Source organism: Paroedura picta, chromosome 4 (assembly GCF_049243985.1).
Source record: "Paroedura picta isolate Pp20150507F chromosome 4, Ppicta_v3.0, whole genome shotgun sequence".
Lineage (NCBI taxonomy): Eukaryota > Metazoa > Chordata > Lepidosauria > Squamata > Gekkonidae > Paroedura > Paroedura picta.
Window position 1 is genome coordinate 138,638,007 of NC_135372.1, and position 285,960 is coordinate 138,923,966.

The following is a 285,960-nucleotide window of genomic DNA, read 5'->3' on the forward strand; positions in this document are numbered from 1 at the left end:
CTCGTGTCTCGTGTGAGCTGAAAAGTTATCGAAATAGCTGCTGTTCCACCTCATCTGCTCTGCTTCAACGGGTAGCACAACAAGCAAGCAGTGTAGCGGTACTCAATTCTCATTTTCCAGAGCAGTCAGGGCCGTCTTGATCCCTGAAGGAACTCAATAAGTGCTTGCGGGGGAAACGAGAGAGACCTAATAATTGGGGTTCTCCTGAGCAATTCCAGCCGTTCCGCCGAAGTGCATTTAACAAGATCTCTTAATTCAGTTTGGGTCACCTTGTCCCTTAGTGAAGAAACTCTGCTGCGGATCAGGAAGTTCCCCCCCCCCCAGATCTCTGCTGTACAATTGGAAGTTGAAACCAGGTTTCCCCATTAATACTCTTTATTCAAACTTACTTTAATGTTTTATGACAGTGGTTCTCAACCTTCCTAATGCCACGACCCTTTAATCCAGTTCCTCATGTTGTGGTGACCCCCAACCCTAAAACTATGCAAGGGTTCTTTCACAGAAATTAAACCTAAACTGACCCATGTCGTTAAGATCCGTTGTTCAGGATAGTATATAAATTTGTGGGTTTTTTTCTGGGGTTTCTCAGTTCAGTTCTGTCTCTTGTCCCACCATGCCGATCTCGCTCTTTTCTGCTGGTACAGACAGACAAACGCTCTATCTTGATCTGCCTCACAAGGCTGTTGTGTAGATGGTGCCCCCCCCAGCCAAGCTGCTTGCCCTGCCGCGACCCCTGTAATAGGGTCATTTGACCTCCAAAGCAGTCCCGACCCCCAGGTTGAGAACCACTGTTGAAAGAGTACATTTCTTATAATATGAATATTTAGAAGGTAGGTGGGCCCTGGTGACGCTTTTACCAGGCAGAGCTTTTGGCTGGCCTTTGAAGATACAGTTGGCTATGCAGACCTTTATAAAAATCTGCACTAAAACACAAGGATCTTCACTGTGTGACCAAAGATAAGAGCCAGGGCAGCCATTTTGTGTCTGGCTCCGCCTCCTGCATCATCCATTTTGTGGCTGTTCCAACCAGTGTATCAGAGTCCCAAAGGTTCCTTACAGGCTTAAAGGCTGCAGACCCCTGATGTGACACAGAAAATGTTTTTGGGATACATTAATAACATTTTAAGAGTACAAATACCCTAGACATGTCCAAAGAATTTTTTTTTAAATCAACCATTGAGACATGGAGCAATAGCTTGCATGCCACATGTCATTTGTATCTTTTTTTTCCTTTTTTTTTGGGGGGGGGGTGTTGTGTTTTGTTGATTCTGTGGGTTCTGGGAGAGGTAGCATAAACATTTTCTGAATAAATAGGTAATTTAACAGGTAGGAGAACGGGTGTAAAAGTAAAAGCATTATAGCGATGTGGAGATCACGATACTAAAAATGGAAGTTTTTGTCACCTGAATTTGGAAGCAGCCTTCTCTAGAGAAAGTCAGCTTTTTTCCTGGAAACATAAAGCCCTTCTTGATGAAAGAGCGCTGTGGTTAAACACCCTGCAACTAAACCAAGAGTCAGACAGGTGTTTTCTTACGATGAGCAAATATTCTTTTCTCACACAGGTAGCTTGTAATGTGAAAGATCGGCTGGAAGGATACCCATTGATCCGCAGGCAAATCCTAAGAGCGGCAGAGGCAGCCTACCTTTTATTACAATATGGCAAAGAGCTTTTGAGTTCTTTAGAATGTCGTCTGACTGGCTTTTCGGTACCAAAAAAAATGTGTCTGTAGGGGAAACTGCTGGGCGACTTCGTGCTAGTCACTCTTGCTTTGAACCTTAAGCCCCTTCTGCAAGGTTGTTGTAAAATGGAAACAGAAAACCATGACCACTGCTTTTAACCCCCCCCCCCCTTCACCCCTTTGATTGAAGGGCAGGATAAAAATAGAAATAATTGTAGCCCTCCTTCAAGTAATTTGGGGTTGGAGCCAACTACCTGTTCCGGAGTGCCAGTTTGGTGTGGCGATGCAGTGTAATCTGGAGAACTGGGCCTGATTCCCCACTCTATTGTACAGCCCTCTGGGTGATCTTGGGCTGTCACAGTTCTCTCAGAGCTCTCTCAGCCCCACCTACCTCACAGGGTGTCTGTTGTGGGGTGTTTGTAAGTTGCCTTGGGACTTCTTCACAGGGAAAAGCGGTGTATAAAAACAGCTCTCTCTCAGGTTGTACCCAATGACTCCTTTCTGACAGTCTTACTTCAGTAATACAAGTAAATGAAATAGTTTTCAAGCTGGCGATGGCAAATGAAGAGTTTATTCCACTATAAACAATTCCTCAAACTTCCAAAACATCAAAACGAACTCCTAGGTATTTTTTCGTTTTCAGTATCTTTATCAGTGATGCAAGATACTCTTTAACCTTTAATAACAGGTCCTCTTTAAATGCATTCCTATCAGTGCATTCCTACAGTGGATACCATAGAAACATTTGAAGATTGAATCGCATGTATATTACCATAGGATTAAGAATTCATCTTGCTGATATATGATAGGAATGCATTTAAAGAGGACAGGTTAAAGAGTATCTTACATCACTGATGAAGATAGCAACATGAAAATATACCTAGGAGTTCATTTTGATGTTTTGGAAGTTTGAGGAGTTGTTTATAGTTGAATAAACATTTGCCATCACCAGCTTGAAAACTATTTCATTTACTAGTCTCACTTCAGTAGCAGGCCCCCTTCTAGGTTGGAGGAAGACCTAATGCAGGGGCCCCTGAACTTCTTGAGCCTATAAGAGACTTTCGAATCCTGAGACAGGGTGGTAGTCATAACTGCAAGATGGCTGTTGCAGGATGCAGAGCCAGTGACAACATGGCTGTCAAGAGAGGCAGAGCCAGCTGCAGATTTCCCAGGCTGAAATTCATGACATGCTTTTTGCAGTGAGTTTGACGGGGACAGCCTCCCATCATGCTTTGCTCCCTTCCCCTTTTCAAAACGTGTTTTTGGGGAAATGGTGCCTGCTTGCACCTTTGTTATTGTTGTGCCCTTTAATCCTACCATTCCGCACCCTTGACCACCTTCTCCCCCCCCCAAAAAAATGTCTAGAATGTATTTTTTTTAAAACCTGGTATATGACATCGTAATGTTATAACATTATAATGTTATACCACTACTGTGTAAGACTAGAAACAGCATTGTAATGCAATCCCCCCCTTTAAAAAAAACCCTGGATTTTTCAGAACAGGGGAGGAAGGATGACGATGAGGAATGGGTCGTTCCTAAACAACTCAAAATGGCAGGCACAGGGGAAAACCCAATTGCACGCATTGCCACATTGCACAGTCCTGAATTACACCTGACTCTAAAAAATGAAAAACTGTTTTCTGAGGATTCCTATGCTGCAGGGCAAGTCTGGGGCAATTCAGGCCTGTGCTTGAAGAGGTGAATTTCAGTGCAGAAACAGACAAAAGCCCCTTTAAAACAGTGGTCCCCAAACCCCGGTCTGGGGACCGGTACCGGGCCGTGACTCCTCCTCGTCCTCTCCCCGGCTGCTGCCTCGGGGGCTGCCCTGCCACTCTGCCGCTGGCTCACCTTTGGTGCTCTCCAGCAGCCACCATGGCTGGGGCTCCCCCTCAGTGTGGCACTGCACAGCTGCTGCTGGCTGCACCCCCCAGCGGGTGGTGGGAAAGCAAGTGGATCAGGGGTTCAGGCGGCAGCGACGTCCCTCGGCAAAAGATTACCCTCCACCGGGCCTCAGTAAAATTGTCAAGCGTTGACCGGTCCCCGGTGATAAAAAGGTTGGAGACCGCCGCTTTAAAAAACGCAGATCTGAATGACGTCCCTAGTGTGAAAGCAGTGTCTCTCTCTTGACTTTTAATTCCCTCTTTCTCCTCAGAGCCCAAGCAGGCGCAACTGGATGGCTGCTAAGGATATGCAGAGGTACAGACATCACTACCCGGTAAGGACCCGCACTTGTCAGTCATACATCCTCTTTAATGAAGTTAGATTCAGGCAGGAAGCTGCAGGAACAGGAAAAAAGTTGGGAGTCCAGTGGCCCATTTAAGACCAGCAAAGCGTGCGCACGAAACCTATTCCCAGAATTGAATTGTGTTGGTGTCAAAGGTGCCTGGGGCTCCCAGCTTCATTCCTTTTGCTCAGCTTCTGAGACTGGTGGCAGAGAATGAGGTTGGTATAATTTGTAGCCACGTAGACTAGTAGTGTGTTGCCTCAGCAAAATCAGACAGATTTCTCGCTTAAAAGCACGTGGCCCGCAAAGGCACACCTTAGGGTTTTGTGATTTGTTGCCCCTGATTTAAAGTACCAGTCTTCACGTATTTTGGAATACGTCAAAATAAAAGTAAGATCTTGGGCAATAAAAATTGTCCTGTGGTAGCTGGTTCTGCCTAGCCACAAAAGATTATATAATAAAGGATAATAATTCAAACTCAGGTTGCAGTTTAACATGGCTTTCCTCTGGCATTTTCACAATGTTTTGGAGTTCTAAAGATTTGATACATACTGCTTTATATTCAGTAGGTTATATGTCAGACAGTGAGGCCGCACCAGCAGGGCTCTTCTGATGTTCTTAGGAAGGCCTCGGCCTCTCTGCCCTGTTGTTGACCATCCAGAGAAACTGGTTGGCCACTGTATGATACAGGAGGCTGGACTAGATGGACCCCTGGTCTGATCCAGCAGGGCTCTTCCGATGTCCTTAGGAAGGCCTCAGCCTCTCTGCCCTATTGCTGCCCCTCCAGAGGAACTGGCTGGCCACTGTAAGAGAGGATGCTGGACTAGATGGACCACCGGTCTGATCCAGCAGGGCTCTTCTGATGTTCTTAGATGACTTATCCACAACTTCAACCAAGTTTTTCATGGAAGGGACATTGCTCAATGCCGCTTCTCTCTGTCTCCCTCAGGATTTGGAGGAAACAGACACCGAAACCAAAGAGGACGAAATGTGGAACCTGAGCTTTTACAGAAACGAGATCTCGTTTGTGCCTCGTGGTACGTGACTTGGTTTGTTTTATGTTCCTGGCAAAATGGCTGCCTCCTGGAGTGGTTTTTTTTCTCTCAAAATGGCAGCTAGGGAGAGCCCTCCTGCCCTGCACCTGCCATTTCTAGGTTTGTCTGTTTGACAATAAATTGTTCTGACAGTTGCCTGTCACTTCTGATAACTTTTTCTCCCCCGACAGTGCTTAATAGAATGTTAAGTGCCTAAATAATAATATTAAGGAATCCGTCTGACACCTACACCTGTTTCTGCCCAGATGCCGAGATGGTGGGGGTGCTGTTCGTGGGCGATAGAATGTGACATTTATTTTACGAAAGCCAACGGGTTTTGGAGAGCGGGGAAAATGACCCATCTCCCCACCTTCTGTGGTCTTGATCCATGGCTCTTACGTGCCTGAGTAATCCCACAGCCGAGGGTGGCCTATCTGGAGTTAGCAGTTTTATTTGAGGTCTTAACTGAAAATCTGGTAAGCCACCTTGAAACCTGAGGAAAGGCAGGGTGTAAATTTTTTTCACAGTCAGAGTAGTTCAGCAGTGGAATAGGCTGCCTAGGGAGGTGGGGAGCTCCCCCTCACTGGCAGTCTTCAGGCAAAGGTTGGATACACACTTTTCTTGGATGCTTTAGGATGCTTAGGGCTGATCCTGCGTTGAGCAGGGGGTAGGACTAGATGGCCTGTATGGCCCCTTCCAATTCTATGATTCTATGATAAATGCTTCGATTCATAAACTCCGAGCTCAGGTGTGAATCGGAATCATACCACAAAGGGGACTGAAAAAACGCACAGTCCTAATAGGTACCTATGTAGTCTCCTAAAAATTCCGATATGGATAAGTGTTTTCAACCCTGTAGTTGAAAGCATTCAGTCCTGCTTTTTGCAGAGGATTCTGGGCATCCCTGGTTGCGTACCATCATTGAGCAAGTTGGGAATTTCAAATATCTGGGTGTACACTTTCATTATTATGCAAGTTGGAATGTACACCGGAAGTATATAATAAACACTGCAAGGAACAGCACTCAGTCTGTCGCCCACGTCTTCTACACCTAGGGCAATCAGTTTGTACCAGCACCACACTACACCAACCTGGCGCTCTGATGCCTGCTGTGGGGAAAGGCCATTGTAAGCCGCTTTGAGACTCCTTAAGGTAGAGAGAAGCAGGGCATAAAAACCAATTCTTCATCGAAAAGAGCCAGCATGGTGTAATGGTTAAGAGCAGTAGTTTCTAATTGGGTGAGCCAGGTTGGATTCCCCGCTCCCCCACATGCAGCCAGCTGGGTGACCTTGGGCTCGCCAAGGCACTGATAATACTGTTCTGACCTAGCAGGGATATCAGGGCTCTCTCAGCCTCACCCACCTCACAGGGTGTCTGTTGTGGGGAGAGGAAGGGAAGGCGAATGGAAGCCACTTTAAGACTCCTTCGAGTAGAGAAAACTGGCATATAAGCACCAATTCTTCTTCAGTAATATCAGGGCACCCTCAGCCTCATCTAGTTCACAGGGTGTCTGTTGTGGGGAAAGGGAAGGGAAGGCGATTGTAAGCCGCTTTGAGATTCCTTTGGGTAGAGAAAAGCGGCATATAAGAACCAACTCTTCTTCTTCTCCAGTAATATCAGGGCTCTCTCAGCCTCACCTCCCTCACAGGGTGTCTGTTGTGGGGAGAGGAAAGGGAAGGCGATTGTAAGCCCCTTTGAGACTCCTTTGGGCAGTGAAAAACAGGATATAAAATCAGCTCTTCTTCTTTGCTGTCCCAGGCCAGCTGTTTTCCCCCAAAATCCTCTGATGCAACTTCCCAGTCACCCATGTTTTCCTTTTCTTCTAGGCCTCTATATAGAAGACCTCCTTGAGAAGTGGCAGCACGATTATGCCGTCATGGAAGAAAATCATTCGTACATCCAGTGGTGAGTGATTCTGCATTGTGCTGGACTAGATGACCCTGAAGGTCCCTTCCAACGCTATGATTCTATCCCATTTTAACATCATGTGAAAAGACAGGTGTAACTTTAGTCAGCCAGTTTTGAACGCCTACCCAAGATCTTCCCCAAAGGAGAAAGTCAAGGTGCTGCTTCAAGACGAAGACAGGCAGATAACTCTCTGCACAGCTAAAATTTGCACTGCCGCCATGAAATTGCGTATTATGTATGTGGACCAGAAACTCTGTCTCTGATCCAACTTCAGAAGTACAAAGAGCCAATTGTCACTGGCAACTTAAACTGCCTTAAATATTCAATCTAATATCTTAAAGTTTTTATGTCACCAGATCTTTAAAAAAAAATTTATAATACCATTATTGTTTTTTCTCTTTTTAAATTGTCTTAGTTTTTTAATGGCATGTATTTGAATTTTGGTCTGAATGACTAAATAAATATTGATTGAGCATGTGAAAAGAGGTTACTGTTCACTCCAAATATTAGTGCAATTGCCCCCCCCCCTTTCCCTTCCAGAGGTTTGCATAAGTCTGAGCCAGAGCATCCTTCAGCAGGGTTGCAGGAGCATAAGATGAGTCCTGCTGGGTCAGACTAGTGGTCTTTCTAATGGAGCATCCCATTTGAAGGTTAACAGGTGGGGTGTAGAGCTCAAGGCTTGGCTCGGCCAGGATGTCCCTGGCTGCTACCAGAAATCCCGCCATCCCCCATGAAGAGCAGAACATTAAAAGGAAAGGTCTCAGTGGTCGTTTTCTGACTTCCAGTCCGTGCTGCCGCTGCAGGGGCCTTGCCCTGTCCAAACTGGTTTTCAGTTCTTGAACTCCAAACCAGGTTTTCTCAATACGTTTACCATTGAGAACCCCCTGGAATAATTTTCAGGCTTTGAGAAACCCCTGAAGTGGTGGGAACCTGCAGAATATGGTTGGGAAGCAGAGCTGTGGACACGCCCATCTGGGGCCCCTCCCCTTCAGAAGAAGAAGAAGAGTTGGTTCTTATATGCCGCTTTTCCCTACCCGAAGGAGGCTCAAAGCGGCTTACAGTCGCCTTCCCATTCCTCTCCCCACAACAGACACCCTGTGGGGTGGGTGAGGCTGAGAGAGCACTGATATCACTGCCCAGTCAGAACAGTTTTATCAGTGCCGTGGCGAGCCCAAGGTCACCCAGCTGGCAGCATGTGGGGGAGCGCAGAATCGAACCTGGCATGCGAGATTACAAGTCCGCACTCCTAACCACTACACCAAACTGGCTCTCTGGCCCATCATTGGCCATTTTGGGAGGGGCGGCAGGGCAGCATGACCATATATGGTCATATCATCCAATAAATGTTAAGCAAATTTAAAAAATATATAAAATTAATTAACTCCCACCCGTTTTAGGAAACCCTTCCAGGGCTGTCAAGAAACCCCCGGGCTTCACAAAACCCTGGCTGAGAAAGGGTGCTACAAACTGTTCAATTTGGCTTACTTGGTTTCTCCCCCCCACCCCCAATTATCTGATGGTCTTCGTGCCCTGAATTATGACCAAGAGGGATAGCCATGTTTGTCTGTCTGTAGCAGTAGCAGTAGCAAAGAGTGAAAATCCTGCTGCCCCAGTGTCTCTTCACCCCAACCCTTTGAGCCAAGGAGAAAATGACAGAATCCTAGAGTTGGAAGGGACCTCCTGGGTCATCTAGTCCAACCCCTACACCATGCATGCCACTCTCAACCCTCTCGCTCTTCCACTGTCACCTGCCACCTCCTTGAACCGTCACATAATCAGCCTCTCTGTCAGATGGAGGTTCATAGTCACTCAGTCTCATGAATGAGCCAAATTTGAACTTGGGCCTCCCTGTGTTGGCTTCCTCTTTTTCCCATGTTTGATAGCCATCTAATGTTCTCTCGTCCTGTCCTGAGCCCTGGGAATGTGATGGGGCATAAAGGTAAATAGATGCAGGACATCTTGGGTATGTCAGACCACAAGTAAGGTTTCTGTGTAAGCTTAACAATCCCAGTTGGCCAGGTAATCTGTACAGGGTTTTTTTTCCCCAATTGTACAATTGTTTCTTATAAATAGCCTTTTTACATCCTGATCCAAGCAAGAGTGGGAGGTGGTGGGTTCTCCGTGTTTAAACAGAGGCGGGAGAGCCATCTGACAGAGAGGCTGATTCTGTGAAGGCTCAAGGGGGTGGCAGGTGACAGTGGAGGAGCGAGAGGGATGCATGCTGTAGGGGGGTTGGACTAGATGACCCAGGAGGTCCCAACTCTGTGATTCTATGAGTCACGGGCTTAGCTGAACCATCAGGATGTTCTCTGTGTCCGGATGCTCGGCTGTTGTTCAAACTTAGATTTTTATTCTGTGTTTGATCTCGCTTTCTGCCTGCCCTGCTTTATGCATCCCATTAAGACACTTACCTTTTTTCCCAGGCTTTTTCCTTTACGTGAACAAGGGATGAACTGGCGCGCAAAGATGCTGACGTGTCAAGAGATCCAGGTAGGATTTGGGGCTATCTCCTTCGAATGCACAAGGTCCCAGGTTCAATTCCCGGCATTCCAGTTACGTTTTAATGGGTGATTTTACGGGATTGTATTGCATTCATGGGCTTTGTAAACTGCAGTGAGACATTTGAAAGTGGCGGTATCTAAATATAAATAAAAATAAACAGATCTTCAGTTAAAAGGTTCAGTTAGCTGCTGATGTGAAGGGCCTTCACCTCAGAGTCTATTATTTATTTCAGTGGTCCCCAACTTTTTTATCACCGGGGACCACTCAACGCCTTTTGCTGAGGCCCAGTAGGGGGGGGGTAGTTTACTCCTCTACTCTCAACCACTGCCCTGACGCTCTCTGATCACTATGGTAATGTTTAGACATCCCTTCAAAATAAGATACAGGCACGCCACAACAATGAACATAAGGAACATTTTATTTTCATGGAAATTTTAACTCATGACAATGACAAATCAATGGGAACCCTGAGCTTGGTTCTCTGCAACGAGATAGTCCCATCTGGGAGTGATGGGAGACAAGGACACCCAAAGTGTGTTGTAAAGGGCCGGGGGGGGGAGAAGGCGTCCTTCGCGGCCCACCTCCAATTAGTCGACGGGCCACATGTGGTCCGCGGCTCACAGGTTGGGGATCGCTAATTTATTTTATTGATTGGACTTGTATATCGCTGCTCCCTACAAGCTGGCTTGCGGCAGTTCACAAAAAAGAGACAATGTACAGCGAGTCACATCTAAAACATAAACCATCCCCAGTAATCTTAAAAACAATCCTAAACATCATAAAAGGCGAAGTACTCTGTACTAACAAAACTTCTGCTCATATATTGGACCACTGGGCCGGTGCTAATGGTAATATTGACAGGCAATACACATAGATGATGCAGGATCCCCAATGCTGCCTAATACTGAGTACAGGGATCGAAAGGGAGAGCTGCTGCCAGTCAGAGTTGGTAATACCATCCTCGATAGATGAAGGATCTGACTCAGCAGGCAGCTTTATTATTTATTATTATTATTATTTAATTTTTAGACCGCCCTTCTCCAAATAGGTCTCAGGGTGGTTTACAGCATAAATTAGAGAAGGGGGCTTTCTGTGACAGGGGTTCTCTTACGGGATCAGTTTCTGCAGGTGATGTAACCTGCTGCACTGTTTTTAACTTTATTACTTGTATCCTGCCTTTCTTCCCAGTGGGGACCCAAGGGGGCCTATATAACTCTCTTTTCCATTTCTCCGCACAGCAACCCTTTGTGGTAGGTTAGGCTGAGGGGCGAGTGACAGGCCAAAGGTCACTAAGTGGGCTTCCATGACAGACAAGGAATTTGAACCCGGGATTCCAAGATCCCAGTTCGACGCTTTAGCCACTGCACTATGTTGGCTTTCACAGTGCTGGTCCCATTTCATTGGCCCCTAGAGGTTTTTAAGCAGAGGCTAAATAGCCATTGGGTAGGTGGTGGGTGGGTGGGCAGAAGGGATTGAGTTGGTGCTTGGCTCTTGTGGCCCTTTCTTGGATGCCCAGGGAAATGCCGACTGCCACTTTAGGATCAGAAGGTGAATTTCTTCCAGGCCAGACTGGACCAGGATTCTGTTGAGGGGGGCATCATCTGGGTATGGAATTGGGGTCATCTTGGGTGGGCAGATAGTGGTGAATTTCCTGCATTCTGCAGGGGGTTGGACCAGATGACCGTGGAGGTCCCCTCCAACTCTTATGCTTCTATGATCCTGTAGATGTTCTACAGGGCTCTTGTTCCTTGTCCTCCTCTGTGCCAGACTCCAGATATTATAATATCGCCTCCCCTGGTCCTCCTTGAATTTCTCCATTCACTCAGTAATTGACTAAAACACATAGGCTTCTTTTCCGTTAATTCCAAAGCACTGTACATTATGAACAACAAAAAAGCAGTAAAAAGAGCAATGCCATAAGAAGACAAAAGCCAGTAAAACATCATGCACTCATTCCTGCAGCCATTGTGTAGGGGCAATCAAGATCTAAAACGTATCCTTTAAAATACTTTTTTGTTGTTAGGTGCGAAGTCGTTTCCGACCCATCGCGACCCCATGGACAATGATCCTCCAGGCCTTCCTGTCCTCCACCATTCCCCGGAGTCCATTTAAGTTTGCACCGACTGCTTCAGTGACTCCATCCAGCCACCTCATTCTCTGTCGTCCCCTTCTTCTTTTGCCCTCAATCGCTCCCAGCATTAGGCTCTTCTCCAGGGAGTCCTTCCTTCTCCTGAGGTGGCCAAAGGATTTGAGTTTCATCTTCAGGATCCGGCCTTCTAAAGAGCAGTCAGGGTTGATCTCCTCTAGGACTGACCGGTTTGTTTGCCTTGCAGTCCAAGGGACTCGCAAGAGTCTTCTCCAGCACCAGAGTTCAAAAGCCTCAATTCTTTGACGCTCGGCCTTCCTTATGGTCCAACTTTCACAGCCATACATTGCAACTGGGAATACCATAGCCTTGACAAGACGCACTTTTGTTGGCAGGGTGATGTCTCTGCTTTTTAGGATGCTGTCTAGATTTGCCATAGCTTTCCTCCCAAGGAGCAAGCGTCTTTTAATTTCTTTGCTGCAGTCCCCATCTGCAGTGATCTTGGAGCCCAGGAAAATAAAATCTGTCACTACCTCCATTTCTTCCCCATTAAAACGCTACTGTAAGTAAGAAATGTTCACGGCTTTTCTCCACCAAAAAGGCTGAAAAATAAGGGAATGGCAGGCCTTGCAGGGAAGGTTGTCCTGTGGCATGGGGGCCACTGTTGAGAAGTCATTGCAGTGCATAGTTAACAGTCTGCCCTGTCTAAGAAATTAAATTTGAGAGAGGATCCTGGTGGCGAGAGGTGAGGGCATACAAGACTGGATTCTCTCAAGAGTTCACCTGGACATGATGTGTTTCCATGCAACTTTTCTTTCTATTTATAGCATTGGTTCTCCACCTCCCTAATGCCGCGACCCTTTAATGCAGTTCCTCATGTGGTGGGGACCCCCAACCATAAAATTATGCAAGTGTTCTTTTGCAGAAATTAAACCAAAACTGACCAATGGCGTGAAGATCCAGTGTTCATGATTGGATATAAATTGGTTTTTTTCTGGGGTTTCTCAGTTCAGTTCTGCCTCTTGTCCCACCATGCCGATCTCGCTCTTTTCCGCTGCTTGCAGATGAACGCTGTATCTCAATCTACCCCACAAGGCTGTAGATGGCGCCCCCCCCCCCCGCCGGCCAAGCTGCTTGCCCTGTCGCGACCCCTGTGAAAGGGTCATTCGACCCCCAAAGGGGTCCTGACCCCCAGGTTGAGAAATACTGATCTAGAGTGTCTTTTCTATCCCTAGAGTCTTTTGAGGGTCAGCATGATATAGTGGGAAAGAGCAGCAGTCAGTAATCTGTAGAACTGGGCTTCATTCCCCAATCTTCCATATGAAGTCTGCTGGGTGACCTTGGGCTAGTCACAGTTCTCTCAGAGCTCTCTCAGCCCCACCTACCTCCCAGGGTGTGTTTGTTGTTGGGAGAGGAGGGGAAGGCAAATGTAAGCCACTTTTGAGACTCATTCAGGCAGCAAAAACGCAGGATACAAAAGAAAACCCTAGCTCTTCTTCCTCTGCTCCCTAGATCCATCTGTCCCAGGGATGGGTTATTTGACATGGATGCTTTAGGATGCTTTGGGCTGATCCTGCGTTGAGCAGGGGGTTGGACTGGATGGCCTGTATGGCCCCTTCCAACTCTATGATTCTATGGCCTGTATGGCCCCTTCCAACTCTATGATTCTGTGATTCTATGGCCTGTATGGCCCCTTCCAACTCTATGATTCTATGACACTCCCTTGGTTGTGTTTCAGGCCTTCAGGAAGTCGAAGGACATCATGGACAGGTTCGTCCGAGCGTACAAGCTCATGCTGGGCTTTTATGGCGTCGAGCTGATTGACGAGGAAACGGGCGAGCTGCGAAGAGCCAGCAACTATCGGGAGCGGTTCTGGAACCTCAACCAGTGAGTTTTGGCTGGTCGCCATTGTGCCAAGTCACACCTGTGTGTGCATTCCTCGATAACTTGGGGCTTTAATGGTTTGGTTGCAAAAACACACAACGCAAAGCAGGGCATGGGAAATGTGGCATCCAAGGTACTCCTTATTGCTCAACCTAACCTATGTAAGACATGTGAGACTCAAGCAATGTGATTCATGAGAATCTCTTAATTATCAGAGCCACCTTGGTGTAGCCATTCAATGTGGCAGTATCGAATCTGGAGAGCCAGGTTTGATTCCCCACTTCTCCACCTGCGGCCAGCTGGGTGACCTTGGGCTAGTCACAGTCTTCTTTTGGGAGCTTGCAAACACTGGATCCTGATACTCAAGGTTAGTCCCAGATATTTCCAGGATTATTCAAAGCCCAATTTTTGCCATCCCCAAAGATCCAGTATATATTTGGAGGTGCCAAATGTTATCTCGGATATATTTTCACCCCGTTTTACCTGAACAGCCATCCCTGCCTAGGACTTTTGGCTTAAGTTTATTTATTAACAAGCTCTTTGCCCTGCCTTTCGGCCCTCATCCAGCCCCCAAGACTGCTGACCAATTAAAGCATATGCATTAAAATCTCCCCTTAAAAGCCAACACACAAAGCTTTAAAAAAAGCCAGCTTGGGGGAGTGGTTGAGAGCATCAGCTTCTAATCTGGCGAGCCGAGTTTGATTCCCTGCTCCCCCACATGCAGCCATCTGGTTGCCCTTGGGTTCGTCACAGCCCTGAGAGAAGTGTCCTGACCAAGCAGTAATAGCAAGGCTCTCTGAGCCTCGCCTACCTCACAGGGTGGCTGTCGAGGGAGAGGAAAGGGAAGGCGACTGAGGCTCCCGGCACAGAAAAGCGGCGTATAAAAACCAACTCTTAAAATAAGTAAAAAAGATAAAAACAAGAATTTATACACTGGGGAGGAAGGCGGGTTCACTGAGGGAATGCCAAGTGAAACGAAAAAGTCTTCACCCACTTGGTATATGAGGGCAGCAGAGGGGTGCAAGAGAGGATCACAGAATCATGTGATCACAGAATCATAGAGTTGGAAGGGGCCATACAGGCCATAGAATCATAGAATCATAGAATCATAGAGTTGGAAGGGGCTATACAGGCCATCTAGTCCAACCTCCTGCTCAATACAGGATCAGCCCTAAGCATCCTAAAGCATCCAAGATGCCAGTCCTAAGAAGGCCCTCTCCTGCTTGGCTGCCCCCCTATTCTCAGAAGGGGAGGGTGCCCAAAGGAAGACTTCCAAAGATGACCACAGTGGTCAGTCAGGTTCATGAGGGAGTCGGTGGCTCTTCAGCTCCCTTTCCAGCTCCCCTTAGCGCTGGTCTTGAAATCTACCCATCGTTTTCTTTTCTTTGCAGATACACCCATAACAACCTGCGCATCACTCGGATCTTGAAGTGCTTGGGCGAGATGGGGAAGGAGCATTATCAGGTGCACCTCGTGAAGTTCTTCCTGACGGAGACGCTGGTTCATCAGACCCTCCCACGCGTCAGGCAGAGCGCTCTGGACTACTTCATGTTCACGGTCCGAAATAAGCGGAAGCGGCGGGAGCTGGTGCATTTTGCCTGGCAGCACTTTGAGCCGAAGCAGGACTTTGTCTGGGGGCCTCGTAAGAAACTTCTGCAGTTCAGGCCTCTGTCCTCGGGGCTTCTGAATAACGCGGCCCGGACGGAAGAGTCGGCGACAGCCGCAGAGGGTGCGGAACAGAATAAATCCCAGTCGGCAAAAGAGACGTGCGTGGATGGGGATTTGGCAGACGGATCAAATGATATGGCGAAGGGGAAGTCCGGTTCTGGTGGGGATGCTGCAGGAACACAGCCAACGAACAAGCATAAGACTTCCGAAAAGGCAGAGGATGCTGATCCCGGGTCGACATCAGAGGTCAAGGCTGAAGGAGAAGATGTGGAAGCAAGAGCTCCAGGGGGGGACCTGAAACCAGATGGGAGAGGCTCCCCCAGCGATCCCATCAGTTGCAGGACAGATAGGGAAAGCCTCAAGGAGTCCAAGAAGAGGAAGTTTGAGGTGAACAAGCAGAGCGGAGAAAGCGTCGGGTTATCGAGATCTCCCACCGACATCGAGAAGATCTCTTCCAACCTCGAAGGGGTGGTGATCGGTCAAGAAGGCCCCGAGAGCTTTCCCCTCCCAGAGAACTCCGAATCTTCACCGCAAGAAGGAAACGGCAGCGGGGGTCTAGATTTGAGAGAAATCGACTTGGTCAGCGCTGTAGTGAAGAGGCGGAAAGTCGACGAGATAGTGCCCGATGAGCAAATTGTAGGAGCCGCCAGAAAACTAGACGCAGAAACGACTTCCTTTAAGAGCCAAATGCGACATTTTGGATTCCCCGGCGCTGAGAAGACGGCAGAGGTTTGCCCTGCTGGAGTGCAAATAAGCAACTGTGTGCCCTCAGAAGCTGAAAGTAATTGCAGGACTGCAGGCGGTGTGGATGTTTCGGTGAACTCTGAAGCTAGCGCTGCCCATTTCAGCCTCCCCTCTGGTGATTCCGAGCCAGATTCAGGTCACGAGTGCCTAGCTATCTCCACGGCAGAGGGTGAAAGGTCACAGTCTTGTTCTGCTTTGATAACAAGACAGGAAGTAGGCAATTCTGGACAGGAAGAGGCGGGGATGAAAGGAAGTCGGGAAGAAGGTGGTGCAGGACAGGAAGGGGCGGGGATGAAAGAACATCAGGAAGAAGCTGGTCCAAGACGGGAAGAGGCGGGGATAAAAGGAAGTCAGGAGGAAGATGGTTCAGGACAGGAAGGGGCAGGGATAAAAGGAAGGCAGGAAGAAGGTGGTCCAGGACAGGAAGGGGCGGGGATGAAAGGAAGTCAGGAGGATGGTGGTTCAGGACAGGAAGAGGCGGGGATGAAAGGAAGTCAGGAGGATGGTGGTTCAGGACAGGAAGAGGCGGGACTGAAAGGAAGTCAGGAAGAAGGTGGTCCAAGACAGGAAGGGGCGGGGATGAAAGGAAGACAGGAGGAAAGAGGTTCAGGGCAGGAAGAGGCGGGAATGAAAGGAAGTCAGGAAGAAGGTGGTCCAAGACCGGAAGAAGTGGAGAAGAAAGGAAGAGGGGAAGGAGATGGCCCGGTACAGGAAGGGTCAGAGAAAGAAAAGCCTCAGGAGGCAGCTGATCTCAATGGAACAGTAAAATCCACAGAGAGCAATGCTTTCCCAGCAGAGACAGAGGGGAATCCCAGATGAAAAAAGACTCACTCTGAAGGCAGGTGGCCGGTTGTGAAATTCACACAAGCACAGAACAACTCCAGTCCACACTGCCTGTGATGTGTGTGTGTGTGTGTGTGTACATGTGTGTGTTTCCTGGTTGAGTTGTGAGTTTTATTTGTATGCCTGTTTTATAAAGTACCAAAGTGGGTTATCCTGACCAGGGTGGAGGCTGGGGGAGACACACAGCCACTTGTGGACGGTTATTTTCTGATCTAAGCTGGACACAGTGTTTACTAGAGAAGCTGAAGGAATATTTTTCCATCCTGCTTTCGTTACAAATGATTTCAAGCATCTCGGGTTAAATAGTTTGAGTTGGAGGGGGGGGGAGAATGAACTAAATAACAGTTTGATGATTTAAGCCTCTTTCTGGGCTGACTTTTTCAATGTTGATAGCTTATCCCAAACGATTCATTGTTAAATTAAAGTTGTCTTAATAAATAACTTTTCGATGCAAAACTGCTTCTGGCTTCCTTTCTTTAGCTTTAAGCTTTAAAATACAGGACAGGAAAGCAGCGTAAAACTATCCAGAAAAAGGATTGGCGGAGTATTTAAGTAGCTGTAATGGACAAGCCTCCCAATTAACAGCCTGGGTAAAATAAAAGTTTTGGCCTGGCTCCTATAAGACAGTAAAATCAACTCTCCAGTGGCCAATCAGAAGCCCAGCTGGTCAAATGCCCAGGGACGTCCCTGTTCTCCCCATGGCCCTTTCTTAGGCACACCCAAGGTAATGCTGATTGTCACTTTGGGGTCAGGAAGGAATCTTGTTCCAGACCCTACTGGCCCAGGGACCGTGTAGTTTTTTTCCACCTTCCTCTAGGCAGAATGGGCGTCATTGGGGGAGCAGGGGGAGGGGGTGGCTATGAATTTCCTGCATTGTGCTGGGATCTGACTAGATGACCTTCGGGAGATCCCTTCCAGCTCTGTTTTCCATGTGAGTGGGTTCCCTGATGGAAGTGGGTGCAACTTGTTTTGCACAGCGGCAGCCCAAGGTCCTCCACTGATAGGGTCTGTCCATTTAAATCTGCAAATTACACTCATCAGTGCAAGAAGAACTTTTCAAGAAAAACGCGTGTTTCTGAATGCCAATTCGGTAAGAGAAAATGTTCCATTTCAAGCTCCATTAGGAAGACAGACTAAAGTGCTGTTCTCATTAAGTGGAAGGCCAACGTAATAAGTAACCGGGAGGCATAAGCTTAGTTGTTTGGGCTCACGTAACTTTTCTGTATACAGCCTCTTAACAGTGATGGCGGCAGCTCAAGCCCGGAGAAATTCCGCAGGCCCGAACAACGCTTAAGAGTCTTCATTTAAGTTATGTAGTTTGATGACTTTGTGCCCCAAATGGCACTTCAGCACTTAACACCAGCTTGGTGTAGAACCAGGTTTGTACAACCAGCTAGGTGACCTTGGGTCTGCCGTAGTTCTCTCAGGGCTCCCTGCACCTCACCTACCTCGCTGGGTGTCTGCGGTCGGAAGAGGAAGGGAAAGTGTTTGTCAGCTGCTTTGAGACTCCTTCAGTTAGTAAAAAGCAGGGTACAAAAAAAGCCAACTCTTATGGTTATATTTGAGGACTTCTGCAGATGGGTCTCTGCACAATCCTATGTGGAGTTACTCTGATCCAGAGGTCACCTTTTAAGTTACTTTCCCCAACAATCCATATTAGGTTAACTTTGAGGTGGAGCCTAGAAATCTCCCAGATTTCTCCAGATAAGAACATAAGAGAAGCCATGTTGGGTTAGGCCAGTAGCTCATCCAGCCCAATGCTTTGTGTTCAACGGTGATCAAAGCCCAGGTGCCATCAGGAGGTCCACCAGCAGGGTCAGGACTCCAGAAGCCCTCCCACTTTGCCCCCCAAAGCACCAAGAACACAGAGTGCCCCAGAGAGAGTTCCATATAGACCTAGTGGATGACAGACACTGATGGGCCTCTGCTCCAGATGTTTATTCAGCTTCCTCTTGAAGTGGTCTATGCTTGTAGTCCTGACTCTTTCTGTGTCAGTGAATTCCATGTGTTAATTACTTTTGGGGTGAAGAAGGACTTCTGGTTGTCTTTTCTAAGCCTATTGCTCATTAATTTCCTTGAGTGCCCACAAGTTCCTGTATTGTGAGATGAGTTCTTGACCCGGAGATGAAAGACGCCAGTTCCCCTGGAGAAAAGGGCTGCTTCAGCTGTTGGGCTTGATGGCCCTATACCTCGCTGAAGTCCCTCCTCTCCCCAAATCCCACCCTTCCCAGCCTCGACCCCCCCTAATGCCCAGGACTGTCCCAACCCAGAGCGGACCTTCTGACATATTAGTCTTTTGTAGACGCTGGTGTGCTTTAGTGCAAGGGTAGTCAACCTGTGGTCCTCCAGATGTTCATGGACTACAATTCTCAGGAGCCCCTGCCAGCGTTGCTGGCAGGGGCTCATGGAAATTGTAGTCCATGAACATCTGGAGGACCACAGGTTGACAACCCCTGCTTTAGTGTTTGGTGTGTGGCCCTCGGATTGGCAAGATCCTTCTAAGTGGAGATGTTAAGGGACGGGAACAGGAATGCTTTGGAAGTGTACAATGCACTCCGACCCAGAAATGTCTATCAGAGATGGAACTGTCCTAGATGTCAACAATTCATGCAGTTTTTTAGTTGCCTGTCTTTCTCCTTGTGATAGGAGACACTATTGGCAGAGTTTAAATGTGCAAAAGTTTATTGAGATGAGAAACTAACTTTGTAAGAAGAGGGAGTCCTAACAGTCTAAACTGACTAATTGTTCTGGTGGCAGTCGGGGAGGGTGTCTCCGACTGAGCCAATCAGGGCACCGAAGATTATTTGAAAAGATGAAATTCCTAGTCTAATTATGCTCAACACATGTCTTTTCTGATGCCCCCTGCAGGACACTCTCCATATTCTGTTCAGCCATGCGAATTACAGATCTTGCATATTCCAATTCCAATATAAAGAAGGTAATTGACTTTGTCAGGCATACTTGTTTCATGGACATAACGCGCTGAAAAACCCAACTTGGCACCAGAGTCTGATCCATTTGAACAAAGCACGTGATAAGTTTGGCAAATGGAGATCAGTATTGCTGCTCAGCAACCTCCAGTTCTCCTAGAATCCTGCAGGGACTGCTGAATAGGATATTAAGGAACTAGTCACTGGCAGTCTTCAAGCAAAGGTTGGATACACACTTTTCTTGGATGCTTTAGGATGCTTAAGGCTGATCCTGTGTTGAGCAGGGGGTTGGACTGGATGGCCTGTATGGCCCCTTCCAACTATATGATTCTATGATAGTCAACTTCTCAACTCTTTTTCTCACAGGTATCCAATGAATTTCGTAGGGCAGTCTATTCAAGATGGACAAAAGGAAATACTTCTTTACTCAGCAAGTGACTAAAATGTGGGATTTGCTGCCCAAGGATGTAGTGATCGCCACAGGCATAGACAGCTTTAAAAGGGGATTAGGCTGATTCATGGAGGACAGACCCATTTGTGGTGGTCAAAGGGAACCTGCAAACCATGGTTGAGAAAGCCTGGTCTACAAGGGTTGTTCCCCCAGAGAAATTCAAAACAAAACCATCCGGGTGTTAAACTGCGATGCTTTTTAGTATTAAGGGGAATAAAAGGGGTACAGCAAACACACAAAAGCACTGAAGGATGCACACACAGGGGTATGGTCATGTTGGCTGCCCTCCCCAACAAAATGGCCAATGATGGGCCTGGAGGGGGTGGGAAGGGGAGGGGCCTGGGTGGGCGTGTCCACAGCTCTGCTTCCCAACCATCTTCTGCACGATTGAACCACTTCTAGGGTTTCTTGAAGCCTGAAGAATGTTTCAGGGGTTTCTCAATGCTGAAAAGATCGAGAAAGGTTGCTCAAAAGCTACACTATATGTTCAGGTTTGGCCCCCACGTTGGTGTTCTCCTTGGAACAGACAGTGCATTTTACACTTACGAACCAGCTGACATCCATTTTAGTGTCGTTTTGGCCAGACAGTGAATAGCAAATAATATTGTTCATGATATTAAAGGAATGGCTGTTTTTCTATAAACTACCCCTCAGTGAGAGGATGGGGTTTACCTGCTAACATCACTGGCCTCAAATTTGGTTCTGTCTCTTCAGGCCCACTTAAACTGAGGCCTGTATGGCCCCTTCCAACTCTATGATTCTATGATTCTATCGTATTAGGGTCACGTGATCACAGAGTTGGAAGGGGCCATACAGGCCATCTAGTCCAACCCCCTGCTCAATGCAGGATCAGCCCTAAGCATCCTAAAGCATCCAAGAAAAGTGTGTATCCAACCTTTGCTTGAAGACTGCCAGTGGGGGGGGAGCTCACCACCTCCTTAGGCAGCCTATTCCACTGCTGAACTACTCTGACTGTGAAAAAGTTTTCCTGATATCTAGCCTATATCGTTGTACTTGAAGTTTAAACCCATTACTGCGTGTCCTCTCCTCTGCAGCCAACCGAAACAGCATCCTGCCCTCCTCCAAGTGAGAACCTTTCAAATACTTAAAGAGGGCTATCATGTCCCCTCTCAACCTCCTTTTCTCCAGGCTGAACATTCCCAAGTCCCTCAATGTATCTTCATAGGGTGATGAGAAGACAAGAGTGACTGGAAAAGACAATAATGCCAGGAAAAGTTGAAGGTAGCAGGAACAGAGAAAGACCAAACAGGAGATGATGAGGGTGAAGAATAAGAGCTTTTTAAAACACATCCCACTTTTCACTACTCTGTCTCCAAGTGGCTTACAACTGCCGCCCCTTCCTCTCCCCACAACGAACACCCTGTGAGGTAGATGAGGCTCTGAGAGAACTGAGACTGACCCAAGATCCCCCAGCTGGCTTCATGTGGCGGAGGGGTGGGAGATCAATATCTGGACTGACTCCCTCAAGAAACCTACGGCCCTCCGTCTGCAAGATCCGAGCAAGGCTGTTAACAACTGAGACTTGGTGGGACTTAAAACAGAGCCACAAACATGGTGAGTGAGGACCATTAACATTTTTTACATGGAGAATTCCCCTAATCCCCATAATTCAACACCCCCCTTCCTTTCTACACGGGCCCCTTCCTTCCTTGACTCTGACCGGACCGCAGCAGGATCTGGATGGGAACTGTTAACCGTACCAAGGCTAGAACTGGTCCAGCCCTCTTCCCCTCCCCTCCCCTGCTGGTAACCTGGGCTGTCTCTCAACCCCCCTCGTTCAGCCCCCTGGTGCCTGCTCGCCAGCGTGCCTCTCCCCTCCTAACCAGGAGATGCAGGCTTCCCTGGAGGTGGAGGGGACTCCTTTCAGAGAGAAGGCTTAAAAAGTAGAAAGCAGCTTGTTGGGCCCAGGAGGAGTGGAAAGGAAAGAGAGGGGGACCTTTTTGGCTTTCCTGCGAAGCGGAGGAGAATTTGATGCGGGAGACGATGGCCGGAGTCTCAAGTTTTGGGTTACTTTTTCTCTTTCAAATGTTAGCCTTTTCCTCTGCCCAGGTAAGGCCATATATATATATATATATATTTATTTTACCTTTTGCTTTTCCAAGAGAAAAGATGTACGTCTAGCGGTTTACACTAGCTCCATCTTCTGGAATTCTTTTAAAAGTTTCACTCCTTTGTGTATCAGTGTCCAAGAACTGGGGCTTCTAAATTATGGGCAAAAATCAGGGGATTCTCCATGTCGATTAAGTAGAGAGTGATCTATATTAATCGCTTTCCTGTTGTCTGCTCAGCTAAGTCGGTTAAAGAATCAGAACGGAGAGTCTTTCTTTCATTGCATCCTGATAAATGGGACGGCAATTCTTTTTATTGATTCTGGCTCTAGATCAACAGGACGGTAGGAATGGGAAACAAACGGCACTCTTCCTCCTGCTTTTTAATTGGCAATCAGCATCCCAGCGTTGGGCTTAATTCATTTTTAGACGCTTTTTATTTGCTTGCGAATTTGGCTTACTGTAAAATAGGAAGGAACACGGGGGGGGGGGAGGAGAAGAGAGTTGAGGTGAAAGACAGAAGAAAAATGCTCGACATGAAAGCATTAAATTTCTCTGTGAACAAAACCTCCAGTGTCCTCAATTCCCAGTCTCTCCAGAGGTGTGTTAGATTCCCCCCACCGCTTCTTTTCCTCCTGCCACCGTTGGTCTATTTTGAAGTCATATTCAAGAGGAAAGCCCTTTATGCCTTTATGTTAAGCCCTTCTTTACGATCCTCTCCAAAAGGGTATTAATGACTAGATAATGCAGGGATTTTGTAGCAATGATCGCCCTTGGGGGGGGGGGAATTAAAACACTTTCTTCAGGCGGGGCGTAGGAATCCAGAGTCGCCTCTCATCTGTCTTGAGCAAACCTGGCTGTACAAAGGAACGTTTGTTCCTTAAGTCTGGTTGCGAGTTATTCTCGAGGGCTTTTTTCCCCCGCGCGCATATAGAGAAACATTTAGCGCTGGGTTTTTTTTCTTCGAGAAAGCCCAGACACTGGACACATTCAGAGAGCGGCTCCATTGGGGTAGAATTCCGTATGAACGCTGCCCACAGGAGAGACGGCTTTCTGCAACCGCCAGGCCTCATAAAGAAAAGCATTGCTATGTTGTTATATTTTCTAGTAGTCTCTCTCAACAACCACGCCATTCAAAGGGGGATTGTGAGGGGTCAGAGGCATGAAAACCAAGCATAGTCCTGGGACAGAATAAAGTTTGTTGCTAAAATGATTTGGTTTGGGGACCGCTGAACCGTTGGAGGGCTTAGATGGTATAACATTTTGTCCTACGTAAGCGTGAGGGAGCCGGAGCAGTCTGGCCCTCCAAAAGTAGACATTTTCCAGACATTTTCATAATGATGATAAACTAAAGATGGAATCATAGAGTTGGAAGGGACCTCATGGGTCATCTAGTCCAACCCCCTGAACTATGCACCACGCAGGACATCACAACTCTGTGATGGGTACAAAGAAAACCCTTGACCGCCCTAACAGAAGAGGGGTTAGTGTGGCAGACTTAAGCCAGAGAGTCTAACAGTGCAATCCTCAACAGAGTTATGCCTGAAGATCCCCTGGAATTCCAGCTCCTCTCCAGGCTACAGAGAGCAGTTCTCCTGGAGAAAATGGGTGTTTTGGAGGGGGGAACTCTATGACATTGGGTCCCACTAAGATCCCTATCCTCCCTGGACTCTGTCCCCAAATCTCCAGGAGTTCCCTAAACCTGACGCTGGCCACCCTGTCCCATTCCCCGCTGATGGCCAGGAAGGACTTTGCTACCCTAAGTGAAGGAGTCTAATTCTGTTTAGAATTGCTCAGATCAGTACTCGGTCGTCAAGCTTTCTTGGCAGACCTGGGGCAGTAGCTTAAGATAACTCTAATGAATGGGAGGCATCATCTGGACACAGTATTGGGGGTCCTTCCTGCTGGAAATTTCCTGCTTTCTGAAGCAGGGGTGGGGGATTAGATGACCCTGGAGGACCCGTCCAACTCGATGATTCTATGAATAATAAAAAAATATGACGGAGCAGTTTGGAAGAAAGATAACAGTGTAAACATGACTAATTTTTGTTGCTTCGGCGGTTACAAAGGCATGGGTTTTTCACATGTCTGAGGGGAAAAGAAGAGAGGGAATGACTAAAATCTCCGGATTAGAGAAAGCATCTTGGAGGGCAAAAATGTCCTGAGGCATGGAATCTGTTTCCAAAACGAGTTCCTTTGAAGGGGTAGCTTGAAGACAAACTTGAAGACAATCTGGGTGCCATAAGGGCTTTGGTGAAGATTAACCACCGTTCTCCTATTTGGTACGTTGAGTGCTACTCTATAGATCTGCAGTTATGTTGGTGTCTGCAGCAGGGATTAGGAAGTCCACTCTTGTATCTGAAATTTTGGATGTGTATCTGTGATCTAAAGCCTCATTGTCCTTCTCCCTCCCTTCCCAGACGCCAGGACTACGAGGCCCTGTTGGACCGCAAGGCCCCCCCGGACCATCTGGGAAGGATGGCATCGATGTAAGTCTGGGACAGCCTACAGTTGGCTTGAGGTAGAGGACAAAAGGGGTGGAGCTCTAGGTGGACAGATTTAATAGGAGGGCTGGAATGACTGACAGTTGTCCAAGGAAGGGCCAACCTGCTACTCTGTGGAAGGACTCCAAAATTAATGCTGGTTCATTTTCCCAGAGAAAATCTTCAACAATCTTTCCCCACGTCCCGATTATCTTGTCCATTTCAGGCATAAATTCTGACAGAGACACGTGATCCGATTCCGTTTTGGCGGTCTCTGTAACGATCACCTTTCACGGGACAAAATCCAGAAAAACAATATCTGATGAACCAGATCTGGAATATTTGGCTTTTCTATTATTATTATTATTATTATTATTATTATTATTATTATTATTATTATTATTATTATTATTATTGACATTGACATTGACATTGACATTGACATTGACATTGACATTATTAATATTATTTATATTTATATTTATATTTATATTTATATTTATATTTATATTTATATTTATATTTATATTTATATTTATATTTATATTTATATTTATATTTATATTTATTCCCCGCCACTCCCGGAGCCGGCTCGTGGCGGCTTACAAATGCCTGATAAAAACCCATTAAAAACCCCATTAAAAGGACACAAAACCCAAGACACAAAATCACAATAAAAGAGAACATGGCATAATATTAACCCACCCAAACCTACCTCTAGAGGGGGGAGGAAGGAGGGTTCAGGTGACTCAGGATGTTTCTTGGCACCAGAGGGTGTCCATTTTGAAAGCTCTTGAACCCCATGAATTTTAGTAATTTACCTTCAATCGATGAACCTTTGAGTTAGGTCAGAGTTAGTCATCCCTGGTAACGTGGCAGAGGTCTTTCGTTTCCGTGTTGCTTCTCATCGTCACAGATCTTCTAACCCGCTGCAGAATGAGGTTCAAAATCTGGGAGAAAAGAAGAAATGCCTAGTGCTGTTTAGACAAAACAAATTGTTCCACTAATTTCCCAGAGTGAGGCAAATTGGGCTACAAATTGCTGTCGGAAACTGTTCAAACTTGATTATCGACCCCCCCTGCCCCCCCTCCCATTTATATTACAAGGAACTGCTTGTAGCACATGCCTCGGTAGGAGAGCTGTGTTGTGTCAATGAACTTCATAGAAGAACTGTGCGTATTTTTCTTGTGAAATGAGCAGGTTGGAAGCTGCTCAGTTAAAGGGAGGAACTTGACACGGCGGAGAAGAGGGCTTACTATCAAAACAGTCTGCTAGGCTCTCCTTTTGTTCTCTCACCCTGTAATATAGTTATGCAAAATGTCAGACGTTACATAGTATCCGACTCGGGGTTTCTTATTTTTAATTGCATTGGCTGCCGTTTGCAGGGTCGGGGAAATTCCGAACCCATTTCTAGCCCTGGACCCAAATGGGTACGTCTGGCTGGCAGGGCTCTTCGCTCTGTGGGTAGGAATTTGCTGCTTGTCCCTGGCCACCGGGAGATGCACCTGGCCTTGACCCGGGTCAGGGCCTTTTCAGACCTGGCCCCAACCTGGTGGAATGAGCTCCCGGAAGAGCTGAGGGTCCTGATGGAGCTTTCAATATTCCACAGGGCCTGTAAGATGGATCTCTTCTACCAGGCTTTTGGTTGAGGCTGAGCTAGGAAGAACTTCTCCCTCCCTTTGTGGTCCCGTAATACTCGTTGGGACATATCTGTAGCTGCACCCTGGTGATTTCGGACTGCAGATGTGGGGGCCGGGGGTGGGAACGGTCTAGAGCAGGGGTAGTCAAACTGCGGCCCTCCAGATGTCCATGGACTACAATTCCCACGAGCCTCTGCCAGTGTTAAGTATGGAGATGAGCTATAATTTCAGGGGAACCCTATTCTCCCTCCCTCCCTTCCTCCCTCCCTCCCTTACTTCTTTCCATGGGTTGCCAGCTCTTGGTTAGAAAACACCCGGAGAATGAAGCCAAGAGTGGGCGGGGATGAAGCAAAGAGTGGGGATGAAGCCAAGAGTGGGCGGGATTCTGGAAGGGGAGGGGCCTCAGTGGAGTAGAATGCTATAGAGTCCACCCTCCAAAGCAGCCATTTTCTCCAAGGGAACTGACCTCTTTAGACTGGAGATGAACGGTAAAACTGGGGGATCCCTACTCCCAAAGTCTCCAGGTATTTTCCAACCTGAGTTGGTAACCCTAAGGAGATCCCCAGGTGACATCTCCAAAGGAGAACTAAAGGAGATTTCCCCATCCAGGTGGCAATCTGAAAGGAGATCCAAAGTGGCTTCCAAGAGGCAGATTAGGGCCATGGAGATCCACTTGTAATTTGCACTGAGTTGAAAGGTCTTTACTTAGGCCAGAGACTCCACCATGTGAAGTGATCCCAGGCTGATTCTGCACTTACCTTGTTTTTTTCTGTTGTGGATCCTGTTGAATTCAGATCGATTTGAACTCAGGTCTTCCTCTATCCCCCCCAATGAAACAGAAAGTATTCTGCACTTGATTGGGGAAGTTCAGAGTGGGGAGAGGAGCCAAACACAGCAGGAGTCTCTTTCTTTCTTTTCTTGAAAGGGGGGGGGGGGGTTGGAGAAAGTAGAGGAGGGGAAAATAAATCCAAGAGGCAAATCTCTGCTGAGAGAAGTTAGAGCTTCTGGAGCGCAGTCACTTTAAGACAAGCCTTGCAACCGGGAACCAGGAAGTCTTTGAACTGACACCCTGGCCAATCAGGAAAGACTGCTTTGCTACAAGGCATGGAGAAGGAAGTTAATTCACCAAAAGGAGAAATCTTCACACTTACTGATGGCAGTTTTTCAAATATCAAGGGTTATATCCACTTCTGGATATCATGGGGGAAAGGTAGGGTCACTGCAGGTCAATCCTGCATGTTGCAGAGGGAAAATTCAAAGCGCCCAAAATCAAAATGGAAATTGAATTAAGTGGAGACCGGAGTGATTTATTTGAGCTGGCAGTAGGGAGAAAGCCCCATGCAGACTATGCCCCATAATACCTTTTCACGGATCACATAGTATTGGACTCTGGCAACAATGCAACTGCAGGGGTCAATTAATTGTTTTAGAAAACAAAACTTTCAGGTCAGTGGTGAGATTTAACCAACCGTCTGGAATGAAAGCAAAATTCCACAGTCGGTGCCGTGATTAAAAACTAGGGAACATTTCTTTCGAAAGAGCATATGGCTCCTTCTTTTCCTTTGATACCTGATTTGCTTTATGAATTTCAACCCCCTAATTTAAAAAAAAAAACAAGTCATCCCTCTTTTTTAAAAAAGACAACGAATGAACTTGACATGACATAAAGGTAACGAGGTAATTGCTTCGCTCCCAAGAATAGAAAAGTCTTGTAATTCTGTCAATCAAAATGATTGACTTTGAAGATAATAGTGCGTTTGTCTGTGCCGAAAATATCAGGCTTTAAACAGTATCTCCCCCATCCCCTTTTATTGGGGCGGGATGTAGACTTTGGGGGGGATAAACGAACTCCTGAAAATGGGGGCTTGTGCTGGGGTCGTTAATTGTAACTAATTAGTGGTTGCTGGTAATGACCTGGCCTCTTTCATAAGGTGGTTCTTTGGAGGAGTGGTTTGGATTCAGATGACCAAGGCCAAAAGCCTCAGAGCACCTGGCACCTGATTGTACAATGCTAGACTAAACTCTGTGGGTGAAGGTTGTAGGAAGCAGGGGTGCCAACCTCCAGGTGGGGTCTGGAGACCTGAAATCTCATCTCCAGATGACCACTCATTACCACCCTTCCCAGTCTTTGCTCCCCAAATCCTCAGGAATTTCCCAGTGTGGAGTTGGTAAACTTAGACCACCTCTGGTTCTACCTGTTGAAGATGCTACTGGATTATTACAACAATCTGAATGCACCCAGAGAGATTGGCAACATCTGTGAGGAGACCAACTCCAGATGTTCATGGACTACAATTTCCAGGAGCCCCTGCCAGCAAATGCTGGCAGGGGCTCCTGGGAATTGTAGTCCATGAACATCTGGAGGACCACAGGTTGACTACCCCTGCTCTAGAGGTATAAATAGTCAAGGTAGCTTTAACTACGGTTGGATGGACATCTCCTAGAATTATAGCTGTTGTCTAGATGACAGAGTTCAGTTCTCCAGACATATGGGAACTGTAGCCCATGGACATCTGGAGAGCCACAATTTGGGCACCCCTGCTTTGGAGGCTGGGCTCTTCCCCTTGGAAATCCCCCCTCCGCAGACTCCATCCTGATATCTCCAGGGATTTCCCAACCCTGACCTGGCAGCCTCAGTATCCATGCTAGATGTTGGCACCCAGAGAGATTGGCAACATCTGTGAGGAGACCAACTCCAGATGTTCATGGACTACAATTTCCAGGAGCCCCTGCCAGCAAATGCTGGCAGGGGCTCCTGGGAATTGTAGTCCATGAACATCTGGAGGACCACAGGTTGACTACCCCTGCTCTAGAGGTATAAATAGTCAAGGTAGCTTTAACTACGGTTGGATGGACATCTCCTAGAATTATAGCTGTTGTCCAGATGACAGAGTTCAGTTCTCCAGACATATGGGAACTGTAGCCCATGGACATCTGGAGAGCCACAATTTGGGCACCCCTGCTTTGGAGGCTGGGCTCTTCCCCTTGGAAATCCCCCCTCCGCAGACTCCACCCTGATATCTCCAGGGATTTCCCAACCCTGACCTGGCAGCCTCAGTATCCATGCTAGATGTTGGCACAGGATTCCTCTCTAGGCATAGCCCAGGTAGGCCCAATCCCTGGAAGTTATCTAGTATTTGGATGGGAGTCCTCCAAGGATTTGAATGGCATTCCTCCAAGGAACAATGGGGGTCAGAGGTGGGCAAACCACCTCTGAACATCCCGGACTAGTATTTGGATGGGGAGTGTTTGGGGAGGGTAGAGTTTGGAGACGGGATGGCTTGGCCTGCCATTTCCAAGCTGGGAAAGTTATGGAGATTTGGGGGCAGAATGTGGGCGGAGCTTGTGGATGGGAGGGAATTTAACTGGGATGTGAGTCCATCAAGTCCCCCCTCCGAATTCGCCATTTTCTCCAAAGTAACTGATCTGTGTAGTCTGTAATTCTGGGAGGACTCCAAGTGCCCCCTGGAGTTTGGCAACCTTTATCATTGGGGTAACTCTTCTGTTTCTGAAAAGGAGGAAGAGACTGGACTTCCCGGCTTTTCGCTAGGAAGCTGCTGCTCACTTCTGTCTTCACTTGACCTACTTTCTCCAGGCAATCGAAGCATCTGTCTTGTTTTTGTTATTTTAGGATATCTTTAACCTTTTTTGCCCTGTGGGGAAATTTCAGCACAGGGGGAAGAGAACAGTTGGCATGCTTCCATTGGCTGGCTTGGATCCTATAAACAACTTCTCTGCTGTCGATTGCAAACATTGATCTTGTACTAATGGAGCAAGGGAACGCACACTCAGCAACAGAGGCATTCTAGTGCATGATGTGGGGTTTCCAGGTCACCCTTGATCAGTGGTGAGGGACAGAGGGTGGGGTTTCCAGTTCCAAATGGAGAAATCCCTGGTTTTATTGAAAATGAATCAAACTGGGCTGCCAGTCCTAAAAAAAATGAGAACACAAAACCACGGGACTCTGAAAACACCTTGCAATGGTTCATCAGATAAGACTGGCAAGTCCTTGACTAATGGACTTTCTAATGAACTCCACCCAGATGTAGGATAAACATTTCCTAATGGAATTGCTAATGAACTCCACCCAGATGCAGGAAAAGCATGTCCTAGTTCCAGTCCATCCCCTAGGAGTCTTCCCAGATGAGACCGAAATGTGAAATGTCACACGCAAAATACACACACCATGAAGAGATAAAATGCCCAGTAACTGTTCGTACACTCCACACTCTGGCACACTTTGCCATGTCCTACCTCTGAAGATGTCACCACAGTTAATGGTGAAACATCAGGGAGTAAAACTAACAGACCATGGTCACAAACCCAGGGAAACCCATTCTTGAGATTTGGGGATGGATCCTGGAGAGGATCTTTTCTTCTGAGGTGTCTTTTCTTCTCTGTCTTAAGTCTGGTGTCTTTTCTTCTCTGTTTAGGGAGAGCCTGGCCCACCTGGCCTGCCTGGACCACCAGTAAGTATTTCCCTAATTCTTTTCTCAAAGGGTTGGAGCACACCCACTAGGAAAAATGGGGTTAGACCAGGCTTTCTCAACCAGGGTTTCATAAAACCCTAGGGGTTCTTGACACCCCTGGAATGGTTTGCTGAATGAGTAGGAGTTAATTGTTTTTTTAATATATTTGTTTAAATTTATTAAACAATTATTGGGTGATATGACCATATATGGTCAAGTCGACCAGCCCCTCACCAAAATGACCAATGAAGGGGCTGGAGGGGGTGGGAAGGGGAGGGGCCTTAGGTGGGCGTGTCCACAGCTCTGCTTCCCAACCATGTTCTGCACGATCGTGTCACTTCTGTGGTTCCCTGAAGCCTGACAGATGTTTCAGGGGTTTCTCAATGGTAAAGAAATGGAGCACGGCCAGGTTAGGCACTAGAAATTGTGGTCAGGAAGAAAAGGAAAGGGGCGTATTTGCCCCCCGGGGAAGAAAACCAATCAGAGCGGCTTCTGGTTCCCTTGGAAGGAATTTTACAAGGCAGGATGTGGGCACAGAGTCTCAGACGCGTGAGCTGTAATGCAGGACCATAGAGATGCCCCAGAAAGGCAAAAGGGAAGACATCATGAATGGGGAAATCTCATTGTGTAAAATGTTTAGGGCGGAATGCATTGACTCTAAGAACATCTGTGCTGACCTTCTATCGCCTGTCTTCACATTATATTGCTGTGATTGTTATATTAACAGTGCCTGCCTCTTACTCTGGTTTAGGGGCCCAAAGGGGCAGCGGGGAAACCAGGAAAAGCAGGAGACGCAGGTTTACCTGGCCTTCCAGGGGTGGATGTAAGTAACATTCCTTTTGTTGGTTTGCTTGCGAGAGCTTTCCCAGAGTGCATTGCAGCCTTCCGAAAGTTGCATCTCCAAGAGATGCTCAACTCATTTCCTGCCGTTTCTGGGCACTGAGACATAAGACATTGTGTTGTCTAAGAGGATAATTTGGCTTTTAAAACAGCTTGCTGTCCCTCTCCCGCATTTCTTCTTTGAGTTTCAAAGGCAACCATTCCATGAATATTTTTCATCGGTGGTAAAGTGTCTTAATTATGCTCTGAAACACCCAAGTGGGGATTTTATTCTTTGAATTATGGAGGGTGTAAGCCAGGGGTTCACAAGCTTTTTGAGCCTTTGGGTACCTTTGGAATTAGCAGGCACAACCACAAAATGGCTTCCATAGAAGGTGGAGCCGGACACAAAATGTCTGCTGCTAGAGGCAGAGCCAACCACAAAATATCAGGGGTCGAGGTTATATATAATTCTAATAGTAATTCTTCTGGTTAACAGCCAATCAGAAGCTCCATTGGGCAAAAGACCCATCTAGATCAACCTACTTTCTAAAAGTACTTGGTGGGCTCCAAGAAAGGTATTGGGGTATGCCCTGGCACCCATGGGCACCACGTTGGGGAAACATGAATCTTATTGAGGCTGGGCTGGGAGATGTGTAAAAAGAAATGAAGAAATCTTTCAGTCCAGAAATCTTTCAGTCCAAGTGGCTTGAAGTGGCTTGAAACACTGGTACACTGTAGACCTGAAGTTGACTGCAAAATTCAACAAAAAAGGTTAGCAATCCTATAACAGTCTACCCTACCAACAGGGGCAGAGTGGATGGGAGTGGTATGGGGAAAATATCTACTAAAGACCTGCTTTAGGGTTACCACTGATGGAAGTTCTAGGCATGGCTTGGCTGGAGCTTGAACTCAGAGCGGGGGACATGGGGGTATCTTTGGCAGACACCATGACATGATAGATTCAAATGAGTAGCCGTGTTGGTCTGAAGTACCACAACAAAATCAGAGTCCAGTAGCACCTTGAAGACCAACAAATATTTATTCAAGGCGTGAGCTTTCGAATGCAAGCACTCTTCCTCAGACTATGGACTCAGACCATGACATGATGTCATGCCTGTCTAGGAATTGCAGGAAACTCTATGGGATAACCATAGTATTTTCATTTCCTCAGAAGTGATGCCATGCTGTCATTGATACCCTGCCCTCTTTTCTGCTACCTTTGGTCTCCTGTTGGTTGACTTGATTTGGCCTGGTAACGCTACTTCAATGTAATAGTAGCAAGATAGGTTTCGCCTATTCTTTAAAATAATGTGCTTACTTTGGATTCCACTCCGGCACCTTAGTCCTTTGACTACCTCTTTAAAAGTTCCCCTTTTTGTGGGGAGAAATATGAGGGGGGTTATAAACAAATAGCAAGAGCCTCTTGTGGCGCAGAGTGGTAATGCAGCAGACATGCAGTCTGAAAGCTCTGCCCACGAGGCTGGGAGTTCGATCCCAGCAGCCGGCTCAAGGTTGACTCAGCCTTCCGTCCTTCCGAGGTCGGTAAAATGAGGACCCAGCTTGCTGGGGGGTAAACGGTAATGACTGGGGAAGGCACTGGCAAACCACCCTGTATTGAGTCTGCCATGAAAACGCTAGAGGGCATCACCCCAAGGGTCAGACATGACCTGGCGCTTGCACAGGGGATACCTTTACCGTTACCTATAAACAAATGGAAATTCTTAGAACTGTAATTTCCTAATCCTGTTTTCTTGGCTGTTCTGCCTTCTTGTTCCTTTTTCTCAGGGTTTGACAGGAGTGGATGGCCCACCTGGACCACTTGGACTACCTGGAGAAAGAGTAAGTGTCAAAACCTTGTTGGGGAGAGGAGCACATCACAGAACCATCCATAGCAAAATGTTATTCATCCCCCCCCAGGAAAATCAGAATAGTATTTTGTTTATCTTCAGTCTTCTGTATAGTCCCACAATGGGACTGTGCTTGCACATGCCAGCCATTGGAGGCTCTCTTCCAGCTACTCTGGTAATTTTTTTTACCATTCCAAGCTGAAGCCCCCCCCCCCCCCGGCAGAGTTCATTAAAGGCCCTTATCCTTTCCCCTTTTTTCACCACCACGTTGTACAGTCATGTTTTCTTATGCACTGATTGTCATGAATTTCTTCCTGGGAACTCTCCCCTCATTGGGAAATGTTGCAGAAGGCTTTGTTTAAAAAATGTACCAAGGAAAGTACAAAAATGACTCATTTGGATGAACATCTACTCTGCCTTTTCTGCTTGGGTGAGACTCATAATACAGCCATGTGCAAGATTTGCCTCCAGTTTGCTACAAAAGTCCACTCTGACCAAGCATCATGGTGTTACGCTTGCTTTTCATTGAGGTGTTTTCTATGCAGGCACACATTCCCTCCCTCCTATCTGATGTGTTCACAGGATACAGTTACATTCAAGATACCTGGGGCAGCTCAGGAGGACTGAGGGAAAGGGGGAGCTCCTCCCTGCAGACCACGTGACCATTAAACAGGAAGACAGCCTCTAATGAGCTCTGCAGAGGAGGGGCTCCCCCTTGGAGTAGCAAAAATACTACAGGAAAAGCCACTGATTCAAGCTAGTATTTGGCCACAGCCTTCTGCAGATATTCACTCAATGAAACCAATCAAGTCGGAACTCCAAATGGCTGCCAAAGCTCTTAACTGTCTCCAAAGGTTAATAAGCAACCAAATTCAGCTTCTAATGCACTTTGCTGCTTCTCCGCATGTCCTCTGACTTGCTTGGTTTTATTGAGAGAATTTCTGTGGAAGACTGGCCGAAAACTAGTTTGAACTGGTGGCTTTTAAAAAATGAATTATTTACCCTTTGATTTTGATCATTTAAAGAGCCTCTTGTGGCGCAGAGTGGTAAGGCAGCCGTCTGAAAGCTTTGCCCATGAGGCTGGGAGTTCGAACTCAGCAGCCGGCTCAAGGTTGACTCAGCCTTCCATCCTACCAAGATCGGTAAAATGAGTACCCAGCTTGCTGGGGGGTAAACGGTAATGACTGGGGAAGGCACTGGCAAACCACCCCGTATTGAGTCTGCCATGAAAACGCTAGAGGGCGTCACCCCAAGGGTCAGACATGACTCGGTGCTTGCACAGGGGATACCTTTACCTTTACCTTTTACCTTTGATCATTTACCCTTTGGTTGGACTAGATGGCCCATGAGGTCCCTTCCAACTCTATTATTCTATGATTGTTGGTTACTGGTCTGAAAAATGTGTATGTTATACTATTTGAGACCATGTTGTTTTTAAAAAGACTCTCAATTCTTGTCATGCTTTATTTTGACTAGTTTATGGTTACAAAGTAGCGCTGAACTGTTTGTATCTTTACTGGCTTGGTACGTGGCTGCAATGTCTGTATTGATGGAGCATTTTGTCTGATATGTGGACCTTTTGGCTTACCTGCCAGAAGAGTGGCTACCAGCACTCTGTTATGAATTTAGTAAAAAAAAAAAATTACAAGTTGATTTTTATAGGATTACAGCCTGTTCTTTCAGGGGGGGATTCATTATGTTTTCTGAATCTCTGAACCTGTCCATCTGATTAAGGTTTCTCTTTAAATTTAATGGGGAAATAAAAGCATTGCTAATCTGGTTTGGTATGCAAGATACAGGGGGGGCTCCTTTTGATCTCCAGATAAACCAACAGTTACTTGGATGCTTTCCCAAAGCTGCTTGTGTGTCCTTTGACATTTTTGATACAGTTTTCTTGCTCCCACCCCCTCTAAATAACCAAGTCCCTCCATAGAATTCTTTCAAAGACAATCATTAAAATCTTTTCTGCCAGTAACCTTGAGAGGTCGGTGTTTATGTTGTTTTGAAGAGCTTCTGTTGTCAGCTTTATGAGAAAAATCCCCTAAGAAGGGTGGGGATTTGTTTGTTGTGGCTTGGGGACAAATCACCGTTTGACAGCAGAAGTGACTTTTATTCCTGCTGCGTCGTGGGATCTTTGGCGAATATAGTGGAGTTTTGCCCAGTCGTAGAAGCGAGACACAAAGTGCAGCAAATAAATCTCCCAAGAAGTATATTGTCCCAAAAGGTAGACACATTTATTCAAGTGAATCCAGTTCACATCCAGGTTGCGGTCAAAAGAAGAGAAAGAAATCTAATCGCAAAAGTGCTTTCTGTATCGCAAATGGCCAGCTTGTCTGGAATCATGAGTGTGGGAGTATGAGGATGTTGCATCTACAGGACCGTTTATGCACTGGAGGTTTCATGCCAGGCTGCAGGCTGGAGTTTTAGTCATGGCAGGTTGCCCCACCTCTTCCTGCACCCACATAGGGGAGCATTTGGCCTGGTGCACCTCATCCGGCCTGCATTTGTGCTCCTGCATGAGAGCTGGGGCAGTGAAGTTCCCAGTGCATAAACGGTCCAGGAGAGTCCTGCAGAGACATGAGTCTCTATGGAAGGCCATGAGAACAGAAGGAGAGGACAAAGGAAGAGAGAGGAGGAGGTCAGAAGGCAGCTCCCAGGTTAAGACAAAGGGAAGCATCTCATTCAAGGAGGAGGAAGAGGATGCAGAGTTGGTTTTTATACCCTGCTTTTCACAGCCCGAAGGAGTCTCAATGTGGCTTACCATCACCCACCCTTCCTCTCTGTACAATAGATTCTGAGAGAGCTCTGAGAACTGTGACTAACCCAACGTGACCCAGCTGGCTGCAGGTGGAAGAGTGGGAAATCAAACCCAGTTCTCCAGATTATAACCCGCTGTTCTTAACCACTATACCATGCTGGAGAGAACACTTGTATACACTTAGGCGGATTCTGCAGTTACTTTGTTTTTTCCGTTGTGGATCCTGCTGAATTCAGATTAATTTGAACTCGGATCTTTCTCTATCCCCCCCCCACCCCCAATTAAACAGAAAGTGTTCTGCACTTGATTGGGGAAGCTCAGAGCAGGGAGGGGAGCCAAGCACAGCAGGAGTCTCTTTTTTTTCTTGAATGAGGGGGGGAGAGAGGACTGGAGACAGCAGAGAAGGGGGAAATGAATCCAAGAGGCAAATCTGTGCTGAGAGAAGTTAGGGTTTCTGGAGTGCAGTCACTTTAAAACAGGGAGGGAAGCCTTGAAACCAGGAATGAGGAAGTCTTTGAACTGATGCCCTGGCCAATCAGGGAGGACTGCTTTGTTACGAGGCACAGAGAAGGAAGTTAATTTGCAAAAAAGAGAAATCTGCACACCTACTGATGGCGATTTTTCAAATATCTAAGCTGATACCGACTTCTGGATATCATGGGGGAACGGTAGGGTTATTGCACAGTTGGGACAGCTTATGGATAGATGGTTGGACTTTGTGGGAACAGAAAGCTATGGTTCTAAGAGAGAAAAATGGAGGCTCTAGGACTGTGAACTTGAATCCACTGTCAGGTTTTCGATTGCAAACGTGATCTCCAAAGCAGAACTTAGTTCTGAGAAGCTGATGGAGCGAAAGGAAGAAAGCAATCAACCTCACTTTATGACTAGCTGGTAAAAACTGAACAGCTTGTGAATCTTTATGCAGCGTTGAGCTCAGGAAACGATGGTTGTGAATGGGGAAAGCACAAGGGGTTGGCAGGCCTTCGGTTAGTTTGATATCCAGCCGTTTACCCGTTGTCAGGTCTGGAATTTAAGAGATCTCAATTGTCCAATGTTCTTGGCTCAGGTACATGCTGCAAAAGATCTGGAGTGCCAGGCCCTGCATGAAGGATGAAATAGCAGCAATTGTAAGGAAATAACAAGGGCATTACAGGTGTATTAAGGTACGCACCAAGGGAGAAAGAAATGTGGGGGTTACAACTTTGCTTTAACAAGCAGTTGTAAAATTGCTACTGCCGCATTTATTATTCTTATGATAGTTTATGAAATTATGCATGGGGTGGAGAGAGTTGGCAGAGGGAACTTTTTCTCCCTCGCCCAAAATGCTAGAATCTGAGGACATCCAATGAAGCCGATGGGCAGTAGGTTCAGGATACAGAAATTTGCAGAGTATGAATCAAAGGTGGAATTAACCAGAGGTCCAGCTTTGAACTGTTTTTGAATTTTGCAGTCTATCTTGAGTCTCAAAAAGGGGAAGAAATGGTTTTTATACCCTGCTCTTCACTGCCTGAAGGAGTCCCAAAGTGGTTTACAACCACCTTCTGCAAATACCACATCAGACACCTTGTGAGGAAGTTGGGACTGAGAGAGCTCTGAGAGAGCTACTTTGTGAGAATAGCCCTAAGAGAACTGTGACTAACTCAAGGCCACACAGCTAGTTGTACATGGAGGAAGAGTGGGGAATCAAACCTGGGTGTAGTCTGCATGGGGCTTTTTACCCACTCCCAGATCGACTAAATCCCAGATCGACTAAGTCTACACTGAGTTCAATTTCCATTTTGATTTTGAGTGCTTTAAATTTTCCCTCTGCAACATGCATGATTGATTCGTGGTGACCGTACCTTTCCCCCACGATATCCTGGAGTGGATATAACCCTTGATATTTCAAAAACTGCCATGAGTAAATCTACATGTGTAGATGTCTTCTTTTTGCAAATTAACTCACTTCTCCATGCCTTGGAGCAAAGCAGTCTTTCCTGATTGGCCAGGGTGTCAGTTCAAAGACTTCCTGGTTCCCGGTTGCAAGGCTTGTCTTAAAGTGACTGCGCTCCAGAAGCCCTAACTTCTCTCAGCGGAGATTTGCCTCTTGGATTCATTTCCCCCTCCTCTGCTGTCTCCGATCCTCTCCCCCACCGCCCAGCCCAATTCAAGAAAAGAAAGAGACTCCTATTGCACTCGGCTCCCCACCGTGCTCTGAGCTTCCCCAGTCAAGTGCAGAACTCTTTTCGTTTCAATTGGGGAGGAGGGGATAGAAGAAGAACCGAGGTCAAATCAACCTGAATTCAGTAGGATCCACAACGGAAAAAACCAAGTATGTGCAGAATCAGCCCTGGTTCTCCAGAGTAGAGGCTTACACTCTTAACCACTGCACCAAACTCTCTAACCCAGGCTTTCTCAACCAGAGCTTCATGAAACCCCGGGGTTTCTTGATGGCCCTGAAAGGGTTTCTCAAACGGGTGGGAGTTAATTAATTTTTTAATATTTTCTTAAATTTGTTAAATATTTATTGGGTGATATATTTACCCCACCTCCCCAAATGACCAAGGATGGGTCTAGCTGCGGTGAAAAGGGGCAGAGCCCCATAGTGGGCATGTCCACAGCTATTCTTCCCAACCATATTCTGCATGATCGCCCCACTTCTGGGGTTTCTCGAAGCCTGAAGAAGGGTTCCAGGGTTTCTCAATGGTAAAAAAAGTTGAGCAAAGCTGCTCTAACCTGTTAGCAACAAGTGGCATGAGTCAGTTGCAAGGACAGACAGTGTGAGTTTAATCAGCTGCCTGTTCGGAAGAGCTTTTATGAGAAAAGAACTACTATGGAAGGTGGACTCAATAGCAATATACTCCACAGAGATATCTCCCCTCCTCAAAGCCCAGTCTTTGCAGGCTCCACCCCAAAACGTCCAGGAATTTCTCCACCTGAAGTTAGCAACCTTATCAGAGGATGACAAAGAGACAGAAGCCAGTGTCATGATCCCCTAGTTCCTGACCCGCGGTTTTCGTCTTTTTTGAGGTTGTTTTATTTCTTTATGTTCCAGGGTCTCCCACTGAGTTGTGGCATCTCTCTGGGTCCTCCCAGCAACACCCCTCCCATCTCCCCCTTACATTTCAAAGGCCCATTCCGCACTGTTCTCTTATCTCCTCACCCCAAGGCTGGCCTCCCCGGCAAGGCAGTCTAAACACCAGATGGCCGGCTGAGCTACTTTGGCACCTTCAAGATCAGGGGACACTATTGCCCTTTTCCTGTGTGAATCCAGGTTCCCGCCAAAAGCCAATTCTGTGCCCCCCTTCCCAAAGCCCAGGTATATATTCTATGCAGTCCCCCTTCTCGGCGTCTCTGTCAAGATTAAAGCTAAATCTGCTAGGTCTCAACCGCTTGGTTCCTGCCAGCCAAAAGCTGATCTTTATACTTAAAATAATGTTAGAGGCACAAAGATGACATTAAGAATAGCAGTATTTGGAAACCAGGTGGCTCTTGGATGGTAGTGTTCCACCCCCCCCTCGCAATTTCTTCTACTACCCCCCCCCCGCCCCGAAAAGGCAACGTCGTGAAACTCAAACCTCACCAAAAATGCAACATCTCAAAAACTCAGTGCAATTTGTTCTGTTTCAATTCTTCAGGGAGCCATCGGGCCTCCGGGACCGGCTGGAGCAGCTGTAAGTGAATATCCGACTTGATCTATTTTTCGTAACGCGATGGAACATTAACTGTGCAAATGTTTGCATGTCACCGGTGAACAAGAGGGAGCAGACACCGCGAATGTGCGCTCCATCCGTTAGAAGGCTGGGGAGATGATGGAGGAGGAGAGGAAGAGGTTCTCTGAGCTGTCGGCCTGAGATTTCCACCGTTACTTTTGCAAGAGGAAGTCCCAGGCTCGGGAACAAGGGGAGTGGAATTGCACCTAGCCCACGCAGGCACATTTAGGTTCTAAAGCTTATGACAAACCTCTGTCTTCTCCCAAGCCCTGGGGGTTGGATTGCATGGACCGGTGCTAGTAGCAGTGAAGTATTCCTTTGGTGGAAGAGGCTTCGCTTCGACACATGAGCCTCTTCCATTGGGGGAAGACTGTCTGATCCAGAGGGCAGGGAACTGCTCAGCAAATAGACCCTGTCGGTTCCAACCCCTTTTATCAAAACAGGAACAAAAATTGTGTTGATTAAAAGTGGAATAGACATGACTGGGAGTCCTTGTATAACATCTGAACAGATTATGGCAGAAATTCTCAGCGGGGGCTATACGGCTGGCAGATTTGAAGGAGTCCACAGGCTGGAAAACGTGAGAAGGGGAGCCCAAAGTGTTTATGGGGGACCCTGGTAACCGATCCGATGCAATGCCCTTTTTGTCACGTATGAAATCATTAATTGCTAGAAACTCCGACCTTCGTCGAGGGAAAGAAAGGAAATCATGCAATCCGTTCCTTTGGGTGTGCTTGAATTAACGCATTCAAGGGAGGGAAAAAAGGACATATAATTTTCTTGGTCGAATGTTACAGAAATCAGTCTCGTGTGTATATATAAGGCAAGGTTCATTGAGTATAGTTTAGGCGTTTCTGAGCCTAGCTCATTTCACGAGCGGTCCCCACTGCCGCAAAGGGCCCTGGAAGCGGATCTCTTAAAAGGGAGCAAAAAGAAAAAGGCTGAGAGCAGCTGGATTATAGAATCATACCCCCCCCCCCACACACACACATTACTATAACTGAGGGATAGCCATGAACTATGCAGGCAATCACTATGCAGTGACAAATTCCTAGAGTAACCCATAGGCCTGAAGCCTATCTTGCTTAAACAAGAAGACCCACTGGAAATAATTCACTCTTTAGCATTAAGATCACAGAAAAGTACTAAAGGCTTCCTCGAGAGCCATTTCTGTAAAAGGAAGGGGAAGGTCATGGCTCTGCAAATGGTGGCCTGTTTTCCAAAGGGTGCTTCTTAACATATTATTTCCCCCCCTGTTTTGCAGGGCAGAGGACTTTCAGGACCTCCGGTAAGTAAGGCCAGCCCTCTTTAGAAAGGAGATTTCAATCATTTGTCTTTTTCTTAGGCAGCATAACCTTTTTACATCTCCTGACAGTATTTCTACTCAGTGCCTCTATCCAGGCAGTCATAGCTGTTGTGTTCAGTCCTTGTTCTCACTGAGTTAAATGTTTTTTAAAAAGGTATCATTTGCCTTGGAAGCACAGAAGCCTTACGCACTATCCCCAATCCTCCATGTTGCCCAGTAAAGGCGGGAAATGTTGTTCAAACAAATCCCAAAGATGATCTAACTGCAATGGTAATAAGGGTAAGAAATTTTACTTACAAAAATGGAAGCAGATTACGCAACACATCCATGTAGGTACATTTAACTTATTGTGAACAGCTAACGCCAAAAAGGTTAAATTGCTACAGCTCCAAACCACTGGATTCTTGCTTTTTTCTCTTGCTACAGACAAGCAAACATGGATCTATCTCTGTATCAATCTCCTAAAGTGAGCAGTGACTCATGAAAGATCCTCCCTTGCCAAAGAGGCTAGATACGCCACTGGCTTGTATGCAGATCTGAAACAGAGTCGATGTCAGCTTGCACCCTTGGCCTTCTGGGTGGAAGAGGCAAAGATGTGGAAGCATGCCTCTAAAAAGACGTAGAATGTAAACCTTCTTGCTTCCCACCTAGTTACAGCCATCAGTTTTGAGGGCTAGCAGGAGAAACCAGCCCAATTTGAAACCTAAAATCTTACTTGGCAGGGACTGGCTGTTCCATATATGTAGGCTGGAGATTCCTTGTGGCTATTTTATGGTGGGCGCTTTGTTGTCTCTCTTTCGCAGGGACCTCCAGGACCCAGTGGTCTCCCAGGCGCAAACGGGTTTCAAGGACCACCGGTGAGTGCCTCTTTCACCTGGAGTTTCCTGTCTGCACTGATCTCCCTGCTGCCAGCATTTGCTGTGTCGTCTGCCATCTTCATGTATCTCCACAGCCCATCGCCCCCTGACCATACTTCCTCATATTCTAACTCTGATCCAGCCAGCAGAGAAAGAGGTGGGGGTTCATAGCAGGGGCAGCTGCGTCCTTTGTGTGCTGTTTGCTCATTTCTCAAAAGCATCTGGTTGGCTGCTGTAGGAAACAACGTACTGGAATTGGATTACTGCCCTGCATTGGAATGAGTGAGTCAGCGCACATGGGGGCGCTATATCACTCTACGTGTGTATAGGTTGGATGGGATGCCTCTCTTTGTCGTCACCTGGGAGCTGCCCTATATTAAAGAGCTGGTTGGCTCTTGGTGAAGCTGAAACTAGCAGACTGCCTTCTTCACCCTGTCTTAAGAAGAAGCAACTAGAAATAATTAACAATTAACAACTAAACATCCCGGGACTTCTGTCGTATATATTTTGAGGTATTCCACAGACAGTACCCTGAGGTTACATTTCTTGCACTTGACCTTAAGTCCAATGGACTGGAAAGGCCACAAAACCTCTTGTTGGCATGCTGCAAGTTCAGTGTCACATGCTGCAAGATACCAGAATGTCATCAATATACAGGTGATGCCTGGCTTGTGCAGAAGCAACCTTAAAGAAATAAAACTCACCTCAACCAGGGACAGGGTCTTCTTGCCTCTGACCCCGGCCTGATGAAACACTCTACTAAATGAGATCAGAGCCCTGAGGGACTGTAAGTTGTTCTGCAGGGCTTGCAAGACAGAGCTGTTCCACCAGGCCTGTGGTTGAGGCTCTATCAAATTGCCAGCCTCCCTAACCAAGAACCCGCCCAATTAGAAAATCAAGATAACATTAAGATACATATTCTCCCTCTTCCATCCCTGGAACAGGCATTACGTATGTAGCAAATGGTTATGTTTAGGTATTTTAATGTTTTTAACAATTTGATTAATGATGACGTATTATTGTGGCTTTACCCTTGTAAGTCACCCTGGGCCTATTACTATTACTATTACTATTACTATTACTATTACTATTACTATTACTATTATGCAAAACACCAGGCATTTATCTGAGGCCAGGTGGTGGCCCGGGGGCTAAGATCGGGCCCCTCTCCCCGGAGGGGACTGGTCTGGTTCCCCAGATTGTTCCACCCTATGCTCAATTATCCATCCGCTCCCTTCTGCTCATTCAGTAGGCCTGTATGGGAATAATTGTTTCTTAATCGCCATCATTGTGACTGAGTCATTGTTTTAATGGGGAATTTTAATGGTTTTTAATGTACTGTATTTGTATTGAAATATTGCTGCGAGCCGGTTTCCAAGAGTGGCAGTCATACAAATCAAATAATAATTATTAATAATAATAATAATAATAATAATTATTATTATTAAATGGTTATATTGGAATTTGTGTCCTTTCTCATTCTCTTTAGGGGCCATCTGGGCTTCCAGGGTTTGCTGGACCACCTGGGCCTCCCGGACCACCAGTAAGTCTAGATTCTTCGATCTTAATGTTCTCAGAACAGAAGGGACCTATTCAGCACCTAACAGCCATGCAATACTAGAGCTGTAAACTCCTTTTGTTCAACATACGAGTATTATTTTCAGTACAGCAGCAGCTGATGCACTTCAGCGCACCTCCGTGCTGTTCATTTAATTCTATCGCACTGTAAACAAAGACTGACTGACTAGTTTCATTAGAAATATAAGGACTACAACTTCTTGATAGAGTGGGAATTGGCTTACTTCTCTGTGCCACCTGCATGTATTTCCTTTCCTTCTAGCACACTGTGGCCTGGACTGCTGAGCTGGCCTACAGAGAAAGTTGGCTGGTGGAAGATCCTGCCTCATAGCAGAGGGCTAAATGAGATGATCTGGGCTCCTTTAGAATTCCTGAGTTCTTGAAACAAAGGGGGGGGGTCTATGGCTCAGGAGAAGTCATGGAGAAAGTCTCAGTCATTTGCTCCTGACTATCTACAATTAAAAAGAGCAGGTGACAGGTTATGGGAAATATCTGAGGCACAGGAGCGCTGCTTCCTGTCTGAGTAGACAATGTTGACCTTGATGGACAGATTCAGTATAAGGCAGCTTTGAAGCTTCCTGTGGGTGTTCAGACTTGACACAAGGATGCTCTTTTCTTTGAGTGCAATAAAAAGGACGTCACAAACAAGGCTGTGTACAGATTACTGCTATAGTAGCCTTTGCCTGTGACATTTTTTTTCCATTTTGTTGTTTGTTTGTCTAGTTATAGTTGGATATTTGTTTAAGTTGCTTGAGATCTTAAGCAGGGGGGAAACTGTGTGTGTGTATAAAATTTATGCATGTTCAAATTTGTATGCCATACTTTACCAAATAAAACTTCTAATTCTTCTGGTTGCAGGGTGTCCCTGGAGTTCTTCCTAATGGGAACGGAGACCTCCAGGTAACATTTCTTCTCATGCTTTCTCAAAATGGTTTTGAGCTATTGCACATTGACCTATTGCGCAAAAGGTTTTGAGCCATTATACATTGACATATTGCACCCAAAACATTGAGCTATTATACAGTGATATATTGCACCAGAGTTTTGGAAGTATTGCACATCGACCTATTGCGCTAAAGGGTTTGAGCCATTATACATTGACATATTGCACCCAAAACGTCGAGCTATTATACATTGACATATTGCACCAAAGCTTTTGAACTATTTTTCATCCATGTCCTGCACAGACCATTGCACAGTCTGGGGTCCATAGTTGAAAGGGCTCTGCCCCGCACACCCATCAAGCTAATCTCTGCCTAAGTGGGTATGCAAAATAAGGTTATGCCAGCTGTTCCTGCATCACAGAAAGGCTTGGGTGGAGATGGGTTGGGATGTCAGACAGTTTGCAGACTGCCAGAAGGCATGTGGTTTGGTGGGGGAGGGGAGAGAATATTTTTGAATGCATCTTCCTTCCATCTAAATGAACTTCTGCACATGCAAAGTCTGGTCTCCATTTTGCAAATATCAGTTCTCCTGGAGAAAACGGTTTCTATGGCAGATGGAATCTATGGGGTTGTACCCCACTGAGGTCCCTTACCTTCCACAAACTTCACCCCCCCCCCCCCAGGCTCCATCCCCAAAATTTCACAACTTGGAATTGGCAACCTAGAGAGAGAGACAGAGAGAAACAGAGACAGAAACAGAGAGAGAAAAACAGAGAGAGAAACACACACAGAGAGGTATGCTTTGCATATGCTCAGAGATTTGTTATAAAGTTGCTTTCCAAAGAGGTTTTTGTTTTGTTTTGTTTTGTTGGAAATCCTCCCCACCCCCCACAAACAAGGATCTCATCCAGGGTTCTGCTGAATTTCTGGCTCCTTTCCAAAACACAGGTATTAGCTTTAAAACCAGAAAAACATTAAATATTCTTCATGAAGGCAAGCATTGGTCTTGCTTATCTTGTGTTGACATCTTTTTTATAAAGCATATCGCTTGATAGTATCTTTTTTTTTTTTAAGTCCTCCTTTTCAAGCTCGCCTTTGAAATCAGGGAAAGGTCAGATTTATTTACTGGTTTGCTTCCAGGGGGGGACAGCACCTTGTTCCCATGAGCAAAAGCCAGGGGAGGGAGGAGGGAGGAGAGGAGAGAACTGTTGTTTGTTCTTTTCCCTCCTGAGCAAAAATGTCTCCATCGCTGGCATTGAAATAAACATGACATTAATGAGCCAGCAAGCAACTTTTCAAGACTGTCCCATCTGCTGTTATGACAGCTTCCTTAGATCCCTAATTGGAGCACTCAAGGAGAAGCCAATAATTTCCTTGTACCGCCTTACTGAAGAAATCTTTGCGAGGCTGGTTGGGAAATTAAAGCAGTTTCTTCCTTGCTTAAAAATAAAAGAACATCCTGTAGAAGTTAGTAGAAAATTATACCCCTGGCATGAAATTACATGCTTTGGAGAGGAAAGATATCAAGGAAATGTCTCGTTTTACTCCGGCAGATTTGTTCAGCAAATACTGCACAACTGCACCCCAAAATATATCTAACTAGGGGCAAAGCCCGTTGTATCCACAGGCAGCTAACTCACTGGATGATAGATTCCAACGAAGTGAAATAACTGCGAGGTGAAAGAACTATGAGGAAATGGTCAGGGGTGGGACACGCATGCTGGTTGGGTGGCCACTGGGTGGCCAGCCAATCAGGCTGGAGAAGGACACAACCAGGAGCCGTACATATGATCTGATTGGCCAGTAAACGGTGCGGCCCAACTCCTCCCACCACCCCCTTACTGTTTTATTTATATGGTACAGATACAGATATCACATCTAGGTTCACACAGATATAGGCAAAGATTCAAACTAAGTCTCTGCTTAACAAGAGACTCTATGTTTCATTCCTAATATGAAATTTATAATCTAAGATAGGGTTGCCAATTCCTGCTTGGGTGAAGCCTGGGGAGGGGAGGGTTTGGGGAGTGTTGTTCATGCAGTGAAACAGACCATTGGAACAGGAACCATGATTCAAACAGCGGGGACATTTAATGCCATTGGTTAACCTGCAGGATCCGTCCTGCAACTGGATTGTTGGAATGGTCCAATTAGTTCAAACCTGGGGACTCGCAAGGAGCCAATCACAGGCTTTGGCAGGAACTGGGGACTGTCTATAAATTCGGGTGGTGGGCTGCGTTTTGCGGTTCTTGGTGTGATCCAGATAAAGACATGATGTTTCACTCCACAGACAACTCCGCACCTTATTGAACCTGATATTTAATAGGGAGGTTTCACAGTGGAAAGGGTGTCACTCCGAATGCCCTTAAAGAGGGGAAAGCGGGGAGGAGAGAGGTTATGGTCCTGATCCGGGGGGGGGGGGAGGCACCATGTGGGGTCCCTGGAAATGGGGCGTCTATAGCACACACAACACGTGCCACATGGATGAACTATCCCTGTTTCAAATACAATGATGAAAATAAAGAGGCTCTTCATAATAGCAGATGGTTAAGTCTGACTCTTCTCTTTTTGCTTCAGTGTCCAGCCCTCTGTCCGCCGGGCCCTTCGGGGCCACCAGGGGTACCAGGATTCAAGGTAAAGAGAAGTTTTGGTCATTTATTTCCATGATTCATGATCTGCATTTCTACCTCAGATTCACTCAAGGTGGATTGCACAGCGTGAGTTGATGTCATCAACAAGAGGAGACATTCAATAAACAGTGAAATGGAACCAACCAGAAGTCTGAAAGCAGAAGCAGAGTATAAGTCTTAATGTAAAGCATGAAAGCTCAGTGCCCTGGGAGAAAATGGCTGCTTTGAATGGTGGACTCTGTGGCATTGGAGTCCACAAAGGTCCCTGTCCTATCCAGACTCCCCTTCCGAAATCTCTAAGAGTTTCCCAACCTGGATCTGAGAACTCTGTCCCCCCCCATCTCTTGCCAGTGGCCAGGGGGAACCTGAGGCAAACACCTAAGGAGGCCTGTTACCTCTAGGCCTTGCTTGACAGCTTCCCAGAAGCCTCTCCAGCAAACAGGGACTGGAAGGGAAGGGAAGGGCCTGGAAGAGTTACTACCCTTCAGCCTGTCCCAGCCTACCCCCCAGAGAAATGGCCTCCTTGCCTGCCCAGCCAGGCCCAATCAACTACAGCTTGTCTTGGCTGAAGATCATCACCCTGTGCGTTGGGACTTTCGGATTTGGTCCAGAAAAATAGAACTGCTGAGTAACAGAGAATTTGCAGTTATAGCTTACCTTTTGTGGATTGGGCACAGATCCAGATTCACAGCACAGAGATTTAGAGGGAATCATCTATAATAGAAAAATTACATGTGAATATATATCATACTCATCTGCTTCAGTCTCGTTACTGAAGCAGTGCACAGAAGCTTAAAAGTAGTTACAAAGAAAATATATTGCAAACCTTTATGGCTGGGTTGCAAGCAGACTACATTCCTACACATCAGTAGATGGAGAGAGCTGAGAGCTTAATGGATTCCCTCCAGCTAGCAAAGAGCCTTCTCTTCCAGAAGAAGGAGGAAGTGGGTGGTGACCCACCTTAAACAAAGGGATCTACCAGCCACATGCTTGGAAAATTCCACTCCTCATGGCTGCAATCCCAGCAGACATCATTTGGTGTCATGAGTGAGGACATAGGTGCAGTTTAGCAGTTTAACAGCTTAACCCTTCAGGGTTGACTTCACAAAATTACTTCCTGATTGCAATTCCAACAATGTGCCTGAGCGTAGCACCACCCTGGCGAGAGCCTGCATGGTATAGTGGTTAAAGACTAGTGGACTCTAATCTGGAGAACCAGGTTTGATTCCCCTCTCCTTTACATGTAGCCATCTGGGTGACCATGGGCCAGTCGCAGATTTCTTAGAGCTGTTCTCACAGAGCAGTTCTCTTAGAGCTCTCTTAGCCCCACCTATCCCACAGGATGTCTGTTGTGGGTAAAGAAAGGGAAAGTTGTTTGTAAGCTGTTTTGAGACTCCTTTGGGTAGTGAAATGCAGGGTATTAAAAAAAAACAGCTCTTTTTCTTTCCACGTTTCCTCAGTTTATGTGCTGAACTGACAGTCTTTTGTTTCAGTCTTGGTAAAAAATGTTCTAAAACCCGTACTTTTTGTCAAAATGATCTGCAAGGTCACCCGAGTGAGATCCTAATGATCAAGGTTTTATTTTTAGGGCCATACTGGCTACAAAGGCGAGCCTGGAGAAATGGGCAAAGATGGAGAGAAGGTAAGGCTTTAAACCATCGTTTTTGTTTCTGATGAAACATTTGAAAGAATTGTGTTTAGAAAAGAACAGACGCTAGAACACATTCGGCATTTCCGCACCCGTTAAATATAGTTAAATGCTTATCTTACGTAGTCATTATATTCCGGCCCCTCTATACGACATCGCCAACATGCAGCGTCTGGGCAGTAACCAGCCGGCTACATCCTCCATTTTAAAGCGCTAGTTGGGGAATTGCACTACTACTATGGCAGCTCTGCCTCACGTAGGCCGGAAATAGGAGGTGAGAGGGCAGCCCGGAACACCCCCCCCCATACCATGTCACTTCAGAACTCCCATGGAGCCACTTCAGAACTTCTGCAGACTCCCAGAGGTCCACGGATCTCTGGTTGGGAACCCCTAACCTAAATTCTTGCCTTTTGCCTTGGTTGGGATGATGAAATTAGAGGAAAACTGGGAAGCATTTTGAAAATATGGGACTTGTCCTTGCATCCCGTCTCATGTTTTGCATTATTCTTTTCTCCTAGGGATCACCAGGGCCTCCAGGCCCTGCAGGGCCTCCGGGAAGCGTTGGATTGCAGGTAAAACTGATGTCCTACCTGTTAGGATTTCCCCAGGTCTTTTTCAGAATTCACCCAACTGGAAGTGTGTGCATTCTAGCCTTCCACTGGCGCCTTCGTTAGCAGAGTATAAATATGCAAAGAGAAATAGAGCACCAAGCTGCTTCAAAGAAGTAGGACACTGGAGATTGGCCACCCTTTCAAGATGTCTACCTTTTATGTACTTCAGCTATCCTAGGGCCCCTTGTGCTCCTATTCTTCAAGCTACATATCCCCAATTCTCTCAACCTCTCCTCGTTAAGCATGGATTCGAGCCACTCAACTGCCCTAGTTGCCCTTCTCTGAACTGGTCAACATTCTCCAACTGGTCAACATCCTTCTTGAGTTCAAGCCTTTCAGATTGTTAACTGTCTATACTTCTCCCCTCCCCCAGATTTGTTCTTAATTGTCTTTCTTTCCTAGGGGCCACGAGGTTTAAGAGGGCTTATTGGGCCCGTTGGTCCGGTTGGTGACAGAGTAAGTCTGGCTCTCTCTTTTGTCTCCAGCTCATGTACTTATTGTCTCCAAAGCCGTGGTTTTCTGTTCAAGAATTCTGATGAATCTCTAGCAAGTTGGTTAAGAAAGGGAGGTGGGAACAGGTAAGGCCCGATCTCTTGTTGGGCCACCGATTCACAAGCCACCATCTTGGACCTGTCAGTCTTTAGCAAGCCAAAACAGAAGCCTAGTTTGGCACCTTAGACGGACTCCATGTAATACAACAAAATTAGAGTCCAATAGCACCTTTAAGATCAATTATTGGACTCTAATTTTGTTGTGTTACTTCAGACCAACACAACTACCCACTTTAATCTATCCATCTAATTCAGCATGAGATCTTGTGAGAGAGCTCACTTCCTCAGACACAATAGAAAGATAAAATCACTTCATTTTTACAGAAGATTGCAGAATGGAAGGGGGTCAGAGAGAGGAGTTGAACAGAGAGACTCTCTTGGCGGGAGGGTCTTGAACTGCCTGGTTAACTTGATGGATGATGGGCAAGATCAGCAGTTCTGGCCTCTCAAATGCAGCAAAGATCAATACAAATGTAACAAAGTTGGGTAAATAAACTGAGGAGGAGGAAAAACTGAAACATGAGAAAACTGACCAACATCAGTAAAGGATTACGATATAAAATTAGTTTTAATAAAACACTCACAGATTACATCTGTCTTTAGCATTTTCAGTCAATAAAGGACCAATTAGCGGGTAACTGATCTAGATAGACCAGTCTTTTTCAACTGTTTTACCATTGAGAAACCCCGAAAACATTTTTCAGGCTTTGAGAACCGCCAGAAGTGGGGAAATTGTGCAAAATAGCTGTGGACACGCCCACCTGTGACCCCTCCCCACCCCCTCCAGCCCTATCATTAGCCCTTTTGGGAGTGGTGAGTGGGTCAACATGACCATATATGGTCATTGTTGTTGTTAGGTGCGAAGTCGTGTCCGACCCATCGCGACCCCATGGACAATGATCCTCCAGGCCTTCCTGTCCTCTACCAATCCCCGGAGTCCTATCACCCTATAAATTTTAAAATATATATAAAAAAGGAATTAACTCCCACCCATTCTGGACACCCAGGTTGAGAAAGCCAGAGATAGACCGTAAGGCTGACTTAGGGTCAGGTGGCTTCATGTTCTAGCATTTTACAGGACAAAAGATATGTGTTTAAAATGCAAATTACAAAACAGGGATTCAGAGAGGGAAAACAAGGAGAGGTTAAAGGGTTAAATGCTGCTTCCTTTCCCTGCATGGGACTGAGGCAAACTGAGGCAGCACAAGCCCTGTCATTTGCATCTGGTTGGCCGAAGGAGATGAGAGATGTAAAGCCAGCCAACGTTATAAATTACTAGGGCAAGGGCTCATGGGAATTGTAGTCAATGGACATTGGGAGAGCCACAGTTTGGCCACCCCTGTTATAGGATATGTCAAGTGCTTAAGTTTGCATGTTTTCTTGCCTTCTTACAGTAGATCCCTTAAAGACTATTTCACCTGGCTAGCCAGGTGTTTATAATGCCGTCTCTTTATTTACAGGGAACTCTGGGTTTCCGAGGGCCGCCAGGACTTCCAGGGCCTCCAGGGAAAGCGGTAAGATGCTCTTTTCATGGCTACATTTTCTCGTGGGGCATCCCAGGTGACCCAAGGTTATCTCAGGCAGCACCAGAAAGGACATCTGCCTGTCGGCCTTTGATAGTCGGCAGGATGCAAAGTAGACCCTTCTGGGCAAGATGGATCCGTGTCTGACAATCCCTGGAAGGCAGCGATGTAAACAGGATTCATTCGTTTCAGGGAATTCAGATCTTTCGCTCTGCTCCTTATTTCTCTTTCCCAATCCTAACAGTACACGTTTTTTTGTATATACTAGCAAAATGACTATGAGTAAGAGTACAATGCCATCCACGTACATCCAGGCTTTCTCCCTAGGCGGCCAGCGCGCTAAAGATTGCCGCTTAATTAAGTACGGATTTTTGTCCAATTTTCATTTATCAAGGCAGCCACAAAAACGGGAAGAGAGCAGCTATCCCTTCCCTGGCGCTTGAGTCCAGCTCCACGAAGAGCCCCCCTGCCCAGCTTTCATTGCTTTCATTTGTATTACAGTTTGGCTCCCATGAGCTGCTTCAGAAACTAGGTTTTGGCTGGAAAGAAAGAGCCATGGAATAAATAGCAAGATAAGCTGGTTAACTGAAGTAGGATAACACTTTATGATTTCCCTCTCTCCGACCACCCTGAGAGGGCACAGGGACAAGGTTCCCTGTACACTCCCAGGTTGGCAGGGGGTGGGGGGAGCCAGCAAGTAGTTCTCCCATTGACCGTTTATGCACTGGGAACTTCACTGCCCCAGCTCCCGTGCAGGAGCACAAATCAGGGGTGGATGAGGTGCACTGGGCCAAATGCTCCCCCATGTGGATGCAGGAAGAAGTGAGGCAACCCGCCACAACTAAAACTCCAGCCTGCAGCCCCACATGAAACCTCCAGTGCGCAAACGGTCATTGAGAGAGACTCTTGCTGGCTCCTTAAACCTCCCCCCCCACCGAAAAGACTCTATGCAGCTTGGCAGGTCGGGAGGTGTGGGGGGGGAGGGAGAGGCAAGCAGCTTTCTCAGTGGGAGAGATACCTGCCTGTTCCTTAAACCTCCTGTCCTCACCTTTCAGGTTGCATTCCAGCATGCAGCAGGCTTCACTGCTTAGCTTTAAATAAATATTGATGCATGAACTGGCCTTTGTTTTTGCCGTTTCAGGGTCCCCGTGGAGACAGAGGGCCCCAGGGTTTCAGAGGACCCAAAGGTGACACTGTAAGTATGGCGAAAGCCTCCGTTACCAAAATGCCCAAGGCGGAGTTTGCAGGCAATTGCATCTTCTGAAGGTTCCCTGCCACCACCAAGAGGAAGGAATGGCAAGGAACCACCCTTCCATATCCAAGATGAGCCTGTCTCCTTTTGAGCCAGTTTGGTGTAGTGGTTAGGAGTGCGGACTTCTAATCTGGCATGCTGGGTTCGATTCTGCACTCCCCCACATGCAGCCAGCTGGGTGACCTTGGGCTCGCCACGGCTCTGATAAAACTGTTCTGATCGAGCAGTGATATCAGGGCTCTCTCAGCCTCACCCACCCCACAGGGTGTCTGTTGTGGGGAGAGGAATGGGAAGGCGACTGTAAGCCGCTTTGAGCCTCCTTCGGGTAGGGAAAAGCGGCATATAAGAACCAACTCTTCTTCTTCTTCTTCTTCTTTTGGCTTATCTGAGAATCTTTTGTTGGCCATTAATGATTTCTTCTCTGTCCTTCTAGGGTGGCTCTGGACCAAGAGGGACACCAGGGACCGCTGGGCCCTTAGGGGAACCGGTAAGACTCTTCTTCTTCTCCAAAAATGACAGCTTAGCTGGTATCCTGGATAAGGCTACTATATTTAGATCTTGCTCTTCTACTGCGGGCCAATGCAGCTACCCTCTGAAACCGGAATTATACAACACTCCTATAACTATGTAGGCCTGCCCAGAAGCTGGGGCTATCATTTGAAGCCCCTCTTTTTGTCATCCCCTCCTGCCCCAGACATAATGGAGACAGAGAGGCAGAGAGCCAGAGAGAGACAGAGACAGAGAGAGAACAAACGATCGAACCAGGGCCTAGTCTGCATACAATATATAATGCACTTTCAGTTGTGCTTTCGCGGCTGGATTTTCCTGTGCAGAACAGGAAAATCTACTTCTAAAGTGCATTGAAAGTGCATTATCTGTTATGTGCAGACTAGGCCGGCTTTAGGATGCCTTCCCAGGGGAGATCTATCTAACAAGCATCTTCTTTATCAGTGTTCCACCGACAGATTAAAACTAGTTCTTATTCTTATGAAAACCAGTTCTGCTTCTTAGAGCCAGCTTGTTGATGTGATGTAAAAAATAGTTTCTATAGTTACTTTCCTTTTGACTTTCTATTATGCAAACAGATAATGACTTCTGTCCACTTTTTGACTGATTTACCTTCCTCCTCTTTAATGGACCGCCTTGCATTGTTTCAGGGCGTGCCCCCAAAGCAAACGAAACCAATAGGCAAAAGGTTGTGTCTTCTTGAGATTTATTAAATCCTAAATAATTTTGCAACCGTGTTTCAGGGCATGCCTGGGAAAGACGGAAGAGACGGAACGCCCGGACTCGATGGTGAGAAGGTTTGTAGTCCTATTTAAAAACCCGGTTTAAAAAAGAGGCATTTAGGGCCTTAAGAACTGGACTGCTGGTTCAAACCAAAAGTCTGCCTGCTTTAGCACGCTGCCTCCAAAAGAGGCTGGTCAGATCCTTCTCAGCCTCAAGCATCCAGGAGAAGGATCTGTCCAGCGGCTGCTTGAAGACGACCAGTGAGGGGGAGCTCCCCACCTCCTTAGGCAGCCCCTTCCACTGCTGAACTAGACTCCTAGAATCCTAGAGTGGGAAGGGGCCATGCAGGCCATCTAGTCCCACCCCCTGCTCAGTGCAGGATCAGCCTGAAGCATCCAGGAGAAGGATCTGTTCAGCCGCTGCTTGAAGACGGCCAGTGAGGGGGAGCACCCCACCTCCTTAGGCAGTCCTGATATCTATCCAATATTGTTCTACCCATAGTTTAAGCCCATTACTGCAGGTCCTCTCCTCTGCTGCCAACAGGAACCTGTCCCTGCCCTCCTCCAAGTGACAACCTTTCATATCCTTCAAGAGAGCCATCCTGTTCCCTCCCAACCTCCTCTTCTCCAGGTTGAATATTCCCATATCCCTCAGCCCTTCCTCACAGGGCTTGGTCCCCAGGCCCCAGATCTGAGATTGGTTCCCCTGGAGAAAATGGCCGCTTCGGAAGGATGGGCCCTATGCCTGTTTACCCTGCTGAGCAACCTCCCCTCCCCAAGCCCCGCCTTCCTCAGTCTCCACCTCCCAAATCTCCAGGTATTTCCCAACCCGGAGTTGGCAGCCCTATTTTGCCGACAGGATGGTGATTCGACCGCGTGGATAAACATTTGCTGACCTTCAATGTACTTATTAGTATTATCCTTCTCACAGCGGGCCCCAACGTGTCATTTTATTGATGTAACACATTTATAATCCCGCCGTTCTCCCAAGCAGCTAAACCCCAAGGGCAGGCAACAGATTAAAAACCATTAAAATCACACATACGCTTCCAACCTCAAACTGTGAAAGCAAAAATATAATTATTGTAGGAATTAATAAGAGCAGTAGCAGTTGATGGTGCTTATGATCCCTACTAGAAAAGGTTCTTAAGTGTTATTGTGGGCCGCTGGAGACCAAGAGCAAGAGAATTCATGCCCCATTACTATGGGTGGGTGTGAAAGACCATACATGGCCAGGGTCCTAAGTACCTCAAGGGCCGTCTGTCTGCATATATTCCTGGAAGAGCGACCCGCTTTATCCATTCCAGCAACCTGGTGATCCCTGGTCCCAAAGAAGCCATCTTGGCCTTGACCAGAACCAGAGCCTTCTCAGATGTGGCCCCAAATTGGTGGAACGAGTCTGCAACAAAGGCAAGGCCCTAGTGGGACTCAAACGTTTCCACAGGGCCTGCAAGACGGGGCTCTTCTGCCAAGCTTTCAGATGAGGCCAGTGACGGGGACCGCCCCACAACTTGTCCCCTTACCAGGCAACCTTGGCATCTAATTTGTCCCTGACAGTTCCTGTTATCCCCTTCAACTGGTCACGATTACCCATACGTGATGCTGTTAACCGTTTATATCCTTTCTTGCTCATATAGTTCTACCCTAGCTGAGCATCCCTTGTAATACAATAACAGCTAGTACTGAATCGTTTGGCTGGACTCTGTAGATTGAGTTGGGATAGCTACTTCCGCCATCTTGTGGGTTGTTATATGTATTATGATTGTTTTAATGGGTTTTTTAATGGGGTAAATGTTTATGATTTTAATTGTTAGCCTCCTTGAGTCGATAAAAGTCATGAGAGGTGGGATATAAATCTAAGAATGAATGAATGAATGAATGAATGAATGAATGAATGAATGAATGAAATGTTCTATGTTGCTTTCCCATTCCCCACTGGTTTTGTGTACACCACCCCGAGATGTCACAGTGAGGGGTGGTATATAAATTACATGAATGAATGAATGAATGAATGAATGAATGAATGAATGAATGAAATGTTCTATGTAGCTTTCCCGTTCCCTTTTGTGTACACCACCCCAAGATGTCACAGTGAGGGGTGGTATATAAATTACATGAATGAATGAATGAATGAATGGATGGATGGATGGATGGATGGATGGATGGATGGATGTTCTATGTTGCTTTCCCGTTCCCCACTGGTTTTGTGTACACCACCCCGAGAGTGGTGGTATATAAATTAAACGAATGAATGAATTAATTAATGAATGAATTAATGAAATGTTCTATGTAGCTTTCCCATTCCCTACTGGTTTTGTGTACACCACCCCAAGATGTCACAGTGAGTGGTGGTATATAAATTAAATGAATGAATGAATGAATGAATGAATGAATGAATGAATGAATGAATGAATGAAAACTGGCGAATGAAGGAAGCTAATAGGAAGAATGTTGATTTCCTTTAAAATGTGGTGGTCGGAGGAGAGTTCCCCAGATATTTTGGACTGCCAAAAAGAGGGTTCTTCTTCAAATCAAGCCTGACCTCTCACCAGAAGCTCAAATGGCTAAGCTGAGGCTATTGTACTTTAGTCAAATTCTGGAAAGACCTTGCTGAAAAAGACAATCATAATGGGAAAAGTGGAGGGCAGCAGGAGATGAGGAAGCCCCAACCGGAGATGTATTGACTTCTTCAAGGAAGCCATGGCCCTCAGTTCGTTAGTACATTTTGAAGGACATTAATTCATAAGGTCACTGAAAGTCAGAAGTGTCTTGAAGGCATGTAGCATAGACGCACATGTTATTCCGGCAATAATTTCCACCGGTAATTTGGAAACAATTACAACCTTATTCTTACCTGTCAGATGAAGTGGGCTCTAGTCTAGGGGTAGGTGGACTACCCCTGCTCTAGTCCATAAAGACTTATTCCAAAATAAATGTCTTTTTTAAGTTGCCGCCAAACGTTTCTTAGTTTATGCTTAACTAGTTCAACAGGCATCCTTTTAGGGAAGACGATCTCAAGGGGCCTACAAGGAATTGCCGGAGAAACTGGGAGAGCACCGATTCGTATTTGTGCTTAGCAAGAAAAAGTTGTCGTTTGGGATCAGTCTGTGAACGGAAGGAGCCATCCAAACAAAAACAATCCACCTAACGCGATTTTATCAAATCTCAGACACTAAGTAGATTTGGCCCAGGAGAGCACTGGAATCCGAGTCCGGAGTGAGATGAGCAATGGCAAACCAGCTCTGCTTGTCTCCCGCTTGGGAATTCTCCATAGTCCGGGAGCAGTTTGATGGCCCTTTCCACGGTCCCGTCAAACTGAATGTTTAGTACCAATAAATTGCCACTGATCGTGTTCATGATGTTCTGTTTCCCATCCTGGCAACTCCCCCATCTTACAAGTTCTTGCCGTCCACAGGGCGATGCAGCTCGCTTTGGCGCTCCCGGAGAAAAGGGGCCGAATGGACTGCCCGTGAGTATTCCCCCCTGGAAAATCTGGACCAAGATGCAAAACAATACGTGAGGTGGGAGGCACCATAGTAGTAGGAAAAATTGGGGGGAGGGAACAAAAGGGAAGCAAAGGGTGCAGGTGGTGATGTCACTTCCTGTGACATGTCACTTCCGGGGGGCATTGCAGGGAGGTATGTCCAGCTGACATCACTTCCTGGGGGAGGGGAGGTTTCTTGAAGTCTGAAGATTTATTTCAGGGGCTCCTCCATGGTCAAAGAGTTGACAATGGCCGCCCAATGGTGTCCCCGTAAGTCAGCTGTGACCTGGCCACCACCCTCAAAACTTTGCTTGCTACCGAATGGCAAAGTTTAACAGGGCTGGATGTTCACTGCAACCCCTGATTAGGGGAAGAAACACACCTAAGGGTTCATTTACTACCATTCCTGTGAAGGATTTCTCCTGAAAACATTGCAGGTCTCTCTGGAACAATTTCTTGCTTTCTAGAACACTCAACCATAAACGTCATTTTCTACTGACTCTGTATTTTCTCGTACTAACAGCAGTTTTTCACCCCTCAGGGACTACCTGGGAGAGGAGGACTGAAAGGTGAAAAGGGTCAACTAGTAAGTAATCCTCTTATTTAATGGAATTTAGACAACTGTAGAGAGACGCTTGGACAAAAGTGTTTGCTATAAAGCCCGGTCTTCTGTGGCCACCTGCGGTTGCCTAGTGGCAATAGAGAATCATAGAGTTGGGAGGGGCCATAGAGACCATCTAGACCAACCCATGGCTCAATGCAGGATCAGCCTAAAGCATCCAGGGTAATTATCTGTTCAGTTGTTGCTTGAAGACTGCCAGTACAGGGAGCTCAATAGTTCCCCAGGCAGCCTATTCCACTGCTGAACAACTCTGACTATAAAAAAAAAACTTTTCCTAATATCCAGCCAGCATCTTTCCACCTGTAATTTAAGCCCATTATGATGAGTACTGTCTAGGCATGGGCATTTTGGTTCAGATAAGCCAAAACGTACCCAAATCAATGCTGATTTAGCTGTTTTTTAGACCTGAGTATCCATGCATTTAGATGGGCCAAATCAGCAGTGGCCAAATCATGTTTTGGCGATTCAGTGACGATTCGGGCCATTTAAATGCCTCCTCCCCAGCTTTCTTAGGTAGTGCTTGAGAAGGTGTGGGTGTGGGGGGGGGGGAGACCACCCATCAAACAGCTGATAATGACTGGCACTGTGCTCTGATCGGAACAGAGTGGCACGGCTTGCCTGACATTATAAGCTGTTTGGTCGGCTGTTCCCTTTAAAAGCTTGGGGAAGCATTTAAAGGGATCAGAATAGAGGTATTTAAAGGGCTCAATGCACCTGTTGTTATCAGCTATTTGGCAGGCACTTCCCCCCCCCCTTCTCAAGGAAAGGAGACACTCTCTGCTGCCTGGGAAGAGGGAGAATCATCATGTGCATCATGTGCATACCCCCCCTCCCCAAATGCACCCATTCTGTCCACATAGTTGTGGCCTGACAAATGCAGTGTACACCAGGACTGTAGTGATTCTAGGGACAATGGCTTCTGTCTTCTTCACACCATTATCTGCATTTCTCCATTTGACTGAAAAAATAGCTTTGGAATATATCCTCCCATTCTGTTTAAGAAATAGTAAGGCTTCCCTCTGGTGCAAGGAGATCAGGGAGAAGCTCCATGATCCAGAGGAAAGATCTACTCTCAGTGGAATACATCTCTGAGGTCCAACCCATTCCTTCCTCTCTGGGTGAGAGGGTAATTGTTGCTTTTAAATATCATCTTATAAAAATGCCTGGCTCATATTTTCGTTCTTTTTCCTGCAGGGCAGTTCAGGGGAGATGGGAGAGTCTGGTCCTTCAGGAGAGCCAGGTATACCTGTACGTATCTCCGTGTATGCCTTTTGATGTATTTATTGTCCTACCTGACTTTCCTCTGCGATGGGAAACCAAAGCAATATGCAGCATTTTCCTCTTCTCTGTTTTATCTTCACAACAGTCCTGTCAGGCTGAGAGTGTAGAACTGGTCCCAACTCACCCAAGGAAACTTCCCCAGCAAAATGGGGATTTGAACTGGGGTCTACCAGCCCCTGCTGTGTAAGCCCTTCACCTTGCTGGTTTCTGTATGCCTATATACCAGAGTTTGTTTGTTGGTTTGTTTTGTGATTTCTAGCCCACCCCTCTCCAAACATGGTCTCAGGACAGGGATACATCGGTAAAAATACAACTTGCAATACATTTGCATAGAAATCCTGATAAACTAGTTTTTTTTATAACCCAAACTGTTTTCACTCACTCTTGCTAACCTGCTTTGTTTTAAACAATGCATAGCATGCTTAGTAGACTAGACCCTTTATTTTGTTATGTTGAGCCATGTCTGTTGATTGAACAAAGCATATCAGTGGGTCAGGTACTGGATAGAAATAAATGTCCAAGCTATCTGGCCCGATGAGGGGGTAACCAACCAACTGTACCCCCAAAATGGGGGTAGGCTGGGGACCAGATGGCTAGTTGAGGTGCAGCCTGACCTCAACCAAATGCCTGGAGGAAGACTACCATTTTGCAGGCTCCCTGGAACTTCAAGGCTTTCTCACACAGGGTTTTGTGAAACCCTGGGGTTTCTTGATGGCCCTGGAAAGGTTTCCCGAATGGGTGGGAGTTAATTGATTTTTATACATTCTTTCAATTTGTTGAGCATTTATTGGGGATATGACCATAGATGGTCATGTCAATCCCCTTAAATGACCAATGATGGGCCTGGAGGGGGTGGGAAGGGGAGGGGCCCTGGGTGGGCGTGTCCACAGCTCTGTTTCCCAACCATATTCTACACAATCATGCCACTTCTAGGGTTTTGCAAAGCCTGAAGAATGTTTCAGGGGTTTCTCAAAGGTAAAAAAAAAATCAATCAAGAAAGCTGCCCTGTTTTCATCTCCGGCACAATGACTTTGTATGATTCTTCCTAGGGAGATCGTGGTATTGCTGGGGAGAGAGGCGATCCTGGTCCAAGGGGATCTTCAGTAAGTATCCACTGAAACGTCCCAGCCCACCTGCCAGGCAAACAATCTTCCTGAATCATGGGGACCTGGAATGGAGAACTTCAGGCTTTGACCTGAGCAAGGACCTGGTTCCAGAATGAATGTGGAAGACCTCAGACTCGTTTATTTCTTTGCTTTATTTCTATCCCGTGTTTCTCCTCGATGGAGACCCAAAACGGCTTACGTCATTAATATCTCCATTCAGTCCTCACAACGACCCTGTGAGGTAGCTTAGGCTGAAAGGGCGTGACAGGCCCCCAGTTCATGTAGGGAGCCTATATGGTCTGAGTGGGGATTAAAACGGGTTCTCCCAGATACTCGTTTGACCCTCTTAAACACTAAACCACATTGGCTCTTCGTGAAGGAACCTGATTTAATCCTTAACCAAGCCTGTAGATTGGGACATTATTATAGTTTACTTGTTGTTTGCAATTGGCTGAGCTTCAAACCTTCGTTTGCGTGTTGTCCAATTTCACAGAATGTCCACATACATAACATATAGATTGTAGTTCCAGGATTCTTCACCCAGTCCCCCTTTTAAGGAAAAGCAGGGATGGGGGCACAGAAGATGGAAAGTGGGGGTTACGGGTAGGCATGTGCAACCCCTCCCCAAACTATTCGGGAAAGACTAATTTTTCAGCCCCAAGACATTTAAAGTGCAGGAACACACTCTAGTGTCCACCCTAAATTGTGTGTCTAACCACAAACCGGTCAGTCCTAGAGGAGATCAGCCCTGACTGCTCCTTAGAAGGACAGATCCTGAAGATGAAAGTCAAATACTTTGGCCACCCCATGAGAAGGAAGGAAGGACTCCCTGGAGAAGAGCCTAATGCTGGGAGCGATCGAGGGCAAAAGAAGAAGGGGACGACAGAGAATGAGGTGGCTGGATGGAGTCCCTGAAGCAGTCAGTGTGAACTTAAATGGACTCTGGGGAATGGTAGAGGACAGGAAGGCCTGGAGGATCATTGTCCAGGGGGTCACGATGGGTTGGACATGACTTCGCACGTAACAACAACAACAAACCACAGAGCTTGAGGCAAATATCACCTGTCATGATATCACTTCTGGGTCATGCTGGATGTGACATCATGGTGTTGGCACAATCGCCCACCCATTTTCCCACTACACGGGAAGTTCCCTTTATACAGGGGTCCCCAACGTGATGCCAGTGGGCACCGCTGCACCCAGCAACACCTGTTTTGATACCTGCCAAGTATTTTTAGGAGATGGGGAGAGCCAGGTGGGGCTTTTAGAGATTTGATTTGCTGTGCAGATTGTTTTAGATGTTGCTTTGGCAGCAGCTGCCGTTACAACGCAAGGATGTATGCTGTGTTACTGTCATTAAGCCGTGGCAATCATTTTGTGGCTGGCTCCGCCCCATATGGCAGCCATTTTGCAGCCGCCATTATGCTGCTGTGCCCACCACGCCATGTCAGAATTCCAAATGAGCCCACAGGCTCAGAAAGTTTGGCAACCCCTGCCCAAGTATCTGGAGAGGAAGGGGTTTAGAGAGCTCCTTTCCCCGTTCCCTGTTGGTCCGTTGCTCAGTTTAAAGCCACACAACAAGGCTGCCTGGTCAAAGGAAGGAAAGCCCCAGAGTATGAGAGAGAGAACAAAATGGATCCAAAGGTTTCACACTCCTTGGCAGAGGTACAAGTTACCAAGAATGTATTTCTTCCACCAGACACTGTTATAAGGATCGGAAAAATAAGGCCTGGTCTGCTTACGGGAAGTTCTGACCATAGAGTTCTAGACATTTCCTAGAGCAACTCAGAAGCGGCAAGGGTAACTGCAGGAATCACCAGGAACTTTGTGGTCAGAACTACTTGTAAGAAGACGATCCCGCATTTTTCTTTTTAGATTTTCCTTCCAGGGTGCTGCCCCACTGGTTGCCAGGCACTACAAACCTGCACACATCGGATAATGCACTTTCAATGTGCTTTGGCAGCTGGATTCTCCTGTGCAGAACAGGAAAATCTACTTCTAAAGTGCATTGAAAGTGCATTAACTATTGTGTACAGACTAGGTCCTAGTCAGCTTGCCCGGGAGTAGCAGTATAAAAATCCAGTAAATAAATTAATTGACATTAGTGATACAGAGACATCACCCTGCCAACAAAAGTGCATCTAGTCAAGGCTATGGTCTTCCCAGTTGCAATGTATGGCTGTGAAAGTTGGACCATAAGGAAGGCCGAGCGTCAAAGAATTGAGGCTTTTGAACTCTGGTGCTGGAGAAGACTCTTGCGAGTCCCTTGGACTGCAAGGCGAACAAACCGGTCAGTCCTAGAGGAGATCAGCCCTGACTGCTCCTTAGAAGGCCAGATCCTGAAGGTGAAACTCAAATACTTTGGCCACCTCATGAGAAGGAAGGACTCCCTGGAGAAGAGCCTAATGCTGGGAGTGATCGAGGGCAAAAGAAGAAGGGGACGACAGAGAATGAGGTGGATGGATGGAGTCACTGAAGCAGTCGGTGCAAACTTAAATGGACTCCGGGGAATGGGAGAGGACAGGAAGACCTGGAGGATCATTGTCCATGGGGTCGCGATGGGTCGAACAGGACTTCGCACCTAACAACAACAAGTGATACAGACCCTTTGGAGCCAAGCCCATTGTTCAGCCCGAAACCTGTCTCCACAACTGGGTTCTTTTTTCCTCCCAACTAATTTGAAAGAGAGAGTCACTTCCATTCTCAGATAAATACTTGTTTTCCTCTTTCCAGCAATTTGCTCTTGGGCCCCTGTGGGGTTTTATTTGGTCTATTTTCCTTTATCTCGCTTCTGCTTTGGGCCCTTTTTTAAAAAGCAAAAAGCTCGCCCAGCATCGCAGTGGATTTCTCGCTGATGCCCTGGGCCAGTCGGCGCGTGGCCAAAGAAGAGACAGCGCTACCTGACTGGGTTGCGAACATCTGCGAGGGGAAGAAAATAATGTATGATTTGGTCTCAGACCTGGGGGAAAGGAAATTAGTGCTCATTGGAGACCCACAAGAGAATAGGAACAAAGGCGGCGGCGGGACTGTTGAATCAGGTTGCCAACTGTGGGCTGGAAAATTCCTGGAGATTTGGGGGTGGGACCAGGGGAGGGCTGGGTTTGGAGATGGGAGGGGCCTCAGGGAGGTACAAAGCCATCAGGGATGCCAATTTGGGTGGTGGCTGGGAACCTTCTGAGACCTCCAGGCAACAGAGATCGGTTCCCCTGGATTAAACGAATGCATGGAATCCACCTTTCCCAAGAAGCCATTTTCTCCGGGAACTGATGTCTCTTGTCCAGAGAACAGTTGTAATTCTTGGCAGTCTACAAGCTGCACCTGGACGTTCGCAACTAAACCAGTTAAGAGGCTCAGGTCATTGGCGATATGAAAGACCTCTGATTTGAGACCTTGGTGACCTTGGAGAGCCACTGCCAGCCTGAGCAGGCAATGCTGAGATTGCTGGACCAGAGATCTGACTGGACAGGCAGCCGCTTCGGATGACAATACTGTTCTTGAAGCCACAGGAGGCTCCAAACCATAGCTAGACTGGCAAAAAGCTGGGTTTCAATGCCGTCCCTTCGGAAGGCCACTTATCTTTGATGCTCCCTTGTTGCAAATGCCACCGCTGTAACACCGCGGAACCGAAAGGGAAACCAGCCCCTTCAAAGCCGCGATGGCCCGAAGCGATGCGGAAATGTCGGTGCAGGAGGCTCTTAAAATATTTAAATGCATACGACAAAGAACACATCAGGGGAGGGAAAGGACGTGTTGGAAACAGCAGCGTAAAACTGAGAAGCAGGAGAGAGCCGGGGGCTCTTATTATGATGTCTTTCTTGCATTATCCTCTCCTTGAGAAGCTCCTTAGCAGCCGAGTAGCTGGAGGGGACCCTTCCGAGGGGGAAGAGAATGAGGGGGCGATGCATTCTTATTCCCCCCGCGGGGCCCTCTGCACTGCGGGTATGAATTTACTGGGCGTCCCAGGCCCCCGGGATGTTCGCCTGGCCTCGACCCGGGCCAGGGCCTTTTCGATCCTGGCCCCAACCTGGTGGAATGAGCTCCCGGAAGAGCTGCGGGCCCTGTGGGAATTGTTATCATTCCGCAGGGGCTGCAAGACGGAGCTCTTCCGCCAGGCATTTGGTGGAGGCCAGGGTAAAACCCCGGTGTTTCCATCAAGGACCCCTTCCCAAAGTCTATCATAGTCTACTAGAGCAGGGGTAGTCAACCTGTGGTCCTCCAGATGTCCGTGGACTACAATTCCCATGAGCCCCTGCCAGCGTTGGCTGGCAGGGGCTCATGGGAATTGTAGTCCATGGATATCTGGAGGACCACAGGTTGACTACCCCTGTACTAGAGTCTATGGACCAGCTCCCACTCACTCCTAATGGAAGAATCCATCTGAACTGTCTGAACGAGGTGGGATGGGATAGATTATTGGTGTTTTTGACCCACTGGCTTGTTTTATTGTAAATTGGGGTTTTGTGGGGTTTCACTGTATTTAAATGTTTTGTTCCTAGAAAATGTGGCGGTATATAAATCAAAATAAATAAATAAATAAATTATTTAGGGTTGGTAATGTTCAGCTGGGGGCTGTAGATTTTCCGGAATTCCAGCTGATCACCAAAGGACAACCAAAGGTGGGATAAGATTGGGCTCCTGCCTTTGTTGTCGTCATTTGGGAGGATTTTATTGGGTTTGATTGTATTTTAATGTTATTATTGTGTGAACCGCCGCGAGACCGTTCAGGGACCGGCGGTATATAAATTGAAAAATTAAATTAAATAAATAAACAATCTGTTTTCCTGGAGAAAATGGTCGTGAAGGGTGGATATGAGGACATTATGCCCCAATGAGGTCCCTTCCCTCCCCAAACACAGAATTCCCCAGGTTTCACCCTCAAATCCCCAGGAATTCCCTTTCCAAGGGCTAACAGCCCTATGCTCCATGGCAAGGATACCAATTTTGGGTTGGAAAATTCCTGGAGATTCGGGGGGAGAGGGGCGTGTAGAGGATGGAGAGCTCAGTGTGGTATCATGCTATGGCGTCCACTTTCCAAAACAACCATTTTCTCCAGGGGCACTGATCCCTGTTATCTGGAGATCAGTTGTAATTCTGGGAGATCTCCAGGTACTACCTGGAGGCTGGCAACCCCTGGTCTTTCTGTATTGGCATTGTTGTGTCCAGCATCCGTTTCCCAAGCGTGCAAAGCAGGCCAACAGGAGCAAAGCGGTCCATGCTGAAAGATCTCTTCTAACCCCATGCCTGTTCTTTCTTCTCTTTCCTGCAGGGAGCGCTTGGTCTGCAAGGTCCCGCGGGACCAATGGGGATGAGAGGATTCCAGGTCAGTTAACAGGTGTAATCACTTAAGTAAGATGGGATATCCTTTGCTCCATCATGGGCTCAAAGCCCCCAATGTGACACCTTCGGAATAACTAGTGAGAGTACATGGGCTTCACCCAACAGACACACCGGCTCGGTCTTGGATGTCACACGAAACCACGGTTTAATTAAATCCACAACAGTGTGCACGATTATCCAGATGTGGGCTGCTCTAACAACTAAGGTTAGTTAGGAGCCATTGAAACAGGGTTGCCATCGTCTCCATAGCAACTGGTGGGGGCCTAGCAGTAGCAAGAAGGCCTTGTTGGGGGTCTCAGTAATGTCACTTCTGATGCATTCGAGAAGTGACATCACCACAACACCAGTGACACAGGGACGCTTTGCTACATGGACAAAACCTCTGTGGTAGAAGCCATTTTTACCATAGAGTTTTTGCCCAAATACCAGAGTGTCCTGCTTTGCCTGGAACATTGATGAGATGCCAGCCCAGGCCTTCACCACTGCCACCAGCACTGATCAGCAGTGGGAGGCAAGGCCTGTGAGAGGGATTCTAAACCCCTACGTCAAAATCAGGAGCTGAAACCATGGTTTGAAGTTGTGACATGAGGTGAGGTACCATAGTTTCTGGGGATTCCTACTTCTGAGTTTTCCCTGGAAGAAACATGATGGTGAACAAAATGTCATACCTCCTCTGTTTCCTTGCCCTTGAACCTCCTACCCTAAATTTGTGGAACTTGGAAGTTACACATGAGAGAATCAAAGCTCCCTCCCTCCTTCCCTATCTGTCTGACATCTATCATCCATCTAATCTCTCTCTCTGTCTCTATAAATCTTCCTTCCTTCCTTCCTTCCTTCCTTCCTTCCTTCCTTCCTTCCTTCCCTCCTTCCTTCCTTCCTTCTACCTACTATCTATCTCCTTCCTTCCTTCTACCTACTATCTATCTGTCTACCTACCTACCTACCTACCTACCTACCCATCCATCTATCTGAAGTACAGTTGTTATTCTCTGCCCCTCCTCCCCAGTCTGTCTCATGATGAAATGCTTTTTTCCAGGGCCGTAAAGGTGCAAGTGGGGAACCTGGCCTACCCGGTCCTACTGGAATCCGTGGCGGGTACGGTGAGCGGGTAAGAAAACGGTTCTTGGGAAAGGAAAGCATACCCAATATGGCTGGAAGGGAGACCTGTGGGAATCAATGGGTCTCCTTTGAACTAAACAGCAGTTGGAGTGGCTAGACTAGAGGGACCATAAAACGTTTAGCTAATAAAATACCTTAATTTCATTTGGATTCCCTGTTCTGAGGAACCCTCTCTGCCCAGTTCTTTTAAATCTTTGAGGAAATTTTTGAGCAATAACTTTTCATTATTAAATGCCAATTCCTGGAAGCCAACTGAGACGTATTCACTGGGTGCTGTTCTGTTTAACCGGCTTGATCTTGTAAAGGCCATTAAAGTGACTTTCTGTTTTCTAAGAATTTTGGTCTGTCACAGGCCTCCTACAGATGTATGCACGGGGAACCAATAACATTTGGAGATGCAGGAAACACCTTCAGGATTAACCTGAGTAGAAGGAACTCTCTTAGTACATATTGTAAGGTGCACAAACTCCAAGGGAGGTCCTTAGTCAAATGTGCCGAAACTATTTCCCTTCCAGTGTGCAATAGCTAACAGCCACCAGAACAACTCACAATTAAACAAGCCATTGCCTGTTGGGGGAAAGACTATGGCTGTATCAGAAGGTCATCTTCAGGAGGAAAGTTGATTCCTTGGAAATGCAGTGTTGAGGAAGAGTTTATGGATACTGTGGACCACTAGAAAGTCAAATCTGGGTTCTAGATAGGCTTACCAGGGCCCTAGGACTACCTGGCTTGCAGAAGGTTCCAAGTTTGACCTCCAGCATCTTTATTTAAAAGGACTAGGGAGGAGGTAATATGAAAAACCTCACCCTCATGTCCAGAGGACCCATTGCTGGCCCAGGCTAAATAAAATCTGACCTTAACTGTCCAGGGGTCTACTTTTTGTAATATATCACAGGTTTACCCTAAACCCTTTTCTCTCCCTTGTGTGATTTGTTGTCATGTGTTCTCTTCTTCCAGGGCCCTGGTGGAGCATCTGGTCCCAAAGGTAACCAGGTAAGTGAAGCTAATGATTCATCGTGTCCTCAAAAACACACCCATCACTTCATTACAGCCACCTAACATGAGAAGGGTACACAAGTCTACTGGGATTCGGGTTGCCTCCAGGTGTCATCTGAAAATCTACTATTACAGACAATCAAAATCAGTTCCCCTGGAGAAAATGGCTGTGTTAGAGGGTGGAGTCTATGGCATTATATGGCAGAGGTCCCTCCCCTCCCCACACTCCACCCTCAACAGGCTCCACCCCTCCCAAATGTCCAGGTATATCTCTGGTTTGTTTCTGGTCTGTTTGGTTGGGGGTAAAAGTTGTTTGAGGAACTAGATATTAACTAGGTGAAGATTCATTCATTTAAAAGGCTGCCATGTAGAGCAGTGGTCCCCAACCTTTTTATCACTGGGGACTGGTCAATGCTTGACAATTTTACTGAGGCCCGGCGGGGGGGGGGGGTAGTCTTTTGCCAAGGGACGTCAATGCTGCCTGAGCCCCTGCTCCACTTCCTTTCCTGCCGGCGCCCCTGACTTCCTGCCGCCTGCTGGGGGGTGCTGCCAGCAGCAGCTGCGCAGTGCCACACCGAGGGGGGAGTCCAAGCCATGGCAGCTGCTGGAGAACACCAAAGGTGAGCCAGCGGCAGGGCAGCCCCCAAGGCAGCAGCTGAGGAGAAGGACGAGGAGGACCGCGGTCCAGTACCGACTGATCCACAGACCGGTACTGGTCTCCAGACCGGGGGTTGGGGACCACTGATGTAGAGGATGGAGCAGACTTGTTCTCTCTTGCCCCAGAGGGACGGACCAGAACCAATGGGATGAAATTAATGCAAAACAAATTCCATCTAAACATCCGGAAGAAGTTCCTGACAGTTAGAGTGGTTTCTCAGTAGAACAGGCTTCCTCAGGAGGTGGTGGGTTCCCCATCTTTGGAGATTTTTAAGCAGAGGCTGGAGAGCCATCTGACAGAGAGGCTGATTCTGTGAAGGTTCAAGGGGATGGCAGGTGACAGTGGGTGAGCGATAAGGTGGTGAGTGTCCTGCATAGTGCAGGGGGTTGGACTAGATGACCCAGGAGGTGCCTTCCAACTCTATGATTCTATGATTCATTGAAAACAGCTAGTACTGAAAGCCAGTTGACTGTTATTGTTTGCACAACTCCTATTTTTAAAAAGAGACACAATCTATTTTTTCCCTATAAGTTTATTTCATACAGTTTTCGCACATTGTATCCTCTAGATTGGGGGTGGGCAAACTGTGGCTCTCCAGATGTCTGTGGACTACAATTCCCATGAGCCCCTGCCAGCACATGCTCATGGGAATTATAGTCCATGGACATCTAGAGAGCCACAGTTTGGCCACCCCTGCTCTAGGTGGTGGCTGGATATATCCTGGGATTACAACTGATCCCTAAACAAAGTGATAAATTCACCTGGTAGGGTGCCAGGTCTTCCTAGAGGTGTGGGGGTTGGGTTGCCAACATGTTGGGGAACTCCTGGAGATTTTGGGTAGGAGCCTGGGAAGGCCAGGGACCTTGGTGGGGTACAATGCTGTAAAGTCCATCCTGCAAAGCATCCGTTTTCCCCAAGGGAACTGATCTCTGTAGTCTGGAGATGAGCTGTAATTCCAGGCTGGCCTCCCTATCCCTTGGAGAGGAAGGCCACTTTGGCAGGCGGACCCCATAGCATTCTGCCCCCTACAAGTCCCTCCCATCCCCAAACTCCACCCTCCTCAGGCTCCATCCCCAAAATCTTAGGGAATTTCCCAATTTGAAGCTGGCTGCCCAAATCCTAACCAAGAGATTACACAGATGTTGTTTTCAGCTTCAAGGTCCTTCAACCTGTTCCCAGAACCATTTAATGATGTAAACAGTAAAAGCCAAGCTCTTATTATTGGCAGGCCACAAGCTGAAGCACTCAGAGAGTGATTCGGGACCTGCAACTGGCTTCTGCATAATCCTTAAATGTAGTCGGGGGGGGGGCATTTTTGCAGTCCTGCGATGTAGGAAATCACATCTGCAATGGGATAATTTTCTGTGGTCGCCTGTTTCATCTGACCCACGAGCGCCCTCTTTTGGTTTAGAAAAGCAAAGTCTGCTCTGATGAAATACGGTGGGTTTCTGTGCATACAGAGCAATGTCTGCAGCCCAGACAAAAATCTCCCCTGATGTAAGACTACCTCTGGGGGGAAATTGTGCCATGTGACCAGTCACCAAGTATTCCTTGGATACTCTTAAAGGCAGTCATGTTCCTTGCTGTGTTTAAGATGGGGAAAGAAAAATCATTGCTCATTCTGACATCTTAACCACTACACCAAATTGGCTCTAGGAGCATATTTCTTTTCCTCCCTACACACACACAAAAAAAACAAGTGTATAAACCAGGCACAGGGACAAGACTGGACTGCTAAACTTAGGTCTGTAAAGTCTTAATGAACCCTCCAAATTCTTACTTAAGCCGAAACAGCTCTTAAATTTGGCCTACCTTGTGGGGCTGTGGTGTAAAATTGCTTCGAACATGATGTGGATGAATCATGGAATCATAGAGTTGGAAGGGGCCACACAGGCCATCTAGACCAACCCCCTGCTCAACGCAGGATCAGCCCTAAGCATCCTAAAGCATCCAAGAAAAGTGTGCATCCAACCTTTGCTTGGAGACTGAAATAATGTTTCTGCGGCAATCCAACTTCTCGGGGAGGTTTTGGTATTTTCTTGGCCAGGTGTGTTTTTCAAAAGAGCTCCCAGGCACAAATATGAAAGGAGGCAAGGGTTCTTCACCTCCAGCATGTAACGGGGATGCCTGGAGTCTCCCAGCATGAGGGCTGAGAGCAGTTGTCAAAATCTTGGTTTTCACTTTCAGGGCATTGCAGGAGCCGACGGCCTGCCGGGTGACAAAGGAGAGCTGGTAAGTGGCATTCAGTCTAGAACGGCGTTCCACACGCTGAGACCACAGAGCTCAGGGGAAAATGCTTTCTTAGTAAGGTGTCGGCTTCTGCTTTCAAGGTCCCTTCCTTCAGCAGGCCACGGATCTGCTTTTTATTATTTGTTTATTATTTGTTACTAGGGGCCAAGCCTGTTGCATTCAGGAATACAACAGGCAGTGTTTTTTTTTTGGGGGGGGGTGGAAGAATTTTGTAGATGGCCTCCCCCTCCCCCCAGGACCTGGAAAGGCTGCAGGCAGCTGTTAGGGAACTCACCAGCAGGGGCAGCTCTCATGCAGCAGGGATCTGCAGCCTCCGAGCCTCAGAGGGAAGTGGAAGGAGGAGGGGGTGGTCAGGGGTGGGGGATGGAAGGCAATTGGCTGGCCGCTGGACAGACAGGCAAGCCGGTTGGAGGAGGAGGTACTCAGGGGCGGTACAGCCACCCTGAGTGGGTGTTAAGCACTGAGTGGTACTTAAACCATGGGACCAGCTCCTCCTCCAAGGCCTTACCAGAAATTTTAAGTGGAACAGATGTGGATTTATATAATATTTATATAGTACTGCCCCCTCTCAGGCTGGCTGCCTCAGGGCGGTGAACAACATTTAAATATACAATGACAATGAAAATAAAAGATACAATTATTAATGAAACCGTAAAGAGCATTAAAAATTAAAATCATGAATGAGGCAATTATCCGCACCAATAGTAAATTACCGTGATTATAAAGAAGGTAAAGTTATTAGCAAAATGTTACTTGGAGGCAGAATGTGGGGAGGGGGGGCTTTGGAACGGTGAGGGAGGCCTGATTCATTTACACGAGACCACATTTGTGAGCAGGGGAAAGAGTTCAAGGGTCCCACCTCTCCACCCCCTCCAGTGCTTGCGTGATCCCAGACCATCAGGTTTTCAGGGTTATGTAGGTCGCCAGCCCCCAAGTCCAGCTGGTCGGGGAGTATTTTCAGTTTTCAGGTGAGAGGAAGAGTGATTACACCACCAGGCATTTTATAATTCTATTTTATTTGTTATTCTACTAGGGTTTTATTGTAAACTGCCATGAGCCGGCTAGGGCCGGGAATGGCGGCCAATGAATGAATGAATGAATGAATGAATGAATGAATGAATGAATGAATGAATGAATGAAAATACAAGGACCCCAAAGGTAAGGGAAAGCTAGCAGCAGCCTCTTTCCATTAATGAAATTTACCTTTTCCCTCCACTTCTTCATCTACAGGGACCTTTTGGCCCCCCTGGGCAAAAGGGAGAGGTAAGTCCCACCTATGTAATAATACAACTTTCTCCTCTAATTTATCATGTATGCCGTAATGTTCTTAAAAATTCTATTGAGGTTGTGCTAAAAATGAGGATGTTGCTCTCCTCCCCTTTCTATAGCCCCCCCCTTTTTCTTAGGATCTGTTAGCCCAGCCTTTCTCAACTTTTTTACCATTGAGAAACCCTCCAAATATCTTTCAGGCTACAAGAAACCCCAGAAGTGGTTCAATCGTGCAGAATATGGTGGGGAAGCATAGCGGTGGAAGCGCCCATCTGAGGCCCCGCCCTTTTCCATCCCCTCCAGGCCCATCACTGGCCATTTAGGGAAGGGTGGGTGGGTAGAAATGACCATATATGGTCTTTTCACCCAATAAATGTTTAACAAATTTTGAAACATATATTAGAAATTAATTGACTCCTACCCCTCCAGGAAACCCTTCTAGGGCTATCAAGAAACCTCAGGGTTTCACAGACATCTGGTTGTGAAAGCCTGCGTTAGCCTGCACACTTCAACCTGTCTGTCTGTCTGTCTGACTGTCTGTCTGTCTGTCTGTCATCTATCTGTCTGTCTGTCTGTCTGTCATCTATCTATCTATCTGTCTGTCTGTCTGTCTGTCATCTATCTGTCTGTCATCTATCTGTCTGTCTGTCTGTCTGTCTGTCTGTCTGTCTGTCATCTATCTATCTATCTGTCTGTCTGTCTGTCTGTCTGTCTATCTATCTATCTATCGATTTCATCAACTTAAAGAAGTAATGTGGAAAAAAATAATAATTACAGAGATTTCATATTGTCATCCCAGCAGTCTTGAAATTCTTCTAGTGGTCTTCGGTTAACGAGATTAGTTGGTTTTGCCATCACCATCACTGGGAGCTCTCTGAGCTTACAAATCCAAGAATCTGGAGATTCTTCTTGCTTGCACCTCCATGCAATCTGAAGTGCGGAAGCCATAGTTGCATGGAAGAAAACTACTCTGGCCTGTTTTGGTAGCTCCCCAGGAAACACATGTAACAATGTATTTTTTGGATCTAAGGGAAACTTAAATTTTAAAACAGTTTGCAATCGATCATGAACTTTTATCCAAAATTTTTTAATAGACTTCAACCAATTTCAGCACAAGTCCCTTAAGGTTCTCACGTGCCTAAAGATCCCTTCCCAGCCCTCCCAGGCGCCAAGATTTTCCAACAGAGCTGGCCAACCTTATGACACCTAATATTGTTTTGCAGCTCAACTTTTGGGTTCCTGACTTCTGTTCAGGTTGGATTGCAGTTCCCTTTTTGGTTTTGCATGGGATACAAATTGGAAAATGAAGGAAGGAAGGAAGGAAGGAAGGAAGGAAGGAAGGAAGGAAGAAAGAAAGAAAGAAAGAAAGAAAGAAAGAAAGAAAGAAAGAAAGAGAAAGAAAGAAAGAAAGAAAGAAAGAAAGAAAGAAAGAAAGAAAGAAAGAAAGAAAGAAAGAAAGAAAGAAAGAAAGAAAGAAAGAAAGAGGCCTCATGATGAGAAGAGGGCATGGAGCCATTCGGCTGTAACGTTGTCTCCTTTTGCTGTTTCTGTAGGCTGGGAAAAGGGGCGAGCTGGGCCCTAAAGGAGTCCAAGGCCCCAACGGGACCTCTGGCGTCCCAGGAATTCCTGGACATCCCGGCAAGCTGGGTTTGCAAGGAGAACAGGGGGTGCCTGGGATCACCGGGAAAACGGGTCCTCCGGTAAGTCACTTGCACATCTCTAATGCAATCCCTTTTCGATTTGGCTGGCCAGGTTTTCCCCACTCCAATTAGGTTATTTCCTCTTCCGCGGGGTTTTGCAACCTCTAGGTTAGGACCCCACAGTGGGTCACAACAGCCTGAAAGTGGGTCACAAGTCAGCCTTCCTTAAGTCACAAGTCAGCTTTGAGCTGATCCTGCGTTGAGCAGGGGGTTGGACTAGATGGCCTGTATGGCCCCTTCCAACTCTATGATTCTATGATTAATGGCTGCCCCCAGTTGTAATTTGGAAACCAAGATCTGACTGCGGAAGTAGCGTCTTCCACGGCACTGGTATTTATCCCACTGATATTTTTCCTCACTGGATAGACCTGGTGGAATGAGTTGCTATTGGAGGTGCAAGCCCTCCTAGAGCTTTCCAAGTTCTGGGAGGCTTGTAAGATGGCACTCATCCACCAGGCATTTGGTTGAGGGCAGGGATCACCTTTACCATCCAATGGGGCCCCTAGAAGAAGAAGAAGAAGAAGAGTTGGTTCTTATATGCCGCTTTTCCCTACCCGAAGGAGGCTCAAAGCGGCTTACAGTCGCCTTCCCATTCCTCTCCCCACAACAGACACCCTGTGGGGTGGGTGAGGCTGAGAGAGCGCTGATATCACTGCCCGGTCAGAACAATTTTATCAGCGCCGTGGCGAGCCCAAGGTCACCCAGCTGGTTGCATGTGGGGGAAACGCAGAATCGAACCCGGCATGCCAGATTAGAAGTCCGCACTCCTAACCACTACACCAAACTGGCCCTAGCCACCCCCCCCCCCCATTATCCTCCACTCTGAGCCTGGCCAGTAACTGAACATCATAACAGCCTGATGGTAGGAGTGTTTGGAGTTAAGTTTTATTGGTTTATTGTATTTTAACTTTAATTCTGTACATATTTTTATTGAATGACATAAGACACGCCAGGTCCATCTGAAGAGGGGCAACATATGAATATGAATTAAATGAATGATTGAATGAACAAATGAATGAACAAATGAATGAATGTTGATTGTGTAAAATGTTTCCTGATGGTTACTAGGATGAGTTTTTTAGAATCTAATATGAGGATTAATGGGAGTCCTAGAGGAAGAGAGGTCAGAGGTTAGAATGCAACCTCCGTATGTGAAGACTGTGTAGGTTGGAATGCCAGTTGCTTGAGGGAGGAGCTGCCCCCTTTGCAAGGTGTTTGTTGGTTTCTCAGAAACATCTGGTTAGCCACTGGAAAGAATTAGAAGGGTGTCAAGAGCATAGTTTTCCCTAGAGCACCAAAAACCCACTTGTGTGTCACCATCCTTAAAAGGTTGGGGGCCACTGCTCTGCTGCTCATTCTAGACAAGTACTCATGCTAGACTGTTTCACAAGTCTTGTGTTGTTCAAAACACACAGGAAGCTGCCTTCTACTGAATCTGACCCTTGGTCCATCAAGGTCAGTATTGCCTATTAAGGGTCAGAAACCCCCATGTATTTCTGCCATGATTATATTTCTGGTCTGATTTAGTGTGTCCATCTGACCTGACTCATGGGCCTTGATGTAACCCAGATGCTTTTGTTTGACACCTCAAAGTTGCTTCCCTGCTGTTGTATTTTATGCATACCAACCTCCCCAAACATTCCTCACTTCCTCTTCCTTATTGCCCTCTATTTCCCTCCCTGTTTGCTTTCCTTAGTTCCCACATCTTCCCGTCCCTTGATGCTTGGATTGTTATCTTCATATTGTGACTTCTTTTGAACTGTGCCTGGTTCGCATTCCCAGGAGAAGGGGAGTCTCCCTCAAGCCCCTGTACCTCCTACCCTATGCTTTGTGGGCCAGTTCTGACTATGCCTTCAACATAGATGCTGGCATTTCTAATAAAGAAACTTTAATCCAAAGAGTTTGTTAATTTAGAATCGAAGTCTCTCACAGTCAGACTGGCAGTGGCTCTCCAGGGTCTCAGACAAAGGTCTTTCACATTCCCTACTACCTCACCTTTTAAATTGCCCCAGGGACAGAACCTATTACCTTCTGCATGTAAACTGAAGGCACTGCCACTGAGTTATAACTTGCTGTCCCCCCCCTCCCAATATTTGCATATGCCACGTGTATTTGAAAGGCTGTCCCTTGGAGGATGGCAGGAAGTGGTTCCTGTTAGCAGCAGAGGATAGGACCTGCAGTAATGGGTTTAAACTATGTGTAGAACAGTCATGGTTTAGTAGGGAGGAAAAACTTCATAGTGTGAGTAGTGGAATCGACTGCTGTCTGTCCAGAAGAACTGGTTGGCCATTGTGTGAGACAGTCTGCAGGACTAGGTGGACCACTGGTCTGATCCAGCAAGGCTCTTCTGATGTTCTTACAAGAAACGATATATGTTTATCCAAGAAAGTTTGCAAAACCCTTCAGTGTAGTGCAACCTTATTACCTGTGCAGAAATGCTTGAAAAGTTCAGTGTTTGCATAATTTGTGGGGAGCCAGGGACTTGAGAGCTTTCTGACCTCTGCAGGCAAACCGTTCCACAAGTAACAAGCAAAGGATGTGGTTGACTAGATTTCTTGGTTTAATTTCAGGGGAAAGAAGCCAGCGAGCAGCACATACGAGAAATCTGTGGTGGGATGATCAGTGGTAAGTAAAGGCGGCCGGGGGGGGTGGGGGGTGGGATGCTGTATTTTCCATGATGGTTCTACTTCCTGGATCTAAAACGGACCCCATCAATACATTTAAAATCCCCTGATAAACATTTAACGGATTCAAAACTATATGAAAATTGAATTAACTCCCTCCCATTTGGGAAACCCTTCCAGGGCTGTCAAGAAACCCTGGTTGAGACAGCCTGATCTAATGTGTGAAAACACCTATATGGTTCTTGACCTAGATCACCCTTGCCAATTGCATCAGATCTCAGAAGCTTAGCAGGGAAGGCCCCAGTCAGCATTTGGCTGAGAAACCACCAAGGAAGTTCAGGGCCACTACAGGGAGGCAGGCAATGGCAAAACTTCTTGGCACCTCTGTGCTGAACAGGATGACCCAGACCTTGGAAGCCAAGAGGGTCATCCGTGGTTAGTTCTTAGACGACATACTACCAAGGCTGTTTAGGGCTGTTGTGTGGAGGTAGGCAATGTCTTGTGAACCCTATGAGGTCTCTGTAATGCAGCTGCAACTTGACAGTAAAAACCAAGAAAAAACCTAGATTAATGATTCATAGAACCATAGAGTTGGAAGGGGCTATCCAGGCCATCTAGTCCAACCCCCTGCTCAATGCAGGACCAGCCTAAAGCACCCATGAGATCTGTCCAACCACTGCCTGAAGACGGCCAGTGAGGGGGAGCTCCCCATCTCCTTAGGCAGCCCATTCCACTGCTGAACTAGACTCCTAGAATCCTAGAGTGGGAAGGGGCCATGCAGGCCATCTAGTCACACCCCCTGTTCAATGCAGGATAAGCCTCCAGCATCCAGGATAAATATCTGTCCAGCCACTGATTCATAAAGAGGGCAAATAACTAACTTGCCTTTTATTTTTAATCTTTAGAGCAAATTGCCCAGTTAGCTGCTAATTTGAGAAAGCCCTTGTCCCCTGGGCTCACTGGTCGGGCGGGGCCGGCTGGTCCCCCAGGTCCTCCTGGGAAATCAGGGAGCATCGGACATCCTGGGGCTCGAGGTCCACCTGGCTACAGAGGGCCCCCAGGGGACTTGGGAGATCCTGGTCCTCGAGGTGAGTCCGATTTCAACCTGAAACAGGGCCAGAACTACCTCTCGGCTCCTGTCTATCCGGCTAGTACATATGGTTGTTATTTTTTAAAAAATACTATCTTCTTCCAGGGAGCTTATAATAGGACATATGGCTCTGGTTTATCTTCACAACAACCCTGCCAGGTAGCTGAACAAGCACAACCTTCCTAAGGCCTCCAATGCAGATCAGGGATTTGAACTCGATAGAGTTGGAGGGATCTAGTCCAACCCCCTGCAGAATTCATGAAATTCACAATTAGCTGTCCATACACAGTGACTCCAATTCCATGCCCAGATGATGCTTCCCCCCAACCTAGAATCCCTGGACAGTCTGGCCTGAAGGAAATTCACTTCCTGATCCCGAAGTGGCGATTGGCATTTCCCTGGGCAGGCGAGAAAGGGCCAAGCATGGACACAATCCCTTCTGGCCTCCCCACTCACAAGCTGCCTATGTTCAGACTCAGCATTTCTGTCAAATGGCTATCTAGCCTCAGTTTAAATACTTCCAAGGAGGGAGAACCCACCACCTCCCGAGGAAGCCTGTTCCACTGAGGAACCACTCTGTCAGGAAATTCATCTGGATGTGTAGCCCAAAATTCTTTCAAAGAGCAGAACTCAGAGGATGACGTAATTGCTTTGTTGCCAACATGCGTGCGATTCCTTTTTCAGCTGGCAAACATGATTAATAAGGTGCTCTATACACACCTACCCAATCCCAGTCAGCATTGAGACTTGACAGCACTAGGAAACCAAACACGTTCTTTCTTTTGCCTCTGTCATGAGATTTCGAATGTTACAATGTCAATGCCAAATCCATTCTGTGATGGGAATATGCTGTTAGCAATCAGGGTTGTGCGGTTCGGCAAAATTTGGCCACCTTGGCAGTCACCGGAGCCCGAGGTGGCCAGTGTCGCGGCGTGGAGATGAGGGGCAGTGGCACTCCAGCCAATGGCTGCATGCAGGGGCAGAACTCTTTGCCTATGTATCACCGCCAACCCTCCTCTCCGCGCCGCGGCACTGGCCTCCTATGCGTCGCTTTGGGCTTCGATGGTCGCCAAGGCAGCCGAACCGCACTGAAGCACACAACACTATTACCAATAGGTGCGATATCCTCCAGGTGGGTGGGCAAATCTTGTGGCAGAACAAGCACTCTAGCTGGAAGGTGGGAATAACTGTTTTCAAACTAATGCAAAGGACAGTCTCATTATGTGGGTGCGTGTCCTAAAATTTAGGGCTCAGGCAGAGGAACCTGCTTAATCTGCAAGCCAGTTTGCTCTGCATCCATTTCCCATTCGTTGCTGATAGACTAACCAACTTGTAGCCCCTTGCTCGGTTTAATCTTTTCTTATGTCACTCACAATAGGTGATCTCGGCGAGAGAGGAGACAAAGGTGCCATCGGGAAGGGCATAGATGGACCGGTTGGGGATCAAGGACCTCAAGGTAAGTTGACAGGAAATCATCTATCTAACAGCCATGTTTTGTCTCCATCTGCGGATATTTAAATCCACAGATCAGGGTCATGCGGACACTGAGCAAATGTTTCTGCAAACTTGGGGGACCTCCAAGTTTGCAGAAAAATCAGAAATGTTTGCAGCCTACCCTCAAGAGTGCGGAGGGGACTGCACTGAACTCAGTGATGAGGGTGAGATATAGGATTCCCCCCTCACTAGTTTCATGGGTCCCACAAGTAATATCCACGTCAGCTTGGTGTAGTGGGTTAAGAGTAGCAGCCTCTCATCTGGAGGGCTGGGTTTGATTCCTTGCTCCTCCTCCTCCTCATGCAACCAGCTGGGTGACCTTGGGCTAGTCACAGTCCTGTTAGAGCTGTTCTCACAGAGCAGCTCTGCCAGAACTCTCTACACCTACCTACCTCACAGGGTGTCTGCTGTGGGAAGAGGAGGGGAAGGTGATCATAAGCTGCTTTGAGACTCCTGCAGGTAGTGAAAAGCAGGGTACGGAAACCAACTCTTTCTCTTCTAATTCTAAACCAGACTTCAGAGTGTGCGTCAAAAAGTCCACCCAATGTGACTGGGACAAATGGGAGAGTTTCCTGCAAACCCAGAAAAAGACCCAGATTTCCAGAAAAATTGCAAATCAATGCAATTAAACTATAGTGTCCTGTTCAGTCATTATGATTTTGGTGTCGGGAGAGATTGCACTATGCATAACACACAATCCTCTTAGAATCATAGAATAACTATAACTAGATATTAAGCCCGCTGTACCCAAAATACAGCAGGCGCTAGCGGGGCAGGTGGATGGATGGGCAGGAGGGAGGAAGGGAGGGAGGGAGGGAGAGAGAAAGAGAGCAAGGGAGAGGAAGAGGGATAGGAAGAGGCAGAGTGGATAGTTGTTATCCTGGACTCACTTCGACCCTTTCTCCTTCCACATTGCCCTTAGCCTTTTATTCCTACCGCTCCCGTGGAGGTCCGTGTAAGGGACCTCATGGGTCATCTAGTCCAACCGCCTGCACTGTGCAGGACACTCTCAACCCTATAGCTCACCTACTGTCACCTGCCACCCCCTTGAGCCTTCACAGAATCAGCCTCTCTGTCAGATGGCTATCCAGACTCTGTTTAAAAATTTTCAAAGATGGAAAACCACCTCTTGGTCTAGGTCTCTTGATATGCATTGTCATCATTTTGTGTGAACAGAACATCAGCCGCTTTCATAAGTGAAAGTTTCATTCCAAAACAATATGGTGTTTTATGCTGAATCTTTTTAAACCGTTTTTCAAGGACCCCCTGGTGTGCCTGGAACGAGTAAAGATGGTCGGGATGGTGCTACCGGCGAACCTGGATTACCAGGTGATCCTGGAAGACCAGGTGCTACTGGGGCTCAGGGAACTCACGGAGTGTGTGATACATCCGCCTGCATGGGAGCTGCTCTCGCTGGTGGAGGAAAGTCGAAAAAGTCATAAAGCTGCGTTTAAAAAGAAGTGGGGAAAGGGAACTTGGGATATTTAAGCGAATCGTTGATAACAAGAAGACAGAAATCTCCTCCTCATGAAAAACAGCAAGATGGTTCTCCAACAAAAATGAATACAGTGGAGGCTTTGATGCTATCATTTAGTTCTGCGAAACAGGAAAACATCGAGTGGAAATTTGTACGAAGTAGTACGTCCCCCTTCCTTCCCAGTTTTCCTAACCATCTCACTTGCCCCTTGAAGAGATGCTGTGTTGCTCCTCAACATGAACGGGCTTTTGCTTTTAAGAGCACCCCCTTATCTTGGCTACCATTTTAAGGCAATATTTGTGACATTGATACTGCATTCATAGATGTTAATGGAAAATTCACCCAACCATTTACCAGGCTGGGCAAACCTAGCCCAGGCCAAGCGACACGTGCATAATCCTAGATGACACCGGTTCTTTGGCACAGGCAGGAGCAGGCAGCCCCCGTCGTGCACGCTGACAGCAGCACACTGGACCATTTTGCTCAATACCTGACCCCCCCCCCCAAGCAACTGAGCCAGCGGCAGCAGGGTTGGGGCTAGAGGTGCGAGAGAAGGCACAGGCATGGCTTATGCCAATTTTCACCTTACTAGACACTGAACAGGCCAATCCCTAAGAGGCTGGGTCTTAACTTGCTCCAGGCATGTCTGGTCAAGAACAACCAAGGCTCTTCTTGTGGGGGGTACTCGCTGGTGGGAGGGAAGGTTGCATGTGGTGTAGTCAGATTTCAGAAGCGAAGCAGGGTGGGTGCTTGGAAGGGAGGCCACCGAGGAAGGCTGTGCAGAGGAAGACAATGGGAGATGTCCTCTCCTTTTCACTTGTCTTGAAAGCTCCTTCGCCTGGGTCATCATAAGCTGTAAGCTAAGCATTGTCAACACTTGGAATGGAGACCACCCAAGACGACTCTGCAGAGGAAGGCCTCTGCTCCTCACTTGTCTTGGGGTTGCTGTAAGCCGGCTGTGACTTGACGGCCCTTTCCAGATGTATACTTGGCTGAGTACTGGCACCTTGGTGGAGAACTGTTGGAAATTAATGCAACCTTATATATGAGAACCAGCAGTTCTTTTTTTTTTGTTTGTTTTTAAAAACAAAACACTGAATAGAACCAACATTCCTCATTTTCATTTGCCAACCAAACCGGCGTCTGCACAAGTCAACTGAATTAAGAGGGCCCTTGGGTCTAAAGGGTTGCCTGGTCTTGGGCAAGGGCAATATGAACACAGCTCCTGCTGCTGGAACAGGCAAGAACCGCAGGCATAGCGCTTTGCTCCAGCTCATGTGCACATGCATGCTCCAAGAAATGTTCAAGTAGCCAATGAAATGGATGACACGCGAAGGTAACTGTTTGCCCTGTATGTTTATAGTCTGGACACAATCCAAAGGGGGGCCCTTTTGGTCCATGCTCTGTTTTTTCCTGCCATAGCAGAGCTCACTTCTGAAGTGAGAAGGCCAAAGAGGAAGGGGATGGGATGCTTTCCTGTGCCCGTGAAGGTTGCCACATAGTCTTTTAGATAGTCACACACCTCCTCCCAAACTGACTCAACTGCAGGTGTAATGTGTACATATCTACTTTAGAGGGGGCCAATCTCCATATGAATTGTTGTAAAAATAAGCAATATTTTTATTGATGCTGTACCTGTCTATTAGGCCTCAAAGCTTGTTTTGCCAATTCTTCCTTTTCCCTGCTGGCTGGAAATAAAGGTGCTACACAAGTGTGACTATCCGTGATTTAAACAATATTTATTTGGGGAAGAGTTCTGTACAAGAGAAACCTACTAGCGTCATCTGTTTTGATACATCAATAAAGCCACTTTCAATTCAATAAATGTACTATTTCTCAAATACTTTGGGTTTCTTAACAAGTATAGCTAGTCTTAAAAATAAAATATCCTGTGCCTTTAAAAATCATGTACTGTTTACAAAATGCCACTCTTGCACTAAAACGATTACAGATTACAGATCTAATCCCTTGGGCGTTTCTTGGGCAAGTCACACGGAAAAGAATGTGGCTGGCCACCTTAGCTCACAGCTGTATTTGTTCAGTTTCAGTGGCTGTTTAGAGGTGATATTTCCCTGAACTGAAGCCTGTTCTGCAAATGGGGAGAAGGCAAAATGTATTTTAAATAGCACTTCCATTTCTAACACCCAGTGAGCAGCCTGTTCGATACAGCTTAGTTTCACAGAGACAAACATTTGGAAATGGAGGGCAAATCGGAGCTACTATATACAAAGCTTTCCATCTTTTCTAACATTTAAATCTCGCCTTCCAATAGCAAATCAGTTGTTGTGACACATTCTAAAGAATTGCTTGCCTTCAAGACGGGAGAGGAGCTGCTGTTCTAGAATGTATCAGGATTCTTTTGTTTGGAAATGAAACAGAAAACCAGAAAATTCGGGGGGAAGGGGAAGTTTATGTGCTTGTGCTGTTGTCTCTTGTGCAAGGCCCTTCTTGGGGGCAGCACTGACAAATAAACGTTGTTGGTAAATTTTTCCTTTCTGCTTTGAATAGCGTATGTCTTTTTTTTTTTTTTGCAATGTTGATGCATATTTCAAGTCACGAAAGATCCAGCAAATGAATTTGGAAACAGACGTTCACACATATCGTTGTGTGTTCACACGGTCTGGTAGCAATTGAGTATGGAGTTCACCAATTATTTAATCTCCATGGACGTACCATTCTGTGCTATCTCCTGTGCTGGGCATGTTCCTATTGAATCCGATCTCGTTAATTTTAGTCTTCTGCCAGTTTTACCACAGAATACAGTCTCAAATTCCTTGAAAAAAAAATCAAGCACACAGAATAATTACAATGCTGAATTACAGAGGAGAAAATCTGAAGAAAACTCTTGTGTACAAAGTCGGGGCCAGGACCAAAAAGGCCTTGGCCCTGGTCGAGGCCAGGCGTGCTTCCCTAGGGCCGGGAACAACGAGCAAATTTTCATCCGCAGAGTGTAGGGCCCAGCAGGTGGCATAGGGCGACAGGCGGTCCCTCAGGTATGTGGGTCCCAACCCACGAGTTACAGAAATCTATTCTGGAGGTGACCGTTGCATGGATCACTATTATTTCAACATAGTGCCCAATGAGGAAGCACCGCACATTAAATGTGTGCTCCTGTGTGAAACTAAGTACAAATTCAACAAAAGATTCATGTTTTTATGGCTTTTCATGTTCATAGGGTGATGTGAGTTTATTTTTTTAAAAGCAAATTTATTTAGAAGAATGACCTTTTTCAGGGAATCCCCATGCCTTTCTTGAATGTATTTTAGAAATGCTGTTGTCCATTGTAAAGTCGTTGCCTTGTCAGTATCTGAAGTACAGAAGGGAACTAGCAGATTCAGTTCATCGCAACAAATCCGGATTCTGCGCCTAGAATCACAAGAACACGCTCAAAATCTAGGACCTGAAGCTGCCATTCTTTTCCAAACGATTCTTAATTCAGCATAATAACAGCCCAAGTTTGATTAAGATCCCGGAAAGGCAGCATTTACTTACGTTACAATTTGTTAATTATTCCCTCCTGCAAGGCTGCATCCAAAATTATCTACAGGGTACCTTCACTGTTTCTCCCTTCAAACCCTCTTCCTCAGAAACCACTTTACACAATAAGTAATTAGTTTAATCCCTCAGCCTCATACACAACCACAACAAAGTCTCAGTGATATGCCACTGCATTTTCTTACATCCACACGCCTCTCTCTCTCTCTGACCATTTCTGCACTAGGAACTTCATTGCTCCAGCTCCCATGTGGGAGCACAACTCCGGAGCGGACGAGGTGCACCGGGCCAAATGCCCCTCTTGTGGGAGCAGGAAGAGGCAGGGCAACCTACCCTGGCTCAAACTCCTGCATGCAGACTGGCATTATAATACCCTTCTAGCAGGGTAAATAACTGTGCTGTATAAATAACCACTGTTTGTTGATAGAAAAGAGAATATTTTTCTTCAAAAAGACAAGGGAACCATTTTTTAGAAAACTCTACTGGGGAAATATAACAAACCACTTAACAGACTGACTTCCATTGACTCTTTACTCTGTGCGTCATCTAAATTAATTGCAAGTCTTGTTACTATAAGGCAGGTCTTTCTCAACCAGAGTTTTGTGAAACCCTGGGATTTCTTGACAGCCCTGGAAGGGTGTCATGACCCCCCCTGGTTCATGCCATCTTGATCTGTCCCGACCCTGCATATTCTCACACTTCCATGCCTTTCCTGGCCGATACTAGCCAAGGCCATAAAGCAATAAACCTGTCTTCTGAGAACTTCACTCCCTTCCTTTCCCAGCGGGTGAGGAGCTCCAACGAATGTATCAATCTTACTGTAAGTGTCCTTGCGGAGACAGCAAAGTCTCAACAATGTGCCGTTCTCCCGATAAGGCTCCTGGCCATCTGGCAGCCTGGGAACAGGATCCCTTTTGTCACCTCTCTTCACTCTCCCGCCGAAACCCTCTGGGTCCCCCTCCCCTATCTGGTGAGCCCTATAACTACCCCACCTGTTCCCCTTGTACTTTGTTATTATCAAGATCTTTGCTTAGGAAGATCTTGGCATGCTTAAGCTTTCTGTGGACTTTGCCTAATAAAGCTCTTCTTAGAAATTTGCAACCGGCTGTTGGATTTCGGATGTGCTTTCACTTGGGACTCCACAGGCTGGGCTCAGCCTGATTCCTGACAAAGGGTTTCCCGAATAGATGGGAGTTAATTATTTAACCTCCCCTCCCTAAACACTGCCACCCCCAGGTTCCGCCCCCCAACCTCCAGGCATTTACTAACTCAGAGCTGGCAACCCTAGAGAGCAAGGGGGTATTGGCAACGAGTGGCACAGAACTGGGCATGGGGACACTTGTCCTTTCTGCTTGTTGCTGTTGCGGGTGCACATTTTCATACCACCCCACCTGAAAGTGGCATATTAAGCATTATTTTACATTGCATTCGATTCTGAGTGTATTATCAGAAAGGTGGTACATAAACATTGTATATGCATGTATGCATGTATAAATCAATGCAACCAGACTAGGTGGAAACTTGAAGTAAAAGATAACAGCACCAGGCAACACAGAGAAGGGACTTGAAGCTCAAAGGCAACTCATCACAATTACCTTCTGTCTCGCTCCATTCGGTTATGCCTCTCCCGGCGCTGAGAGACCCCTCCCTGGCCGCCATTTTGGGCAGAGGCACTTGAAGATGGCTGTGCTGCTTGCCAGGCACCCTGTGCCGGCCCGGCACTTTGGCTCTGGGCATCGCACACGTTTTGAATGTCACCAAGCGGTTTGCGCTGCATGCTTGGGTCCAGCGTCTGGATTCGGCTGCGGCTCCTTTTGTTTATCGTCTGCTTACACAAAGCCTCTCCTTTGGCAAAAAAAAGAAGGGGGGGGGAGGGGGAAATAGCACTTCACATATTTTGTACGTTATGAAGTCGTTTAATCAGTCCTGATCCAAATCAAACCTGCACCCATATTGAGGGTTGTTAGCTTTGGTTTGATGAATACCTGTAGAATTTGGGGGTGGAGCCTGAGGAAGGTGGGGTTTAGGGACCAACGGGGTACAATGCCATGGAGTCCACAAAGTGGCTAACTTCTCCAGGGAAACTCATCTCTGTTGCCTGGAGATCAGTTATAATCCCAGCCTGTACCTGGAAGTTGGCAATTCTACCCGTATCTGGAACACCTCTGAATGAAGGCTGTGATCCTATATGGGCACAGCAGAAAAGAGATCCTATCCTAAACTTTATTTGATGGTGCTGCATTTTAAAACTAAGCCTCTGACCTCTCTGGATGCTAATTCAGAGATACCAACAGGATAAGTACAAACACGGTTGCCAACCTCCATGCAGTACCTGGTATTTCCCCAATGTTACAATTGATCTACAGATGACCAAGATCCGTTTCCCTGAAGAAAATGTCAAATGTGGAAGGTAGACTCTTAACAGCCTGCTGAGATCCCTCCCAGCCACAGCTCCAAAATCTCCAGATATTTCCCAGCTCAGAGATGGCAACTCTAACTGCAAAATGTTCTGTTCTAAGAGATGTGAAGAAAAGTAAAAATGTTGGACAAAATACAGTGGTATGCTGTTGTCATGACTCTTATCGATTTTCTCCTAGGGCTGCCTTAAAGAATTTTTAGTTGATTCATCAACTTTTATTTAATGGATTCAATGCAAATATAATTGTGACAAATGTGCATCTTGCCCAAAACTTCATGTCAGATTTAAAGGCAACTCAACTTATACTGCATCTCACGTATCAAAAAGCAAAAGGAACAAACAGCAATTTGGGGACCAGATAGGGCACAGATAACAGAAATATCCGTTTATTCTGCAGCACGCCTAATACCAGCGGATTTAGATTTCTTGAGCTCGTTAAATATCAGAGAATCTTTACTCTGGCACGCTTTGATGCTCAGCACTTCTGGAAGGCAGACAATATCGTGTCCTGCCCTATCCAATGGCTTTGCCCATGCTATACAAGGAAAGCAGAGTCTATTGAACATGTTTTACTCCACTGCCTATTCTACAATGACATTCAACATCAGTATATTGTTCCAGTTCTCTGAACTGCGAAAACAATGTCTCTCCCCTCCTTGGATACTCCTGTCAGTCGCCAAAACTGCCAAATTTTGCCCACGAGCAAGCAGTTGACTGAGTGCCAGTAACTTTGCCTAGCTGTTGGAGGAGAGTTTTACTTTTCTTGCCCCTCCTCTTAATCTCTGTTGGATCTGCATGGGTTCAGAGACTAGGACACTGGGAGTTCATTTTAGCATGATTGTACATGAACCAAAACTAAACTAAAGAAACCCACAACTTCTATACAAAAGCCATATGACAGATCTTCCAGCCAATGTGTCCTATTTGTCAGTTTCACTTTAAACTGACTGGATCCACCGGACAGGATCTAGCTGCTCATTGGTCAATTACAGTGAGGGGGTTATGATCTACAGACACAACAATCTCTGTTCCTTGTTTGATATTTGTCACATTGCTGTGTTTAATTATTTGCTGATTTTTCTGAGATGCTTTTGAAGCAAAATCATGGATCAGTCATTTAAAGGCAGACTGCACTGATTTGAATTCGACAAAGAGAAGGTGCCTCTCATTGCTGGTAGCACTATATATCTCACAGTGGCCTTGAAGTAAACAACTGGCCTTTCACTCTCAGCCTCAATATTAATCAAAAATTACTCTCACTATTTAGACTGGCCCCGACTGATAAACAGCCCAAGGCTTTAGTTGACTAACAGGGCAATTCTATGCAGTATCTGATATAAACCTCATATTTCCAGTTCCCACTGGTAACTCAGACAACATATTTTGAAAAGTGCCAAAAGAAGGCATTTAGGCTGCTCCCTCCCACAGCTCAGAGGCACACTGCCAAATAACCAGTAGGATACTTCTTCAGTATCCAGTATTTTCAATGTATTTTCTTATTATTGTGTCTATTGGCTTTTCCACATTCGCATTTTCCTCCCTTGTAATTTATTGTTTCTTGGGGGAGGGATGTATTCCACAGTTATTTTGCTCCCTCTATTAGTTGGTTAGATATTACACTGGTTTACGTCCAGTGACAAAATCCATGGAAATATACTGGATGGGGATGGGCTTGAACTGAACCACAAAGCAAAATTCATCACATGATTTGTAAACAGAAGTTCATGATGGGTCTACCATTACAAACTTTTACAGTAACTCGTAATTGGAGTGGAAAACATCTCCCAATCCCTCTAAACCCTTGCTTTCTGTTCCCTGTGAAAGCTCCAAAAACAGCTGAGCTGCAACGGGGTGCTCCCTGTCACTCAGCTGCCTTGGACTGTCTTGTGCAGTCCTTTTGAAGTTTAAAGGGACTGCGCAAGACAGCCCAAAACAGCTGAGCTGCAGGAAGCAAACAGCTCTCTGTTGCTCGGCTGTTTTTCAGGCTTTCTGCAGATCTTGATTAAAGAGAGTTAGGGACACATATTGTTTGGTTTGTGAGCTAACCTCCTGGTTCGGTTTGTGGTTTGCCAACAAACCACAAACCAAAGTGCGTTTTCCCAGTTCATGCCCATCTCTAAGGCTGGACACAAACTGGTCTAATAGCAAGTCAACTACTAGAGGGAGCTAAACAAATGCAGACTAGAAACATCTCCCCTCCCCTCCTCATAGAAAGAGAAATTTACAAACAAGGAAAATGATACTGATAATGTAGAAAAGTCCTATAAGGAACTATATGGTGTTATATGCTGCTTTCTTAAAGAATATGAAAAGCACCTAACAAGTGCATCTGTTAATATCTTTTAAACCATTATAAACAGGTTTTTATTGCAGTTTTTCAAAGAAGTATATGAGAAAGAATAAGCTTTGTCAAGTCATCCATTTGCTTACAGCTTCCAACGGAACTTAACAGTCTCAAATGCTTTCTGGATGGTATTTTAAGAAATGTATGTTTAAAAAGATACATGACAACTGGGATTACTGTCCTTCTACAAATGCTTCTCTTAAGAAATCAAAATTAATTGGGCTCAAGTGATGGCTACTGAAAACAAAGCAAGCCAAAATTTGGCAACTTGCCTCCTACTTTAATCCACACATGTTCAGGCAGAGCCTTATTTCTAGGCCCAACCGTCTGTTTTGTTGCTTCAATCTCCTGCTGGTAACAGATAGAAAAAGCTCGAGGCAAGCCAAGGTCTTGATGCTTAGCAGCTTCCAAAACAGATGTTCCAGAGCTCTAAAAGAATAAAGTGTCAGTTTAAGCAAAACCAAATTTGTAACTAAAGTTTGTATTGCTCCCCTTTTCTTCAACAGTGGAATGCCCAAGGCAACCTTTGCACCATCGTTTCCCTATAGAACAGAGAAAAAGGACTGAAGCTTTAAGCGATTAACACAATACATGGTCCTTGTGTCTTCTCTGTTCACTGAACTAACCACCATTGAAGGATTTTAAATGGGATGTGTGCTGAGAGTTCTATGCTAGGAATTTAATATTCTGGCATCGGTCAGGTGGGCCCAGTTCAGATCAGACGGGGTTGCAGCCTTTACCCAGACACTATTTCTCCCACTTTAAATGGCCTGGGGGACCCACTCTTTTCCTTGTGAATGCCCATCATGACATGTAAGCTTCCCCAAAGGGCAAGCAGCAGTTCTACAGGGCTGTTTCAGCTCATGAAAAGAAGAGTTGGTTCATATATGCTACTTTTCTCAAGGCGGCTTATGGTCGCCTTCCCTTTCCTCTCCCCACAACAGACACCCTGTAAAATAGGCAAGGCTGAGAGAGCCCTGATATTACTACTTGGTCAGCTTTATCAGTGCTGTGACTAGCCCAAGGTCACCCAGTTGGTTGCAAGTTGGGGAGCACAGAATCAAACCCAGTTCACCAGATTAGAAGTCCAGACTCCTAATCACTACACCAAGCTGGCCCTACATGGACGGAAAGCCCTTTCTCCTTGCATGCCACAGTTCCAGTCCAACATGGAACACTGGAATACATCTGTCAGAGGCCCAGCTGAGGGACATGTGACTCAGGCTTTAGTCATTGTTCCCCAGCCTCGTTTTGCTAATAATGGCAATTGGTGGCTAGGAAGACGGCTTAATTCCTTTCATCCTCACTGATTCTCTCTGGCAAATTTCCTCCCCAGGTAAGGTCAGGCTTACTTCTAGCTTCAAATATTTACAGTGGGAAATCAATGGATAGGGAACGACCTCTCGTTACTTCCCTTTTACAAATGCCTCCTCCTGCTCCGTTATTAACACTACCAGGAAAACATGAAGTTATAACATCTAGTACTAGTGCTGCCACGTGATCCCCGGAGATCTCCTACTATTACAACTGATCTCCAGACATCATAGATCTGTTCCCCTGGATCAAGTGATTGCTTTGGAGAATGAATTCTATGGTGTTGTACTCTGCTGAGACCCCTCCCCTGCCCTTCCCAGCCTCTACCTCCAACATTTCCAGGTATTTCCCAACTAGGTAACTTTTGTTGTGTTTCTTCTTCTACTATCTGATGGTTAAACACAGTCAGGCTTTCATCTAGCCACTTATGTGCCATTCTGATAATCCCTATACATTACATGTGACAGGACCTTTAAAAAAATCAGAAAAGGGTCTCTGTTTTTTCCTCCATTTGGGCAGAATTTATCTGTATGTTTACTGAACTGCTGGTTGTTTTTGACTTTTTAATTTCTACTTTCTTGTGGTCACAATACTGTACAAGGCAGTCTATGCACCAAACTACACCAATAAGAGGACTAGTACATGTTGAACAGTGTAGGCACAAATAAAATAGTAATTTTGTAATGTCGAAAGATTCCAGGAGAACAAAGTTAAGCAGGCCTACTCAGAATCCTCCTCAGGCTTATTCAATGGGGCTGACTCCTAGGAAACTGTTTTTAAGATATGACTTTAAAGGCTTTAGGATGTTACACTTAAATTTAGTGTGCACACCAACTTTTTATTTTTTGTAATAATTGGTTAAACCAAGTTTATGCGTATCGCTTTAACAGCCAAAGCTAAAATATACCTCTGAAGTTCAGATAGATTAAAAAAATAACTTTTAAGACACTCAAGAAAACAAAAGCACCATCAACAGCCTTTACATAGGTATGTTTTTTTCAAACTCTTTCCACTCATAGCATTTTCCTGCTGAAAACTGTGACACCTTTTGCTGACATGACTTTTAACGTTACAGGTGCATGTTTCGGTAGTGAGAAGGTAAAAACAGCTTGAAGGTGGCATTTTTCAGTGGGAAAACAGTATGAAAGAGATTGAAAATCACCTCTCCCCCCATTGAGCTTCCTTTATAAATTTTGACTCGATCTGTTTCATTCTCTAAAAGACAAAGATGTCTACAAAAACTATTACAGAATTGCAGTGAAACATGTGGTTTGTCCCAGACTTTAGGCTTTCCGGTATACAGTTAATCTAAACAAGGTTAACAAAATCAGCGTCCAGTAGCACCTTTAAGACCAACAAAGATTTATTCAAGGCATGAGCTCACGCCTTGAATCAATCTTTGTTGGTCTTAAAGGTGCTACTGGACTCTGATTTTGTTGTGCTACTTCAGACCAACATGGCGGCCCATTTGCATTTAGACAAGGTTAGTTATTGCAAAGCCGTTAAACAAACCGGGAATGATCTTAACAAAAAAAATTACCAACCTGTTGCTGTAACTGGTTTGCATTTACAGTCGCAGAAGAGGCAGCATTTGGGTTAAACAGTGGGCATGTAAACTGTAACGCCGTTGTAGTTGTGGCAGCGGTCTTATTTTTCACTAATGTGGTACACTTATTCTGCTGCTGATGGAGAGGGACACCCATCACTTCGGAAGGATGGCGAATGAGGGTTACTAAACTATGAGGGGGAAATCAATGAAACAAGGGCAGTTGTTTGAAGCAATTGGATTCCTAAACCCAGATTTCTTGTGCAGTCTTTTATATCAGTAAACATTTCAGACTATATCCAGGACTTCACTCACATCAAACACACATCTGATTATACGTTTAAACAAAATTATATATGCTTCTAAACAGGTTAGCATGCTTAATAGTATTTTTTTTCTTAGCTGCTCAAAGGAATGAGAGCACTAACCATCTCAGAGGCACAAAATGTTAACATTTGCATAGACAGCAGTTCTGAAACACATGGCTGCACAATGTATCTCCGCTTGAGACCTATCTTTAAAATCCTATTATTCCCAGCTTTTCCTTTGGATCTTAGAAAATCCGTTGGGTCTTTAAAATCATGTTGCAAGATGTAGTCAAAACTCAGAAACAAAATAAAAGGAGGCATTTATATATAACGTCTCAGAAGCTAAATGAATTACAATATTTATATACTATCTTTCATCATGGCTCAGGGAAATTCAACTCTATATTTTTAGATATCCATTTAATATTTTTCTCTTTGTATGTATTCAAATGAGGTGGCTGGATGGAGTCACTGAAGCAGTCGGTGCAAACTTAAATGGACTCCGAGAAATGGTAGAGGACAGGAAGGCCTGGAGGATCATTGTCCATGGGGTCACGATGGGTCGGACACGACTTCGCACCTAACAACATTGCATTCAAAAGTATGTGGATGAAACAATAACGTGGGTTGGATCCAACTGCTTTTCTACTGGTGAAGAAAGGAAAGGGGTCTTCCTTGACTACCTGAATAGGCTGTGTTAGGGATCACGGGACATAATGCATAAACATACACTGTAATAAGGAAGGGAATTGGTCAAGATTGTGTGAAAAGGTTGGCCAGATCAAACCCTGTGTTTGGAAATGAAAGTGTCATATGAAAACACTCAACCAGGATTGGCTGTCGTTCCCTGTTAAGCATACAATTAGCAGGATATCCAGAGACTGTGATTGGCCCCTGAGGATGTGTGCAGGAAGCCTTTCAGATGAAGGACTGTGCTACACCGTAGCAATAATTTGTAACAAGCATGCAACTGAGAACACAATTCAATGGATGTGTTTTTGTACTGGAAATTACAATCGCCTTTCATTCTATCTGAGGCTCAACATTTACCACAGGATGCCAATTGTATGTAAATGAAACAGGAAAACGTTTAAAAAATGTTTTTGCTTGAACAAGTTGTCATCTGCAGTTTATGGGAAATGTTTGTTTGGGTATGCAAAGTCACTCTGTTCTCACCAAGGCTGTTTTTAATGGTTATAATATTGTGCATTATTTTAACTTGTTGTAAGCTGCCACGAGCAGCCTTGCTAGGAGTGGCAAGGTAAAAATCGAAATAAACAAACTTATACCTAGAAATTGAACTTTGTTGATCTTTTCCGGGGGGGGGGGGGAGCACCATTGGACTCAAACACAGTTCTCACATCTGTTGTTACTTTATTATCCGTATGGCAATTTGCTGCTTTTTTATATGTCTTACCAAAAGCACTGTTCCAATCTTAGCTATATTTATTGCTCAGTTATTTATGCATTCCCGACAACAACCCCCCCTTACCTATCTGTAATATATCTATCTGTAAGACTTCTTAAAATACACTGAACTGATCTAATAACATTAGTTGGAATGTTGCCACAGATTTCACTCGCATGTGGATTTTAACAATCTTAACATATGACATTCTGAACATCAATTGTGACAACATGCATGAAGCATATGCTGTGGAAATCAGACTAATGAACTGTGTAAGAGCAGGAGGTAAGAAGAAATGGGTTGGTTCAATTGCCACAAGGATCCTCTATGGCCCATATTCTAAAATTGAAGAAGAAGAGTTGGTTCTTATATGCCACTTTTCTCTACCCGAAGGAGGCTCAAAGCGGCTTACATGTGTCTTCCCTTTTCTCTCCCCACAACAGACACCCTTTGAGGGAGGGGAGTCTGAGAGAGCCCTGATATTACTGAAGAAGAAGAGTTGGTTCTTATATGCCACTTTTCTCTACCCAAAGGAGGCTCAAAGCGGCTTACATTTGTCTTCCCTTTTCTCTCCCCACAACAGACATCCTGTGAGGGAGGTGAGACTAAGAGAGCCAGAACAGCTTTAGCAGGGCTGTGGCGAGCCCAAGGTCAAGGTCACCCAGCTGGTTGCATGTGGGGAAGCGCGGAATCAAACCCCCTATAAGAATCTAGCTACACCAAACTGGCTCTTGCAATTCGCATAACAACCAACTTAAGCTAGGAACACACAACTGATGTAAGTATAGCAGTTAAACGCACTTACCACAAATTAATTCACACTTAACCCAGTTGATCTGCACTTTTACAAATACAATAAGAATGGGAGATTATTTTCTATTGCACATGCATCAGATGTGCTACTCTGTGGTCATTTCTAAGTAATATTTGACAGTGGGTAACAGAAATAATTAAACCTACACTTTGAAAGAAACATAAATGCAACACACTTGTTAATGGCTACTCCGGCTTCCTGTGATTCTTGACACCTGGGAATTTCAGTCTGGACACTGTTGAACCTATCTTCCAACCGAACACGGACTGCAGATTTGGCTCTGGATTCAGGACCTGATGCCGAATTTTCCAAGTTTGTTCCACCTACATTTTCAGTATGTTTACCTTTCACTAAACTCTGCCCGGTGGCATCTACTGAGTTACCATTAGGTGTCTTTTCAGCTTGGTTGAGAGGAAGGTTAGACTCACTAAGCAACATCATTCTCAGCTCCTGGAAGTCAATATGTCCAAGGCACTGATTGGGACCCACAAAACTGCTATCAGAGGCCAAACCAGATTGGCAAATAATGGGATATAGTGACTGGTTGCTAGAGCTGTTTGACGAGACGCTACCTTGACTGGTATTACATGACGACAGGTACTGGGGGTTGTTCCCGGGGTTGTTGGTTGAGAAGCAGTTCAAATTTAACCTGTTTTCTGCTTCATTGTCATTTGCTTGTGCCTCCATATGAGAATAGAGGATATGCTGAAGTTGTGTGTATTCTATTTCTGTCATCTCCACCAGGCTGAGGTCTGTGGTGGTGAAGCTAAGGTTTTGTTCACCAAAGGAAGAATCAGTAGGGCCTTCAGCAGTTGGAGCAGTAGGGACAGAATTGGTGACTGCCCCCCGGGGAGCTGAAGCTTCAGGCTCCTTGGGAGTTGAGTCTGACATGATTCTGAAGAATGCTAGAGCCACAGAGCCTTTGGACAATGCAAACACACAAGCAGAAAAATGTCACCCACTCAACAATGTGCAACAATAGCGGTAACCAAGGATTAACCCTAATAAGAGAACTGATTACTTCACACAAAATGCAAGTTCGATCACCTCGTCCTTTGTCTAAGCACCCCCAAGAAGAAAGAGCATCAACATTCCCCAGTCCGGACGGCACTACCAAACGTCAAGAATGTTTCACCCAGCCAAAGCAAACTAAACAGGGGCCACAAGATCCTAGCATAAAAACGGCCTAAGTTGAAACCCAATAAAAACGGCAAAAAACAAGTATACTTTAAATCAAAAATACCCAGTCCAGAAATCTGGACCAGATTTCCAGGGTGGAATCTAGTTTAAAAAGAGATAATGTGTGCAGATTGAGCCCCGGAGCCTAAAAATGAGCAACCATTTAGTAGTATAAAAAGACTGCATGATACCCCACCAAATGTGGGACCTCCCCATTAAAAAAGAGAGAAGCAGTCAGACTAATGTCTCCAGGTGGGATGGATAGTGCACCGCCCCCCCAAACGAAAGTCATCCCCCTCCCAGTTAGACGGGGCACCTTTCAGCACCCCCTAGGTGGTGAGGGGCACCTGTGGGGAAAGTCCACCAGGAAAGCCCCCCTGCGACCCCCACCGACCCCTTCTCAGGTTAGGCCCCAAAGCATCACGCAGGTGGGTCGCTAGGGTCAGCTTAGCAACCGACGCGAGGCTGGGCGAGGGAAGCCCCGCCCTCTCCAAACGGCCCCGAGGCCTCCGACGCGCGCCGCGGCCACGCCCCCTATCAACGCCCCAACCGACAAAACCGCGGGGTAGGGGAGCGCGCGCGGCGCCTACGTCAGCAGGCTCCGCCCACCGCCGCGTCAACGGTTTCCACCCCGCCCCGCCCCCCCGGTAGTCCGGCGTCGTCGCCGTTCTCAGTCCCGCCGTTTTTCCCCTCAGGAGACGGTCTCTTTCCCCCTTTCCCGCCTCGTGTAAAAAGCAAAGTTGCCTTTAAATACCGCTCACATGAATATTCCTGGCCGAGGGTTTCTGCGGCCTTGCCTGCCGCTTCCCTTTTTATTCTCCCTCAGGGTTGCCGCCGCGGTGCTGCCCTCCATTTTGCCCCGTGAGGGAGATTCGGCTGACAACGACCGGCCCAGAGAGCTTCGCAGCCGGCTGTGAGGCTGAGCCTGTTTCCCCAGTCCGAGCCGCGGCCTGTGCTGGCCCTCTCGAGCCCCGCGAGCTCTCCTGCTTCCGGGCGAGGGCCTCATGTTTGCCTCCCGCGCTGCAAATCCCCCTCACAATAAGCCCCCCGGCGTTTTCCACCGCCTGCTCGAAAAGCAGCCCCGTGGGATGACGCCTCAAGTGCTGAGCAAGGGGCAAAAAGTTACCTCAGCGAAAAGTAAAAGGCTACTAATTTAGAGTATAGGTTTCGAGGCCACCTCTCCACGACTCCTGCTTTTGCAATTAAAAAGAAAGCATTTAAAAAAAACACAACACATCTTCTCAGGTCCTGTACGTGATTTATTTGCGCGCGCACAAAAATCAAACCCAAAACGATTTTTTCCCCTCCAGGTTAATTTGTGTTCTTGTAACATCACCTGTGGGAATTATAATTGCCCCCCCCCCCCAATATTGAGATTTCTCTAAAGCAATTATTATAAAAGGAAGGATGGCATGCTAGTCCACCAAATACTCAGCCAGAAAAAAAAATCATAACCACCCCAGGAATCCCCCCCCATTTTAATTAGTCATTTTAGCCTGTCTTTCACCAATCTGCCCTCCACACCTGTGAGCACCTTCTCAAAAGCAAGAACACACTGGTTCATTCCATTCAGATCCGCAGGAAACTACCTAGTTAGGTACTGACAAAATTGGAATGTCTCACATCACATATAAGTGCACAGAAAATTCAAGAGAAACCCATTTCTCCCTAGTTTGCACAAGTTTTAATGTTAATACAAAATTGGGAAGGGGGTAACATGTTTAAACCAGTTGTTCCTTTAAATCTCCTCCCTGGGACTCTGGTTGATTAATAAAGCTTTTATGGAAGCAACCAATTTCAGAGTATTAATAGGATTGTGCCAACACTAGTTTTGCAAATTCCTGCAGCTTTGTTTACTCTTTCCCTCCCCCCCTCCTTTTCAAGTCTGCCTGTAAACACATATGATTATGTCACTTCCAGTGACATGTCCCTTCTGAGGAGTTTGGCAGGGAAGCATGGCCAGCTGACATCACTTCTGGGGCATTTTGAAGCTGGAGCAATTATTTCAGGGGCACCTGCATGGTCAGAAATTTTGGAAATGTTTGCCATATAGAGTCCGCATATAGAGGCAGTCATTTTCTCCAGTGGTTCAGATCAGCATTGTCTTGAGATTTGTTGTAGTAGTGGGAGATCACTGCCCCCCCCCCAACCCTATTCCGGGTTCAGTTCAGGAGGTTGGCTCATAACTTTAAAGTCCGTAACTGCAGAAGAGTTGTCTTTCCCCCAATGAACCACTGCAGAAACTTTGTTCTGAATTGTTTTTTCTTTGCGGACCTGGCTTCTAGAACATGTGAGAAAGGCTTCCAATTGGACACAGTTCCAAAAGCTGTGGAAGGCTGAATTTTTCAAGGTTAGCTAGATTCCTATAGAAGCTTTGATGCTAATTTGTGACTTATTTTTTCAGTAACTAGAAAAATGACTTAGGTTCATATGGAGAAAAGTGGAGCATAATTTACTAAAAAATAAATTCATCTGATGCATGATGTTTATTCTCAGAGGGCTGTTGTATTTATTTATTATTTGATTTCTATACCCCCCCCCCACAAAGCAAGAACCTAGGTAAGCCTGCTCCATAACCATTGTTTTAAAAGCAACTGTCATGCATAGCCGCTATGTGTATTTTATTTTTCTATATATATTTTAAAATGCTGGTTGTTATTCTACCATGAGTTCCGAGATAAATGCTAAAGATGGTTAAAATAAAACCCTGGTTAATGTAGTATCATACAATTATATTTACTTTTAAATAATTAATTGCAGATGTTTAGAATTTAGCTTTCAATGCCAATACTAAAAGAGCATAGAAAAATTAAGTGGCCATGTTTTCCCCCTCCTTTGTGCACCTTTGTGGGGGACAATATTCTGTTCCTAAATGTTTCAATTAATTTTTTAAAATTTTGCTGGCAATATTTTGCATCTCAAACATTTCTCACCCTGGACACTTTCTTCTTTTGTGCTTCTTTTTCAGTACTCTTACCACTTTTACTGGCAAAAAGAATGTTTTTCACCCTTTATGTTAGAAATGTTCATGAAAGTTTCTGTTTCTTAAAAGATTCATAGAACAGCACTACTCCAATCTAATTTGATTTATTTCAGTAGAATAAATCTACATAGGACTACATTGTCAGAAACAGGACCATTAAAGTCGACACAAAATTCTTTTAGAACAAAAAATGTAGTTTTAAACTATTTTTAAATATTCTTTTGTGAAGAATATTGTAATTAAAACAACAATATCTAGCCAAGGCATAAGTATTGTGTATGGTATGGTATTAGGCCATAGTCTTTAGCCTGTGATGACTATAGTACAAGTGACTCATCATCCACTATTGTAGTCATTGAGAGGTGGATATCCCTGTGTAAATCAACCCTGTTGCCTTGTTCTTCACTACACCCTGATTCTGCTAAATACAGCTAGCCAATTTTTATAAAATCACAAATTTCTGAAGTCATCATACTCACTGATTCAATCTTTTGGTGAAAACGATAGGTTGAAAACAATGTTCCCTCCAATATTTTCCTCCTACTGAGTGGAGCAGTTCACATCCAGAGAATACAACTGCTGTAATCTTAAAACGGGGAATGGGCAGTGTGATACCTTGGGTGGCCCTAGATGGCTGCTGAGCAGGCCTTCCTATGTTAAGCATGTAGCTTAGAAAGAACATTGGTTGAAAATTGTTAACATCTTGCAAACCATTCTGTCTCCCAAGAGTAGATGGAGCCTATCCTGATTCCCAACTGTTCTCTTGAACTTAATGCCAATCTATAGAATTTGAGGACTCCTTTCCTCTATAAAGCCTTCAAATATATTCCCATGTCCACATTCCTTCACCTTTCTCCTGAATTGACAAATCTTAGCCATCAGAAGGAGTAACATCACCACCTACTGGAAGGAGCAAGGGGAAAGGAATCTTCTAGACTAGAGAGTCTCCAGAAAATGGTGATGTAGTGGGTGGTAGATGCCACAGTAAACCCCTTAGAATGCTGGGCTACATGAGGGAAGGATGGGTGGGTGACTGTTTATTAAAGCATAGAAAACGTTACGGATCTGTCGAGAGTGACTGTTATTTATGTATTGTGATCTATAACCTTTTCCTATTTAAAAATAATCAGAAATTAAATTTATGGAATCTGGACAGAAAAGCCATCATTTTATAGTTCTATTTGGACCATTTTGTAATTCCCACAAACTATAAACTCGTGGAAGACATTAAAAATGACATGAAGTGGTTTATTTGCTGAAACGCCCACAGTCTTTTGTCCTAAACTTAATTTTAGATCAACAAAAATTGAGTCCGATGGCACCTTTAAGACCAACAAAGATTTATTCAAGGTGTGAACTTTTGAGTGCAAGCACTGTTCCTGACAAAATGGAACACGGTTCATGAGAGTACAAATATATAGAAAAAGGTAAATTAGCAAATTAGTAAAGTGTCATAACCAAATTAAGCCATATAATTTTTACTAAAACAGCTGATCAGGCCTTTTGAGTTCAGCTGAAGTTCACAAAAACATCCTTAACATGCCCGCGGCGCCGCGGACTAAATAATTCGTTAAGCCCTCAGGCGGAGGGCTTTGTCCGTGATGAGGAAGGGGCCTGATTGGCCCCTTCCTCCTGACAGACCATCGGCCGGGCCAATTCCTAGGCTGCTGAAGGAAGCAACTGCGAGCCGCGCAGAGCGCGGCTCGCAGTTGCTTTCTTGAGGGCGGGCTGACGCGTCGGGAGGCGCAAAGTGCCTCCGACGCGTCAGGCCGCCGGCAAAGGGAACCCCCAGCAGCCGCGCGGAGCTGGGTTTTCATGAACCTTGTTCCATTTTGTCTGAGGAAGAGTGCTTGCGCTCAAAAGCTCACACCCTGAGTAAATCTTTGTTGGTCTTAAAGGTGCCATTGGACTCAATGTTTGTTGTGCTACTTCAGACCAACATGACTACCCCACTTGAATCTATCTTAAATGTTTGTGAAATACTTAAGATCCTGTATCATTACAGAAGTTCTCACTAGTAACCTTATCTTTCTGTTATATTAACTTCAGTTATCTTCTGTAATCATAGAGTTACATTATAAGGTGAGAGTGCCTTGATCCCAAATTCAAATGTGCAAATAAACCACAGGATGCCAGTATTCTATCACATGTAGTTCTGTTTACTATGTGCCAGAATGCTAGCTGTTGAGGTAAACATTGTACCCCCATGGATCAATGTTTCTCCAGCTGTGGACTAAGTTGGGAGTCCTGGGGATGCCCAAGGTCTTTGTAAGGGCAAAGGAAAGTCCTGCTTACACGCACCTGGCTAACATGAAAACAGCCTTCTCTGCTACTAGGAATCAGGGCAGAGATTCTCCACCTAAAGGAAGGGATAACTATAAGCGTCTCCAGATTTTGAAGGATGGGAAATAATTGAAATGCCATTACTTGTACTCACAGTAAAGATAGACAATGGCAGTTTTCATCTGAGTGATATTTCTGATCCTGTGTAATCATGGTCCTTTCCTGCCTATATGATAATCTGTCAAAAGTTTTTTCTGCGCCTATTCCTTACTTTTGTTCAGTAACCATCTAAGTTATTAACTGCTAATAAGATTTCTTGTTTTTAAAGTGCAGCTGATAAAAGTTCTTACTGTATTATGAGGATGGAAGAGAACAGAAGCCTCAATGGGACATGCATAGCTTGTGATGTATACTTCTCAAAAGACCCACAGTAAAAGGTAAAGACCGAGAGGGATTTGAGGGAAACAAAATTTTTTTAAAAATCTGACATAAGTTGTGACAACTTACAAATGGTATGTGTGCGGGGGAATCAGTGTAAGATGTGGGACTCTTTTTCAGGCTTTTTCTAGTAAGTCAAGTATCTTAAATTATGTGTCAGATTTCAGTGTTCTAGGTACTGCAAAAAATCCTTGACATTTTTGCTTCCAAATTCACCTTCTAGCCCACACAGGTAACTGGACTAATGCTTTAGAGTATCCCCAACTTTGTGGGCCAGCTTTTCAGGGGCTGGGACAGCAAGTACCAAAAACCATGTGTACACGTGTGGAGACTAAATGCAATCTGAATGTTGACCAGTCTAACATGATTGCAGAATGTTGGACTACTTCTCAGCCTGGGATGTTTTCATCAAAAATCAGCACCTTTTATCAGGTTAAAGCCCTCACGCAAAAAGAAGAGCTGTTTGTTTCTTCCCTACTTTTTACTACCGAAAATCATCTCAAAGTGGCTTATAATCACTCACCCTTCTTCTCCCCACAACAGATCCCCTTTGAGCTGGGTTGAGACCTCTGAGAGAACTGTGAGGGGCCCAATGTCACCCAGCTGGCTGTACGTAGAGAAGTGGGGAATCAAACCTCGTTCTCCATATTTGAGGCTGCTGCTGTTAACCATGACACCAAGACAGTTCGCCTATTCAAATAGCAAGTGTGTTTGCCACATGAATAATATGCACTTGGCTTTCTAGTATTACCATCTAAATCCAGATCTAGGCCCAATGTGTGACCTGTATATTCAGACTGCATTTTTTTAATGTCACAAAATAGTGAATAATATTTCCTTTAAAGAAAACCTTTGAATTAAATTCTTGTTTTTCAAGTTGTTTTCTGGTCTGTTATGCCTTCTAAAAGAGTGAAAAATTACACTGATTATCTCTTATAACTATAATTTGTATGAAAATTATCATACAAAGACTTTCTGTAGATTTTTATTTGATTTACAGTAACAAAAACCCTGTGAAGCCCCACATTTAATGTACAGTAATATTCTGAAATATAAAATACAATTTACAGAATCCTGTCAAGTAAACCTAAACAAACACTTGATTTTGCATACTGAAATGTATTTCTCCTGTTAGAAACACAACAAATAAGTTAATCGTAGATATTTATGCTCATTATCAGCTTTACCATTCTGCAAAGGTTTTTGCATACAGACCAGTTTTTTAAAATTCAATCGTGTCCTTGATGTTAAAAGACTAAGATGTACCAATGGTAGGTGTAAATCCGTAGTGATTTATTTATGGAGTCGTGCTAATTGTAATGCAGATTTCAAAATGCAAAAGTTAAGAATCTAATTTTACATTTGAATTTTTAAAATAAAAATATCAAAGTAACTGCCCAACTATAAATGTACAAACCCACTTTAACTGAAGATTTTTTCCCCCGATGCATTTTGGAAGTATGAACTTGAACAATACAAGAAAATAATATACTGCATTTCATGTGGAAAGATGTGCCTTTTAAGGTACTGAACTATTAACTGTGGCTTTACCATTCCTACCTTTGCTGGAATAATCGCTTTAAGTATCTTCAAAATAAATGTGACTTTTTTGACAACATAACTGAGGACACATTCCAAAGTTAAGCACATTTAGATTTCATTAATGCCAACAGGACTTTTAAACATACACTCAAATCTCACTTCCACTTAAGTCAATGGGACTTCTTAAGTCAATTCCTTCTTTGGCAGGAATATGCACCGATATTTTAATTTATGACTAAGAATTTTCTTAATCTTAAATAATCTCTAATGGGTGAAATTAACAGAGAAAGCCAAATTGCTTAAATTCTGAAGTATAACACTCTGTTCTATCTACCTCTACAGAAGTATTATATCTGACAAACTATTTCCCTCCTTCAGTCATAAAGTTCAATAATTTATAAAGTATTTTCCAACATGTATGTTTCAAAAGCCTTAGTTGCATTATATATAGATTTCATTCATTTTCATTATATCTTTTTGTAAAAATGCAACATTTAAAACCTCTTACTCACATGAAAAGTAGTTATTTATTTAGAAATTTTCATCATCTTATCTGAACTCTAAATGGTTTGTAAGTCAAAATGCCCACATATAAAAAGGAAGATACTGAACTTAGAAGCTTAACATTTCCTATCCAAATATTCTGCCAGTTAGAAATAACACCGCTCCTTCGCAATAGCTTCATAAATACAAAAAAATCTATCCATAATTTGATACACTCAGGACAGAAATATTGGGCTCACTTCTATGTAGGAGCAGTTTGAAACAAAAAACAAAAATACTACATTAGAGATGTAAAGATATGGCTTCTAAGATCTTGCTTCAATTCTCATAAAATTACAGTTCAAGTTATTAGAAAACATAACTTTATATCCTTAAAAAGCAATGTGCTCTTTGAAGACATTTCCATTTTTATTATCTGTAAATGGAAATTTAAAGATAAAGGAAGTAGGAGAAAGCAACACCTCACAAGTATAAATGCTACAGGCACGATCCTTCCCTGCATGGGCATAGAATCTGCACATGGAGATATTCCCCATAAGACTCAAGAGACATTTGCTTTTTTCCCTCGAGAAATGATGAGCAATAAGAAGCCTTGATTCCCTGCATGCACATTTGTACATGTGGACTAAACAGGGCAGCCAGGGCTCCAGTGAAGCCCTACAAGAATCCCTCAAAAGACTAGCATTACATCAACATGGAGAAAGATTTTGCCCATAGTATTTTGTAAGAAAACATGGAGCTAGTCCAGCAAGTACCTGCCTAATATCTGAATATCTACTGCATTTTACAGTTGCTCAAACATGGGTTTGTTGTGTGTGTGTGTGGAACAGGCTTTACCAAAGTATTTTTCTTTCTTACAGAATATACAATATTTACAAAGAGTCTACAGTCAATTCTTACAGTTGCCTTTTTTTTCTGAGCGACTCATTACTAAGTGGCCATTCCCTTTCTATGTCTTATTGGAAGAAGGAACAGTTTCTGAATGTGATGGCCTTTGGCCACCTGTTTGTATCTCTGGCTTTGAGTCTTTGTCACATTCTTTACTTTTACTGCGATCCTTGCGATCTGTGGGTCTGTCTTTGTCACGATCCCTGTCCCTTTCTCGATCTTTTTCTCTGCTTCGAGCTTGTTCTCTGTCCCTGTATCTGTCATAATCCCGATCCCTACTTCTTGATCGGTCTCGTCTTCTGTATGAATCTCCTTCTCTTGTTCTGGTTCTCTCTCTGTTTCGTTCCCAGTCTCTATCTCGCTCTGACTCTCTTTCTCTGTCTTTGTTATAGTTTCTGTTTTTATCCCAGTCTTTTTCTCTGTGTCTTTCCCAATCCCGCTCCCTGCCTCTATTCCAGTTTCTGCCACGGTCTCTTTCCCATGGCCGATTATGATCACGATCTCTTCGCCTTTCATCAGTTCCTCTGTTTGGTCGATTATCAGATTGTTGGACATCATCATGCTCTGATATTTTCTCCTTATTACCCCCCTCAAATCTTCCTCTCTGTCTCCCTTCAAAATTTTGAGCTCTATATTCATTATTCCGGCCATCTCGAAAATCAGCTGCTGGCCACTGTGCTTCTGAGTCAGATCCCTGTCCTGAAGTATTAGAATGAGAGGCAGGTGGCCCAGTTTCATCCCACATTTCTTTCCTGTGCTGGGGTGGATGACTTGGAAGATCCAAAAGTGACCTTGGGGCTGCTTTCATGCCTTGCTGACTCTGCCCTTGAAAATTATGTCTATTTGGGGAAGGTTCATTTTGTTCTGGAAATGGACCAGGTGCAGCTCCTCTTGGTCCAAATTGATGTGGGCCTGGGCCTCTCTGGTTTGGAAATCTGGGTGGCGTGCTTGCTTTTCGTTCTTCAAATGGTGCTGGTAAGAGTCCTCTTGGTCCTGGCATGTGACCTGGAGCAGGTCCTCTTTGTCCTTCAAATTGATTTGGAGGAGGACCTCTTGAACCTCCAAAATGATTAGGCGGTGGACCTCTTGGCCCTCCAAACTGTGGTGGTGGGCCTCCTCTTTGACCTTTAAACTGAGATGGTGGAGGCCTTCTTTGACCTCCAAATGAAAAAGGTGAGGGTCCTCTATTCCCCATAAACTGAGGCGGCTCAGGACCTTCAAATTTTCCCGGAGGTCCAGACATCTCATGATACTGGGGATCTGGAAATTCCTTGTGTTCCACATGAGGCTCCCTGTGTTCTTCAAACTGAGAGGGTGCTATTTCCCTTGGGCCTCCAGGAAATGATGGTGAAGTGCCCCTGTTATCACAAAAGAGAGGAGGCGGTCCATGTTGTGCAGAAAATAATGAAGGAATAGGTGCTCTTGGTGCTCCAAACCTGTTTGGCGGAGGCCCCCTTTGTCCATCATTTGGGAGAGGATTATGCCCCTCGGTGAACTGTGGTGGCGGGCCCCTCTGTCCATGGAAATCAGAAGCACCACACGATACTGGAGGAGGAACACTTTTTTGCCCAAGGGAAGAAAATGGGGGTCCACCTCTTTCTTCCTCACTTTGAACTGCTGGAGATTCCACATGTTCAAAAAAGTGGCAAGGCTGCGAATTTCTTTGGCTCTCATATTTCAAAGACGAGGGCCCTCCTTCTGCTTCAAAGTGACCAGGAACTTTTTCTGGGGGTGTGAACGTTGAAAAAGAATCTCTTCCTACCCCTGCTGCATTACTGTCCTGAGACATATTTGACCAGCTTACATTCTGAGCATTATTAGGAACAGAGAAGCCAGGCAAGAAACATGGACCGGGAGGTGTGGGCAGTAGCACTTTACGAACAGGGGCAGTTATGGGTACTTCACCAGCTGATTTATTTATGGTTTCATGTTGAACTTGTGGGGAATTTTCATATTTGATAGGAGGTACATCTGGTTCAGGCAATGAAGAACCTTTGTCACTTGTTACCCAAGTTTCATTAGGACCAGGCTGAGTAACAGAAATGAGCGTTTTATTATCTTTGTTAAGTAATGCCTGTGGTGGACCTGCATAGCTGGGTAGAACAATGTCACGTGTGGAGGATTCTGCCTGTATTATCTGTGTCTTTACATTGGAGTCAGCACTTTCATTGCACTCAGTTATAATCCTTCGAGACTGTCGGGGATCTCTACTTTGTCTAGGATCACTTCCCTGACTTGACAGTTGAGTCTGATTTAAGGAAGTCATCAATTCAGATTTTTCAGTAGCTTGTTTTTCATTCTGAAATAACTCAGTTTTTGTTATGGTTGACTTTGGTGGAGGCGACAGTAAAGCATCAGACACTGAAAAACAAGCCAGCGATACACCGACAGCTGCTCTTTGCTGTCTAAGAGCTTCTTCTTGTTCTTCCAGTTGCCTTTTCTGTTCTTCTATTTGTTTGTTTAATTCTTCCAGCATTTTCTGCTGCTCTACCAAAGATGCTGGAGCAGATATATCAGGGACAAATTGAGAAGACGTTGCCAAGGAGTTGTTTTTAGATTCTGAATACATTTTATTAGGTAAGTCCTCAACAGTAACTTTTGCCTCTTCTAAGATCGTTTCATCTTCAGGATCATATGCTTCATCTTCTTGCTCTGAAGCTTCACGTTGCTTTTCAAGTCCACTTTCACCACTGTGCATTGCAAAAGCTCTCTCTGGGGCATATTCTTCCTCCGGATCATAAGGTCTGTCATCTTCCTCCTCTTCTATAGCTTTGTCTTTTGACATCTGCCCAAACTGTTGCACAATGGGATCCAATAAGGGGGCAGCAGGCAACCCTTCTTCAATAATTGTCTGAGTTTCAGTCTTAGATGTCAGAGTAGTTTCAGAATCCTTGGAAACTGAATCAAAAGATTTCTTTTTTCCAAACAATGTTTGCAGGATGTGATCGAGAGGTGTAGCTGATTTTGCAGACGAGGAAGCTGTAGAAGATGGGGTAGTAGTGTTTGTTCCTGTCAATGAAACATTTGATGATGTGGCAGTGGTTGAGTTTCCTGTTTTAATTGAGGATAATATTTTCAGCACAGAAGGTGTTACTACTGAGGATTGTTCTGAAGGGGGAGCTGGGGGTGGAGGGGGTGGAGAACCAGGAGGTGTTGTACTGACAACAGTATCTGCAGAATATAGGGAGAATTTTGGAGTTTTCTTCTCTGGCTGAGAAAGTGAAGCACCTTTAGGATATGCTTCCGTTTCATCCTGTACTTGAATTCTGCTCCGTTTTTCTTCCATCTTTTCAGATTCTAACACAGTTGCAGGACGCTTAGCTTTCTGACAAATCACTAATCCAAGAATTAAGTTTGGACGTGTCGACTCAAGACCTGCAAGAAGAAAAAAAAAGATCCCATATAAAATTTTTTTCAAATTAAGCTCAAACTACAAAACATATTTAGCAATCTTAGCACTTAAAGCTACTATAATTAGCAAATACATTAACTGTGTCACGAAAAGTTTGTATTCATCATTCATTCATTCATTTATAGTAAAAGTTTGCTACTGAAAATCTTTAAAAATATAACTATTTTAAATAGTCATGCCAGAACACAAGTGCTACTAAAATGAATAATAATTTGGAGACGAAAATCAGCAAGAGTGCCACAAGTCACTAAGAAAAAAGACAGCCCAACTTTCAAAAGTATATTTTCCTTAAACATTAGTGTGAATGTTATCTACACATATACATTGCAGAACTGGCAGCTGTAACAAAAGGTAAGTTATCGTCACATCTTTCGTTCAAAAAAGAATAAGGATGCTGTAATTATCACTATGAATAGCTACAGAAGATACTGGAAGCAAGAAATGGTCAGAGCTTGCGGCAAAACAGTCTTTCTGGAAGAGATGTTCCATTGGCTCCTACCACTTGCTCCACGGGGTTTGGTGCACCCAAGGAGCCTTCCACTGAGGGAAACAACTCTTCAGAAAAGCCAACTGCATCAGCAGTGAGCTCCTTTTACTAAAGGAATACAGCACTAACAGAGTGGTAGGATCCAACCTATGGATAATTAATAGAACACTGCATAGTAGTTTTATAGAGGAGGAATGAACTAAATAGCTGGAAAGAAGTTGGCCAGAGGAGTTATAGATGGAACTCTGTAGTGCAGAGGTCTTTAATCATAACACCTATATTATTATAGATTTGAATAGTGAACAAATGGGAGTTTGACTCTGCAACTCTTAAATGAGCATTTAGTCAGGAGACAATACAAAACTAAACCTTTACCTTTTGTATTATAATATATGCCAGGAGTCTCAATATAGAGTAAGGTTCTGAATACAAGAGTTGATTTTTATACCTCACTTTTCTCTACGAGGAGGAGTCTCAAGAGAGCTCTGACAGGTCTATTCTGTGAGAACAGTACTATCAGGACAGTCACTAGCCCATGGTCTCCCAGCTGGCTGCATGTGGAGGAGTGGGGGATCAAACCTGGCTCACCAAATTAGAAGCCGCCGCTCTTAACCACTACACCAAGCTGCATATGCATTTTCTAAATAAATAGCAACATACAAATGCTGCTATTTCTTTATAATAACACAAGCCCAAGCTCTAAGAGCTATTTATGTGGATGGGGGCAAAAAAATATCCAAAACTGTCTAGTTTGCCCACAAAACCTTCCCCAACATTCAATGAAAGGAGACTTTGTAAATGTTATGGATTGAAGAATACTACTTAGTCTTTATATAGCACTTTCATTGTTCAAAGAGCAGCACTTGTTTTAGCAAAGTAATTTTAATAGCCGTATAAAATAGACCAGAATTATCTGCCTACTGCAGATAAGACCTGAGATCAAAGAGAAATAGGTTTATTTAAGGTCATCTGGGAAGTCTGTTGGCCAATGTGAGTTTTATCGGGTGACATCCTTGTTCCCGGCTCATTTTCACTATGCTACGCTAGTTGTCACTATATTTCAATAATCAAATAATTATTGTTTCTTGAAGAAACAACAACTTGGATATTTAGATTTGACTTTACGATGAGAGAGCCAAGTAATGAGAACAAAAGATATTCTATTTCTGTAGAACAAAATTCTAATACATTTTCTAGCTAAAATAACTTTATTCTAATGTTGGTGAACAGTCAGGGGAAACAACATTCTACAGGTCAGACCTCAAACTGTGTAAATAAAATTCTGCTAAACAAGTGCTGAATGAAATGGGAAAGGAGTACTCTTTAGAGAAATTGCTTTTGACTTGCAGCATAGGAATCAAAGTAGGATGCAAACTTAATTGCTGGGATTCCATGGATCTATGCTGCTGGCAGTAGTGCTTTCCTCTGGCGCGAGGAGTCTTCATCAGATGCGAGGCTCAAATGTTTCAAGTCAGCAGGAGGCTCCTCATGCTAGAAAAACACCATCACTAGTGGAATGGATCCATGCCATCCAGCCCAGTATCAAATATACTGTGAGGGCTCTGATAACCACCACCTTCATATTTTATGGTTGCTTTTGAAAAATCAAAAGTAACGAGAAAACTTAAAACAAGTCTAATGCAATGACAAAGCAAGCTGCAACTTGTCTCTGTACTGTTCTGTTGGGTCATCTAATTGTTATTTCACATCATTTCTCATGGATTAGATTTTACCTTCAGTTTTAACCGTTATTGTGTGCAACCTGTACTTGGAAGAAGTCACTTTTTGATCATTACAGTTCTAACAATGGCACTTAAACATGCCTCTAAAATATTTGATATATTTGGATATGCAAAACACTGTAGAGATGCACATTGGCCTCTGCGCTGCCATGCATTCTTCCTCGTATTACTTAGTTGAACTTCCTCTCTTCCCACTTCCCCACTTTCCTCATGCATCAAAATCTACTCCCTGTGCAGCGTTCTCCATCTGCTAAAGTAATTTGAGATTTAAGTAGCAAGAATGCAGGACTGCTGTTCTGGTGCTGTGACCATCAACTTATATTGACTTCTATCTGCTTAATGCCCACTATGATGCTGGTACATATACACAGTTTGAGCAGTTTGCTTCATCATCAGCCAACATCAAATTAGGATGACAGATTACTATATAATTTTGGTTCAGAAACAAATTCTGATAGATCAGTAAGAGGGCTGTCACTGAGTTCATAAACACTGGCTTATGTTTGGCTTAATGTAAACCCTCCTGCTTGTATTTTTCTGAATAGATTTCCATTTTATTTCCTCTTAAAGCAAGTGATAATTTGTTTAAGACACTTGAAGACAAGCGTCTCAAAGATTTATAGAAATTGCACAATAGAATGTGAGTCCAATGGCACCTTTAAGACCAATAAAGATCTATAAATTGCCTCCCTCCAACCCAAATCATAGGGATAGGGACAGCTGCATATCCAGATGTGTAGACTTCTACATAGGAACTATGGTGATGCTTTCAGGTTGTCTCTTCTGTAATAAATCTTGAAAAGTTTATAGCTTTCCCAAGATTTTAATGCCAGAGCAAGATATAAAAGCAGATTCCAGAGCAAAAATAAAGCAGTGCTATTCAACAAGAGTTCTGCTGCTGGTGGTTTTGCTTACAGCGCTCTAATCCTTTACATTCACTTAAGTTTTGACAGACATGGGCAGCAGCGTGGGGACTGACTCTCCTCAGCTTTGAAAACTGAGCTGCTCATAGCTTGGACAGCAATCGCTAGATATTTAGTTGGTAATGTCAGTTGCTTGCTTTTAAAGTTTGTTTTAATTATTATATTTATAGTCTGGCCGTTCCCAGAGGCACAGGGCAGATCATATCAACTAAAAAAATACAACTTAAATATACAAAAATAATTCTGAACATTTGAGGGGATGAGAAAAGCAGTTTGGGTGAAGGGTCGTAATGTGTGGAATGGGTATGTCACTTAAGAAATACCGATGCATATAAATGCACTAAAATGTATGCAATAATTTCCAGAGGGAGAAGTAATGCCGTTGTGAGAAAACCCCCTTTCAGTTACAAACAGATGTAAAATAGTTTTTTAAAACATGGAAACTACCATCTGGAAATACCAAGTCTTCTAATATTCAGTCTGCAACAAAATAGTTGCCTAATGATATATTCGTGGAGAGTTTTGGTGAGCCAGTGAAGTGGCTGATTAGGATCTAGGAGACTTGGGTTCAAATCTCCACTTACATGCCATGAAATCTTACTAGTTGACCTTAGGCCAGTCACATATTCTCAGCCTAATCTATCACACAGTGCTGGTAGGAGGGATAAAGTGGAAGAGAGAACAAGTAAATAAAAAAAATATCCACCCACCACCAGTGATTTCATTATTACTGAATTTGAAAACATGCTGACTCCTGAAAAAGCCAGCCAGCCACAATCTGTGGATGAAGAACAGGAAAAACACTTGCTCATTATATCCCAGATAAATGTTTGAAAATAAGGCAAATGAATCAATGCTACTAGTGCAAGATTTTTAGTGACACTGGTGGCTAGTGGCTAGTTGTGTATCTGCCCTCTCCACATTATCCTCTCCTGGTATTCCTTCACAATGTAGGAAGAAAGGATGGGAGATATGACCTGAGTAGGAACAGCCAGAAGAGGTAGCTGACTGTTTTAAAAATGTACATGTGAGAATGACGGGTGAAAGACCTGAGATTGATCATCTACATCAGGGGTAGTCAAACCTGTGGTCCTCCAGATGTTCATGGACCACAATTCCCTTGAGCCCCTGCCAGTGAATGCTGGCAGGGGCTCATGGGAATTGTAGTCCATGAACATCTGGAGGACCACAGGTTGACTACCCCTGGTCTACATAGATGCAAAAGGTATATCATTGGGGAATCCACCAGAGAAGGCTGTGAACAGTAATATCAGCCCCTTTTCCTCATTACCATACCCGATTACTGACAAAAACAGCTAACCCAACTGAGACAGCTTTCATTAGAAGTTGAATGATTAAATCACAACTTTAACCCCGAGGTTTATTAAAATGTTTCAGTTGTGTTAGAAATGGTGTTCCCTTTCCCCTTTCTTGATTTGGATACCAGTTGAAGTATTCTCTTTCAAAAAGGACAGCAGTTCTACAGCCGACTGGCCCACTGCTTGAAGTGCAGATGGAGACTTCGGGAGATGTCTTCCAGCTCAGAGGTCTATGGTCATCACAAGGTATGTCACAGCCATGAAACCCATCGCATGCTTCATAGAAGGCAACATATTCCCTTTCTCTTGTGTGGACCCTACTCTAAGAGTATTGTGATAAACGCTACTTTTAAAGTAAAGATTGTTTGTTTGTCCCCTAGCTCTTAGGCTTAGCAATGACCTAAAATCCAGAACCAATTCTGATGTGGAGTAATCTGTGAAATAAAATTTTTAGTACCTTACCAAATTTTGCTTTATAACCAGATGTTTATTTCACAGACTAGTAGTACTCAGAGGTATGTTTAAGCTTACAAAACTGAAAGACACAATAACCATTTTGTAGCAAATACTTTTATTGAGATTATGTAATGAAAGCATTCAATTCCTTTTAACACAAGTCGAAAGATATGAATAGTGTATTTTAGGCCTCTTCCTACATGTGTACATACAGAATTGAGATAGCTGTCTAGGAGTACCCAACTCATTTTCTGTGTATTGTACTAAAATAAATGAATGAACACAAACTTGAACAAAGAAATGAACTAAGTTTAGAATTGGAAACATATCTAGAATTGGAAACGTAGTTTATATGCATCCAAAATATTCTGTAATTTCATATGACTAAATTGCCGGGGAGGTGGGGATTACTAGAGAAGCTTTTGTGTGAGCTGCAAATGATTCTGTAGTTAGATATTGCCTCTCCTTTGATATAAACCATGGTGGGGGCTCTTTACAATGGTAATATGACTTCAGAATGTATATCGGAAACCATACTTTTTGGTAGTGTCCACCTGCTACCTCCCCCGGTCCAAAACCATCTGAAAGTGGCCTTTTCTTTGAGCAGACTTGCAGCGGTCCATCAACGTGCCTTCTCCTAAATATCTAAATGATGCATGCTTGGATATATCCAGTCCAAAGATACATCAACCCCCTGTACACACACCTTATCAGGTTTTGGGGGTACATTCCAGATCCACGTTAGAGAATCCTGGTCAGTAATGGTATCCTGACCCCAAATATTCATGAGAATATCCAGGACCAGAGTTTTAAAGTGCCAAACTTTTTTTGTCCTTTTGCTGGTTTCACAGGCAGGAGGAGGGAGGGAGGCGGTTCTCACAGTCACATGGGATCTCAGGTTAAGGGGAGCTTACCGGGTTGCTCCTCTTGGGAATTCTCACATTCTGTTGGATGCTGCTTGACCTTTGTGGCTTGATATTGGTTCTGGCTGGTCTTGCAAAAGTGCCCTCCCCCCTCCAGCCTCTCTGGCCAAGATTCCCTGTTTTGACATTAGATGTGGCAAATCTGCCACACTGTTCTGTTGTTCTGCAGGGATTATATGGTTTGATGTTGGATCTGTTGGTTCTCTTTGCATTCAGAGGCTTTTGGCCACTGGTTCCTTTTCATTTGGTTATTTTTAACCCTGGAAAAAGCATGGATTTTTTCCCCATAGAAAATGATGTAGGATGGCTGGGGGCACCTTGTTTGGGGGCCCACATGGTCCAATTCACTTGATACTTGGGGACCAAAGGAATCCAGAATACTGATAATTATGCCCTCCAAGAAATCCAGATCTGAAAAAATATAATTTTTTTCTGGCATACACCCTTAGTTTATACTTCTTGGAATTAAACAAAGGATGTGAAATTATATTAGCTATGAGAAAGTGCAGCAGAGCAGAAAGACATCTGCAGTCTAATGAAATCTTCACACCAGTGTTTTGAAGTCAAGCTCTTTGCCTATAGTCTTGAACCAATTTGCATGCCTTTACTTGGCCAGTTTTCAAACTGTATACTGGGGATATCTGGGGTGTTCAGAAGCTAATTCGAAACTCTCACAAAATCAGTAATGGCACACAAATCTTTGACAGAGTATAACACTGATACTGATGTTCTGTCTTTGAAGAAGAAATTCAGAAGCAGAATATAAAGTGACCTAAAGTTAGACCTTAAGCTGCAAAAGCAGAGTAATTTCCCCACTTCCTCCCACCCCTGTGGTGCCTTCTCCACCCTCCTGAATGTTGCCTTTTGCTTGTATAAGCAGCCATTTGGGTTTAATTCACACGCTACAAAAGGAATCACACATGATCTGACAATACATAACTCTTGTTCCATTAGAGTTGGTTTGAAAGACAAAAAGACCCTCTATGTGAGCTAAGGTATACACTTTGGGTTCTTGTGTCGTCTGGTAGTGCACACTCTTCTGATTTTGTTCTTTCTCTGGAATCCCATGTCTCCATGAGGCCTTCACCAAAACAGGATATCACCAAGTACATACAGGGCACAAATTCGGTTTTAGACCATGCAGAGCTGGACAGCAGCCACCTGCCTGATCAACTGCAGTTAAGGATCACTACTGAGGGACAGCTTGTCTCTTTATGCCCTTCTCAGGGCAATCTGCTCTGCAGGACTGAATCTGTTGGTGGTTCCTGGTCCCCAGGAAGTGCACCTGGCCTCAACTAGGGCCAGGGCCTTTTCATTCCTGGCCCCAACCAGGTGCAGTGAGCTCTCAGAAGAACTGAGGCCCCAGTCGAAGCTACCACAGTTCCACAGGGCCTGCAAGATGGAGCTCTTCCACCAGACATTTGGATGGCACTGGGCTAGGAAGATCTGGGTCCCTCCTCTAGTGTCCTCAGTATGCCCGTCCATCTAGGCCAGGGGTACGCAAACTGCGGCCAGATGTCTGTGGACTACAATTCCCATGAGCCATTGCCAGCAAACACTGGCAGGGGCTCATGGGAATTGTAGTCCATGAACATCTGGAGGACCACAGGTTGACTACCCCTGCCCTAGATGCTGTCTTTTTGTTAGAGACATGGGAACATACAAGCAGGGGAGTGGAGGCTCTGAAAGCTCCTGGTTGTTTTGGATGCCACCCTATAAGTTTGGCAATCTTAATATCTCAAACAATAGAGAGCAACTGTAGGTATGATTTAAAAACAGAAACGATTACTTTCAGCTGCTGAGAATGGAACATGGAAGCTGGAAAAAGGCGACAGTACTCATCTAAGAATTCAACTGAACACAACTCATCTGTTGTTTTAATGAACATGTTAAGATTCAGTGTTTCTCTTGCACTGAACATTTATGGACGGTGACTCAGTTTGGCATTTACAGTAATATTCCAGTACTGCCTGGCTCAGCTCCTGGAATCCTCAACCTGCTTAAAAGCTATAGTGTACCCCACTTACCTTCAGACGTTCCAGATGAAAAATATTTAAGATGAGGCTTCAGCTCACACCAGTCTCTTAGTACAAAGGGAAAATGGAGGTATATGCATGTGCCTGGTATTAATATGGTGCACTACATTGTCTTTCGATGAGGAATAGTAGGTTTTTGTGATTTAGGCATTCGTCTGTCATAAATGCTTCAGCCAGTAAGAAAACAACTATGATGAATGCATGGGTTACTCCCACTTCTCTCTTTTCTCATATACACATTCACAAATATGTGTTTAGCAGAAGTTATAAGCCTGCTGTATATGCATCTGCTTGGATATTACTTTATTCCCAGGATTCTTCCTCAGGAGAGACAGAGTAGGCCTTGGATATTCTCTCTCCTGGCTCCCATAAGATGGTGAGATGAAAGCGAGTAAAGCAGGACATCTTGTCCATTTCTGAATGAGATTAGGCATGCATGGCAGTTTGGAAACCAACATACAGACCTTTCCTTTCAGCCCAAGTGGTGTTTTGTGCTTTGTCATGCTTGGAAATATTTGAGGATAATGCCCATCTTGGCTTCTCCAAAACATGGTGTGCTTTGCTGCAATATTTGAAGTCTCCCCATGAGACCCTGAAAGCTCAACTGATTTACAAACTTATAAAATAAAAGAGCTCACCACCTCCAGGCAGCTTTGGGAGAGAGTTAAATTACTGCAGCCATGTTTTCAAAACTTGTTTGTACATATTCTTGAGTGTATTTAACTAAGGTATGTGCTATGTATGACTAAATGCCTCTGATGACTGCTATAACACTTGGAGTTGTAACTTAGCAGGCTGGGTGTATTCTGGGTTTCCTATAATTCATCGCTTACCTGGTCCCTCAAAGGGCAAAAGTTTTGATGGAATAGGATCCTTAGCACTGAGAGGAATCAGATAGAGGTCCTTGACATGTCTGTTGTTATTAGCTACAACACCAAATCGACCACGACTGCTAAAATAGGAGTACAGAGAAATGTAGGCAACCTCCTCCTCTTCTGTTGCAGGATGGAAACGAATCAAACATAGTTCCTACAATACAAAAAAAATATAAAGAAGAAATGCTGACCCTATAGCTACTAAAACAATAAATAAAGGTAGAATGAAAATTTGTTACAGGGGGTAGAACCTCTCAATAATTTGCTTTCAAAGAGCTATAATTACAAACGCTCACAAAAAACAATCATAAAAAGGCTACAGTAGTCTCAGCCAAGGCAGAAGGAGCCCCTGAAAATACAGTTCTCCAGAGCTCGAGACATATATGGAATGGGGATCCCGAGAGAATTGTGTTTCCCAGACTCCCTTTTGTTGTGGGATGATGCCATAGCAATGCAGTTCTGTGGATTCTGCAGGGAGCAGAAGGGTTTGAAGATTTTGTTGTTATCACTGCCAGTTTAATTAAGAGGAAGGAAATGGGTGGTGGGGAATCCAGGGGGGGGGGGAATCATAGGCTTGGAGTTGGGGAGGACTGCCTGCCCCAGTGTTAACAGGTCTTGGCTCATGTTGGCTTTGAACAAGTCACTTCAAAGTAGGGAAGTTTGAATTTCACACTCCCTCGATCTGTACTTTATCAACATAGTTGTTACAATGGTGTCAAAGTACTTCATATTATAGGAAAACAGCTCTAGAATTTTGATAACCATCTCCTCATCCAAAAAGCTTTTACAAACAGACGTCCTGCAGCCAGCCCAGGCTTAGATTTTCTCAGATTTTTTACTGGGTTATTTTCAAACAGTGATTACTCATGCTGTGTAAGGCCAGCAGAATAGTCCTGGAAGAGTATGGGAGTATCCATAGAGTGAAAAAGAAAGCTAATTTTGTTTTGTTACATGCCTTAAAGGAGTTTACATTCAAATGATTAGATGGCATCCAAGAAGGAAACAGACTGGTAATTTCAATTTTCTAAGAGTACATATCCCCTTTATATTGCTGTATCACACTGCAGCATCAAACTTCTCACTCCCACATAGCAGAGCTAGTTCTGTGACTGCTTGTGGCCCTTAATGATTTCAAATAAAAGTATAAATTTATTTATCATTACCAGACATTACTTTTAAATGAGTACCTTTGACACAGACGATTTAAGTTTGCCAATGTAATCCCACACTGTCTTCGGTGATATCCTCCCTCCAATGTGAATTGTATCTGGTAAATCCTAAGTAAGAAGCATTACATAGCAATGTGAGGGGGGGGTACAATACGAGGGCCAATTATACAGTCCTCCCTCCAGTTTCTGATAAACAAAACCAGACTGCCAAAATGCAAATAGAAACTTAAAAAAATATTATAGCCAGTGCTCACAGTTCTTTCCATCCTCTCCCTTCACCTGTTCACATCTAGCAGAAAACTGGCCCCTACTGATTCTTCAATTCACAGATGCTCAAACTCTGGGTTTAATAAAATATTAATTTATAAAGCCCGTATTTAAACTAAGCAAGTCTCGAGTTTAGAAGCAGCCATTCTCTCCTCTACAAAGGAAGAACATAAGCTCCGACCCAGAATAGCAGGATGCAGATTAATCCTCTTGAACCCTCTTTTTGTTCCTCTTATGGAGAAGAGTTGACAGGAGACCCTGGGTGCAGACGGACACAATATTCGAAGGAGTACCTGAGGCTCAAAAGGTAACATCTAACCAGGCCTTTTGCATTTCCTATGAGAAACATGTGGGCTTTATATACACAACTATTTATGAAATATAATTTTAAAATTGTTCTTTTAATATGTAACTTTCGAAAATGGTTGGAAAACATTCCTAGTCCACTTTTATATTCAATAAAAGCCACCTTAGATTCATAAAAGCAGAGTATCTTTTCCAGGATACGGAACAGATGATCAGGAAGATAAAAGGGCTGTTAACAGCAGGAAAAAGTACATTTCTATTTGTTTTTTTTAATCCTAGCTTTCAGAACTCAGCACAACTGCCACAATATCAAGTTTGTTGCCTACTGAACCAATTGTCAAAATGTTCTTTTCCAATGTGGAACAAAACAAAAAGTTTTATTCTTATACCCTGAGTAAATTTTCCTCTAAATGCTACATCACACAAATTATAAGTCTCTTTGCCTCTATTTGAAGTAGAGAGGTGGAGGGGATGGCTTGGTCAGGGTTCAGGGTGTAATCTGTCCTCCACTGAAGAAAAGAACAGTCGTATCCAGCTTGACAATGGTGGTTCATTGCCCATCTTGCTGTGCAGCCCCACACTGAGCTCAGACCTGCCACCGGGAAGATTTTCTAGCTTAAAAACTCCAAAGGGGGCGCTCTGTGGCTGAACCACACAGCTTTAAAGTGGTAGTTGTGAAACCCTTCCTAAACAAGCTGTCCTGGAAACTAAATTATCAGCTTGCGGAAATTAATCTCCTCTGGCAATATTTACAAGTACTCAATCTATTTCAGTCCACTTTCTTCCTGCTTTTAAACTGAAACGGCTTTGGTCAACCTGACAATATATTCCAGTAGAAATACAGGGGAGTGCAATCCGATTGATTCTCCTGGATCTGTGCATGCCTATCAAATATCACCAATCACATCCCTCTGCAGCAATTAGGTGAAATGGATGTGGATAGGTCCATTTCTATTTGGCCGACCAGGGACTAGAGGATGGTATTGTAGGACAGCTGCTTGGCCCTGCAACATCCGCAGTACTAGGTTCCTTCAGGAATGTATGTTTTTCAGCAATCATAAGAAACGGCCCAGAAATGTCCGCAGATTAAGCATGATATGAATAATAACATTTCGTGTCTGTGAGGTAAGGCAAGTACCCGAAGACGGCAATTGTCTTCAATGGACCCAATTAAAATGGTCTCAAATATCCCTGATTAAAATGAAACACTGCTGGTCTGTCATATGACTAATCAGAGTCAACACTCTTTTCTACAAGAACAGTCTCTGGTCTTCTCAGCGGCATGTAGCACCCTTGGCCAATTGGGTATGCCAGCTGTGGCCATGATTACCCATGCCAAGTTGGATTACTGCAGTTTGCCCCACTGCCTTGGAAGTCTGTCTGCAAGCTTCAACAGACTGAAAATTAAGGCTGCCAGCCACGTATGCATCTATGTGTGTCTCTTGACAGTTTTTAAAGTTTTACTGCCTGCCAATTAATTTCCAGACATAATTCAAAACGTTGGTTATGCCTTACAACTCTAAACAATACGAGGCCAGGATTCCTAAAGGACTATATGCTGTATGTGGTCTTGCCTGCCGACTAAAAAGTTCAATTGCCCCCCTGGACTAAGGTAAGAAAGATTTTAGCTGTACTATCCCTCCTTCATATAAAGGAAAATTTTCCTCATTAATACTAATTTTTTTTAAATAGTGTGAAAACAATTCACAGTATGGACAGTCCTCCCTAAAAGTTTGAATCTAAGATCACAAAGCAAAGAGTAGATGAAATGATAACTTAAATGGCAATTAAAGCTAGTTACTACAGCTCCCTGCTTATATATTTATTTATTAAACTTTTATATCGCCGCTCCCTTAGGCTCACGTCGGTTTACAAGATAAAAATTGCAATAAAACCCATAGTTAAAACCCAGGGATGCCATGCCCCTGGAAATACTCCCCAATGGAACAGATGAGGAAGGGAAGAGGTGATAATTGGTAATGGGAACGGGAATGTGAAACCTTGAAAAATATTGCGTGGGATTGCAATGGACATAGTATCATTGCTAAACTGATTAGCATTAGTTTACTTTTTGCCAACCATAGTGTTTTATTGGTTTTAGTGTGTAAAGATTGCATGTCATGTTTTATACTTGTGCCTTGTTTCAGATTTCTATTAGCCCAGCCATATTCAATTGCTTATTAGCCATCTCATCCTATTTATTACTTTGAATTACCTGAAGTCTCAGAAAGCTAAACTAGATACAATATAAGCAAGAATAAAGTAGATAAAATAAAAAGTCTGCGAGCCCTCATGTCATCTCTAATCCTCCATTACAACACAATCATGGATGGCTAACTTTTGTCTTTTCTACTGATGGTGTATGAGTGCACTAACTGCCAAGTAACAGCTTATTTCTCTCTCTCTTTTCTAAACAAAAGGCTATATTACTATACCAAGATAAGTTACATTCAGGAGAAACATTTAATTCTGCCTTTAATAATATAGCTGCACTGGCCTGTACTACTAATTTTGATGTCCTTGTCAGGGACACTGGCGTACTGCAACTCAAATCCTAAAATTAATTATGAGCCTCTTGTCTAGGTTTCATAATGCACTGAGCAAAACTGACTTCTAACTGAAAAGTATCCTTACACCATAAAAACATTTAATGTGAAAAGTGACTTCAGATGCCATTCACACACCAACACACAAGCAGTCAAAATCTAACCTCACTGAGGTAGTCAAAGGACCCAGAAACGGGGTACGCTTTGGTGACAAACTTGGCCACACTCTGCATGTTGATAAATCCTTTCCAAATGGTGTTGATACGGGAAAGAAACTGGGAAGTGTCTCCTTCCTGAGGCGACTGTGACTCTGAAATACTGGAAAGCAGAAAGACTGGTCAGAAGGGCGATCTTCCCTCAACCAAGAGCAACAAAATTGAACAGCTACAATTTTAAACACATCTATGTACAGTTAGAGCCTCTTGTGGCGCAGAGCGGTAAGGCAGCGACATGCTATCTGAAGCTCTGACATTGAGGCTGGGAGTTCGATCCCAGCAGCCGGCTCAAGGTTGACTCAGCCTTCCATCCTCCCGAGGTCGGTAAAATGAGTACCCAGCTTGCTGGGGGGTAAACGGTAATGACTGGGGAAGGCACTGGCAAACCACCCCGTATTGAGTCTGCCATGAAAACGCTGGAGGCCGTCACCCCAAGGGTCAGACATGACCCGGTGCTTGCACAGGGGATACCTTTACCTTTACCTTTTTATGTACAGTTAACATAGGTTTAGTGGTCACGACTATATAAAGTTCACTGACCCAGACATGTAATGTCCATTAGAGTGAAAAATTAATTAGAGTTAAGAATTCAGCTCCTCTTCTGCATAGGAAAATGCCAGGTATGAAGGAGACTGCCAGGATTCTGCGCTGCGTGCAAGCATGTATGTGCCTGCGTGGTGCCTTGCTCACACTGGTTCCTGCGTATGCACCACAGAGGAAAGGCCCAGCACAATGCAATGGAAGCCAAGCTTAACAGAACACATACGTACCCAACGTTTAACGATGGTGAAGCGGCTAAGTATCTTGGATCCGAGGAGGAAGAGGACGGCTTTGTCAGTATTGATTTTGGAGGTTGCAAAACTGGCCGTGAAGCATCCCCTTTACTTTCACCCAGAGAAACTTTCTCAGAGGTAGGGGTGGGATGGGATGCAGAAGTCCCTGCAGAAGTAGAGGCTAGCGAGGTGCTCACTGCCGTTCTGGGATCTGTCCTGGGATCCTTGCCGGAGACCGTTACAGTAGTAATGACTCCACCAGCATAAGAGGTGGGATAAAGAGAGCTCTCGCTTGCTAGAGAAGATTCCAAGCTGTTCTGTGTTTGAGTTAAAGGGACATAAGCTCTTTCCAAGCTTGGCTGAGGCATTGCTTCAGCTGCAGATCCGACAACGGGTTCTGAAGCATCGTCTGAATCTTCTTTTTCAATCTCCATATCCTCGACTTGCATCAAACTTTCAGGTGTGGTCTTTGTTTCTGGCTTTGGTTCCACCTTCTTAACAGATGAAGATGAAGACGAAGATTTTGATTTCTTTGCAGCTGGTTCGTCATCTGATGCTGAAATCTGACCTGTATGTTAGACAATGCGATTAAGTAATATCATGGTGTTATAACAGTGAGGCCTGATGGACAGAGTACTGTGCCATTCTCAGTAAAACTGGAATGAGCATGATACAGCTTATGGACTTATTGCAAGAAAAACAAGATAAACACTGAAAGCCTTTGGAAATGCCATATGAATGAAATATTTTCTCAAATAAGCCACAAAGTCAAAGACATTTATTAACAAGATGTTTGCCCTACCTTTGTAGGGCCACAAAAGCAACATATAACATTTCAAAAGGCAAGAAAACTTTGTTTTCCCTGCTAAGTTTTTATTTTTACAAATCTTACCAAATAATATCACCAGATCATTTGCTGATCAGTGCAGTTTGAATCACTACAAATGCAACGAGGTGCATAAAATTCTTTCCACCACTGGCCCTGAATTGGTCCTTTATATTTTCAGACTTGGGCTTATATTCACAGAAATGTGACTTTAGTTCCCTTCATTTGTACTCAGGCAGTACATACCTGTGCAGATTTTGCAGTTCAGGTCAAAAAGGTGGGCTCGATGCTGACTTGTTGTGTCCTTTAACATACTGCTAAAAACATCCAAAAGAGGTGCTGTGCTCTTCTCGGGAGCTGCACGATCTGACTCTTGCTGCTCCTAAAAGATGAATACATAGACTCAAACCATTATCTGATGTAATAGTTCTGGGTTTGTGCGCATGCAATCTTCTTCACATAAAAGCTTATAGTCAGAATTAAACTTTGTTAGTCTTAAATATGCCACTGGAATCTACTGCTCCAGACCAACCAATTGGTTATCAAACCAATGGCCACAGTCACTCAATGTATTTTTTTCATTCATGTAATGTAATAAAATTAACAAATTACTACATCTGTTGCAGGCTTTCTCAACCAGGGTTTTGTGCAACCGTGGGATTTCTTCACAACCCTTGAAGGGTTGTTAAGTAATTTTAATATATTTTTTTAATTTGTTAAACATTTATCAAGTGATACGATTATAGTCATGTCAGCCCACCAACCCCTCCCAAAATGGCCAATGATAAACCTGGAGGGTGTGAGAAGAGGAGGGGCCCTAGGTGGGCATGTACAAAGCCCTGTTTCCAAACCATATTCTGCATGATTGCACCAATTATTGGGTTTCTCAATGGTAAAAAAAAAGGCTGATCAATATACAGCAATTAAAAAAAAATGGTGGGGGAGATCTGAAAGTAGCTCAGAATATAGCAAAATGAAAGCCGTCACTACTAGTTGAGCCTGAATGTGGCTCAGCCATTCACCACAGAGGAATTGTAGAGAACTTCCAGACTCTGCCCCCCCCCCATGGAACTGTCTGTTGAATAGAAAGGGAAAGAAAGGGAACAGGAACGTAATCCTGTTCCACAGAACCCCTGTGGAAATCTCACTGTGCACAAGCACACTGTGCCTTGCCTTTCTTCTTTTTAACAATTGCTTTCCTCTTTACATAACAAAACATGGGACTTCAAAGCACCCCTTTTTAGAGCCTATGACACTTTTGCACTTTATTAGCAGGGATCAAACTAACCTTTGGTGAACTTTGCAGTTAACTAATATACAGATTAAGAGATTTACACTTACATCAGAGTCAGACACTGGTGGGGAATCTTCCATGTTAACATCTGGGATGGGCTCTTGTTTTACTGTCGATTTCTTATTTTCATTAGATTTACGCCTAGCGGTCATTATCTATGACAATCAGAAAATTCGTACAATAAATAGGAGACAACATTTAATCACTCCTCTATTGTCAGTTATCAAACCAGCGGCCACAAAGTTAAAATCTAGGCCAGAGCACAGAACAGCAGTGCTGTAAATATTTATTTTGATTTGTTTTAAAGCTTTATTTATTTATTTTATTTATTTTAATTTATTTATTCGGATTTATATACCGCCCTCCCCAAAGGCTCAGGGCGGTTTACAACAATTTTCATTGTTGTTATTGAAATGCTGCGTGCCATTTCAACCTCTGTAGGTTACATGGTATACATTGGTAGAAACATCCACATGTAGGGCTACAAAAAATGTTCCAAAAAATGGTTAACCCAGGGGTTTGAGACCCTTTTGGGAGGCTAGATCAGAATAGAGCGTTCATCTGTCTGGAGCAGCGGAAAAGAGCGAGATCAGCATGGTGGGACAAGAGGCAGAACTGAACTGAGAAACCCCGGGGGGAAAAAGAGTTTGTATACAATCCTGAACAATGGATCTTCATGCCATTGGTCATTTTCGGTTTAATTTCGGTTTAAGAACACTTGCATAATTTTATGGCTGGGGGGGGTCACCATAACATGAGGAAATGTGTTAAAGCAGGGGTACTCAAACTGTGGCCCTCCAGATGTCCGTGGACTACAATTCCCAGGAGCCCCTGCCAGCATTCGCTGGCAGGGGCTCCTGGGACTTGTAGTCCACGAACATCTGGAGGGCCACAGTTTGACTACCCCTGTGTTAAAGGGTCGCGGCATTGGGAGGGTTGAGAACCACTGGGTTAACCCATCTACAATCCTTACTTCACATACATCACATATATTTTATCACTTACTGATTTGGCTGGTTTTTCTTTCCACATAGACAGTTCTTTGGATGCAAGTTCTTCTGGTTTCATTCTCACTAGCTTTGACAAAGCAATGTCTTCCCGAAGAACACGATGGAAAAGGCCCTGGAGAGAGAGAGAGGGAAAGGACATCAGAGTTTGAACTCCTGCTTACAAAACTAGCAAATATCTTCTTGCAGGTAAGCGAATGGTGATGTCTCAATTTCTTCTAAAGGCTCTTAATCCTAACCAAAATAAAAGATTTTGTTTGAAATTGCTACTTTTGTTTATTTATTTTATTTATTTTTAGATTTCTATACCGCTGCTCCCCAGCAGGTCTCGCGGCGGTTTACATAATAAAATATTTTAAAAAACAATAAAACCCCCATAATTTACCCAATTAACAGTAAAAAAAGAATATAACAGGCAGCAGTGGACATCTTCTATAATCTATTCTAATCCCATCTTGTTCAGCCTGAGGCACTATCATCCCTCCAGTGAGAAAGGGAGCTGGTCCGGATAGACCCTGGGATCCAAGTTGGAAACCTGACTTGGCTTCAACCATACACCTGGCGGAAGAGCTCCGTCTTGCAGGCCCTGAGGAAAGCTGGTAACTCTGGCAGGGCCCTCAGCTCTTCCGGGAGCTCATTCCAACCATGAAACATCCTCAAACCATTTGTGATGCTTTCTATAGAATGAAGAGACTAAGCCCTTGAGATGCCACTAGCCATTCTGAATAGAAAAGAGCCCTGGTTAATATTACTCTTTCACCAAAGACTCCCTAAGATATATGAGAGCATTTATATTTAGATCAAAGCCGGCTTGCGGTTCGATCAAACTGGCCACAGATCCGCCCGCCCACATTTCCATACACACAAACCTGATTTTTGGGATCCTTGAGGTTGAACATAATGCTGCGATACTTGCTCTTATACCGAGTGTCTGTAGCTTGGAACAAGTTAAACATTTCCTTTTCAATATTCAGTGCAATCTTTCCCACTTCACTCTCTGTCATGACCAGATCATCACTATCATTTACTCTATCAAAAGGAGAAAAAAAAAAGATTCAAGAGTAAATATCTTAATATAACTTCTTGAAGGCTTTTGTGAATACTTCTGCATCCTTTCTTAAACAATATACTGATCTCAGGAGGGAATTTCAATGCCCATAGCTGCCTTATTCTCCATTACATTACACATAATCTGTTCTGCCCATGTAATCATGGAACACGTAGGCCAATTCAGGTAGCCTTAAAACTTCTGGCAATCTATCCAGCTGACGATATGCCCAGCATCTCTGAAAACTTCCCATCCTCCATCTCTCTCCCTCTGAATGTAGTGATTGACCTTCATTGCTCAGGAGGCAGAAAACTTCCATATTTTTTTCTAAGCCTCATCCTGAACCATTGAGGAAATTTGCACAAGGGACTATTTTGATATGTCAAAAAACTCCACACGGAATTCCACTGCAAACCAACTCCTGTATTTTAATGCTAAACATTTCTCACCTTACTTAAAAGACTCCATATCACTGCAGCAATGCACCACTACAGTATCCTGAAATATGCCGATCGTTCCTACCTTTTCCACAAAATCTCCTTAAGGGATCGCCGTATATTCTGTCGAATTTGGGAATTAGGCTGTGACTGTCCAGCACTTGCTGTGGATTTAGCTTGTGCTGCAAACGTCATAAAAGGTGAAGCAGATGATGTCATGGGCTTTCTAGATCCTCCACCCATGCTAGAAGATGCAAGTGTTCTTTTAGGAACAGAGGATGTGCCATAGGACAAAGGTGAAGGCTTCGGTGCAGACATAGTGCTTGCTGCAGGTGAACCAGCCAATGCTGAGGACTTCTTTGGTATTACCCCTTTGAAGCCTGCGGCAGAATGCTTAATAGGGTGCTTAGATAGCAAAGTACTAGTAAAAGGCTTCTTTTGAGGCACATTTCTCGTTTGGGAAGACATCTGTTTTTCAACCGAAGAAGTGGAAACAATAATTTTCTTTGATATTGTTGAAGATGCTACTGGTTTATCCTCATTCTTCCGTTCTTTTTGTACTATTAGAAGAACAAAAGACAAGATGAACACAGAAGTTAGTACTTTGGGCCAGCAACTAAGACAAATACTCTAAAAGGATGGGAATGATCCGATGAAGCCCAGGTATGTACTGAACTCTCCTAATAAAATCAGAGACATAAAGGTGATTACCTTTGATGGGATCATTTCCCCATGATAAAACGTCACAGCAGGATTTCTAAATTTGCATTCATTTATTAATTTTAGGCATTGTTCTTATGAAAATCTGAAAAGTGCATTCTTTTGGCATATGGTCACTGGGCACAGCATGCCAAGGGGGCAGCTGGATGGAAGCACAGAAGATGCAGCCAGAGCCTTCATTTCCCTCAATGGACCCCTAATTTGGCTGTTTGGCTATCATTATGTCTACTGAGTGAACAAGGCCCACTCTATGCTGCAGCCGCATCATGTTCAGTGCTCAATGTTTACTAACTATTCAAAATGCATAGCGTGTGTGTGTGTGGGGAAATAATTTCATATATGAATCTTTCATGGTTTTCAAAATAAGACTAGAACCATCTTCAAGGATTGCACACTTGGGTATGTCAAAATAAAACAGAGCAGTGAGCATTGGTCAAAATTGAGCTCTATCATTCTTCACACCCAGGCTCTTTCTCTTTCATTTATTCCAACTAGAGCCACCTATCCTCCCCGCAAACAAACAAGCCAATTATAACACACAATAGAGGGGGAAAACAGCTACCTTCCACTCTAGACTTGTCTTGTACCAAAGTATGTTGAATCACTAGTATTATATAATAACCACAAAACAAGATTCTGGAATGTCTCAGAATAGTACTAGAACCATATTATGCATCTCACTGGATCATTTCACCAGAAAGGTGTGATTTCTGCTACATGTATTGTTTCGTACACTTTCAAGGAAGAAAACCTTGAGATGCGTGAAGCAGCAGAGTTTAATTTCTGCTTCAAAAAACAAAAACAAGATCTCTAAGGTTTCATGCTTGCCAAAGAGGGAGGCAGGAGAAGGTTTGACAAAGGAACAGAGCAGGGACAATTGGCAGGGAAGCCAGTGTAAGAATTCTACCTTGACCAGGAACAGAACTTTTGAGAGTAGCAAGGCAATGTACTTTATGGAGGAAATGTCTGGAAGCAGACCACCAAGTAAGCAAAAAACAGAGTGTGTCACATTCCTCTGCTTTATGGTGCTTATCAGTAATATTTAAGACCAAACCCTACATATTTTTTATTTTGCTATTTTACTTGCTAAGCATTTCTAACTCATGCCTCAACAAACCTATGCATCACAGCAAGTATTTTAATGCGGTATTCAGAATCAGAAGCAATTGCAGATTGTGTGGGGAACTCAATTTAATGCTCTTTCATACCAAAACATGACCTTCACCTAGAAAATTAGGTCTTAGGGAGTGGAGTCCTAACCTTGCCTTTGCCTGACATGGGGGGTGGGATGGAACATTTAATCAACATTAAACCATACAGACCTGCCCAAGCACAAAGAGCTCAAGGAGCGAGCTTTCTTTCCTCTCTCTGAGGGACAAGGGGCAATGACATACAGAAGGATCTTTTCTACAGGGGCCCCCAGACTGTGAAACAGTCCCTTTTTGGTGATGCACAGACCTCTGATACCTAGTTCTCTCTGTGTGCTGTCCTGCCAGGATGTGAGGAGGGGGGGGGCACCGTTTTTAAAGTTTTTAATGTATTTTATTTTATTCTGCATTGTTGTGAGCCGCCTGGGGGCCTTTGGGTCAAGGTGTGGGATATAAATCCATAAATAAATATGTACCTCCACTTAGACTCATGCTACATACATGTTTGCTACTTTCAGAACAGGCCTATGCAATTAGTAAATGTAAAGGTAAAGGTATCCCCTGTGCAAGCACCGAGTCACGTCTGACCCTTGGGGTGACGCCCTCTAGCGTTTTCATGGCAGACTCAATACGGGGTGGTTTGCCAGTGCCTTCCCCTGTCATTACCATTTACCCCCCAGCAAGCTGGGTACTCATTTTACCGACCTCGGAAGGATGGAAGGCTGAGTCAACCTTGAGCCGGCTGCTGGGATTGAACTCCCAACCTCATGGGCAAAGCTTTCAGACGGCTGCCTTACCACTCTGCGCCACAAGAGGCTCATAATGCAATTAGTAGCTACTGTTAAAATATATCATATTACATACAGAGCCGAGCCAAGTAGGAAACTATGTGAAACTGTGTGGCAAATAGGTTTGCCAACCTCCAGTAGTAGCTAGAGATCTCTTGGGATTACAACTGATCTCCAGGCAGAAGAAAATGGCTACTTTGGAAAATGGACTCCCTGAAGTCCCTCCTCTTCCCAAACAACACCCAAACCCAGGCTTCAACCCAAAATCTCCAGAGGAGTTTCCCAATCAAGCATCAAAGCAAACTGGAAGACAACAAATTTAGCTGTATTCCAACCATCCCAATGGCCACAGCACTACTTTACGGTATGTTTGTTTCTACAAAGGTTTACCCCAAAGCACTCTCCATTAAATCTATGCAAATATGTATTGAAATACTTTGGGAGCGATGTATGGAAATACTGTGTTATTTATTCAAACGCTTCTCCTTACCTTCCCTCATAGAATCATAGAGTTGGAAGGGGCCATACAGGCCATCTAGTCCAACCCCCTGCTCAATGCAGGATCAGCCCAAAGCATCCTCCAGAATGCATAGTTTCATTATTGTATTTTTGCTTTCTTATAATTGTGTGTCGATTACACTCTTACCGCTATTTACTTATCAACATCTGTGTCCATTTTTTAGCATTTAATTTGCATGCAGTTCCTGTTCAGTAATGGCAAGCATGTAATACGAAGTTGGAAATCCATCCAAAAGCTACTAAAAAGCATTTCATCTGCAGAAATGTCCCAGACCAGTAGGAGCCACAATCCAGTACAGCAGTCTGGCTTTGTGCTTATTCATGTCTTACTCATTTTCTGTTTCTCTATGAATACCAAGTATTGTGTCATTCCGTCCCCCCCCCCCTTTTATCACCTAGTCATATGGTCACCTGGTAGGCAGGAGAGATTCATGTGGTCAGCCATTGCCTGCCTCTACTTCATGACTGTGAGATTCCTTGGTGGCCTCCTGTCCAAGTACTAACCAGGACTGACCTGCTTAGTTGGTGAGATCCAGCTAGCCTTGGCCATCCAGGTCAGGTAGTCTGGCATGTCAAACATGTTCACCCTTTAAACTGTAGTCAGGGCCGTAGAGGGTTGCACTCATGTAAGGTAAGGACTGCCATGTGCTTGGCAGCACCATATATTGAACCCAAAAAACAAAGATTTCCCGCTGTTCTTGAATCCAAATAACCTGCATGGTCTTAATATTATTACATTTTTGGAATGCCATTTCCCCCCGCCCCCGGCTCCATAATACCTATTGGGACCATTATAGTCAAGGGTCTCCACAGGTTATAATGGAGAATTGTTCTGGGAGTAATAGGGGTTGTATATGAGGCATCAAATTTGCAGTGTAGCTGCTGTTGTCCCTCCGCAACCCCCTCCCCATAAGCTTGAAAAAGTCTGAACCAGGGGGTCTGATTCTATGGGCGCCCAAAGATTGTGCCAACATCTTCAACTGTTTCCAATGGAGGGGGGGGAGGAGTTTAAAGGGATCCTTCCCTCTTTAAATGCCTTGTCCACTCCCAAGCCATGAAATCACTCTTGAACTCTTGAGTCCAAAAAATGGAAGAGTTGGATTTTATACCCTGCTTATAATTGCCTTCCCTTCCTCACTCCTGTGAGCTAGGTGGGGCCAAGAGAGCTAAGAGAACTTTGAGTGGCCCAAGGTTAACCAGCTGTTACAAGTGGAAGAGCGGGGAATCAAACCTCAAACCTCGTTCTCCAGATTAGAGTCTGCTGTTCTTAACCACTACACTACAATGGCTCTGTCTTCCAGAGTTGACAGGTCACTTGGAAGATATTTAAAGGAACTGCAACCCCTTTATCTCCAGCTATCCAGTGGTCTCAAAAAATCCCAAATATTTTCAGGATTTGGGAGGGGGGCTTGGCTATTACAGTAGCTGGAAAAATAGCAAAACATTTTTGCATAATTAATACCTGAAAAATGCCCATAATGTATTTTCAGGTATTTTTTCAGCTTCAATTAGCTGAATGGGCCTCCCTAGCAGAAACAGTCTCCCTATTACATCTTTCTAACATTCTGTACAGCACAACTGCAGGTGCTAACTCCAGATACAGTCAGGTGATGGTGGCTGTTGACACTGCAGCAGCACAGACCAATTCCTAACACCAACGGTCTCTGCACACCATCGGCCAGACCGCCACTCCCTCCTCTCAACCTATTTCTCTGTCACGCAACAGAACTACTGGACAACAGCACTGGACCATCAAAGAGCAGGAACTGTTGTCCTCATGCCAAATCTGAGCAGGAGCAGTGCCAAAGGTCAGCACAAATAAACTTTTGACATTGCGCTAGCACAGTGGTCATTGCAGCGGGTTCTGAAAACCTACAGGCCGACACAGCAATTAGATATAATCAGAAATGAAGATGACAAAGAGATGCAGTTGAAGCTCAAAAAAGCTTTACCCTAAGAAATAGTCTACAGTCTCTAAATTCAATGTGATAATTACTGTTGTCTTGTAAATAGATTGCAATGCTGCTGGTACCAAGTAGTTCACCTCAATAAGAGAAATACAACCAAAGATGGCAGTGATACTTGGCTTGGGAGGGGCTCCTTGGGTGTTCAAAAGAGCCAGTAGTGCCATGTCCACGTGGCACCTGCCCCATATTTCAGCAACATGGGCAAGATCCTTGCCTGGAGGGTGTGTGGTTGGCAAGAGACTGTGCTAGTGGAATGTGTGAGCTGCAAGTCTCCCTAAGGTGCCAGCTTCATCCCAGGGATAGAAGCAAATCTTGCTCCTATTTTAGTAGCTGTGCATTCAGCTATCCATGAAGTGTAGAGGGAGTCCTATGGTACTAAAGCCTTGCTTTTTTACACTGGCACTGTCTCCGTCTGCCCCCAGGTCTTCACAGAACCACAGAAACACAGAGTTGGAAGGGGCTATACCGGCCAACTAGTCCAAGCCCTTGCTCAACGCAGGATCAGCCCAAAGCATCCTAAAGCATCCAAGAAAAGTGTGCATCCAACCTTTGCTTGAAGACTGCCAGTGAGGGGGAGCTCACCACCTCCTTAGGCAGCCTATTCCACTGCTGAACTACCCTGTGAAAAAATCTCACTTAAGAGCCCATTATACTTGGCTCACTGTGTCCCAGGAGATGGCTTTCCTTCGCCCACTGCAAGCGCTATTTCTTTGTGTTCCTAGGAAATGTAATTGGCTGGTCCTGACTGCAAGCTTCTTGTCTCTACAGTTGCAAAGGTAGGTGTGAAACTGGGTGGGCAGTATTACAACATTTTCAGTGGTCGGTATGTACGCATTCTCATGCTAGATCTTAAGGAAGGCACAACTCGGCTTAATCTCTAGCCGCTTGACAAAGCTGTGTTAAGTTATAAACATGCAGTGCCACAAACAGTGGAATGAATGAGAACTAGATCATTGGCAGAATTGATTTCTACTTGCTTTCCTACAGAAATATCAAATGTACAAAAAAGAGATCCCCTTTCTCCAGGTGAGAGGAAGAAGATCCTCCAAGAGCTGCAATGCTCCCCTTCTCAGCAGGTAGGCTAGAAAATCAGTACTGCATTGCATGTGCCTGGGTACATTTTTTGCTGCTCAAACTTCCTTTAATGAAAGTTGATTGTTTATTTCCTCCCATACCACTGCTTTTGCACCTGAGTAGTTCAACCATTTCGGAACTCCCTGTAAAATCCCTTCAGCAGGGAGGGAAAGCATGAAATTAATAATAATGTCAAGTTCTGAAGTTAGGTTAGGCTTACACTTGTTTATACCATCAAATAATGTCAAAGGTTGAAGCACAGAGGAAAGAGCATTTCGGGATCAAAGGCTCCTCTCCTGGACGTTCTAATCTCTGGAGAACTGCCCACATAAACAGCCTGTCATGAATAAATCCAAAGCATGTTGTGAAGTTTGCTTGCTTACTCATGCAAACAAAGACCAATTGCAGCAGTTCACTTGGTTATCACAATCTCTGACCATCACAAAAAAACCCCGATTCCAGCCAAACCACAGTGCTGAAAAGTAATACACTGCTCATATTAACGTGCAGCTCCAAGTAATCCATGTGGATTCAAGTAAAATTTCACTGGAGTTTTTGTGAAACAGACATTTTGTAGATTTGCAAAACAAGCTCCCCCCCACCTAACTCAGTTTTCTCAATTGCAAATGTGCCAAGTTCTAAAAATCTCAGCAGCCCATAATTCCAGGAAACACACACTCCTCCCCCCACTTCCCAAGAATACCAACTGGGAAAATCCAGACGAGGGGCCCCAGCACCACCAAGTGGTCCGCTAGGGGACAAGACGCTAAAGCAGGCTGTTAACAGCCAAATGTGAAATCAGATGACAGAGGCTGCAGTAGCTCTCGAGTGCTCAGCTTGGTATTGCAGCACACTTCCCTGTGCCTCACCGCAGCAAGAGACCAAAGTGCACACAAGCTCACTCTCTTGTGGGTTAGACAATAACAGGGCACGGGAAAACAAACAGGCTGTATCCCCAAGGCAACCGTGCAGATGTAAAAAAAAACAAAACAAAACCTAAAAAACTAAAACAAAAAACAGATTGTGTGTGTGCGTGGGTCTCATATTGCCTCCAGGATTCTTATGCTCCTACTCAGGAAGCAGGGTTGGGAGGAGGGGCACAAGGCAGGCATCCGCAGCACAGGACAGGTGAGTACAAAAAGCAACCACAATAGATGTTTGCCTGTATCAGTTGGTCGTGGGCAGGAAGCTTTGAAGCTTCGGCGCAGGAAGCAGAAGTCACGAATTTTAAGGTGCGCTGGAGTCGTTTAGCAAACCTGATAAACAAGGTGTGCTCTCAAATCTCCATGTGCCACAGGACCCTGCAGGCAGCTCCTGCCGGAACCAAAACAAGACTTCATTCCATCCCAGCTGGTGTCCAGCCCCAGGTAATGCGGATCAGCTCGCAACACAGCCACCTGCACACAAACCAAACTCCTCCATCTCTTAACAGTGGGGGGAGGGGAAAGAGAAGGAAAATATTTACCTGCATATAATTACTTCTACGTGCAAGACAACAAATCGGGAGGCCCAGTCACCCAATTACTCGGAAAGATCCTGCAAAGTAAAAGGACTTGGCAACTCCCATCTCTGCTGCAAGCCCTTTGATGCACAGCAGGAGAATCACAAAAGGATCACTCACTGCCAATTAACCCCGAACACAGAGGAGTATTCAAGCGGGTAGCCGTGTTGGTCTGAAGCAGCAGAATAAATTTGGAGTCCTTAAAGACGAACAGGATAAGCTTCTCAAACCTACGTTGAGTAAAACCCTGATGCCACCCAGATGAAAAACTGGAGCCCTCAAAAGCTTGCAAGCGGTTGTGCTATTCTGATCCCCCTAATGTTTTGTATTTCTTGAAGAGGACTCCCTAAGGGCTCATTAGCCAGCGTCCTCCTTTGGAAACAAGCCAAACTGACGGAAAGATTTCAAGGTTATAGCAAACGTAGAATCTGTTGAAGGAACTACTCTGTTCTTGGGAAGCCACGCTGCATCAAGGCTGAGCCATTTTCTGCTGAATCCAGCCTCATAAAAACAACTGCTGTGGGGCCTTCAAATCACTCCATCTCTTCTACTGACACCAGTGTTTGTCTTCAGAAATTTTAGGGTGCGTATTTTTATTTAGGCGTGGCCAGACCTTTTGCCAGGGTACCACAACTCAACTCTAAAGCACACTGCACAGCTTTTCTTTGGTTCCCTGAACACAGTCTGATTTTGACTGCAGTTTACCGAGTTCAGCAGCAGACACCACCGCATGAGAAATAGGCAAGGGAGGGTGCAGGCCTCATTATTTGCAGGGCCAGCTCTGCAAGCTTTCCTGCTCCCATCCAGTAGCAGCAGGGCCGCTTTGCTCTGGAATCCACCATTTAAATGAAAATATGCTGGATCAGAATTAGGCAACAATTATGAGACAATGGCTGCTACACTAGTTCATATAATTCCCATACCCCTTCCAAGTCTGTTCCGAGAACTGGTCTAGTTTGTGTTGCATGAATCAAAGCTGCATGTGCTTCCAACTTGCATCCATCGCTGCCAAGAGGCTGGAGGATCCAGGATCACCTTTGCTATGAGCTGCTGCTAATGAAGAGGTGCTACATGCTCTGCTTAGGATCTTTCATAAGTTTCAAAGGGACATGAAACCCCACATGTACAACTTCAGCTTGCCAGTTCTATGGATAACCGAGTCCTGGTTATGGCCAAGTTTCAGAGGGCAACAGAAGTTAGATTTCAGCCCAATGGCACCTCAAAAATCAGCCAGAGCTTATGGGTATAAGCTTTCCCAGAGACAAAGCTCTTTGTCAGACACAGGTTGGCCAAGTTGTAGCCATACTCCAGACACAGAATGTGACTGAAGATTTGTCCCCTGGTATGGTCACCCGTCCTAGTATTTCTCCCACTCTGCAGACTAAGCACATTTTTAAATCTGCTGATGCTTCAGGTAATTCTTCCCCGAAACCAGCCCAAAACCATCAGGGCAGCAGGTTTTCAGTGGCTTAGGTCATTGCTGTGGATTGCACCTGACGGGATGGTGGTGAAGAGCTAGTGGATCATAACCAAAAAATGGTTTTCCATACTCCTTTATAGAAAGCAAAACTGTCTAACACACCACCAAAGCTTGTATGCATTGGCATTCTCCAACAGCAGTGATGCTTGGACAATGCTAGCATCCCTTGGTGAAGGACAGGAGGGGAACAGAACTGTAGCATGGTCTCCTGCCATAGGAGAACTCTGCTTGGAGAAGCATGCATGTAGAAACTTGATACACTTGGAAAAAGTAGCTCCTTGCTGCTATCCCTTGTTTACATTTCCCTGTAGATAAGGAAGTCCTCACTGAAGTAACTGAGCCACTGGAATACATCTGTAGAGACATCTGCAGGTCTTACGGTGGAATTCAAGCTCAGTACAGAACTCCTAGAAGTGCCTTCTTCTGGATGGCCCAGGCTAGTGCAATCTCATCAAGATTTGGGAAGCTAAGAGAGGTCAAGTCCTGGTCAGCATTTGGATGAGAAAGCACGAAGATGGCTATTCAAATGGCAAAACCACATCTGTTCACCTCTTGCCTCGAAAAACCCCACAGGATCATCCTAAATTGTCTGCAGCTTGACAGCACTTTCCATAACCACTCACTTCACATGTGGTCCTTAACCTATCTGACCTCAACACAGACTCACTGATTACAACTGCTTCACATTACAAGATTGAGCATGCACAGGTTACATCATGTTGGTACATCAGTTTGATCCAGTAAATTTCCAGTAATAGCAGAATCCCCCGCCCCCAATTGGCCAGTCTCCCAGGTGCAGCAACAAGATGAGAAATTCTCATTCTGTCGATGGAAATCTTTCCCATTGAATCCAACCCAATGTTATCTAACCCTTTTACATTGTCTGTTGGTTCCAAGTTATTCCCCTTTATACAAAATGAGCTATGTTACATCCAACCGACAGATTGATAGATTGATACTGCATTCGTGGTTCTGTAGCCAGGTGTGGGTTTTAATTTTGATGTTGGAAAATCTGACTCTTCCCAGAGCACTTGGTCTTCTCCTGAAGGCCATTAACCCTCTCTGTAAAAAATGGCATATCAATTCCTACGAAGCAATGATCCATGCTCTGCAGTGGAAACTATTAGGGGAAAGATTAGTAAGTGCAGAGTCCAAGGCTGCATTCCTAAACTTGATTTCAGCACCATACTCACAGATTTCTAGAAACTGTTAATTCAAGTTAATGTTTTAAAAGGGATGGTAGTCTGCTACAAACTGCTAGACTACAGGTGTCTGGGGCATCTCCCTTATCACAATTCTTCCCAACCACCACTTATTGCATTGTTCACTTCAAACCTATATGCAAATGCAACCTGTTCCACCTGTAGTTGGGGTAGCTCATCTATTCCAAGAGCTCTTATATGTGCCTCACCAGGTTTAGATTAACTTTCTTCACAGAAAATATACAGAATTCATTACCCGAGCTAGTAAAGACAAGTCACCAAGTAAATGCAGAAGTCTTATTTCAACAGGATAACAGGCTAGGTGATTTTGGACAGAACTTGACTCCTCTATTTGAAACAATGCCAGTTTAAAATACCATTCCAGGTTGAACTAAGGAATAGTTCTCATTATCATTGTGGCAGGACTACCGTGAATGGTTTCAGATTGTTTGGGGAGCCTTGTATGGAAGATTTCAATTATTAACAGCAACTTAAAAAATACCACCTTACTCCAGAAAACAGCTCCTAGCACGTAACTACCCATGCAGATTGGACACCATGCAAGTGAGCATGGTGGTGGTCATGACAGAAACAAGAGCCAAATCTCAGGCCAATGCCCTTTTAAAGGTATGTGATAGAAGAGTAGGTTTCTTATATGCCGCTTTTCTCTACCCGAAGGAGGCTCAAAGTGGCTTAGTCACCTTCCCTTCCCCCTCCCCACAACAGACACCCTGTGAGGTAGGCGAGGCTGAGAGAGCCCTGATATTACCTCTCGGTCAGAACAGCTTTATCAGCGCCGTGGTGAGCCCAAGGTCACCCAGCTGGTTGCATGTGGGGGAGTGCAAAATCGAACCTGGCATGCCAGATTAGAAGTCCGCACTCCTAACCACTACACCAAACTGGCTCATGAAGCACCTCAGTTGGATCAGGACTGCTGAATTCAGCCCACTGTTCCCATGGAACAGGACAATGAGTAGAGAAAACTTTGTTACGGTATTTGGCAGATTGCTAAAGAAAACTAGATCTGCAAGCATCAATTAGATTTTCATAGCACGTGGTTTGGCGGAGTTTTGCGTGTACGTTTACTGTGAGGGAGCTTGGGACTGCAAGTTCATGCAGTAGATGGGAAACCTCCACAAGTCGTTTCAATTTCTGCAAGAGCAAAATCAACTCTCTACAACAGTGAGAACATTGTTCTCATTCCTACCCTTAACCTCAAAGCACATTGACAGCCCAGAATGGCTCTCTTTACCCTAACAAAGGCTAATACTTTGTTCACCACCAAAGCTACATCTCTTTTAGGAAGCCGATCTTACTAACACTGCACGGTCTAAAACTTAAAAGCCGCAATGTACCTTCATCTTTTAGCCTCCTTAAAGACTCAGCTGGATCAGAGGGCGATGTGGCGGGAATCATCTCCACAACCATTCCTACGTCATGAGACGGGTTCCTTGCATTTTAAGCCTCAAGAAATCAATGGCAGATTAACTGTTCACTAAACTAGGAAGTGAAGGTGTTCCTGCAGGAATGATTTATTCCTCAGGGCCAAAAATAAAAACCTAAAAGAACACCATAACCTCTATCCTCTTAACACAAAAAGCGGGCTTGAATCCTACAAAAGAAGCCCATTTGATACAGCTGAAAAATAGCAAAAGACAAGGCAATGCTGTAGACATTTCACAAGACTACTTACCACACACTGTTATGCTTTGAGTGTTGCCGCTGCAGGGTCATACTGCGGGGAGATGCATGCAACACTGCGGAGCATCAGCGGCTCCCAGAAGAGACATTTGCTTTAAGGGCATCACTCAAGCACCCTCTTGTGGCCCTGAACGCTCAGTTCACAGAACTGTCATTAATCTGCTGCGATTACTGCGTTTCTGGACAAAAGGAAAGTTCCTATCTTTGTATTCTGTGCCCCATTACCCTTCAAGTCTCACAAAAGGAGGCCAAGGAGAAAACCCTTTGTGACTTGGTACAAACTGCCAAACTATTGCTAATCTAAATGTTTGCTAGATATAGCCGTCCTCCTCCTATTGCTCAGAATAATGAAACCGAATGAATGTGAAGTGCTGGTGTGAGGAACTTTTATCACATGACTTCAGTGATTTGCTGGAGGCAGAGAAGAACGCCCTATCCCAGTTGTTGTTTTCTTCCTCAGAGTCATCCAAGATGGCACCAGTTGCAAACGGAGCACCCAACGGGGGAAGCTTGGCACCCAAGGCCAACACATTTTATTTTGAACGATCTACCACGTCTTCCTCAAGACATTCGGACTCTCTTTAGCCTGTAGGGTAGGAACAGACTTTACACACTCCCGTCCCACACCGGGGGGAGCAGGCGACTCAGCAGCTTATACACCTCCTGCAATATATGGGGCAGCCCGCTGCTTAAGTCTTCGTGGACAGGTCTTGAGAATGTAGCTCCGTGGTGGCCATCTTCAGCTCCTGCTCACTGCTTTCAGGCACAGCAAGAAGCCAGCAGCAGTCAGGATCTGCACCATTGCCTCCAATACTGGAAAGGGGCAATACCAGCACAGAGGACCTTTTTTTTATTGCGGGAAGTAGAGAGTTATAACTATTTAAGCCAATTCAAGGAAATATTCATAAAAAATACGAATAGTACTATTCCAAGTAGCAATCACTCTTTTCACTGTACTCGAGATCTGATAATTAAGGGCTAAGATGGAGCAGCATGTTGGGACTGGATTGTACCGCCACCTCACCTCCCCAGCAACTGGCTTATCTTCCACCCTCCCCACAATGAAGTGTCTGAATGCTCTAGACTGCAACACACTTTTGTTCAGGTGAGAACAAAAGATTGACCAATCAGAGACTCCTGTCAGAGAAATCATCGGTTGTGAATTTCCTGCATTTTGCAGGGCGTTGCACTAGGTGACCCTGGTGGTCCCTTCCAACTCTGTGGTTCTGTGATTCCTGTTAGCACTAACCTCAATTCGCAAATTCTGATTTGAGCAAGTATCATCCGCCTGCACCTGGGAAACACCAATTGCTTTTTAGAAAGGGGGGAGGGGGAGAATGCTGTATTTCCTCCTGTGGTCTAAGAACTACAATGAAGTCTATCAGAATATTTTGGCTACATCTTGAGGTCTGTCCTGCTCTGTCATCTATGCACCAACCAACATGAAATATTGTGTAACATTTTACTGTGCATAATGGGAAACCGCTCACGTGATGACTGCTATGTGTCTTAGAAAAATCCGAACTCCAGCATTCATTGCTTCTAAATGTAACAAAACGAGCCCAGAGATCTCTTATTGTCAATTCTAGAGCCAATTCAGAGATAAGGCTACTTGCCTTTCCTCCTCCACCTTGATGGCTGCCCCTGGCTGAAGAGAAAAGACAAATATGTACTTGGTGGCTTTTGTAGAAAAAATAACCGGAACGGGTTTGAGGACTCCTATTAGCAAATCATAAATGTGTTTATAGATTATCACTGAATGACTGTCAATGTTTTTTTTTAATGTCCAAGTGGTTTCATGTTCACCAATTTAGGTACCCTATCTAGGTAGAAAGATGGCACAAAAATGTTTTAAATGATTAAATATCTATGCCCCTAATTTTATAATTTTTTCATTTTCAGATCTGACCGTTTTCCCACTAACCCAATACATTTATTTTGATCCCCAACTACCCATATACGTCTATATTTTAGAGGGAGTGGGGGAGCCATAAGTAAACTTTTTATAGCCAGAAGCACATTAAATGCTTACACTGACTTAATTTCCTTGTTATATGAAGGCAAATACTTGGTACCTGAAAATTAAACACAGATTTTCAGTATTAATAGTAGATGTTTTAATTATAGACAGAGTTTCAAGGGAAGAAAAATTACCAAGTTTGATCTCTGTCCAGTTGGTGGCACTATGTCCACTCTCAGGAACAACTTGTTAGTTGCGTTTCTTGTACCCTCCCGAATCGCTTTATGTAGTTATGGGGATTTTCCATGCGACTATCCCTGTTTTGACTGTGTGTGCCTGGAAGCTTTCTCAGGGAGGAGAGTGTCTGTACGGCATCATCATCACTACTGAATAACACAGTAACTGAGCAAAATAAAATTCTGCCCAGTGCACTAATGATCCGCCTTAAAAGGCTGCAGTCGAAATGCTAACACAGAATACAGATACATACAGCATTACAGCAAGAGAGCATGGTTTATTGGCTTTAAATGTTTAAACCGTGTACCCAAGAGAATTCTTAAGGGTTGGAAATTCTACATTCTCCATCCCACTACTCCTGTGAAGTAAGAATCCATGAACTTGTTTACTATGGCCTAAGTATATAAATGCAATGTGGTAGAAAAACTGGGCCGTTGAGCTGGAATTCCAGCTCAAATAGGAAATTTGCTGAACAGCTCTAAGGAAGTCATCTTCCAACCAACTATGCTTTACAAGGCAGTTATGCAGATTAAATGGGAAAACCTATTGTATGTGTGCATCTGTGGTGGCTCAGCCTTTGTGGAACAGCTTGCCCAAGGTGATCAGGAAGATGCATTTCACAGAATGTGTCAAACAGAAATATCTAGTAGAGCATTTCGCCCCCCCCCCCCCAAGAGATTAGAACTGTAATATAGTGGAGCAACTCAGGTGCCATTTAAAAGGGAACAGGACTGTTGGCCTATACTTACTGCATGTCACCTCACTACATTGCCCTCTACACTGCCTCCTGTCTTTTTTCTTGTTGCACTGTTCCAAATTTGGTAATCCTAATCCTAGGCCTTGTTTATTAGATGCCTTATGCTTCCTGATCACACCATTTTTATATGTTGTAATCTGCCTTGACCCTGACCTGGAAGCTAAACAGGGTCAGCCCTGGCTAATATTTGGATGGCTGCTGTGGATGACAGTCTTTATGCTTATTCTCCCCTTCTCAGTCTCCCAAGGCACTGGGTTATCCTGTGTTAAGTTTCAAGTCCAATGTAGTCCTCTAGATGCAGTCTGCAGTAACTTGGCAGAACCTAATGGATCCAACACCATTCTAGGATAACTAAGTGCTCCTTTGGAAGGGAGACCTTGTGCAACTCACAAGTCTAACAGACTGCCAGCGCTAGCTGGCAGGGGCTCAAGGGAATTGTAGTCCATGGACATCTGGAGGGCCACAGTTTGACTACCCCTGATCTAGAGGTTGTTGCTCAGGGAAATGAACAATGGCTCATCAGAGGCACTGAAGTGCATCAGCACCCAACCCTAGGCAGAGATAAGAGAGGAAGCAGGTATGTTATTTCAGACGCTCGTGAAGAAATCAAAGAGATGCAAAACTGGTCCGAGTTCAGTATGGTACTGTGTGTCTAATACAAAATTCAGGGTGCCTTGACTGTAGAGTTTATCCCTCTTGACAATTTTGTTGGGTCTTTCAAACAGGGGTGTGAACAACATAATTCCACAGATGGACGCATCAGATCCAGCGCTACTCCTTCAGACGATGATCAGTCACAATGGCCCACAGAGCATCAGGACTAAGCCGGTAATTTAGTAATACAGATGTGTCCTCAAACAGGAGTTCTAACTATTTATATATTTAGTAGTTTTAGCAGCGATACAAGGAATTTCAAGACATCCAATTTCAAGACTTACCTTCATGGTGGTACCTTCTTGAGATGCTGAACGCTCTTCACTAAACACAAAGTCAATCGGATATTGTCCAATTTTAAGCACAACAGTAGCAGCAGCAGCAGCAGCAACAACAAAAATCCCAACATTCAACTATCCAATTCTGGTATTTTAGGAAAATGCTCTCTTTGTTTTGGTGTTAAACCTCTAATATACAGTCTACAGTAAAATTACATCAAAATTAGTATCTGTTGGTATCTACTTTCTTTTTTCCTGTCAAGTAAACTGTAAGTTAATTGGTCCATTCCTTTGGGTTGTTGATGCATCATATGACTGATGTGTTTGTAAGTAATTGCATTGTTCCCCAGCTCTCAAATTAACTTGGTTGTATTTTTTAATCTTACTGCATAAACAGTGACCCAGTGTTACTGCCTTTCTATCAAAAAAGGAGCATTAAGTGGTTTCATTGATACATGGGGCCATCTCAGAAGCTACGTCTGAGAAGTGAGATGCATTATTTTTTTAAACCTCACAGGGTTGTTGCGAGGGTAAAATGGAGGACAGAACAATGCCATAAGCTCCTTTGGGTCCCCACTGGGGACACAAGCAGGATATGTCACTAAATAAAATAATTATACAGGGAGACAGGAAGCAAGGAGGGAAAACTACCGCTGGTTTTCAGTCAAATCGTTTGGAATCTTATCATGCTTCAGAAAGGAGGTTTGGATCCCCCATACACCTCCCGCCCTTCCCACACTCCAGAGATCCATCTGTGTGCATGCCACACCCAAAAAACGAAGGCAGGCAGAAATGGGTTCTCAGCAGTTTCTCATCAGCCTTGGAGCTCCACCCCTCCAGGGGTTCACCAAAGTCATCTTCTTGTTGTCATGTAAGGTGGATTCATCATATGAGCATTTCCCATTGTGTGGACAATGGTGAAGTTATTTAAGCGGTAGACATAATAGTTTGACCTAAAAAGGATGCCTGCCCTGAGCCTTACAGGTATAAAATTAAAATGAGATACATGGAAAAACAAATGCTACAATGCAGAGTTGCTTAAATGGAGACAGTTAAAAGGTCTTAAAAGAACAGTTTTTTACACTACAAAGCATTTACTTACCTTCGTGAGCTAACAAGACCCAAAGAAGTTCTTCACACACTGCAAAATTATGATATAAGGTGATATGTCTCGATGATGGCCTGCCTAGCATACAACTCACAATAATTTTTTAGAAGGAAGAAAGAGAAACAAGCATCCTTATATTCAGTTACTTGGAAAGAGGATCTCTTTCCAAAATTGACAGCTAACACTTGTGTATTCGTGTGTGTGTGTGTAAATCAATCAGAATCGTGTGCTGGGTATTCCCCAATCCAAAATGCAAAGGTAGACAAGGGACCAAAACTGAAGTGAGCATAACCGTTTCTTGGTACATTATATAACCTCGGGAAATCAGCCGATATTATCCCCTACAGTACTTACCTAATGTTATAGACATTATCTATGGAGAGTACTATGTAAGTTAACCTGTTCTTATATGCCTGTAAGTCACTTGAATACACAACCTGTGAATAAATCCCAAAATTGCCAATAACATGTATGAGCCTCAGAGCTCGAGAGGGACGTGTGCAATCTCTGAAGATGGGGAAGGTAGTGGGGGAATAATTAAAAGCCCCTTCTAACTTTGCAGAGTCAAAAAGTGGGAAAGGGGACCAAGGAAAAGGTAAACGACTGCAGAGGAATATCCCTATGAGATACATACATTTGAACAACAGTGATGATGAAATGGCAGGAGTCCTTTCTGGCTTTACTGCATTATAATTATGATCGCTTGCCCAGGACGGAGTGCTGCTTTCTGGAGCTGGCTCCTTAGCAACTGTCTGAGCACTGCCTTCGGTCTTAAGGGCTGCCACCGCAGGTTTCTTCATGGCCATCTCTCTTTTCTCAGGAGCTGGTCTCTTCTGTATGGAGGGAAGTTTGGAACCCGCCTGTGTAATCAGAACCTGAATCACTAAACATCGTAATTATGAAGTTGGGTCAAGTAGTTATGAAATACTGCAAACATCTCATCCAGCAACAAGTGTTACGGCTTTGGACTTTTAAGTATGGAGTTGGGCGCTCTAAAATGAACAGCTATGTATATATATATATAAAGGAAAAGGATAGTGCCAACTTTTACCATAAAAGGCGGACTTTAGAACTGATCTGTATTTCTGTAAATGGGAACCAAGCGCCAGACTTCCAGACCCTGAGCAAAGACCAGCAGCTGGATGGAGGGGCATAGAATCCCCAAGATCCACAGGACAGCACTACCCAACTCCCTGGGCCAATATCACTGTGCCATTGAAACACACAGGAACTGCTCTTGCTTTACTTTTTAAGAGTTGCCATTGCACAAAGCCATTTCAAGTCCTAAGGACTTTTCTCTCGGATGTGTGTGTCTGCCATTTACAGTGCAGCAGGGGTTAAAAAAAGAATACTTCCCATAAATGTGAGAAGAAATACCCAGGACAGAATTAACCAAATAGCTGCTGAGAACCACAAATCCCTTGGGTAAAAAACCTTTCGTCTGTCATGGACTGACCAGGAAGCCTTGGGTAAGCTAGCCTCAACTCTACCTTTCTGCCCCTGGTAAGATAAAGGTATCCCCTGTGCAAGCACCGAGTCATGTCTGACCCTTGGGGTGACGCCCTCCAGCGTTTCCATGGCAGACTCAATACGGGGTGGTTTGCCAGAGCCTTCCCCAGTCATTACCGTTTACCCCCAAGCAAGCTGGGTCCTCATTTTACCGACCTCGGAAGGACGGAAGGCTGAGTCAACCTTGAGCCGGCTGCTGGGATTGAACTCCCAGCCTCACAGGCAGACAGCTTCAGTCAGCATTTCTGCTGCCTTACCACTCTGCGCCACAAGATGCTCTTCATTGCCCCTGGTAATGCGAGTATAAAACCGTTTTAACCATGCGATGTTATTGCACAGGTGACTGAAATAGGTTAAGTTCTCAAGAAGCCACGAAGGATGGCAATGGCTGTGCAATGACAGCAAAAGAAGCTTTCGTGTTCAAAGGAAGTAGACCTCGGAACACTGGGGGGGATTCTTGGCTGGACCCAGAAAGACTGCTCTTCATTTTTAATATGAAAAAAGCTTTGAACCTTCTAAAACGCGAAATAATACTAACATTATCAATTCAGCTCAAGCTATAGTTCCAAGTGGAACATACAAAAGCCTGACAAAAAAGCCCAGGGTTTATTCTAGTCCCCGCAATACAAGATATGTCCGAGTTTATATGCATTATTCATAACCCCAGCAACAGTACAGCTGGAGCCTTGGGGCAAGGGGTGGCACTTTGGAAACGTCAGCACACTGCACCTAGACAAACATAACATACAGAAATGGTGAATCTTTTGTGTGCCAAAAAGACACCGCTTGTACTTTCCAAAGCAATGTTCGTTTCTCGACAAACTGTTGTCCAAAAAATGGTTAATTTTTAAATTCAGACAAGTGAGTGTTTGATTAGTGATGCAAAAATGAAATATTCTTCCTAGAAAGGACAGTAATTGTTACTCAGAGATGTGGATACTCAGCTGGGAAGAATATAAGTTCTGTCATTTTGTCAAGGACAGGTGACGTTTCTGTATTAAGTTTGTGTTAAGATATAGAACGTTGCCACAGAACTCTGTGCGCTATTAATCATAAGAGTGCATATGAGAGGTATTATTCAACAACATTTGCTGACCTGAAGAACAATGTGAAACCTCAAGGTGGCAGCATATTGCATACAAAACATCATCTACGCATGACGAGATCTGCTTCAAAATTCATTTAGACTTACCGGAGGCTGGGATTTCAGGACAACAGATCGTTCAAGTTTTACTTTCGTCTTCTCCTTTGGTTTTTGTTCTTTGCTTTCACTCATTAACTTCATAGTGGCTGTAGCGTGTTTGATAATGCACTCGTGTCCACAGTACACAGAGCCTGACTGAGCCACATTAGAACAGCCAGGCCCAATGCAGCTGGCTGCTTCAGGCTCTTCGACTACCTGAAGGATGGCACAAGAAGTTAACAGATTTTGAACACCATTCGAACCCCATATCATTTGGAAATCCGAAACAAACTGTAGCAGCAGCAGCAAATACCGATTGCTGTCACTTGGCAAAGTTCAGTGATTTTCTGTACAATTTTCTCTTAACACCTGGCTGCCATTTCAGCCAGGCTGTGCTAAAATATTTTAGTACATTTTTAGGAAGTACATTACTGTTGGAAGGGAGACTTAAAGCATACGCAGAATCCCAAGTGTTTCTACCCAGGGGACCTCATAAGTTTAAATTTCCAAAAATGGCCTTGTCACAAGATTTCAGTCTGCAACAGAGTAACTTGCTCTCCATTGTTCTCTACCTGGACTTAAGAAATCTGGAGAACTTTTGATGAGAAGCTAAATGTTTACAAGAGGTTCACACAAGCATGCAGTGGGCTGGACATCCGAGAGAGCAAGAAGCTGTCCACTGAGGCTCCTTGTGCCACAGGAAATCACCACCACTGGCAGAAGGGACTTGGGGCAGACAACCAACACTATGTTTCTGCAATTACAATACAGCCTGTAAGGAAACTAAAAGACAGTATGTTTCTCCAAAGATCCATACCTCTTTCTATAGTTAACCCCCCCCACTCTGTTTAAATTACTGCTGAATGTTTTTTTATATCAACTTTGCATCTGATTGGTGTTAGCCGCCATGAGCCTCTTTTGGGGAGGGGCAGAAAATATATCTAATAAATAATAATAGATATGATAGAGAAACCAAACACAAATGGTTCTCTGGAAGGACGCCTCCAAGAACCAACTCATGGGCTATTATCTGCTGAGCCAGACAGACATTCCATGTGTTGAAGTAAGCAGTCCACCTGACTAAGCAAGGTAATGCAAGTCCCCATGGAAGACTTAAGGCACCTCTCTCAAGCAAGACCAATGGGGAACTCGTGCATCACCCGTGACAACGCTTTCTGCATATTTCAAAAACCTTACATGGAATGACTGCTCCCATGAATCGCGGGCTGACATGAATTGCTATTCCACAAATCAGTAGGGACTCACCACACACAGATTACCTTTAAGATAGCTTGTAGTATAATTAGGAAAAAGAGATATAACCTGCAAATTACAATCCAGGTAAAAACCAGGTACAGAAACTGTGGGACCACATTCAGGTAACGGTTCAATGCTCCTGTCCTGTTCCACTTGCACTAACAATGTTTGTTTAGGACCAACTCACGGTGCTGGTATTGGTTTTTAAAGTTATATATGGACTGGGACCTACATACATATTATCATACAAACCCATGCCATCATTATGATCAGAGGCGGTACTTTGTGCTCCTAGCACCTGAACCTAGATTTATTTATTTGATTTATTTACTGCCACTCCCGAACTAGCTGGCTTGAAGTGATTTACGATAATAAAAACCATCAAATACAACAAAAACATTACCTTACAGTAGAACCATATATGTTAACTAAAATAAAGGCGGCAGCAACAATTTATCCCCCAAAGAACTATACCCACCCTATATCCACCTTCTTAGTCACAGCACCAAAATGCTGGAAGATCCATCTATCATTGTCCATTGATCATTCTACCAGTGGGTAACAACTTTCCTATTCCATCTAGCATTCCCTTACTGACCCTTCCTCGTTCTTTAATTTTAGTTTACACATATGAACTATTTTTTAAAAGTTGGGTTTTAATCACTCTTAAATAACTGAGGGCCCCTTACTGGTTGAGAAGGCAATACACAGATGCTTTACATAAAATTAAAATGGTTGTATCCTTTAAATGAAACATAGGCTTTGTGTCCAAATCTATTACTAGATCATAAAAAACTGACCCAAATATAAAAAATATATTGAAATATTCAAATCAGTTGATCATAATCAAAACCGGTAACAAATAAAAAGTAAAGAAAACTTAGCACATAATATTTCAACAACCAGAAACGTTCACCTCCTACAGTTTCTCAAAAGTTAACGGAAGATAACCAGGCCTTTGGACCAATTCTGTACATTTGGTTGTTTGTTATTTTTCACATTCCAGATTATCATTCCAGAATAAATGTCACTAATGTACAACCAAAATGTTTGCTCTAGTTAGCATGTTTTAAATTAGTTCATGATTGCTTTTACTCGAAGAGATATAAGGCTGCATCTATGAACAAAGTTTTGTGCAAACTACATTGTCTCATAGGGACCCCAGAAAAACGACCCCTGGATACTCACCAAGAAGGGTCCTTCTCATCTGTGGTTAAGAAGGACATCTTGATGGGTGATTTCCAGCACATATACAGTGAGGCAGGAATAAAACTGCTTCCACCTCCTGTCTCCTGCTTGTGTGTGTCACCCTTCTCTCATTCTTAGTACACCTACAGCTAAAAAGCTCACTAAAAAAACATGCTAACTTCCCTAAAGCCATTTTAGAACTGACAGCTAATGAAATGTAATTATAGTAAACAACAGAAATCAAACAGGAGAAGAATTTAGGAACTTGAAGAGTTATTCTAAGATTATATACCTACATAGTAGGAATGTTTTGACCTTCTGCCTTATTGTCCCCAGCTATGCATGCCCTGAGGCACCTGCTAATTACTGCCCTGGACATCCCCCTACCCTTGTTTGGTATAAACAGTGTTTCTGTTCATTTTTTCTTTAAATTTTGTCTATTGTGATAATGTATGCTTTTAATGCTTGTCTGACATCCTGATTATACCATACCCTTTCTTTGGGGTGTTTTGGCTCTAGACAAAAAGTGGGAAGGCCAAGATCTTGCGCATGACGGACGTTTTGAGTCCATCTTAGCCCAAAATGTGGAGTCCATTCTTAAAACAACTTTGTCCTTGTGGAAAACATACAAATCTGAATTCATAGTAATTGTCTCAGATACCATGCGCAGAAGTGACTAACATAAGAAACAGCATTGTCATTGTTAGAAACTTTAAAGAAATGTCTTTGATTGGTTCAAAAAAATCTTTGGTTAAGCACCATGAACACTGTTTAAACTTCCAGGTCAGAAACCTATGAAGGAGAATCCTTAGATGCAGCTCTTTCAGAAACCTTACTATATGTTGGTGGCCTGGCTAGAAGAGCGTCCTTTACATTAGGGGTAGTCAACCTGTGGTCCTCCAGATGTTCATGGGCTACAATTCCCATGAGCCCCTGCCCGCAAATGCTGGCAGGGGCTCATGGGAATTGTAGTCCATGGACATGTGGAGGACCACAGGTTGACTACCTCTGCTTTACATTGTGTATCACTGTGGCAATGGCTGCCATTTGATGTCAAAGGGCTGCGACGCTCAACCCTTTGGACATACCTTCCTGTAGTCACTCATAGAACCAGAGTTGGAAAACCAATTCCAAGACACCTCCTACAACCTGGAGACATACAGTCTACATTCTTCCCCCTGCACCACCTCACAAATGCTTTCCATGTACTGTATCAAGGTCAGGACCCTGATGCTAGATTGTTTTCTTGAGGCCAATAACATCCATGCTGTGCCCGATATAGGGCCACTAAAAGGTTATCCGTTTGTTGTTGTTTGATCTTTGGCCTTAGCATCTTTGGAATTACTGGAAATGTAGGAAAAGCATACAGGAGACCCTGAAACCAGTTCACAGTCATGGTATCTTCATCTTGACCTGTTTGTGGAAGTAGCCTGTTCACCTGTCTATTGTGTTAGGTAAGAAACAGATCCAGTCCTGGAGTACCAAACTGATTTTATATTGGACTGAACGCTTCTGATTTTCATAAATTTAAGATCCAGGATGTTCAGCCAGTCTTCTTTTGGGCATGGTAAAGAAAAAAGAATAAACGCTGTGCCCTCTTTCTGAATTTGGACTGGTTCCGGTGTGCTTAGCTGACACCAATGCTCCATCGCCTAGAGAGATCTCAAATGTTTCTTCAGGTTTTTCGATGTCGGGGAAACCAGGAAACACTTTGGCAGCAGCCTGTTGAATTCCAGCATGTAACCTCGAGACTACTTAACTTGACCAGGAGTCTGCCTGATTCTCCTTCCAGTCTTCCTTGAAGAGTGTCAAGCATCCCCCCCTACGGGTCCCTAAGAGTCATGCTTTGGAGGGTTTTGTACCTTGGTTAGGTCATTCCTGGTTGTGCTTGCTCTTTGCAACAGGAGATAGACTTCCAGTCCTGCATCCTTCTCTAGCAGGACCCTGGGACCCTCTTCTTCCTCCTGATCGAAATCTAGGCAATGTATTCTGGATACAAAAGGGAGTAACCCTGATAGGGCCTCCGGCCTTCTTTTCGTCGCTGGTCTCAACAAATAATTTTGCCAAGGATTCCCTAAAGTGTCTATCTCTTTGAAAGGGATAAGCTGTGTTTTGGGATTTTGAATGGTAGTTTGAATGGTAGCTTGCCATGCTTTTAACCATAAAACTTGCCTTGCCACAGCCACTGAGGCCACTGTTCTGGAGTGGCATCTATGGTGAAAGCAGCAGCTTTCAGCAACCTCTTGGTCCCTTCAAGAAGCCTACAATTGTTTTCTGAAAGCAAATGTTTGCCCACACTATTGCTACTCTAGACGTTTATAGACGCAGTAGTAGATACTTATGGCTACAGCCTCGTGTGCCGTTTGCAATGAGATTCCCTATTTCTTTTCCACAGTATCCCTTAGGTTGGCCTCACCAATTTTCAGATAGGAGGCCCACAGTTTGTAATGCTGAAATAGGGACATCTATAAAGGGTGTTTTGGAGGGCCTCTTCAGTGTAATTCTGTAAAGTATACAATTTCTTAATGAAAGAGGGAAAAAAAATTATTAGTGGCTTCTGCCATTTAGCCCTGATCTTTTCTTCAAAGAATTCTGGTAGTGGGAGTTGTTTTTGTACAGTCCCAGTCCTAGGGAGGAATTCCTGATATCCTTTGGGACCATATAGTCATTTAGATTCTGGTATGATTTCCTCAGGTAAACGAGCCCATTTTAAATCCAAGGCAGCCTCTGACTTTGCTAGCATGAACTGGCAATTCTCTGCTTTAAAAAATTGAAGAGAGGGTTTTGGCACCTGAATTTCCTCATCCTCCTATGCATGTAGCAGGAATTCCTCTTTTTCTTTAGATTCTTCATCAGAGGGCCTTACCCTCATTCTGGCCACTTTAATAGGCCATCTAAAATGACCTTCCACATCTTATCCCCCTTCTCCTGCTCATCTTGTCTAGGGGGAGAGGAGGAAAAATAATTGTATGGAAGTTTGACAGAAAGAGCCCCATGACAAGAATCAGAAATTTCTTCTCCCTGGCTGGGATCGGACTGGGTTTCCCTGGCAGCATTCAGCTGAGAAGAGGCAAAATGGCCACCACTAGTACTTGGCTTCGAGGAGCTAGGCTGAGCCTCCTTCTTGCTCTCTTTTTCTGGAGCACTTAGATGGCTTGGCTAGGTCTCTCTTTTTCTTGACTGGTGTGACTTGAAACTGTCTGCTGCCTGCCAGAACTGAGCCTATTATTGCTCAGCCAACATAATGGGGGCTCCCAGAGAGGCATCTGATAAGCTTCCTCGTTCCCGTTATCCACTATGATATTGGCAATCAGACTCTGAAAATGGCTGCGTCCTCCGTATCCTCTCTGGCCACCTGCTGTAGCCCAGCAGTAGCTACAGAGTAAAAGGTTTTAAAAAATAAGAGAGGTGGTAGGAGAAGACGAGTAAAGTGGTGGACAGAAATGAAAAACAGAGATTAAGAGAATATAGAATAGAGACAGATAACCCACTAAGTGCTCTCCCTGAAGAGATGTAGTTTTGTTCCTGCCTCCCTATGTGCTGGAAATCATCCCTGTTATGGGTGGAACCCTACGGGCTGCCTACTCTTGGAAGTTAGCCAACAGCTGATATTTCTCTACTTTCCCTCATGTGTTCTCCAAGACCCATGAAAAGCCAATGCCGAGGGCTAAACTAGTATGAAGAAGATGCCACGCAGGTAGAGGATGCTGCCATGAAGTTGGGGAACTGAACAAAACTGCTCCCCTGCTCTCATGCAGCACAAGAGAGCTTGTTCCATAATCCACTGGGGTTATAGCAGCCAATTCACTCATCTTGCTGTGGGATGTTGTGTGTAACATCCAACACCCTCCAAAATACAAAGTTATTCCCACTAGAAATCAAACATTGCCATACATAGGAATGGAGAAAATACTCACTGGCTGAAATATTTTGAGTTTTTTCTTCCCGCTTGGATTTGCGGCCTTTTCGATCCGACCCTTGATGCCTTGATCCTCACTGGATTTTTGCTCAACGGTCCCTATGCTCGTGAGTTCCGTGCCGTCGGCTGTTAATTGCCCAAGCACAGCTTCCTGTCGCTGCGTTTCCGTGGCTGACTCGTCTTGAACCTGCAGAATGGTGCAGTTTGGGCAGATATAGTCCTCCCCATTCCTTTCCAAGAGTCGCCCACGAGCCTCCGAAATTCCTACGCAGTCCCCATGAAACCATTCCTCACATCTATCACAGCAAATCATAAACCTAAAGAAGTAAACATATGTGAAAAAATATTGGCAGATTATCTTAAATTAACAAACCATTTTGTGCGTTATAACCCGGTCAGGAAAAGCCTTAGAGTAGTTTAGTTTTGCACCATTACACACACCTGATCCTTTTAACTGGAGATACCTGGGATTGAAACTGGGACATTCTGCATGCCTAGAAAAATGCTCCACCACTGAGCCACAGCCTCTGATAGTAGGTGGTATGAAAGACCCCTGAGACCCTGGAGAGCCTCTGCCAGTCTGAGAAGACCATACTGAACTCTGACGGACCAAGAGTCTTGTATTCAGTATAAGGCTGCTTCGTGCGTTCCTGTATCCACCTGCGCAGAAAAGCCCTCTTAAATAGTTTAGTTCTGCAGAGTTTGTGGCAAGCCAGGATAGGGGGAGTCTTCCTGACCTCATAACAGGCCACCGCATAAAGCAGGAGCCACAACAGAGAAATCACATGTACATATATTGCTCCCATTCTGCAGACCAACCTTTCTCAACTTTTTTACCATTGAGAAACCCCTGAAACATGCTTCAGGTTTGAGAAACCTCAGAAGAGGCATGCAGAATATAGTTGGGAAGCATCTCTGTGAACATGCTTACCTGAGGTTCTTCCCCACCTTCTCTGGACCTATCATTGGCCATTTTGGGAGGGAGGGGTTGGTTGGCAGAACCATATGGTCATTTCACCCAAGACACACACACTAAAATTCCCACCCACCCACCTGGGACGTCAAGAAACCGGAGCGTTTCATGAAGCCGTGGTTGAGAAAGCTTGCTACAGACACTCCACTGGCCGCTCAGTTGTTTCTGAGCTTACTGGCTGTTGCATACAAAGCATTCCTCACCTTGGGCCCCTCTTTTGTATGGTACCACATCTATGTTCCATCACGATGACTTCGCTTAAATCAGCAGAGGCTGGGCAAAATCAACAACTGCCCATGCATGTGTTTTCTCCATTGTGGCTCCTGCTTTCCAGAATAGCCTGCCTGAGGAGGTCAGTAAAGCTCCCCTGGCCTTCTGGCAAACCTGACAAAACTGAACTAGTCATCATCTGACTAAAACTTTTGCTTCCTTGATATCCAGTCTCCTCCTTTGGACAGAATTCCATGTTCAAAATGTCTGCGCAAATGCCATGATCCAGTGTCATTATCAATACTCTGTTAGATCCTTGCTACCCTGTATTCATGCCCAATGGTGGAGTCAGCCTCTGCTTTCTCTGGAGCACTGAAGCCCTCTTGGCTCACTCATTCATTCCACTCAAAAACTAACCTTCCCATGATTATTTTGTTTCTAGTAACATACTCAGCAACTAGTCTCCTCCAACAGTTTTAACCCATCTTGCACTGTAATCCTTCTGTACCTCACAGACTGGGAACACAGGAGAGGGGGAAATATGAAACATTTAACATACCCCCTGGTAGCAAAGCAGGAACATTAACAAAAATTAATCCAAATATATATCCAAACAGCATACCGTATGAAATAGTATCAGATACTTGTCTTTTTCATTCTAGTTATCCAGTCTCCTCCTTCCCCTCTACTTGATCCTTCCCATTTCATGCTTCTACAAAACAAAGACTCTGATACCTCTAGCACATTTCTGGGCAGCATGCACAAATACTTGGAGTCAACTGGTGCAGAACAATTAACGTCTCATGTTTTATAGCAGTTACATACGTTTGCTTTGGCACTCAAGGTTCTGTTAAGAGCAACACTTGGTAAATAAATGATTCATCTAATCTGTACTCACCCCCTGAACATTTTTTTCGAAAATGTCGGCTTAAATACCTGTTATTATGAGGTTGCTGACAGATACAGTATAGAGTACTTGGATCATAAATCTCCGCTTCTGACTTAATCTTTACGGATTCTTCTGCTCCATCACTCGACTGTCCAGGTTGCTCCTTCTTCGCCTGAATCTCTTCTGCAATTTCCTCAGCAGCGACGTCTTGGTCTCCGGCCTGAATGTTCTCTGTGTTCTGGGGCTCTTGCTTCACAGTGGCTTCAGCCCTAACCTGACTGCCAGCCTGCACATCAAGCTGATCAGTGGCGCTTAGTGGGGCCAGTTTGCCTTTAAGGCAATTCTGCAACTCCTTTAAAGTCAGCTCTGTTGGTTTTTGCTCAACGCGCTTCTTTCTCAGGCGGTTCTGCAGCTCTTTCAAGGTTAAGCCGTCACTGTCGCTGTCAGAGGTGCCCTCCTCTTCGTCTTCCTCCTCTTGTTCTTTTGTGCTCCTGCCTTTCTGAGCCGACAGGCCCTTGCTGTCCTTGGAGCGACACTTCTGAGAGGTAGGTTTTATCTCTGGAAAGCTTTCTACACTACCCTCAGAAGCCGTCTCAACGTCAGTAACGTGGCAGGACGCTGACTCACTCAAGTCCTCAAGCGCCGCAGGAAGGTTCTTCCTCCCTCTGCGCCTCACGGTCGTAAGGAATTCTTCTACCCGCTCGGTGCGTTTGGGCTGTCGCCCGCTGCGCCTCAGAGCCAAGCTCTGCTGCTGTGGAGAGGGCTGCTGCTCCACAATGTCCATGTCTGCATCCCCTAAGCTTTCACGCTTTGCAATTGTGGTCCTTCGAAAACCCCACGTCTTCTTGAACTCTTTACTAGTAGGTTTAACGGTCTTTTGGTCATCTTCATTGCTCTGCTCACCTTTGTCGTCCAAAGCTGCCGGAGAGAAATTAATTCGCATGTCTTAAGTGTTTATTTTTCACCATTTTCTTCCTGTGAACAACACTTGAAGGACTGCAGAGTGTGGTCTGCAAGATCTTGAAGTAGCTACTAACCTCATTACAACAAACACTACCCCAACAGCAACACTTATGTTCACGTGGCCTGTCCGACAATAACCAGGTCATCTTCAGACATCTCAAAAACCATCGATAGCATTTTCTTGCAAACACAATCTTATTTTCTGTGGATTGATCATGGGTTTAATCTCTTCTCCAGTGTTTCAAAGTGGACAACCACTAACCTTTTAGGGCAGGATTAACAGAGCATACCTATAGCCCCTATAACAATATGCTGTACTTCCTTTAGTTCAGCAGTATGTAGTTGCCATTTCTCTTTCTGTCTGATTGCCATAAAGTCAAGAGGGAAGTGGTAGCGTCACCACAAGTGTCTTATCAAATTGCAGCAGCACCATGGTAACCAACAGGCAGGTTAGTCCTCATGGCTGGCAACAGGCAGCAATGATGACTAATGCAAAAGGTATGTGACTGCTGCCTATGTACAAGGCTCTTAAGTGGCTATGTGCTTGCCTGTTCCCATGAATACGGATTACCCCCAAAGAAAAGCATCACATTTATTTATTTTCTAGGATAGCAGCATGTCCATTTGGATTCTGATAATCTATATTATCTATATTATCTATATATTCTATATTATCTATGAAAATAGTCTATTGTTTGTTTTATTTATATTGGGATTTGGATGACTACCCCTCCTGGCAAGCTGGCTCAGGGCAGTTAACATCTGTAAACTGTAAACCGCTCCCCCCCCCCCGCAGATTCCCGGACCCACCCACTCAGGCACTGCACTCTTCCACCGCCCCCCCCACAAATCACGCCCACGATCTGCCGCCGCTTCCCCCACCCCAAACACCCATCCCTCTCTACCCCACACTCTTCCCCCGACACCCCACCTCCCAATTCACCCCCTCATGATTCCCCCCCCCAACTCTCCCTTCGGACCTTTCACACACACCCCTCCTTCCCCCCCGTCCCATCCCATTCCACCTACCTACCTTCCTTCCTTCCTTGCTGCCTTCCTCTATTTCTCTTTCTCCTTTCTGCCTCTCTCTCTCTCTCTCTTTCTCTCCCTCTCACTTGCTCTCTTTCGGTCTTCCTTTCTTTCTACCTTTGTTTCTCCCTTCTATCCATCCCTTCACCCACCCCTTGCCCTCCTTTTTCGCTCCCATCCCTCCTTCCCTCTTCTACCTTCCTTTCCTACATTCTACCTCCCAATGCTTACTCTCCTTTTCCCCCTTCTCTCTCTCTCTCTCCCTCCCTCTCTCTTTCTCTATGCCTGCCTGCCTGCCTTCCTTCCTTCCTTCCCTCGGGCCCCTCCTGCAACCACCCACTGCCTGCTAGTGCCCGCTGTATTTTTTCTACAGCGGGCTTAATTTCTAGTTATACAATAAATATCTAACATTTTAAATGGCAACTAATTAAAAACAGATTAAAAACAATATTGTTTAATTCTACTAGGTACGCCCGTATATGTGGACCATTACATTCAGATGTTTCTCTCATTCCAGGGGAGGGCTCTTGCAGTAGGGGGCCAACTCAATGCTGTTTACTGACCTAAATCAAAGGGCTGGTGGAAGAGCTCTATCTTGCAGGCCCTTTGAAACTGAGCAAGCTCTTGGAGGGCCCGCAGCTCTTCTGCGAGCTCATTCCACTAGTTGGGGGCCAGGTGTGAAAAGGCCTGCCCCTGGTTGAGGCCAGATGTACATCTTGGGGGCCAGGGCTTGCCAGCCAGATCATATTGGCGGAGCACAATGACCTTCAAGGGGTATAAGTCAGGCGGTCCTCAAGTATGTGGGGGCCCAGGCCACAGATGGCCTTAAAGGTTAAAACCCAAACCCTGAACCTGATCCGGAATTTAACTGGAAACCAATGCTTAATATGGGTTCTCCATGGTGTTCTAGTGAGAACCCAAGCTGCTGTATTCTGAACCAGTTTTAATTTCCGGTTCAGGGACATGGGCTATGAGCTTTCAAAAAGTTACCCACTTCTGTGAATGAAGAAAGTGACATACCAAAAGAAGTGTTTTCCATAGTAAATTCAGCGTTGAGGGCCACAGGTTTCAAACTCCCTTCTGTTCCAGATTTCACTTCTGAAAAACACACACAGAAAAACCCCACATTTATAAACTGAACTACTTTCAAAATTAGTTCTCCCAAAATAAAATGTTATACATATATCTTGATATCTGTTTAATTGTTATTAATGAATTGGTTCCATTATATTGGTATAGGTTCCACCTATACCAAATCAAATAAATATTGCTATCAATACAGTTTGAGAGGGGACAGCGTATACCACTGCACAGATTTCTTGATATGCTACCCTAGGTTGGCTCCAGTAACTTCATGTCTGGCTTTCTAAACCAGGCCAAATCCAGTCGATTGCTTAACTGGGTTTGTAGGCCAGAGTCCTAAGAATGACATTTAAACACAGCTGGCAAGATGGGAAGTTTGACTAGTGTGGCCTCTACCCCAACCTTCCGTTTTACAGATTTAATCCAAGTGGCCTCTGAATAAAATAAGTTCAGGATCAGTATGAAAACGGGAAAAAAACAGGAACTTTTATTTACTTCTAAGCACAGGAGAAACTATTTACAGGAATAACACAGTGGAGAGGAGAGAAAAAAGTTTGCATCGCCAGACTTTTAGTTGGAAGAAAACTTTGTGTTTTGGTATAAAGCAGGCTACTTTGACGAAGAGAATGAAGCTGTCTGTGGTTTCTGAAAGGAGCTAACATATATGCTGTGAGAATTCTGAGGTTGAGAGAAGGCCATTATTCCCCTGAAGACTACAAACTTAACTTATCTCCACACATTCCCTGGTTCAGCATGCTTCCATATGAGGCAAATTCTGTGACAGGATCCCTTTCACGGTCTCTCTTTTTTCCTGAACGTTCAGGCCCTGACTGCCTGACCAGTCAGTGTAATGGATTTTTCTCATCTATTCCCACCTCCCATCTGCCTCCTCCAGCCCTTCCTGGGATCCTATTTGGCTGTAAGGTGCTTTGCTTACGCATCAAACAGGAATTAAGGGGATTGGTATATTTCAAAAATGGACATAGAACTAGGAAGATCTGTGATTGGGGGCAGGGGGGCGGAACATAGCATTTTCAGCTAAGGAACTTAAAATTACAAAATAAGGCTAGCCCTTACAACTTTTAAACCCTACATTTCCTCAATGGATGTTAAATACAAGATCCGTCAAGGATCCACGAACTATAGTAAACAATGCTCTAGTATGATATTTTGCTCCTGCTCTAAGAAAATTCACTATTTTTTCCTACTCTCTCCAAACTCCATTTGAATTTCTAGAACCAGCCATTCCTGCTCCCTTTCAGACTCACACATACACACACACCGCTGCCCTTTGAGCTGGGTCCATAGGTTAGGTGGCACAACATTAAAGAGCAACGTAAACAGAATTGTGGTTGGAAAAAAAACAAGCTTGAAAGAGATCCCTATATAGTAGAAGTAACGAATATGCCAATGTTGCAGTTTACTTTGGCGGGTAAAGAAAGGTTAAGAGGACAGGTGAGGAATCCAAAACTCCAGAAGACGTTTAGAGAAAAAGAAGTCTCCAATATCCTCCAGATGCTTTTACCTGCCACAGAGGTTGCTGGGATTTTGTCAGTGGTTCGACTCAAGCCAAAAGAAGAATCACTGGAAGGCCGCAGGAAGTCAGATTCACTCAGCATCACCCCCACAGCGCTAGCTGTCCTGGGGGAGTCAGAAGCACAAGAATCTTCCTGACGCCATCCAGAAGACTCAAAAACCATCCATGCTCCTCTTGGTAAGGCTGCCTGTTACAGGAAAACGAGTTGACATTTTTCCTCACGTGCATTACCAGCTAACCAGTTTCAAGTAATAAATTGCCCAGCATTTTTAAAGTATTAAAATACCCATGTATGTATTTTTAAAAGAGGAACTCTAAATGCTACTTCATTACACACACACACACACACACACACACATATATACTTGGCAGAACCTGTAACATTATGTTTCTAAATGCTGTACTTGACAGTATTTGGGGTGTTTTTCCCTCCACTAGTTTTCGGTAAGAAGAGAACTGCGAAAATCCAAGCAGAACCAAGCTTAGTTATCCATGAGAAATCCTTCTTTGGACTTCCTTTGTCTTTAGGCAAGACCCAGGAGCACCATTTATGAAACATTTACATATAACACTATAAAGAGCATGTTTGGGAGACTATTTTTAAAACCTAAGGAACTGAATTCCTTCTAGACTTCACTTACTCTGCCGGATTTCCTTATCCTCCTCTTTCCCATTCACCAATAGAACTCACGTTCCGTCAGTTCTTTAACTGACAAATCCCAACCTCCACGAATCAAATCAAAAGCCTCAAGATTCCAACACAGTGTCTGCTCTTTAAGGCCGGCAACCAAAGGGCAGCGTTAATATTATTTTGCTAAGCGCTGAGAACTAACAACATTTAACTCAAACTAAGCGACTCTTTAAATAACTGCAGACAAAAACGATATCTAGCAATGTGTTTACATGACTACTGAAATAAGCATTTCTTTTTAACATATATAGCCATGCCTTTTATGTATTTGTATCCAAATGTTCTACCCCACAGAAAAGCACTGCCACTATCTAACACAGGGGTAGTCAAACTGCAGCCCTCCAGATGTCCATGGACTACAATTCCCATGAGCCCCTGCCAGCGTTTGCTGGCAGGGGCTCATGGGAATTGTAGTCCATGGACACCTGGAGGGCCGCAGTTTGACTACCTAGCAGGTTCAAAGGACCACTGGGACAGGGCTTATTGGTTGATTTAAGAGGAAGGCAGCAGTCTGATTGCCCATCCCCAGCATGATCTTGTGAGAGCCCAGATGCTAAGCAGGGTTGGCCACAATTAGTACTTTGGTGGGAGACCTTCAAGGAAGACTGGGGGGGGGGCTTATGTAGAGGAAGACAAAGGCAAATTACTCTGCTTATCACTTGCCTTTAAAAGGTAATTATAAGGACCATCCTCTCAGCTAAAACTAGAATTGGTGGTCAAAAACAAATCCTCTATGAATTGTACCAGTCTTTCTATCAAGATTCTGCATATGGAAAAGGGCAGGTTTAACATCTATCCACGAGGGCTTTCTAAATAAATACTATTCAGATAAAGTCAAGTGAAGAAAATACAGGGTAATCTTGAGAGCCCTGCAACAACCACTCAGGTATGTGAATACCTTCACTAAACTGCCTTGTGATGCATTGCCTGAAGCAGTAACTACATCCCGGGAATCAGAGGTTGATAGGTGAAGAGATTCTGAGTTTAAAGAGCTTTCTTCCACGCTGCTGCTCTGTAATAACCTCTCAATCTCCCTGTTAAGAATGTCCAGCTCATCACACATCATGCAATTTTAAAAGATCTGCCAGAAGGAAGAGGGAAAAAACATTGGCTAATCATTACTTGTTTTACTTTTAAAGAATATACTAATTCTAAACCACAACTAAGCCAGTCAGCATCATATGTATATATTTTTAAAAACCAATAATAATTAATGATGTGATTAAAATTAGATATTGGAAAAACTGGCTATTTATGGGAGGAACACATAACTCTGTAAGGTAATACCCTATACTTTGAACACAATGGATTCAATCCAGATGGATTCAATCTATTGGATCCCCATTAGAACCCCCATCCGGAATGCCAAAGTAGAACATCTGAGGTGAACTGGAAGTATAACTTGAATAAAACTGACCGGACAGTTGCTAAATAGTTTTAAATGTTTTAATATGTTTATAGTAAATTGTTAAGATTTTCAAATGATTAAAAAAAAATTATATTGTTGTATGCTGTATTGATTCTGCTGTTGACTGCCCATAGCCATTCACGGGAGGGCGGTATACACCAGCTCCTGTGCTGTGGGCACTGAAAAGGCATTTTATTTATTTATTTATTTTTCAATTTATTTATTTTAGCTAGCAGACATGATATGCAACCCACTTCTCCAGGTCAGGTGAATCAGTTATGTCTTAAATGAATGTCAAAGAGAAGCAATGGACCAGATGAGGGCCAAAACTGAAAACTCAGATCAGATTGAGAAATTGTGAGGTGATGCTACCCCAGTGGTTCTCAACCTTCCTAATGCCGTGGCCCTTTAATATAGTTCCTCCTGTTATGGTGACTCCCAACCATAAAACTATGCAAGTGTTCTTTCACTGAAATTAAACCAAAACTGACCAATGACGTGGAAATCCATTGTTCATGACAGTATACTTCTGGGTACAATTCAAAGTGCTACATATTATTGTAGTAATAATGCCCTCTTCATAGGTTTGCTCCTGAGGAGGACTTGGGAATACCAGCTGCTGCAGAATGCTGTGGGTCAAAGCTCACTACCCTATATTCCCCACAGGAAACAGTCCATCAGCACCAGAGGAAGTGCTCTGCATGTCAGGTAAGCAAACACCCAGAGAGGGAGCTTTTCCTGTTATACTGTCCCTTCCCACAGAAATTTTCATGATGCCAAGTTTGTCAACCTTTAGATATCTAGGTGAAAACACTTGTTTCCCCTCCATGTCTACACTGGCCTTCTGACCTACCTGCTCATACACTCACTAGATTTTCACAAAATAAAATGACACACTAGTCGGTTGCTATAACTATAAAAGCATTTAAAAGCCTTATTTCATTATTTAATTAAAAACCAACATCAGGAGCTGCACAAAGTTTCTCCAATATCTAATACCTTTATTTTAGAAAATCATACAATTATTGTTGTTCTATAACTAGGGGTAGTCAAACTGCGGCCCTCCAGATGTCCATGGACTACAGCGTTTGCTAGCAGGGGCTCATGGGAATTGTAGTCCATTGACATCTGGAGGGCCGCAGTTTGACTACCTCTGCTCTATACATTAATTCTTTGTAGATTAGCTTAACTCTCATGGTCTGAAAAAGGATTTTTCCCACCTGGTAATTATGATAAATGTTTTGTAGGTAGGTCCTGGCTGAACTTGGTATTAAGCTATGCAGTTTATGTCCAGTAGGAACCCATGTTAGTCTGTTGCAGCAATGCTTCATTAATGATCACAGCCCACTCTGAACAATGATACTTTTCTCACAGGCCTGGGATTAGTAGGCTCTGCACTGTTTAGAGATGACCTCTTAATCTCAGTCACACAATAACAACTCTGAAACACGTAATGGAGCCATCAGTTCAGGGATCTGACCTGCCACAAGCCCAGTTACCAACTCTACCCCACGTCCATCCAGGAAAAAAAAACAGTGGGACAGGATCTAACAAATATGTGCTCATCATACACCATGATATACAAAGTGACAATATTAAATGAAAGTGAAAGATGATTTCAATCTGGCAGGACACTGTTTCCAACCCTAAGGTCTTCAGCAAAGAAACTTCAATTGGATTCAAATCCCTACATGAAGAGATATCTGACTTGATTAGTTCTGTAGGTACAAATTTGCTTAATGTAACTCCTACTCAAAACAAATGTCATGAATAATTATCACCATACACAAAAGCAAAAATCAACTTGGTAAATAAATAAATTTGAAAACAACATTTCGCCTAATCTGTAGCAAATCCTCGAATCAGGGCCAATTCATAGGCTCATGAACTTGCCACGGGGCCTGTCATTCCAAACCAAAACACAGAGAGACCTCCCCTAAGCTGAAACAGCCATAGGGAAGCCCCTATTAGCCCAACTGGGTCTACACACAGATTTAACAATCAAGCAACTCCTCCGTAGGACAGTACAAAACAGGATTCTATGTCAAAAAGTGCTACTAAAACTTCCAAATCCCAGCACTACCAGAGGTGGACAGAGAATGATTACTTTAGGGCCAAAGTAGACAATTTCACTTAGCTCTCTGGGAAGCTGCAAACTTAAGGCAATTACATAGAAGATACTCTTCACATTTATATTATCCCACCAATTTAAGTTATTTTATTATTTGATTTGTATACAATATATATTTATATACCTTCTAGAAGAAGAAGAGTTGGTTCTTATATGCTGCTTTTAAGGAGTCTCAAAACAGCTTACAAGTGCCTTCTCTTTCCTCTCCCCACAACAGACACCCTGTGAGGGAGGTGAGGCTGAGAGAGCCCTGATATTCCTGCTTGGTCAGAATAGCTTTATCAGTGCCCTGGCAAGCCCAAGGTCACCCAGCTAGCTGCATGTGGGGGAGCGCAAAATTGAACCCGGCTCACCAGATTAGAAGTCCGCACTCCTAACCACTACATCAAACTGGCTCTCTAAAACAACTAATGGAAAATTAGTTCCAAAACAACTAATGGAAAATCTCCCTAGATACCAGCACTTGTGAGGACTTTCCTTGCGTCCACTAAAAGCAGACAGTAGACAAATGCATAGCCTTTTATGGTACGTGACCTCAAAACTATTTTTCCCTGTGGAATCCCCACTGATCCAAAAAATGACATATATATCACAGACAAAACCACTGTGAAGATTCAAGTCAGATCTGATGCCACAATCAGTGAGGTGTGTGTATTCTATGAATCCAACATAGGTCACACATATTGACTGTTGAACATATACTAAATGCATTGATATTCTCTCATCATCAATCAGTGGTTTACAACATTTTTGGCAAATTCTGGTTAAGACGAATACAGAAATTCCTGATGTACTCAAAAGACAGACCTCCATTAAAGCTATGCTGTACATAATGTTTTTAATTTAAGAAAGGTCATGGCACAGTTCTCTTGGTGTTAAGAAAAACCAACGGATTTCAACAAATATTAATGCAATGCATTTAATGTTCATTTTTATGCGCAAACTTTGGAGAAATGCTAAAGCAACTGTCAAGAATACACCCAAAATAGGATATCCAGAACGTCCAGTCACTTCCTTGTCAGCACATGTCACTACTTTTTCTCTCTACAAAACTGCCAAAGATAACCCTCCTCCTTGTTTCATAGGAGAAGTTGAGTCAAGGGCCCTTCACTCTTATCTCTGCAAATCAAGAATAGTTAGATTATCAGCATTTATGATTTATTCCAGGGAAGCAAATCAGAGACATCGCAATACAACAAATTAGCCTTTGGGAAGAGTATAAATCTGTACCCAGTACATTAGGATTTTAGCTTTCTCTCCAGATAAGCACGTCAGGCCTCAACAAGGGCCAGAGCCTTCTTGGTCCTGGCCCCCACCTGGTGGAATGAGCTCCCTGAGGAGATCAGAGCCCTGCCCGAACTTCCACAGTTCTGCGGGGCCTGCAAGAGGGAGCTCCTCCACCAGGCATTTGCTTGAGGCCAACCAACTCAGAACACCTGCTGGTCCCCCCCTAGATGCCCCCCCATGACTGAAATAATTAACCTACCAATGTTACTGTTAATTGTTATTTATATTATATATGTGATACTTTACTGAAAGTTGTTTGATATTACAGTCTGTATAACGTTCCATGTAAGTTATAGAATGTTTCAAAGTAAATCGCCCAGAGATGCAAAGAAATGGGCGGTACAGAAATCCAAATAAATAAATAAATAAAATAGTGTGCTGGCTTAGGGAATGTGCCATTCCCACCTACAGCTACAGTGATACAGTCAAAGAAAAAGCATTACTGCTGCAGTTTCTGCACTTGGAACTGCCCTTCAAGAGACTGAGTGCACAGAAGTGAGTCAACCATTATATGCCTGCTCTTTTCTCTTTAACAGCAGCTGATGCTCAGTCCAACATTAAGGGTGACAATCTGTTTTTCTCTTAGTGTACCTAGTCTGGCACCAGCAATCTTTTTTAATGTTTATGTGCTTAAGTGGGCATAGGCTGGAACATTCTGAACATAGCTTTAAGCATCTGGGAATGGTAACATCAATTGTAAGGGACAACTTCATTGAAAATAGGAAACAAAAGCTGAAGTGCATTCTCTGAAACCAGCTATCTGGAGTTTAGTTTTATGACTACACTCACTATAAAACAGGAATAATCAAGCTGCAGCCCTCCAGATGTCCATGGACTACAATTCCGCTGGCAGGGGCTCATGGGAATTGTAGTCCATGAGCATCTGGAGGGCCGCAGTTTGACTGCCCCTGCTATAAAAGGACTGACCTCCCCTACTTTTCTGCAAGCAGCTGCAAATGAGCAATTTTCACATTATCAGTCCAATTTGTATCAAAACCAGAGTGAGTTTTAACTCCTCAATAAACCTTTTTACAGTTGCTAATTACGGGTACCTCAAGCTCTGCAGGAAGAGTTGCCATGTTCACCATATTTAATTAAATGATTTTGCATTACAGCATGTGATGGGGAAATGCTCCTGGAGGAAGATATGTTAGCTCACCTCTGTGCCAAACTTCACTCCTGGTCAAGAGGACTGCACCATCACACACAAGGCCATCTTCTAACTGTTCTCAGAAGTAATGTAGGATCTACTCTTTCCCTCAAATAGCTTTCCTCCCCCCCCCCAGACAAAGGGGGAGGAGGAACCCCCTAGATACCATTTTTCTTACTCACTGGGGGACCTAATCAGCTTTTTACATTGTTTCCCTTCCCAGCCTAACTGTGAGGATAAGTTAGGTTGGAAGGTAGCAACAGGCCCAAGGAAATCTTGCAGGCTTCCATGGCTGAGCAAAAGATCCAAATTCTAGTCCAGTACACTACTAGGCTGAGCCAGCCCTCATAGCAAATGTCTTCTACTAAATATTGGGATCCCCCCCCCCCAAAAAAAAAGCTATTTTAAAAACTCAGAGTTCAATATAATGTTTACAATGCTAAGGGACATTTTGGTTTTCCTTTTATTGAACCTCTCCGACTTGAATCTTAATTGCACTGAAACAAATGTTTTAATTAAATGAGGCTACAAAAAGTATATCCTAGAAACCACTTTTCATTCCCTAGGTCTTTATTTACTGCACTTGTACCTGCCTTTCACCCCAAGAGCAACAAATATCATTCTATTATCAAAGACCTGGATATAATCCTTTCTAACAGAAAGGAGCAAAAGTCCAGTAACACCTTAAAAATGAACAAAATTTGTGGAAGGTTGTGAACATTTGTGTGTCACTGCTCACTTCTTCAGATATGTGGTACACAAAGAAGTGAACAGTGACTAACAGAAGTTCATTCCCAGCCATAAATTTTGTTAACCTTTATGGCGCTACTGGACTCTTCCTCTTTTCTACTGCTACAGACTAACCCATCTTCATCTATCTCCTTGGACTAGCAGAATTAGAGGAGCAAAGAAAAGGGCCATTCACACAATCTAGAGCAGGGGTATTCAAACTGCGGCCCTCCAGATGTCCATGGACTCCAATTCCCAGGAGCCCCTGCCAGCATTCGCTGGCAGGGGCTCCTGGGAATTGGAGTCCATGGACATCTGGAGGGCCGCAGTTTGAATACCCCTGATCTAGAGCATGCCACCAGTAAAAAGTGAAGTGTAACAATGCTGGATACAATTGTCTGCTACCAAATTAAATCCAATACTGCTTAAGCACTACCACTTATGCAGCTTTATTCCAAACCCCTTATCTGTAGTGAATTATTCTGTGTTTATTTTGCAATCTACACATACAATTTACAGCTGTTCTTTCAACAGTTTCTTCTATAAAATGCCAATTCAATGAGTTCTTTATACGGTCACATGCTTTAATTTGGTAGGTAAAGGTATCCCCTGTGCAAGCACCGAGTCATGTCTGACCCTTGGGGTGACGCCCTCTAACGTTTTCATGGCAGACTGAATACGGGGTGGTTTGCCAGTGCCTTCCCCAGTCATTACCGTTTTACCCCGCAGCAAGCTGGGTACTCATTTTACCGACCTCGGAAGGGTGGAAGGCTGAGTCAACCTTGAGCAGGTGCTGGGATTGAACTCCCAGCCTCATGGGCAGAGCTTTCAGACTGTATGTCTGCTGCCTTACCACTCTGCGCCACAAGAGGCTATTTCTGAGAGCTACGCACAAAGTACACATCAGCTGTAGCTGTTGTTTTCATAGGATACCAGGTCACAAATATCATGTTGAGGATTTCCAGGTGCAAGGATCTTGTTTATTTAATTTGTGCTTTTTCATGGCTGGTTTTTTTTCAAATACAAAACCAAAGCATGCACTCTCCTTCAGCACCATACAACTTAACCACTGTGCTGGCAGTAAGGCCTCAAAGGAAACATGCTTTTTTTGTTTGGGATAGTTTAATGCTATATACTGTCTCTAAAGATGGTTGGAAAGTTCCAGTTGGTTCAAAATTCAACAGCAACACTGCTGGATGACAGGAAATTTAGCTTGCCAGAATGAGCGGCCAAATCAACTCTGGAAGACATTTAAAGTGCTGGTTCTTAGCTTTAAATCCTGGACAGTCTAGAGACAGCCGACTCCTGGTTCCCATATGAAGCTGTCCAATGACTGAAATCTTCAGAGGCACAGCTACATTTGTCCTCACTTTTAGAGGTAAGACAGAGGCAGAGAGGTCTGCATCTTTTCACCAGTCTCATGCCAGAAATGTACACAGGATCAAGCTGGTCAGGTTTTAGGGGTGAAAATATCTTTATTTCCTAATCTTTTAACAATTAGAATGCTGCATTATTAGTTTGAGCCTTGTTTTATGCTTGCTTCTGCTTTTAGTCTGCCACTACACTGGTATTTTTGTTCTCCCCGTTTTTCTTACACTCTTATCCTGCTATTATTACTTTTGAAATAATGGGATTCTTTTAATTTCAGTAAACCGCCTTCTGAGCTTTCAGCTGAGAGTACAGAGTACAATTCGGGGGGGGGGGAAGACACAAAGTTTTGACTTCATTACTTTGTTCTAGATTTGGTTAGGCATCCATTCTTCATAGCCAGTGTGGGCATTATCCACAATGATAGCAAGCAAAACTAGTTTCCATAATGAGACAACATGTATTAGTTCTTTTATGCGTGCATGCAAATGAAAGTGTATACCCTGAATAAAACTGAATCAGTCTTAAGGGTGTCCCTGGATTTGAACTTTCTTTTGCTGCTTTAGACTAACACAGCTAGTCACCTAAATCTACCTCAGAGTTTTTACTATCAGGATAAAATGCAAGAGAGAACAGTTGCTCTGGGCTCCCTCTGAAAAGGAAGTTGGGGTATAAATGAAGAAAGTAACCAACATATCCAAGTCTTTCCACCAGATAAATAGATTCAGGTGGGTAGCCGTGTTGGTCTGAAGCAGCAGAACAAACTTCAACTCCAGTGGCACCTTTCAGTAGTCTTAAAGGTGCCACTGGACTCAACCTTTGTTTCACCAGAGAAATTTAACTGAGCTGAAGTATTCAATTAAGAGAAAAAATATAAAAGCCCCACTTAATATTCTTCAAATATGAAAACAGACTTATAAATTATTTTACTGGAATAATATTTTAAGATGCAATTAATCTCTTTTAAATTGTTAACAGATTAAGATGCTGAAAATAGCCGATTTCTTTGGCAAATCCAAAGAAATATTGCAAATGGAAAGTGTTCTATAAATAGAATAATGGAAAATTTCCTGTCCACTGCTGCTTATGCCAATATTCAAAAGTTATTTTCAAGCTTGACTCCTATCAATGTAAACAACTTTAGCTCACTGTTAGTGATTCAATGCATTGAAGAACCATGGATCCAGTTTTAAAAAATAAAACCAGCAAATTAAGCAGCTTAAAGGGAAATATTTAACCTACTGATAAGAGTTCACTTATTTTTGACAGCTTTTGTTCCTCTTGTTCTTTCTATCCTTCCGCCTACTCTATTGTAGAATAACATTCATTTTCTGTCAATCATGTCTTAATAAAGCAATGGGATATTAAGCCAGTCTAACACTTTGAGACTCTGCTAATAAACATAATTGTCCTATGATTTATTCAATTTCTCTTGCACAGTATTTCTAATTTTAACTTGAATAATGCTAGCATAAGTATCCTAGTGCCTAATTCAAATGGACACTGAAGCTGACTGAACTGACTTAAAGAAAAATTACTTAATAAACTACCAGAACTACAGTTTAAAAAGGCTGCACATGGCCCCTATGGCAGTGTGATGTAGCCCTTGAGGCACTGCTTCACTCCACTGGTCTCAGGACATGATTGAGATATGCAACCACCAGGCACACCATATGGTTTCACCTGTGTTCAGACAGACTAGTGCTGGCCTGCTGGCTGGCAGCCTATAAAGCAGACATGAATCAGGGCTGTCCAACATTAAGACCTCGGTCCTTAGAGAGCTAAGCTTGGTGAAGTGGCTGACTCAGCAGTGAGTCATTTTGCATGCCACAGCATCAGACCGCTCCATTCCTATTCCATTCAATTAGCAGCACAGGCGTTCAGGAATGCAGAGAACACAAGAAAGCGAGGCACAATGGAGCAGAGATCTCAAGCATGCAAGGTGAAATCGGGGGTTGTTTAAAGTAGCAACGGGTGGTTCTGTGGTAGTGAGGAATTTTTGGGCAGTAAAGGGGGCACCAGTCTGACTCTTCCTGTTGTGGCTGCACTGAGAAGAAAAAGCCATGCTGTGCTGCATGTCTGTGCCCTGCCCATTGCTTCCTGTACTCTCCTGCCTGTTTTGGTTCCCAAGAAGAGCTTGTTGCAGACTTGACCTCTTACTAGACTTGTAATTTCTATGGTGGCCAAGAAGAGACAAAATAGTCTTCCCCTTGCATTATCACTGGGTTCTGATAATTGGATGCAGTATACGGGGGTGGGGATTTTAGGCCTCATTGTTCTTGTGCAGGAGATTTCAAAATAGCAGTCTCCACTGCTTCCCTGGGTGCAACACACCCTTCCCAGATCCTACAGGTTAGTAGTTAGTAGTTTTTTCCCCAGATACATTTTCATGAAGGAGGGGGGCTGCTTCATCTGTTTGTGTGTGTGGAGGGGGTTGTGAAGTCTCCTGGGGCCCCATCCCCTCTGCTGGCTGAGTTGTACCCTCCTCAGGCTCTCTGCGTGTCTCCAGCGTCTCTTCGTGCACCATCCTCCATCCACACCTTCCTCCTCGTCCTACCTGCACCCAACCCTGACTGTCTCCCTCACCTCTGCTTTATCTCTTGCCCCATTCCCACTCCTCCTTTGCCCCTCCAGTGCAGTTTCAAAGCCGCTCCTCCATGCCCAACCCTCTCCCTTCCCTTGATACCCAACTGTTTAACCTTTCAGCCCTGCTGGCCCACTGATGCCATCTTGCCCAGCCAGCCTCTGCATTCAGGATGTTGGGGCTACCTGCTGCCTCCCTGCACTCCTGGAGCTCCACATGGGGGCCAAGCATAGCAACTCTTCCCCTGCAGCCTCCCCTCTGGCCGGAAAGGCCAGCCCTGGTGGCTGTTCCTCTTCAGGATGGGGTGGCTGTGGCAAGCAGCCATTCCCCTGGGTTGGTGTATCGACATGGCAGCTTCAGTACTGCCCAGGTGAAGCAGGCCAGCTTGAGCTGCTCCGCGGTCAGAGAAGGGGGTGGGGCCTACTGGAGAAGGCCTGGATGCCAAGGAGACAGCAGGAACCGCTGGTTTAAAGCATGGGGCGAATCTGATTGTGGCTTACACCTTGATTAAATAAGAAAACCCACTGTCCATATGCCTATGCAAACCACTAGCCTGTGAAACCCTGCCTTAAAACTTTCAACCCTGTCATAAACAGCTATCTCTGGCCCTGGGTGGCAAAATTACAATGTCCAAATAGATACATTTCTCTAGCGGTACCTTGGCCGACAGGTGTTACCCATGAGGCCACAGCCTCTGACCTTAGTGAGCCATTTAAGAAACATCAACTAACAACCAGCACACAAATGACTATATTTATTGTAAAATCTTTTAAAAGACAAATGACTTTTAAAAAACAGGTGAACTTATTACAACTAAGTCTTCAGTTTTACATGACAGCAGCATTAGCCAAGGCAAGAAAAATATTTAAAAGCCCTAGAAATCAACATAAACCTCTTAAGGTATGGATTCTGAAGCATCAGTCAGAGAGTTAATAAAATATCAATTTAAATAGTTTTTAAATAAAAATCTCTACTAAACTACAACTATATCCCAAAAAAACCTCAAACCTTATTTTTTTTTAGATCACAGCCTTCAAAAGTTAGTAAACATTCACTAACAGAATAGCGTTAGCCTATTTTTCCAGGAAGGGCCTGATGCAAACTACAGATAAAAACTGTAAGGACAGAAAAAGATGAGTACAGCACACCAAAGAAGCAGTAACAATACGACCCAGAGGAAAGGTTAATTGGTAAAATGCCAGGATACCTCAAGTCTCTATTGCTAGCAAGAGTCTCTTCAGGAGGCTATTCCCATTGAAACTCCATCAAAAGGATTCAAAACCTTATAGATTTGCTGTAGTGAACTTTGGGCTTTATGTTGCCAAATTCTTAACCTATCACATAATATAATATGATCTCTGTAAGGCTGTTAAACAGAAATCTATCAATTGCAGGAACTATAAAGGGCAAAGGATATACGGACTTCAAAGATTATCCTGTCACAAGAAAAAACCTGCAATGGTCTATATACAGCTCAATTTTAATTGATAAAGTCAATAAAATCAGATCTTTATATTTTGCCTTTTAACTTTTACATTTGTGAAGGCCCACAAAATGACCCTAATATGGCATTTACTATGTTTTCTTTCCATCCTGACAAACTTTACTCATGCGTTATGCTGCCGTGTCCACTGAACTATTGTTATATTCTCTGTGTCCCTCATAATTAGAAATATAACCATGGTAATATTGATAATTATTTTATTTTTGTATACCACTCTTGCCAAATTCCAGCAAGTTTTGTCAATTTCAAGGAAATATACCAAAAGAAAAAGTGTAGATGTTGGAACAGTAGTGTTAACAAAAAGCAACATACAAAGTTGACAATACTGAATCAGACTGTCAATCAAGGTCAGTATTCTCTACTCAGACTGGGAGTAGGTCTCCAGGATATTTTTAACTAGAGATGCCAGGGATTGAGTCTGGGACCTTCTGCATGCTAAGCGGAGGCTCCACTGAGCTACTGCTCCTCTTTACCATACAAGCTAGGAAAAGCTGGTATAATTTACTTATTGTCTTCTGAACTTTTCTGCAGTTTTCTGGAGATAAGATTGTTGCAGGTTTAATCAAGATACACATCCAAAATTCACAAATCAGCATAACAATTCCTTTGTTCTATTATTTTTATAATCAAGACAGCCATTATAAACTTGTTATTTCTTTCATTTATGTAAAGTACACTAGAAAGACTTTAGAATGAAAAGCCCATGTATCTGACACTAGCTAAAAACTTTATCATAACAAAATTATGATAATGATTCACCAGTGTTCACGAGTATCTGTATCGTCCATTTTATGTAAACCACCCTGAGCCTTTGGAGAGGGCAGCATTATAAATATAATAAATAAATTATAATCTTAAAGTTTAACATGAGCTCAGTTTCTAATAGATTTCACACAACTACCCCCAATTATGGATATGATGAAGGGCTACTCGATTCTCCTATTAAGATAATTCTGTCTCTGTCATGTCCAACTATACCTATTTTTAATTGTGCAAATAGTAATATGACTTTTGGCTGAAGTTCAAGTTAAATAGCAGTCAGATTTCAAAGGAAGGAAAAGCATACCACAAAATATTTGTTTTCACTTTCTAGTTGCTACCATGTAACCTCATAAGCCCCAAAAGCTCAAACTGAATTCATTTCCTTAAAATCACCCTTTAATTTAATTTCTACTTTCAGTCTTGTATGTATCATGGAGGAAAAGACAGGGCAAAAATTGAATGATATCTAACTACAAAATTGGGCAAATCTTATGAAATGTTCCAAAAGCCAAATGCAGAAGCTGCGACCTCCAAATTAGGATAGTAGTTTGCTGTGCACATTTTGAAAAGACTGAACATTAAAAGATTTAAATCTTATTACAAGTAGTTTGACTTAGAAAATGTTGTTTGTACTGATGGCACTACAGAATGTAGTTTATTTTATTCCATTGTTAAGCATACAGTTTGTTTGAGGGGAATCTTACAGAAGGCTACTAGCAAAAACAAAGAGACAAATGCTTCACTATGCGTTCCTGGTTTTAAAAGCTGTTCAAATGCATTTGATACAGTATTTTAATGTTACAAAAACACCTACCTTTTTCTATGAAGATTACTTTTGAAAATGCATACAACAGCCCTTCACACAGAAATACCCATCATGCACAATAACAGACCTGTTGTTTAATCATTCACATTCTGTGCTAAATACAAGGGTTCTAACTTTCACAGACCCTTGAACCCAAAATGCTGGGATTAAACACAAAAGCCATTTTTGATTTTTCTCATGACCACAGCTTTTAAGAATTTACCTAGACATGAAATGTTTGGTGACTAAAAACAAAAATTTTCTTCTTAAAAAACAGGCTAGCTTCAACAATGGGAGTAAGAATCTAACGGTCAGAAAGCAATCCATAACTGGTAAAAAAAGTCACTCCTACACAAGATATATCTGTTATATCTATTATATTACATACCTACACACGCTAAATAAGTAAATAAGCATACCTAATAATACATTAAATATAAAATCTGCAAACCGAAAAGGGCACACAAACAGATTATAGCTGTTAAATAAGAGGGGCAACACACCGTACCATAATGCACATTCAATGGTCTTTAGACGTAGATTTCCCTGCAAAAGCACATTGAAAGTGCATTGCCCCACTGTGTTCAGAATCTGAGCCCAGTAATTTAGGCTTAAGGCTGGTCGCTCTATAAGGAAAGCCCTGCGGCAGGAAGCGACCAAGCTATCACGGCCCAGTCCTGGAGGGAGCAGGATCCCAAGGGGCGGCCGAGAAAAACCCAATTCTGGGAGAAGGCGAATTCCAAGGCAATCCCACCCCCCGCCCGGCCAAGAGAGTGGGCCTTACCCCGACCGTGGCCAGACGTCGACGACCCTCCAGGGCAGAAGGCCTGGGCCCAGGGCAAGTCTCCCGCACGCCGCCGCCCTCGCCCGGCCAGGAGTGCCCGGGTCTCCCGCTCGCCCCCCGCCCCGCGCGGCGGAAGGAAAATGGCGGCCACAGTGACGTCACGGAGCCTTTCGACGTCACCCGATTATTGGCCACCGCCGGGACGGCGGGGAAGGGGAGGTCAGGGGCGCCCCCCTTTCCTCCAGGCCCTCCCTCGGCCAGACCCCCATCCGCCCTCGGGGAGAGCAGGTTTCGGGGCCGCTCCCCGATAAACAACGCCCGCCCGCCCGCCTTCCTTCCTTTCCTCCCTTCCTCGCCGCCATTTTCCCCAACCGCCGCCCGTGATCCCGGGAGATCTCCAGGCCGCCCCTGGAGGTTGGCAAGCGCCGGCCCGGCCCTCCTCACTCACCACAGAAGAGGCGAGGCGGCTCCGAGCGGGGGGGGAGGGGAAGGCGGAGGGGGGTCCAGGCGCCCCGCTGTCGTCGCCGCCGCCTCAGCCGAGGCGAGCCGCCGCCATTTCCTCTTTCCTTCCCGATTCCTCTCAGCGACGCCGGGCGCGGGAGGGGGAGAGAAACGCGCGGCCTCCGTCCGCCTCGATGCTCGGAGAAACCCGCCGTCAAAATGGCGGCGGGGAGCAGCGCGCGCGAGACTGAGATTCTTTAAAAAAAAAAAAAAAAAGGGTCCACTCTCGTTCTCGCGCGCGCGCGCGCACGGCGTTCCCTTGGGCCGCCGGACCTCTCGCGCAGGCGCGGAGAGGAGGACCGGTGGGGGAGGGGGCCTGAGAAAGCGAGAGCGGCCCGAGGAGGTGCTGTTGCTATGCGAAAGAGAGGAACGCGGGGCGGAGCAGGACTCGGCTCGCCTGCGCCCCCTCTGGCGGGGAGGAGAAAGCGCTTTCCTTAGGATTTGGAGGTGGAGGTGGAGGTGGTGGTGGTGGGGGGTGGAAATTGCCTTCAAGGCACAGCGGATTGATCGTGCCCCCCTGGGTTTTTCAAGGCACACGGATGCCAGCCTCCAGGTGGGACCCGGAGGACCCCCCCCCTCATCTCCACACTACAGAGAAAATGGCTGCTTTGGAGGGGGGGACTTTACAGCACTGTACCCCACTGAGGTCCAGGGATGCCAGCCTCCATCTCTTGGAATACCAGCTCATACCCAGCCCACAGAGATCAGTCCCCTGGAGAAACTGGCTGCTTTGGAGCCCACTGAAGTCCCTTTGTGGCACTGAAGCCCACGGAGGTCTCTGGCCCCTTCAGGCTCCATCCCCAGATCTCCAGCAGTTTCCCAAACTCGATCTGACAATCCAATTCCCCCGTCTTCTGGCAACCCTACCAAGACAGTAGCACAACAATTGAGTCCCATAGCACCTTTAAGACCAACAATGTTGGTCTTTACAATGTTTGTGGTTTTCATGTACATTTTATGTGGCAGTCCGATTTTTGCAACTCCCCCTTCAAACCTATGTACTGCCTTATACTGAACCAGACTCTTGGTCTGTCTCATAGAATAGAATCATAGTCGGAAGGGGCCATACAGGCCATCTAGTCCACCCCCCTGCTCAACGCAGGATCAGCCAAAAGCATCCAAGAAAAGTGTGCATCCAACCATTGCTTGAAGACTGCCAGTGAGGGGGAGCTCACCACCTCCTTAGGCAGCCTATTCCACAGTCTCCTTCGTGCTGTCTGCTCCGACTAATTATGCCTCATCGACACACATGTGAAGCAATGTAGCACTGAATCAGATTGTGGGTCCCTCGAGGCCTGTATCTACTCAAACCAGCAGCTGCTCTCACAGTTCTCAGGCAGAGGTCTTTCGCATTACCCCGATACTTGGTCCTTTTTACTGGAGATGCTGGGACCTTTACTAGCCATCTTCAAACACAGCTGCACAGCTACTTTTCATAGATGCATTAGGCTGATTCTGAATTGAGCAGGGAGTTGGACTAGACTAGAGGGCCTGTCGGGCCTCTTCCAAGTCTATGACTCCAAAATGGCTGCCTAAGAAGGTGGTGAGCTCACTGGTGGTCTTTGAGCAGCAGCGGAACAGATCCTTCTCCTGGATGCTTGAGGCTGATCCTATATTGAGCAGGGGGCTGGACTAGGACAGGGGTAGTCAACCTGTGGTCCTCTGGATGTTCATGGACTAAAATTCCCATGAGCCCCTGCCAGCGTTTGCTACCTCTGGACTAGGAAACCTGTCTGGCCCCTTCCAATTCTATACCTGTGTGCCAAACAGGTGCTCTACCACTGAGCCACAGCCCCCCACAGCTGCAGCTCTTCAGTCTCAGGTTGTGCTCACAGAAGGGCAGTTATTTGTTCTTTGCTTATAGGTGCCATGAATGGACTTGCATTCCATAGAGAAGGCCAACTGGAAGGCTTTGTTATCACAAAGTGAACCAAGAAAATGATTAGTAGATGCCACTTTGTCTCAAAGAAGTAGCCCTTTTCAGGTCTGTAGCCCCAGAATAAAGCTGGAATCCAGTGGCACCTGTTGTTGTTGTTAGGTGCGAAGTTGTGTCCGACCCATCACGACCCCATGGATCCCCCAGGCCTTTCTGTCCTCTACCATTCCCCGGAGTCCAAATTTTATTCAAGGTGTCAGCATTTATGTGGACACTTCTTCAGGTATACACATTATCTCAGATATCCTCAAATCAAGTTTCTGAAGCAGGGACATGATTATATCAGTGGTTGGACAGGAGAGGCAGAGGCTAAGATATTTACATGACTGGGAGGAGAAAAATCTCATTCATGTCACCCTGAACACCTGAGGTTGGTGATCCCCAGCACAAGAGATTCACCTGGCCTCAGCCCGGTGAAGTGAGCTCCTGGAAAAACAAGGGGTTCTGCAGGAACTAATGCAGTTCCACAAGGCCTGCAAAACAGAGCTCTTCCACCAGGCTTTGGGTTGAGGCCGGGTTTTTGGTTGCCCCTCCTCCTCTAGAATGTTCCATATCCCCGCTCCTCCAATCTTGCTAACACCTTTTATCTGGTGTTATCGGGAGATTGGCTAGGAGGGGAAGGAAATACTTTATGTTTTGTCAATTTTAAATTTCTATTCAGAATTCTGATGTTAACCGCTGGCAAGCCAGATGTGCCAGGCTGAGCTTCAGCCTCCAAGCATGATGAAATAAAATTAATAAATGAAATATTTATTTATTATTAATTATATTTATAAACCGCCCTCCCATCAATCTTTCCTCAGTGGCCTGTCCCTGAATGAGAATATACAGTAATAAACAATTAAACATTAATATGCAACGTACACCATCAATGAGGCAACAAAATAAATCATAACTTCCTTCCCCAATATAATATTATCAGTATACGAACACTAATATATCTTCATTTGGAACGCCGTTCGTCACTACGGACCAACTAGCCTTATACGGCCGGCCCCTGGAGATTGGCAACCCCGATGGGACTGGATGGCCGACGCAGGCCGGCCTCCCCCTCCTCGCCCTCCTCGAAGAGCCGCTCTAGGCTTCTCCTCCCGCCCCCTCTAGGCCTCCCTCCGCCTCCTCTCTATGCCCCGCGACCTTTTCCCCGAGCGCCGCGATTGGCTGGCGGCGGCAGCGCCGAGTTCTCGCGAGAGCAGCGGAGGCCGAGGGAACCCGCGCGAGGGAGGGGGCGGAGCGGTCCGGGCGGCGGCGGCGGCGGCGGTCTGAGGCGGCGGGCTCGCTCGGTGAGCAAAATGGCGGCGGAGGGGAAGGTGGGTGGGCGCGCGAGGGAGGAGGCGGCGGAGGCTGCGGGCAGGGGCGGGAGCGCCTCTCTGGGAGGCCGCCAGCCAGCCAGGCCGGCCGGCCTGCCTGGTGGCGACAGCGACGACGACGGGCCCGCCCCCCGCTCGGGCCTGCCGCGCTCCAGACAGAGAGAAGCAGGAAGCCGCCGAGCCCCGGGCCCGCTCCAGGAGGAAGCCCGCCTGATTCGGGCGCTGGGCCGGTTCCGCGGCCGGCGAGGCCTCTGGGGCGGCGAGTCGCGGGGCGGGATCCTGAGCGGAGCGGCCTTCGCAGGGATAGGCGGCTGGAGAGACGCGCAGGGGAGGGGAAGCCTGTCACTGGCTGCGCGCCGCGGGGACTGCAGGGAACCTGCACGGTCACAGCCACTGAGCCCTGTTGTGCCGACTGGCTGGGCGCTGCGTGGGACGGGAGGCTGGACTGGACTGGAGGGACCCTTAGTGATCTGACCCAGCAGGGCTCTTCTGAGGATCTTATGAAAGCCTCGGGCTCTGTGCCCTGTGGTTGGCCCTCCAGAACAATTGGCTGGCCCCTGTGTGAGACAGGAGGATGGACTAGATCAGGGGTAGTCAAACTGCGGCCCTCCAGATGTCCGTGGACTACAATTCCCAGGAGCCCTGCCAGCGAATGCTGGGAATTGTAGTCCATGGACATCTGGAGGGCCGCAGTTTGACTACCAATGGACTAGATGGACCACTGGTCAGATCCAGCAGGGCTCCTGATCTTCTCACGAAGGCCTCGGTTTCTCTGCCCTGTTGCTGGCCCTGCAGAGGAACTGGTTGGCCACTATGTGGGATAGGAGGCTGGACCCTCACTGGTCTGACCCAACAGGGCTCTTCTGATCTGCTTATGAAGGCCTCTCTGCCCTGTTCTTGGCTGTCCTCCAGAGGAACTGGCTGGCCACTGTGTAAGACAGGAGGCTGGACTACATGGACCACTGAGGTTCTTTTGAAGACTTGAAGGCTGCTAACCTGGGTGACTGAGGGGAACCTCCACATTCAGAGGCACTAATCCTCTGAATCCCAGAGCCTGGAGGCAATATTAGGTCAAGGTCTAGGGTTCTATGCCCTGTTGTTGGACCTCCAGATGAACTAGATGGCCCAGTGGTTTAACCCAGCAGGGCTCTTCTTATGTTCCCAGTCCTGCTGGGGATGAGATAGATAGCCGTTTGGACGGCCTACAATAGGACACAGAGGTCAGTGGATATTAGCCATGGTGACTGAGGGGAACCTGCATATTCAGAGGCACTGGACCTCTGAATCTCAGAACCTGGAGGCAACATCAGAAGAAGGCGTTCTGTGCCCCGTTGGCCCTCTGGAGTAACTAGGTGGACCACTAGTCTGATCCAGCAGGGTTCTTATTGTTTGTTTGCACTTTTATTCCACTGCTCCCAACCAGCATCTCGTGGAGGCTAACAACAATAAAAAAAATAAAACAATCGAATCCCTACTCTGCCATTCAAGCTTTGTTTCTTGGACCAACCGTACTCTCTCATACTCTCAAATTTTATTTTTGCGTTTATATACCGAACTTCCCTTGCGGCTCAGCGTGGTTTATAAAGACCACGAACTGTGTAATAAGGTACAATATAAGATCAGTAACTATAATCAACAATAAGCATAACATAAGCAACAGTAGAACATGTATTTGCAGGTAACATTACGACCGCAACCCCTCAGAGTGGCCATATCTGAATGGGAGGGGGTTCTGGGGGCCCAATAGATTGTTGTCACTGACCTCAATCAAATGCCTGGCAAAAGAGCTCCATTTTGCAGGCCCTGCAGGACTGTGTTAGCTCCGATGGCCCAGGGAGCTCATTCCACCAGCTGGGGGCCAGGACACAGAATGACCTTGCACCGGTTGAGGCCAAACGTGCTTCCATGGGGTCAGGGATCACTGGCCAGTTAGCACTGACCGAGCACAGTGCTCTTTGGGGGGCATTGGAAGTTCACCATGTTGGGTCACTATCAATGATGCATGCTACCTCGGGACAGTAATACAATTACTTAGCTTTCTTTTAGAATCCTTACAAATGCCTGTTTTCTTTCATGAGTTTCATTCAGTTCTCAATCTCCCTTTTCTTGCCAGTGAGGGACAAGAATGAGTTATGCAGAAAAACCCGACGAAATCACGAAAGACGAGTGGATGGAAAAGCTCAATAACTTACACATCCAGAGAGCTGACATGAATCGCCTGATTATGAACTATCTTGTTACAGGTAACTGTCAACGAATGGCTTTAAAAAATGTATTTTCTTTACTGTGACCTATTACACAGGCTGCAGACATCTTCTAAACTGGTGCCTAAACAGTACAGTCTTGAGAATGAGGTTAACCGTGGTGTATTATTTAAGCATAATGTGTTTTTTAATGATGGGTTTTCGTTATTAAAAAAACAAAATTAATAGTTTATTTTCCGAGCTACCTGGGGCAGTTTCCCTGGAGGGTTGGAATAAACATTTGCTAAATCTCTGCAAACCGTGATAAGTGGACCTTGGGCTCTTCCACTTGTGCAATAAAATTCAGTAGGGAAGGCATAAGAACATCAGAAGAGTCCTGCAGGATCAGACCAGTAAAATTCAATAGCAAAGGCGTAAGAACATCAGAAGAGTCCTGCATGATCAGACCAGTAATCCATCCAGTCGAGGTTTCCTGTCTCAAACAGTGGCCAGTCAGTTCTTCTGGAGGGCCAACAACAGGGCAGAGAGGCCGAGGCATTCATAAGAACCTCAAAAGAGCCCTGCTGGATCAAACCAATAGTTCATCTAGTTCAGTATCCCATCTCACACAGTGGCCAACCGGTTCATCGGGAAACTCAGCAACAGGGCATAGAGGCTGAAGGGTAACCCTGATGTTGCCTCCTGGCACTGGGATTCAGAGCTTGACTCCCTTTGAACATGGTGCTTCCTTTTAGTAACCACTGATGGACATATCCTCATTGAATCTGTCTAATCCCCATTTAAAGCTGTCTACACCTGTGGCCACCACTCCATCCTCTGGAAGTGAATTCTACATTTTAATCACTTGCTGTCTAAAGAAGTATTCCCCAAGTCAGCACGTGTCACTACTTTCTCTCTGTGCAAAACTGCCTGCCAACGATAACCCTCCTCCTTGTTTCATAGGGAAAGGTGGGTCAAGAGCCCTTCACTCCTACAAAGGTGCTGAGTTCCCACCCATCTTTGTTTGCAAATAAAGAATAGTTAGGTTATCGGTTAGATTCTTATTCAGGTGGTTCTTACATTTCAGAGGGCTTTAAAGAAGCAGCCGAGAAGTTCCGGATGGAGTCTGGGATTGAGCCCAGTGTTGATTTGGAGACCCTGGATGAAAGAATAAAAATCCGAGAGATGATCCTCAAAGGTCAGATTCAGGAAGCCATCGCACTAATCAACAGCCTCCACCCAGAACTGTTAGACACGAACCGGTATCTTTATTTCCATTTGCAGGTAAGGATCCGCATGAAACCAGTTTGATTGCATGAATCAGATTGCAAAGGAAGGTTGCCTTTTCATGGGGAGCTTGTAGGTTATGTCTTTATGCACTTTGCCAGTGTTAGGAGTGTATGTTAAGAACCTGGCTGCCGGTCGTATTCTTGAATGTCTCCTTCCTCTTCTCTCTCCTGTCCTTGGAGCTGATGATTCCCTTCCATATGGGGCAGGATATGAGCTTCCTCGAGTCATTGCTCACTTCTCTCTCAGTGACTCACACAAGCTCCTACCCTGCCCCATATTTTGTTAGTCTTTCAAGTGCCACTGGACACGTGCTCTTTGGTATCTGATGAAGTGAGCAGCGACCCATGAAAGCTTATCCCCGGCCAAAAATGTTGGTCTTTAAGGTGCCACTGGACTCTTGCGCTGTTTGATATCTGAAGAAGCGTGCAGTGCCCTGTGAAGGCTCCTCTCCTGCCACAAATTTTGTTAGCCTTTAGGTGCTACTGGATTCTTGCTATTTTCTACTGTTGCAAACCGATTAACACTGTCCTGTTTGAAAGTCTTATGGTACAATGCACGAAGAACTTAATGCACTGTTATCTTCAATGTTGCCCACTTAACCTCTCTTACGTTTCGGCCTATGCAGCAACAGCATTTAATCGAGCTGATTCGGCAGCGGGAGACAGAAGCCGCCCTTGAGTTTGCTCAGACGCAACTAGCGGAACAAGGGGAGGAGAGCAGGGAATGCCTGACAGAGATGGAGCGTACCCTGGCCCTGCTTGCTTTTGATAACCCCGAGGAGTCGCCATTTGGGGATCTGCTCAACATGATGCAGAGACAGAAAGTAAGTTTCCGGTGTCTCGTAGCGGCTAAAATTTCACGTTGCATCAGTTTTTTTTTTTTTAACCAAAGAGTCTCTTCAGGTTTTGCTCAAAGCAAAGCTGGCCTTTTCACCACTTGCACCACTACATTTTGCACCCCGTTTTTTTTTCCTATTAGAAACATCAGCCCAAAGCTTTAGGATGCTTAGGGCTGGTCCTGCGTTGAGCAGGGGGTTGGACTAGATGGCCTGTGTGGCCCCTTCCAACTCTATGATTCTATGATTCTGTGATATAAAAGGGCTGCAAGATTGAAAAAGATCTTATGGAATGGGGTTTCACCTCTTCTCCAGAACCCTCACAAAAAGTAATGGTCTTCAAAAGGGACTGGAGGGAGTAGCAGAAATAGCATCCACTGGGAAAGGTGCTGTTCTTTGAGGCAAGTCTTTGGATTGGATCCAGATTAAATTTGTACTTACATCCTGTTTCTTGCCAAAGAGCCCCTCTCGAGTCATTCTTTGGGGTCCCCTACCCCCGGGAACAGCCCTGGGTAGTTTTCCCTGAAGATCACCTGTCACATAGGGGCCATGATTGTAGTCCAACCCCCTGCTCAACTCGGCATCACCTTAAAGCAGGGGTAGTCAAAACTGCGGCCCTCCAGATGTCCATGGACCACAATTCCCAGAAGCCCCTGCCAGCGAATGCTTTCAGGGGCTTCTGGGAATTGTAGTCCATGGACATCTGGAGGGCCGCAGTTTGATTATCCCTGCCTTAAAGCATCCAGAAGTACTTGCCCAGCTGCTGTGTCAAGTCTGTCAGAGAAGGCACCACCTCCTTAGGCAGCCCATTCCACTGCTAAACTACTCTGCATTTCTCCCCCTGATATCTAGTCGGTACTGTTCTACATCCCATTAATGCACGTCCTATCTTCTGCTTGGTGAAGAGGGCCAGCTCTCTTAGTGTAGAGCGCCAGCTTGGTGTAGTGGTTAGGAGTGCAGACTTCTAATCGGCCAAATTTCTTGCTGGCTTACTAGATGGGCTAAATGATAAATCCGACCAGGAAAAACGTGTGTTTTTGTTAGCAGATACTAATTCATTTGTTTCTAACAAAATGTCATTATTTGCCCTTGCAGCAAAGAAAATAAGGGCCAGAGTGGTGCTGCAGAGAGCAAGTACCTAGAGGAGCTATAGGATAGGTGGACATATGTAGTCCGGAAATGTTTTTATGATGTTAAGTGATTGTTGTCTGAGATTGCACATTCTTTTTATTACTGATTTGAAATGTTTTAAATCCTTTTATAAATCCTTTTATATTTTCCTTTTGTATTGTAATGGCCTATGGCTACATGCAATAAAATCTGACTTGACTTGACTTCTCATCTGGCAAGTCGGGTTAGATTCCCCGCTCTTCCCCTACATACAGCCAGCTGGGTGACTTTGGGTTCACCACAGCACTGATGAAGCTGTTCCGATCAAGTAGGAATATCAGGGCTCTCTCAGCCTCACCTCCCTCACAGGGTGTCTGTTGTGGGTAGAGGAAAGGGAAAGCGAATGGAAGCCGCTTTGAAACTCCTTTAGGTACAGGAAAGCGGCATATAAGCAACAACTCTGCTGCTGCTGTTGCCAACAGGAACTGCTCCCTGCCCTCACTTGAATCCTTCTGGCACTCCTCAATAAACATGTATGGTACTGACCTGAGTTTTTCTTTTCTAGGTGTGGAGCGAAGTGAACCAGGCCGTTCTAGACTACGAAAACCGCGAATCGACCCCCAAGCTGGCGAAATTACTGAAGCTACTACTGTGGGCTCAGAACGAGCTGGACCAGAAGAAAGTAAAATATCCCAAAATGACAGACCTTAGCAAGGGGACAATTGAGGAACCCAAGTAAAACATGTGCAGGTGGACAGTGACCCCCTCGGAACTGCACAGCGCTCTACAATTTTAATCAGTCTGTGACTGAGATATTTTTACTACAGTTCAGGACTTGGCGATTTGGTTGTGTGTGGGGTTTCTTTTTTTTTGTTTGTTTTGTTTTGTTTCTCGGCAAGCGTACTTAAAGGGAGACGGGTCCCTTTTTAACTGCAGCAAGCGAGCATTGAGAAACGCATCGTGTCACTTTGACCACCCGACTTAGGCTATGCACTGTCATGCGTTCTTAGCAGAAACAAAACGTGGTGCGCGCTCTCTATCTTTAAATATATATATATACATATATATATGTGTATGTGTGTGTATATATATATATATATGTACTGTGCTCAAGGTTTGTAATGGCTGGCTACCAAGCTTGCTTTGGCAGCCACCAAATTAATGTTGAAACGCTTGGCGACTCTCAGTTCAATTTAACCTGTCTTTTCACTCGCATCGATGACGCTTTTCTCTGTGTTAATTTATAGCCGAACGAGCATTCCCTATTTAAAGACTTAGCGGTCGGTCGAGCGTTCATTTTGTACAACCTCACGGGGGCAGCGTTTGTTTTCTGCATAGGATATATAGCGTAGGAAGCTTGTCTGCTGTAATAGAAGGCCATCCCCCACCCCCACCCTGCTTTTTACACCTTGGTTTATTTATATATATATATATATGTGGGGCTGAATGTTAGGATGGGCCTAGCTCTCTCAAGTATTGCTGACAAAGGTTTGTTTGTTTCTCTTTTTTTGGGGTGGCAGTTTTCAAGGTTGACCAAAGTAGCTCTTGAAACAAGACATCCGGTCACTCCAGAACTAGGGTTTTCTTTTTGTCAGTTTTAGTTGGGTTCCAGGTTCAGTCGTCGTACGGGTGAAGGTGGCAGCCGTGGCATTAATTCCAGCAACGTGTATTTGGGAGGGGTAAGATGTAAACAGTGAAGATGTCTTAAGCTGTTGGAAACATTCTATGATTTTTCTGCAGAGTTCCTCTAGAAAGGCCTGGCGTTTCACTGGCTGTAGCGGGGAGTAACTGTTGCCCCTTTTCCCGGGTAAACCAGAGGCTTTACAGATCTCTTCCTTCCCGAATTCCTGTTTTCTTCCAGTGAGATTGCTGTGATGTGTCAGCTTGCCTCCCTTAAAGCGTGAGTTACAGCACCACAGCATGAGGTGTGAGGCTGAGGTGGTGAAATAGGTTATGCTACCGTGTCTGACCACAGGTAGAGGATCAAGTTTTGGAATGTTTCGTAGCTTTGGGGTTGTTTTGTTTTGTTTTAATCACACGCTGCAAATAGAGAAATCATACCAGAAGGAAAACGGGAGGCGGTAGGAACCCACCTATCCCTGCTGTGTATTTTTGGGGGGGTTTCATGAAGTTAATTTTACGCAAAGCGGGGTTTGAATCCACCCTCCTCCTGCAATGCCATTCGTCCAGCCTCCTGGGGCTCCGTTCTGCGGCCTGCACAAACGAGGGGCGTTAATTCCATGAAGTTCTCCTGATTCAGATGCTGCTGGGTAATGCAGCCGCGGAGTATTTCATACAATCTGCTTGCTGCCAGACTTGGTGCTCCCAAACGCCCAACTTATTTTGCAGAACCGTTGAGAAGACCGACCAGGACGGCAGAAAGTAAATAACAACAACGGCTGCCTGGCAGCTCTGCATTGTGCACATCCTCTCCTCAGTCCCACCCGTGCAAATCTTGTTAATTCCAGTGGCACGTTTAGCAGCGGCCGTTGTGACTTGAACCCCGAAGGCAGTGACTATTCCATAGAATGCCCTGAGAAGCCCTGCGGAACGCCTAGCTGACTGGTTCCAAATAATAAACTTTGGGCGTAATCAAATAGGATTGGGTTTTCGCTATGACTTCAGGGAAATGGATGCAGATTGAAGGGGGGGGGATTTTTCTGGGAGGTCGAGCTGGATCTGGCAGATCCATTCTTAACAGCTACCGTTTAGCTTTCCCCCAGGAAGTGTTTTTGCCATCTAGGGAGGGCTCCTTCAAGCAGGGAATACCATGAATACTTTCTGCTTGTGGGCAGCGTGGTTTTGGGGGAGAAGCAGTTGTGTAGGCTGTAGAAATACAACAATGTCAGGTATAAAACTCCCCCCCCCCCCAATCACCCTTGGCTGCTACATGCAGCCTGAAGCTCTACAAGTTTCTAGCAAGTGTGTGTTATGGTTTTTTTCCTCGCTGGTGCACCATGGCTCTCCTACATAAGCCTCCTATATGTTCAGAGCGCTATGCTAATTCCATGAATGCCCAGATAACTGGAACTTTTCACTGTCTTATTTAATTCATTAACTTCAAAGCCAAATATGCGTGGAGGGGGGTTTGGGAGTCTCCCCTAAAGGATTTAAACATAACGTTATTTTTAGGTGTATGATTTCATTTGGGTTTTTGTAACGCATCACACACTGAAGCAGCTTTAACCTACAGAGTTTTGGGGTTTTTTTTGTGGGGTAACAGAGAGAAATATTTAAAACGGTATGAAAGAAAGCTATGCATTTTACAGAAAATTCAAGGGTGTAATCCCGGCGGTACTCTTAAGGGAATCTTTATATTCGTGTGTATATAAAATAGTTTGCATATACAAAATATATAATCAGTTTTGAATTATTCTCAAATGGGAGAGGCTGTGAAAAGTGTAACTTTATGGGAATAACTACGCAGGAAGCACAGTCCTCAGTACATAAAACGAATTTGTCACGTGCATGGGAAATGTTTTATTTGGTGGCTACGGATGAAAGGTCGCAATTTTGTTAGCTCCATAATGTTAGATTACCACTCTTACCTGCTTAGCATTAAATACCACTTTGATCAATGTGTGTTACGTTGAATGCGTTACATTTTTCTTTCACACTTCCACGCCCCTGTCGTTTCATGCGTAGTAAATTGCCGTATAATCAGCAACTCAGTTTGTGTTTCAACTTTTGGGGGGGAAGAACGTGGCTGGCCAAAACTCTGTTTATTTTATTGTTATATTTGTATACCACCCAAGGCTCAGGGCAGTTCGCAGAGAACGTAACAGAACAATACATCAAACTCTCTGGTTATAATGAATGAAAGGTAACCGAGAAAATAACATTCTAACATAGTGAACAATCTAACAGGCCAGTAGGGTCTTGACGTTTGAACCGGAGGGTTCCCAACTGGTTGAGTTCACACAAAAAATGACCCAACTGACTCCCGCCCCCTCCCCTATGATTTTTACACCCATGGCCTACCCACCAAGCCCTGAGTGGAGCAGCCAGTCCCCTGGCTTGTAGGAGGGGAAAGATCATGGATCCCCACTGGAGTTCCCAGGGATCTACAGACACCCCCCCCCCCCCCAAGATGGGAATCCCTGCCCCTTGCAAATAACGGTAGCTTTTCAGTATGTCTTGTACAATCCATCCTTCCTTCCCCCGTCCTACCTCTGAGGATCTCAAGCAGCACACTGGCCTTCCCCCTTCAACCCCGCCATCCCACCCACCACGACACCCCTGGGAGGTGGTCCAGGCTGAGTCACTGGCCTTGGGTGACCCAGACGACGGGGCACTGCAGCCTTTCTCCACCTTTTTGCCATTGAGAAACCCTGAAAATGCTCTTCATATTCCGTTCAATCGCACGCGCTGCAGATCTTGCACATCCCAAGAATTCTGACCTCAACAGGAGCCTGGGACCTCCCCCTCACAACACCCCAGAGAACCAAGTCAGAGTCCAGCGGTCCTGTTAAGGCTAACAGAGTTTTATCGAAGGGGCAAAGAGAATCTTCTGGACACCGAACTGGGGTCACCGTGGGTGGGCAGGCCCGTGTCAATTTCCTGCAATCTGCAGGGGGTTGGACTAGATGACCCTGGGGTCCCCTCCAACGCTATGATTCTATGATTCTACAAGCTTCCGTGGACCAGCACACCGCTTCAGGCACAGATATCTGCAGAAGCGTTGCCTGCGCACAAAACTTTATCCCCAGAATAAAACTTGGCGGCCCTTCATGATGCCCCTGGCCCTCGAATCTTATCCTGCTGTTGCGACCCTCCCGAATCCAACAACCCTGCGAGGTAGCCGAGCTTGTTGGAAAGAGCCTGGTCCCTGGAGGATCACGTGCCGGGGCTAGCGGGAGGATTCGAACTCCGAGCCCCGCGCCCGCCAACGACCAAGCCGGAGCCCAGCAGCGCCTTTGGAAAGCCGAGCCCGGTTCTAACTGGGTCCAAGCTCTCGGACCCGAAAGCAGCCCCCTTGGCGCCGCGGGCCTTACTCCCGTGTAAAGGCGCCCAGCCGCGCAGGCGGTTCTGCCACGTCTCCTCCACGATCTCAGTCCCCCCTTTCTGTCTGCAGCCGGGCCTTCTTGGGGGGATCCGGTGGATCTCCCCTCTCTCCAGCCAGATCCCCGCTCTCCTGCCTCGGGGCTTCTCCCCTCCCCCTCCCCCTGGAGACCCGCCTCCCGCGAGCCCCCCAAAAGCGCCGCGCCTGCCAGACTTCCTGGCAAAGACCCGGACAGGAAGAGACGCTGCGAAAAGTGACACGTGGACAGCCGGGGAAAGCTCCCCTCCCGGCCCCGGTGGCGAGCCAGGTGGGACTCCTCGGAGGTGTGGCCGCCCCGCGGGATCCCGCCTGCCGGGCAAGTGGGGGGAGCCTCCCCCGCCGCCTGCCGAGGGATCCCCACGAGAGAAGCCCCGAGGGAGCCGTCTCACGCAGTTCTCTCTGAGCTCTCTGCGCTATCCCGGCAGCTCTAGGGCAGGGGAGACCAGAGGACTTGGCTGGGAGAGGTTCCCAGGTGAATGGCCTTGGGACCCGGGAAAGCCGGAGCGCAGGTGTATGGCAGCCCGCTCTGCTCGCACCACCACCCTCACCACCCCCGGCAGAAAGAGGGCCCCGGGGATGCTTTCTGGTCCAGGTAAGGCTGGGGGGAGGGCTCTGGGGCGGGAGGGGGTCTAGGTGACTTGTTAGAAGTCTTATTTCCTTCGAAAGTCGACCTTGCCAACAGAATGAATGGCTCTTGAAAAAGTTGGGTGAGAAGCTGGCTTTTGATGTGTAGATGTGTGAGCATGTGCGATCTTTCCCAACAGGATGGAACAGAGTTTTCCAACTCCCCCCCCCTAGTCACAGTCTTGTTAGAGCTGTTCTCATAGAGCAGTTCTGTCAGAGCTCTCTCAGCCTCACCTCCCTCACAGGTTGCCTGTTGGGGGGAGAGGAAGGGAAGGCGATTATAAGCCGCTTTGAGACTCCTTTGGGTAGTAAAAAGGGTGGCATAAAAACAGCTTTTATCCTCCTCCTGTTTTGACTGCGCTTTGTTGAGCCAGCTTGGTGCAGGGGTTAGGAGCGGCAGTCTCTGCTCTTTGATTCCCTGCTCCTCCATGTGCAGCCAGCTGGGTGACCTTGGGCCAGGCGCAGTTCAATGAGAGCTGCTTTTGCAAAGCAGTTCTGTCAGAATTCTCTCAGCCCCTCCCCCACCTCACAGGGTGTCTGTTGTGGGGAGAGGAAGGGAAGGCGTTTGCAAGCCGCTTTGATTCCCCGCTCCTCCCCATTCAGCCAGCTGGGTGACCTTGGGCCTGAATTTTGACATATCGTACGCACTAAATTCCAGAATTCTGCAGTAGTGTAGTGGTTAAAAGTGGCGGCTTCTAATCTGGCCAGCCGGGTTTGATTCCCTGCTCCTCCACAGGCAGCCAGCTGACCTTGGGCTACTCGCAGTCTTGTTAGTGCTATTTTCATAGAGTTCCGTCAGAGCTCTCTCAGCCCCACCTCCCTCACAGGGTGCCTACTGGGGGGAGAGGAAGGGAAGGTGATTATAAACTGCTTTGAGACTCATTTGGGTAGTGAAAAGGGTGGTATAAAACCCAACTTTTCTCCTCCTATTTTAGTCCGATAGTGCCATACAGAATAGTTTCAGGGTGTATATGTTTTTGAGAGTCAAAGTTACTGGGCTGAAGGAAACTTTGATTTTTGGAACCTTATGCATGGAAATTCTTGCTCGTCTCTAAGGACCTACTGGACTCAGATTTCACTGTTCTCCTGCAGACCAGCATGGCAACTCTCTGAAAGTTACTATCATTGGTGTGAAGTAAGGAAATACATAACATGTAACCTTATGTGAATGTTAAGTGTTAAGTCAAATCACTTCTGACTTCTGACAACCCTCCAAATTAATCCCCTCCAAAACTTCCTGTCTCTAACAGCCTTGTATGCTGAGGGCCGTGGCATCCTTGCCTGAATCAATCTCATCTTGGTTCTTCCTCTTTCCCTGCTGCATCCTGCTTTTCCTAGCATTATTGTCCTTTCTAGTGACTCTTGTCTTCTTATCATGCGAGCAAAGTATGCCATCCTCGGTTGAATTGTTTTAGCTTCTAGGGCAGGGGTAGTCAAACTGCGGCCCTCCAGATGTCCATGGACCACAATTCCCAGAAGCCCCTGCCAGCGAATGCTGGCAGGGGCTTCTGGGAATTGTGGTCCATGGACATCTGGAGGGCCGCAGTTTGACTACCCCTGTTCTAGGGAGAATTCAGGCTAGATTTGATCTATACGCCCCCAATTGGTCTTTTTTTGAGTCCCGCACAACCTGAGAAAGCATCGCCTGCAAATATTGCTATCAGATACAGATAATTTGTTAACTAGCAAAGTAGCAAAATTTGCGTGGCTTGCTTTAAGAATTAGGAAAGATTGGGTCACTCACGTATAGCCAGAATAGGTCCGCAGAACTTATGTTTTTTGCTTAGTAGATATAATCACATGTCTCTCAATCTTGTCTTTTGTTTTATATTTTCACAGCTTTACTAGTTTTATTGCTTTTATGGCTCATTTTATCCTTGTAAAATAGTCAACGGCAGTTAATGCTTCTAAATGTTGGCTTTTATGGTGGAGAAGTTTTAAGTTTTATTGTTGATGCATTTTTAACCGTTTAATGTATTACCTTCCCTTTTACAAACTGCTATTGTATAGTAGTGCATCTAAAGTTTTGGTCTAAATGACTGGAAAGAAAGAAAGAAAGAAAGAAAGAAAGAAAGAAAGAAAGAAAGAAAGAAAGAAAGAAAGAAAGAAAGAAAGAAAGAAAGAAAGAAAGAAAGAAAGAAAGAAAGGTCTTCTCCAACATCATTTTTCAGACAAATCTATTTTCTTCTTCTCAGTTTTCTTCATTGTCCAGCTTTCACATCCACCCCTAGTAAGAGGGAAATAATATGGCATGAATGATCTTGATCTTGGTCAACCGCGACATGTCCTTACACCTAAGATCTGATAACCATCTTCAAGTATTTAAAAGGCTTCCATATAGAGGATGGAACAGAGTTGATCTCTCTTGCCCCAGAGGGACAGACCAGAACGAATGGGATGAAATTAATGCAAAAGAAATTCCATCTAAACATCCAGAAGAAGTTCCTGACAGTTAGAGCGGTTTCTCAGTGGAACAGGCTTCCTCGGGAGGTGGTGGGTTCTCCATCTTTGGGGATTTTTAAACAGAGGCTGGAGAGCCATCTGACAAAGAGGCTGGTTCTGTGAAGGTTCAAGGGGATGGCAGGTGACAGTGGATGAGCAATAGGGATGTGAGTGTCCTGCATAGTGCAGGGGGTTGGACTAGATGACCCAGGAGATCCCTTCTAAAGAGTCTTTTCTTAAGAGTCTTTTCTTTGCAGCTGCCCTTTCTGCTCGCCGCCTCTTTCTGATTGTGGTTGATGAACAGAAAACCTTGCGTAATTTTGATTTCTTCATCATCATTAACCTTAAAGTTATGCAATTAAAGCAGGAGTCATTGGTCCGTAACTTGCCAGCGTGACGTGGTGGCGTGATTTTAAATAACGGCTCCCGCGCGGCCGTTGGTGTGCCTCTTCGGCTAAAGCCATAACTATTCTGGAAATGACAACGAAGGGCTTGAAGGATGTTCTGTTTTGACTGGGGAACAACAGTGCACCGGGCAGCAGCATAGACACCCCCTGGCGCATCCGTGGTGTAGCCGGCTAGATAAGCAGGAAAACTCTGCTTGTAGATTTGTCTCTTTTTGTCCTCCCTGGACGGTTCAGTTTCTGCTATTGTTTCCGGTTCCTTCAGCCTGCCTTCTCTTCCATTTAGACGCGCTTGTCATGTGCCACATCTGTCCCACACCCCGATCCCCAGCAAGGCTAGTGAAAGGCTGTTGCACATTTAGCATCTGGGGTGGGATTGTTCCTCCTCAGAGCTTTCTGTCTGTCATGGGGAGGAAGCAGGTGCTTGCCCACGTTGTGTACGAAGGCATGATTGTGTTGGTGGTTCAGGGGTGTTAGGGAGAGGCACATGGCTGAACACGGCAGCTAAGGGAGTTGAGGGTGTGTTTGTCTGAGCGTAGCTGTGGAGAGCAGCCGCTTGACGCTGACGGAAAAGAGTCAAACCAAAGTTTGAATCCAGTGGCAACTTTAAGACTTTCAGTGTTTCATTTTGGGTATAGGTTTTGGTGTGTTGCACGCATGCTTCTTCAGATACATGCACACACACACACACACACACACATACACACACACATGAGGGTGGGCTCTGTGATATTATAACCCACTGAGGTCCCTCCCCTTTTCAAACCCTGTTCTCCCCCCCCCCCCAAAAAAAAAGCCAGTGTGGCATAGTGGTTAAGAGCAGTGGACTCTAATCTGGAGAAACGGGTTTGATTCCCCACTCCTCCACATGCAGTCGAGCGGGATGATCTTGGGCCAGTCACAGTTCTCTCAGATCTGCTCTCCCAGAGCAGTTCTCTCAGAGTTCTCTCAGCCTCACAGGGTGTCCGTTGTGGGCAGAGGAAGCGTAGGCAATTGTAAACTGCTTTGAGACTCCTTTGGGTAGTAAAAAGTAGGGTCCAAAAAAGAAAAAAAAAACACTTATTTCCCAAATACCCGGGAATTTTCCAGTGTGGGGTTGGCAGTGTTGTTTCCCTTTGTGAGAGATGACGGGCGGGCCCCTCTCAGCGTCAACCATCTCTAATTTTGCTCTTCCAGCTGGCGTGAACATCAATAATTCTCCGACTGATATATCTTTAGACACTCGTCTTGCTATTTGAGCTGTTCTCTCTCCCCGAGGCCTAGGCCAGTTTGGCTGGAGAACTTGTATTTGCCGCTGTTTTTTTCAAACAGGCCCCACAGCAACTCCTCCGTCCGCATCTCTTCAGATCGAGACAGCTCAAAAGGAAGCAGCAGCCCCCCTCACCACGGCAATTTCCTTGGATGCCAACTCCCTTCTTGCTGCAACTTTAAATCTTAGCGGTGTCCTGTGGGTAGGAAGTGTACAACGGGTAGGGTTGCCATCTCTGGGGAATACCTGGAGGTGGATCCTGGAGAGGGTGGGGTTTGGAGAGGGCAGGGCACAGGGCCATAGAATTCACCCTCCAGGCAGATGCTTCCTCCAGGAGGGCTGATTAGTATTGTCTGGAAACCAGCTGTGAAAGAGGGAGGTCTCCAGGCCACACCTGGAGGTTGGAAACCCTAACATCAGGTGGCTGCATTTGCCCTTCAGTGTTGAGTGGAGCTAGTGGATGGAGCAGGGAATGGTTTATCCACACCTGACTTCATTCTGAGGTCATTTCCACATTTGGTTGGCCAATCTCCAGGTGGGCTCTGGAGTTCTTCCAAAATTACAGCTGATCTACAGACGACAGAGATTAGTTTGCCTGAAGAAAGTGGTTGTGTTGGAGTGTGAATTCTTTGGCATTGTACCCTCCCCTGCCATTGTACCCTTCTCCACATGCAGCCACCTTGGGTGACCTTGGGCCAGTCACAGTTCTGTTAGAGATGTTCTTAAAGAGCGGTTTTGTCAGAGCTCTCTCAGCCCCACCAGCCCCACAGTGTGTCTGTTGTGGGGAGAGGAAGGGAAGGCGATCATAACCTGCTTTGAGATGCTTTCAGGCAGTGAAAAGCAGGATATAAAAACCAACTTTCATTCATTCATTCATTCATTCCATTCATTTTTGTATTGTGAGGAGAGTAAAGTACTTCTTTCTCTACCTTTCTACCCCACACACAATTTTGTAAACCTCTATCCTGTCACCCCTCAATCATCATTTCTCCAAACCAAGAAATCCTGATCTTATCAACTTGGACAGATGGTGAGTGGGTGGGCAGGAAGGGACGTGCCAGGGTTTGTCTCTTGTGGCCCTTCCTTGCGTACCCAGGGAATTGCTGATCACTACTGTGGGATGGCAGATGAATTCCCTCCAGGCCAGGCTGGATTCTGGAGATTTTTGGGTGGTGGTGGGGATCACTTGGGCATGAAATTGGGGTCACTATGGGTAGGCAGGTTATTGTGAGTTCCTGCATTTTGCAGGGGGTTGGACTAGATGACCCTGGAGATCCCTTCCAACTGTATGATCCTATGATACTAAACAGCCCTAACTTTTTTACCCTTTTCTTCAGTGGGAAAGAGTTGCATTGTTTTAGTTGCCCTCCTCTGCACTTTCTCCATTGCTATGATATCTTTTTTGACCAGGCAAGCTGATATGCCTTTTCCTATACCTTTTTTCAAAACTGAACTCAGGGACCAGTTTCCTAGCTCTGCTGTTACAGTAAACAAGACCAGGTGGTATGCAACACGTCTGAGTCAGATATCAGAAGTATAAGGGGGGGGTCACTGCATCAGGTGGAAGAGGATCCCACAAACGCAAACCATTTTTTTGAGAGTCTGTTTTCATAGCTGCTGTTTAGAACATCCCCGAACGGCACTTTGGATAACTTATTGCAAAGGCAGGATGCATAAAATCCGAGTGCATGACCAAGACTTGGCTAATAATTCTTCAGAAACGAAATATTTGGTCTACACGTCGCTAGTTAATTATTACCGTGTATATTTGTGTGTAGGTGTGTTCAGGCAGCCGGAGAGAACCGCATCCCACAGAGAAGAATGCAGGCAAGGCAGTCTTCCTGCAGAGGCTGGACAGTCAGATATCCTGGATGCTTTAGGTTGATCCTTGCATTGAGCAGGGGGTTGAATCTGTGACCCAACAAACTTAGCCCTCTTGAATAAATGAATGGAAAGGCAACCGAGAATAGGACTTGTAATAATGGGTTTAAGTGAACGGGTGGAAAGGTACCAGCTGGATATTAGGAAAGATTTCTTTACAGTCAGAGTAGTTCAGCAGTGGAATGGGCTGCCTAAGGAGGTGGTGAGCTCCCCCTCACTGGCTGTCTTCAAGCAACAGCTGGACAGATCTTTCTCCTGGATGCTTGAGGCTGATCCTGCATTGAGCAAGGGGTGCGACTAGAGCAGGGGTAGTCAAACCGCGGCCCTCCAGATGTCCATGGACTACAATTCCCAGGAGCCCCCTGCCAGCATTCGCTGGCAGGGGGCTCCTGGGAATTGTAGTCCACGGACATCTGGAGGGCCGCAGTTTGACTACCCCTGGACTAGAGGGTCTCTATGGATCCTTCCAACTCTAGGATTCCATGAATGCCACTGTGTTTTACCTCTAGAATACAAATGGCCTCTGCCTAAGATTGCCAGCTCTGGGATGGGTAATTCCTGGTGGTTTGGGGGTGGAGCCTGGTGAGGGCAGAGGGGAGGAGCTTGTTGGGGATGGGATGCCATAAAGTCCACCCTCCAAAGCTGCCATTTTCCCCAGGGCTACTAGAGAGCCTGGAAATCAGCTATAATTCCAAGCGAACTTCCGACACCACTTGGAAAGCAGCGACCTGAACCTGTTCCTAATTTGTTTTTCGTTATCTGCTTGGTGTCGTGGTTAAGGGCGACGGCTTGTAATCTGGAGCGCCGGATTTGATTTCCTGCTCCTCCACCTGCAGCCAGCTGGGTGACCTTAGACTAGTCACAGTCCTGTTGGAAGCTGCTCTCACTGACTAGTCCTCTCAGAGCTCTCTCCGCCTCACGTACTTCACAGGGTGTCTGTTGTGTTGAAGAGAAGACGACCGTCAGCCACTTTGAGACTCCTTGGGGCAGGGAAAAGCAGGGTTTAAAAACCCACTCCTCTTCTTCACCAGTAAATCCTTTCCTGTCTCCTTTATTTAAAAGGGCCTTTGAACAGCTGCAAGGGTGTGATCTTCCCCTCCAGGTTTTCTAGAGTTGCCAGCTGTGGTTTGGGGAGTACCTGGAGCTTGAGGGAGGGGTGGAGCTTGGGGAGGGCGGGGTTCGCTCATCAGGGGAGAGTCCGTCCTCTGATCTCCGTCCTCTAGGACAGGGGTAGTCAACCTGTGGTCCTCCAGCAAACGCTGGCAGGGGCTCCTGGGAATTGTAGTCCATGGACATCTGGAGGACCACAGGTTGACTACCCCTGCTCTAGGAGATGCCCAGGCCCTCTCAGACGACAGAAAACGTAGCCAGAGAGGGCATTTGTTGCCAATAACCATGTTTGCAGGGTGGCATGAGCGGGGCTTCTGCGTTCGCCTGAAGCCAAGCCTTCTGAGTCATGCCAAGTTACTGTCAGCGCGGCTGGTTCCTCTGCCGCAGAGGCCGATGTGCCAGTTCCGTGGAGGATGACAGGTGAGTGGCAGACAGTTTGAAGCCCTCTGACAGCGCGAGGTGCCCGTGTGGCAGCGACACTCACTGACGTGGAATGGGAAGGCAGAGACAATGGAGGCCCTCCAGGAAATCTCACTGCCCTGCGCTGTCTGCGTTTATGGGATGTGAATCCGATCGGGTGTAACAAGCATGAAGGGTGGCAGGGGATAGGAGAAGCCGCGCGCACCAAGAAGAGCGCAGCCGCCGAGCAAGGGATTTGCAAACTCAGACGCTCTGCGTTCGAATCTCGCCCTGCTGGGAACTCGCCCGGTGGCCTTAAGCCAGTTAGTTGCAGCTTTCTGTTTGGGACTTGAGCCATCTTAAGGCTGCCCCCCACCCCCCTAAGGATCTTTGTGAAGGGCTTTGAATCCCTGAAATGCATTTGGACAAAAGGCTATTCATAATGAGCGGCATGATTTATATTATTAACTAGGGGCCAAGCCCGTTGCATTCAGGAACACAGTGGGTGCTGGACTAGGGGGATGGGGTGAAAGAACTCTGTGGACAGCCTCCCCCCCTCCCCCGAGGACCTAGAAAGGCTGCAGGCAGCTGTTAGGGAACTCACCAGCAGGGGCAGCTCTCACGCAGCAGGGATCTGCAGCCTCCGAGCCTCAGAGGGAAGTGGAACGAGGAGGGGGTGGTCGGGGGTGGGGGATAGAAGGTGATTGGCTGGCCACTTTGAGACTTCTTTGGGTAGTAAAGATGCTGTTCTCTTTTTCTCCTCCAACCTTCCAGTTTCTACGCCAGCTTTGCCTTGATCTAGACTCATAGAATCCTAGAGTTGGCATGAGCCATAGAGGCCATCTAGTCCCACCCCCCGCTCAGTGCAGGATCAGCCTCAAGCATCCAGGAGAAGGATCTGTCCAGCCGCTGCTTGAAGACCGCCAGTGAGGGGAAGCCCCCCTTCTCCTAAGGCAGCCCATTCCACGGCTGAACTAGTCTCATAGGATCCTAGAGTTGTCAGGGGCCATAGAGGCCATCTAGTCCAACCCCTGCTCAATGCAGGATCAGCCTCAAGCATCCAGGAGAAGGACCTAGACCATCAGTGAGGGGGAGCACACCACCTCCTTAGGCAGCTGATTCCACTGCTAAACTACTCTGACTATGAGAAATTTTTTGCTGATATCTAGCCGATACCTTTTTACACATAGTTTAAACCCGTTTCTCCGGGCCCTATCCTCCGCTGCCAACAGGAACTTCTTCCTGCCTTGTTCTATGTTACAACCTTTCAGATACTTAAAGAGAGCAAACATATCCCCGCTCGACCCCCTGTTCTCCAGGCTGTGTCTTATTTGCCGTTGTTCCTTCATACTTTCAAATCTGCATTTGTGGCTGTCAGAACTCAACAATCTCTCTTTATTTAAGAAGCTGGTTGTTGAAATTTGTTAAACGTTTCTCAAGTGATATTTCCAGATATGGTCATGTTGACCCCCTCCCCAAATAGCCAATGACAGGCCTGGGAGGAGCCCTGGGTGGGCGTGTCCACAGCTCTGCTTCCCAACCATATTCTGCCCGATTGCGCCACTTCTGGGGTTTCTCGAAGCCCGAAGAATGTTTCAGGGCTTTCTCAGCGGTAAAAAAAAGTAAAGAAAGGCTGTTCTGCTGCCTTGAAAACCCTGTGGGTTTGTCACAAACGGGCTACCACATGATGGCACTTCACACAGACCGTTTATGCACTGGGAACTTCACTGCCCCAGCTCTTGCGCAGGAGGCCAAATCGGGGGCGGATGAGGTGCACCAGGCCAAATGCTCCCCCATGTGGGTGGAGGAAGAGGTGGGGCAACCTGCCACTACTAAAACTCCAGCCTGCAGCCCAGCATTGAAACCTCCAGTGCATAATCGGTCACAAACATGCAGACTGACATCGCTTTGGAAGACTTTCTAGAGTCTCTTTCCAGTTTTGGAAGACTTTCTAGACTCTCTTTCCGGTTCTAATTTTGTTCCTTGATTCTTTTGTCGCAGGCCCGAGTCTCGAACCTGGACTGTGATGCTGCTCCTTGGAACTTGCTTGCTGTACTGCACGAGGGTCGCTATGCCCATCTGCGTGGTGGCCATGAGCGCTCGCTTCGACTGGGACAAGAAACAGTCGGGCCTGGTTCTCAGTAGCTTTTTCTGGGGCTACTGTTTAACCCAGGTCATCGGAGGTCACCTCAGCGACCGGTATGGAAAACACCGCAGTTTCATGCCTTATGACCACCCTGGTGCTGAAATCAGGGCCTAAAGAGAGAGCCAGTTTGGTGTAGTGGTTAGGAGTGCCGACTTCTAATCTGGCATGCCAGGTTCGATTCTGCGCTCCCCCACATGCAGCCAGCTGGGTGACCTTGGGCTTGCCAGGGCACTGATAAAGCTGTTCTGACCGGGCAGTGATATCAGGGCTTTCTCAGCCTTACCCACCTCACAGGGTGTCTGTTGGGGGGAGAGGAACAGGAAGCTATTGGAAGCTGCTTTGAGACTCCTTGAGGTAGAGAAAAGCAGCATAGAAGAACCAACTCTTCTTCTTCTTCCTCAGTAATATCAGGGCTCTCTCAGCCTCACCCACCCCACAGGGTGTCTGTTGTGGGGAGAGGAATGGGAAGGCGACTATAAGCCGATTTGAGCCTCCTTCGGGTAGGGAAAAACAGCATGTAAGAACCAACTCTTCTTCTTCTAGATGACCTGTATGGCCCCTTCCAACTCTATGATTCTATGATTCTTATATGGTGTCCCTGCATTTCCAGGTAGTACCACAGAGACATTGGTGACATCTGGGGGTAGCACTCTGGCTTTCGGGCAAAACTCTATGGTAAGAAGCTAATTCTACCATAGAGGTTTTGCCCACAAACCAGAGCATCACCCCCAACGTCTACGATATGCCACATCACTTCCGGGTGATGCAAGGACACTGTGTTTACTTCCTGGTTGTTCTCTTCTTGCTCTCGGAAAGTCCCCCCATACTCCCCCCACCAGCTGGCAACCCTAAACATAGTTAATAAAATAATATAAACAAACATCATCAGAGCCAGGTAGGAGGGCCAGTAACCGATACAGGAGATATGCCACACGAAACAAAACAGTCTTCATCTGCTGGCGGAAGATACTGATAGAGGGAGACAAATGAATCTCCCTGGGGAGGGAGGTCCTAAATTTCGGTGCCATGCCCAAAAAGGCCCTTCTTCCAACCTCAGATGGCCGGGCAACCAGAGCAGGGCCTCCGAAGAGGAGGATAGAACTATGTTCGCATTGCTGCAGTAGAGTACCCCATCTACCCCTGGGGAATTGTGATGGTTCAGCCCTTCTCCCCAATTCTCTAGTGGTCAAAATCTGCTGCTCTCATATTCAGTAGGCCAGCAGTAAAGCCCTGGACAATAGTGGTCTATCCATTCCAAAGATACTACAGAACAGCAGCCCGAAGAATGGCGGGTTTGATCATCTCTTTGTTTCCTGAGCATCAAATAGGAAATAGCTTAAGTCTTTGGCTGTCAAATGCTAAAAATCCGTTGCATCGAATCACCAACAAATGATGACAACTTTCCTTTGTTGTCAACTTTCAGCTGAGAAGTGCCATCCCAGCTGTCAAATACCAACTGCCTAAAATCTGAACATTCATGTTGGGTCGGTAAGGCTCCCGTGTCAAATTTCAGATATTCAATACGCCACTTTGTCACCGAGGGAGTACAGCCCATCTTCTGACGGACGGCTAAAATCCAGAGGCCTGTTTTCACATGGCAACAAAGAAAGTTTATTTGTGTGTTTTATTTCTTTCTTTGGATCTATAACTAGCCCTCTCTGCCGAAGGCAGACTCAGGGCGGCAGATGACACAAATACTGTGATACCGTCCATCGTGTTAGAACCCGTGCTAAAAATGATAAAAATTGAAAAGATCTAAAACCTAAGACCATGGGCAGGGAGCAAATTAGGAGGGAAGCTAATTTTGTTGTTGTTGTTGTTAGGTGCAAAGTCGTGCCTGACCCATCACGACCCCATGGACAATGATCCTCCAGGCCTTCCTGTCCTCTACCATTCCCCGGAGTCCATTTAAGCTCACACCGACTGCTTCAGTGACTCCATCCAGCCACCTCCTTCTCTGTCGTCCCCTTCTTCTTTTGCCCTCAATCGCCCCCAGCATTAGGCTCTTCTCCAGGGAGTCCTTCCTTCTCATGAGGTGGCCAAAGTATTTGAGTTTCATCTTCAGGATCTGGCCTTCTAAGGAGCAGTCAGGGCTGATCTCCTCTAGGACTGACCGGTTTGTTCGTCTTGCAGTCCAAGGGACTCGCAGGAGTCTTCTCCAGCACCAGAGTTCAAAAGCCTCAAATCTTTGACGCTCGGCCTTCCTTATGGTCCAGCTTTCACAGCCATAGATTGAAACTAATTAGATGTTAGCTATTTTACTGGCCTCATCTGTAGCCTAGCAGAAGATTGCTCATTGGTTGGATATATTTTTGTGTTTCTTTTTTCCCTTGGCTGCTGGAGGAATCACCTCTTGTGGACAAGCACCAACTCAGACATCTGGGAAGCCCCCCTTGCAGGCGTGGCCTGACTCCCTTCTGTCTTTCTAGGATAGGAGGCGAGAAGGTCATCCTTCTCTCTGCCTCCGCCTGGGGATCAATCACGGCTCTTCACCCTCTGATCATCTATCTCGGCTCCGCCCATCTCGTCCTCATGACCCTCTCCCGGTTCCTCATGGGGCTTTTTCAAGGTACGAATGATCTGCTTGTTTTGACTCCTCAAGGAATGAGGGCGGGAGGCCAGCCAATGGATGGGCAGAGCAGGATGACTGAAGGAGATGCAAAGGGGCAGGGGTGGGGTCTGCTGTAGATCAGGGGTAGTCAACCTGTGGTCCTCCAGATGTTTATGGACTACAATTCCCACCCATGCAGCTGACTTTGCTTAAATCCAGGGGAGGTTACCGGAAGCATCCCCGCTTTTTTTTAAAGGTAAAGGTATCCCCTGTGCAAGCACCGGGTCATGTCTGACCCTTGGGGTGACGCCCTCCAGTGTTTTCATGCCAGACTCAATACGGGGTGGTTTGCCAGTGCCTTCCCCAGTCCTTACCGTTTACCCTCCAGCAACCTGGGTACTCATTTTACCGACCTCGGAAGGATGGAAGGCTGAGTCAACCTTGAGCCAGCTGCTGGGATCGAACTCCCAGCCTCATGGGCAGAGCTTTCAGACTGCATGTCTCCTGCCTTACCACTCTGCACCACCAGAGGTGCTTTTTTTACAGCACACTAAAAAAAACATTAAAACGACAAACTGCCGTAGATATAGTCCAGAAAACCAACTATAAATAGCATGTCCACAACCTTTGCAGGCGTTATGGGGAAAGTTGTCGGCATGAGACGTTAAACCGTACTATGCAGAGTTTGGGTTTAGAAAGGAGTAACTCTTCATAGGGTGACACAGTAATGTCCGTTTGCCTTTAAGGAAAGCCTTAAGAGACACTCGAGGACCCAAAATTATGGTATGGTGCTCAAAATCCCTTGCTGATTCTTTCTCCTTTGATTATTAGGGGTCTTCTTTCCTGCTCTGGCCAGCTTGTTGTCCCAGAAGGTGCGGGAGAGCGAACGGGCATTCACCTATAGCACAGTAGGAACCGGATCTCAAGTTGGGTGAGTTCCCTTAAACAAATAGCACGGCTGTAATAAAGCTATATGGAATTCCACCTGAGCTGTGGTTTCTAGCTGAGGCTGCCTTGACAGTGGCAGGCAGAAGGGGGGATAAGTCTATGGGTGGTGGCTGAGGAAGGGGCCTGCCACATACAGAGGCGCTAAGCCTCTGAATCCCAGAGCCAGGAGGCCACATCTGGGGAAGGCCTCAGCCTCTCTGCCCTGTTGTTGGAACTCAAGAGGAACTGGTTGGCCCCTGTGTGAGAGAGGATGCTGGACTAGATGGACCACTGGTCTGATCCAGGAGGGCTCTCCTGATGCTCTTAGGAAGGCCTCGGCCTCTCTGCCCTGTTGCTGGCCCTCCAGAGGAACTGGCTGGCCACTGAGTGAGACAGGAGGCTGGACTAGATGGATCCCTGGTCTGACCCAGCAGGGCTCTTCTGATGTTCTTAGGAAGGCCTCGGCCTCTCTGCCCTGTTGTTGGCTCTCCAGAGGAACTGGCTGGCCACTGTGTGAGACAGGATGCTGGACTGGATGGACCCCTGGTCTGACCCAGCAAGGCTCTTCCGATGTTCTTATGAAGGCCTCGGCCTCTATGTCCTGCTGTTGGCCCTCCAGAAGAACTGGTTGGCCACTGTGTAAGACAGGATGCTGGACTAGATGGACTATTGATCTGATCCAGCAGGGTACTTCTTAGAGCCTTATGTCCATAGAATTCTTGGGGGTATTTTTTGGGTCTAACTATACCTTTTCCTCAGGGAAAGATGGAGAAGAATATTTTGAAATTCTGTGCATATGTGTGTGGTACATATTTGGATTGGGACCATAGCACACAGAGAGAAGAAGCTTAGGCCTACCCCCTGCACGTAGGGTTGCCAATCTTCAGGTGGTACCTGGACACATCCTACTTTTATAATTGATCTCCATACAACAGAGATCAGTGGCCCCCCCAAAAATAATTGCTTTGGAGGGTGGACTACAGCAGAGGTAGTCAACCTGTGGTCCTCCAGATGTTCATGGACTACAATTCCCATGAGCCCCTGCCAGCAAACACTGGCAGGGGCTCATGGGAATTGTAGTCCATGAACATCTGGAGGACCACAGGTTGACTACCCATGGGCTACAGGACACAGTACCCTGCTGAGGTCCCTTCCCTCCCTAAACCGTGCTTTGCCCAAGTTTTGGCCTCCAAATCTCCAGGTATTTCCAATCCAGAGCTGGCAACCCTATATCGATGACCTCAAATGGCCCTCTGTGTGTGTGTATGTGTGTTATTTGTCCTGTTGGGGACTACATGTGTAACCCAGTAGAACCTGGTCAGCTAGATTCCTCTCTTGAATTATCTTTTACAATCAGAGAGAGGTGTGTGTGTGTGTGTGGGGGGGTATTTAAGTCTATAAATGTCACCGCTCTTGTGAAATTGCCTTCAAGGTGTTACAGCTTTCACAAACATAAATCCCTCATAAACCCAACCGTTGCACAGCCACCGGTGTAACTGAGTCATAATTGCTATGAACGGAGCGGCCGTTGCAGAAGCAGGATCTCCGATGCCCTTCAGAAAGGACACTGTGAACCAAGGCAAGCCCTGACAAGCAGAGTCCAGTGACACAAAGCAAACAAGAAGTCCCAAATGTTGGCTGCAAGACGTACAGGGCTGATTCTTCTCCATATGTTCTTTAGGGACTTCTGCAGTTGCTGCTCTGGGTCTCTGCAGTCTTCCTCTGGCTTGGGTCAGAATCAGAATCACACAGAGCCAGAAAAGACCACCAAGGGCCATCCGGTCCAGCCCCCCACCTTCACACACTCCTATCTGATTTGCTAAAATTTTCCAGCGGAGATTCCACCACCTTCTAAATCAGCCATTCCCCTGCCAGGAAGAGCATTCTAATATTTAAGAAGAACCTCCTTTCCCATAATTCGAGCCCATAGCTCCAATTTTTTGTTTCTAAAGCAGCAGTTAAGCAAGTTGGCCCACTCTGCAACAGGTCTACCTTTTATGCAGCTATCCTAGCAGCCCTTGTCCTCAAGGGACACATACCCAACTCTCTCAACCTCTCCCCAGAAAGCCCCACAGCCACCCTAGTCACCCTTCTCTGAATTTGTTCCAAAATGTCAATACACGGTGGCTGAGGAGAACCTCCGCGTTCGGTCACTAATCAATCCCAGAGCCAGGAGGCAACATCAGGGGAAGAGCTTGGCCTTAATGTTCTGTTGTTGGCCCTCCAGAGGAACTGGTTGGCTACTGTGTGAGACAGGAGGCTGGACTGGATGGACCCCTGGTCTGATCCAGCAGGGCTTTTTGGAAGTTCTTACGAAGGCCTTGGCCTCTGTGGCCTGTGGTTGGCTGTCCAGAGGAGGCCTAATCCAGCAGGAATCTTTGGATGTTCTTCAACCATGTTTGAAGGTCTCTTGTCCTAAACCCCCCAAGGAGACCCCAGAAATCAGCTGTGAATTGATAGCACTTTTCACCAGGTTATGAGTGGACGTGTACAGTATGGGGCCTCTCTCTCTCTCTCTCTCTCTCTCTCTCTCTCTCTCTCTCTCTCTCTCTCTCCCTCACTCTCCTCTTCCTCCATTCTGTGTTTGAAGACTGAACATCAAGTGACCCGCCTTCAATGTCTCTTTTCTTCCAGGACGCTGGTGATGGGCGGGGCAGGATCCGTCCTCCTGGAGTGGTACGGGTGGGAAAGTGTCTTCTACTTCTCAGGCCTGCTGACACTGCTGTGGGCGTACTTGATGTGCAAATACCTCCTCAATGAAAAAGGTGAGTCACACTTTCCTGATGTCCCTCCCTCCCTGGGGCTCATATTGGCTCTCCTGCGGCCGCCATGGCTGGGGCTCCCCCTTGGCATGGCGCCCCCCAACGAGCAGCAGGAAGTCAGGGGCGCCAGCGGGAAAGCAAGTGGAACAGGGGCTCAGGTGGTGGCAACGTCCCTCAGCAAAAGGCTAACCCCCCCCCCCCCCGGGCCTCAGTAGAATTGTCAAGCGTTGACCGGTCCCCAGTGATAAAAAGGTTGGGGACCACCGATCTAGTCCAACTCCCCCGCACAATGCAGGACACTCACTACCCTCTCACTCATCCACTGACTGGTCATTCCTTCTTCCGCTCCTGCCTGGAGGTTGGCAAGCCCAGAAATCACGGCGTAGTTTATTTTAATACCCAAGTCATCAGGATTCTTCTGGCAGGACATGAGAATGGTTTAGTTACCCTGGAATTTACATACAGGAAGCAAAACAGATGCGGGGTGTCATATTTTGCAGAATCCATCCAGCCATCTAGGCAGGGAGACAAGACAGCCAGTAGTTCTTCCACGGAGGCCCTCATCCGCTTCGATGTGTTTTGTTCCCTGTGTGCAGAAACCATCCTCTCCTTCGAAGACTTAGCCAAGGGCCTCTCCATTTCGAAGCAGTCCAGGGTGCCTTGGAAGCAGTTATTTAAAAAGGCCCCAGTATGGTAAGTTTGCAGAAACGTGGGGGACAGATGCCGTTTCCCTGTTCCTTGACGCTGAAAACAGTTGGTTCCCAGTGCCTAGTTTCCTTTTGCTTCTTGCCAACTCTGACCACTGATGGGGGGCAGAAATTCAAAGGCCCTTTGAAATTCCACATTTTTAAAGATCAGCACAGCCAATCAGAAGGCGTGCTGGGCAAAAGCCCTGTCTGGCCCTGCCCATTTTCCAAAACTACTCAGCAGGCCCCCAGGAAAGGGGTCAGGAGACACCCTGTTCTAATTAGAATCACAGAACCATGGAAGGGACCTCCAGGGTCATCTATTCCACCCCCCTGCAGAATGTAAGAAAGTCACAACTACCTGTCCAGCTAGTTAAAAGGACAGGCTTCCTCGGGAGGTGGTGGGTTCTCCATCTTTGGAGATTTTTAAACGGAGGCTGGAGAGCCATCTGACGGAGAGGCTGATTCTGGGAAGGCTCAAGGGGGTGGCAGGTGACAGTGGATGAGCAAGAGGGTTGTGAGTGTCCTGCATGGTGCAGGGGGTTGGACTAGATGACCCAGGAGGTCCCTTCCAACTCTATGATTCTACCCACTCTTCTTCTAAAAATAATAGTCCTGCCGTAACGATTCACTCTCCCATTGTGTGTCTGCAGGGCCGTGATAGTCGCTCAGCTTTCTGCCGCAAGCACCTTCTTCACCCTGCTCTCCTGGCTGCCAACTTTCTTCAAGGAAACGTTCCCGGATTCGAAAGTAAGTGCGTGGCGGGTCAGAGAGGAGGGGAGCAAAAGGCAAGCCCCAGGGCTGCCGAGAGGATTCCAAAGCACAAATTTGGCTTCTTGCTTAGATTTAGGGGCTGGAGAGCAGCCTGGAAGGCCCAGTCTGTCTCTTTAAGGGTTTTTGGGCCATGAAGGCTTTGGGCTTTGTGGACTGAAGGTCTTCAGAAAGAACTAATTGCCACATTCTTGGGTCCTTGAGTGAGCTAAGAGCCTGTGAACAAGATGGATTAATAACAGACACCTGCAGGCTGGAGTAGGTCCACTAATACTCCCATTATCTCTTAGGAAATAACAGGTTGCTTTGCACCATAGGGTGCATTCCACCCTCCATTCATTCATTCATTCATTCATTCATTCATTCATTCATTCATTCATTCACCAGCTTTGCATATTTCCTTCCTTCCTTCCTTCCTTCCTTCCTTCCTTCCTTCCTTCATTCCTTCATTCCTTCATTCATTCATTCATTCACCAGCTTTGCATATTCCCTCAATAGTGATTTTTCTGCCATCGTTACAACTGACCTAGGGCCACGCTGTAAGGTTTCCAAGGCAAGAGGTGTTCGGAGGCAGTTCGTCATTGCCTGCCTCTGTATTGCAACCCTGCTGTTCCCTGGCGGAATCCGTTCCAAATATCAACTCAAGCCGACCCAATGCTGGTTTCGGGCTTTTTTCGGTTCAGGGCCCGCTGGGATGCTAATACCACCCCAATGTCTTCATCGAACGTGCATCCTGCTGCATCGCAGGACAGAGCAGTCGATGAAGCTGAAGCGTTAATGTTTTAGACGAAGGTTTGCCGGCCCCTTGCCTGTTGCTTAATCGGTGCTAAGCACTTTCAAAGGTAAAAGGTAAAAATGTAAATTGTGGGGAGAAAGGTTGAGCCTGGCGACGCCACGCCACCTAGTGATCAAATATGCACATTACAAGTGAAGTGTACAAATCCACTAGGTTGGTGTCTGGTAGGGCCTTAGAAACCCGCAGAAATTTCAGGGTTTAAGCTTTCAGGAGTCAAAAATCCCTTTATCAGATGGTTGAGGCCAAGGATTGCTGGAATATCTGCTGGTCTCCCCATCCAAGCTCATCATTGACTGTTCCCCACTTGTTTTAGATGGAACAAGCAACATTTATTTTAAATTGTGTCTGTCTGTCTATCATCTTCTCTGCCTACCTGTCTGCCTACCTGTCTATCCATCTATCCATCCATCCATCTATGTATCACCCTCCCCTGGGGCTCAGGGCAGTTTACATAAAACTTGGTGGAACAGGAACAGTACAGAGAAATCAGTGGCTATAAAGAACAATAATAGTAAACAGAAATAACAATAGCACAGTATCCTATAGAACAGGGGTAATCAAACTGCGGCCCTCCAGATGTCCATGGACTACAATTCCCAGGAGCCCCTGCCAGCATCTGCTCCTGGGAATTGTAGTCCATGGACATCTGGAAGGCCGCAGTTTGACTACCCCTGCTATAGACTATAGAACAATAGAATAGTAAACAGAAGAACAGTAGGGAACAGAATATAGCATGCTAAGGCCTTGTGGTTTGATGGTTCAGGTGATGATTTACATGGGAGGGAGGCTCAGGGGGGGGGGCAGAGGAAGGAAGGAAGGGGTCGTTCTGGTCGACCTCAACCAAATTCCTAGTGGAGGAGGTCTCTTTTGCGGGCCTTGCGGAATTGTTCTAGTTCCATTAGTTTAATTAGAATTTTACTGAGTTTTATACAAGAAGAAGAGTTGGTTTTCATGCCCTGCTTTTCACTCCCTGAAGGAGTCTCAAAGCGACTCACTTGCGTTCTCCTCTTCCTACAACAGACATTTTGTGAGGTAGATGGGGCTGAAAGAGCTCTGACAGAACTTCTCTGTGAGAACAGCCCTAACAGGACTGTGACCGGCCCAAGGTCACTCAGCTGGCTGCAGGTGGAGGAGCGGAGAATTAAACCCGGCTCACCAAGATTAGAAGCTAGCATTCTTAACCACTACACCAAGCTGTTCATATGCTGTGCATTTTAACGTTGTCAACTGCCCTGAGCTGTGCTAATGCATACTGACCTAATGGGCAAAACCAAAATCTATTAAAGAATAAACGAGGACTTAAAAAAAATAAAGTCATTGTGACAGTTCTATTTCTTTCTTTCCATCTTTCAGGGGTGGGTATTTAACGTAGTCCCATGGCTAGTGGCCATTCCAGCGAGTCTGCTGAGTGGATTCCTTTCGGATCAGTTTATCAGTCAAGGTAAGTTCTCCTCGGGGTCATTTCAGTAAAGTGAGCCCATCTTGAAGAGCGGAGTCATTTCAGGGGCTGAATGACAATAGCAGGCAAATGACAGTCGCAGGTGTGATATGCTGAAGGGTAGCGAGGGTGGAGGAATCACCATGGGTAATGAGACAGGAAACCTAGATCTTGATTCAGCCCAGGAGGATCGATTGCCTTGAGCTTCATGACCAGTGGCATTATGATTAAGGTGCTCTTGAAGTCTTGCCTTTTCTACTGTTACAGACTAACACAGCTGCCCTTCTCAGTCTATCAAGGGCTTTTTTGGTACATAAAATTGGCTTGCCAGATCCCCAGTCTGTCCACTGGTGAAGGTGGTGTTGCCAGCTCCAGGCTGAGATGTGGGGACAAAGCCTGGGGAGGACAGGGACCTCGGTGGGACACTATATAGAATTAAAAACAAACAAACAAACTTTTTATCTTATTGTACTTTGTATAAGTTTTCTGACAGCCCTTCTTTTTTGCTTTCAGGCTATAAAACCATTACCGCTCGTAAGATTATGCAGGTGAGGAGGGATACCATGGTGTAGTCATAGTCCAGGGGAGGGGATAGCTATGGAAAGATCGGCACACATTCTTGTGTGAATGGTCAGTGGGTGAGGCTTTGGAGCCAGGGAACTGGAGTGTTCATGTGTGATAGAACCAGGAACGTTCTGCCTACATAGCAGGTAGTTTCAGCCCTTAGCTGTGACTCAGTGGGAGAGTGTCTGCTTGGCGTGCAGAAGGTCCCAGGTTCAATCCCCGGCTTCTCCAGTCGGACGGAGCAGTGCAAGTAAAACAAAAGGCCTTTGCCTGGGACCCTAGCCCAGTGGTTCTCAACCTTCCTAATGCCGCGACCCTGGTTGGTGACCCCCCAACCATAAAATTAGGCAAGTGTCCTTTCACAGAAATAACACCGAAACTGGCCAATGGCGTGAAGATCCATTGTTCAGCATTGTATATAAATTGGTTTCTCAGTTCAGCTCTGCCTCTTGTCCCACCATGCCGATCTCGCTCTTTTCCGCTGCTCCAGACAGATGAATGCTCTATCTCGATCTACCCTGCAAGGCTGTTGTGTGGATGGCGCCCCCCCAGCCAAGCTGCTTGCCCTGCCACGACCCCTGTGAAAGGGTCGGTCGATCCCCAAAGGGGTCCCAGGTTGAGAACTACTGTCCTAGAGAGCAGCTGCTAGTCTGAGTAGACAATTCTGACTGATGGATCCAGGACCTGGGCAGGGGTAGTCAACCTGTGGTCCTCCAGATGTTCATAGACTACGATTCCCATGAGCCTCTGCCAGGTTGACTACCTCTGGCCTAGGGCAGACGTCTTAAGTCTAGCGCTTCTGGTGTCGTTACTTTCAGGTCATCGGCTCTGGTGTCTCTAGCATTTTCGCCTTGTGCATCGGTCACACCTCCAGTTTCTGCAGGGCTGTTGTGTTTGCCTCTGCTTGCATTGGACTCCAGGGCTTCAACCACAGGTAAGGTTCCTCGCAAACCTCTTGTCGTTATAGAAACCCTACTGGGTGGAGGCGGGTCAGTGTTGGCTTCACTGGGAAAGTCTGGGTTGGCCTATATTCAGATTCCCTTTTGACCATCGCTTTGGAGGGCTGGACAGTTCTTGACTCTTGCCTTGATCTACCTCACGAGGCGGTTGTGAAGGGGAAGTGGAAAGGCTGCTGAAAGGTGGAAGCAGTCGATAAATTATAAACCATCCTGGTGAATGCCTGGTCTACTGTGCTGGAGCCCCCATTTGGCAGGCTGATGGCCCCAGGTTGTCTTCCTGGCATAAGAACATCAGAAGAGCCCTGCTGGGTCAGACCAGGGGTCCATCTAGTCCAGCATCCTGTCTCACCCAGGGGCCAACCAGTTCCTCTGGAGGGCCAACAACAGGGCAGAGAGGTGGAGGCCTTCCTAAGAACATCAGAAGAGCCCTGCTGGGTCAGACCAGGGGTCCATCCAGTCCAGCCTCCTGTCTCACACAGGGGCCAAGCAGTTCCTCTGGAGGGCCAGCAACAGGGCAGAGAGGCCGAGGCCTTCCTAAGGACATCAGGAGAGCCCTGCTGGGTCAGACCAGGGGTCCGTCCAGTCCAGCCTCCTGTCTCACACAGGGGCCAGCCAGTTCCTCTGGAGGGCCAGCAACAGGGCAGAGAGGCCGAGGCCTTCCTAAGGACATCAGGAGAGCCCTGCTAAGTCAGACCAGGGGTACATCCAGTCCAGCCTCCCGTCTCACACAGGGGCCAGCCAGTTCCTCTGGAGGGCCAGCCACAGGGTGGACCAACAACAGGGCACAGAGCCTTTGGTGGACCAGCCTTTGGTGGACCAACAACAGGGCACAGAGCCTTAGGTATCCTCTCACACAATGGCCAACCCATTCCTCGGGAGGGCCAGGAACGGGGCATAGAGGCTAAGGCCTTCCACTGCTGTTTTCTCCTGGATATTGGATTTGTTTCTAAACATGGAGGTTCTCATCAGCCACCATTGGGTAGGAGCCATTGATAGACTTCTCTTCCAGGAATCTATCTACCCTCTTTTAAAGCTGTTTATTCCTCTGGCCATCACTTGGCATCTAACCTACGAGAATTTGAGGCCACCTACCAAAAGTATCTCAGTGGGAAGATTATCTTAATCCTTCCCAGAACCGCTTGCATGCAGAGCTACAATATCCAAAATAGATCTTAGAGAGCTGCTGCTGCCAGTATGAGTGGGCTGCAGTGAGCCAGATGAACCATCAGTCCTCTGACTCAGTATAAGGCTGCATCAGTTACCCCCTATTGTAGCTCCTTTTCAGAGCTGTGGTGCTGGCTGAACTAGCTTGGTGTAGTGGTTAAGAGCGGCAGTCTCTAGTTTGGAGAGCTGGGTTTGATTCCCCACACCTCCACATGCAGCCAGTTGGGTGACCTTGGGCTCGTCACAGTCCTGTTAGAGCTGTTCTCCCAGAACAATTGTAAGCTGCTTTGAGACTCCTCTGGGTAGCTAAAAGCGGGGTATAAAAACTAACTCTCCTTCTCCTCCTCCTCCTCCTCCTCCTCCTCCTCCTCCTCCTCCTCCTCCTCCTCTTCTCCTTCTCCTTCTCCTTCTCCTCCTCTTCTCCTTCTCCTTCTTCTCACCCCCCCCTTTGTGCCTTTCCTTCTTCCTGAACAGTGGCATTGCCGTCAACGTACAGGATCTGGCCCCGTCATGTGCTGGCCTGTTGTTTGGTGAGTGTCGGATATTTTTGTTTTTCGATGGGAAGAGCCAGGGCTTGATGGTTATGGGCCACTGATGGGATAAACCCCAAGGGCACCTGAGCGTTAAATTGTGCCTGTTTTAGAGAACACCAGATACTGTTGTTGGCTGGGGAGGTTCAAGTAGAGGGAAGTTCAGAATAGGCTTTGCTACAAGAAGGGAGTCTTTAAGCGGACAAGATGAGAAGATGATCAAAGATGGCGGTAGGAAACTCTCCTTTTATGGAACGGAGAAATTGGGTTGTCATCTCCAAGGTGGGAAATTCTTGGATATTTGGAGGTAGAACTTCAGGGAGGGGTGGGAAGGGGAGGGACCCCCACCACCTTCGAAGCTTCCATTTTCTCAAGGGGAACGGATCTCTGTCATTGGGAGATCCCTACCTGGAGACTGTCAACCTTCAAGAGCCAGGGTGGTGTCATAGGCAAGAGTGTTGGACGTGTATCTGGCAGACTTGGGTTTGATTCCTCACTTGTGCCATGGAAGCCTGTTAGGATAAAACGGAGGCGAAGAAAAGGTTATAAGGTTCCTTGGGTCCCCAATGGAGAAAAAGGAGAGGTACAAAGAGAAGTCTGTGGAATTAGAACCATTCTACATCTCTGGCTTTCTTTTCCTTCTTTCCATAGGTGTGGCAAACACGGGTGGAGCTTTATTGGGTAGGTTCATTCATTCATTCATTTATTCATTATATTTATTGCCCGCCACTCTGAGCCGGCTCGTGGCAGGTTCCAGACGTCCAATAAAACCCTCAGTAATAAACCCAATAAAACGGACAGCAAATGCAATAAAACCCAAACAACATGGCTGTAAAATTGAACACCTTATCATTATGAACTTTTAATATCAGAGGTGTTATGTGCTTTCAATTATGATATGTTCTAAATGGTGACGTTCCTTGTACTGCACCACAAATTGCAACGTGAACCACCCTGAGCCGCAGGGGAGGGCGGTATATAAATGTAATAAAATAAATAATAAAAGAAACTCTCCCAGGGCCCGGATCTCCTTGGGAAGCTCATCTCACCAGGCAGGGGTCAGGGCCAAGAAAGCCCTGGGCCTTGTTGAGGCCGGACATACTTCTTTGGGGCCAGGGATCTTCTGTTGGTTGGTGTTGGCAGGGTGGAGAGCTCTCTGGGGAATGCATTCAGACAAAGTTCTTGCCCAGAAATTGGCTCTCCGCTCCAATAAGCCTCCCTTTATGTACACCCAATCAAATAATTTAATAGGCATTCTGTCACTTGAGAAAACCAGGTAGGGAATTGCTCCCTGAACGGCTGACTGGTTTCTCTCCTGTCTGTGCGTAGGTGTGGTCTGTGTTTATTTGGCTGGTCACCTGATTGAAAGCACCGGCTCCTGGACCTCCATGTTCCACCTCGTGGCGATGGTGAACATCCTCGGACTGTGTACGTTCCTGATCTTTGGGAAGGCCCAAAGAGTGGATACTGACTCTGCTTATGTAGATTTATAGGCCCTTTGGTGGGCTGGATTGAGAAGAACCCAGGACCAGCTTCAGAATGGGAATGCCCGCTCAAAGAAGACAGCGACAAAATTTAACAGCACTGGCATGAAGGAAACCCATGCATTATCAGATAGGCTGTGAGGTCATCTCCTGGCCTCCTGACCTTTTAACCACATTGTTGGGTGGGTAGACCATTTTGCCGGTGCCCTGAGAAATGTCGTGACCACCATGTGACCAATGGTGTTGGTCGCCTTCCGTTCCTTCTCAACCGGAGCAGTGTTTAAATTCCAGATGAAAAATCCTTCTCCCCAAACATCTGCTGGTTGGTTGGCAGTGGTGACCACATGGATCCCCAAAGAGTATTTTAACTTATTTTTGGCAGCCTTTGTGATGGTCTCCAGGGGTAGGAGCAGAAGCTCATGAGAACTATGAGGTCCCTTCCAACTCTATGATTCTAACTAGAGCCAGTTTGGTGTAGTGGTTAGGAGTGCGGACTTCTAATCTGGCGAGCCGGGTTCGATTCTGCGCTCCCCCACATGCATCCAGCTGGGTGACCTTGGGCTCGCCACGGCACTGATAAAATTGTTCTGACCGAGCAGTGATATCAGGGCTCTCTCAGCCTCACCCACCCCACAGGGTGTCTGTTGTGGGGAGAGGAACGTGAAGGCCGCTTTGAGCCTCCTTCGGGTAGGGAAAAGCGGCATATAAGAACCAACTCTTCTTCTTCTTCTTCTAACTACAGACCTTCCATGCTGACAGGTTGGCTGTTCTTGTTCCATGGTTCTTAAGCCTAGCAAAAACAGAAACCGAACCCAATCTGAGCTTTCCCAAATGGAACGGCAAGAACTTCTATGGCTCTTTAGTGCAGTAACTGTTCAGTGTGGCCTAGGAATCTGATGGTTTTTCTCAAGGTAGAACTTTTTCTATGGGGAAAATGACACTCCAGGACAACAGACGGGAACTGTGGGTCGCTTCCCAGTGCCTTGGATCTGAAGAAGAATGTTGTCTTTCCTTCTTCGCTTGTAAGATTAGAAAATAAAAGAAGCTATATTGGATCAGGTCAGGGACCCAACCAGTCCAACACTCTGTGTCCCACAATGGCCCACACCCAGGTGTCATCAGGAGGTCTACCAGTGGGGTCAGAACTTCAAAAACCCTCCTACTAGTCCCTCCAAGCACAAAGAATACAGAGTGACACTGCCCCAGATGTAAGGACATAAGAGAAGCCGATGCCCACCTGGTCCAACACCATATCACACAGTGACCAAAGCCCAGGGGCCATCAAGAGGTCCACCAGCAGGGCCAGATCCCAGAAGCCCTCCCACTGTTGCTACCCACAAACACCAGGAATACAAAGCATTGCTGCCCCAGAGAGTGTTCGATGTATACCTTGTGCCTAAAAGTCAGTGATGGACCTCTGCTCCATAGAAGAACATTAGAGAAGCCATGTTGGATCAGGCCAATGGCCCATCCAGTCCAACACTCTATATTACACAATGGCCAAAACCCAGAGGTCACCAGGAGACCCACTTGCGGGGCAAGAACACCAAAAAACCCTCCTGTTATTGCTCCCCCCACCAAGCACCAAGAATACAGAGCATGACTGCCCCAGATGTAAGAATATAAGAGAAGCCATGTTGAATCAGGCCAGTGGCCCATCTAGTCCAACACAGTGGGCAAAATTATCGGGAAGTCCACCAGTGGGGCCAGAACTTCAGAAACTCTTGGTCCTAGTACAAGAACTCATGGACACTCAGTGCAAGTGATGAGCAGTTGGTCTATAATTGATAAAAGGAAGCTCTTCTTCACCCAAAGACTAATTCACATGGAAATTACTGCTGCAAGAAGTGGTGGCTGCTACAAGCATAGACAGTTTTAATAGGGGACTGGATAAATATCTGGAGCAGAGGTCCATCTAAGGCTATTAGCCACAATGTATAGAGGGAACCCTTTCTCTGGGGCAGGGATGCTCTGCCTTCTTGGTGCTCAGGGAGCCACATTGGGAGGGCTTCTAGGGTTCTGGCCGCACAGGTGGACCTCCTGATGGCACCTGGGTTTGGCCATTGTGTGACACAAAGAGTGTTGGACTGGATGGGCCATGGGCCTGATCCAACATGGCGTCTCTTATGATCTTCTGCCTGGGGCAGTGATACTCTGTATCCTTGGTGCTGTGAAGGCCAAGAGTGGGAGGGCTTCTGGAGTTCTGGCTCTGCTGGTGGACCTCCCAATGGCACCTGGGTTTTGTCATGCAGAATGTTGGGCCATGTAAGCCATTAGCCTGATCCAGCACGGCTTCTCTTATGCTCTTATGGACCACTGGGCTGATCCAAACTAGACAAATTAGCAGGCAGAGAGGACACCTGGGAAACACAAAGCATCATGCTGTTGGCAGATGGGCAAGTTTTGAGTGGCAGCCACCCGTTCATAGGGAAGGCTAGATTTGCCTAAAGGTGAGTCTCGCCTCAAAATATTTGAATGTTTTCTCTCGACAGCTTGCACACCATCCCCGAGGCAGCTGTCTGCTTACTAAAGTACCTTGTTGGCTCACCTTTGCCAAGATTGCACCGATGCTAATTCGTTCTATGCGGTGGTTGTTTGTACCATCTGCAATGTTTTAGAGACTTATTGGAGGGACGGACCAGAACCAACGGGATGAAATTAATACAAAAGACATTCCGTCTAAACATCCGGAAGAAGTTCCTGACAGCTTCCCAATCTGGACAATCTCATCCTGACTCCATCCCCTCCTGGTGCCCAGGGAAAACCTTAAAAAACCATCATTGGGTTCCAAGTAGCCATTTTCCTCAAAGGAACTGATCTCTGTATTCTAGCAGTTGTAATTCTGGGATTCTGGCACTGGGCGGTGGAACTGCCACAAAATGGCTGCCCCAGGAGGCGGAGCCAGTAACAAAATGGCGCCTCGCCTTTGGAACGGCCTCCCCTTTGAAACTCTTCTGGTGCCAGGCCCAAATATTTTCCCTTGTTCCATCTTATCCTCTGCTTCTAACCTGAGGGCTGTTCCTATGGACATCGTTTTAGCCTGCTTAATATATTTTTATATGGCCTGTCTTAATATTGTTGATGATCTACAGGGTCTTCACATTGAGGGATTGTATGGTTCCTGAAAAGAAATTATTTATTTCTTTTGACTTTCTGAGCTGCCTTGAGCCGGTGAATGGGCAGGCAGTATGTAGGTTTTCTAAATAAAGAAACGTTATTTTATTGGGGTTGTTTTTCGGAGATATTTCTTGTATTGCTGCAGGCTGCCTTGTGGATTTTAAAGGCGGAATGGTGGGGACAGTGTACTGTAAATTAATAAAGGGGATTTGTGTAATGCATTTGATCATTGCTAGGATTGCCGTATTCTGAAAAGCAAAAAAGGGGACACAACATCTCCCTACTGAGTACTTCAAACGAGTGATCACTGTGACAAATTTCATTTTTAAATGCTCCTCCTATTTAAGCTGTGATAAATGCTGCCAATCAGGCATATTCCTTACCTTCCCAGCCAAAAAAGTTTTTTTCTTAAAGCCCAAAAGAAGATGTACACACACACACAAACACAAAAAACAGGACATGTGTCTGGTAAGCCTAATCATTGTACTTTTTTAAAATTTAAGAGTTACGTTTGGTATTTGAGGTTGTGTTAAAAGAATTAGCATTCCAACCCAGTTTGATTAAACCAGCCTTTTTCAACCTTTTGACTGAGGAGGAGACCCTGAAATAAATGTCCAGGTATCAAGGACTCTGGAAAAGATGTCAGCTGGCTATGCCTCCCTGCCACGCCCCCTGGAAGTGACATGTCACAGGAAGTGACATCACCACTCACACTTCATCCTCCTTTCGCACCTTCACCCTGCCTTTACTGCTTAGCTTCTAAGAAATAAGGCTTTACTTGAATAAATAAGGAAAGGGTGACATTGGAAGGAAAACAATAGTCCTCTAACCTTTCTAGTTCTAGTCTACTCTGTCTTGTCCTCTGTACTTTCTCTGCAAGAGGGGGAGGAAGGGAGTGGCAGCCCCCCACCACCAAGCTCCACCCCTTTTGGCAGGAGTAGGGTTCCCAGCTCTTGGTTAGTAAATACCTGGAATCTTGGGGTGGGTGGAGCCAGGAGTGGGGAGGGACCTCAGCCCACGCCTCACATCAGCCATTTTCTCCAGGGAGACTGATCTCTTTAGTATGGAGATGAGCTAAAATTGTCAGGTCCCATCCAGAGGCTGGCATACCTAGCAGAAGAATATCTTCTACACCACATTTGGCCTTATGCTAAATTAATTACAGAAGCTTTGGCCTCCATCCCTTCATGAGTGAAGGGAACGTCATTTGCAAAAAACCCGACGCAAACAAAGTATTGACGTGTCATGTGACTTTTTTGGTATATTTGTACTATTTATGCTGTGCCTCCTCTTGCCGTTGTGCGTGACCATTCTCGAACGAAGAGTCCTCATTCTAAGTGAAAGGTCCTTTCGGAGTGTCTGTGGATGGGAGACCTATGGCACACCGCTGAGCACGTCTCCTTAACACAGGTAGCCCTGCTCAGCATCACTCTGGTGCCACACAGGGTCTTGGGGTTCCCCATTCCCCATTTGAAGATTCTAGCAGTTATATTCTACTCAGGATGTGAGCTACCCTGCTCCATGGGGAGGGGGAAGCAGGGGAGGGAGGGTCATTGGCCTGTATCCATGTCAATGCAGCACAAGCAGCACTGTTGGGCATTTCAACCCACACTGTTGTTGTCGTTGCTGTTGTTATTTCAATTTATTACCCACCACTCCCAATTGGCTCATGGCGAGTTACAATAGTCTGAATAAAATCCCAATAAAACCCCCATTAAAACCCCAGACATAAAAATATAACACAGATCCAACTAATCACAGTAAACAAGGAAGAAGAAGAAGAAGAAGAAGAAGAAGAAGAAGAAGAAGAAGAAGAAGAAGAAGAAGAAGAAGAAGAAGAAGAAGAAGAAGAAGAAGAAGAAGAAGAAGAAGAAGAAGAAGAAGAAGAAGAAGAAGAAGAAGAAGAAGAAGAAGAAGAAGAAGAAGAAGAAGAAGAAGAAGAAGAAGAAGAAGAAGAAGAAGAAGAAGAAGAAGAAGAAGAAGAAGAAGAAGAAGAAGAAGAAGAAGAAGAAGAAGAAGAAGAAGAAGAAGAAGAAGAAGAAGAAGAAGAAGAAGAAGAAGAAGAGAGTTATCCAGCAAAAAAAAAAAAAAAAAAGAAGAGGAAGAGATGGTTCTTATATGCCACTTTTCTCTCCCCGAAGGAGTCTCAGGAGATATTCGGTGGAAAAAACTAACTCACAACGCTGTCTTTCCCCCAAGAAAAATCTCATAGGGCCATTTTATTTTGCCTTCCCATCTTCAGCTGAACGAGGACACGCTCTCGTACCCTTACAATGCACACGGGTGAGGCTCCAGCTGCAGAGGCAGTGGACCTGATGCCCAGCAGGTGAAGAAGACGCTTGGTGCTATCGCACGCTGGAGCAACAATCCCGTGTGATAGGAGGGGTGCCGCCATGCAAGTCTTTTTTCGTGGAAAAAATTAGCTCCTCAGTACAACTGGATTCCAACAGAGGGAGCCTCTTGCCTCCGTTCTGAAAGGCCCTGAAAACGGTTCAGTGCAGAAGGAAAAAAGTCAACCTTTCCAGCCCGTTTGTATCTTCGGTGGCATTTCTTGAGAGCGCTCAGAGGGATGTTGCTTAGTAGCAAACATTTCCGTAAACATCCCCCTCCCCTCTTCTTCTTCTTCCCGCTGTGGACAAACTCGTCTCCCTTACAGAATCACAGAATCATAGAGTTGGAAGGGGCCATACAGGCCATCTAGTCCAACCCTCTGCTCAATGCAGGATCAGCCCAAAGCATCCTAAAGCATCCAAGCATCCCTTGTTCTGTAAACTTGGAGGTCGCAAAAGTGGAAGTGGGCTAGGCCTGTTAGTCCATGGCAGCCAAATCAAAATGAATGGCTCGTGACACCTCTCCTCTCTGTATGTGTCATATTTAATTACAGGCGAAGCAGCTGAGGAAGACAGCTCTGAGCTTGTGAAATTTTTCACTGCAGTTAAGCCGTTCGCGCGATTCTCTGGTTTGTTCCCAGGACATGGTGCAGTAATTCTCAGAAAACTTTCAGCAAGCCTGGGAACAAGCTTGCCAGTTGGGTTGGGAAAGGGACCAAGCCCTATGAAGATAGGTTGAGGGGCTTGGGAATGTTCAGCCTGGAGAAAAGGAGGCTGAGAGGGGACATGATAGCCCTCTTTAAGTATTTGAAAGGTTGTCACTTGGAGGAGGGCAGGATGCTGTTTCTGCTGGCTGCAGAGGAGAGGACACGCAGTAATGGGTTTAAACTTCAAGTACAACGATATAGGCTAGATATCAGGAAAAGAATTTCAGAGTAGTTCAGCAGTGGAATAGGCTGCCTAAGGAGGTGGTGAGCTCCCCCTCACTGGCAGTCTTCAAGCAAAGGTTGGATACACACTTTTCTTGGATGCTTTAGGATGCTTAGGGCTGATCCTGCGTTGAGCAGGGGGTTGGACTAGATGGCCTGTATGGCCCCTTCCAATTCTATGATTCTATGAAAGTCCCAAAGATGGGTGGGAAATGGAAACAGGGGAAAACAGCTGTCTTTCTTAAAGGAAACAGATCTCTGTCGTCTGAAAAAGAGCTTTTACACCTCACTTTCTTTTACCTTAAAGAGCCTCCCATTGGCTTACCATTGTCTTCCCTTCCCTTTCCCACTGCTGGCCGAGTTAACACATTCAAAGGAGGAGCTGAGCACCAGCTTCTGAAAGAATAGTTTTACTGAGTAGAGAACCAATTTTGTAAAGAAAGAGATAGGAGAGAGAGAGAGTCCTAACAGTTTAACTGATTAATGAAGAGTCCTAACAGTTTAACTGATTAACTGATTGTCTTCTGGAGGCAATCAAAGGAGCAAGACATTACAGGAGATTAGTTGAAAAAGACCAGGAAATTCCTAATCTAACCATGCTAACTACAAGCCTCCCCAGATATGCCCTATAGGATCTTCATATATACTGCTGAAGCATGCACACTACAATTCTCGCATTTTCTAACACCCACGACAGGCCTCTTGTAAGGTAGGTGGGACTGGGAGAGTTTGGAGAGAACTGTGACCAGCCCAAGGTCACCCGGGAGACCTTATGTGGAGGAGGAGTGGGGAATCAAACCCGTTTCCCCTGATTACAGTCTGCTGCTTTTAACCACTACACCTCTCTGAATGACATACAGAAGGCAGACTGTATGGCTTTCCATCGCTTCTGAGTGATATTCTCTCCCCCCATCCCACCCTGAACAGGCTCCTCTCCAAATCTACAGTTATTTCCCAACCTGGAGCTATCAACACTAAGTTTGGACATTAAATGAGGAATTGTGACATATTTTACATTCAAAGTACTTTCTGGTGCCTCTTGGGGTGGGTGTGGAGGAGACGTTCTAAAAATGCAGTCACTTCTGTGGTTGTAGAACATGTGAAGGCCGCCTTCTATTGAATCACTCTTCTTCCACCTTCCCCGATATTGTCTACGCCAAGGATTCCCAAGCAGAGCTCTCTGGAGACTTGGGGCTTGTGAATCATGCAGAAATGATTGGCCATGCTAACAATGCAGATTTACCTGGTCTTGTGCTGTCAGATTTACAGCACAGATTTACCTGGTCTTGTGAGAGCCAGTTTGGTGTAGTGGTTAGGAGTGCGGACTTCTAATCTGGCATGCCAGGTTCGATTCTGCGCTCCCCCACATGCAACCAGCTGGGTGACCTTGGGCTCCACACAGCACTGATAAAACTGTTCTGACCGGGCAGTGATATCAGGGCTCTCTCAGCCTCACCCACCCCACAGGGTGTCTGTTGTGGGGAGAGGAAAGGGAAGGCGACTGTAAGCCACTTTGAGCCTCCTTCGGGTAGGGAAAAGCGGCATATAAGAACCAACTCTTCTTCTTCTTCTTCCTCAGTGCAAGATCTTGAGATGTTTAGTAATGCTTTAACATCTCTTTTAACAAATGGCTTTTAATTCCAAGAAGGGGAGAAAAGGGGAGAGAGAGAGAGAGAATTATAATCTTGGGAGATGGTGCAAACGTACACATGTAGCAATTATGTGCGTTATGACTTTCTGTATAAAATATTACAAAGCCACCGGAACCAGTCCTGAATCCTCATGAATAGCAAAACAGGCAGCTGTTGGCAGGGGATCCTCCATGGTTGGCTCAGTGCAGCTGTTAACCTCCTTTCATGTTGATTCCCTCCCCTCCCCCATCATGTCTCCTATTTTTTTTAAAAAAACCCTACACATTAATTTTTCATCTCTCCAGTGTCTGGTAGAGCTGATCAGAGTGAGGAAGAGTCTCTGTCGTGGGGAAGAACTGCAAGCCTTTCCAAAATTCAGAGTGAAGCCCCACTTGGGGAACGCTTCCAAACAAACAATGCTCTGCAGCAGTTACAAGTCCCGCTAAAGCAGGGGTAGTCAACCTGTGGTCCTCCAGATGTTCATGGACTACAATTCCCATGAGCCCCTGCCAGCGTTTGCTGGCAGGGGCTCAGGGGAATTGTAGTCCATGAACATCTGGAGGACCACAGGTTGACTACCCCTGCGCTAAAGGAATGGCGCCTGCTCTTTTACGCAGTTGTGCTCACAGGAAAGGGATCGGGTGTAACGAATTGCTAACACAGCTTACAGTAATATGGATGGTGAGATCAAGACCTGCATGGAAGACCCCTGGTGTTGGCAGCTCAATGGAAGAGCATAAGCATTGCTTGTGGGCTCTGTGGGAAGATTTTAAGGAGCAGGATGGAACCCTTCTTTGGAGAGGGACAATCAGTTTTAGAGGATGGCGCTAGAAAAAGAAGAGTTGGTTTTTATACCCTGCTTTTCAGTGCCTGAAGGAGTCTCAAAGCGGCTTCCCATTGCCTTCCCTTTCCTCTCCCCACAGCAGACACCCTGTGAGGTGGGTGAGGCTGAGAGAGCCCTGATATTACTGAAGAAGAAGAAGAGTTGGTTCTTATAAGTCACTTTTCTCTACCTGCAGAAGTCTCAAAGGGGCTTCCATTCACCTTCCCTTTCCTCTCCCCACAACAGACACCCTGTGAGGGAGGTGAGGCTGAGAGAGCCCTGATATTACTGAAGAAGAAGAGTTGGTTCTTATATGCCGCTTTTTCTCTACCCTCAAAAGTCTCAAAGCAGCTTACAATCACCTTCCCTTTCCTCTCCCCACAACAGACACCCTGTGAGGGAGGTGAGGCTGAGAGAGCCCTGATATTACTGAAGAAGAAGAGTTGGTTCTTATATGCCGCTTTTTCTCTACCCTCAAAAGTCTCAAAGCAGCTTACAATCACCTTCCCTTTCCTCTCCCCACAACAGACACCCTGTGAGGGAGGGGAGGCTGAGAGAGCCCTGATATCACTGCTCAGTCAGATCAGCACTATCAGGGCTGTGACTAGCCCAAGGTCGCCCAGCTGGCTCCATGTGGGGGATCGGTGAATCAAGCCCGGCTCGCCAGATTAGAAGCCACTGCTCTTGACCACCACACCACGCTGGCGCTAGCAGAGTGTTGAGCAGGCTCACAGCTCGCCGTAGAGACAAATAAAGTAGTTTTATCGGCAGGCTTAAGGGAGCTTCCACAGGAAGTGGATGTACTTTGTTGAAGATGCCTTGTGGGGTGTTCCACCAACAGATGTGCCCATGTCCCCCCACCTTCTCCCAGAGGCCTGCCCACCCAACTGGGTTCAACTGGGTTAATCAAAATGAAACCACCGCCTTCACAGTCCGGTGGGAGCTGCCTTGCTTCCAGCTCCTGCTGGAAGATACAGTAGTATGATAAATTCAAAATCAGAAATCAAAAAGGTTTGTCACAAAAATAGAAATCATACACAGTGTTTTTGCCCAGTGATTTCTGTTTTTGTGTGTGTGTGTGTGTGTGTGTGCTATACCAGGCTTTCTTGACCATGGTTTCCTGAATGGGTGGGAGTTAGTTATTTCTTTTATATTTAAAAAAATGGTAAACATTTATAGATATGGCCATATATGGTCATGTCAACCCACCCACCCCTCCCCAAACGGCCTGAAGGGGGTGGGAAGGGGAGGGGCCCCAGGTGGGCGTGTCCACAGCTCTGCTTCCCAACCATATCCAGGGGTAGTCAAACTGCGGGCCTCCAGATGTCCATGGACTACAATTCCCAGGAGCCCCTGCCAACGCTGGCAGGGGCTCCTGGGAATTGTAGTCCATGGACATCTGGAGGCCCGCAGTTTGACTACCCCTGTTCTACACGATCGTGCCCCTTCTGAGTTTTTTCCACGGCAAAAAAAGTTGAGAAAGGCTGTGTTATATTCCCGCACTGTGCAACCCCCTTGTTGATGTCTTGCTGCCCCCTGGAGGTTGGCATGCCTCTTCACTTGACCCATTTTTTTATTTTTCCCAGCGGAAATCTGGACATGGGTTTGGGATGTTGTAGAGAAAAGCAACAAAGGTTGGGGAGAATTACAAGGGGGAAGTGGAAGGAAGGAACGGATTCATCACCCCGCTCTGCCTGCCCAAATTTCCATCTTTCTGACTGTCGTGGTATAACTCGAGAATCCTGCAGAATCTCAGGTTGGCCCCAGAAGGTACAATACCTTCTTAGCATCATAGAGTTGGAAGGGGCCATACAGGCCATAGAATCATAGAATCATAGAGGTGGAAGGGGCCATACAGGCCATAGAATCATAGAATCATAGAGTTGGAAGGGGCCATACAGGCCATAGAATCATAGAATCATAGAGTTGGAAGGGGCCACACAGGCCATAGAATCCTAGAATCCTAGAATCATAGAGTTGGAAGGGGCCATACAGGCCATCTAGTCCAACCCCCTGCTCAACGCAGGATCAGCCCTAAGCATCCCCTTCTTCAGAAGAGATGTGTGACCATGACAACCTCTATGGGCATTTTATTCTAAACTCAGGATTTCTCTCCCCACCCCCACACCCCGAAATTAGATTGTTTCTGTGCATAAGATTAAGGTTTTTGTTACATTTAAAAAAAAAATCTTAGCCAGTCAGATTTATTAGATTAAGGGGAAGCCATTTTGTATTGTCAGATTGCTTCTCATCGCACATTTAATAACAGTGAAATCTGCATTCTCCAATTGAGGAGCTGCCTTTAATACCAGATTTACGGAGCGCAGAAAACTAATAATACCCAGAACTCGAGGCAAGAATGCATTCAAGGATCAGGAGGGATGAAGAGGGTGCGGGAAAGTGAGGCCGACATCGGATACTGACAGCCAACCGGCCGGATTACTTTCCCCTGCTCGATATGAAAATTGATTTTGATTAACGGGCAACTTTGGCGTTTAAAAGGATCAGCGGCAGCAGATTTCCCCCTCTTTTAATGAAATGTTCAAATGAAACTCCTCTCCCACAGAGTACGGAGCGCAAAGGAATCCCAGACTCATTCTGTTGCTTTTGGTTCTGTGTCTTTCCCCAGAGATTAAAGTAATTTAAATTATTAAAAAAAAAACATAAAAGGGGAACACTTCTTTTATTGATAGGTCACACACAGATGAGTCTCACAGGTGCACCAATTGTGCGATGACTTTGACCTAACACATTTGCATCGGTGAGATCATCATCAGAGGTCAATATGCTCAAACTCAGTTACAAATACAAAAAGCAGCCAAGACTTACCTGCAGCCGCCGTTGATGCTGCAGAGGAGCAGGTGGCAGGAAGACGCACGGGGGGGGGGGGGGGTCCACAGTGGGCTGTCTCCTCATGCCTGAGCCAGGGCAGGTTGTCTCCACTTCTTCATAGAATCATAGAATCATAGAATCATAGAGTTGGAAGGGGCCATACAGGCCATCTAGTCCAACCCCCTGCTCAACGCAGGATCAGCCCAGAGCATCCTAAAGCATCCAAGAAAAGTGTGTATCCAACCTTTGCTTGAAGACTGCCAGTGAGGGGGAGCTCACCACCTCCTTAGGCAGCCTATTCCACTGCTGAACTGCTCTGACTGTGAAAAATCTTTTCCTGACATCTAGCCTATATCGTTGTACTTGTAGTTTAAACCCGTTACTGCGTGTCCTTCCTGCTACTACATGGGGGAGCAGTTTGCCTGGTGTACCTCAATTCATCCTGGATTTTTTCTCCCACATGGGAGCCGGAGTAACAAGATTCCACTGTGCTGTGCGGTAGCTTGAGCCTGCTTTGTTTTGTTTTTAAATTTATTTTTAAAAATGCAATGCAATTCAACATTCTTAAAAATATATTTTTTATGCCCCAGGCGGTTCTGTAGTACTGAAGATCTTGATCCCCTGCTACTCCACATGCAGGCAGCTGGGTGACCTAGGAGTGGTCATGTTCCTATTACAGCTGTTCCCACCAAGCATTTCTGTCAGGGCTCTCTCGGCCTCGCCTACCTTACAGGATGAGTGTTGTGGGGAGAGGAAGGGAAAGTGATTGTAAGGCGGCTGGAGACGCCTTCAGGCCAGCTTGTCCAGCGTCATGTGTGGGAATATGAGGGCATTTTCTCTGCAGCAGCGGTAGTCAACCTGTGGTCCTCCAGATGTTCATGGACTACAATTCCCATGAGCCCCTGCCAACAAACGCAGCTTCCCAGCAACGAGGGGGAAACCCGATCCTGAGATTATGACAATCGCTGTGGGAGGCAGCCAGCCGAACGGTATCATACCCAAATAAGGACCCGGGAAGTTAATTAGCTCGGTTAGTTGCTTCCTGTCCAATCTAGCCCTATCAAGGCCTTGTTAGCTTGCCAGATAAGGGTGGGAAGTTGCTGGAGCCATTCGTGGCTCTGAAAAACACATCTGAGGTTAACGGCGGAGTGTAACTAAACCCGCTTCCCCTGGGCTTCGTTTTCTGCATGATCAAATCCCAGATTATAATTGACCAGAACGGACAAAGTATATCTCAGGAGAGTTCGAGTCAAGCCAGGGCTGGGGCCTAATTAAGACCTTGGAGACCAGATAATTCACATCCCCCAAAGTGGGGGTGGGGGGGAGGAGGGGATTTAGCGTACATTGTGGTTCATCCATTGGAGAAGGGCTTCTCTGAAACGCCTAAATGGAGGAAAGGAGAGACTGTCGAGCATTTGGGTGTGACGAGACACATGTGGCATGCTGACGAACCATGGCAAATCACTTAAGTTTCCTACCATAAGGTGCAAGGCTCAAGAGAATGAGGGCGAAGAAAGGATCTGGCACAGAAAGGATCTGGGATGTAAATCAGAGATGTTTGGATTGGAGTTAATGGAACAGGCAAGAAGGGAAAAGAGGCTTGATGGGTTCCGTTTGGAGGTGCATGCAATGCATTTCATGCAATTTACATGCATCAGTCCTCTTCGGAAGCAACTGTCAGGGACTTTCTGTCCCTCTTTCACAGGAACAAGGGTGGACCTTGTATGGTTTTCAAGGAGAGAGACGGTCAGAAGTGGTTTGCTGTTGGCTTCCTCTGTTTCATGTCCCCGATGTTCCTTGGGGGTCTCCCATTCAAGAAGAGGAGTTGGTATTTATTTGCCGCTTTTCACTACCTGAAGGAGGCTCAAAGTGGCTTACAGTCACCTTCCCTTTCCTCTCCCCACAATAGTCACCCTGGGAGGGAGGTGAGGCTGAGAGAGCCCTGAGATTACTGAAGAAGAAGAGTTGATCCTTATATGCCGCTTTTCTCTACCCGAAGGAGTCTCAAAGCAGCTTACATTTACCTTCTCTTCCTCTCCCCACAATAGTCACCCTGGGAGGGAGGTGAGGCTGAGAGAGCCCTGAGATTACTGAAGAAGAGTTGATCCTTATATGCCGCTTTTCTCTACCCGAAGGAGTCTCAAAGCAGCTTACATTGACCTTCTCTTCCTCTCCCCACAACAGACACCCTGTGAGGGAGGTGAGGCCGAGAGAGCCCTGAGATTACTGAAGAAGACTAAGGACCATTCCGCACGACTTTAATATAGCACTAGTCTTACATTTTGTTTTCGCCACTAAAACTGCGTTATGCATGACGTCGTGAGCAATCTGCAACACTCCTGCAATACTAGTGGCAAAATCGCTGCGTTGTAGCGATTTTCGGGGAATCGGGAAAAGTGGATTCACCCTCAGAAAATCGCTACACTCTTGCCAACAACCTGCAACACTTGCGAAAAAGACCTTTGCGTTCTCAATGTAGCGGTTGCAACGAAGTCCCTCCCCCTGGCTCTCTCCTCCGGACTTCTGGCAAAGCGATTGCCATTTTTTCCCCCTCAGAGCGGGGAAAGCAACAAACCAGTGAGGCTTCATTCACCCAGTGAGGCTTCTCCAGCTACAGTCCCTCCACAGAAGTGCTTTAAAGCTCCCCTAAGTCCCCAAGCACAACACAGTCCCCTCTTCGCCAGTTCGCTTTAATTTCGGCCAAAAATCACACCCGTGCGGGGGGGGATTTTTTCCCCACTCGGGGAAGTGTGGTAACGATGAATCGGCAGCTCAGATCTCTCCATTGCAACGAATCAACGCATATTCGTTGCAACGTGTGTGTTTGTGTTTTTTTTTTTAAACCTGTGCTTAAAGGGAAAGGGACTTTTCGGGAGCATGATAACAACCACCTATTGGCTGTTCCGTTTGATTGACGACCAGGGGCGGGACCAAGCACAGAAAAAAATTGCTTCCTTTCTAGCGATTCCTGCGAGACCGGAAACCTGTGGGGAACGAATGAAACGCTACTGGATTCCACTACAAATGAAGGTATGCGGAACGCCGAGATTCCACTATTTAAAATAGCGTTTCCGCTTTGTGAAAGTAATTGGCAACATTGGTCCTTGTGCGGAATGGCCCTAAGAGTTGGTTCTTATATGCCACTTTTCTCTACCCAGAGTCTCAAAGCAACTTACAATCACCTTCCCTTTCCTCTCCTAAGAGGGCCCTGATATTACTGCTTGGTCAGAACAGCTTTATCAGTGCTGTGACTAGCCCAAGGTCATCCAGCTGGCTGCATGTGGGGGAGCGTGGAATCAAACAGGGCTTGCCAGATTAGAAGTCCACACTCCTAACCAAGACACAAAACTGGCCCTCTCAAACTGGAAGTAAGACGAACAACAAAACAAAATCCGAGTCCAGTGGCACCTTTAGCCACCCCATCATGGATTGCCCGGGTGCCCAGATGTCTCGGAGGGCGAGGCGGAATAGGCCCTGGAGGGGCAGAGGGCCCTGTTCTGCCACACCAAAGAATTGTCTTTGTTCCTCCATAGGGCGAAAAGGAAAGGTGTGAATTCCGCTAAGGCATAAACCGTAACCGTTTAGATGTGTAAACAACCAAACAAACTAAGATTAAGCCTTTCTGAAGTCAAGCGAGGAGAGGCTGAGGCTGTAAGTGGAAAGGAAAAGAGACGGGACCGTGTGGGGCATGTTTGCAACCAATTGCTGTCTTTGCCCAACTGCGTCCCTGCGTGGCAGCGCACAACATGTTCGGAGCACTGCTGATATATCACATTCCTGCCCGAGGTGCCAACGGGGGTGAGGACAGAACATCCCCCCCCCCTCCTTCCTCCCTTCGACTTATTTTTGAGAAGCCAGGGGAAAGCCAGAGGAAAAGAGGGCAGGCGGGAGGAGAAGGAGAAGGAGAGGGGGGAGAGAGAAGCGATGACACATGTTTGATATACACATTTGACGGAGATTTTGCTTTATTATGTTTAATTGAAAAGTGTTAAAGTCCTCCGACATGAATATTCAACAGAGGCCTTTTGGTGATGTTCCAGGAGTTATGATGGTCTGTGATTCTGCCGCCACTCCACAGCACGGAGCCCCTGTCAAAGTGAGAGTGACAGTGGGGAAGCTATTAATTGAAATAGCTTCATTAATTAGTAATTAACAGCGGGGTAATGACTATGTCACCCATCGTATTTCAATGAATGCCCTTCATGTGTTATGGGGCCTTTAATTACGGAATATGCATTTTAATTAAAAGGCAAACTTTGGCCCTTTGGCCTTTTGGAATACAAAAGATGTTTCGAACTTTTGAAACAGGAGGAGGAGGAGGAGGAGGAGGAAAGGTTAGGCTTTATAAAGGCAGAGCGGGTGTGGGCAAGCAGTTTCACAGCGGTGCGCTCCTGGGGCTGATCTAGAAGAAGAAGAGTTGGTTCTTATGTGCCGCTTTTCTCTACCTGAAGGAGTCTCAAAGCAGCTTACATTCGCCTTCCCTTTCCTCTCCACACAGCAGACACCCTGTGAGGGAGGTGAGGCTGAGAGAGCCCTGATATTACTGAAGACGAAGAGTTGGTTCTTATATGCCACTTTTCTCTACCTGAAGGAGTCTCAAAGCAGCTTACATTCGCCTTCCCTTTCCTCTCCACACAGCAGACACCCTGTGAGGGAGGCGAGGCTGAGAGAGCCCTGAGATTACTGAAGAAGAAGAAGAAGAAGAAGAAGAAGAGTTGGTTCTTATATGCTGCTTTTCTCTACCCGAAGGATTCTCAAAGCAGCTTACAATCACCTTCCCTTTCCTCTCCCCAGAACAGATACCTTGTGAGGGAGGTGAGGCTGAGAGAGCCCTGATCTTACTGCTTGGTCAGCACAGTTTCATCAGTGCTGTAGCGAGCTCAAAGTCACCCAAATGGGGAGGAGCACGGAATCAAACCCAGTTCGCCAGATTAGAAGTCGGTGCTCTTACCCACTACACCAAGCTGGCTCTCTACTTGAGCCTCCTCTGGCAACTACATCTTGGAAACATTTTGGCAGAATCTCCGGTTGTGCAGTCTTACAGACTGACTAACTGAACACATAGCACTGAATGTTGCACGTGAGTCTATTTTTGTGCACAGAGAGATGTGTTGCAGAAGAGCTAGATGCTCCAGGAAAGAACATTTTCAAATAACTCCCATATACATCGAGCTCTCAGTCCCAGTTCATGTTTCCCCGCCTCCACTGCTGTGACTTTCAGGAGAGAAATAATCATTGGGTAACAGCATGACATCAATTCTGAGAACAAACCAGAAGTGATGTCAATTCTCTCTAGGAATTGGTGGAAACTCTATGATTTACCATAAAGTATCTGGTGATTCCTAGAAAGGTATGACATTATTTTCAAGAATTCCTCAGAAGTGATGTCATGCTTTGCTGGTAGTGCCCCAGCCATGTCTCCACTCCTATTGGTTGCTAGGTCATACATGGCAAATATAGAGATTTCCTGGGAGAAGCACACATTTGCTCCATCATTAAATTATGAGCACTCAAATTTTTGAACATGCAAATCCATATTTAAATATAGTAAATTTGTGTATTTGCGATGTGTGACATCTTGAGAGCAACATGGATATAAGGCAGTATTGAAATGAGTAAAGTGAGTTTGGCCAATGAGGTATCGTGGTTAAGAGCAGTAGCCCCTAATCTGGAGATCCAGGTTTGATTCCTCACTCCTCCTCCACATGCAGCCAGTTGAGTGACCTGGAGCCAGCCACAGTTCTCCCTGAGCTCTCTCATCCCTTCCTGCCTCACAGGGCATTTGTGATGGGGAGAGGAAGGGTAGGTGGCTGTAAGTCACTTTGAGATGCCTTCAAGTAGTGAAAAGCAGGGTATACAAAAACAGCTCTTCTAAAACAAATAAAGAAACTTTGCAGGTATTTATGGAAATATTATGTGAGAATTAGCCACAAGCATTCTTTTTTTGCCTCGACTGATTTTAAGATTTGTAAGACATCTGTCCCTGTGGCCCGGTGTAAATTTTAAGGAAATCCGTAGAGTGGTTGGAATGTAAAAAAAAAAAAAAAGTGGTTGGGTTATACTCCACCCCAATAAATCGTCACATGCAGACACTGGGTAGGCGAAAAGAATTGGGGAGCCTGAGGATAGAATCATAGAATTATAGGATAATAGAGTTGGAAGGGACCTCATGGGGTCATCTAGTCCAACCCCCTGCACTATGCAAGACACTCACATCTGGAGGGTCAATGTGACCGGTAGAACATCAACCATATGCATCATCTTTTCATGTATTATTGTAAAGTAGCAAGGACAGACTAAAGGTTAGCAGCTCTGACCCTGGAGATTGGAGCCTGGGGAAAGTAAAACTTGGGAAACAAAGCGGCTTGCAAAGGGAGCTCAGCAGAGATATGATTCCATACAGTCTAACCTCCAAAGGAGCTATTTCCTGCCAGGGAACTGTTCTCTGTTGCCTGGAGATCTCTTGTGATTCCAGGAGACAGCCAGTCTTCACCCGGAAGTAAATCATCTTACAGTGTCCTAGCCACTGTGTTGGAAACCCAAAATTATTGCCCAATGCTCCATCTTAATTTGGTTCTTCATTTTGAGGGCGATGGGGGGGGGTGGAGACCTGGACCATGAATTCAAGGTTTCGGTATTGACCTTTAAGGCCCTTCGCAGTCTGGAACCCACATACCTGAGGGACCACCTATCACCTTATGCTCCCTGCAAGGCTCTGTGCTCTGTGGTTCGTACTAATTTGTTGGTGGTTCCTGGCCCTGAGAAGTTCACCTAGCCTCAACCAGGGCTGGGGCCTTTTCGGTCCTGGCCCTGGCCTGGTGGGACGGACTCCCGGAAGAGCTGAGGGCCCTGCAGGATCTTTCATGGTTCCGCAGGGCATGTAAAATGGAGCTCTTCTGTCAGGTTTTGGTTGAGACCTAATGGGCCCCTTCCCTAAATTAGAATGATAGTCAGGACCCCTGGAAATCTATGCCCTGAGGCACTGAGAGAGTGGAGGTTGACTGGGGGGCGGGGGGTGTAGAAGTGGGATACAGGATGAGTACATTTTTTTTTCACTGCCAGAGTTTGTTATCTTGAAAATGTCAATGTTTTAATGTTTTTATTTGATATGGGGTTTTATTCTGTATCTTGCCATGAGATGTTTTACAAGATCTGCTGGTAATAAATCTAACAACAACAACAGCAAAAACAACAGCAACAACTGTCTTTTGTGGACATTCTATGGATTTCTAACTCCCTGTGAGAAAAAAACATAGGCAGTATGACATCACTTCCCCTTTCAAAGCAGGAAGTGACGTCCTGATTGGGTTTGGCAGTTCCAGGTTGGAAAATGCTTGGGGGTTATGAGGATGGGGCCTGGGGAGGGCGGGGTTTGGGGAAGAGAGGGGGCAGTGACTCATGAAAACTCCTCCCCACCTCAAATTTTGTTAGTCTTCAAGGTGCTTATCGGCTGCTACACACTAACACAGCTACCCATCTGGAAAGAATAAGTAGAAATACTGCAAGAGCAAATTGTTTCTTACTTCAGATTTCTTTTTTCCTGAAAGGGAGAGAAACCCCGCATGTTCAAAGAGCTTCAAAAACTTCCAGTCCCTTCTCTGGTCCCACATTAAGCCTTACTCCCCTGATAGTCTCGATTGGAAAGCGTGAAGGAGAGACGTATTCTGAAGGACCGAAGCGGCTCTCCCTTTCAAAGGGGATGGACAGCTTGCGTCTGGGAGATGCCCGTGACAAAGCGAAGGGTCTGTGAGGGGCGGGGGGTGGGGGGGACTGTCCTTGGAGGAGCCGGACAAGGAAGCCATGGCGGTGGCAGCTGGTGCCTGAGTTGGAAGCTCTATAGTTGTTTTTTTTCTTTGTCAGATTTCTCTTCTTCTTCTTCTTCTTTGATGGCAGCTTCCAATCAAAAAGCACCCAAATGCCACTGGATATGTAAAACCTCCCAGAACCATTGATCAAAGACACGGCCCACAACATCAGCACGAAAACATTGGAAGGGGAGGGGAGAAACCCAGCAAGAACATTAAAAGCAGAGCCTCAACACAAACAAACAGACTGATTCTGCAATTCTGATTTGCCGGCACATTCTCACCGCATCTGGTTCTAAAAGTAGACTCCGAATTTGCACCTGGCATTTTGCATTTGTAGCGTTCTCCTGTCATTGGTCAGGACTCCAGTTGCAATATTTGTTCTGCATTTTCTCTGGAGAGGAGGCAGCCTTGCCTCCTGTCATGCCTCCCCCTTTTTTAGGGGGGGTCTGAGCATGCACAATAATGTCACGTCATAACACAATCAATTAAAAAAAATATCACCCACCCCACCCCTTGAGAGCCAGTTTGGTGTAGTGGTTAGGAGTGCGGACTTCTAATCTGGCATGCCAGGTTCGATTCTGCGCTTCCGCACATGCAACCAGCTGGGTGACCTTGGGCTCGCCACGGCACTGATAAAACTGTTCTGACTGAGCAGGAATATCAGGGCTCTCTCAGCCTCACCTCCCTCACAGGGTGTCTGTTGTGGGGAGAGGAAAGGGCTGTAAGCCGCTTTGAGCCTCCTTCGGGTAGGGAAAAGCGGCATATAAGAACCAACTCTTCTTCTTCTTGATTCTTACAGCACTCGAACCATCCAAACAAGGGGTAATGGTTCTTGTTTTGATGTGTGCTCAGTTACCATGCATGCATGAAAACAAAGCTGCCATTTATGCAATAGTTTTTCAGCATCAAAGTTACAAAGTGGCTTGTTGCACCTTAAATCATAAGGTGCATTTAAATGCTGGAGGGGGGGGGGAGGCAGCTGGGAGGCAGCGGGGAATTTGGAGTCCTTGTTTTTCACCTTTAACTTTCTGGAGCATCTCCTATTGTTGCTGCACATTTGCATTGTAACGTGATCACAATAATTTGTTTTTAAAAAGTATACAGAGAGGGGAGGGTGGAAGAGCTGGAGGAGGGGCAGATTATTGTTTGGGGTTTGGTGGTGATCATGTTCAGCAAGCAAAAATGGCAGTTTCTGACAATGGTGATCATTCATGGTAGGAGTCTGGGGGATGGGGACATGGAAACTCAAGCTGTCAAGTGATTCTGTGACCTCACTTCCTACCTAGAAATGATCTCTCCCTAGGGATCTGTGAAATTCTATGGTAAAACCATAGAGTCCCCGGTAATTTATTTATTTATGATAAAGTTTGCCAGCTCCAGGTTGGGAAATAGCTGGAGATTTGGGAGATGAAGCCTAGGGAAGGTGGGGTTTGGGGAGAGAAGGAAATTAAGTAGGGTATCATGCCATGAAATTCACCTTCCAAAGCAGCCCTCTTCTCCAGGTTAACTGATCTTGGTAGCTGGAGATTAGTTGTAATCCTAGGAGATCTCCAGCTAGCACCCTAATCATGATGGTCTAGGAATTACAAAAGCTCTCTGCTGCACCATAGAGATCTGAACATTTCTAGCATATCACAATGTCACTTCCTATTTCAAAACAGGAAGCAATGTCCATACATCACGAGCAGCTTCATCCTCCAAATCTCCAGCTATTACTGAATTTGGAACTGGCAAACCTAATCATGATGTTGCTTCCTCCTGTGAAAAGGGAAGAATTCTTAAGAATTTGAGAATTTCTATGGTTTTTACCAAAGGGATCCCTAGAGTGTCATGATGTTGCTTCCTCTTCTGTAAAAGACAGTTATGATCCAGGTCTCCACCCTCCCTCAAGCCCCACTCTGCGGGCTGGCAACTCTAAATTATGTCTCACTGCTACTGTATTTACAGCAGCTACAAAAGAAGTGATCGGAGGGAAGGGAAAATTTCATTGAAAGTTTAGGCTTTATTGCAGAAGTGGTGAGGGGGTGGAGGAAGCGAATCACTCACAGTATTCGTGCATGTCAATTAATGTTAATACCATTAAATAATGTAAGTCGACAAGTAATATTTTATCTTCTTTGTCACTGGCATTTTTACTGGCGTTGCAGTGGGTTTGCCCTTGTGCAAAAGGATCTTTCAGTACCTGATGATGCCGGTGGTATTACAGCGGAATCCAGGTTGACTACTGGAACGATTTTGTGACCATTTTTTCTCCTCAGTTTCTTTTGTGGGTAGGGAATTGTGGCCAAGGGTGAGTCAAACGGCAAGCCTAATTCTAAGTAAAAACCTGAAGGATCAGGAGATCTGATTAAAGAGTTTCCCAGTTAAGCCACAAGATCTTAGAAAGCTGCAGACAGCAGACAGGTGAGCTAGAGGTTTTACTTAAAATAGACCTGTCTCCTGAATTTACAATGGGGGAATTAGCAAGTCTAAGAGACAAATAAGCCATGCAAGAATGGAAATTAGTGTATATGAAGAAAGTACCTGGTCAGAAATTCTAGGCAAAGGCACTTCTTAATAATTAACATGGGGATTTTTTATTAAAACAAATAAAAAGCCCTCCTAACAAGCTTAACACAAGCATACAGATGAAACCTACAAGATGAATGGGTGTGATAAGAGTAGAATTCAAGCCAGAGAAAAATATATTTCCTATCCAATGAGAAAAGAAGGGTCTGAAAGGAACAGTCTGCCAGCAAGGTGGGTTTTGCATAAGGTCAAACATGAGAACAGAAATCTCTGCTGTCTTTATAGCAATTTCTGTACTTTGGGGGCTAGAAGTCCTAAGACAAAGCCTTGATGTGATCAATTGGACAATGCCAAAGAAACAGAGGGTTCATTAACCAGACTTTGCCAAATAAATAAATAAATAAATAAATAAATAAATAAATAAATAAATAAATAAATAAATAAATAAATAAATAAATAAATAAATAAATAAATAAATAAATAAATAAATAAGAAAAGCTCTAATGGGCTATTATGGAACCTCCAGAGCTGGTGAAAGACTCCAGGCAAGTTAAAGTTAACCACATCTGAATTTTGGTTGCAGGGGGAGTCCAGGCATGGTGGACCCTTTGTGGACGAGATTTTGACGTGCCAGAGATTAAAGGACAGGAGGAAACTGACAGAAGGATTACTTCACCAGGGAGAAACATGAAACAATACAGGTTCATTGATAAGATTAGCTGCTAGTCCAGTTGTTATGCTATTCCTTTGTTCCTATTGTGCTAGGGTGGGGGAAGCACTTGATCTTTCTTGCTTATAGTGAACCAGAAATAAGATGGAGGATTGCAGCCACTTTCCTCTTTGCACCATGAGGGCACACCTGGGGTGTGTCAGAGGGAACAACAGAATGAAGCAACAGAAGGCAATTTGCTCTGCTTGGTTTTATTTTAGATGGTTTATATGAAGATAACCAGTTTGGTGTAGTGGTTAGGCGTGCGGACTTCTAATCTGGCATGCTGAGTTCAATTCTGCACTCCCCCACATGCAGCCAGCTGGGTGACCTTGGGCTCGCCACATCAATGATAAAACTGTTCTGACCGAGCAGTGATATCAGGGCTCTCTCAGCCTCACCCACCTCACAGGGTGTCTGTTGTGGGGAGATGAAAGGGAAGGTGACTGTAAGCCGCTTTGAGCCTCCTTCGGGTAGAGAAAAGCAGCATATAAGAACCAACTTCTTCTTCTTCTTCTTCTTCTTCTTCTTCTTCTTCTTCTTCTTCTTCTTCTTCTTCTTCTTCTTCTTCTTCTTCTTCTTCTTCTTCTATGGCAGACCAAATAAACCAGCATAGCCTGGGCTTGTCAGCTCTTGGAAGCTAAGCACAGTCAGCCATGATTAGTGGTTGGATGTGAGACCACCAAGGAATCCCAGGATTTCTATGCAAAGGAAGGAAATGTCAAAACCACCACTTTTGGCTGGAATGCCCCAGAATGGGGTCAACCATAAGTTGGATGTGTCTTGATATCACCTTATTCTTCTTAAAGGATTTCTGAGAATTGTGAGAGGAGCTGTTTTGGAGATTCTGTGTGATTTACTTTTGGATTTGTAAGCCACTTTGACCACGTGGAAAAGTGGTATGTAAATATTTTAATATGTCGAGTCATTTCTATTCTGGTGAGTGGTTTTTTTCCCCCCTAGGAAAATGATCCTCACTCCATAAAGGGTAGGATTGCCAGCTCTGAGAGGGGAAATACCTGGAGATTTTGGAGGTGGAACTTGAGAAAGGTGCAGTTTGGGGAGGGGAGGGACTTCACTGGGATATAATGCCATAGTCCACCTTCAGAAGTAGCCATTTTTCTCCAGGTGAATCTGTCACCTGGAGGTTAGTTGTAATTCCAGGAGATCTCCAGCCATGACCTAGAGGTTTGAATCCCTAAGAAAGCACTATCTCACAAGATTCTGACCTTAATGCTTGCGTGCTTCCCATCATCATCATCATCATCATCATCATCATCATCATCATCATCATCATCATCATCATCATCATCATCATCATCTATTACCCGCCACTCTCAGACAGCTCGTGGTGTCTGTATAAAATCCCAGTAAAAACCCCATTAAAACTCCCAAACATAAATACATGACATAATCCACCCAACACAATAACAAAGATACAGCGGAAAAACCCAACTCAGTTCAGCTATCCATCCCTCCAAAAAATCTCCTAGAGGGGATGCAAGAGGGGTGCAGATGGAACCCGCCAGCCGCCACTCACACCACTCTGTCCTGGGAGGGAGGACATATAGATCTTCCTTGCTGTGCTGGCCTCAACCATAGACCTGGTGGAAGAGATCCGTTTTGCAGGCCCTGCGGAATGCCGGAAGCTCCCGTAGGGCCTGCAGCTCCTCCGGGAGCTCATTCCACCAGGTAGGGGCCAGGACCAAAAAGGCCCTGGCCCTGGTTGAGGCTAGGCATGCCTCTCTGGGGCCGGGAAAGACTAACAAATTAATGCCCGCAGAGCATACAGCCCCGCAGAAGGCAAAGGGTGACAAGAAGTCCCTCAGATATGCAGGTTCCAGACTATGTAGGGCCTTAAAGGTTAAAGCCAAAACCCTGAACTGGATCCGGGCAGCGACTGGCCACCAATGCCTCAGCACAGGCTGGTTATGGGCCCTCCAAGATGTACCTGTGAGGACCGTAGCAGCTGCATATTGAACCAGCTGGAATTTCCAGATCAAGCCCAAGGGCTGGCCCGCATAGAGTGAGTTACAGAAAATCTATTCTGGAAGTGACCATTGCATGAATCCCTGTGGCCAGGTTTTCGGAGGACAGGTAGGGTACTAGTAGCCGAGCCTGGCGAAGATGGAAAAATGCCTGGCTAGCTACCCTCTTTCTAAGATTCTGGGAAGGAGAATTATCCCCACTCCCACCCCCACGCCTCCGCTCCTCAGTGCCTCCTGAAATTAAAATGTGGTCGGTTGGTGTTCTTCCCCCCCAAATTATTATTTGAAGCGGAAGATTAGAAGTTGTTTGAAGACAAATGTTTTCCCAAGTTTTTCCGCTGACATTCAATGGCTTTCGAAAACAAAGTAACTATTAACAGTGCCTCATTTCATGTCTCCCTGATGTCTGACAGGTGTTTTTGCCCATGTGGGAAGCAGATGCTAATAACATTTCCCCTAATAGCTCATAAATAATAATCATTTAGTATTGTCCTTTGTATACCGCTCTGTCAATAGCCAATTTACTTTTCAGAAGCTCACCCGTTTCCCCGTCAATCATTTTTCCGCCTCGGGCTTTTTTTGGTGATTAGAAGCCCCTTGGAGAGAGAACTCCAAATTAGTTTTAAATAAAAAATAAGAGTGTTCATGCTGTTGAACATCTAAAGGTAATTTTTTTAAAAATATCCCTAAAAGATCTGGGTACATAAATATCACTGGTAGCATATTAATACTTTATAAAAATAGAGTGACCAGCTGTCCTCTGGAGAAACAAAGCAGAGAAACAAACACGGCACAGAGAGTAATGAAGACAAGGGGAAAACAAGCTAATTTAAATTTAGTGTGTGTGTGGGGGGGAAAGATTGGGAAGAATAAAGATAGTTCAGGGTGTTTGTCATCCTTGCTTTAGGATGGTTAGGGCTGATCCTGCGTAGAGCAGGGGGTTGGACTAGATGGCCTGTATGGCCCCTTCCAACTCTATGATTCTATGATTCTATGGCCTGTATGGCCCCTTCCAACTCTATGATTCTATGATCCTGCGTTGAGCAGGGGGTTGGACTAGATGGCCTGAATGGCCCCTTCCAACTCTATGATTCTATGATTCTATGGCCTGTATGGCCCCTTCCAACTCTATGATTCTAGGATCCTGCGTTGAGCAGGGGGTTGGACTAGATGGCCTGAATGGCCCCTTCCAACTCTATGATTCTATGATTCTATGGCCTGTATGGCCCCTTCCAACTCTATGATTCTATGGCCTGTATGGCCCCTTCCAACTCTATGATTCTATGATTCTATGATAATGCTGATTCACATGAGAATTCACGGCCGTTTTGCACCCTTGAAATTCAGCATAGCGTTTTCCGCTCAGCACAGGATCCAGCGGCTTTGGACATGATGTTCAAGCACAAGAAGGTTTCTAGATCTCCTGGTTGCAGAGACGGTGTTGAACCTCTCGGCCCATCGTCTTCCTTCAGTGTCCCTAGAATGGTTCATCGCAGATACTGTGTGAGAATCAGGATCACACAAGAGCAGGAAGAGACCACTAAGGGCCATCCAAGGCAGCCCCCCCCTTCTTGGGGGCTTAAAAATCACCCACTCCTGACAGGTGCTCATCCAACTTCCTCTTAAAAACTTCCAACGAGGGAGACTCCACCACCTCCCAAGGCACCCTATTCCGTCTACGAAGAAGAAGAACAGTTGGTTCTTATATGCCGCTTTTCTCTACCCGAAGAAGGCTCAAAGTGGCTTCCATTGGCCTTCCCTTTCCTCTCCCCACAACAGACACCCTGTGAGGTGGGTGAGGCTGAGAGAGCCCTGATAGTACTGAAGAAGAAGAAGAGTTGGTTCTTATATGCTACTTTTCTCTACCTGAAGGAGTCTTAAAACGGCTTATAGTCACCTTCCCTTCCTCTCCCCACAACAGACCCCCTGTGAGGTGGGTGAGGCTGAGAGAGTCCTGATATTCCTGCTTGGTCAGAACAGCTTTATCAGTGCTTTGGCGAGCCCAAGGTCACCCAGCTGGCTGCATGTGGAGGAACGAGGAATCAAACGCGACTCACCAGATTAGAAATCCGCACTCTGAACCACTGCACCAAACTGGCTCTTAACTAAAGTTAAGCATATCTGGGCCTGCTTAACATCTGGGTGTAAACTGCACGGAGCTTTTATTCCAACCCCAGATCGATTCAGTCCCTGCCCTCTACACAGAATGCCATTTCCGTTTGGATTTTGGGCAATTTAAATTTTCCTTCTGCAGCAAGAAGGATTGATTCGGAGTGACCCTACCTTTATTGTGCGATATCTTAGAGTGCTTTTAATCCTCAATATCCGGATTGGGAAAGAAAGCTCCGTGGTAGAGAATCTCCGATAGGCTACACCTGGTCATGTGACACACTTGCCTTAAAGGAGAAGCCCCTAATTTCTCTCAACTTGTCGGTCCTGGATTTTTCCTCCCTCCTCTGCCTTTTTCGATCCTCTCCCTCCCCTCCAAGAAAAGAAAGAGGCTCCCTACCTGGTTCCTCTCCCCCCCCCTTCAAGAAAAGAAAGAAAGAGGCTTGGCTCCCCCTCCCTTCTAAACTGCCCTAACCATGTACAGAAGACTTTCCTGTTTCAATGGGGGGGGGGGGAGGAAGACCTGAGTTCAAATCGATCTGAATTCAACAGGATTGACAATGGAATAAAGTAAGTGCAGACTCTGCCCTGGATGAGTGAACCTCTTTAGGTTTACTGGCTTACTTCAGACCAACACCGCTACTCATTTGAATCTATCCTTAGGGGAGATATAAATGCAACAAATAAGGTTACCAGGTCTGGGTTGGGAAATTCCTGGAGGTATGGGGGGGGGGTGGTTTGGGGAGGGGAGGAACCTCAGCAGGGTACAGAATCATAGAGTTGGAAGGGGTCATATGGGCCATCTAGTCCAACCCCCTAATCAATGCAAGATCAGCCTCAAGCATCCATGGCATAATGCAGGGGTGGCCAAACTGTGGCTCTCCAGATGTCCACGGACTATAACTACCATGTGACCCTACCAGCATAGCCAATTGGCCTAGTCACAGTCCTGATAATGCTGTTCTGACCAAGCAGTCTTGTCTGAGCTCTCTCAGCCTCACCTCCCTCACAGGGTGTCTGTTGTGGGGAGAGGAAGGGAAGGTGATTGGAAGCCACTTTGAGACGCCTTCAGCCAATGGAGAGCAGGGTATTAAAAATCAGCTCTCAGAATCATAGAATCATAGAATCATAGAGTTGGAAGGGGCCATGCAGGCCGAGTCCAACCCCCTGCTCAACGCAGGATCAGCCCAAAGCATCCTAAAGCATCCAAGAAAAGTGTGGGGCTTTACGCACCGGGATCTTTGTTGCAAATTGGTCACTGAACGAAAAATCGCCATTTAAAATAGTGGAATTCGTCGTTATGCATACCTGCCTTTGTAGTGGAATCCAGTTGCGTTTTGTAGCATTTCCCACAGCTTCCGGTCTCGGCAGAAAAGGAAGCGCTATTTCCAAGCTCGTCCCGCCCCTGGCCGTCAAGCAGCCAATGGGCAGCCGTTAGCATGCTCCCAAACAGCCCCTTTCCCTTTAAGAAAGGTTTTTAAAAAAAAAAAACAGACCCATTGTAACGAATCTGTGTAGTTTCGTTGCAACGGAGAGACCCATCCAGCTGCCTAATGTGAGCTGTCGTTTAATCGTATGATCGTTGCCACGCTGCCTCGAGTGATAAAAAAAAAATCCCCCCCCCTCTCACGGGCCCGATTTTCGGCTGAATTAATGTGTAAAAAATAAAGGGACTTTATTTCAGCAAACGGGCTTTTATGTGGTTTGTGCTTAGTGACTAAAGGTGAAGGACTGAAGCCAGGGAAGCCTCTAAACAGAAAGAGGCTCGCTGGTGCGTTTATCCCCGCTCGCTCGGAGAAAAAAAAATGGCGATCGCTTCGCCGGAAGTTTGGAGGACAGGCTCAGGAGGAGGGACTTTGAAGAAACCGCAACAATGTTAACGCACAGGTCTTTATCGCTAGTGTTGCAGATTGTTTGCAAGAGTGTAGCGCTTTCCGGAGGGTGAATCCACTTTTTGGGATTCCCCTGAAAGCGCTACAACGAAGCGCTTTTTGCTGATCGGTTTCAGGAGTGTTGCAGATTGTCTACGACGTCGTGCGTTATGGCAAATCAATAGCGTTTCCAATTGGCAACCATTGTGCGATTTTGAAGCCGTGCAAAAAGCCCCTGTGTATCCAACCTTTGCTTGAAGACTGCCAGTCTTCTTCTACAACCCCCCTCAGTCCTGCAACCATCTAACCATCTAAGCTCCTTTAAAGAGGAAGAATCCTGAAGGTTGTAGATTAGCTGATTGGCTGAAGATCGGGGAGAGTTGGGGACTATGCTGCTGTCTGTGTTTAAAAGTTTTAAGGGGGTTGATTGGTTTATTGGGGTTTTATTTGGGTTTTTACTGTTTATACGTAAGCCACCACGTGTCCCGTCTCAGAAAGTGGCAGGATAGAAATCTAATGAATAGATGGATGGATGGATGGATGGATGGATGGAGGGAGGGAGGGAGGGAGGGAGGGATGGGTTAAATGATTGATTTTGAATCATGAATGTTAGAGTTTTGAAATAGCTAATTTAACAACTGATGTATATTTTAACCATTGTGACTGAAGCTAAGCTGCAGCAGCCATTTTGTGGCTGGCTCCACCTCCTGCAACAGCCATTTCCTGGCAGCCATTTTGTGGTTGTTCTCACTACCCTGCATTAGAATTCCAAAAGCACTTGCAAATTCAAACAGGTTGGGGGCCCTTGCATCCAGAAGTTGTCTCCAAGGTAGCTGGTGGAGGGCCAGCATGGTGTAGAAGTTAACAGTGGTGGCTTCTAATCTGGCGAACTGGGTTTGATTCCCTGCTCCCCCACATGCAGCCAGCTGGGTGACCTTGGGCCAGCCACAGTCCTGTTAAAGCTGTTCTCACAGTGCAGTCCTCTCAGAGCTCTCCCAGCCTCACCTACCTCACAAGGTGTCTGTTGTGGGGAGAGGAAAGGAAGGAGATTGTAAGCCACTTGGAGACTCCTTCTGGCAGAGAAAATCAGGGTATAATAACCGACTCTTCTTCTTAAGTGTTCTACCGCAGACCAACATGGCTGCCCTATGAAATGAAATTTAGGCACATCAAATGGCTGGTAAGCAGCTGGGGAGAGGGAATTCCAGGCTTTTCTTTCCCACAACTTCTGAAAATGGGAGCCTGCAGGGCGAAGACTCCACAGAAAGTAAAGAGCAGACAGTACTGGAGCAGTGGAAAATGAAAAGGGACGGAAAAGGAAACAACCGCAACCTTGAAACAAGCCTGGAATAAAAAAGGTTGAGAAATTTAAACATTATCTTTTAATAAAAGTATATTAAATACATGTTTTATTGCCCAGTGCTAAACAAGGTCAATTAAAAATGATACATTAAAAGCACAGAGGAAAATATGCAAAAACTCTTTGAGTAACACATTCAGTGCCAAAATCTATGCCACAAAATCAATCAATCAATCAATCCATCCATCCATCATCATCATCATCATCATCATCATCATCATCATCATCATCATCATCATCATCATCTTCTCTCTGCCTGCCTGCCTGCCTATCTGTCCACCCACCTGCATACCTACCTACCTACCTACCTACCTACCACCTATCTAACACCCAACCCTTTCTATAGCCAGGGAGATTAAATATAGGCTTGTACTACAAGATGCCAATAATTATACTGGGTCAATATTATGGATGTAAAGAGTTCATGATCACCAGGTTGATTTCTCAAAAAAGACACCATTCTGTAAACCTCTCCAGGATCAAAGTGAGATCATCTGATTTTGGCTGTGGATATTCTACTTCTGTATGCTTGGGTTGATAACTGACCTCTGAAGAAGATCCAAACGGATCACAAAATCATAGAATTCTATGATCCCATTGGATCGAAATGCATCAGGTCATTTTGGTATCCATGGCATATTTTTGGCACTGGGATTTTGCATGTTCTTCTTCTTCTTCTTCTTCTTCTTCTTCTTCTTCTTCTTCTTCTTCTTCTTCTTCTTCTTCTTCTTCTTCTTCTTCTTCTTCTTCTACAATTACTCCTATTCCTACATCTACTCCTGCTATTTATCTATCTGTCTATCTATCTGTCTATCTATCTGTCTATCTATCTATCTATCTATCTATCTATCTATCTATCTATCTATCTATCTATCTATCTATCTATCTATCTATCTATCTATCTATCTATCTATCTATCTATCTATCTATCTATCTATCTATCTATCTATCTATCTATCTATCTATCTATCTATCTATCTATCTATTTATTTATAGACCACTGTCTTCAGCCAGGCGCAGGGCGGTGTATAACAATTGTCACACAAAATTCCGATAAAACAGTAAAATCAACAAAAGGATAAAGCAGATAAAATGATATCCTAAATGCTCCATTTGTGCTTCATTTCTTGGGCATATCTGTTTTTGTCTCTCTGGCCCTCATTTGTGGTAAGAAACATGAACGTATTGTTTTTAATGGACCTTGCTGAGCACTGTGCAATAAAACAAATACCCAATATATTTTTATAATAATAATTTTTAGATTTCTCAATCTTTTTTTCCTTCCTAGTACTGGAACATGGGCCTGAAGATCTTTCCACCAACAGATTTCTAAGCGTGTCGACTTTTCTCTTGGGTGGGTGACAATGATCCATGCTGTGGGGTGATTGTCTCTCATCCCATTGTTCTCGGCCATGCTGTTCCAGAGACCTCCGTGTACCCTTCTCCATTCCAGATTGCCTGGTCTTACTTCCCTCTGCCCCCCCAACTCTCCCCAAGCTTCCAGTGTTGACTTTTTGCTGACAGGCCTTCCTTCCCAAACACTAGGCCGCCGTTCCCTAATTGTAACGGGACTGTCATCCTCATCCATATTCAACACCCCTTTCCGTGTGAGATTGTGGTCTCTTTTATGGCACAAAGTGTGGATTTCCCAGCTGAAGCCATTCTATTCCACTGCTGGTGCCCGCTGAAACAGGGACTGCGGTTCAAAATATTTATCAGCGCTTTGTAGTATTGGGAGAATGTTCGGTGACAGATGGACATCCTCTTTCAAACCTCGGCGTATGCAAATCTCCATACAAAAGAGCCCAGGATGTTTTTAATTTCGCACTCTTGCCTCGGGACATGTTTTGAAAATCCCCCATTTACCAAGGTCCTTGGCTTTTTATCAGTCAAACGCCTTAAGCACTGTGTCAGTGTGGACATCTGGCCGCGTGTTGGGGGGGAATCGTTATTCGCTAAAATATTTAGTGATGTGACAGAGGTTTTAGCAGGGGACGGCGGCTCGGAAGGCGATGGCGAGATCAATATCTAAATACAGCCCACGGTTTATTAAGAGAAATAGCACGAGATCGTCAACGTACTGTCTGCAACGGCGGTTCCCAAACTTGTGGAGAGCTGTGACTCATTTTCTGCCTTCTGTATTAAAATGGGAGGAACGCTTCACTCTTCCATCTAAAAAGTTTGTGTCCCCCTGACCCAAGAATGTATAGGAATCGCTCACCCAGAAGAACTCGGCCTCATCAAAACCTTAGAACTATAGAATCAAAGAATCATAGCATTGGAAGGGACCTCATGGGCCATCTAGTCCAACCCCCTGCACTGTGCAGGACACTCACATCCCTATCGCTCCTCCACTGTAACCTGCCACCCCCTTGAATCTTCATAGAATCAGCCTCTCTGTCAGATGGCTATCCAGCCTCTGTTTAAACATCTCCAAATATGGAGGACCCACCACTTCCTGAGGAAGCCTGTTCCACTGAGGAACCGCTCTAACTGTCAGGAACTTCTTCCGGATGTTTAGACGGAATTTCGTTTGCATTAATTTCATCCCATTGGTTCTGGTCCGTCCCTCCAGGGCAATAGAGAACAACTCTGCTCCGTCCTCTACATGGCAGCCTTTTGAATACTTGAAGATGGATATTAGATCCCCTTGTTGGAAGGCAGCTGTGCCAGAACAGAAAGTCAAACAGAGGCCTTCAGGTACGTCTGCATAGAAGTATATGAGTGATTCCATCACATCTGATTCAGATGACGGCAGAGTAGCAAATCATATAGCATCATAATGGGCAGACTCTTTCATGAAGTTGGTACTTTGATTAATTCATTTCTCACAGCCTGCCTGCAATGCTTCCACGCTCCAAATCTGGTCAGCAAATGTTACAAATTTAGCATAGAGCCCCTGTTTAGGTCTATTTACTCCAACGTGCATGCCACGATGTTCAATGGGCTTACTTCCGAGCAATTGTAGATAAGAGAGAATTGTTTACAAGATTTTGCATGACTTTGGTCTCTTCAATTGTCTCTGATCATTCGCTGCAGAGGCATTTTAAGCCCTGCTCATATACTAAGGAATGATAGACACTGAGGCATTTTACGTGTGTGTCAAGGAGCTTCAGATTCATGGGGACGCAGGTTGGTAGGCATGTTTATTTATTTTATTTTAATTTTTTAAAATTTATACCTCCCTTGCCCTAGAGGCTCAGGATGGTCTACAACAAAGAAAAGCGTCATATAAACACTAACTCTTCTTCTTCTTCTCTTCTCCTCCTCCTCCTCCTCCTCCTCTTCTTCTTCTTCTTCTTCTTCTTCTCCTTCTTCTTCTTCTCCTCCTCGTCGTCTTCTTCTTCTCCTTCTCCTTCTCCTCCTCCTCCTCCTCCTCTTCTTCTCCTTCTCCTTCTCCTTCTCCTTCTCCTTCTCCTTCTCCTTCTCCTTCTCCTTCTCCTTCTTCTCCTCCTCCTCTTCTTCTTCTTCTTCTTCTTCTCCTTCTTCTTCTCCTCCTCGTCTTCTTCTTCTTCTCCTTCTCCTTCTTCTTCTCCTTCTTCTCCTCCTCCTCCTCTTCCTCCTCCTCCTCTCCTTCTTCTTCTTCTTCTTCTTCTTCTTCTTCTTCTTCTTCTTCTTCTTCTTCTTCTTCTTCTTCTTCTTCTTCTTCTTCTTCTTCTTCTTCTAGTAAGGATGAGATCTTGGATCTTTAGACCATTCCCTTGGCACCCTGCCCCCAGACTCCAATCCCCCCCTTCCCCAATAGTGTTAATTTACATCCCGCTCTGCAGGGCTTGCTTAGTGCCAACCGCTTAATTTGCACAAACTGATCATTACAGCCAAATTAAAACCTACAATTAGCAATCCAGGAAGGCCTAAAACTATAATTCAGGCAGATGCACCACTTAAAAATATTTACATAAAACTGCTGCAGTAACTACCTGGCTTGCAGCTATCCAAATAAAGTTACCTTTTAAGAGCATCCAAGTGAGCAACGCGTAAATCACGCCAGGGTGTTGACGGGCTCGTAAACCAGTGTGGTTTGCATCCTCTAAAAACCCCTCTGCACTTTAAATGTGATTTTTTTTAAAAAGTTTCCGATCTAGATGCCGGATGGAGGCGAGGAAGATCGTGGGGCCTGGCTTAAGCGGATGGAGGGAAATGGAGTTTCTCCAGATTGATGTAGAGATCTTCCTGGTAGCACTGGGCTCATGAACTCTGAAACCTTCTAGCAGCTGATCTGGAATGCGATCTACACAGGTGCCACGTTACATTCGTGGGGAGCAGAAAGCAGGGGTTTAAACTTTAATTGGCTCGTTTATTTATATATTTATAATTAAATTTATATACTGCCGTTCCCAGCAAGCTGGCTCGCAGCGATTCACAGTAAAATATTTAATAAAAACACAATATAATCATAAAAAATCATAAAATGCAACCCTCCCATATTCTCAAAAACCACAAGCTCTGTGTTGATAACCCTCAGTGTTTCCAGTCCTCCACGCAGTATAGGTTCCCGTCAAGATTGGGGGTGGTATAACGGAGGTACATCACCAGCATCCCGGGTCCAAGGCAGGGGAGACCCGGTGTCAATCCCCGGGTTTCTCAGCCCATCTTCCACCAAACGCTTGACGGAAGAGCTCCATTTTGCAGGCCCTGCGGAACCCAGAGAGTTCCTTCAGTGCCCGCAGCTGTTGTAGGAGAGCATTCCACCATGGACTGACACAAGGTGGTGTATCAGTTCATGGTTCCATTCATGGCTCAGCTGCGAACCCAAGTTAACAAAAAAAATGTGGTTCATGCCCATCCCGAGTAAGTAGCATTACCAACCACCAGTCGGGATCTGGAGATCTCCAGGAATTACAACTGATCTGCAGAGATCAGGTCCCCTAGATCAGGGGTAGTCAACCTGTGGTCCTCCAGATGTTCATGGACTACAATTCCCATAAGCCCCTGTCAGAAAATGCTGGAAGGTATTCATGGGAATTGTAGTCTATGAACATCTGGAGGACCACAGGTTGACTACCCCTGCCCTAGATAAGATGGCTACTTTCTGGGGTAGACTCCGTAGTACTACCACACTCTGCTGAGGCCCTACTTCCCACCCCAAGATCTCCCATCTAAAGTTGGCAACCCTAAATGTACAGCTTACAGCTCCATGTTGGGAATATTGGGAGTGGAGCCTATGCTGGACCCCTTTTTTTTTGGTACATCTGATGATCTGATGATGAGAAGACAAGTTGAGTCTCAAAGCAGCTTACCATCACATTCCTTTCACCACAACAAGCACCTTGTGAAGCAGGCGGGGCTGAGAGAGCTCTGAGAGAACTGTGACTAGCCCAATTTCACCCAGCTGGCTGTATGTGGAGGAGGGGAGAACCAAACCCAGTTCTCCAGATTAGAGTCTGCCTCTCTTAACCATTACACCCTGCTGGCTCTGGAGAGCTCCTGTTATCAGACTATAGAGATCAGCTCCCCTGGAGAAAGCTGCTTGGGAAGGGGGACTCTGTTACTTTGCATCCCTCAGAGGACCCACCCCTCCCCAGGCTCCCCCCTCCAAATCCCCAGGAATTTCCCACACCTGAAGTCGCAACTCTATCAATGTTTTATATTTTGGTTTCCTTCTTAAAACGTGTATTGTACAAATTTGCGGTTGGGATTTTGGGGGAAATACCCCATTTTGCCCCCAACCAGCAGGAAGAATACGTATTTACTTATTTACAACATTCCGGTGCCGTCTCCTCAGATTCCTGAGTATAATAGATTACTATCTTTAAGTATTTAAGAAGCTTCCATGTAGAGCAGCTGTCCCCAACCCCCGGTCCAGAGACCGGGACCAGTCTGTAGATCAGTCAGTACCGGGCCATGGTTCCTCCTCGTCCTCCTCCCCGGCTGCTGCCTCGGGGGCTGCCCTACCACTCTGCCTCCGGCTCACCTTTGGTGCTCACTGGCAGTCTTCAAGCAAAGGTTGGATACACACTTTTCTTGGATGCTTTAGGATGCTTAGGGCTGATCCTGCGTTGAGCAGGGGGTTGGACTAGATGGCCTGTATGGCCCCTTCCAACTCTATGATTCTAGGATTCTATGATTCTCTCCAGTGGCCGCCATGGCTGGGGCTCCCCCTCGGCTTGGCACTATGCAGCTGCTGCTGACAGCGCCCCCCAGTCGGTGGCAGGAAGTCAGGGGGGCCGGCGGGAAAGCAAGTGGAGCAGGGGCTCAGGCAGCAAAAGACTACCCCCTGCCCCGATACTCTGTGGGGCTGAGAGAGCTCTGACAGAACTGCTTGGTCAGAACAGCAGGATCAAGGCTGTGACGAGCCCAAGGCCACCCAGCCAGCTGCATGTGGAGGAGCAAGGAATCAAACCCAGTGCACCAAATTCGAAGCCACCCCTCTTAACCTCTACATCGCACTGTTTTTATTGTTTATGATTAATGGTGCCCAGTATTAATATGACAAACCATGTACATGAGCTAGATACTTTTACCCACATGTGGCCTCAAACTGTGGATACCTAAATCCACAGATCAAGGCCATGTGCTTGGGAGGGTGGACTCTCTGCCATTGTGCCTCACCGAGGTCCATGGCCTACACAGTCCCCATTCCCAAATTTCCAGACACTTCTCAACCTGAAGCTGGCAACCCTACTGTTGTGTCGCTAGATCCGCCAAGGACCGAGCTTGAGGTCCAAGGCAGGATCATGGCTTCCAGTGTCATTGATAAATGCATGGCTAGATCCCATCTTCAGGATTCAGTTTAACTGGAAACTGGCCAATATAATGCACTGCAAAGACGCTTCATTGTATATGTTGGGGTTTTGGGGGGAGGGTTCAGTTCTCGGTTCTACTTGTGCCATGCTGGGTTGCTAACAGATTTAATACTTACCCTTCCCACTGGTCTTCCCACTGGTGATCAGTGTGTGTGTGTGTGGGGGAGTGTCACAATGTTTGCTGCCTTCTGGCTAATAATCCTAGCAACTCTATTAGGAGCAGGGGACAAAAGTAGGACTAGTTTATATCTGTATTGTGGACATGTTCACGTATCTAAAGTTCTTCTCCTTGTTTTGGCCCTGCAAATCAGATTCTAAGACTCAAAGCTCTGCAGGGGGACTCATATTTCCCAGTTCCCCTTGACCTACCTTTAACTCCGATTCTGGTAAAGGCACTATTACACAATACCCCCCTCCTGGCTTGATACACGTTTCTTTGCAGAGGTTGTAGAATTGCGTATACAGATATATTGATTCTATAAATCCTCTGTTATTATCTTTTATCGGCTGCAATAAATGTTCATATTAATTAACTTAATGGTTTTAACTGCAGTAATGACTTTGTATTAAACTCGTGCACATTTCATGTTCCCTATAAAAGCGGTAATAATAAAAAAAAATTGTCTGCAGGTTGGGTTTTTTTTTTTAAGTTTCCATTGTGCCGAAACAAAGCAAATCATCTGCTAGAATATTCTAAACTCTCAGATCAGGCGATTAATTAGGCTGGAATGAACGAGGGCTCTTTTCATTCCAAAATAAAAGCCGGATCCGGTTTCAGAAAGTTTTCAAGCGCCCTGTTGAAAGGCAACCGCTGCCGTTTAAGTTTTAAAAACTGATCTAATTTGAGACTGACTCCCTTCCCTCGAATGTGAAGCCATGACACTGGTGAATTTTGAATTGGGATATTTGGGGGCGGAGCCTGTGAAGGGGAGGGGAGAGACCTTGCAGGGGTTCTAAGGCATAGAGTCTGCATTCCAAAGTAGCCAAGTTCTCCAAGGGAACTAATCTTTGAAGAAGAAGAAGAAGAGTTGTTTTTTTTTATGCTGCTTTTCTCTACCAGAAGGCATCTCAAAGTGGCTTACAATCGCCTTTCCTCTCCCCAGTATAGACACCCTATGACAGAGGTGAGGCTGAGAGAGCCCTGATATTACTGAAGAAGAAGAAGAGTTTGTTCTTATATGCCGCTTTTCTCTACCCGAAGGAGTCTCAAAGTGGCTTACAGTCGCCTTCCCTTTCCTCTCCCTACAACAGACACCCTGTGAGGGAGGGGAGGCTGAGAGAGCCCTGATATTACTGAAGAAGAAGAAGAGTTGGTTCTTATAGGCCTTTTTTCTCTACCCGAAGGAGTCTCAAGGTGGCTTACATTTGACTTCCCTTTCCTCTCCCCACAACAGACACCCTGTGAGGGAGGTGAGGCTGAGAGAGCCCTGATATTACTGAAGAAGAAGATTTGGTTCTTATATGCCACTTTTCTCTACCCAAAGGAGTCTCAAAGCAGCTTACAGTCATCTTCCCTTTCCTCTCCCCATCACAGACACCCTGTGAGGGAGGTGAGGCTGAGAGAGCCCTGATAGTACTGAAGAAGAGTTGGTTCTTATATGCCACTTTTCTCCACCCAAAGGAGTCTCAAAGCTGCTTACAGTTGCCTTCCCTTTCCTCTCCCCACAACAGACACCCTGTGAGGTGGGTGAGGCTGAGAGTCCTGATATTACTGCTTGGTCAGAGCAGCTTTATCAATGCTATGGCAAGCCCAAGGTCACCCAACAGGTTGCATGTGGGGGAGCACGGAATCAAACCTGCCTCGACAGATTAGATGTCCGCACTCCTAACCACTACACCAAGCTGATGGAACAGTGTCATTTTGCAGGCCCTGTGAAAATGCGATAGTTCCATCAGGGCCTTACACCTGACTTCCTCTTTAATTCTCCTCCTCTCTTTAGAAGAATTCTCCTTCCAATCTGGCCTGAATTGGTAGTATAATCCCACTACCCAAGTTCCCACTATCACATATCTGCCCCACTGGTCCAGACACTGTGTGAATTAGCTGTTAGTCTTTTGTCGAGGGATGTCACCGCCGCCTGAGCCCCTGCTCTGCTTGCTTTCCCGCTGGCGCCCCTGACTTCCCAGCATCCACTGGGGGGTGCTGCCATAACCCAACCATAAAATGATGCAAATGTCCTTTCACACAAATTAAACCGAAACTGCCCAATGGCATAAAGATCCATTGTTCACAATTGTATATAAATTGATTTTTTTCCGGGGGTTTCTCAGCTCAGTTCTGCCTCTTGCCCCACCATGCCGATCTCGCTCTTTTCCGCTGCTCCAGACAGACGAACGCTCTATCTCGATCTACTCCGCAAGGCTGTTGTGTGGATGGCGCCCCCCCCCCCGGCCAAGCTGCTTGCCCTGCTGCAACCCCTGTGAAAGGGTCATTCGACCCCCAAAGGGGTCCTGACCCCCCAAGTTGAGAACCACTGAGCTAGGGTCAAACCTGCCTAGCTTCCAAGATCTGATGAGATCAGGCTTGCCTGGGCTATCGAGGTCAGGGCAGCTTTCCTGTGATCAAAGGGGATCCTTGTTCTGGATGGAAGTGCTAACAACAGAAAAACGGATCTGTGGAATTTCACCCTTGAATTCCAGTGGTGCGTCCTGAAGGCATTCCAAAGTTTCAATTCCTGCTCTGGCTCTCTGTGACCCCCCTTTGAGTGAACTTCACCTCTTGGCTGTATCCTGCCGATAGGTCCTTGATTATTCATTTCCTCTGATTGCAGCTGACATTTGGAAGCAGAGTAATTTAAGGCCAGCAACTGGAGAACCTGATATGGAAGAGCCCATCCATCACGGTAATGACAGACATTAGCGGGTGGCCTGACGTTTGGGTTAGACTAACAGAGCCATCTCTGCTTTGCCGCCAAATACCTCGTACGGTGGCGTGCGACCGTCCATTCTAATTGAGTGCTGCCATCCTAACTGGCGTCAAAAAGGGAGATTTATTGGAGCGATAGGTTTGATTTACGCCCGACAGCTTGAGCTTGGCTGACTTGGAGCTTCCCGATAGTAGTTAACAGGCAATTAAACCCCCTTTTTCTCCAGCAGTTGCAAAATCTCCTTTCGATTTTGATTGTAATGCCGTCTTTCCTCGTCTTTCCCCACCCCGTCTTTCCCCACCCAGCCAACGAGAGAGAATCTCGCCGGCTTTGAAGATGGAGCAAGAACCTTTTCCCCGATGCAGAAATGCTCAGGTGGGATGATCTCCTAGGGGTAGTCAACCTGTGGTCCTCCAGATGTTCATGGACTACAATTCCCATGAGCCCCTTCCAGCGTTTGCTGGTGTCTGTTGTGGGGAGAGGAATGGGAAGGCGATTGTAAGCCGCTTTGAGCCTCCTTCAGGTAGGGAAAAGCGGCATATAAGAACCAACTCTTCTTCTTCTTCAGTAATCTCAGGGCTCCCTCAGCCTCACCCACCTCACAGGGTGTGGGGAGGGGAAGGGAAGGAGACTGTAAGCCGCTTTGAGCCTCCTTCAGGTAGGGAAAAGCGGCATATAAGAACCAACTCTTCTTCTTCTTCTACCCCTGGCCTAGGCAACTGATTCTGGGAAATGGCCAGCGATTCTTTCCAAGGTTTGTCCCCTTGGTTTATTCTCTTGCCTCCTGCTTGGCCTTCTCCATATGCTGTCAGAAAAGGCCGTTTTGGACCATGGACAGCTTGGAAACATACCATGACCTGGATCGCCACATTTAATCTTCATAAATTGCTCACACAGATGATGTATTTCCCCTACAATTCCGGTGCATGTTGCAGATGCCGCATCGCAGGGCACCCATACACTTCCTACCGTGATTTTTCTGACCGGTGATTACCATTTGCTTAAGACCGATGGCAAGTTACATGCTCAGCAGCGGCGCCCTGTTCTCGCAGTGAGCGAATGCAAAAGGTGGGAAAGACAGGAGACATTTGCAAACTGGAATGGATAGATTAATCAGCAAGAACTGCAGTTGATCCAGTAGAGTGCAGTGGATACAGAATCATAGAATCATAGAGTTGGAAGGTACCTCCTTGGTCATTTGGTCCAGTCCCCTGCACTATGCAGGACACTCACATCCCAATCGCTCATCCACTGTAACCTGCCACCCCCTTGAACCTTCACAGAATCAGCCACTCCGTCAGAGGGCTCTCCAGCCTCTGCTTAAAGACCTCCAAAGATTAAGAACCCACCACCTCCCGAGGAAGCCTGTTAAACTGAGAAACCACTCTGACTGTCAGGAACTTTTTTCAGATGTTTAGGGGATTAATTTCATCCCATTCATTCTGGTCTGTCCCTCCGGGGCAAGAGAGAACAATTCTGCTCCATCCTCTATACGGCACCCTTTTAAATACTTGAAAGATGGTTATCAGATCATATTATATCTATTAACTTTTTGTCTTCCAACAAGACAGCCTAGCTCTACTATTTTACCATTGAGAAACATCTGAAACATTCTTCAGGCTTCAAGAAACCCCAGAAATGGCGCCAGTGTGCAGAACATGGCTGGGAAGCCGAGCTGCAGACACGCCCACCCAAAGCCCCTCCCCTTCCCACCCCCTCCAGGCCCATCGTTGGCCATGTTGGGATGGGTGGGTGGGTCAGCATATCCATATATGGTCATATCACCCAATCGATGTTTAACAGTTTTTAAAAAATATATATTAAAAAATAATTAACTCCCACCCATTCAGGAAACCTTTCCAGATCTGTCAAGAGACCCCAGGGTTTGACAAAACCCTGGTTGAGAAAGCTTACTCCAAGAAGTTGTGGAGAGGGAGTATACCCTCTCTCACCAAGACCTCAGGAAGAGATCTCTTCCCAGTTCTGATGCGTTGGATGCAACCAACCTTTATGCTGGTGGGATAAAAATATGAAGGGTCCTTCTTAGTAGGAGCAGAAGTGGGTGAAATTAGGTGGAAAAGCTGGCTGTGTCCAACCTGATGCTTCTATTTTTTTAAAAAAAACAACTGAGATGCTAAGAACTGAACCTAAGATTTTGTCTTCTTGGTCTCTGATCAAAGCTTTTTTCTGACACACATGAGATACAATCTCTATGCAGTATAAAACAATAGCTGGGCGTGGTTTTCCTAGACATTACATACCTTAGAAGGCGGGGCTCCAAAAAGAAACACTAGACCAGTATTGGTTGGGGCTACACCTTGACCCCCCCCAGCTATACTTTATCATTGGTTTTAGATAAGAGTGCATTATTTAATATTGCCGACCCAGTAGGGTTGAAAGGTGTTTGGTCTGTTCATGTGCAGTAAGATCTGACAGAACTGAAGCAGTTCCACGGGGACTGCAAAAGGGAGCTCCTCCACCAGGCATTTGGTTGAGGTCGACCCATCCATTGCTCCTAACCGCCCCCCCCCACTGAAGCCTCCCCCCCTCCTACCATGACTGCTATGAATCCGCCCAACCCCCCGGGTCTCAGTACGAATGGAGCTAAGGCTCTTCGCAGTCCCACCTCCCTTTAACGTTATTGTTCCAAATGGGTCGCCATGTTGGTCTGAAGTAGCACAATACAATCAGAGTCCAGGGGCCCCTTTAAGACCAACAAAGATTTATTCAAGGCGTGAGCTTTTGAGTGCAAGCACTCTTCCTCAGACTTCATCAGTTCTTAGTCTGGACTCTGATTTTATTGTAATGTTTATGTTGTTACTGTGAATATGTTAATGTTATTGCTGCTACCACTTTACTGTTACCAGAATAATGTTAAAGGTAAAGGTATCCCCTGTGCAAGCACCGAGTCATGTCTGACCCTTGGGGTGACGCCCTCCAGCGTTTTCATGGCAGACTCAATACGGGGTGGTTTGCCAGTGCCTTCCCCAGTCATTACCGTTTACCCCCCAGCAAGCTGGGTACTCATTTTACCGACCTCGGAAGGATGGAAGGCTGAGTCAACCTTGAGCCGGCTACTGGGATCGAACTCCCAGCCTCATGGGCAGAGCTTTCAGACAGCTGCCTTACCACTCTGCGCCACAAGAGGCTCTTAGAATAATGTTACCTGTACCATTTTTGTTGTTTCATGTAACCTGCCCTGAGCCTTCAAGGAGGGTGGTAAATAAATAAACAAACAAGCAAACAAACAAACAAATAGTTTTAACTTTGTTTTTAACCTAACATCGGTGCACTTTAAGAAATAATTGTTAAAATATTATATTGTTTTATAGCTCATCTTTTGGAGTTCCTGGCTTTAAGGTTGGGCTTTCGTTCTCTTTTTGGTTTTGCGCGGTCTCTGATCATGTCATCGGTCTGAATGACCGGCCACCCTGTTCCTCTTCACTTGCTCGAGATTAATATTTATGATGAACTGCACAGTATAGATAAGACGCATAGCACTGTTCAAAGTGGTCACATGACCCTTGCCTTTTGCAGCCAATTACTGAAACAGCCGTCATTCCATTCCAAATAATCAAACCCTACAAAGCCCATGCATTCCCTGCAGAGGTGTATGGACAAGTCTCATTGACCGGAGACCGAAAAGTTCTTTCCTTCTGAAGATGCTCCTGTTCTGCCTTTTTGGGCAGATGTCACGATAACGGTATGTTAACTACCCAGAATCCTGATATATTGACACGATGCAACATTCTCCCCCCCCCCCCATCCTCCCGTGTAGCAAAATTTAATATGCATAATGTTAGGAGAAGCAGGTCAGAGTTTGAGATTAACACCAATAACCATAATGAGAACAGATGTTTACATCCATCTGGAATGCAGATTTAATATGTTAAGTTCATAGCTCAGGCCCATGAAACGCAATCATCGGAGAGATTCTGGTCCCAATTTAATGAGTGATTTTGGATTAAACAAGGGGGAGCCCAAACAACAGGCCACTGATCTATATTAAATCTCTACAAAATGAAAATTGCAAAGATTTACTTAGGGTCATTACCCGAGAAAATTTAATCACAACCCCATCCATAACGTCACATCGTCATCGGCCGATAATTGAAATGCCATGCGAGAGATTATGAATAACCCTCTGTTTATGGAGATAGCTCTCTGATTATCGTTCTGTCCAGTGGGGGGACATAAAATATGATTTTTAATAAGAAACATAGACTTTGCTTTTGAGATACTTGGCTGGCAACTTGAGTCAGAAAAGATCCAGTGTTTCCCTTTTGTTTCTTGGGGGAAGAGCTGGCGTGGTGCATTGTCAGATGTCTTGCAAATGGACAAGGGTGTCTCCAATTGGTTATGTGGCATTCTTGAATGGTGGTGGGAGGGAGCCTCAAGCCATGTTCATCATGGATCTTCAGGCGCCACGTGACTATCAGCGGCAAACAGTATCTTATTTTGTCGTTAGCCATTTTGGATGTGAATCCAGGAAGCGTCAACATAAAGTAAGAACCTCCCTCTCTCACACTAAGGAGGATATTTCGGACGCATAGAATCATAGAATCATAGAGTTGGAAGGGGCCATACAGGCCATCTAGTCCAACCCCCTGCTCAACGCAGGATCAGCCCTAAGCATCCTAAAGCATCCAAGAAAAGTGTGTATCCAACCTTTGCTTGAAGACTGCCAGTGAGGGGGAGCTCACCACATCCTTAGGCAGCCTATTCCACTGCTGGACTACTCTGACTGTGAAAATTTTTTTCCTGATATACGCAGAGAGACGGACAACCTTCTTTAAATTCAGGGAGAGCTGAATATTTCAATATTTTTGGGCATAAGATGATGCCCCTTCCGCCTTTTGTACAGAACCAATTTATTAGAATCCATCAAACTGTTATAAATCAGCTTGTGAACCCATAAATTGAAGTTAAGTGTTCTGTGAAAGTCACAAGTGTATTCTTGCACTTATTTTTAATAATGAAAAATACAGTCTATTTTATTAATCTTTAAGTATTGATTTATTTAGATTTTTATACCACCCTTTCATACAGCTCTGGGCGGTTTACATAAAACATAGAATAATTACATAGAATATTATAACAGTATATCAGATAACGATCCTAACATAACATGACAACCAGAACAGTATTTTAACCGAACAATAACATTGCCAAATTCCTGGGTAGGTTCGATTGTTCAGTCATAGGAGGGGGCATCTGGGGGGGGGGCACCAGCAGATGTTTTGAATCAGTCGGCCTCATGAAAATGCAAAAGTACATATTAGGGGTATATATTTTTTATATAGTTGTTGTTGTTAGGTGGGAAGTCGTGTCTGACCCATCACGACCCCACGGACAATGATCCTCCTGGCCTTCCTGTCCTCCACCATTCCCCAGAGTCCATTTAAGTTTGCACCTACTGCTTCAGTGACTCCATCCAGCCACCTCATTCTCTGTCGTCCCCTTCTTCTTTTGACCTCGATCGCTCCCAGCATTAGGCTCTTCTCCAGGGAGTCCTTCCTTCTCATGAGGTGGCCAAAGTATTTGAGTTTCATCTTCAGGATCTGGCCTTCTAAGGAGCAGTCAGGGCTGATCTCCTCTAGGACTGACCGGTTTGTTCGCCTTGCAGTCCAAGGGACTCGCAAGAGTCTTCTCCAGCACCATTTTTAAAATATATCTGAGCTGAAAAATTAGTAGGAAAATAACTTATTGTTATTTTTCAGAATTTGTTTCAGTCGAATACACACAGGAGCCAATTTTTTGGCTACCCAGTATAGTTGATTTCAAAAATATTTGCGATTATACAGGAATGCAGCATAATCACAGTTAAAGGGTGTTTAAAGGAATCACGATCTCATCAAGCATCTTTGGAGTGAATTTGCATCTTGCAGAAGGCGTTTAAAGGGATTGTGAGTTCTTTAAACACATTCTAAATGTTCTGCTGATCTTCAGCTGGTAAGTCCATGAACTAAAGTTGACTGGTTTGTAAATTCACAAGTGCATTCTTGCACTTTTTAATTTTAAAATACTGTCTAGTAAGTAAAATCATGTCAATAGAAGCTCACCCACTCAAATATCCCTTGTTTGGATTGTGATTCTGGGTTTGACATCAGTCCTGTTAAGCTGCCATTTGCCACAATGCTACTGGTTCTGCTGGGCTTGCAACAGCAACAAAAAAGTCCATCCACCTTTAGTTTTTACTGCTGAGATTCTCTGGGGCTTTGCTTGTGTTCTGTTGGGCTCCTATTATCTTGCTTTTCTTGCTGTTTTTTTCCTCCATTGAAAACAATAGAGGGTGGAGCACCTTCTTTGGGCATTTATAGAACTGGACCCCTTGGTGCCATCTTTTTGAAACCTGGAGATGCTTCTGAGGCAAGATCCCAGCAGCTATGCTGCAGGTTCGGTGCCTCTGTTTCCATACACTCACTCTATACACTCTCCCCATTGACTATAATGGTCCCCTTATGGTGTAATAAGAGCCTCTTGTGGCGCAGAGTGGTAAGGCAGTGACATGCTGTCTGAAGCTTTGCCCATGAGGCTGGGAGTTCAATCCCAGCAGCCAGCTCAAGGTTGACTCAGCCTTCCATCCTTCCGAGGTCAGTAAAATGAGAACCCAGCTTGCAGGGGGGTAAAAAGGTAATGACTGGGGAAGGCACTGGCAAACCACCCCGTATTGAGTCTGCCATGAAAACGCTGGAGGGCGTCATCCCAAGGGTCAGACATGACTCGGTGCTTGCACAGGGGATACCTTTACCTTTACCTATGGTGTAATAGAGCAAAAAACAAAATTGGGATTCCTAACAAATCTTGAAACTGAATACCAATATTTTTCAAGTAGAATATCTCCAAATTTGAAAAGTACTGATTTTTGGTGCACACACTCCTAATATTTCCTTCTGATAAAGTTAATCCTTAAAACTGTTGGCACTCCAATGGAGAAGCATTGCCTTCCCTCCACAAGGCTTTAAAATTCTTTAATGTGAAGAATGCAGAGACACATATGTACCAAGGTATTTGGACAGGGCTGGTGGTCCAAGATCTGGCACACATTTCTGTGCAAGAATTTGTTCAGGATCTAGGACCTTTATGCTTCCTATCCAGAGACCTCTTTGAGGTTGCTCACAAAATAAAACCAACACAACCAAAAACATCAGGAGAGCCCTGCTGGATCAGACCAGTGGTCCATCTAGTCAAGCATCTTGTCTCTCATAGTGGCCAACCAGTTCCTCTGGAGGGCCAGCAACAGGGCACAGAGGCAGAGGCCTTCCTAAGAACATCATAAGTGCCCTGCTGGATCAGACCAGAGGTCCATCTAGTCCAGCCTCCTGTCTCACACAGTGGCCAACTAATTCCTCAGGAGGGCCAACAAAATGGCACAGAAGCTGAAGCCTTCATGAGAACATCAGAAGAGCCCTGCTGGATCAGACCAGTGGTCCATCTAGTCTAATATCTCATCTCACACAGTTCCTCTGGAGGGCCAACAACAGGGTAGAGAGGCCAAGGCCTTCACAAGAACATCATAAGAGCCCTGCTGGTTCAGACCAGGGGTCCATCTAGTCCAGCCTCCTGTCTCACACAGTGGCCAGCCAGTTCCTCTGGAGGGCCAACAACAAGGCACAGACACCAAGGCCTTCATAAGAACAACTGAAGAGCCCTGCTGGATCAATTGTATATGTGAAACAATCTAATTTGCATGTGAAATTGCTCCAGTTTATGTCAGCTCAATGTTTTAAGTAATCTTCTGTTTTTGATCTTCGCCATTGTGTATACCAGGGATTCCCCAACCAGGGGTTCACGGACCCCCAGGAGCTCTCCAGGGAATCCATGACATTTCCCCTCCTACCTTAATGGGCTTGGCCACAAGCTAGGGAACAGAGGGCTTGGTGGGTAGGCCGTGGGTGTAAAAATCAAAAGGGGGGGGGGAGCCCAGTAGGTCATGGTATGGGTGGTCCAGCCTGTCTTCTCAGCTCTTGCCATTCTTTCAAGCCAACATGAGGCAGACCTGCCATAGGAGCAGTAAAGGTGGGGGGAGGGAGTGAAAGAAGGGTGAAGAATGAGAGGGGTGATATCATGTCTGGTGACATGTCACTTCTGGGGGGTGGCAGGAAAGCATGGCCTGGACTCTTCCACCATCAAAAAGTTGAAAAAGGCTGGTGTACACCACCATATAATATTGTACATGAGGTAACGATCCTTTCAACAGTATTGGTATATTTTGGGTTGAGTCTTCCTGTCCTTCTTTTGTAGGCAATACGCTGTATGTAATCGATAACCAGGAACCGTGCAGGGTTCTTTGTTTTAAGAGCTACATGGTCATTATCAAATGGGCTGTTCTTATTTGGAAGAAGAGCTGGATTTTTATACCCTGTTTTCACTACCCGATGGTGTCCCATAGCAGCTGACAGTAACCTACCCTTCCTCTCCCCACAACAGACACCCTGTGAGGAAGGTGAGGCTGAGAGAGCCCTGAGATTACTGAAGAAGAAGAAGAATTGGTTCTTATATGGCGCTTTTCTCTACCCGGGGGCTGAGAGAGCTCTGAGAGAACTGAGACTGGCCCAAGGTCACCCAGCTGGCTGCATGTGGAGGCATGGGAATCGAGCCCGGTTCGCCAGATTAGAGGCCACCTGTCTTAGCCACCACACCACGCTGGCTCTCACAGAAGGCTTCTCCCTCAGAGGCAGATGCTGGTTTTCCTTGCCTTAGCAATTTGCGACGTCCTTTATCAACAACAAATGCACCTTCCCTCGACTTGAAACGGGGCACGTTATCTTCCTTAAACGACATGTTTAGCTAGTTATTCAGGGCCCTAATGAAGCCGCTTAATGAAGTCAATGTCCTTGAAAGTTCTTCATCATTTCTCTCTCTCCCCCCATCTGTCAGCATGTCCACTTTCCGACACAGTATTAATTAAACACAACATTTCCTGAAGTGTTGAAGTGAAGCCCCGGCACCGATAATGAACAGGTTTAGGAGAGTCACATCCCAACAAAATTACTTTTTAAACCAGCCTTATTAAGCAGAAAATTAGACCTAAATCACCCTACCACCATCCTCATTAAAAGCCACTGATCCTTGGCCGCTTCTATGTTCTAACATCTTTAATTAGCAAGCCGCTCGTCTCTCTGCCACGATAAATGCTATTAATCTTACCTTTCATTTTCTTTTTCCCAACCTATCGTTGCCCTGTACGGAGGGGGAGACCTTGTATAGCCAGACACCAGCGGCTGCTCTTGTTTAGAAAGCGAGAGGAAACAACAACATTCCAATGGTGCTTGTGCGCATGAACACATGAAGGCAGAGAAAAGAGCAAGAGTCGCTAACAAGATTTGTGGCAGGGGATGAGCTTTTGCGAGTCACTGCTCACTTCTTCGGGGGGGGGGAACCTTTGCGAGGCACACTTTGTGTTACAACTTTGGAAAAAAAAACACCTTTTATTTCTTGCATGGCCTGCATGGTTGTCTGCCTATTCGTTGCTCCAGGAAGTTAGCCATAAATCTTGTTAGTCTTTAAGTTGCAACTGGACCCTAGCTCTTTTCTTTTGCTATGGATGGACTAACATGGCTACCCTTTTTGATCTGTTTCCTGCAGTGAGCAGTGACTCTTGAAAGCTCATCCCCTGCCACAAATGCTGTAAGTCTTTCAGGGGTTGCTGGACTCTGGCTCTTTTCTGCTGCTCCAGACAGACTGACAGGGCTATCCATCTTGATTGATCTCTTGAAAGCTTATCTCCTGCCATAAATATTGCATGTCTTTAGGGGGAGAAGAACCTCATCCACACCAGAGATAAATGTATTCCTGGGTCAAACTTTCCTTCTATCAGTGGCACCTCTGGTTTGTCAGGATTAAGGCAATTTCCGCACATCAGTAAAAATAGCGCGATGCCAGCTGAATGGTTAAATTTTATCGTGCCTCCCAGCCCCTCCTCACCTTTGTTTTCTCCCAGTTTCCTTTTTACTCTTTGCCTGCTGAAGGAGCAAGGAGTGTCACAGAATCATAGAATCATGAAATCATAGAGTTGTAAGGGGCCATACAGGCTGTCCAACCCCCTGCTCAATGCAGGATCAGCCCAAATGTCCTCCATTGCTCCTATGGCTCAACATATGAGAGTCAGGTTTTTATCTTGTAACCTGCTCAAGCTTCTGTGTAACCCTGATAGGCAAGCAAGCTAATCAGAGAATGAGGCAGCTGAATACATATTCCTACCAGTAATTTTTTTTCCTGTGTTTTACACCTATACATTTAGGTGCACTCATCCACTCAAGATAAAGCCTCCACTGCATTCTCTCTCTGTGTGCCAAGAGAGTGTAACCTTTCACTACAGGGGAGGGATGTATTTTTTTCTTGATGGCTGACCTTTTCCCAGAGTCTTCAGATCTGCTACCATTTCTGAGGTCAGTGGAAAGGCTACTCAACAATGGTACTTTTGAGATTGAACTGGAGCCATTTGCCTCTCTCCTCTGCAGCTCCATTTTTGTTACAGGCTGGCCTTGAGTTCTGATGGGGCAGCCATGTGATGGGGCAGCCATACTCCCAACAGAGTATGGAACTTGTTTGCAGTTCTTATCACAGAAGCCAGATTTGTTTTCTCTCATAGAATCATAGAGTTGGAAGGGGCCATACAGGCCATCTAGTCCAACCCCCTGCTCAACGCAGGATCAGCCCTAAGCATCCTAAAGCATCCAAGAAAAGTGTGTATCCAACCTTTGCTTGAAGACTGCCAGTGAGGGGGAGCTCACCACCTCCTTAGGCAGCCTATTCCACTGCTGAACTACTCTGACTGTGAAATTTTTTTTCCTGATATCTAGCCTATATCGTTGTACTTGTAGTTTAAACCCATTACTCCATGTCCTTTCCTCTTCAGCAAATGGGAACAGCATCCTGCCCTCCTCTAAGTGACAACCTTTCAAATATTTAAAAAGGGCTATTATGTTATAATATTATTATGTTATAAAGAGGGCTATTATATTATATTATCCCCTCTCAACCTCCTTTTCTCCAGGCTGAACATTCCCAAGTCCCTCAACCTATCTTCATAGAGCTTGGTCCCTGGGCCCCAGATCATCTTCGTCGCTCTCCTCTGTACCCTTTCAATTTTATCTACGTCCTTCGAGCTCTCACCACTAGATGCCAGGTGCGAGATGACCTGGCTCATCCTAGTGTTTGGAATAGTTTGATTTTTTTTTACTAGAGGCCAGCAATTAGGGTATAAGATGCTTAGTTTTAGCTCTGCATCTCCTCTCGAGGGCTGGCTAAGTTTCGCTCTGTCTGTGTGCATTTGAAACTGAGCAGATGGGAGCTTCGCCGGGTATTTCTGTAAGCTTAATTGTTCCTTGTAAGTAAACCTGGAGCTTGCATATCATTTCCTGGAAATTTCTGTGAACCTGGAGCTGCGGGCCAAAGCCCTGCACACCTGGGTCTGGAGTAGGTTTCTCTAGCATGTAGTGTGCACAGGGCTTTTTAGCCACTCCCAGTTCGAATGAATCCCTGCCATCTACACTGAATTTGATTTCCACTTTGATTTTGGATGCTTTACATTTTCCCTCTGCAGCATGCATGATTGATCCGGAGTGACCCTACCTTTTCCTCGTGATATCCAGAAGTGGGTATAACCCTCAATATTTCAAAAAATCGGCATCAGTAAATGTGCAGAGCTCTGCTTTTTGCAAATTAACTTCCTGCCTCATGCCTCAAGCATTGCAGCAAAGCAGTCTTACCTGATTGGCTAGGGCATCAATTCAAAGTCTTCCTGGTTCCCGGTTGCAAGGCTTGTCTTAAAGCGACTGCACTCCAGAAGCCCTAACTTCTCTCAGCAGAGATTTGCCTCTTAGATTTATTCCCCCTCCTTTGCTGTCTCCAATCCTCTCCCCCCACCCTTCAAGAAAAGAAAGAGACTCCTGCTGTGCTTGGCTCCTCTCCCCGCTCTGAACTATCCCAACCTATGGCTCTTGGCTGCAGAGGAAAGGACATACAACATTTTGAAACATTTACATAGAACACCCTGATGTTTATTTAAAATACATATTTATACAAGTTGTACTTGACAATAACTGAAACCGACCTTTGAACATTTGGGATAGATGTTAATAACATAAAGTTAACAGGTGAGCACTTTCCATTTTATTCTGGCAAACGTATAACATGTCCATTAATATACTAAGTGTAAGAATTATTATTTGCGGAAAAACCTGAAATAAAAAATAAAATATAGCAGGATAGGTAGGAAGCAGGAAGACATGGTACTCCAAGGAAGACTCCGTAAACTTAGGCAGACTGTGAGTGGGTGGGCAGGAAGGGTTGTGTCAGTTCTTGGCTCTTGTGGCCCTTCCTTGCATGCTCAGAGAATTACTGATTTCCACTTGGCGGTCAGGAGGTGAATTTCCCCAAGGCCAAACTGGCTAGGGAATTCTGGTTTTCTTGGGGGGGGGATCATCTGGGCATGAAATTGGGATCACTGTGGGTGCTCAGGCAGTTGTGAGTTGGGGTTGGACTAGATGACTCCAGAGGTCCCTTCCAACTCCATGATTCTATGTCCGTGGGGAAAGGCAATGTGCTTTTCACTTCCTTTGAAAGCCCCTTGTTGGTGGTCCTAGCAATCTCCAACTTGATGGGAAACGCAGTCCCAAGATTTCCAAAGGATGACCTTTTGAGAATCAAGTCCTCCTTTCTTGGGAGAATCTTTTGACCCTTGGAAGCTCATACTCCAAAAATCTTGTGGGTTCCTAAAGTGCCCCCGAATCTGAATTTGCAAACTAATCTAACTGCCTCCCAAAATTGTCCAGAATGCGTTGGGTGTGGCTACCAAACTGAATGAGACAACAGCGTTTCTGAAGTCAAGATTCTGTCCCAGGAAACGGACAAGCGGCAGAAACACCCGCTAGAACACCAGCCCCTCCTGCAAGCAAAGACGAGCTTATTCTCCTGGCAAGTGTCGGAGGAGGCCGCGTGTGGAGGGAACGGACTCCCCTCTCCCAAAGAGTCTCCCGGCGCTGTATGATTCGTCGCGCTGCCACACTGAATCACCATGTGGCATTTTAGCAGTAAGGGAGCTCTCGGAACACAAATGTTCTCTTTTCTCAAATCTTTTAGGAACAGCTTGCGACGAGAGGCAAACAACGGTCTCAAAGAACTAAATCCTCCGGGGGGGAAATACAGGGGTGTTGGGAATATTTGCATTGTTTTCGGACAGGGGGAACTGTGTCGCATCAACCGAGCCAGAGGCCTTCGGGTAAGCTGGCTGGAGAAGAGGTTTTCTGGCTTCCCCGAGCCCTCCCCAACCTCCGCTGTGCCCGTCTTTCCACCCACGATGGCTAAGAACGCCCACAGTCACGGCACAGGGTGTCGAAACAGCCGGGAGGAAAGGAATTTTAGAAGCACAGGGCTGCTGATTGGGGGCAGCTTGACTGTGTTCGCACGATTTTGTGTTCTGCATTGCATATTTTGTTATTTTATAGTGGTTTCAATGCCTGTTTGGCTTTTTTTTTTGGACAGGGAAGAGCCTGGCAGAAAGTTTTTGTAAGGTGCAGTAAATGGACGGGGTTGGATCCAGGCTAAAAGTCCTGCAAAGGGAAGGCACTTCTCCCAGTGGACCAGAGCTTTCCTACCTCCCGCTCCTGCCTGTTGTTCTCCCCAAAATACTATGCCTGGAGAACAGCGGACCCCCCTCCTTTGGGAAGTGCAGCCTTTCTCAACCGTTTCACCATTGAGAAACCCCTGAAACATTCTTCAGGCTTTGGGAAACCCCAGAAATGTTGCGACCATGCAGAAGATGGTTTGGAAGCAGAGCTGTGGACACGCCCACCCAGGGCCCCTCCCCTTCCCTTCCCTTCCCTTCCCACCCCCTCCAGGCCTATCATTGGACATTTGGGGAGGGTGTGTGTGTTGACATGACCATATAGGGCAGTGGTTCTCAACCTTCCTAATGCCGTGACCCTTTAATACAGTTCCTCGTGTTGTGGTGACCCCCAACCATAAAATTCTGCGAGTGTTCTTTCACAGAAATTAAACAGAAATTGACCAATGGTGTGAAGATCCAGTGTTCATGATTGGATATAAATTGGTTTCTTTCTGGGGTTTCTCCGTTCAGTTCTGACTCTTGTCCCACCATGCTGATCTCGCTCTTTTCCGCTGCTCCAGACAGACGAACGCTCTCTCTTGATCTACCCTGCAAGGCTGTTGTGTTGATGGCGCACCCCCAGACAAGCTGCTTGCACTGCCACCACCCCTGTGAAAGGGTCGTTTGACCCCCAGGTTGAGAACCACTGATATACGGTCAAATCACCCAATAAATGTGACAATTTTAAAAAGTGAACTCCCACTCTTTCAGGAAACTCTTCCAGGGCCGTCAAGAAACCCCAGAGATTCATGAAACACTGAAAGCCTGGGGGAGTGAAAAGCAGAGTATAAAAACCAACTCCTCTTCTTCTTAATTAGGTTGTACAACCTTGCTGTGTTAATTGCTCTGCCAAAGCTCCGGAGTCAAGCAACGGCAAACCATCTCTGGATGTCTCTTGCCTTGAAAATCCTATGGAGGTCATCAAAAATCGGGTGAAATTCAACTGCACTCTATAGACGCTTACCCTACAGAGTCCCTGATCTGGATGGCTCCTGCCTAACTTGATGTCATGAGATCTCAAAAGCTAAACAGACGGGATCTGATAACTATCTTCAAGTATTTAAAAGGCTTCCATGTAGAGGATGGAGCAGAGTTGTTCCCTCTTGCCCCGCAGGGATGGACCAGAACCAATGGGATGAAATTAATTCAAAATAAATTCCATCTAAACCTCCGGAAGAAGTTCTCAGTGGAACAGGCTTCCTCGGGAGGTGGTGGGTTCTCCATCTTTGGAAAGTTTTAAACAGAGGCTGGAGAGCCATCTGACGGAGAGGCTGATTCTGTGAAGGTTCAAGGGGGTGGCAGGTGACAGTGGAGGAGCGAGAGAGTTGTGAGAGTCCTGCATGGTGCAGGAGGTTGGACTAGATGACCCAGGAGGTCCCTTCCAACTCTATGATTCTAACCCTGGCTAGTCTTTGGATGGAAGACCTCATGAAATGCCAGGGTTGGGACACAGAGTCAGGGAGTGGCCAACCACCTCTGAATGTCTCTTGCCTTGGAAACCAGAAGTTGGCAGTGACTTGACAGTACTTCTTAACAGCAGCTAGGCTTCGTTCGAGGAAAAACCACTGCATGCAAACAGCCCTGGATGTATTGCTGCAGCTTAGCTATCTAGGCCACGTGGCCAGCCCTCATGCGCTGTGTCTCCTGCTGTGGTCGCCTGTGATTCGGCACCCTCTCTTCCTCCTGTGGTCCCTGAGCATCGAAGCGCGATATTCAAAGCAGTGCTTGGGGGAAAAAAAACCTATTGGCTGCAGAGGAAACATTTGCTGGCAGGGGCTCATGGGAATTGTAGTCCATGGACATCTGGAGGGCCGCAGTTTGACTACCCCTGTGCTAGTGGAACAGATCCTCAAGCTCCAGCCCGCTGTTCTTGCCTTCCCTCCCTTTCCTCACAACAGACACCCTGTGAGGTAGGGAGGGGCTGAGAGAGCTATGACATTATTGCTCTGGGAGAACAGCACTATCAGGACTGTGACAAGCCCAAAATCACCCAGCTGGCTGCTTGTGGAAGATCAGGGAATCAAACCCAGCTCCCCAGATTAGAAGCTGCCGCTCTTAACCACTACACCAAGCTGGCTCTAAACTGGGGAAGAAACCAGGTTATGTTGCTAAATATGCATATTGAGGCTAAGGGGGCGCAGGATTGCATGCATGCCTATGCATTAAAAAACACAGGGAAGGCAACATGGCAGAACACCATTTCATGACAGCCAGTGTTGTGTCGTGGTTAAGAGTGGTGGACTCTAACTTGGGAAGCTGGGTTTGATTCCCCACTCCTCCACATGCAGCCAGCTGGGTGACCTTGGGCCACTTACTGTTCTCTCACTCAGCCCCACCCACCTCACGTGGTGTCTGTTGTAAGAAGAGGATGGGAAAGTGACAACCTCTCACATCCTTCAAGAGGGCTATCATGTCCCCTCTCAACCTTCTCTTCTCCAGGCTCAACACACCCAAGTCCCTCAGCCTTTCCTCACAGGGCTTGGTCCCCAGGCCCCAGATCATCCTCATCACTCTCCTCTGTACCCCCTCCATTTTGTCTATGGGTCAGAGAGCTCTGGCTTAGGCACAGAGCCCTGTACACAAAACTGCATGCCGATCTGTTGTTTAGTAGCGGCAGCGGAAAACACCATCAGGTCACTGATCACCCCAGTCCACCCCATGAGGTTTTCAAGGCTTGCCATTGCCTACCTCCATGTCACAAGCCCAGAATTCTTTGGAGGTCTCCCATCCAAATTCGGCCAGGGTCTTCCCTGCTTAGCTTCCGAGATCTGACCAGCCCGGCCTAACCTGGGCCAATTCTGCACACAATAGATAATGCACTTTCAATGCACTTTAGAAATAGATTATCCTGTTCTGCACGGGAAAATCCAAAGCACATTGAAAGTGCATTATCCTATGTGTGCGGAATAGGTACAGGTCAGGGTATCTGTGGCTGAACACATACATGTAATTGCGCACCCCGCTGGCCTCAATGCCTTTACCAATGTTTCTTCCCCCATCACCCGTGACAACCAGCTGAGCTCCTCCTGGCCAGAGGGCTAACAAGCACACCGAATCCCTTTTTCCTTTTGGGGGGGGAATGGTGATACCTGCGCGGTCTCTAGGAAAGTTCAAGCCTAACCAGTCTTAAAGAGCGCCATTACTGTGATTAGTGCTTCTGCAGAGATATGCCTGCCTCTCTTGTCATTTCTCGTATTTTGTCAAGGCTGACGGGTTTCTACTGGTAACGTCACCCGGCCGACAGTGACCTTTGTCAGCGACTGGGTTCAAGTTCTGGTGCGCGGCAGGGTTTCCCCCCCAGTGCTCTTCCTCCCGTTCCACCAACACATCAGCAACCTTGGCAAACGCCACACGCTTCGTTCCGAGATGCAGCACGGAAATTGAAAATATGCTTTCCTTGTTTCGACCCGGGTGTCGCTCGTGACGGGTTGTGTGTGTGTGTTTGTGTGTCTGGGGTCTGGCTAGGAGTCTGCCTGGCTCCCATGTGGCAGCAAAAGGTGGCGATAAAAATCCAGCATGTCAGTTGCCTTGTGGCGATCAGCAAGTCGCTCGCGTTTGTGCTTTGCCTGGTGAGGTTTGCGGCCGGAGAAAGCCCCCGATTTTGCCCGCGTCTCATTAAAGCAACGCGGGCAGTCCGAACGGATCGGCAGAGCTCCCCGGTACGTCGCCCCGAATCACGACGCGCTTGCGAAGCAATTGACTATGGCCTCATTACTTCAGACAAAACGGGGCTCGGAGGGGAAAACCGCGGTGACGCTTCTTGCAGATATTCGAGACGCGTTTCTCCCTGGTCCTGGAGGCAACGAAAAGATCGTACTCATTAGCCGATCCGTGGAACAGGCGGCCTCTTCTTTTCCGATCCGGCTCTGAGCGGATCGAGTGTAGGTCCCCCCTCCCCCCCGAGCACTGAGCGTGGTCTCATAAAGATTCGGCGTTTAATTGAACGCCAGTGTTTTTAACTTTCTTCCCCAGCTAAAATTTCAAGACCATCCTTTTTGGGCATAAAAAGGTACCGAAATGGGTTTGGGGTGGATATCGCAAGTGGGCTGTTTGTGATGGCGTGGAAAATGCAGGCAGTGTGAGTTTCCGGATCGCGCTTCCTTTGCGTTTCTGTTCGGGTGTCCTTTTCTCTTTTGGCTGCAGATCCAAATTGGGGGGGGGGAAGGAGGAGAAGATCCCCCGCAGGAGTCCTAGTAAAATAAAGGAAAGCCGAGCAAAAGAACATCCGCGTGGATTATGCTAACATCCTGATTTTATTAGCTGACTGGAGGCGTGCTCTTGTCAAACGCTTTATAAGACTGGGAAAGACGCAGATTTTTCAAAAACAAAGCATTAAAACACTCTTGGTGTCAATCTACGGGGTAGTTCTCTTGCACAGTTTCCAGGACAGTGAGCTGCAGAAATCTTGCTCAATTCTACTCCTGCAGCACCTTAGAGACCAATCAGAATTTTTTGGGGGGGGGGGGGGAGGGAGATGAGCTCAGAGTTAAAGCTCCCTTTGCCAGAGCTCTGACTCTCGAAAGTTTATTCACAGAATCCTAGAGTTGGAAGGGACCTCCTGGGTCATCTAGTCCAACCCCCTGCACCATGCAGGACACCCACAACCCTATCGCTGACAGTGTAACCTGCCACCCCCTTGAATCTTAGCAGATTAACTCTCACCAAGTCTCTAAGGCACGGGTAGCCAAACTGTAGCTCTCCACATGTCCATGGACTACAATTCCCATGAGCCCCTGCCAGCAGCATCCATCGGGAGAGCCGGTTTCTAACATCTCAGACTTCTGCAACCTTTGGACCATGGAGAACCCCTGAAATATTTTTCAGGCTTCAGGGAACCCCGGAAGTGGCCACTCGGAAGCCAGCTGATCAATCAATCGATCATTTAGCATTTCCACTTTGGAGAAAGAGACCAGGCCTTCACAGCAACAGGGGAAGTGGGCTCCAGTGATGGCAGTGACTGTACAAACCTCTGGGAAAGGCCGCATAACCCTTAGGGAGCTCTCATGTAACTCCACCTGGGCTCATTCCGCACGTGTAGGATAATGCACTTCCAGTGTAGTTTTACAGCTGGATTTTCCCATGCAGAACCGGAAATTCTACTTCTAAAGTGCATTGAAAGTGCATAAATGAGAGCCAGTTTGGTGTAGTGGTTAGGAGTGCGGACTTCTAATCTGGCATGCCGGGTTCGATTCTGCGCTCCCCCACATGCAGCCAGCTGGGTGAACTTGGGCTAGTCACAGCACTGATAAAACTGTTCTGACCGGGCAGTGATATCAGGGCTCTCTCAGCCTCACCCACCCCACAGGGTGTCTGTTGTGGGGAGAGGAAAGGGAAGGCGAATGTAGGCCGCTTTGAGCCTCCTTCAGGTAGGGAAAAGCGGCATATAAGAACCAATTCTTCTTCTTCTTCTTCTAAACTAATGTGAGCAGAATGGGCCCTGGTTGAGAATCCCTGCATCACGGCTTTAGAGAAAATAAATCAGACGGTTTAAGGAAGTCATGTGAAGTGCATGCAATTTTATCTACATAAAATAGCCAGATCCTAAACCCCATGGATCTCTCAAATCTGGGATGCAGCAAGGCCATCTTCTCTTCTCTGAAAAGGTTTGGTAAGAGTTTTAGAAGCTGCATTTAACTTTTTTAATGCAGGCCAAGCAGGAGAAGAGATGACCCGTCTACTTTTCATTATAATCTCATCCAGGTACCCTGGTGTTTCTTGTGTTATTGTGATTCTTAATCTGTTCAAGGATTTTATTCCTTTATAGCCATCTTTCTCCCAGTGGGGAGCTGCTGACATTGCTCTCCTCGCCTCCATTTTATCGTCACAACAACCCTTTGAGGTAGGTGAGGCTGAGAGCCAGCTTCCATGCAAGGGTGTATAATTGAGCCCGTTTCCCACATCCTAGTCCTGCACTTAAACTTGATTGATTTTAAATGCAGTTCTTAAAAGACCCTGCCTGAACAGTGACTTGGATATGAGATCTTTAGGGTTGCCATGTACCCATTGGGGATGGGAGATTTCCTACTCACAGCGAGCCATGCCCACCAGCACCCCAGGGCTGACAAAGGAGGAAGGCAGAAGATGGGGAGGGGGGAATCACCATTAGCAAAAGCATGATGTTGAACAGTGTTGCACTTACCTGAAGCTCTTGCTTATTGAGGTGTCTTCTGTGCAAGCCAACCACTAGAGAGGCTCTCTTACATCTACTCTGGTATTTTTAACCACTCTAAGGGGTGCACCTCTCCCCTGCAGAGCTCATTGGAAGCTGCCTTCCCACCTAACAGTCATGTGCACTGTAGTGAGGAGCCATCCCATCCTCCTGAGCTGCTGTTGGTGTCATGAATGTAACTGCATCCTATGAGCTCACACAAGCATAGGAGGGAGGGAATGTGTGTCTGCACAGAAGTCACCTTAATGAACAACAGTTACAGGTAAGCACAACACTGTTTTCGACTTCCTTCTTCTGTGCAGTCCCACATTGGGAGACTACAGAGCTCCTTACCTTGGAGGTGGGGGAGTATGGAACTTGTTTGCAGAGTATGAAACTTTTTTGCAGTTCTTATCGCAGAAGCCAGATTAGTTTTCTCTCATAGAATCATAGAGTTGGAAGGGGCCATACAGGCCATCTAGTCCAATCCCCTGCTCAACACAGGATCAGCCCTAAGCATCCTAAAGCATCCAAGAAAAGTGTGTATCCAACCTTTGCTTGAAGACTGCCAGTGAGGGGGAGCTCACCACCTCCTTAGGCAGCCTATTCCACTGCTGAACTACTCTGACTGTGAAATTTTTTTCCTGATATCTAGCCTATATCGTTGTAGAATCATAGAATCACAGAGTTGGAAGGGGCCTGACAGGCCATAGAATCATGGAATCATAGAGTTGGAAGGGGCCATACAGGCCACCTAGTCTAATCCCCTGCTCAACGCAGGATCAGCCCAAAGCATCCTAAAGCACCCACAGTGTCCCTGTGGGTGCCCTTTCCAGATCTCATCCATATTTCTCATTTCAGAGGGAAGCATTTGATTGTGCTGACTTAGAGCTTTTATGGTTTGATTCTCGACAAAGCTCAAAGAACAGAAAGAGAACGTATGATGCAATAAGCGTAATAAATCCATCTGTGTTTTTTCATCTCCCCTACCCTAGAACAAAACACTGAAGAGGATTAAAAAGCAAGAGACCTCTCACAAAAAAAAAAAAAAAAAAAACCCAAACAAATTTACATTATCGAAATTACTGTAATCAGAGTCTTTTCAGCATTAATCAGGATTTAGGAACTTTTCTGCTTTGAAGTACTCCACAAAGAGAAGGCGGAGTCCCCCCACCCCCCATGATTTAATTAAAGTTATTGTTTTGCGCATTAATCCACAATATTTCAAACATACAGTGCTATCTTAGGACGGTACTGGATTTCTGGGGTTTCACGCAGTGCAAAAAGCAAGTACTGAGCAAAGGAATGGTTTTATTGTATATTCCTACGAAGCCATCTCGACCCTAAAATGATTGCAGCTTGGAAGAGCCTCAACAGGAGCTATTGATTTGCAGCGTCTGTTCAGTAACATGCACTGAAGTTATTTTACAGCCAAAGGCTATGAATGGTCATGCTAAGGTAATCGAGTACCCAGTACACATTTAAAAAGCCATAACCACCCATGGACAGTTCAATGGGAAGCGGGCCACAGGAAGGATCTCCTCGGAAGTGTTAACTTAGAGGTCCATCGGGCCTGAGGGTCCTTCACCCCTCCCTAACCCCCACGTTCCTTTCATTTTTCTGTACCTTCCCTCTCCTCCCCCATCCCACGGTTTATGACCTATAGAGACTATCTCCCCCTCACTGCAAAAAGAGCTCTCTTATCTCTCCTTGTCTTTGGTTCACATAGTAGGGGTTGGAAATTTACTGCCAGGAATGACAGAGGAGGCAGACTGGTTGTCTCCTGAATTCACACCTTTTGGATCAAAAGCCTTCTCTATGGGAACTATTTCTCCCGCTTAAACTACCCCCCTGTATATAGACCTGAGAGGGCCATCTGTGCTTGTCTCTGTCCATGTTCCTGTTCTTGCCATGTTTTTTCCTGCTTTGCCTTATGGAACCTTTCAAAAAAGACTGACTTATTTGCATTGCATGTGTATGGAGCAGTTCTCTACAAGGGGGTCTCTTCTAGTCAGCCAGACCAGCCTGCGTTATGTGACAGCATGCTCGAGACCCCAACCTCACCCCTATAGCTCAGCTAGCAAGACTGGAAAAGACCCCCACAGATCAGGCACTGACCACTCCACCCCCTGTCTTTGACTGTGGTCATCACTAATCCCTCTGGCAGGGAATCTAGTCCAACACCCTGCTCAGTACAGAAAATCCACAATGACAGCATTCCTCAAAACAGTTTCTCAAAACAGCATTGCTCTTCCAGTTTCTGGTGAGGTACACTCCATCCTTCTTCTGGGTCACTGTCTCCATTGTCAAAATGCTCTTAACAAAGGCTCAACTGAAACCTCCCCTTCTGTATTCAGTGGTGGATTGAGAATAGATTTATGCTGGGGGAGAAGGGTGAGCCATTTAAACCAAGCAGCTGAGCGCTCAGCCATTTGGAAACCCCTGCTTTCTGCTCCCCATGGCTTTTCACGGGGAGCAGAAAGCAGTGATTTAAATAGCTCCGGGCTTTTCTTATGTAAAGCCCTGATTCCTGCTTTTCACGAACCATACCGACATTTGTGCAAGTTAGTGGTAGTTCTTCACGAACCGCAAACCGGTTCGTGCCCACCCCTGCCTCTAACTTGCAACTTGGCTTCCATGAAAGAAAGGGAACAAAGTCAAGAAACAGAAGCACAGTTGCAAAACATCATGAAGATCGAGGGTCAATTCTCAGAGCTTGGAAGGATGCCCAATATAAAATGATGCAGTATTTATATCCATTTAATTATCTTGGCTGCTCTCAAAGAAGAGCGTTCAGGGAGGCCGTGGGGAATGGGAGTGATTTTTCCATAAAGGACATCACGCTTTGTAAAGCCCTGTGAAAACTCCGTCCTTTTCCCTGTTTTCCAACTTTGCTCCTCAAACCTCACGACTTGCTTGACAGACCGGCAAACAGCGCTTTAAGGAAGAACAGATTTACCGCAACATTGACCTTCCAAGCGCCAGCATCTACTTCATCAGATTTATTTATTTATTTGTTAAATTTATATGCCGCTGCTCCTGGCAGCCAACTAGTGGCAGCTCCCAACAGTAATAATCCCCATCGGCTGACCTAACCCCACAGGATGCCACAAACAGCAGTGGGGAGGAAATTCTTACAAGCTAAAGAGCCCGGTTTCCCAAAACAAATTGCATCCTGTTCCTCAGCAGACTGCGAATGATAAACAAAATCCAGTCAAAAGAGTAAGCAATCCAATTTCAGGAGGGGTGCAGACCACTCTGAACAGCTGATGAATCTCTATAGGAAAAACAAATAAACTTTCAGTGCCGACTCTTCCTGCAGCCTCTAAAAATGCAGGTGAATCCAGTAGATCTCCAAGAACCATAACTGAGCTCCAGATTATAGAGATGGGTGACTCTGGAGAAGATGGCTGCCTTGGAGGGAGGACTCTGTGGCATTGCACCCTGTTTTGGCCCCTCCCCTCCTCAAACTCCGCCCTTCCAGGGCTTCACCTTCAAATTCCCAGGAATTTTTCTGCTCAGGGCTGACAACTCCAATCATAGGGCCAAACCCACAAGGGAGGTGCACAGTGCAAATAAGTCAGACCGAAAGCAAAATGCAATCCCGTGTTAAGGTAAAATCCAAATTCATTTCATAAGAGCTATACTGTGAACCTAACTAGCACGCAATTATCTATTTAGTAAGGATGCTAAAATATTCCCCAGGCTGTACACGGCGTAGTTTCAAATGGACAATAATCCCCTCGGTGTTTCTGTTACGTAACAACTGGGTGCTGAAACTGCCGATAAAGAATGACATCCTAAATAGGAACGTTCTAAGACAAACTTCCAGATAAAGTCTAAATGTAAAGCTCTGGCTGTATTTTTAACAAGCTGAAATGTAATAAGATAGGTATCAATTGTTGTTAAATGGAAGAAGATTATCGAAATGGCCTTTGTCAATCATTACGTCATAGAGAGAAGAGTTGGTTTTTTATAGCCAGAAGGAGTCTCAAAGGAGGAGACACAAAGCGGCTGACAATCGCTTTCCCTTTCCTCTCCCCAGAACAGACACCCTGTGAGGGAGGCGAGGCTGAGAGAGCCCTGAGATTACTGAAGAAGAAGAAGAGTTGGTTCTTATATGCCGCTTTTCCCTACCCGAAGGAGGCTCAAAGCAGCTTACAATCGCCTTCCTTTTCCTCTCCCCACAACAGACACCCTGTGAGGGAGAGGAGGCCGAGAGAGCCCTGAGATTACTGAAGAAGAAGAGTTGGTTCTTATAGGCTGCTTTTCTCTACCCAAAGGAGGCTCAAAGCGGCTTACATGCGCCTTCCCTTTCTTCTCCCAACAACAGACACCCTGTGAGGGAGGTGAGGCTGAGAGAGCCCTTGGTCAGAACAGCTCTATCAGGGCTGTGACTAGCCCAAGTTCACCCTGCTGGCTGTATGTGGGAGAACGGGGAATCTAACCCGGCTCACCAGATTAGAAGATGCTGCTTTTAACCATTACACTGCGCTGTGGTGAAATCATGCTACGTACAGCTTGGGGATCGTTCTAACATCCTTACTAAATATATAATTGTGCGGTAGTCATGTTCACAGCATAGCTCCTAATGAAATGCATTTGGATTCGGCCTAACCCACGGCTGCATTTTGCTTTGGGATCTGACTCAAATCACAGGGCACCACCACGTCGGCCATGCTCCTCTCAAGGGCGCATAATGTGCTATAAGACAAAGAGCAGCAATGTCCTTCTGCCGCTGACACTGGGCAGCCCGGATAATCTCCATGCAAAAGAATAAATCAAACAAGTCAGACATTAACATTAGAAATACCCAGGCATCCCTGAGGGGGCAATCCTTTGAACGTTCAACAATAAAGCCAAAATTCTACTGAGTCAGAATTCATATGAAGGCCAGATACGGATGCTACGAGACTTGGCTGGTTTTGTTTTGTTCTTGGCTGTTGTCATAGATGACTTCTGGAGACCACGCAGGGTTTTCAGAGGTGGTTTGCTATTGCCTGCCTCTGCCTGTATCTACTGGTACACTGCCTCTGAACATGGAAGTTCTACCTAGGAATTACAGTAAAAGCTCTTCACAAGCCCTTCCTTATCCAGTTGGTCCAGGTTGGCCGGATTTCATCACTTCTTGGAAGGGTTAGAATGCCATCGTTGTCGTTCTGTAAATGCATGGGAATTATGGGGTTTTATTGTGATTTTAATGTTCTATTGTGAACCGCCGTGAGACCTTTCGGGGAACGGCAGTATACAAGCCTAAAAATAAATAAATTAATTAATGGCATAAATGCACAAAGGAGAATCATATTTTTAAATATGGAGGGTGGGCATTTGGCTGTAGTTTTCAAGGGGTTAAAGATAAAAAATTATACCCGCAGACTCAAGCATCCAGGATAAATATCTGTCCAGCCACTGCTTGAAGATGGCCAGTGAGGGGGAGCTCCCCACCTCCTTAGGCAGCCCCTTCCACTGCTGAACTAGACTCATAGAACCGTAGAGTGGGAAGGGGCCACACATGCCATCTAGTCCCACCCCCTGCTCAATGCAGGATCAGCCTCAAGCATCCAGGATAAGGATATGTCCAGCCTCTGCTTGAAGACGGCCAGTGAGGGGGAGCTCCCCACCTCCTGAGGCAGCCCCTTCCACTGCTGAACTACTCAGACTGTGCACGTAGTTTAAACACATTACTGCAGATCCTATCCTCAAATAGGACCTGCAGTTTCTCAAATATCAAAACCTCTCACTCCACATACCTGAAATCAACAAGCCGTTTCGAATACTACAGGGGAAGGAGCGGTATACCAAGGGGTGTGTGGAAAGACCAAGATTTCCATTAGAAACGTGTAAGCCCGTAGACTTGCGCGGATCTTTAGATACCACTGTAGGCACCACTCAATGGAAGGGTCAGATCTTTAAACTTGAGACATTTCCCCCCCATCGGAAGCCACACAACTCTTTCAGACTGGCTCACGCCTGCGATTTACTGGCTTTTCCCATTTCACACAAGAAAAAGCAGCGGAGAATTCGACAGCTGGCCCGATCCGACACTTGATTTCTGAGCAGCAAATTCCACTCCTTCCCACCGAGGGAGAAAGCACAGGATAGCAACCTAGAATCCTAGAATCATAGAATCACAGAATCATAGAGTTGGAAGGGGCCATACAGGCCATCTAGTCCAACCCCCTGCTCAACGCAGGATCAGCCCTAAGCATCCTAAAGCATGCAAGAAAAGTGTGTATCCAACCTTTGCTTGAAGACTGCTACTGAGGGGGAGCTCACCACCTCCTTAGGCAGCCTATTCCACTGCTGAACTACTCTGACTGTGAAAATTTTCCCCCCTGATATCTAGCCTATATCGTTGTACTTGTAGTTTAAACCCATTACAGCAGAGAGGAATGGGAAGGTGACTGTAAGCCACTTTGAGCCTCCTTCGGGTAGGGAAAAGCGGCATATCAGAACCAACTCTTCTTCTTCTTACTGTGTGTCCTCTCCTCTGCAGCCAAAGGGAACAGCATCCTGCCCTCCTCCAAGTGACAACCTTTCAAATACTTAAAGAGGGCTATCATGTCCCCTCTCAACCTCCTTTTCTCCAGGCTGAACATTCCCAAGTCCCTCAACCTATCTTCATAGGGTTTGGTCCCTTGGCCCCAGATCATCACCTCAGATAACTGAACAAACGATTGCTTGGTGCTTAAGGATCAGCCTTCCCAAACCCGCAATGAGTGTATTTCCAAGAATAAATTAGCAGCCGAGAGGGAGAGGGGAAGAGAAGGATTCTTGTTGACCCTCAGAGACGAGCAAGCTTTGCTATGGTGTGATCTAGAACCCATTACATTCAATGACAATGCCATCCTAAAAAGAGCTACCCCCTGAGATCAGTTATTCCCCGAGTTTGTCCACTAAGGTCAGTTCGGCAAGAAATATATCAATGATCAATGTTTCACGAAATTTTAAAATTATGTTTTAATTAATTAATTAACTCCCCCCCCATTCAGGAAACCCTTACGGGATTGTCAATATATACACGGAAGGAGATAGTGCCAACAGTCTAACCGACTAATATCCTCCTGTTCTAGAGACAATCGGGGTTGAAAGTGTGCTCAGAGAAGCAGGAAGTCTCCAACTGAGCCAAGCTGGCGATTATTTGAAAAACGCCATGAAGTTCCTAATCCTAAATATGCTAACTCCACATCTCCTTCAATGCCCCCTTTGGGATATCCTTCAGAGGCTCCTGAATCATGAACGCTACAGATCTTGCATAGTCCAACATGAGGCAAACAAGAATGTCAATCTATATATTGACAATATATATAATAAACAACTATAAACAGCTATAAACAACTAAAATCCCCCATTAAAATTACCAAACAATATGACATACATCATAGCAGCAGAGAATTCTCCCTTAATCAATTACTTCCCCCGGTCGCTGTGCTCCAGCTCTGCAAAACCTGGTGGTCAACGGGCGGGAGGAGGATGCCAAGGTGTCTGAAACGTCAAGACAAGGAATTTAGTTTTATTGTTATTATCTATTATTATTTTATTTACATCCTGCCCCTCCTGGCACTGCTGGCTCGGGGCAGTTTACAACACGGTCATAAAAACGTCTACAATAAATGTGTTTATAAAGAGTTATAAAATGTAAAACAAGTCAGCTGTATGGGAAGACTAAAACAAAGAGCAGCTTGATTTTTCAGGAGAGGGGCACAAAGGGAGCCCAATGGTGTTTTGCTACTTACACCGTGAGCCTAGGGGGAAGGGTGGGCTATTTCATTAATTATTATTCTTATAGTTCAGCAGAGACATCACCCTGCCAACAAAAGTGCATCTAGTCAAGGCTATGGTCTTCCCAGTTGCAATGTATGGCTGTGAAAGTTGGACCATAAGGAAGGCCGAGCGTCAAAGAATTGAGGCTTTTGAACTCTGGTGCTGGAGAAGACTCTTGCGAGTCCCTTGGACTGCAAGGCGAACAAACCGGCCAGTCCTAGAGGAGATCAGCCCTGATTGCTCTTTAGAAGGCCAGATCCTGAAGATGAAACTCAAATACTTTGGCCACCTCATGAGAAGGAAGGACTCCCTGGAGAAGAGCCTAATGCTGGGAGCGATTGAGGGCAAAAGATGAAGGGCACAACAGACAATGGGGTGGCTGGATGGAGTCACTGAAGCAGTCAGTGTGAGCTTGAATGGACTCCGGGGAATGGTAGAGGACAGGAAGGCCTGGAGGATCATTGTCCATGGGGTCGCGATGGGTCGGACATGATTTCGCAACTAACAACAATAGTTTAGATCGACAGTTCTATGCATAACATGAATTTTGGGATATAGCTGGAAGAGCGACATAGTCTTGGTCAGAGATCCCCAACCCCCTGTCCGTAGCCTGGTGCCGGGCTGTGAGAGCTTTGGCACCGGGCTGCGGCTCCCTCTCCCCCCCTCGCAGCGACAAGCTCGTTGGGCCGTGAGCAGATTAGCTTGCGGCCTGGAAAGCTTCTTGCTGCGGGAGGGGGGAAAGGGAAGCGCAGCCGCCAGCACTCCGGCGACACAAATGCGCATGCGCGGACCTGCTACGAATGTGTGTTTGCGCCCGTCGGGGCTGCAAACGCGCATGTACAGCAGTTTCACACATGCATGCATGCGCAAAGCTGACACACGTGCATGTTTGCGCCCGTGCCAGGAGCGCAAACACGCATGCGTGGCTGCCCCCGCATGCACGGCAGCCCCATTCATGTGTGTATGCTCTGCAGCCCTGCACATGTACAGCAGCTCCAAGCATGCACGAAACTGCCGCACACACAGGTTTGCAGCCTCACTGGGTGCCAATGCACATGTGCAGCAGGTCCGCGCATGTACGTTTGCGCAGGGCTGCTGAGCATGCATTGGGCCCCAGGTCGCCCTCTCCCCCCACCCCTTCGCAGTGGTCCACAACCTGAAAAAGGTTGCGGACTGCTGGTCTTGGTGAAGCGAGACAGCTTCTGATCAGTTTGGTCCCTGGACAAGAATCCTTTTTGGGAACCTTCTCAACACCCCCTACAAACGCGGGATATAGATGTATGGTACTAAATACAACTGCTCTGACCTGCATGGCTCAGGCTGGCCTCATCTGCTTAGGTCTCAGAAGCAAGAAGGATCAGCTCTACTTAGTACTTCAATGGGAGGCCATCAAGGAAGTCTAGGGTTACTATGCAGAGAAATACAATTTCATACCACCTCTGCTAGGCGAATTCTGCATTTATTTATTATTCTGCTGAATTCAGACTGATTTGAACTTGGATCTTGTTTTATTGCCCCCATTGAAACAGAAAGTGTTCTGTACGTGATTGGGGAAGCTCAGAACCAGAAGGGAAGGCAAGCGTAGCAGGAGAAGATTTTCTTGAACAAGTGTGGGGGGAGAGGATTGGAGACAGCAGAGGAGGGGGAATAAATCCAAGAGGCAAATCTCTGCTGAGAGAAGTTAGGGCCTCTAGAGCACAGTCACTTTAAGACAAGCCTTGCAATCAGAAACCAGGAAGTCTTTGAACTGACGCCCGGGCCAATCAGGGAATACTCCTTTGTTCCCAGACACCTTAATTCGCAACAAGGAGCTGTCTACACATTTACTCATGGCGGTGTTTCAAATATCGAGGCTTATATCCACTCCAGGATATCGCAGGGGAAAGATAGGGTCACCACAAATCGATCATGCTTGTTGCAGACAGAAAATTTAAAGCACCCCAAATCAAAGTGGAAATCGAATTCAGTGTAGACTGCAGGGATTCATTCAAACCGGGAGTGGGTCAAAAGCCCCGTGCAGACTACACCCTAGGCTCTGATCCCATCTCTGCTGACTGATTCTAAACTTCCTTGGCAGTCTCCCACCCAAGTATGAACCATGGCTGACCCAATTTCATGTAAAAACATCTGAAGAGCCTGTTGGATCAGACCTGTGGTCCATCTAGTCCAGCATCCTGTCTCACATCCTGTCTAGTCCAGCATCCTGTCCCACACAGTATACAAGAGAATACAAGAGCCCTGCTGGATCAGACCAGGGGTCCATCTAGTCTAGTCTCCTGTCTCACTCAGTGTCCAACCAGATCCTCTGGAGGGCCAACAACAGGGCAGAGAGGCTGAGGCCTTCCCCTGAGAAGAACATCAGAAGAGCACTGCTGAATCAGACAAAGGGTTCATCTAGTCCAGCCTCCTGTCTCACACAGGGGCCAACCAGTTCCTCTGAAGGCCAACAACAAGGCACAGAGGTTGAGGCCTTTCCCTAATAATAACATCTGAAGAGTCCTGCTGGATCAGACCAGTGGTCCATCCCGTCCAGCATCCTGTCTCACACAGTGGCCAATCTATTCTTCTGGAAGGCCAACAACAGGGCACAGAGGCCCTTCCCCCAAAGTTGGATTAAGAGGATGAGTGCGCCTGAATGTGGTGGTTTCCCTTCAGTCACCAAGGCTAGTACCCTCCATGAGTCTACCCAATCCCCTTTGAAAGCTGTTTATTCCTATTGTTTATTCCTATTCCTATTGTTACCACTACACCTTCTGCCAACAGCTTCCACATTTTAATCAATCTCTGGCTAAAGAAGTATTCCCTTTTGTTCGTCTAGAAACTCAGCTTTATTGGATGTTCTCATACTTTGGAAGAGGGCGAGAAATTTCTTTGGCAACTCTCTCTACCCCATGCATTATTTCAGATACCTCTATCACACCCGTCCCCCTGAGTCACCTTGTCTGTAAACTGAAAACTCCCAGATTCTTCAGCCTTTCCTCCAAGGGAAGGGCCTCCAACACCCTCATCATCTTGGCCGCTCTCCGCCGTATTTCCGAAATCTGACAAAATCGGGCAATCCACGTCAGGGATCGTTTTTCACAAAGAGACGGAAACCGACCTACCATGGCAGTTTTCTCAACGTTCCCCTTGAAACCAGAAAACTGGTTTACTCAGGCTGTCTAGCCTTTTTATGCTCCTGGGCCTAATCTGCAGCCTACACAATGCAGCCCCAGGATATATGCGGTATCTCAGCAAATCCATGTTTCCAAAGCCTGCTGAGATCTCAGGTAAGAAGGAGAGGGGGTTCCTGTTGGGGAGAACAAATGGGTGGGCAGAAAATGCTCAAGTCCTTCACTGGCAGATTGTCCCTTGCAAATGTCCACAGTGGCAGTTGAACTTGTTACAAACACTGGGGGAGGGGGGAGAAATTGGGGGGCTCGTGAAGAAGAGGAAGGTCAGATTTAGAGGCATGGGAAAACATAACACCCATGCGCCATCTGCCAATGCTCCCTTCCCCCCAACACGTAGAGTAAAAGGAAAACATCAGAGCACTAACCCCACATTTCCCCATCATGCCTCCTTCTAGCTGCCTACAACGCAGCGGGTTCTTGGGACAGGTTGCCACCCATGCCCTGGAGCAAAGCACCTTTTACAGTCCTCTTTAATGGTAAGCAACGTTAAGCATGACTGAATTAAAAATAAAACGCTGGACTTCTGTTAGGGAGGAAGGAGAACAAACCTTGATAGAAACATTCTGTGATTCTGTGATTCCGGATGCAAGAAGTAAAGAGTAAAAACGCCCAATTACCTGCCTGTGGACAGCTCCGTTCACTTCCGAAAACATTACGGGTGGCTTTCATAAATTGGGAATTGCAGAAGTCAAGCTTTTCGGTCATTACCGTCTATAAAGAGAGCAATTATGAATCACACAGTTACGGTTTGGAACAGACGCATCCCAAAAAGGGTGTCCCCCCCCCCTCAAGTCAGACTCTTTAAAACTCTTTTTAGTCTACGGTGTTTTCAGCAAGAAGGGGGGCGAATTAAACTGTTCCGCATTTAAATAATCCCACTTAATTCCATTTCCAGGGCTTTGAGCCAGAATTGATAAATGTTTATCTGAACATCGCGGTTCATTTATAAAAAAACAAACACCCCGTTTTTTTCCAGGGAGGCGGAGAAGAGAACCTTTTTCGGGTACCCAGTGGTCGTCTTGATATGAAAATGGCCAGTTTCTTTCTTTTTTCGCACTTATGTATCTGATGATATCCCCCCTCCTCGTTTTAATACGGTGGGAAGGGGAAGACGACTGCCCTTGCTGCCGGAACCAGCCTTCTGAAAAGACAAAACGAAGGAATTAATATGGAAATGAGAAGGCCCAATCTGAAGCCATATGTCTTTCTGAATGAGGGTTAATCACAGATTCTCTTCTTTTGCAAACAGCCGAGAAAACAAGGGCTTTCTTGGGAGGAAGGGGGGGGGAAGAAGTGTATTAATTAAAATTAAACGCTAGAGACAAGCGGGTTTCGGAGGCACCCCGAGCCCTTTTGGAATTAGCATAACATTTGCGACAGCCCTGGAAATTGGTTTAATAACCTTAAATAGTTGAAAGCCCCCCCTTCTCCCCCATGCCTAACATAAATAGCCCTGGACAGATCCAGCCTCCGAGGGGCTTATTGTACCAATTTGCGTGGTCGCTCTGACATTGACTAGTGGGATTTCTCCTACTGGAACAGAACATGTTTATTTCGGTGGCCGCAGAGGCACCAGCGCATCCCTTCTGAGCCCAAAACACTTAGCTGCAAAAAAGAGAGAGCTTGTTTCACGATAATACTTATCGACGACATGGGTACAAAGAAGAAACCAGCCGCCTGTTATATATGCCAGCCCGGTTAGAGGACCCTGAGTCACAAAGGACATGGGGGATCCTGATGCACCAACCCATTGAGCCAGAGCAAAGGGTTTCCCGAAAGCTCGTTAAATTACGCAGTGCACAAGCATAGAGGCCTAATTTCCCCGGGTCTATGGTTGTTGCCACGAAGCCACCAAAGTTAAACTGATTTTAGGATTCCACTCTTGCAGCAAGATTAAGCAAACTGGTTTGGGTTGGTTTCAGAGGGTTGCCCCACCAATCTGAGCTAGCTAGATTCGAGGCCACGTGCAATTTACAGATCAACGAGATTTTCGGGGTATGTAGGCGTGAATCTCTTGCATTCTGCAGAGGGTTGGACTAGGTGACCCTGTAGGTCCCTTCCAACTCTTATGATTCTATGAGCTTTCAAGCGCCAAAGCTCCAGCAAAGGTCTCTGGGGGACAAAGTTTTGACTCTCGAAACCTCGTAACCCCAACATCTTGTAGGTCTCTCAGGTGATACTGGAATTTGGATCTAGTTGGTTTCCGTTACGGGCTACCTTTATGGTAACGCCAAGGCTACAAACCTAAAAATGCTTGCTTGGAAGTAAGCTCCCCTGCACTGAGCATGACTTACTTTAAAGAAAACGAGGATTGCTTTGGACTGCAGAGGCTCTGAACTGGACCAGGACTGGGAATTAAGCCTCCCATGCCACTGCTTTGATTTTCAGAGAATGTAGTGGCAGACGAGTCGCAAAAAAAAAAATGCACAACTGACACCAGGCTGTGGCCGAAGAACTCTTCCCATGTGCCCAGCAAAAGGCACAACTAGCTAACACAAGAGTGTGCGCACCCACGTACCAAACTGTTTAATCTCTTCTCACAACCCTAAAGACCGCAGGCGTTGTCACGATGTGGTGCCCTCTTGGTCATGTTTGCTGTACCAATTTCCTTCTCCACTTGTAAAGGGGGAGGGGGGGACCCTTCTCCTTCTCCCGATCCCCTAGGTG

General features: G+C 45.8%; 6 protein-coding genes and 3 long non-coding RNA genes across 17 annotated transcripts in view; 6 read left to right on the plus strand and 3 right to left on the minus strand.

Annotated features, from left to right (window-relative positions):
• Positions 1–17,031, plus strand: part of OGFR (opioid growth factor receptor) — a 22,874-nt gene extending 5,843 nt beyond the window's left edge. Inside the window, exons 3-9 of one of the 2 annotated variants that reach the window (XM_077335802.1) lie at positions 1,563–1,706; positions 3,835–3,897; positions 4,856–4,943; positions 6,767–6,845; positions 9,272–9,338; positions 13,175–13,323; positions 14,712–17,031. In XM_077335802.1, coding sequence (XP_077191917.1) covers positions 1,563–1,706; positions 3,835–3,897; positions 4,856–4,943; positions 6,767–6,845; positions 9,272–9,338; positions 13,175–13,323; positions 14,712–16,551 — 2,430 coding nt within the window. In that variant the 3' untranslated portion in view covers positions 16,552–17,031. The remainder of the gene's footprint in view (positions 1–1,562; positions 1,707–3,834; positions 3,898–4,855; positions 4,944–6,766; positions 6,846–9,271; positions 9,339–13,174; positions 13,324–14,711) is intronic. The other variant, XM_077335803.1, reaches the window with a different exon arrangement.
• A 4,704-nt stretch (positions 17,032–21,735) lies between these two features.
• On the plus strand, positions 21,736–82,034 carry COL9A3 (collagen type IX alpha 3 chain). Its single transcript, XM_077335811.1, has 32 exons — positions 21,736–22,026; positions 24,446–24,514; positions 30,582–30,617; positions 31,369–31,440; positions 33,225–33,278; positions 39,662–39,697; positions 41,001–41,024; positions 41,846–41,899; positions 43,389–43,442; positions 44,336–44,377; positions 46,939–46,995; positions 48,580–48,633; positions 49,158–49,211; positions 49,653–49,706; positions 51,262–51,315; positions 52,466–52,519; positions 53,010–53,063; positions 53,827–53,880; positions 57,221–57,274; positions 57,831–57,875; positions 59,106–59,159; positions 60,242–60,295; positions 65,565–65,618; positions 66,672–66,743; positions 67,712–67,747; positions 70,596–70,640; positions 71,889–71,921; positions 73,481–73,627; positions 76,198–76,252; positions 77,157–77,339; positions 78,720–78,797; positions 80,096–82,034. Exons 1-32 carry the CDS (start codon positions 21,949–21,951, stop codon positions 80,275–80,277), a joined length of 2,046 nt encoding a protein of 681 aa, XP_077191926.1. The 5' UTR covers positions 21,736–21,948; the 3' UTR covers positions 80,278–82,034.
• Positions 46,860–96,009, minus strand: LOC143836486 (uncharacterized). Of its 2 annotated transcripts, none has more exons than XR_013230631.1 (3): positions 95,901–96,009; positions 47,649–47,705; positions 46,860–47,142 (listed from the first exon to the last, which is right to left on the minus strand). It is a non-coding gene; the product is annotated as an uncharacterized LOC143836486 (long non-coding RNA). The 2 variants fall into 2 exon arrangements; XR_013230630.1 differs by lacking the exon at positions 95,901–96,009 and adding an exon at positions 47,818–47,912.
• Positions 82,031–95,736, minus strand: TCFL5 (transcription factor like 5). The gene is made up of 7 exons (XM_077335812.1): positions 95,534–95,736; positions 94,136–94,880; positions 91,429–91,621; positions 88,843–88,999; positions 85,403–85,652; positions 83,537–83,678; positions 82,031–83,085 (listed from the first exon to the last, which is right to left on the minus strand). Exons 2-7 carry the CDS (start codon positions 94,849–94,851, stop codon positions 82,963–82,965), a joined length of 1,581 nt encoding a protein of 526 aa, XP_077191927.1. The 5' UTR covers positions 94,852–94,880; positions 95,534–95,736; the 3' UTR covers positions 82,031–82,962.
• LOC143836485 (uncharacterized) lies at positions 95,797–101,719 on the plus strand. 2 transcript variants are annotated; one of them, XR_013230629.1, is made up of 3 exons: positions 95,797–96,736; positions 97,425–97,489; positions 100,739–100,991. It is a non-coding gene; the product is annotated as an uncharacterized LOC143836485 (long non-coding RNA). The 2 variants fall into 2 exon arrangements; XR_013230628.1 differs by lacking the exon at positions 95,797–96,736 and adding an exon at positions 101,387–101,719 and having other exon boundaries at positions 96,904–97,489; positions 100,739–100,842.
• Positions 101,720–102,115: 396 nt separating this feature from the next.
• On the minus strand, positions 102,116–174,611 carry DIDO1 (death inducer-obliterator 1). Of its 6 annotated transcripts, none has more exons than XM_077335805.1 (18): positions 174,324–174,611; positions 160,262–160,444; positions 158,661–158,859; positions 157,073–157,150; positions 154,108–154,978; positions 151,987–152,305; positions 145,634–145,840; positions 143,567–143,792; positions 125,924–126,398; positions 125,223–125,382; positions 124,352–124,468; positions 123,394–123,501; positions 122,299–122,434; positions 121,224–121,794; positions 120,403–120,556; positions 117,138–117,227; positions 115,909–116,104; positions 102,116–107,152 (listed from the first exon to the last, which is right to left on the minus strand). In XM_077335805.1, exons 2-18 carry the CDS (start codon positions 160,427–160,429, stop codon positions 103,839–103,841), a joined length of 7,389 nt encoding a protein of 2,462 aa, XP_077191920.1. In that variant the 5' UTR covers positions 160,430–160,444; positions 174,324–174,611; the 3' UTR covers positions 102,116–103,838. The 6 variants fall into 6 exon arrangements, with proteins under 6 accessions (XP_077191920.1, XP_077191919.1, XP_077191921.1 ...); XM_077335804.1 differs by lacking the exon at positions 174,324–174,611 and adding an exon at positions 173,876–173,997; XM_077335806.1 differs by lacking the exon at positions 160,262–160,444 and having other exon boundaries at positions 174,324–174,610.
• On the plus strand, positions 124,446–142,050 carry LOC143836484 (uncharacterized). Its single transcript, XR_013230627.1, has 6 exons — positions 124,446–124,542; positions 126,406–126,501; positions 130,740–130,821; positions 131,403–131,756; positions 131,968–132,056; positions 141,618–142,050. It is a non-coding gene; the product is annotated as an uncharacterized LOC143836484 (long non-coding RNA).
• A 2,859-nt stretch (positions 174,612–177,470) lies between the features above and the next one.
• Positions 177,471–186,618, plus strand: GID8 (GID complex subunit 8 homolog). Its single transcript, XM_077335813.1, has 5 exons — positions 177,471–177,595; positions 179,736–179,865; positions 180,893–181,089; positions 181,721–181,918; positions 183,606–186,618. Exons 2-5 carry the CDS (start codon positions 179,748–179,750, stop codon positions 183,777–183,779), a joined length of 687 nt encoding a protein of 228 aa, XP_077191928.1. The 5' UTR covers positions 177,471–177,595; positions 179,736–179,747; the 3' UTR covers positions 183,780–186,618.
• Positions 186,619–188,115: 1,497 nt separating this feature from the next.
• SLC17A9 (solute carrier family 17 member 9) lies at positions 188,116–216,190 on the plus strand. The gene is made up of 13 exons (XM_077335815.1): positions 188,116–188,673; positions 198,192–198,389; positions 200,766–200,905; positions 201,719–201,818; positions 204,449–204,579; positions 205,173–205,269; positions 205,916–206,012; positions 208,183–208,270; positions 208,781–208,815; positions 209,650–209,765; positions 211,429–211,484; positions 212,136–212,165; positions 212,814–216,190. Exons 1-13 carry the CDS (start codon positions 188,558–188,560, stop codon positions 212,975–212,977), a joined length of 1,368 nt encoding a protein of 455 aa, XP_077191930.1. The 5' UTR covers positions 188,116–188,557; the 3' UTR covers positions 212,978–216,190.
• The last annotated feature ends 69,770 nt before the right edge of the window (positions 216,191–285,960 follow it).

What these genes read in the sequence shown, in the direction of transcription:
- COL9A3 (XM_077335811.1), top strand. Translation starts at nt 21,949, where the DNA reads ATGCGGGAGACGATGGCCGGAGTCTCAAGTTTTGGGTTACTTTTTCTC. An exon ending in GAGGACTTTCAGGACCTCCG is followed by an intron (nt 41,025 to 41,845) that starts GTAAGTAAGGCC and finishes TCTCTTTCGCAG; the next exon opens with GGACCTCCAGGACCCAGTGG. An exon ending in ACGGGTTTCAAGGACCACCG is followed by an intron (nt 41,900 to 43,388) that starts GTGAGTGCCTCT and finishes CATTCTCTTTAG; the next exon opens with GGGCCATCTGGGCTTCCAGG.
- GID8 (XM_077335813.1), top strand. Translation starts at nt 179,748, where the DNA reads ATGAGTTATGCAGAAAAACCCGACGAAATCACGAAAGACGAGTGGATG. An exon ending in TATGAACTATCTTGTTACAG is followed by an intron (nt 179,866 to 180,892) that starts GTAACTGTCAAC and finishes CTTACATTTCAG; the next exon opens with AGGGCTTTAAAGAAGCAGCC. An exon ending in ATCTTTATTTCCATTTGCAG is followed by an intron (nt 181,090 to 181,720) that starts GTAAGGATCCGC and finishes CGGCCTATGCAG; the next exon opens with CAACAGCATTTAATCGAGCT.
- SLC17A9 (XM_077335815.1), top strand. Translation starts at nt 188,558, where the DNA reads ATGGCCTTGGGACCCGGGAAAGCCGGAGCGCAGGTGTATGGCAGCCCG. An exon ending in CCTCATGGGGCTTTTTCAAG is followed by an intron (nt 200,906 to 201,718) that starts GTACGAATGATC and finishes TTTGATTATTAG; the next exon opens with GGGTCTTCTTTCCTGCTCTG. An exon ending in AAACGTTCCCGGATTCGAAA is followed by an intron (nt 206,013 to 208,182) that starts GTAAGTGCGTGG and finishes TCCATCTTTCAG; the next exon opens with GGGTGGGTATTTAACGTAGT.
- TCFL5 (XM_077335812.1), bottom strand. Translation starts at nt 94,851, where the DNA reads ATGTCAGACTCAACTCCCAAGGAGCCTGAAGCTTCAGCTCCCCGGGGG. An exon ending in CAAACCAGTTACAGCAACAG is followed by an intron (nt 89,000 to 91,428) that starts GTTGGTAATTTT and finishes TTATTCTTTTAG; the next exon opens with AGCTCTGGAACATCTGTTTT. An exon ending in TGTGTGGATTAAAGTAGGAG is followed by an intron (nt 85,653 to 88,842) that starts GCAAGTTGCCAA and finishes TTTTTGCCAAAG; the next exon opens with GAGAGGCTTTGTGTAAGCAG.
- DIDO1 (XM_077335805.1), bottom strand. Translation starts at nt 160,429, where the DNA reads ATGATGTGTGATGAGCTGGACATTCTTAACAGGGAGATTGAGAGGTTA. An exon ending in CCCAGCAACCTCTGTGGCAG is followed by an intron (nt 157,151 to 158,660) that starts GTAAAAGCATCT and finishes TGTGTTTTTCAG; the next exon opens with AAGTGAAATCTGGAACAGAA. An exon ending in CCTTTGACTACCTCAGTGAG is followed by an intron (nt 117,228 to 120,402) that starts GTTAGATTTTGA and finishes CTTCTTACTTAG; the next exon opens with GATTTACCAGATACAATTCA.